At 45.4% G+C, this 288,358-nt stretch overlaps 1 long non-coding RNA gene across 1 annotated transcript; it reads right to left on the minus strand.

Moving 5' to 3' along the window:
• Positions 1–68,379: 68,379 nt before the first annotated feature.
• Positions 68,380–193,299, minus strand: LOC144824696 (uncharacterized). Its single transcript, XR_013609065.1, has 3 exons — positions 193,190–193,299; positions 130,269–130,420; positions 68,380–68,873 (listed from the first exon to the last, which is right to left on the minus strand). It is a non-coding gene; the product is annotated as an uncharacterized LOC144824696 (long non-coding RNA).
• Positions 193,300–288,358: the final 95,059 nt, after the last annotated feature.

The raw sequence follows: 288,358 nt of genomic DNA on the forward strand, positions 1-288,358 counted from the left end.
TAGGGGGTTAACTGCAAGAAAGGGGGTTGCTCTTCTTTCCCCGAGAGACGCTGCATTTTGTTTCCTTGCTCGCCAGTCCTGCCTGTCTGCTCGTCTCCCTCCCGCTGCCGCACCACCACGCCTGAGCGGCCGCCGAGCGGAGGGGGACCAGGACCACAGACTACAAGTCCCAGCCTGCACAGCGGCGGAAGCCGACGACGCCCATACTTCCAGCGCCAGGAGGCGCATAAGAGGGAGAACTGCCCCTGTGGAGCGGGGGGTTAACTGCAAGAAAGGGGGGTTGCTCTTCTTTCCCCGAGAGACGCTGCATTTTGTTTCCTTGCTCGCCAGTCCTGCCTGTCTGCTCGTCTCCCTCCCGCTGCCGCACCACCACGCCTGAGCGGCCGCTGAGCGGAGGGGGACCAGGGCCACAGACTACAAGTCCCAGCCTGCACAGCGGCGGAAACCGACGACGCCCATACTTCCAGGGCCAGGAGGCGCATAAGAGGGAGAACAGCCCCCGCGTAGCGGGATCGCGTGCGGGTCTGCGCCGGGCTAAGCCCGGGCTAAGCCCGGGCAAAGGGCGGGCCCTCTGTGGCCCTCAGAGGCCGGAGGAGGACGGGACGGGGCCACCCCCCTTGACTCCATCATACTGCCAAGGTAAAAACTCTATCTCCCTGACATTTCGGCAAAGGATTACAGACAGGATTTAAATCTAATATTAACCTCACATTTTCTTGCGGTCGAGTTACAGCTTAACATTGTACATCCCACAATGACTCACAAGGGAGTGACCAATAAATCCATCTCCCGGAGAGGTTTGCACTCAGGGTCACAGGTTCTTTGTAGGCCATCTCCGCCCACCGCCCTAACGAACGAACCTGGCAAGACCAGCATATCCACCAACCAACCGTCCGATCCAACGAATGTTATAGCGCAACAACTCTCGCTGTTGGACGAGTTAAACTCCCTTTGTAAAACAAGGTATGCCACTGTGGAACCCAGAAACGTAACTAAAAGTCCCTCCCCTTGCCCCGCTAAAAGAACCAGTTTGTCAACTCCAATCACTAACCCTCTGGTACATCTTCCCCAATCCATTGTTAATACACCAAACACAGTTTTTCCCCAGTCCTCAGCTAGTTAAAAGGAAGTGGGACGGGGTCAAGCCCACAGGGAACAAACCAAAACAACAAAAACTGTGTTTTAGCTCCCCATTCACTGCTACTAACCCCCTTCCACAACTGGAAGAAAAAATAGACCAATTGGTAACATCCCTCAATTCAGACCTTTTGTCCCACATCGAACAATTGGTTAGCTCACTCATTTCCCCCCTGATTGTAAAAATTTCCACCCTACAGGATAGGTTGCTGGGAATAGAGAAATGTATAAAGGCCAATCAAATTCGTACTGAAAAGTCTGTAACAACAATCTGTCCCAACCCACCTGGTCCAAGCAGTAACAACCAAACTCACCTCCCAGTCCCTACCCTTCCACCCCCTAATGCCCCTAAAGTTAATCCCAAATCCGGCCCCTTACAATATACTGCTACAAGAGTAGAGCCTAACAATACAACACACATACAGCTACCCCCGGAGGCTGTACCCTTTGTTTGTGTTCTTGCGGGAGTCCCAGCACTCAAACGTGGAAAAACCGAGTGGGAACAAGACTTACTTAACAAAGCCACGCACTGGTTAACTAAAAATAGGCCTCTGCCCCTAGGTTTGGACGGTACCATCATGTCTGTTAGAAGGGTGGGCTGGTTAGGCCCCCTAAAAAAAGTTATTGACGGTGATCTTGTCTTAATAAAATTTAGAAGCTGCTCAGTCGTTCCCTACCTGCGAACTTTGTACCCCCGTGAAGGTGTTGGCCCAATATCCGTCTGGGATCTACGTGACTTTTACCCAAGCATGGTATATACCGCTCACCCAAAACCAAGGGCAGAGTCAGCACACTCGAAGGGCAGAAATACAAGTACACTCTGTGGCCATGGTTTTTCCGCTTTTAATCACCCCTTAACAATGTACATTGGCCATGGGTATGGAAAATCATGAACTCTACTATGAAACAAAGGAACTAATTCATGCTGCATAGACCAATGTTTTATTTTCTTGCCATTCTGTCCTTTTGTATGTAACTTTTGTCATGAGTGTTTTTAAATGTATACTTTTATGATTTTAAACAAAAATCGAATAAAGCTGAACTGAAGAGAAGCAATAACATCGTTCAGCCGTTCGACCAGCACTCTCTCAGTAACCAACATAATAATCAGATAAATCCTCTTACTTTGAAGTCAGAAAAATAAAGGTAAACACCAAGCTGCTAGGCAGACAGATCCTGGCGTTTGACCTCTGTCTTTGACTGCACAGCAAACATGACAAGATAAGAACAAGATTTAAAGGCCTATTTACAGACATCCAGTACTGGTGGAAGAATATAGCAAATACGTTTTGGGCAAGAGAAGAGATGAACTCAAGCTGGACAGCCTAAAACAATTAAAACCAACAAATAGAAAGCAAGCAAATGTGAGTTACAAATCACAAAGCCAACTGTAAGCAAGGGTGGAATTCTTTCTAAGGGAAGCTCTCTGAACCTCCCAAAAATGTTGTTAGCGAACCAGACAGCTATGCTGTCTTGTAGGCTGCAACCTAAAAAGACCCGAAACATAAACAAGTCTTAAGTGGGGGAGACTAAGTGCACCTGTGTAAGTGCTCCCCTTTCCTCCTTTCAAAGACCCAAGACTCGGTCCCCATTCTCCTATGGAGGAAGAAGCAGAGAGTAAGAACCATACTGACATTAGTTTAAGGCCTAGGTTCTCTCCAGGATGTTGAAGAACAAGGGGTTGTCCTCAAACATGACCTTGAGCCTGGTCTTGAATAGCAGAACTTATTTCATTGGACAACTTCTGTTTAATTTCCAGGACAGAGCACTGCTGCACCCTGAGAGTGTAATATGAGAACACCATGACCCTGAATGGATTTGTACGTAAGGGAGGCCATTCTACTGGAGGCCCTCAAGAAAGTATCCTCAACCACAAAATGAGGGATCCTTGCGATGTTTGGACATGGTAGGATTCGTGGCAGAGGACAGGATGGCAAGGCTCTGTGTGCCCTTTCCACCAAAATGCACAATAACATGCCTTTGGGTGGCACCCAGGTTTTTAACCACTGCATTATAAACTGTGTAAGGAACATACCTTTGGCTCCCTTCGGGTATGCCAACAACACAGAAGTTGTTGTGGAAAAGTGGCCCTCTGTGTTCTTGTCCCTTGCCTCCAGCTGCCTGACCACCTCTGCAGGTTTGTGTTTCAGTGCAGAACTAACCAATAGAGCCCTCCTCCTCCAAGATGCAACCGGCAGCCACAATCACTCTCTCCACTGTTTGTCTTTGCAGAGCAATGACAGATCCAAAATCTATTCCGTTATCTTATCCTCCAAGGTCTGGCGAGATTCATGGATCGCTTGTAGGATATATTCTGTGCTCTCTGGGAGCTCAGCTACTTGTGGGCCTCCATCCGCGGAGCAGGTCAGTCAGAGGTATTTATCTACTCGCACCTGTGCAGGCTGCGGGGGTGTCTTATCTTTTCCCATCAGAAACAAGCTAGACGGCCCCTCACTACCCTCCCAAGGAGCACCAGTCGGGGAGGGAGAAGCTAGCTGGTTCCGCAGTGTGTGATAAGACCAAGGGTACCAAGTGCACCCTCCCATGGTGCAAGCGGCATGCCGGGTCTCAAATTTGTCCCCTTCTTCATTTGGGACAGAATCCCCTCCCCCTCTGTTGCTGCAGTACAAAGGGGGTGTCTTGTGTATAACCTGACCACCAGGCTGCTGGAAGAGGCACCGAGGTGGGAGTCCAAGTCACAGGGTAGCGTCCTGGCACTTTATCCATAGACTTCCAGAGCTCTCCCACCAGAGGGGTCGAGACAGTTTCTCCTAGGCGTCCTGCTTACTGGGCTGGAGACCCACACCCAGCTGCTACTGCTATCCCATCCAGGGTGGTAAACCAGATTGGCCCTCCAAGATGAGCTCTCCCATTGTCCATAGGGGTGGGCATAACCACCTATGGTCCTTCGTCCACTGACACAATAATCACACACCTCACTTGGCCTCTGTTCGCCCCACAACCCTCTCTGCTAGCTGGGTGGCTGGCCATCAATCGTTCTTCCTTCCTCCATCACAATCACAATCACTGGTGCTGCTGACCCCTCCTCACCACAAACACGCTTGGTTCTCCAACACTGCCTGTTCATCACTGTAAGGCCTGTGGTCTTCCACGTGGATCAAAACTCTGTGACACCACTCCCCGGTGTGTTGAAAATTAGTACGTTTTGGTGAACATTATCCGCGCCATCTTGCCTCTTCCCCTGATGCCACACTTTTGTCGTGCGCACCCGCCATTTTAAGACGCCCCGATCAGAACGAACCCTTTTGCATGCCGCTGGCCCCTGACATAGCCCTTCGCCTTCACTAAGCCTGCGCGCTGACCACCCCCCCTACTTGCACCTGCCTTGAATCATAAACCCCTCTTCGGCGCTGCTCTGCCCCAGGCCCTCATCCTGTTCCCAGCGCGACACCTCCCTTCTTCCCTTTCATGATCCCCGGCCCTTAGATGCAAACCCCCTTTTCCCCGTGTGCCCGTTTGTCTTCCCCGTTCCCAGGCCGACACCCAGCTCTGCCGATACTATCCCTTGCCCCTCCCCGTACAATAGAAAGCTTCCCTCCTCAAAGGACCCCCGAGTTGATCAAAGCCCCCCCCACCCCATGAGATCCGATCGAACCCCGCATTCCATGAATTGGCGGAATATCCAGCTGCGCGATAGTCATCACCTGCTGTGACCAGGGTGGGGATTTCTACTGTAGATATGTGTGGGAACGGGCCCGAAGGGGGATTCCGGGAATGTCTTTTCGTACATCAAAGCTTTATCATATGTATGTAAACTGTAATAAAAACCACAAACACTGTATATAAGGGGCCATGCCCCAAAACGTAAGTTAGAGCACCTCAGAACGATACCTTCTGTCCGTTTTGCTGTGTTCTCCTCCGGAGAGAATAAAAACCTTGTTTCCTGCTTTCCAGTCTCCAGCGCCTGCCTCTTCATTGATTAAATAACTAGAGGGTCACAGAGGCAATACCGCCGGGCAAATATCGATTGTCCCCGACCCGACTCAGGTTTCAACAATTGGCGTCCCAAGCGTGGGGCCCATCAGCGACTCGTGGATCCAGTGGGAGAGGTCCCGACGACAGAGTGAACGACTGCAACGATCGGGAGAGCTCTTGCCCAATAGACCCTCGTCTGGCAGCCGATCATCCGAACTTCACTAGTTCCGAACAGACCTCTCTCGAGTGATCTACGGTCCTGACTGGGGACCATTAGGAGTGCCGTGAGAATTACGAGAAAAAGAGGACGATCGGGCGCTGGATTCGGAAGACAAGAAACTGTCCACATGGTCCGGGTAAGGTCGTGTAATCACGACAAGGTGCGAAATGATTGCTTGATTGTTTGATTGCTTGATTATTTATAAAATACTAGTATTACTCTTTGTTTGACCTAATTGGAGATTCACTGTCTGCACACGGAGAAACAGTAGGCTCCTTCTCTTTTGCAAACGGTGAAGGATAGGTAACGTAACCGTCGCGCCTATCTTTCTCCCCCACTGACTCTATTATTTCTCAACGGTTTTTGGGAGACTCCCCACTCCCTCACTGATTAACTGGGTTCTTTAACCCCGAACTACTGTTCACAGATTGTCTTCTGGAGATTCTCTGTCTGCAAACCGGAAACAACAGCTTCCTCTTTGCGGTTAGTGAAAGGGTAGAGGACGCAGACTTTTGCGCCCTACTTACTCTCCCCATTGTCCTTTTTTCTATCCTATTTATTTATTTATTAATTGCTTGATTGTTCCGCGTTCTTGGTTACTCTTTTTTATTTTTGTTCATGAGGTATTCACTGCCTGCAAACAACGTAGAATAGGAATATTCTGTCTAGTCTTTGCACCTAGTGATAAGATAGGCACTGCTGACTTATTAGTCCCTCGTTACGAGCCGTCATGTCTGTCTTCTCCCCATTGATTGATAATTGGTTCAGCCCGGACCGTGTATTAGAGGTGGACCATATAGCTCCACTAGAAGGCACCCCTAATAAGGACATGTTCATAAACTATGGATTAGTTACCATAGCCTATAATAAATTGTGGCACAGGTATACCAAAGAGAGTCAAGACAAACAGTGGCCACTGGCAGGATCCTTTGACCTTGATAAAATAGAAACGTTAGAAATAGCCCTTCGAAATAATAAGACAACGCCTATTATGCTCGACAGTCTCGGTATGTGGCGCAGAGAGGCTATGCAACGACAGAGAAAAGACGAGGACAAACCAAGTAGAGAAATATACCGACAGGACAACCCCAGGACACCGCTACCCACAACTTATCCCCCGACACTATGCAAAAGACGACCAGACTTAGGGCCAGACCAATGCGCTTTTTGTAGATATGTCGGACACTGGAAAGCCCAATGCCCGACTCTACTGAGCGTGAGTAAAGGCAAAGGGCCGACAGGAACGACAGACCGGCAGTACGAGAAAAAGCGCGAGACAAAGAAGAACCCGACTTACATAGGCAGACCAGATAGAACCACCACGTTTGATTATGCCCGATGGCACAGATTTCGCCAGGACAATTTCAGCGGCATGCTCAAGTTCTCCTAGGTCGGGCAACGTCAAGACGGGAACCCAGCCTCGCTTTAAAATTCACAGACGGAAAGAGATAATCATGACCAATAACTGTTTTATATTCGTCTTGGGTCTTTGTATGTCGTACTTGTACTGTCCCCCGTCTGAGTTTTGTGTGTATGTAATGTACGAATCTGCGTCATCCCTCTACACGTGTTTCCGTGATACTCAACCTCTGTTAGCAGAAACTTAGCATAAAAGCAACCTGGAAAGAAAGAAATGGCAAAACAAAATCCGTAGACCATTGATGAACTTGAACTTTTAATTTAGCACAACAAACAAGGAATAATAACGGTAAAACTGTAGAAAATGAAAGTCAAACAGAACATTCGCCCCCCCCCCCCCATTCTGGAACCTTCCAAGGTAGGGCAGGGTTACGGCTACGCCCAACCAGCGACAACCCATATAAGGCGGGCCCCGCTGCCAACTCTTGGTCAGGAAATCTTAACGTATGGGGGAGCCGGAGGAGAGGCAGGAGCCAGCAGCCTGGGCAGTTGTAGGTAGTCCCGCCACATGTCTCCTCAGCCAGCCGCAACGGGCCTGGATAGACTTAAGTAGTCCCGCCACATGTCCAGAGAAGAACGAGGCACCTCTTTCTTTTCCCTTCCGTAACAGCCGCAGCAGCTCTGGACGGCGGGATGTCCTGCACGTACCTCCACAACAATTTGTCCAAGTTGGGCTGGGAAGGAGAGGCGACGCGGACGAGCCTCTCCCACCTCCACCGATAGGAGGTCTCCCAGCCCCCGGCCCGACGCCGAACACCCCCTGTCAGGCGATGGTGCCAATACTTCCACAGCACCGAACACACCATGGTGGCACCCCAGTACTTGCGCAGCACCGAACGTGCAATGGTGGCCATATTTTCGGAACACCGAACCAGCAATGACTGCACTGATACTCGTGCCGCGCCGAATGCGCGCCACAGGTGGCCATACTCCCACACCACTGAGCACAAGACTTGGGGAACACCGGATGTGAAGAGACCTTCATGCGGGGCGATGAAAAAGAACAGCATGGAGTGCACCGGGAGAAGGAGACGGCGCGAACGAGTCTCCCTCGCCCCCAGGTGGGGGCATCACAGCTGCACCCCAGCTGAACGTCCCGCTTTCACACAACAGGGACCTCTTCCTTTCACTCCGAAGGATCTCTCCCACTCTTGCAAACTCGACGAGAGTGGCCCCTGTAGGGCCTCAAAATGGCGTCTGGGTCCGCTGGAAGGCGGGCCCCGGCCACTAGAGTAACTTTGACCAGCAATATAACTCAAACATTTGCCCGCTGGGGCACGAGCCCCCCCATCTCCGACAGCATCTCCGCAGCCTTGAAGATCCTACAAAGGTCCCCGGCGGAACCTTCGGCCTCTGCAGGTTTCCGGTAAGGGACGGCTGCCTTGATCGCCAACGAAATAAACGTGACATTGCCACTCCCTCTGTTAGCATGAATTCTAGAACTGCCGAAAAGGACTCTGGTCCAACTGCCAGTAATGGGAACATTTCCCCCTGATGTTGCTTCCGGACTGAGCTGGCCCCGCCCAAGATGGCGCTGGTATCCATCAGAACTTACGAACACCTCGTGGTGTTCCTTCGCACTAATATAAACTTGATGTTCTGAGACTTTATATGATCCTTTGTACACTTGGCTAGAAAAGACAAGGAGAGCTCACTCGACGAACAGTATGAAAGGATCGCGTTACAAGTGCTGATTACAAATGTACAATGTATTATATTTTTTTATAGCTGATGTATAACCTCATCTACGACGCACACATACGGTATACATATAGGAAATCTGATTGCAACTATTATGATTATGCTTCTAAATTATGAAAATAAACGCCCCCCCCGAACCCCCAGCCAATTAATAGACGTTTTAGTTTCTTACAAATGAATGAATAAAACTTTCCGATGTTTTTATTGCTGCAAACGACACCCCCCACTGTACGCACTTTAGCCATTGCCACGACCGGCCAAATACGACCGCACCCTCATAATCCACGTGCTGAAATGATTTTGCAAAATAAAGTTTTTTGAAACTATGGACGGGTATTGCATGCTTTATTTTAAAAATGTGGGATCGGTGGGAAAGTTCTTTTCTGTGCACCCTACTCTGCTCTCTCTTTAAGGTTAAAAGAAGATGGTTGCCCAGCCCTGGAGGACGGGTCGGATCGACAACACGACACCCCGCCTTCAAAAGTACGCGACTGACCCATGAACTCTCGCGTAGAGGAAGGCCTTGACTTCCAAGGATGGGTAAAACGAACGGTGTAAATGAGGGAATGTAAAAGGAGGGTAAAATGAAATGGTGTAAATGTTATAGAGTACAACGTTCCAAGGTATCAGGGAACGGAGCTGACCCAAGAACCGAAGAACCTTAGAACGCCACAGCGTTGAAAGAGGTTTAAGGATCCCGATAGTGAGATACATCCTTTTGACTAGATACCTCGTACTAGGCACCTCTGGTTTCCTTTTTACGTTTTCCCCGCACACGACCTATAAGGGCACACTGCCCCCCCCCCCCCGGCTCCAGAAACCATATCCCCGGGGACTCTGCCCCGAGGAGGGAAGACGAGTAAGAGGTGAGTAAAAAGGACTCTTGAATACATGTATTTAAATATGCGCGAATGCTGTCTCCCCCACCCCCTTTTTTCCTTCCCTCTGCAGGTTACATCAGAGATTACAGCCGAGGTGTGGCGAAGATCCGAAGCCTTGCCATGTCTAATACACGGAGCAGACTAGCACCGCAAGGTGGTGCCTAAGCACGCCTGCAAACTACTCACGTATCGAACAAACCCGAAAAATTAGCACAACCTGATAAAAAGTGATCACCCTTAAACCAGACCGGACGAATGAACCCATGTCACATATGATGCGAAACTATGAGAGAATGTGTGTGTGTGACTGAGGCGTTGACCCAACTGGTCGAAGGACCGAGAATGCGAGAAAGTGCGACAAAATGGTACCTCCTTTCTTCTTTCCTTTTTCTCAAGGCGCGTCCCCTCTACCCTGTTTAATGCTCAAACTGCATGATTACAAGATTCTAACGCAGACCCATGAATGCCCTTTACTGTGTAATGCACTAAATAGCCTTTCTTGAATACACTGCCACCCTCTCTGTTGCACGTGTACTATTTAGCCTGCCGTTGCGCTCTCTCTCTCTCTCTCTCTCTCTCTCTCTCTCTCTCTCTCTCTCTCTCTCTCTCTCTCTCTCTCTCTCTCCTCTATTTTTGCACCCCCACTCTTCCGAGTGATTAGCCCTGAAATTGGCAGACTGCCACCCCTAGCACACCACCTAATTGGCTTCAAATACCGTCAGTATTTGCACAAAAAAAACTTGTCTTTAATACAATCACCCCGAGACCGCGTCATTACCTCTCCTTTTCCGCTAGAAGTCAATGAACCGAGGTTGGGCCGTAAGGGAAAGGACAGGTAAGACGACAGAGGTTCCCTAATCTGGCCCATAATAAGGGAACTACATGTCAACGGCTCCTATGGTATAAGAAAGGACCTCAGAATACGCCACCCTCCCCACCCCGACTTGTCGCAATACCCAAACAGGAAAAATGATCACCCCTGTTACATCCCCTGTATCAGCCGCCCAAAAACGGGAGTTATGAAACTACCCCTCATTTCCGGTTGTGAGAGATGGGTCGATTTACGCCCTTACCACAAGTTTCTATGTCCCTAGTCGTCTCCCACAAAACCCCTGTCTTTTCTGATTAAGTACTCAGGCCGTAGGAAGTTACGTAGGACCCAGAATGATGTTTTACAAGGTTAACTGACTAGTCCAAGGTGAATCATCGAAATGAACCCCGTAGTAGTTGAAAGGCAGGATGCATCGATAGAAAAGAAATGTTTAGCCATGTTCGTCTCTCAGCAAAATGCCTGTGTTGTACCATGTTGACAACTCACAGTACCCTTTGTAAATGTAAAACTCTAGAGAACGGCATATCTTTGCCAGGTTCGTCTCACGAAGGTGGGTCACCATCAGATGAACTGTCGTGACTGTAATAAATAATTGTGAAGGAAAGTCATAGTAGATCCAACAGGCCCGTCACCGGTCATTCATATGCCAGTTGTGAACACTAATATAACGGGCATTTTCATTCTTTGCCTGGAGCTGGGAGAGAAATAGACTTTTTGATTATCTTCATCTGCAAATTCTCTAAAGACTGTCTTTTCAAACTTGTTTAAGGGTACTGCTGTTGGAGGAGAGAAGGACCGGATGTGGGAGCACGAGGCCTGACTGCAGACTAAGGAACACCTGCGACATTAGCCAAGGCGAGACCACGACAGAAAAGAGCTGCAGGACGAGGCACTGTTTTCGACAACATGAGAAGAAAGGGCCGACCTGATGCCCCTGCTCGATGTCCAGTGTTTGCCGACAAGTCCCCGCTCTCTGAATTCGGTCACACGCCCGCCTATCTGAAGTCTCTCGTTCCCCTAGTCTGTTCCTAATTTGGCCTTGCTCCATCCCCCTTTTTCTCCGACCTACCCTATGGACTGTTTTGTACGCTCTTCTTCCATCTGAACTTTCTGACAATCACCTCAAAGGACACAGGGCGAAAGGGACCTTTCCGACCAGAAACGCGAGGAAAGGGTCGTGCCCTGCAACGCAGAACTTAGAATAGAGCTGGACCCGTAGCTCCATCGCCGGTGCTCCACAGCGCCAACGAAAGACCACAAAGAATAATGAGAACTTGTTAACTTCGAACATTTGACATCCTCAATCACCGTTTCTGCTATGCCTCATTTCTCTCCCAGACGCCATTGTATTGATCCTGCTCCAATCCGAATCTGAGATATGTAATAACCTGCCAGCTCACGTTATGATATGTACTTGCTGCTCTCGCTACAGAACCGTTTTTTGTATTACATTCCTATGACTTTCCTGCTGAACAAGTTTATCAAAGTTTATCCAATAGGTCCACCTCCTAAAAACTAGAAATCTCAAAATGTATTGTTTACAACTCTTTCATCTAGGGTTCCTACCGTTTTCTTTCTCATGCCCACCGCAATAGAACCAAGTAGAAAATGAACCAGCAAGATGTCTTGAATATGTTAAAGGGAGGACTGTTGAAAATTAGTACGTTTTGGTGAACATTATCCGCGCCATCTTGCCTCTTCCCCTGATGCCACACTTTTGTCGTGCGCACCCGCCATTTTAAGACGCCCCGATCAGAACGAACCCTTTTGCATGCCGCTGGCCCCTGACATAGCCCTTCGCCTTCACTAAGCCTGCGCGCTGACCACCCCCCCTGCTTGCACCTGCCTTGAATCATAAACCCCTCTTCGGCGCTGCTCTGCCCCAGGCCCTCATCCTGTTCCCAGCGCGACACCTCCCTTCTTCCCTTTCATGATCCCCGGCCCTTAGATGCAAACCCCCTTTTCCCCGTGTGCCCGTTTGTCTTCCCCGTTCCCAGGCCGACACCCAGCTCTGCCGATACTATCCCTTGCCCCTCCCCGTACAATAGAAAGCTTCCCTCCTCAAAGGACCCCCGAGTTGATCAAAGCCCCCCCCACCCCATGAGATCCGATCGAACCCCGCATTCCATGAATTGGCGGAATATCCAGCTGCGCGATAGTCATCACCTGCTGTGACCAGGGTGGGGATTTCTACTGTAGATATGTGTGGGAACGGGCCCGAACGGGGATTCCGGGAATGTCTTTTCGTACATCAAAGCTTTATCATATGTATGTAAACTGTAATAAAAACCACAAACACTGTATATAAGGGGCCATGCCCCAAAACGTAAGTTAGAGCACCTCAGAACGATACCTTCTGTCCTTTTGCTGTGTTCTCCTCCGGAGAGAATAAAAACCTTGTTTCCTGCTTTCCAGTCTCCAGCGCCTGCCTCTTCATTGATTAAATAACTAGAGGGTCACAGAGGCAATACCGCCGGGCAAATATCGATTGTCCCCGACCCGACTCAGGTTTCAACAGGTGGCCTCGGCCTTGGGTCCGACACCAGCATGTTCACCACAGTCACGGTTCATGGCATCAGTCATCTTTGCGTTGGGTACCCGGCGGCTGCAATCTGTTGTCTCTGGGCCCCATGCAGCAGCCCATCACTCCCATTGGCTCTGACCGCTTTTGGCAGTTCCTCATCGTGCAGTCTGTGGCACTCTCTGCCGCCTTCGTCCTCGTCTCGGCTCTGAGGCTTGCATCTCAGCTATTACTGCCACCCGGCCTGCACCCCAGCCTATAGTCTTCAAGGCATCTGGGCCTCTGCTGAGCCTGAGCGGGCTTTGTGCAGGCCACATCTGCTTTCTGTCCACTGACCATGCAGAGAAGATCTGCAGGCTTGAGCAGTGTATCATGGCGCCGCCACAGATTCTATGTCCGGACCGGAGGTGAGGCTTATGCATTTCTATCTTCCCTTTTAAAGAAAATCCTTCACAAAAGCAACACATCAAACCACATCTCACAGCAACCTCTGGGACCAAGTATCCATAGTAACAGTCCTCCAAACAAAGGAACAGGCCATTGTATATAATGTTGTGATGTTCCTCCCTGTTCCTCTTTCTTCACTGCTCGTCAGTTTAGTTGTTTCCTTAACTACTATTCACCTGGTGTTTTGCTGTTTGTAATTCAGCAATTTGGGGGTTTGCTATTGTGTCCATCATTGACTGTATCCATATCTCTGCATGCCCGTGCAGTAGGTGACTTCGCCCAACCACGCGTCTGTGATTTTTCTTGCTCGGGAACTCTAGGGCTGTTCACACCATCGACGGACCTGTAAGGCATCTCACAGTCTGTTCAGGGTAGCCCTGCTTGCTACCACAGTCATGCAACGTGCGCATAGGAATCCCCCTTTGAGATTTCCCTTGTGGATTGCCACTGTGGATTACCTCCATCCCTTGCTCGAAGCCGCACTTTGGCAGGATCTCTTCTCATAAACCGTCAGCTCCTAACACCACCTGGCTGCCAACTTCAGAAAAATATTGCAAACAAATTAGAGCATCGGTGACAAGGCTGCCCAGATCGATTTTTTAAAGGGCGAATTTGTAATTGTCAGTCGGTTGACTTCAGGTTCTCTCACCCTTTTACATGGAATCCTTCAAAGACCAGGAGTATTCACAATATTATGATAGGGAAGAGGAATGGCCCTCCGAGGGGCGCCACTTGCCTGTGGAGGCCGTAGGGTCCTTATGCAGGCCATTTTAAAGGAGCTATTACAACTGCAGGAGCAAATATCTAGGATAGCTGAGCAGCTACCCATGGTTTTGGAGATCATAACACAGCTGTAGCGGGTCCTAGCAGGCACTCCTCCTCCTTAGATAAAAAGTCTACCAAGTGTGATGCAGGGCACTTGGATGGCTTCGACAAACTTTGCAAAGTCTTCATAATAGTGAGCGCATGCTCAAAAATACATCCTACCCAGGGAAACAAGCAACTTGGTTGCATCAAATTCTGACTCTGATACAGGGTTTCCTGTAAGAGGGGAGGGTGATGAAAAAGGCTCCTCCTAGGATGCCTATGACTCGCAAGAAGGGAGTAAGATCAGTCAGATATGTTTGACCTAGAGGGTCTTTATCATCCCTGGTCCCCAGAGTTGATCCCTCAGCAGAAGGTGGTGGGTTAAGTCGCCAGTAAGAGGGTAGAATAAGAGCGACATGTCCCAGATCCTAACTCGGAGGCAGTTGTGTGGCTTTGGGGGGGAGGGTGTTTGGGGCGTTACAGGCCCCTAATATATTTTGTGATAAGTAGTTGGGTACAGGTGCTTTCAGTCGGGTATGGTGAGGAATCTGTCTGATTTCACCAGGAATGTTTACATACACAGATAAAAACACACACACACTCTCCCTCTCTCTGTTTGGAAAGACCTACATTTTTTGATTAATTCACAAAATTATGTTCTCTTTCTCTCTCACTTAGCACCCCTACCAATATGCATTCCTCTCACTTTCCACGGCCTCTTAAGCATTATGTGCCAGCGTGATTGTTGGGACATTTGAAGTTCCTTCCCACTCCCCAAATCTTACTGACCAAGCTGCGCCTTTGCTCGGAGGGATGGTAGTTGTCACCCCTGAATTTGTTCCAGAGATGTCCACTTTCTTCGGGAAATATATGAAGGACCTCAAGAAAGGACTAGAATGGTCATGGTCAGGCCGCTCCCCTCGCCGCACAGCACCTCCGCTGTGTCCGTGCCTCTCCCCGCTGCTGCCGTAAGTTTGCCGCTCCTCCAGTGTATCCTGTGCCTATTGTCTCTGTATATTTGTAATTTGTTGCCCACTTTTTCTTCTGTGCCCCTTTGCCATTGTCATTGCCACTGTTGCCCACTTTTTCTTCTGTGCCCCTTTGCCATTGTCCTTGCCATTGTTGCCCACTTTTTCTTCTGTGCCTCTTCTAGTGCTTTTTACTTGCTCTGTGCTGTAGCTGACCCCTCCTTGTTCCCGCCAGTATCCCACTCTTCCCTCCGTTCCCGCTGCTGCTTCCCTGCGGCCCGCCCCATTGCTCGCCCGCTCACCACCCCACTCCCGCCTCCCAGCTGCTCCTCCCTCCCACCTCCCCCTATATGGAGGCCGCGCAGTGACAGTGAGAGCGACTCTTGACCCTGCTTGCAGGTCAGGCCGCTCCCCTTGCCGCACAGCACCTCCACTGTGTCCATGCCTCTCCCCCGCTGCTGCCGTAAGTTCGCCGCTCCTCCAGTGTATCCTGTGCCTGTTGTCTCTGTAAATTTGCAATTTGTTGCCCACTTTTTCTTCTGTGCCCCTTTGCCATTGTCATTGCCACTGTTGCCCAATTTTTCTTCTGTGCCCCTTTGCCATTCTCATTGCCATTGTTGCCCACTTTTTCTTCTGTGCCCCTTTGCCACTGTTGCCCACTTTTTCTTCTGTGCCCCTTCTAGAGCTTTTTCCTTGCTCTGTGCTGTAGCCCCCCCCTGTTCCCACCAGTATCCCGCTCTTCCCTCCGTTCCCGCTGCTGCTTCCCTGCGGCCCGCACCCTCACTAGCCCGCTCGCCACCCCGCTCCCTCCTTCCAGCTGCTCTCCCTCCCACCTCCCCTTATATGGAGGCCTCGCAGCGGGTGCACCACTGGCGCTATGAAGGTAAGCCTGTCTGTGCCCATCTGAGCCAGGACCGTGACCAGTGCCAGGACCCCTGGCCCCCGCGAACACCACGACGCCCGCCTCTGCCACAACCCCAGCACCCTCCACGCACTCAACGCTGGACGATCATGCACCTGCTGCCTGGTTGCCCTAAGCGCACCCAAGGACCCTTCTCCTGCCGGAACTGCTGCTTCACCAGCATCCGGCCCGCCAACCCTCCTACCGAAGAACCCAACTTCCTCAGATGCATCCTGCTCAGCATCCGCTCCGCCTGCAAACACGCCGCCGAACTCTGGGAACTACTCGACACCAACACCCCAGACGTCGCCTTCCAGATAGAGACCTGGCTGAACCCCTCCTCGGCACCCGACATCGCCATAGCCATCCCGGAAGGATACAAGATCACCCGCAAGGACTGCACCAACGGAGTAGGAGGAGGAATTGCCATCGTCCACAGGAACACTTTCAAAATCTCGACAGACACCGACGACACCCTCAGCACCGCCGAACTCCTGCACTTCCAGATCCACACAGACCCGAACACAACCCTCAGAGGTACCCTCATCTACAGACCCCCGGACCCCCGACCGCAGATCAGCGACTCCATCGCCGACTTCATCAGCACACACGCCCTCACCTCCACGGACTACATCCTCCTCTGGGACCTGAAATTCCTCCTCGAGAAAAACGACAACCCCAACTCTTCCACCCTGATCGCCAACCTCGGACTCAGACAACTCATCACAACACCCACCCATCCACTCCGCCGGCCACACGCTTGACCCCATCTTCTCAGCAAGCGCCCACGTCTTCTTCAACCGTACCACCGAACTCCACTGAACCGACCACGGCTGCATCCACTTCACTTTCTGGAAACCCACCACACACCACCGGACCCAGAGGATGCCTCGCTGCCACTGGAACAAGATCACCGAGGAACAGCTAACAACCGCCCTCGCCCAGAGCCCACCCGCAGAGACCGACCCCAACGCTGCAGCCCGCAGCCTCAGACAATGGATCGACGACAGCACCAGCACCCTTGCCCCACTCAAGAAGCCCCCCAACACCCACACCAGCAAGAGAGCCAGCTGGTTCACTGAAGACCTCCAGGCCTCCAAGCGAACCTGCCGAAAACTTGAAAAAAACTGGATCCGTGAACGAACACCAGAAAGCTACACAGCCCACAAGAACGCCACACGCAGACACCACAACCTCATCAGATCCGCCAAAAGGACCTCCTTCAAAAACCGCCTAGACAACAACGCACACAATAGCAAAGAGCTCTTCAACATCGTGAAGGAACTCTCCAACCCCAGCTCCAACACCAACGACATGCTACCGTCACAAGACCTATGTGACTCGCTGGCCACCTTCTTCCATCGCCAGATCGCAGACATCCACGACAGCTTCGATGCCGTCACCATCCCGGCAACCGCTGAGACCCCCGCCCCCACGACCTGCTCACCTGGACAAACATCAACGACGACGACACCATCAAAATCATGAACACCATCCACCCCTGATCCCCGGAAGACCCCTGCCCACACCACATCTTCAACAAAGCCAGGAGCACCATCGTGCCCCATCTCCGGAAAACCCTCAACATCTCCTTTGAGACAGCGACCTTCCCGGAGAGCTGGAAGCACGTAGAGATCAACGCCCTACTCAAGAAACCCAAGGCGGACCCCAAGGACCTCAAGAACTTTCGACCCATCTCCCTGCTCCAGTTCCCGGCGAAGGTCATCGAAAAGGCCGTCAACAAACAACTGACCAGCTTCCTCGATGAGAACAGCATCCTGGACCCGTCCCAGTCCGGATTCTGTAGCAACCACAGCACCGACATCAGGACCCTGCTTGACAACGGAGAAACCGCGACCCTCATCCTCCTAGACCTGTCAGCCGCCTTCAACACGGTTTGCCACCACACACTACAAACATGCCTCCACGACGCTAGAATCCAGGAAAAGGCCCTGGACTGGACCACCTCCTTCCTCTCTGGCAGAACACAGAGCATCCACCTCCCCCACTTCCGCTCCGAAGCCACTGAGATCATCTGCGGCATACCACAAGGCTCATCCCTCAGCCCAACGTTGTTCAACGTCTAGATGGCACCGCTCGCCCACGTAGCATGGCGGCACGACCTCAACAACATCTCCTGCGCCGACGACACCCAGCTGATCCTCTCCCTCACCAAAGACCCCCCACACCGCCGACTGGATGAGAAACAGTTGACTGAAGCTGAACTCAGACAAGACGGAGGTCCTCATCCTCGGATCCACCCCCTCGGCCTGGGACGACTCCTGGTGGCTGACCACACTAGGAGCACCACCGACCACGCATGCAGCCTAGGGGTCATCCTCGACTCCACCCTCGCCATGATGAAGCAGGCCAACGCCGTCTCCTCCTCCTGCTTCAACACCCTCTGCATGCTCCGCAGGATCTTCAAGTGGATTCCCACCGAAACCAGAAGGACGGTCACCCAGGCCCTCGTCAGCAGTAGACCGGACTACGACAATGCACTCTACGCAGGAGCCTCGGCCAAACTCCTGAATCTGCTCCAACACATCCAGAATGCTTCCGCACGCCTGATTGTCGATATACCTCGCCGCAGCCACATCACACCCCACCTGAGAGACCTGCACTGGCTCCCCATCAACAAGAGGATAACCTTCAAACTCCTCACCCACGTACACAAGGCACTCCACAACACCGGACCAGCGTACCTCAACAGCCGACTCAGCCTCTACACCCCCACCCGCCATCTCCGCTCCGCAGACAGTGCCCTCACCACTGTCCCCCGCATCCGGAGAGTGACCGCCGGTGGCAGATCATTCTCTCACCTCGCCGCCAAGACATGGAACACCCTTCCCATCCGCCTGCGGCAGACCGAAGACCTCCTAACCTTCAGGAGACTCCTCAAGACCTGGCTCTTCTAACAGTAGCAGCCTTCCCCCCCTTAGCGCCTTGAGACCCTCACAGGTATATAGTGCGCTTAATAAATGCTATGATTGATTGATTGGCAGGATAAACTCCTGGATGTGGTGGGCCATCTCACTAAGATCATCAAATTGAAGGAGCAGTCTAAGACTTAGGGTTCTCCCATTCCATAGTTGCAGGCTGGGCGCAAAGATCAGTTTACCTTTTGTGAAACGCGAATTGTGCCCTGCCAGCGGGCAGATGCTGATCTCTGCTTATCAAAATAGACCCCAACCTGGGGGAACTAGCAACATCCATGGCAGGGGCAATAGCCTAGGGAAATCTGTTTGGAGAACCCTTTGTTAAAAAGCTGTGCAAGTTCATGGCAATTTTCTCTGCACTCGACAAGGTACAGATGTCCAGTAAGAACATTTTCCTAGGGGAAGGTTTTTGCCGGGGCTGGTCGAGTAAGGGGCACCTCCTCTGGCTGTTCCTTCCAGCAAGGCTATAGGACAGAGCAGAAAGAATAATGGATGGCACTATGAACTCCAGTCATGGACCTTCTTCCCACAAAGAAGCTCCTGCAGAGGCAGAGGAAGCAGAGCAAGCAGAGGTGGACCAAAAACCTCAGGCGGTTTTTCCAGTAAGGCTACCCTTTCTTTCCTTCAAAACGTAGGAGGAAGCTTATCGAATGAAATATCCTTAGACCCATGGGCTTTAGAAACAGTTTGGGAGTTACAACTGGAGCTCTTCGGCTCCACACTGTAGATCACCAGTCCAGGATCCTTGAGTTTCTCGGCTCAGGAGTTATGTCTATTAGAGGATGCCAACCTCTTATCCAAGGGCCAATTTACAGGTCAGGCCTACACAAGAGAGAGTTTTTGAGCAATATTTTCTTGGTAGAAAAGAAGGTCAAGGGATTCTAACCCATCGTGAATTTTAAAGAAGTCAAGTGGCTTGTACATCACAACTACAAGATGGAGGGTATTCACCTCTTGAGAGATATCCACTTAGCAGGGAACTGGATGGTAAGATTGGACCTAAAGGATGCATATCTGACCAGCCCTATTTATCCCCCTACACATGAGATTCCACCAGTTTTCATGGAGGGGTCAGATCTACAAGTTTCTGGCGCTCCTGTTCAGGTTATCCTCAACCCTGTGGTGCTTCACCAAACTCCTGCACCTGGTGGTAGTGGTACTGAGGACAAGAGGGATCAGACTGATCATATATCTAGATGTTATGCTATTGATGGATCAATGTCGATATCCCTTACAATCCAAATTGAACATAACTGTTGTGCTTCTGCAGGATCTAGGTTTCATAATCAACAAAAATAAGTCAGAGCTAGTTCCAAAACAGTCCATATCCTTTCTAAGCATTCTGTTCGACTCAACGCAAGCTACTCCGAGTCTACAAGAGACAAAAGTCACCAAAATAAGGAAAGAGTAAACGAAGATCTTGAGACGGGACAGAGTGTCACTCCAGCAACTGGCCAGGATTGTGGGACTATTCTCTTCATCAATTCAAGCTATCTTCCCAAGCACATTTCAATACAGAGCACTGCAATAACTCAAGGCAGCACACCTGAGGAGATATATTTAGAGATGATTCCACTGCAACCTGAAGCCAGGACAGAACTCCAGTGGTGGAATGATCATATAGAGACACGGAACAGTCAAGCGATTTTCAGATCCACGCCAGACTTGATCATAGAGTTGGATGCCAGCCGTGGTCGCTGGGGAGGCTAGATGCGGCAGTATGTCCATGTGAGGCAATTGGTCAGAGGAGAAACTCTCACTACATAACTGCTTGGAACTCCTCTCGGGATTCTTTGCGATCGGGTCCCTGACCAAGAATAGAGTCTCCTGCTGTATTCTGTTGAAGATGGACAATGTGTTGGCTGTAACAAACATAAACCACTTAGGAGGGACATGATCAAAGGCCCTGTTGGACCTAGCAAAAGACTTATGCCATTATTTCCTAGAGAAACAAAATCTCAGTAACAGCAGAGTACCTTCCAGGAATCCAGACAAGATTACGAACTGGAACTCCAGGTGCATAAAAGACCTCAGCAACTGGAAATTATATTGCAGGATCTTTGAAGCCATAATGGACAGATGGGGGCATTTTGACTTGAAACTTTTTGCATCCAGACTGTACAACCAGCTTGCTCATTATGTCAGTTGACATCCAGATCCAGGATGATTTCCTACAGGATTGGTTGATCGGACAACTAAACGCCTTTCATCCCTTTGCAATGATTTCCAGAGTAGCGCCTCAAGTCACGCGTCAGACATTGTTGATTCTGGCGACACCAATTTGGAGGTCGCAAGTCTGGTTCCAGACTCTGATGGAACTATTGTGGGACCTTCCAATAGAACTGCTGTCATCACCCAACATGTTGCAGGGTTACCAAGGCTGCCCGTATCTGCTAGTCCTGCAGGGTCATTTCAGATTCATGGCCTGGAGGATTTCTGGAGTGGCTGGGAAAACAACCAACTTTCGGACGTTGCTGCAAACTTCATTCAGCATGCCTGGGCAGCGGGTACCATCAAGAGGTACTGCTCAGCATGTTAATGATTTGTTCTTTGGAGTATGGAGAGACGTCTGGATTCCATGGAGGACTAAATTCTATATATCCAGAACTTTCTGTCTGAGCTGGCCAACTCTGGCCAAGCATACCACAAAGTGAATTCATTTTGATGATGACCCAGTAGGAGAACACTCTTGGATTTGTAAGTTGATGAAAGTGATCCGACTGACAAAATATCCTGACCAGGTATTCTGGCTTGTGGGATGTTAATCTCATCCTTAGACTCCTCTTGAATTTGCAAGACTATCAGTAGCTTACCCAAAAGAGTTATCAGCCATACTGGCAATGTTGTTGCATCTGATTTCAGATGTGAGAGCATTGGATGTCTAAGCATGTGTGTTCACACCAGATGGTGTGATGTTTATGGTATCTAGAAGAACAAAGACATGTCTGTATCTCGTCCAGCTTGTGTGTGGGCAGAGGTATCAAGGCATATGAGGAAATGACAGCAGAGGTAAGGTCAGCGTGGGAAGGACAACTTCTCATTGCGATGAAGAAGTAATTCAAGGCGGTCTCTGCCCCTTCTATTTCAAGGTGGTCAAAGTGGATCATGGCAGAAGCAGGTATAGACATCAAAAGGATTGCCGCTCACTCCACTAGGGGGGCCATGGTGTCTAGGGCTATTCAGGTAGGTGGCAGACTGGAAACAGTATTATTGATATAGATTGGTCATCTGAATCTATCTTTAAGAAAATTTACTTCGAGCCTATTTCAGATCAGGCGGCTTTGTTAGTAATTAAGCTTTGAACATGCATGGCTCCGATCCTGACCTAGAACATAAAATTCAATGCTGTTAAGGATACGGAGGAGAGGTTGATCCCGAAACAGAGATCTGTCATTGGAAGTTCCTTTACCCCACCCTAGATCATTGAGTTTGAAAGTAAGTAACCTGTTAATGAATTTCATGTTATACTAAGGGAGTATGGCGTTACTGAATAATGCAAAAGACGATACAGTGTCCATTTAATCTCATTGAAAGTTATGTTTTGTATTTATGCCATAGAACTGTGGATCATGCTAGAGTAAAAGTTTTGATAATACAGATCTGGATAACATTTCCACTTTAATCCCTAGCTAAAGACCAGAAGAGCAAATAGGGATATTTCCAAAGGATAACTTCTTCATATGAAGAAGAGGAACAGGAGAGAACGTCACAGCTTTATATACATGGGCCTGTACTGTGATTGGAAGACTGTGACTATGAATACTTGGTCCCAGAGATTGCTGGGAGATGTGGTTCGATGTTTTGCTTTTGTTAACCTCTTAACTGCTGGTCCTCCTAATTCTCCCCACCCCCTAGTACTGAACCCTTTTTTGTCTATTTGGGGTGTAGCGGGAATTCTGTTCTCCTACAGAACTGTGCATAGAGATTTAGAACCTCGGTGAATTAGGGTGGCCCAAAACTCACCTTAGTACCCAAAATCCCCTTACCAAGCTAGCTACAGTGTCTCATTGGTCATAACAAACTCCCAATGTTTAGGCAGACCAGAACATGAACTTAGAATACCTCAGGTCACGTCGAACACATGAGCACTCTTTCGTTATACAATCATTTCAAACCAGAACGTGGAGTAAATGAGGACACGTTCACATTTGAAATATTTATTTACTAATGCCGTTTTCTCAAACGCAGTATCTTAGATAATACAAGGAAACATATTATCAGAAGCAAAGTTATCAGCATAGTTACTAGTCCATAAAAGGCAAACGGTGACAACATACTAAAATGCTGAAATGAATAGGGTTAACAACACCTAATTCTCACCCTCCCTAACTAGCATATTATATTAATATCTAAGAAGGTCTCTTTGGGTTTTAGCAGGGCGGCCCCATACCTCAAGATCCTAGTGTGAAGGGATCACATCATCTTCCACCAGCTCTCTGCATGCGAACCGCATCAAGTGTGTATCGTGTGCTCTAAGCAAAGCAATATAAAACGCGCCTAAAGCCAGATTTTGGCAGCAGCTGCATTTATGTTATGTCGAAGAAGGTGCGAAGATCAGACCTCACAACAATACTGTGTCGAGTTATCCTTGAGGCTTCAGCACTCACTGTACAAGCATAGTTTACCAAGCAAAGCTGATATCAGAGCAATAACATATTATTCTCATGTAAATCACAACGCTCTTCTAGGCTGAAAGCTAAAGCAACAATTATGTGTTGTGTGCAGAAGCAGCAAAAGTAAAATGGCGTTTAATCATTTAATAAGCTCATGCTAACTTAACACGTATATAGATAAGCAGTAACTATATGACTTCCCCCATGATCCGAGCACGGATAAGATAAGATAAGATAAGATAAGGCAAGGGGCATATCATGAAAGCAGAGTTCAAGAACGATGAGCCATGTCAAAATTTAAAAATGGTGGAAAAAAGTTTTCTTAAGTCAATTTAAAAAAATCCAACTTGCCAATCCATTGTTCACTTTCACTCAAGTCAATAGGCCTGGGTGGTGAAAAATGTATACACAATCCGTCAAAAATAAATTTGTAAGGAAAAAAATGGGTTGTCATCAAAAACCTGGAAAGTCTTTAGGACAAGACTGAATACGCAAAATTTGCAGCAACAGCCTCCAACATGAAGTCACTGTCATCACCCGAAAACAGTTCAGCCATCCAATTTAATAGCGGGAAAGATCAAACGTGCTCTTCCTGTACCGGAGCCTCTATCACCATCAGAAGACAACTCGGTGGGTTCTCAAGAAAGCTCTGTGCCAAGAAATCTTGCGCTGCTGTGAGTATGTTCCAATGACCCATTAGTCCATGCATCGCTGCCAAGGCCATAATCCTTTCGCCAGAACAAACCAACTCATGAGTAAAAACGACGTCAGGAGACCCCGTCTTGCAGAGACACAAATCAAGGGCCCAGTCGACATCGCAGCTCAGGCAATGAAACACAGGCTGGACACAAGTGAAATAGGAAAATCGAAATGATAATCCATATGCCGTGCTTAATGTCGCAAGCGGCAGCGTGCCATAGTATTCAAGCATCCTGTTGCGAAACAGTGCCAGGTGGGGCTGTGCGGCGTGTAGCACAGGAAGGGCATCCATTTTTAATAAAACAAAATATCACCAGAACGTCTGCAGCTAGTGCCAGCAAAACCGGGAATCCACCAAACAGACTTGAAAATATAGAATGGAAGAAAGCAGGAATGACCCCAAATATTTTTTCAAAGGAAGTCACGAGACCACTGCTATATATCTTAAAAAAGTGTGCGAGCCCAGAAGTGGAGGACGCGTTAAAGATTTAATGAATCAGCTCGCTGAAATGCAACGGCAAATCAGTATTTAAAAGAGCCTGCACCTCTGTGCGGGTGTTAGCTATGTGAAGCACAAATGTTTCCCGAGCCAAACTCAAGGCCACTTCTTTTTGGGACAAAAGAGCTCTTATTCTACTCATGTCATTGAACTCTGCCGTCAAGGTTGGGATGCGCGGCCAGATGGAAACATCCCCTTTCCCATGCGGGGGGTGGGTACAGAACATTTTAACAGCAAACCACACGTTCAGATACAGTGACCACATAAGCAACACCTCTAATTAACCCACAACAATCCTCATTATTTAAAAGTAAATAACTACCGTTTGCCAGTAATGTGAAAGTGGGGACGATTGCGGGAACTGGAGTCCCTTTCAAAGCACAGGCTAAATTCGGCCGGTTCTGGTTACAAGAACCGTGCAATTGAATGTGTCTACACATTAAAGAGTGATCTGGTGTCTCTGTACACTCCTCCCCATTCAGATATACTTCTTGTCTGTCTTTTAAACATCTGTAAGTAAAAGGTAGTGACCAGACTTCATGGAGAAACGAATTACCCAATGGTTCATATCGACCTATAGCTATATATCGCATACAATTTGTAAATTTATACAAAGCAAATGGTAATGTGATTAATACGTGGATAAGCCACGTTGAAGCAGTGGCCTCTGCAACAGAAAATGGTAAGGATTCCAACCGTTCAATATGCAACATGGAAAAGGATGCATCTCACATTGAAAGCAAGCGCTGTTTGTCAGTTAAATTAAAAGGGGCAAAGAGGGAGGACACATTCACGTAGGTCCATGGCACCTTGCCAGACTTAAGCGTATGCAGGGTCCACGCAAATTGCATAATTGAACGCAATTGATTTTGACCATGGTACAACACAGACTCTTCATCCTGCACAATATCCACTACAGAGGACACAATATTATCTAACGTGTAAATGCCGAAGAAAGCATGTTAATACTATTATCTACAACTGCAAGCACTTTTTCTAGATTAGCTTGATCAATAGCTCTAAGGCGTGTCGCCGCCTCAATCTGTGATGTCTTCCAGATTTCATTGTAAATCGCATATATCCACCTTTTTGATCTGCCACTAGCCGGGCCTTTTATGATATCATTTAAGTCTACATCATCATTCAGCTTCGAAAGATGCACTTTAACCGCAGCCAAGGTAGAATGATTCAGCCAATTTTGACATAATTTGCCTACCGAATAAGTCGTGACAGAATGGTCAGTTTCAAAACGTGGATCAGGTCTGACCTGTGTAAAGCCATCAGATAAACCCAGAAAACGATGCTGGCATGAATCAGCACTCCTGTGCCACATCAGCCAACCTTTTGGATCCACACTGGATATGTTAAAGGAAGAATTTTGCGATAGAGCTTGCAATTCCCTAATGGAAAACTGATTAATATTACTCCATCCAGAATATTCTTCCAAATCAGGGATTGTAGGTGTCTTTAATTTTTTTAGAAGTTGCCAATCCATAGCATATTGTCTGCAAAATGGATGAATTCAAAATCAACATATGATTTGGGATGAGACATGCACGGTGCAAAGCCTTGGTGCCTTGTACCTGCCAGTTTTTAGAACCCCAAACAGATTTAAGGTCAATAGTTTCCTTCCACAACTCGTAGCCGCCAACAGCCAGCTGGTCAAGGAAGGACTTCGAGTACAATAACTTAGTATCGGTAAGTCTAACCTTGGACATTGACTTCTGTGTCATTTTAGAATAAAAAGACTCGGGATTGGACTGATTAAAGTCGGTAAAATAAGTGTACTTTTTCAAAAAAGTACTTGAACTGCCTTGTAAAGGAGCTGGGCAATGCTCCCACTGCGTATAATTTACAGTCGACCTTCTGGAATTAGTTTTATGTAAGTAGTGATTGCCAAAATGTTGGAAGCAAAACAAATCACCATAATTAGCAGATTCTAAGTACAAATCCTCAGCATCAAAGACAGCATAATATTTCAAATCAGAAAACAAAGCCTCTACGGCCTGAACATCCCAATCATCAGAACGTATGTTTTGTTTTACTACATCCCCCATGTTTACTCTAAGTACATTAGGGACATTAACAACCTCAGTAGGGCCATGGATTTGAAATTTAACGGCATCCCACACAATCCCATCAAGGACAGGCCAAGCAGTGATATTAACAAAAGTCAAGTCTCTTTTCAGTCTGTGTGCTGAATGCGATGAGGAAAGGGGGGCCAAAGTTCCATTTAGATGTCGAATGCATGTTCTCTCCTCGACATAGTGTCCATTGATGATTCGAAAAAAATAAAACACAAAACCAATTGACATAAAAAGGTAAATTGAAAAAAGCACCAGCCAAATATATGTCCAAGGGGGAATCAAAAAATGTTTTTTAAATAGACTGGTATAAACTGCAAATCGTGAGGGCTTCTTGGAGTTGTGTGAAACAGAGTCAAAAGAAAATCTGGATTCAGTGGCTAAACGTGTTTGAAAATCAGGCATCGATAAGTCAGTTGGGTAAGTGTAATAAAGTTCATCAACGATATCACCAGGCAAAGTACTTAATAAAGGACTGGAAATTGCAGACATCTCGAGGGCCACCTCAGGCTCAGGACTAGAAGCAGTGGCCAAAACAGAATTTCTCACCATCGAAGGAGAGGAGACCGCCGGTGTCATACTAAGAAGAATCGGCCACTCTGTGTATCTTAACATTGTCAATAGAAATAAACCTGTTTTCCTTACGACCTGGAAGGGGTGGTAAAATGACTGTTCTAGTGCCCTTCACTCCAAGGACAGGAACCGGAGCTCGATAGGAAGGACCAAATTCTTTCTTGTTATCGATCTTCTCTCGAACCAGTTCTCCAACTTGGGATAGCCAGGCAACTACCGGGATCTGCAACGCATCATCTGATGTGGAGGGCAAATGTTCCTTTGCAAGACTGTCTCTGGTCTTTTGTAGATCCTGTAAAACATTGCAATGTTCATCTACGTCAAAGGTTGTGGCGTGGGCCACGAAGTCTAGACCGTCAAGGTCAGGGACGTACATCTTGATACCAAAGAGCATTTCGTATGGGGCCCGCCCACCCAGAGACCTTCTAGGGAGATTATTAAGAGCACGCTGCACGCCATTGAGGTGGGCCAGCCAGTTTCTGCCAGTGCCTATAACTCGTGCTGTCAAAGATTGCTTTAAGTCATGTTTCATTCGTTCCAATGCACTATTACCCTCAGGTCTGTATGGAGACGAAAACTTGACTTGGACCCCCATCGAAATAATGGCATCCTTATATGCCTTAGAGGCGAAAGCCGGACCCTGATCCGAATGGAAGGTACCACAGGCAAAAATCCCTACAAAGACACGCAAATCTCTTATGACAGTCCGTGAATCAGCGCTGCGATGGGGCCATACCCACACAAAGCGTGTGCATGAATCAACTGCTACTAAGATGTACTTATATGCAGTATCAGAAGAAAAAGGACCGCAGTGATCTAAATAAACACAACCTAGCGGTTTATTAGATATGTACAACTGTGTCTGTGGCGGACGCGCAGCAGTCGAAGGTTTAATCTGCTGGCAAATGTCACATTGAAGGACATTGTCTCGCGTCTGTTTGTACAGTCCCCGCCACCAGAAACGTTGTTGTAATTGAGCTACAGTGGCCGAGACGCCCGCATGAGCAGACGCCACACCTTCATACGCCGCTGTAATCAAGCTAGCCCTGCGATCCGAGTTGGGAATCAAACGTTCCCCAACTTCAGGAAGTTTCACAAAAGGAACCTTATCGGGACTTAAGTGGTATGTGTACTTCGAAGGGAACCCCGTAGGATGTTTACCTCCCTTCTCAGTGGCAGCAACAGCCGCCAAGATGTCATCATCAATCTTACTTTTGGACCGTGTAACTGCTGCAACTAAATATGTAGATACCGCTGATTTCGCCGCTTCATCAGCAAGCGAGTTACCCACAGCGTGAACTCCAACACGCTGATGGCCGAGAGTATGAATCACAAACACGAGTGGCAACTGCTCTTTGAGCTCAGCCACTCGAACCCAGATCATTTTATGTTTTATTGTGCTACCCTTGCAATCACGAAAGTCATTCTGAATCCAAAAGAACAAGTTTTCATTGTAAGACTGGACACAGTAATACGAATCACTCACAATAAGAGTTGTCACACTAGGATCAGCGAACTCTAACGCGAGTAACAGAGCACGAAGCTCCGCCAATTGTGCGGTGCAGTCCCCTAGAGTCTGCGTGTGCACAACTCTGGACTTGAACTCATCGTTCACCATGGCACCGACCACAATGGCGCATGCAGAAACCTGCGCCGAACCATCAGTGTAAATGATGCAATGGAAATCCTCCAAAGGTCGCATTGCTAAAGGAGCCGGATGAACTAATTCATACTGTAAATACTCCTGCGACCGTAACGTGGCGTCAAAAATAAACGTGACATCCTGAGATGTCAAGGATGCAGCCCATTGAATCCACCGAGGGTGCAAAGCTTTAGAGTTCGGTACACTGGCTTTCGTAACTGCCTCCAAGGCAGGACACGGGGTAACAACCAACATGCGTTTTCCCTGTGACAGGGCACGTTCTTTAAGAATTGCCATCTGCACAGCCGTTAAAACTTTCTCCTCAGTGGAAAATCGCATTTCAGCCGAAGTGTACAAGTGTGACTTGTAAGCAATAGGTACTGTGTCTCCTTCATTAAAAGTAAGGTACGTGAAACCCACCGTCCCAGGGATGATTCTTATCACCAGGTTGGTGTGGTTATCACGAGTCAGTAAGAATTTAGAAGCGAGCAGATCAGCCTGCAAGGATTGCAAAATGGCTGAGTGCCCAGGCAGCCAGCATGATTTGGAAAAAGTTGGTTGTATCAAAGCATACAAAGGCTTGATAAGCTGGGCGTATTCCGGAATGTATGTCCTCCCGAAATTTAAGAAACCCAGTAAAGACTGTAATTTTTCCAGTGTCGTCGGAGCGCGCAGCTGTGCTCATTTCTCCAGGTAGTGAGGAGCCACACCTCTACCTTCGTTGTTGAGCTCATAGCCCAGGAACAACACTGTGTACTCTGCAATGTGCGATTTTGCAAAGTTAAATTTGTAACCCATGTCTGCAAAGTTACAAATGATGCTGTTTACTCGACACAGATGCTCCCAAAGTTCGTCGTTTGTGAGATATATGTCATCCACATACGAGCATGCATCTGGGTCGATTCTCTCCAAAAGAGAGACAATGCGGGCAGTAAAAATCCCAGGACTATTCTTATAGCCCAGAGGCAAACGCCGAAATTGTTTTTGCACACCGCCGCATGTAAAGGAGGTCCATTGGGAACTTAGACCATCCAATCAATGGGCATAAAAACCGTTGGAAATGTCAAGCGTGGTCTTAAAACGCTTACGCACAAGACTATCCATTAGGGCAGAGCCGTGAGTATTCTGTACTGCACAGTTACGGCAATGCGAGTTTAAATGCCGGTAATCCAACACCAAACGATATGAACCGTCAGGCTTGGTTACAGTAAAAAGAGGGTTATTCATTGGTGACACACATGTTTCAATTACTCCCTGATATTCCAATTGTTCAAGGATCGCCGCGACGGAAGCCTTTGCTTCACGCGTATGGGATATTGAGGTTGAGGTTGCGGCTGAGACCGTAAAGGAATCTCGTGGTTTGGGGACAATTTATCCCAACCACATTGGTTACGGTACAGAGCCGGCACCAGAGCTTTAGCCCACTCTCTGCAAAGTGCAGCGCATGCTCTTTCGAGACTGTGTGCGCGAAACTGGGGAGGATTACCTCCTCCCCTCGCGGTGCTGCGAGCACAAAAGGTGGGGTCCAGTCAGCCTCTGAAAGCAAAATGTCATACGTAGATGAAAGATTTTCCCAAAATACCCCTTTTATGGTACGTTGTATGTCACCTTCGATTAACAGGACAATTTCATAAAGTCTATCGGGGGAGCAACTCTCGTATCAGCTGTTTCTATCACAACATAAATATCAGTCGCTGTCACCTTCAGTAGTGGACGCAGGGCCTCTCTCACAATGATAATCTCCGCCGCATTGTCCAGCAAGGTCAGAGCCCATGTCAGATTCCGAAGCCGCGTTCTCACTATCTGTGGCATATCGATGCGCTGTTAAAGCCGCGACTTTCGTCTTGGCAAACTGCGGTCTCTTCGGCGTTGAGCCATCCTGCTTTCCTGCACCGTCTTTCGGGCGGGGCTGGTCACGTCCTTGCTGACCACCCCGACCCCTTCCGCCTCCTCCACCCCCGGTCGTCGAGGCCGATGAGTCCTGAAAGGAACGAGGAGAGCGTTGATCAGAAACCTGAAATCGATCAGGTGATTTAATCTTCGCGCGATCGCGCAAGTCATAAACGCGTTCTGTTTGCGCAGGTAACAGAGACGCAGGATGAGATTCCTGTGTCTGTTGTTGTGTAGTGTAGTTCCTATATTGCCAATAGGCTCTGCACATTGGAATAATATATTCAGCAGTGTAGACGTAGGACTGAGGTTATCTAGGTCTCTACTGACTATATTAGACTTAAGGTTTGCCAGCTAGCTCAGAGGTCACTAGAAACTTTCTCGAATAAACGAGGAGGAGTTTAACCTCCCTGGATAGACAAGAAGGGATTAGCTTCTGACAACCATAAAACATGACAACTTTGCTCTCCCTGAATAAGAGTGTATCTCTAGAGTCGTGTGAAAACAATAGACCGCTATTTCACTCAGTCAAATGTGCGTACTTAGTTTCACCAGAATGCAGAGAAAAGAGAGACGGGCATTTTCAATAAAAGGTGTTATTTATTGAGCAGTCTTCTTCCTCATACAAGATAAATGAATTGCCACGATTGTAATACTCATGGTAAAGTAAAGTGCGTACAGTAAAAGGAGGATTATAAAATAATACTGTAAAAGCATTGATATGGTTTCTTAGCCATATGATACTTTAAAATAGATAAAATATATACATACATATATACATTGACTAATCGTACTCAACTGGTGCTTCTAAATACGCCTACCCCAGTGTACCTGACCTCAGCCTAATACGTGGGAAGGAGTAAGTAAGTAGCAGTTTAAGTTAAGTTTGTTTTGCCAAGAATCTGACTCAAGAATTCTCTGTAAGGGTTTAGTCAGTTCCGTACCTGGGTAATAGAAAGCAGGAGGTCTGGTATCTCTTTCTCAGGACTCGATATCCCAGTAACCCGCGAAGGTATCTGGAAACACCGGAGCTGGATTTCTCGGCAGGAGAAAAGACAGCGTCTTTCTCAGTGCGTCAGGGAGGAGGGGCAGTGTCCATGGGCTCTCGGGCAAGTAGCTAGCTGCTCTGCTCCAGAATCACCACCGTGTGTTTGCTTAAGGCAACGTTGGTATATTTATACCTGAAAGGTGCCTGGGTTTGACGTAAGGTTGGACATAAGACGTCAATAAAGATGTCACTAAGAACTGGCCGTTCTTACAGTGCTTTACAGGAGTTCTAGGACAAAATCAAAACAAAAGCAAGGGGGATTTCCCAGGTTGCTGGAGGCTTGGTTTTGTTTAGAGAACTCGGTGTGCTTACTAGGGGGCCGGAGAAGTAGCCTTGCTTAATGTGACAGCATGTGCTACGACTGAATTATGGATATGATTATTATGCCGTTTTATGGATATTATTGATTATAACTGGACAAGGGCATAAAATAGGAATATCGATTCAGGTTTCCTAGATAAAACACTACACCCACTCCACGAATTAATGTCAATCATTACTAAAACTTAAGCAATAGTAAACATTAAATGTGCATGTGTATACCAACCCACCCCAAAATACATTTTTGCATTTGAAATGGTGTATACGAAATACATGAAAATGATTATAGGTACTGTACGCTTTTTAAACAGTGTAATCATTCATTAAAAAGGATGCATATATATATCGGCATAAATGATTTGCGAAATTTACACATGAAATGGCTCTTAATACAGAAAAAAAAGGGTCGAGACCATTCCATCACATATAAATACAGTTGCTGTAAATGTGCTAGAGGCTGACGTGATATATTGTCTTTAGAGTTCCTAAAATAGAAGCTTTGTTCTCTAAGAATAGTTCTACTTCAAGCAGAGTACATGTGCCCAAAAAAAAAAGGTAAATATTTTGGAATCAGGAAAAAAAATAATTTTGCTTTCAGGGGAGAGAGAAAAAATATAGTTCCAAATATGTTCAGTAGCTTTTGTTTATCAAAGCCGAAGGCCGAATTCAGAGTTCAGGGAACGCTGTGTACTAGTTTGCTTAAAAGTTATTCTTTTTGTTCGGGGGAAAACATCATTTCAGACAGACTTTCAAAAAAGTGGTTTACCGCTTCAGGTGAAAGTTCGACCAAGTTGGAAAATGCCGCAACTGTGCAGTCATGAGCATGATTGCTATCATCGATGACAGGATCAGCAGTGCTCACAGAAGGTCGTACCTGGGTGATGTTGCTCTCATCTCGTACTTCACTACCCTTTAATCGTAGTGGTGAAGTCTCAACGAATGCCGTCATCAGGATTGGTAACCGCTGGGGACAACACGATGCATGAGCCGTTACAGGACTTAGCAAAGTATCTGTATCCAATGGTACTGGTGATTGTAATGTAAGACAGACGTCCAACACGCATTCTTCTCCGCATAGCATACATCGAAGCACAGGAAAGATACAATTCTGCCAGATGGGTCTGAATGAAAGAAACCAGGTCATATTCAGATCTCTTAGCCGGGCTAATCCAAGGACTTTAGTTATGCGGTCCCGATAGCGTATAGCTAGGATCGTTTCTTCCATCATTGCTGGAGTCTTGTCTGCGTTTTGGATTGCCATAACGAAGCAGAAGTATCAAAAATAAAATGCCTGCTACGAGTCCCAACAAGAGTGGTAGGCCGCCAAAGACAGAATGGACAAAATTATGAAAAATGCCCAGTACTGTTGTGAAGGGTGTTAACAGTCCCGAAAAAATTGTCTTAAATACATGTGGGATACCGCCAGTATCAGACATATTTAGGATTTGGCTTAACATTTCTGCGAAATGTAGGGGGCAATTTGTTGATAAAAGGCTATGTATCTCTGCCGTTGTTCTTGCGACTTGCAGATCATACGTTTCTTTTGATGACGTCATGGGCACAGTTGTACAGACTTCATTCTGCTTAAAGTATCAATTCGAATAGAAGAGATATTCAAAAATGGCCAAATGTTTTCCTCCCTGTCTGGAGTGCTGTTTGGAAACAATACTTGCATACAGCAAGTGACCATGGAACTAACGCTCACGAGATAAGCTTTTCCTGGCACCATGCCACAACATCTGTGGTCCACTATTAGAATATAGCTCCCGTTAGAAAACCGTCTAAAGAATGGCTCTATTCGAGTTGCAGGTGTGCCATGCTGGTGACATGAAAGGTTATTTGAAGTCCCCTCACAGGTCCCATGCAAGTTAATACCTTGACACAGAAGTATACCACTTAGTGATCTTTTACAATTATTACCACTAAGAAATACATTCTGTTCCTTTTCACTATAACATGTGTGTGTGTAAGGTAATTTCCATGATGACTTAATGTACCCTTTACCCAACCTTTCATACTGGCCTGCTGGTATATATTATTGACAGAATTTAAATTTGAAAGTTGTTATCGGAATAGTTATTATTCCGTGTATTATCCATTCAATGACAGGTCGTTCTGACATTGTCAATGGTAATCTCTCAAGTTTTTCAATGCTCAGAATTGTATAATCTGCTCCTTTCTGTGCCAAGCTGATTTGTGTATCAGTAAGGTTAAAGATAGAGAATAATGACGTTGTGTTGATTAAATGCCAAGGCACGTAGCCTGAACGCAGATTTTGTAACGTCCAGCCTAGCTGTACAATAGAACGTAATTGTGACTGACCATGTTGTAACATTAGCAAGTCCTGCTCTATTATATCTATAGCAGATGATACAATGCTGTCCAGTGAATATATTCTGGAAGACAGAGTCATTAACCCATTGTCCACAACAGAAAGTGATTTTTCCAAATTAATACGGTCAATTTCCCGTATTTTTTCTGCTGTTTCAATTTGCGTTTCTTTCCAAGCTTCGTTGTAAGCTGCATATATACTGGCCGCTATGAAACGTTTTTGACGCTGTTTGCGTGGTCCCATTATGAAATCACGCAAGTCAGCACCGTCTTTAAGTAAAGTAAAGTGTTGCTTAATTTCTGCCAGTGTGGATTTCTGTAGCCATTCGAGGCAGAGTTTTCCTACACTGTATGTTATAACTATCCCTGGATGTTGTCTCTGGGAGTATCTAGGGTCTGGCCTGGTCAATTTGAACCTCTGTATTTTGTTCAGGAATCTATCTTGACAGTTATTTGTGTCTGTGGGCCAGATCAACCATTTCCTCCAATCAGGATGTGTTCTGTTTTGGTTAAAAATATGGGATACGTCTATTTCAACATCTGTAGTGCTATTATTGTCAGGTGTTGGCTTTGGAATAGACGGTTTGTTTAAGTCTTTAATTTTGGCTAGACCAAGACAGGTTGTCTGTTGAATAATATCATTCGAGAATATAATTTGTTCTGGGATCATGCAGGCTCTAAATAATGATTCTATACCTTGGACCTGCCAATCTTTCGTACCCCAGATCGTTTTTGTTTCAATATTGTTTTTCCAAAAATCAAAACCAAATGTAGTCATTTTTTCATAAAATGCTTCTGAATAGATTAATTTAGTGTTTGTCAGCATTGTTTTCATTCCTGTCTTATTTAACATTTTGAAATAAAAGACTTCTGCTTCACTTGTGTTAAACCCTGAGAAGTATTGGAATTTCTCCTAAAATGCTTTTGAACTGCCTTTTGGTGGAGTTGCACAATGTTCCCACTGATTATAATTTAAAACATTTCTAGGTTGAGCAGATTTATGCAAATAGTGATGTGCAAAATGGTTGTAGCAGTACATTTATTCATAATTAGATGAACCCTGCAAGTAATCATGTTCTGTAAATTTTGCTGACATTACTAAATCTGACATCATATCATTAATACTTTCAAAGTCCCAATCATCAGAGAATGTGCTCGGTTTTACAAAGTCACTCAATGAAATATTAAACTGGTGTGGATACTTCAGGAGCTCGACCGAGCCATAAATATCGTAATCTGTTTTGTCCCAAGCTACCCCACCGGGTATTGGATTGGCTGTGACATTCACGGATGATAGTTCTCTTTTCTCGATGTGAGATGACTTGCGTGGCTTTAGGACCAAGTTGATGTTCTGACTTGCTGTGTCCATTGTACTATAATTTCCCTCAATGAATTTTCCCAAACAAAGAACCATGATGAGCTAAAGCAGGAGGAAAAGTACACCTAACACAATCCAAAATTCAATCCATGGAGAAATCAGATAGGTTTCTTTGAGTTGATGAAAGAGTTCTGTTACTTTGTCTTTAAAAGTTTTTGTTGTTGGTTGTTCTTCAGGCTCGCTTGGATCCTCAGAAAAGTCATCGAAATTGATGAAGTAGCCAGATGCAGTTCTATCAATTGTTGGAATCGCTTCCGGATTTTTATTTGCTTTTGGAATTTTCTTTGTTTCATTAGCATAGTCTGTGGCTACATCGTTGTAGACAGGTATTTCTTGATGAACTGTTTCAATTTGCGCTTCAAGAGGCACAAGTTCCATGGCATTATTGCATAGTCCCTTTTTAATCACTGCAGGTTTATCAAATGTGATTAGTCTCTCAGTTTGAACCTCTTGGATTGTAGCAAGATTTGGTCTTCTGCTATTTCTTGGGAGTCCACAGGGCCTACTACTTATTATCGGACACATGATTGTGGTTTTACCAGGTCGATTGATACAACTCGGTTCTCCTTTTTACCAGCAAGGGGTGGTAGTACAACTGATCTTGTTCCGTTGACAGCTAAGACAGGTACTGCTTTTCTGTAAGAATGCCCAAATTCCTTCTTCACCGTGATCTTCTCTCTGACCAGATCCCCAATCTTTGGAATCCAGACAGGCCTTGCTGGGACAGGTGGTTTCTCTTCAGTGGCTGTTGAATGCTGTTTTAGCTTTACGTTGCTCAGGTCTTTTCTTGTTTCATTTAAGTCCTGTAAAATAGCCAAACGATCTTTGATATCAAAGCATTTTTCTTCTACCACTCAAGTCTGACTATCGAGGTCCTGAATGTGCATTCTAGTACCGAACAATAGTTCATACGGACTGAAACCTTTTAGAGAATTTCTTGGCAGATTATTAAGACTACGTTGGACACTTGTTAAATGTTGGACCCACCCATCACCCGTACCTAATACCCTCGCTGTTATAGATTGCTTTTGTGTGCTTCTGTGTGCTTTTGTCTTGCTGAGACTTCCCTCGTCTACTCATTGCCTGTTGCCTGTTGCTCCGGGAAGCCAAGGAGACAGGCTGTTGCATATCTTCACGTCGGAGGCTGCTTGACAGGGGCTGGGACTGCGAGACCCAGGGTTCAGCGCGTGGAGACCTGAGCGCACCTGGAGTCTCTTCCCGCCCCTGCTCCGCCTCAGTTGGTTGCCTGCTCCATTCTGATTGGTTACTAGCACTATTACAGCTCGCGGCCCCCGCTTCGCGGGCGCCGCTCGCAGCTGCTTCTGTGTGCTTTTGTCTTGCTGAGACTTCCCTCGTCTACTCATTGCCTGTTGCCTGTTGCTCCGGGAAGCCAAGGAGACAGGCTGTTGCATATCTTCACGTCGGAGGCTGCTTGACAGGGGCTGGGACTGCGAGACCCAGGGTTCAGCGCGTGGAGACCTGAGCGCACCTGGAGTCTCTTCCCGCCCCTGCTCCGCCTCAGTTGGTTGCCTGCTCCATTCTGATTGGTTACTAGCACTATTACAGCTCGCGGCCCCCGCTTCGCGGGCGCCGCTCGCAGCTGCTTCTGTGTGCTTTTGTCTTGCTGAGACTTCCCTCGTCTACTCATTGCCTGTTGCCTGTTGCTCCGGGAAGCCAAGGAGACAGGCTGTTGCATATCTTCACGTCGGAGGCTGCTTGACAGGGGCTGGGACTGCGAGACCCAGGGTTCAGCGCGTGGAGACCTGAGCGCACCTGGAGTCTCTTCCCGCCCCTGCTCCGCCTCAGTTGGTTGCCTGCTCCATTCTGATTGGTTACTAGCACTATTACAGCTCGCGGCCCCCGCTTTGCGGGCGCCGCTCGCAGCTGCTTCTGTGTGCTTTTGTCTTGCTGAGACTTCCCTCGTCTACTCATTGCCTGTTGCCTGTTGCTCCGGGAAGCCAAGGAGACAGGCTGTTGCATATCTTCACGTCGGAGGCTGCTTGACAGGGGCTGGGACTGCGAGACCCAGGGTTCAGCGCGTGGAGACCTGAGCGCACCTGGAGTCTCTTCCCGCCCCTGCTCCGCCTCAGTTGGTTGCCTGCTCCATTCTGATTGGTTACTAGCACTATTACAGCTCGCGGCCCCCGCTTCGCGGGCGCCGCTCGCAGCTGCTTCTGTGTGCTTTTGTCTTGCTGAGACTTCCCTCGTCTACTCATTGCCTGTTGCCTGTTGCTCCGGGAAGCCAAGGAGACAGGCTGTTGCATATCTTCACGTCGGAGGCTGCTTGACAGGGGCTGGGACTGCGAGACCCAGGGTTCAGCGCGTGGAGACCTGAGCGCACCTGGAGTCTCTTCCCGCCCCTGCTCCGCCTCAGTTGGTTGCCTGCTCCATTCTGATTGGTTACTAGCACTATTACAGCTCGCGGCCCCCGCTTCGCGGGCGCCGCTCGCAGCTGCTTCTGTGTGCTTTTGTCTTGCTGAGACTTCCCTCGTCTACTCATTGCCTGTTGCCTGTTGCTCCGGGAAGCCAAGGAGACAGGCTGTTGCATATCTTCACGTCGGAGGCTGCTTGACAGGGGCTGGGACTGCGAGACCCAGGGTTCAGCGCGTGGAGACCTGAGCGCACCTGGAGTCTCTTCCCGCCCCCTGCTCCTCCTATATACGACACACCCTCCACGCTAAGCGGGACGCGTGCGGGACGCCGGGCGAAGCCCGGGCAAAGGGCGGGCCGTCTGTGGCCGTCCGGGGACGCCCGAGGACGGGACGGGCCACCCCTCTAACAACGGCTCACGAAAAGTAAGGTTTACTTATACCCGATCAAATCTCCAAAGTTCTTCCTGCCTACTAATTACACGAGAAATTAAGCTTGAAAATAACATCACTCGTGTGAAAGAAAATGGGGCTTAAAAAATTACGCTCACGGACCATTTTCATGAAACGTATGGGCACAGAGGATGCTGTACGGAAAACAAAAGATACATCGGTCAAACAAGGTCGCATACTGCGGACCCCTGCCATCAGTGAATATTTTTCTGGACTCTCAACTAAGGAAGACACTGACAAAATTATCATAGATCCAGAAGCTGCAGATATCTTCGGAGTACCTGTAGGGCCTGAAACTCATTTTGAAATAACACCTGGACCCAACTTGAATCTTCATCTCAGTAATGTGGTCCCTGACATTAAGCAAAAATCTATCAATTCCTTCAATAAATCAGAACTCCGTGATCAAGAAGAGTTTCATCTTGTATCGTCTACTCCTAAAAATAATACTGGAAATAAATGTCAATTACAAGAACTCTGGGCTAATAAATCAAATATATCAGAAAAACCATCAGAGCCCAAAATATCTAATAGTTTCCCTCAGTTACTAAACCCATCGCAACCTCTCCCACTTGAATCATCTGTTGACCCATTTAATATAAAAACTAACTATTCAGCCAACATTGTTACACCTATGTCAAAAGCCCTTTTTACACTGCAAGAGATACTTGAGTCAGTGCTCTCCTTTTTGGGAAACATATTAGAAAACTCGGACCAAACCTTGGACGTTCAAATTGGGATCCTTAAGCACCTAGTGGAGGAAAAAAAGAGAAGAAAAACATCTGAAATGAAAAACAAACATCCGGAATACAATAATGAATTGCTAAAGAATAATAATATAAGGAATTGTAACATTGAAAAGGAGACACAAAAACATGATTGTGGTACTCAGACATTAAATGTAACAAAACGAAAAAAAGGAAAGTCGGAAAATCAACTTGAAACATCAATAATCTCTTTAAAAAAATTATTCATGGAAAAACCTCCAAGTAAAAAGGAATATCCAATTTTCAAAAAAACGATCAAATCTAAAAGATTAAACAACGATCTTCTGATTGAAAATACTCAAGAAATTAATCTCAATAGTACGTCTGAGAGTAAAAAAGGCGGGAAATCTTGTCGTGAGATAGAACTTGAGCAAGTACAAAGAAAAAAAAAGAGGAGAAAGCCATTAAGACGTTTCCATAAAAGAAACAATCGCAAGTTGAGATTTCAAAAGTCCACATTAGTCAAAGAAATACAAGAAGTACATGAAACTGAACCTGAAAAATCAGGATTGATGGAGAATATGGAAACCAGTAATAAAAAAAAGGAAGAGAAATTGCAACCACTAGACCCGGTCGCAAAAGAATTTTATCCATACAAGCTCTTTGAAAAAATAGTACACCATGACACTTGTGAAAGAAACTATGAAGGAAAATACAATTATGGAGCAGAAACACGATACTTCAAAACAATACAACTTGAAGAACTTTTTCCAACGGACTCGGTACCGCTCAACAGAAGTAGGGTCGTTAATCTCCTCCACTATATGAAGCCATTAGAAAGTTTAACTAGCAGTGAAATCGATCTAGTAACTTTCCCGCAAAGAGATAATACAAAAAAAGCTATAGTATCGTTTTGGTCATATGTTATCCCTGAGATCATACTCAAAGAGAAAGAGACATTGCATAAACATGGGTATGACGTTATCCCAGTCATGAACCTTAAGGAAGATAGAAACCAAGCAGGGTACGATGAGCAAATACGATCAATTTCTAATTCCCAATATGAAAATCAGTTTAGACACACTGATTTGGCTGGAGAGTCGATTTCAGGAACTAATCTCACTGGGAAAGACTTTCTACAAATAAAAATAAAAGTGGAAAATGGAGAAAGGGCAGTATGGCACCATGACTCTAAGGGAAGAGATTTTAGTGAAAGTATAAAGTCCTGGTCACGGGTATCAGGAAATTGTAACAGTAAGAGATTTTCTACAAGTCTTGGGCAATTTGTTTAACAACGGCCTAAAAATAACATCGTGGAATATGGCGGGGGAAGACACGATCAAACTAAAGGAGGCCATAAGCAATCATCCAGACATCTTGTTGCTACAAGAAACCTGGGCAACTGACTCATTTTCTCTGAAAAACTATTATGTCTATGTCACCCCTGCCATACCCACAAATCGGGGCCATGCAAAAGGTGGTTTGGCCACTCTATTGTCAGAGGAATATTTGTGGGGCCAAGAAGTTATTCAAACTAAATCATACCACCTGCAATGTATAAAGGTCACATTAAAAATACATAATATGGCAACCGAAAAGGCAATCTTGCTCTTCAACGTATATGCCCCTCCTGGTCAGAATGAAGATCTAACTTTTGTGGAGATAATGGAAACTATTGCGCAGATAGTAGAGGACCAATTACATGTTCCATACATAATAGCAGGTGACTTGAATGGCAAAATTTCTAATCTTGAAATTAGAAAATGGGCTGAATTATATAAAGAGGAATCTGTTGAATTTTCAGCCCCTCAATTCCCTAAAGGTTCGAAATCCGATAAAAGAGGAAAACTACTATTATCAATATTGCCAACTTTAAATGGTGCAATCTTGAATGGCAATTTGGAAGGCGATATCCCTGCATCTTTCACTAGACGGGGTCATGGAAGTCCATCTATTATAGACTACATCATTTGTAGTATGAATCTACTGGAGACTGTTACCCATCTACAAGTAAAGCTAAGTCAAGAGAGCGACCATGCGCTGATGAATTTAACTACGGAATGGAACCCTCAAACTGCACTTGATCGGCAGTTAATTTTTCATAAAAGTTCTGTCTTGATAAATGGAGATCAGAGAAGAATTTTCTGGAGCTCTAAAATTCTGGACAGAATATCGACATTGATTGAGCACACTGATCTCCTAACAACAACTTATTCGGAGGATCCTATAGAGAATTTTGAACACCTGATTAATGAGCTTAGGAATTTTCTATTGGACAAATTACATCATGCTCCCTCAGGAGTCAACAGGTGGAAAAATCAAAATTTCAATAAAAACAACCAAAATTCCATTACGAAGAAAAATCTGAACAAACTCATTCGTGTCCATTATATGAATGCCTCTATATCTACTGAGAAAGAAATTAATAAACTAAAAAACAAACTCAGGAGAGAGAAGCTAAAAAATAAAAAAGATATTCAAGACCGCAATTGGATTGACATTCAAGTAGCAGCAAAAGACTCTAATCAACGCAAATATTGGTCCCTCATAGCAAAATTAACAGGGACGAAAAAGAAACTTCAACCAATACCTGTTCCCCCAAAGGAGTGGGAAACTTATCTCACAGATTTGTACAAAGTAAACCTGACTATATCAGACGGGAAAAATTGGGAAAAAAGTAAAAGTAAAGCTAAAGTCGACTTACAATCTCTTAGAGTTACGGCTATTTCAGTGGAAAGGACAATCAAAAAAGCAAGAAAAACAGGTGCCTCTGGCCCAGATCAGATCCCCATAAAGATTTATCAAACAAATCCAAGGGAATGGGGTAAATCATTATCTGATCTATTTAATTTTATCCTCAAGATCGTACAAATACCTAAATCCTGGCAGGGGAGTACGATTATCCCAATATATAAAAAGGGGAGCAAGACAACTGCCGGAAACTATAGACAAATTGCGCTAATGGACGCTGCGGGTAAAATCTTTGCAGCAGAAGTACTACAAAGACTAAAGGACTGGGCTTTTTCACTGGACAAAATTCCAATGTTTCAAGCTGGCTTTAGGCCAAAACATTCCGTTACAGATAACATTGCTGTTATCCAAACAATATTAGATAAATATGTAACAGAAAAATCACAGTCAGTATACGCAGTGTTTATTGATTACTCGACTGCGTTCGACTGTGTCGATCGACCAACCTTATGGCATAAACTCAGGGAACTTGGAATTTCAGAACAACTACTGCAAACCATCGTGAATCTCCACACCAATACCTGGTGTCAGGTACAAATGGGGGGAGAAAAGGGCCTAACAAAAAGGATACAAACAGCCAATGGTCTAAAGCAGGGGTGCTTACTGGCACCATTATTATTTTCCTTATATCTCAGCGACCTGCCTGAACGGCTACAGCAGGGCCTATGTTTATCACCTAAAATTGCTAAGCAAAGCATACAAGTACTAATGTATGCTGACGACATAGTAATGCTTGACTTAACCCCTTTCGGTTTACAAAACTCTCTGGATATACTCCACGCATATTCAAAATCAAACTTTTTAACCCCGAATTTAAGTAAAACACAAATTGTGGTTTTTTCTAAGAAGAAACTTAGAAACAAATACAGTTGGAATTTAGGTGGAAGAAAAGTAGAAGTAGTGAACGAGTATCCGTATCTTGGCAGGATACTATCAAAGAACATCTCTAATGCAAAACATATTGAAAATCTAATGAGGAAATCTGATGTTCACACTGAGGCCCTTTTAAGACTCTACCGTTCCACTGGAAGTCGGCACTTCTCTTCTCTAATTAAAATTTATAAAGTAAAAATTCCACCTGTACTATCATATGCAACAGAGTATATCCCGATAAAACAGTGGACCTATATGGACCGCAAAGAGGGGAAAATCTTAAGAAAAATAATGAAGGTCTCTGATTCTGTACCTGTTCAGGCATTACGTTTGGAGTTCTCGATTACAAGTTCTTTTGCCACAGCAGTAGCTAATGTAATCAGGTGGAGCTACAATCTACTCAAAGCAAAGGAGGGCACATTAAGACACCTACTGAAAAAGGAAGTCTTCAATAGTGAAACAAGAAACCAGACCTTCTTAAACAATATGAAAATTATATTCCAAATGGCAGAAATTACCACGGATATTCTATGCAGTTGGTCAGCAGCTCAATTGAAACTGTTTCTAAGATGTTACACCCCGAAACTAAGCTATAAATTAGATTATGACCACTGCAAAAAACTGAAAACATACAAATCCTTCGTGGACTCTCTGGAATATAAGCAAATCCAACCATACATCAGGTATTCCCTGACTCATGGTGTAAGGAGGACAATCACTATGTTAAGACTGGGTATCCTACCAGTATTAACTTACACAGCAAGGTGGTCGCCAGGAAGATCACTCCTATGCCCCCTGTGTGAAGGGGGAGATCAAGATATTGAGCACTTGCTGTTTGTGTGTCCCAACATAAATGTAACTATTGCACGCATTAGATATCTTGCCCCGATCTATCAAACTTGTAGAATTGTCAAAGTGAGTGAACTATTGCAGTTATGTAAATATCCGTCAAATGAATTTGTTTGCCATAACTTCTTTAAGTTTTTTAAATCTTTTTTACTATTGTATTGATTATATGCGAAATTTATCTTTTCTCTTTTTTGTAAATTGTATATTTGTGGTCCTCTATAGAGTACCAATACAAATAAAATCTTTTTGACTTGATGTCTCGGTTTTTTCTTTCCACAATCCCGTTTCCCTCAGGATGGAAGGGACAAGAGTACCGCAATGCAATGCCCATGCTGGTCATGGCCTCCTTATAAGTTCGAGAGCTAAAAGCAGGACCATGGTCAGAATGTAGCATGCCAATTGCGTATGTGCCGATATAGACTCGCAAATCTTTTATAACAGTTCTGGCGTCAGCCGAGCGCTGGTGTCTACATTTTAAGTGAATCTAGTCTTAAATAATATACATAGGGACGCATGTTTCCTGTTTAATCATGTGTATAGATCGCCTTATGCTTTCTATTAGGTGTTCTGGCACTACTTCGGCCAGTTTGCCACTGCGATCTCTGTTGCAGTTTTGACAGCTCATTACAAATTTGTAATGTTGCAGGCTCATTCCCGGCCACCAGTATTCTGATTGTAATTCTGTCAGAGATTCCTTGATCTTTCGGTGCCCTAGACCTTCACCCATGTGTGCGTCTGCTGTTAGCAAGACTCTCCTGTTCGTGTTTGGAATTACTCTATCCCCCACTCCAGGGATTCGAGCAAAAGGAACGGAGTTTGCATCGATTATGTATGTATAATTGAGTGGATAGTTCACGGGTAATGCTGCACAGTCGCCTTTTGAAGACGTTTTTACCGCCAGCACGGTTTCCCCGTCTAAGTATTTTTCTGAACGCTTTTTTGTGGCTACGGAAGCCGGTTTAGTTGCTTCCGCTGTGGCTGTTTCAGCCAATGAATTCCCTGCAGCGTGAACGCCATCACGCTGATGACTCAGTGTATGTATCACGTGAGTCTTTTGTAGTTCTTTCTTCAAAAGAACTACTTGTTCTCAAAGCGATTTTTGCTTGATTGTGGCACCTGTGTCATCTTTGTAACCGTTTTGAACCCCTTTCTGCAAGTCATTATTGTATGATTTGACGCAGGAATGCGAATCGCACACTATTAGTGTCGGGAATTCGCGATCGGCAATGTCGAGCGCCATTTTTAAAGCTATTAATTCAGTTTGTTGACCTGAATTGTCTTTTACAGATTGTGACATTGTTACCAGTGGTCTCAATTTACCTCCGCGCCACCGGCATTTGACAACCTCGCACGTAGCGTTATAAGCTTGTTTTCCCCAAACTGAGGGTTCTGCATAACTGTTTGTGTATGTTACGCAGGCGTACTGTTGTAGGAGCAGAATGTCGTTAGGCAGAGGATATTCTTTTTCATATGTTAGATATTTCATTTTTTTCATTTCCGGGTCAAAATAGTATTTCACTTTTTCTGTAGCAAGAGAATTTTCCCATTGTATCCATTTTGGATCTAATGCCACGGTAGTTAAATTACATGGGCTTGTTAATGCCTCGAAGGCTGATTCTGCTGTTAAAACAGTAATCCGTCTGCCTTGGGCCTGGGCTCTTTCTTTTGCTACAGCTGTTTGAACCGCATTTACAACATTTTTCGCAAGACTGAATGTTTTCTCAGCCTGTGAGTACAAGTGTGATTTGTATGCTATTGGTACCTTTTCTCCCTCATTAGAGGTCAGGTACGTGAATCCGCATCTTCCTGGGATGACTCGAATTACAAGGTTGCGTGTATTATCGCGAGTTTGCAATTTGGTTTTTGCTAACATGTCTGTTTGCAATGATCTCAAAATTTCTGTGTGTTTTTGAGTCCAATTGATTGGTTTAAAATCAGGTTTTATTAATTCATAGAGAGGTTTAACCCTCTCTGCACAATTTAGGATGTATGTTCTTCCGAAATTCAGGAAACCTAGTATTGATTGTAAGTTCCTCAGCGTTTTTGGTGCTTGGAGTACAGCACACTTCTGTAAGAAATGGTCTGCTAGGCTTTTGCCTTCACTTGATAATTCATATCCTAAAAACAGGACAGTTAGATGGGCAATTCGTGACTTTTTAAAGTTGAATTTGTAACCCTCTGCTGCGAACCCAAGTATTATGGTGTTCACTCTTTTCAAGTGAGTATCCAAATCATCATCTGTGAGATAGATGTCCTTGACATAAGATAATGCCTCATCATCATACATTTGTAGTAACTCTGTTACTCTTGCTGAGAATAATCCTGGACTATTCTTGAACCCCTGTGGGAGTCGACAGAAATTTTCCTGGGAGCCCATTATTGAGAAAGCGTCAAATACCTGCTTTCAGGTGCAATGTTTTGACAAAAGAATCCATTAGAGATGTCTAATGTTGTTTTGTATTTTTTGCGCACAATGTTATTCATTAGTGCTGCACTGTGTGAGTTTTGTACTGCAAATGTCTTGCAACATGAATTAAGGTGTCTGTAGTCCAAAACTAGATGATATGAATCATCTGGCTTGGAGACAGGAAACAAAGGATTGTTCATTTGTGAGGTGCATGTTTCAATCACCCCCTGGTATTCAAGTTGATCTAAGATCTCCCTGACCGGTTTTTTAGCTTCTTGCTTAATTGGGTACTGCCTTTGTGCCGTCGGTTGACATTTTAATTGGATTTTGTGAGGAGGAGAGTCCTCATCCCATCCTACATGATTTTTATATAATGCAGGAGCTTGGGCTAGTGCCCACTTTCTTGCAAGTGTATATTTTTTATGAATTGGAATGTGATTTGAGAAGGCAGGCATAATCATTTCTTCGCCATGAGGGCACTCCCTGACAAACTCTGGTGGCCAGTCTTTTTCAGCTAAAAGGATGTCATAGCCTTTGGAAAGGTTATCCCAAAATAGACCCCTTATTTTCCTAGTCTTATCTCCCTCTATACGTAGTGTTATCTCGTATATTTTATGAGGTTTGCTAACTCTGCTGTCTGCAGTTTCCACTTGAATGTATTCATTCGTGTCCACTGTCTCCAGATGATTCATCAGGATCTTGCGAGCTATGGTCACTTCTGCTGCGCTGTCTAGCACTGTCTGGGCCCACTCTCCATTTTTCAGCTGTGTCCTCAATATCCTCGGCATGTTTGACTATTTTAATGCTGGCTACCTTCTTTCTTGGAAATTGTAATTTTTTACTTTGATGAGCAGGTTCTTTGTCTTTGGACTTGACGTGCTCTTCCCTTTGTTCTGACCGTCCTCTTCTTTCCGATTTCTGCGAGGAAGTCTGAAAAGATCGAGAGGGACGTGTATCAATATCTTGATATCTATCAGGTTTCTTTAGATTATCCCTATTTCTAAGGTTGTATCTTTTCTCAGAGGGCTCCCTCTGGGGAGACTTGTGTCCTTGGTCCGGAGATCTTTCTCTCCGCCGAGGAGACCTTCCTCTGGACTGGAATCTTTTTTCTTTGGGAGTGGATTGTTCCATCTCAGCTCTTTTTTGGAGTGTTTAGATTATTTTTAATAAATATTTTTTCAGGATTTTCAGTTAGTTGGGGTTTTACGGGTTTCCCACCCAAACTATCTCTTCCTAGTTCTTCATAGGATTTTTCTATGATTCTGGCAAGTTCAAATGGTTGTTCTGCTATATCAGTCTCTTTCAATTTCTGACGGATCGCCACAGATGCTGCTTCCCCTTTTATGTTGGCTAATAATATAGCCGAGACCTGCTTGAAGTCTTTTAGTAATTTCATACCCAGAGTTAAAGCAGGTTCTGGACCGTATTCATTTTGAATCTGTCTTAGCACATCGGGTATTACCGCCATGGACGGAACACCATGTGTTTTTGTGTAAATGGAAGCAAAGACTGTGCCCCAAGTGTCACAGTCCTCTACATGTGGTGCGATCCCCATTGGAAGGCAGATAGTCAGAATTCTGTGTTTCTCAGTAGGGGTAGTATCCGGAAATACTGCCTCTATTTGAGTGATTTTTTGTGCTAACCAGAATGGAATTTGTTCCCGTTTTATTGGTACTTTACCCAGACATGATTGTATGTTCTGTGGTGTAATTTTGTTTGTGTGTTCCCCTGATGAGGGGTCAGCTGTGGAATGTTAATAGCTGGTTGGACTGTTGAAGTCCGCATTACATATTGGACTAATTGTCTATGAATTTTAATCAGTTGTTTTAGCTGTGCTAAAAGTACTGGTACTGACATTTTTTCAATGTCTGGATGTGGTGTGTAGCTGGCTAGAACCGGCCACGTTGCTCCTGGTCTACCTAGTGGACCGAGCCTGGTGATGTGATTATTATGTTTTAGGGCGCCTTTAAACCAGAGCAGGTGCTCTTGGTATTTTAATGGGATTTCCACCTCCTCGAAAGGAGTGTATTCATCCGGAGGTTCCTCTATTTTGTAATAGTGGAATTCGTGTGAGACAGCGTTTGCTGCTGGAAAATTTATGCATGAATAGAATACCTCTGTATGCCGATATTCATGTGCCTCAATTACGAATACGACTATACCACCTCTCGATGTTAGTCCATTCTCTATAAGTTTAAGAGTTATAGTTTTTCTTATGTTGACCGGAATGAGTATAGCATTCGGGTCGGTCTGCAGGAGACTAGTGTCATCCTCTAGGAGTTGAGCTGCTATTCTAGCTGTCTCCCTTTCTTCTTCATTTTCTGACATTTTTACTGACAGAAAGGTTTTTGTTGCAGATCAGGATTCAAGGAAACAAAGATTAGGTGCACAATATTTTTGGAACACTGTATCCTTCAACGTTGACTAAACCAGAAACTATACATAGAAATCTCTTCCTACTAAGTTCCGGCAGATTTTTAACCTTTTACCCACTCCAGACGTCTTTTGGAGTATTTACGGGAAAAAGGGTCTGTGCGAAAAAGCACGACTGAGTTACTCTAACGTCTTGCGTTAGATTTATCGCCTTACCAAACCTTGGGCGCCATGTAGTGTCGTTCCTATATTCCCAATAGGCTCTGCGCATTGGAATAATATATTCAGCAGTGTAGACGTAGGACTGAGGTTATCAAGGTCTCTACTGACTATATTAGACTTAAGGTTTGCCAGCTAGCTCAGAGGTCACTAGAAACTTTCTCGAATAAACGAGAAGGAGTTTAACCTCCCTGGATAGACAAGAAGGGATTAGCTTCTGACAACCATAAAACGTGACAACTTTGCTCTCCCTGAATAAGTGTGTATCTCTAGATTCGTGTGAAAACAATAGACCGCTATTTCACTCAGTCAAATGTGCGTACTTAGTTTCACCAGAATGCAGAGAAAAGAGAGACGGGCGTTTTCAATAAAAGGTGTTATTTATTGAGCAGTCTTCTTCCTCATACAAGAGAAATGAATTGCCACGATTGTAATGCTCATGGTAAAGTAACTCGCGAAGGTATCTGGACACACCGGAGCTGGATTTCTCGGCAGGAGAAAAGACAGCGTCTCTCTCAGTGCGTCAGGGAGGAGGGGCAGCGTCCGTGGGCTCTCGCATCAGCTGGGCTCTCGGGCAAGTAGCTAGCTGCTCTGCTCCAGAATCACCACCGTGTGTTTGCTTAATCCAACTTTGGTATATTTATACCTGAAAGGTGCCTGGGTTTGACGTAAGGTTGGACATAAGACGTCAATAAAGATGTCACTAAGAACTGGCCGTTCTTACAGTGCTTTACAGGAGTTCTAGGACGAAATCAAAACAAAAGCAAGGGGGATTTCCCAGGTTGCTGGAGGCTTGGTTTTGTTTAGAGAACTCGGTGTGCTTACTAGGGGGCCGGAGAAGTAGCCTTGCTTAATGTGACAGCATGTGCTATGACTGAATTATGGATATGATTATTATGCCGTTGTATGGATATTATTGATTATAACCGGACAAGGGCATAAAATAGGAATATCGATTCAGGTTTCCTAGATAAAACACTACAGTTGTTGCTGTTGCTTTCCCTGTTTCTGTTTTATAGGCCAATTTTGTTTTTTGGACTTGGGCTGAACGTCCGTTTCCGAACTCTGCCCGTGGGGTTGCTTTTTCTCTTTAACAGAAAAAGGTTTGAGACCCCTACTATTGCGACCCACGGTCTTATAAGCCGCCACAATAATCCTCGCTAACTGTCGGGGTTTCTCGGCACCGGGAATCGCCGCCAAAGCATTAGCCACTTGAAAGTTCACTGCATCCTCATTGACATTAGCAAAAATGAGATCGCAAACTATATCAAAGGTGCCACACAGGCGCATACCCAATCCAACCGCAGCCTCTGGTCCGTGATCATCCTGAACACGTTTAAGGACCGTAGGCAGGACAGCCATAGACGGAGTGCCGTAACACCTCGCATAGACCGCCGCAAATGTTCTACCCCCAGGTCTCACAGTCACCGAGTTCAGGGGCCAAATCTTTTGGCAAACTAAGTGTCAGAATCCTGTGTTTTTCACCAGGAGTCATATTAGGAAATACAGCTTCCAGCTGATCAAATTTCTCGGCAAGCCAGAAAGGAAAATCATCCTTTTCCTGGGGACACCTGCCCATTACAGCATTGACCATCACGGGACTGAGCTTCAAACCGCCCTGTCCGGCCGGAAGCGCCGCACCCCTCGGGGGCCCACCCGGAAGATTACAGGCTATGTATTGCACTAAGGCTCGAATCACGGCAATAGAGACTACATGTAGTCTACGAATTTCAGCAAGGGTACAAGTGCGGTGTAGAGGATGAGGAGTAAATCCAGCCAAAACAGGCCAATTTGCGCCTGGAATGGACAAAGGACCTAACCTCGGAGCGGTTAAAGAATGGGATAGGACGCCACCAAACCAAACGCGATGCTGCCAAGTATCAATAGGTACTTCCTGTGCCCTGTACGGAGTATATTCAGCCGGCACAGGTGAGGGAGTGTAAGTGTGGAACACACCAGAATTAGCGTCCACAGCCGGAATTGTCACCCAGTATAAAAGAGTTTGTACGGGTAAGCAACTTCCGCACTCACCACCAATATCACAGCCAAGCCTTCCACGGGTACATTGTAAGTCAGCAAATGATTGCGCACCGCAATGCGACTATGCTGCGGAATGTCCACTGGTTGGGCCATGACTGCACAGGAACGTAGAAAGACAAAGTAAACTTTGTACCACAACTAGGTAGTAATTCAAGGAACCCGTTTTAGAAAGATTCAAGCTTGAAAAGACCTATTTCAAAAATAGGTAGGTTTTGTCCGACAACACTGTTTTCCAGAAACAACAGTGAAGGGGTTAAGGATTGAATCATATACTACTCGAGTGTCATGATATAAGACCACCAACGTATGGGCGCCATGTAGCGGGAATTTCGTTCTCCTACAGAACTGTGCACAGAGATTTGGAACCTCAGTGAATTAGGGTGGCCCAAAACTCACCTTAGTACCCATAATCCCCTTACCAAGCTAGCTACAGTGTCTCATTGGTCATAACAAACTCCCAATGTTTAGACAGACCAGAACATGAACTTAGAATACCTCAGGTCACGTGGAACACATGAGCACTCTTTCGTTATACAATCATTTCAAACCAGAACGTGGAGTAAATGAGGACACGTGCACATTTGAAATATTTATTTACTAATGCCATTTTCTCAAACGCAGTATCTTAGATAATACAAGGAAACATATTATCAGAAGCAAAGTTATCAGCATAGTTACTAGTCCATAAAAGGCAAACGGTGACAACATACTAAAATGCTGAAATGAATAGGGTTAACAACACCTAATTCTCACCCTCCCTAACTAGCATATTATATTAATATCTAAGAAGGTCTCTTTGGGTTTTAGCAGGGCGGCCCCATACCTCAAGATCCTAGTGTGAAGGGATCACATCATCTTCCACCAGCTCTCTGCATGCAAACCGCATCAAGTGTGTATCGCGTGCTCTAAGCAAAGCAATATAAAACGCGCCTAAAGCCAGATTTTGGCAGCAGCTGCATTTATGTTATGTCTAAGAAGGTGCGAAGATCAGACCTCACAACAATACTGTGTCGAGTTATCCTTGAGGCTTCAGCACTCACTGTACAGACATAGTTTACCAAGCAAAGCTGATATCAGAGCAATAACATATTATTCTCATGTAAATCACAACGCTCTTCTAGGCTGAAAGCTAAAGCAAAAATTATGTGTGGTGTGCAGAAGCGGCAAAGGTAAAATGGCGTTTAATCATTTAATAAGCTCATGCTAACTTAACACGGTATATAGATAAGCAGTAACTATATGATGGGTAGACCAGCTAAATGGGAAACATTACCATTTGTGACAACATATTAATCTGTAACTTTTGTCACAATGGCCAATTTACAAAAGCAATATACTATTACGCCCGCTAGACACTTCTGGTTGCTGAGATATATACATTTATAGCTTCTCCAATGTACCCAGAGCCAAACACTGACCTGCACTGTACAATGGTTTGCATTGCGTACCGTGTATAGACCAATGCATATGGTGAACTATGTAGAGTGAAAAATGGGTATCAAGGAAACCTATGTATTTCTGAAAAGGGCACCATATATGGAGTTTTGGGAGCAGTGTGTAGTAATAATCACTACTGTAGAGGATTCAAAAATCAAGTTTATTAAGTATAGGTATAACAGGTGCTCCCAGCTTGGCGGCAGACTCTCACTGCCGAACATTCTAACACGCACTCCCGGAGACAGAGTGGGCTGTACCAAGGGGAAAGAGGGGAAGGGGTGGTGAAGGGGAAGAGGGAGATTACAACACACCTTCCCCCCTAAGGAGAACAGAAAGGAAGGAAATGCGGCGCCCCAGGAGGGGGAAAACAGGAAGAGGGAAGAGGGATAGGAGGAGAGGAAGAGTGGAGACAGGAGAAGGAAGGAGAGGGGAAAGTGGAACTGGGGCTACATCAAGGGAGCAATTGAACAATAAACTATAGAACTAATCACGTTAAGTTCAGTGAAGAGCTGACAAAAGGTAGTCCCGAGCATTGGTTCCTTTGGTCCACTAGGACCCGTGATAAGTCCTGACCTTTCTCCCAAAGGAATGAACACCCTGAGTGCTACAATAAGTGTTGACGGATATGCCGATCCTTAGAAGTCCACTTCTGCCACTCCACCATCGCATTTCTAAGAACTGCGGGATAAGTCTCAAAGCTAGGGTAGGAGGCAGGGAAAGGGTGAAACCTAACTTTTTCCCCTAGGATCCTCTAAGTGTGAACAAGCTTTACAGTTTATTCCCGCCTGGAGTTGAGCACTCCTCTACTAGTCCTTCCATATCCATCGGGGAGGGTGTGTAGGCAGTAACGCTGTTTTCTACCTTGGGCAGTAACTGGGGCCCGGATACACCCCGCCTGCTCCCTCTGACAAGATAAGACTCTCTCTCAATGTCGTCCTCGATGACTGGTATGGTCCCTCTTCCACCCTCCTCACCTTGGCCGTAAGCAGAGTCCAAACCTTTTACGAACTCCATTTCAAACAGCTCCGGATCACTAGCATCAGTCTCTACTGACCTCAGTCTGACCTTCTGCTCCCTTCCTTGATTCCCCTGGAAGAACTCCATAGTGTATCCTGGGCCATGACACTCCTGCTTGCTCCAATTATAATCAAATGGACCCTTCTTCCCTGACAGGCCACTGGGTGGAAGACCTATTAATGATTCCTGCATTTCCCCACTCTCACTCTCCATTTTACCACTGTAAGGTCTTTGAAAGTCATTAGCTTTCTTCTCATCCTTATCCTCCGACACTCTTAAGTCTCTTTCTCTTTTCTGCCCACCATAGTTCCCATACTCTTCTCTTGTTTCAGTCCTGAACTCAACCGGTGAGGTACTTTGCCTCGTCTCACTGCGATTGAAGAGGTATTTCTTACTATTCACTTTTTCTCGCTCATTTCTTGCATTAACAATGCGCTGCTCTTTTTTCTCGAATTCTCTGTTTTTCACAACTTCACTTCCACTGCCTTGTCTCTCGCATTTCTTACGTAATTCTCTTTCGTCCACCCAACTTTGGTACATTTCAAGTTTTTTCCTTAGTTTGTCCTTTGCTACTTCTTTTCCACGTCCTTTATTGCTTGCAGCTTCTTGAAAAACCACCGAACCTTTTGACGGTGACGTGCGAGCGATCCATGCTTCACCCATAGTTGCATCCGTGCCGGCCGCTCTCCCATTAACTGCTTCCTCACGCCCCTGTCTGTGGAGAACTATATCTCTTTCCTGTTCATGTTTGTCTTCATACTCTTTCCTCCTTTTGATCTTGGACTCAGACGATGTGGTTCTTTGCCACGTCCCTTTGTGATTGAATTGGTTACTCTTACATTTTATCCTTTGCCGTTCATTAGCTGTAGTAATTATGCACTCTCCATTTCTTTCGAATTTCTTTATTTCTTCACTTTTCTTTTCACTGTTTTTCCTCTCATGTTTCTTAATTTCTTTTCCATAAACTTTGTTACTTGCAGCTCCATCAATGTCACCCGAATCCTTCAATGTCAACACACGGGTCTTCCGTGCTTCACTGTTTTTTCCCTGTGAGTCTTGGATCTGTGCCAGCTCACCCACGTGTTCTTTTCTTCTTACATTACCTGATATTTCTAGTTTCCTTTGATCCTTCCACCCTGGCCTGGTGGAACCTTTTTCTGTTATACATATGGTACTCCAAGTATTATTTCTCTTGTGCATTAAATCCGTTACTTGGTAACCTATTCCATTGATATCCTCCCCTGTGTCCATATTTAGGAAAATGTTGGCCTCTTTGAATTCATCTCCATTTTTTTTTTTAGTTAATTCTCTCTTCCATTTGCTCTTGTTTAACAAACTATCACGTGATCCTGAAACTGAGATCATATATGTCCCTACTCCACCTATGAAGATGGTACACTCCGGGTTTATTCCTCTGGTATTATCTTTCTCTTGGCTTACCATTATTTCCTTGATCACTCCTTCTCTTTGTACCTTTATCAACAAGACTTGTTTTTTATATTCATCCCACGCACTCCCGATGCCTTCATTCACATTTCTGACTGATCCTTTCGTGAATACTTTTCCCTTTTCATGGTACTTTTTCCGTCCTTCAGTTCCTAAGGTGTGAAGTAATACTTCAGTCTTTTCCTCCTGTATAAGAGATACTTCCTCTTCCTCGACGACTGATATGTACTCCTCAAAACATTCATTCCATTCACTCCATTCTATTGTGTTTGTTTCATCCCCCTCCTTAAACAGCACTGGAGGCTGAAAATTATACCTTAGGCCCCACTCCATGTTGAATGCACCGCTATATCTAGTGATTCACGTGAAGATGTGGTATCCACCACACCCAGACAGATGGCGGTACGAGTGTACTTTGTGGAGTTCTCTGTCGCCCCTAGCAGATTAAAAATAATGCGCTGGCAGAGGGCACTGGGGTACTAAAAGTGAAGGAAACTTTCCTGCTCCACCTACTGTTATTCTTTCTAGCTCCCTGAAATCCCTAAATATGCCTTGCTCGCGCCGCTTGTAGGTTTGTGGCCCTAGTAAATCCGCCGTCCGCGATACAAAGAGGTTACGTGTCCCAAGGCGTACTGCCTCGAATCTGTAATGACTCCGCCACAGGGGTTCCTTGCGCTCCCTGCACCTTTGCAATCTTCTCACGCCGCTTCTCGGCGCTGCCTCCGTTCTGTTTCCCGCGTGGCCACAGGGGTTAACTCCCTTCCTGGATCACCTGAGTTCATTTATACTGCTAAACGTGCTGCCACAGTTAATCTTCAATGACTGGAACAAGAGCTCGCTACACCCTCTGTTCCTCCAATTTTTCCTCACCCAGCTCAGTTCACTGCAGCCGTACAGTTTCATAGGATTGCACCACCGTTCCGTTTCACGCGTGGCCACAGGGGTTGACTCCCTTCCTTGATCACCTCAGATAATTTATACTGCTAAACGTGCTGCCACAGTTAATCTTCAATAACTGGAACGAAAGCTCGCTACACCCTCTGTTCCTCCGATTTTTTCTCACCCAGCTCAGTTCACTGCAGCCGTACAGTTTCATAGGATTGCACCACCATTACGTTTCACGCGTGGCCACAGGGGTTACGTCCCTTTCTTGATCACCTCAGATAATTTATACTGCCAAACGTGTTGCCACAGTTAATCTTCCGTGACTGGAACGAGAGCTCGCTACACTCTCTGTTCCTCTGATTTGCCTCCACACAGCTCAGTTCACTGCTGCCGTACAGTACTATAAGAATGCAGCACCCTGTGTTACCCTCCACGCTCCTCCCAATGTTACTAAAGTTCGACGATCCCGGACAGAAATAAGCGTGCTTTGGTAAGTATGGCCCACAAGGTGGCAGTGCGATATGGCGCCAGCTCAGCTTGAAAACTGCGGTAGACAACACTCACGCCTGTCAAACTTTAAAATTAGCCTCACTCCACTTCTCCTCCAGATCAATTTCATAGGTGCACCACCTTGAATTCAGCAAAAAGTCACTGTACTACTGACAGGGTAATACTTTCATCCAATGTTTCTCACACTTATCCTTCCTACGTAATGCAGTAAATTCCTTGAATTATTATGTGGCCTCTCAGTTCAAGGAGGTTCGTAAATTACTCGCTAAATTTCACCTTGCGATATATGTTCCACTCGTGAAAGACAACTATCTCAATATGTCGTACCTCCTTCCTCCAGGGTGAGTTATGCAGCCGGCAGCTTCCCTAGTTGGGACGGCGTCACAGCTCCGCCTTGGCTCCCAATCAGTAACCCTTCTGGTTGAAGACCGCCTCACACTTGTCACCAGGGCGGTAGTGGTAGAAAGCACAGCAACTGACAGAGCCCTACTGACGTCGAAAGAGGACTGTGCCAGAACCGCGCTGCTCTGCCCGTCCGGCTATGTTCACCCACAGTACTAACAGCAGGTATACCTCCTCACCCGCTTCTCCTCAGCGTCTTCTGTCACAGTGGTGACCGATTCGTGTCCCGATACCAGTCACCTTCTTCACAGTCGCGTCACCAACAACTGTCCCGGCTCTAACTCCCGCTGCTTCCTGGAACGCTACTTCCACCACCGCGGGATACCGCCAGGGGACACTGGTTACCAAATCCACCGACGCCAGTCAGACCTCATACGAGGAGGGAACGTTCCTCTTTTCCACACGGCACCAGCTCACCTTCACCATTCCGGAATCACCTCGATGATTACCTCCTGGTTTGCCGATATGTCTGCTGTCCAGTGATCTTCAATCGTTAACTGGTGAGTCTCTCAATTCAAAGGTCCGCACAAGCATCACATATCCAGGGGGGAAAGCACCTAACTGACCCTGGCTCAGCTCCTCGTCCTCGTCGCCAGAAATGTAGTAATAATCACTACTGTAGAGGATTCAAAAATCAAGTTTATTAAGTATAGGTATAACAGGTGCTCCCAGCTTGGCGGCAGACTCTCACTGCCGAACATTCTAACACGCACTCCCGGAGACAGAGTGGGCTGTACCAAGGGGAAAGAGGGGAAGGGGTGGTGAAGGGGAAGAGGGAGATTACAACACAGTGGTTATTTGTAAATCTCTGAATTTGTAGGTGCTTGTACAACCATATGATTTAGAGAGTATTTTTCAAAATGTCTTCTTTCCTCTACACTGGGTTACTTTTCAAAGGCACTAAGTCAGCGAAATCCAATTAGTAATAATATGTTCTACTATTCTATGTTTCCACAAGTCTTCCTATTAAAAATGGTACCTCATTTGTGTGGGTAGGCATGGTACCTGCAAAAGGAAATGGGCCAAAACACAACATGGAAGCATCATATTTTTCCACTCAAAACTGACCCTTTTTTCAGTTCAGTTCAGTTCAAAAATCTTTATTGCGGTCACTAGGATCATAAAAGTATACAAGAACAAAATCGCAAGCAAGATAAAAATTAAGCGACCCAAACAATACAGGGACATCAAATTCAAAAGAAAAAGGTTACCAAAACATGAGAACATAGCAATTTCACCGGGACAGTACAAAGTAGACGTAGCAGAGGGGAGGGAGAAAAACACAGTGCATAGACATAGATACCAGGGGCAAATCAATTAATTTAGTGTACATATGCTCAATGCACACGAGATAGCAGCAATATTTCAATAAATAATTAAAACTGCAAGATTATGTTAAAAAACACATTCAATATAAAAACTTTAAAAAGCTGTATCCTGTTAGCAAGCAATGTGATGATCACATGCTGGACACTTCTAATATTAGTGCGGGCTGATTGACAATTTTTGATTGTTTTTTCTTTTCAAGGAAAACCCATCTCCTTCGCTACATTGTGTTTAAAAATCGGGAGACAGCAAAAACAATGGGGTTGGAGGTGTCATACTTTAGAACTCTAAAAGCCTCCCTACAATGCACAAACCCCAAGTTCCGGCAGAGTTGTATAAGCCAAGCATTGCTGCCTGGTACCCGGGGCAAAAAAATAAAACATGAAGTTCAGACTCCTCTTGATTATTACACGCTGGGCACCCAAGTTCGGACTGCCCAGCCCATTTCGCGGCGAAAGCCCGCAGGGGTAGGGTGCTATATCTGAACTGCACATATAATTTCCTTGCTACTTGTGGTGAAATATCGTCCAGGAAGGGTTCAAGTTTATAGTTCTCCTTCACCGTGAGGAACTGTGTCGTTAAGCCCTTTTTTTCCAATGTGGGTAGCTGTAGATTTTGGACTCTAGCTCAACTGGCACCTGTGGAAACCTAGCAAACCTGTACATTTTCGAACTCTGGACACTTAGGGGTATCCAGGGCGGGGTGACTTGCGTGCCGCTCACCAGGTTTTTGTACACAAAATCCCTTGCCAACCTCAAACTTTGACTAAAAAATAAATTTTCCTCATATTTCTGTAATAGAAAGTTTTGGAATCTGTGGGGAGCCACACACCTCCCTCCACCAAGCATTCCTCCAAATCTCTCACTATAAATAGTACCTCACTTGCGTGGGTAGGCGTAATGCCTGTGACAGGAAACGTGCCAAAACACAACATGGATATATCACATTTTTCAACAGAGAACTGACATTTTTCCAATGTGTTGGTGAGATTTTTTACCCCAGCTCATCCGTCACCTGAAGAAAACCTAGAAAACTTGTACATTTTTTAAAACTAGACACCTTGGGGTATTCAGGGTGGGGTGACTTGCGTGGCTCACACCAGTTTTTTTTCTTTCACTGAATCCGTTGCAAACCTCAAACGTTGACTCAAAAATACATTTTCCTCATATTTCTGTGATGGAAAGCAGGGAGCCAAAAACTTCAATGCACCCGACGTTCCCCCAAGTCTCTTGATAAAAACAGTACCTCAGTTGTGAGGGTAGGCCTAGTTCCCACAACAGGAAACAGCCGAAAACACAAGATGGATTCATCGCATTTTTCAAACTGACCCTTTTTCCATTGTGTGGAGCTGTCCTGGGGGAACCTAGCAAACTTGTACATTTTTGAAAACTAGACACTGACGGGTATCCAGGGTGTGGTCACTTGCGTGGATCGCACTTGCGCTTTTTTTTCAGATAGAATCCGTTGCAAACCGCAAACTTTGACTAAAAACAAACATTTTCCTCAAATTTCTATAATGGAAAGTTCTGTAATCTGTGGGGAGCCACAAACTTCCTTCCACCCGGCATTCCTCAAAGTCGCCCAATAAAATTTGTACCGCCCTTGTATGGGTAGGCCTTGTGCCTGCGACAGGAAATGAGCCTAAACACAACATGTATTCACTTTCATTCCACCGGCCTCAGGCCTAATCCAGCAGATCAGTGCACTCACATCTACATAACGCCACCAAGCAGCGGCCCAACACATTCATACACCACAGCACAGAATCCTCATTCAAGACAACCTCTCATCAACTAAATTGAACACAAACACACCACAATCAAACCTCTATAAACACATATTTCCAGACATGTTGACAATTGATGCATCAACTACTTCAAATGAAAAAACTGTTTGACTATATTTTTACCACCTGCCAAGTAACCGCCTCCATTCTAAAGATTACTGAAAGCATGCCTAGTGGACCTTTACTAATGGCTTCCATGACAGCCACATGAAGCTCAGGTAGACATATTTTATATACGTCTTGTTAGACCTGACAACTTTTGGCGTGGTTCTTCCCCCATCTTTTTGCCTCTGACTCATGTGTTTTGATGCTGTGCTGGATTTCGTTTTTGCTGATTTAGATGCTTTGGACACTCTGCCCCTGCTGATCAGTGTCAGAGTGTAAGTGCTCCCTCTGTAAATTGTCATATTAATTGAATATACCTGATTGGCATATTTGTATCACCATGGAGTCCCTAGTAAAGTGCACTGTGTGTGCCAGGGCTGGTGATGACAGATGCTACTAGTGGGCCTGCAGCGCAGATTGCGCCACCCACATGAGTAGCTTTAAATGGTGACTCAGGCCTGCCAGCGCGGGGCCTGTGTGCAGTCAGAGACTGCCTGTCCCCCTGGCCAGTGTCTCCACTGGCTGGGCATAACCCTTCCCTGTCTGTGCACATCAGTCACCCCTATGGAAAGCTCAAGGTACCCCCCTGGGCAGGGTGCAGTGTATGGATAAGGTAGAGCATGTACTAGTGCAGGTCACATGCTCTGGTAGTGGGCTGCAGCCATTTTAGGTGCTCACTGCTGTAAGGCTATCTTGCTCCATAGAGTAACATGGAGGAGGCTGGGCCCATGTGATACCAGCCTATCTTCCCATAGGAACAAGATGGGACATAAGTGAAAGATATCCCTGAACTCAGAATTTAATGACACATCTTTTAGTGAAGGGTGTTTTTAAATCCTGTAATGGAGAATAGCACTTTTAGAAAGTGGCTGTTCTCTTGTACAAACCTTTCTGTGTGCCTGGGTTTGTGGAATGCCTGGGTGTGACAGGGGGGGCTGCAGAGCCCCCGGAGGAGAGGGTCGGAGCCAGCCCGGGGATGAAAGGGCACATCTGCTGCCCGGGAGGTGGGAGGAAGAAAGGCCTGATAAGTGCTGGGCTGTGCCTGCCTGCCTCCCCCATGCTAGCTCCCTCCTGCCGGCCAACTGACACCTCTGGCCCTGAAGCTGACAGGAAGAAGAAAACCAGAGACACCTCAGTGCTCCGCAACCCCCAGAACTGGTTTAGACTGGACTCAGGGCTCCTTGCACAAAGACTTCAAAGGACTTCAAAGACATTGAGGGGTATAAGGAAAGGACCCCTGACTACAGAAGATTAGATTCTGAAATTCTACAAGCAAGAAGGAACCTCGGCTGTAAGGAGGACGGCTGGAGAACTAAAGGAAGATTGCCTTGCTGTGTGCTCTAAGGGCTGACCTGTTCTGCTGTCTAACTGGAAGCTAAGGAGGAGAAAGGGACTTTGCTGTGTGCTGTGACCCTGCCTGCTTGAAACTGCCAAGACTCTGCTGTGTGCTGTGTCTACAACTGAATCTCCAAGGGCCTGAGAAGAGCTGGCCTCCTGTTGGGAACCCAGGGCTAAAGGTTCCTAAAGCTTTGCCAGAAAACAGCTGCAAAATCGTGCTGTTGTGACCCGAGGCGTGTGGTACTTGACTGCGGAGCGTAAGGAAGGGATCGGTGTGCTCATCGGCACATTACCAGGGAGGGTCGGAGGCCTGTGGCGCCTCCCCTCGTGGAATCCGCTCCAACGTGGTGGGGAGGTCGAGAGGGGGGTCTATCCGTGACCAGCGCCCTTGAAAACCCTTTGCCGTCAAGTCACCCTTGTGGCCCGGGGCCAGGATCAACCCTAGAAGCTGCCGTTCGTGACCAGGAGCTGCGGGGCCGAAGACCGAAGCCGCCGCGCTCCCATTGGTCGAAGGAGCCGAGCCCCCTCACCAACGCCGCGACGGGATTGGCCCGTGCGGCGCGGCGTCACCAGCGTCCTTGTGCCGTGATTGGCTGGGAAGCGGAAGCGTCACGACAAGCCGTCCCGGGAGCCGCACTGCCAGTGGCTGACTCCCGGGTGTAAGGGGGGATCGTCTGGAGAGCCGCGACGGGATTGGCTGCCTGGGCGGAGGCGGCTGGAGGAGCCGAAGAATCACCGCGATCACCGCCGGGCCCGGGAAGAAGTGACCTGACCCCGCCGAGGGACTCAGAAGCGTCCCGCACACCTGGCCAGCCGTCCCCCCCACAAGGTGAGCCTCACCGCCTCCCCCGCCGCTCGTTGGATTGTCAAGAGCGGGCGGGAGAGGAGAGGGGACCGGCCGGGGCGGGGGACGCGTGCGATCTGCACGGCCCGGGGCGCCTGTCTCAGAAGGAGCAAGGCTACACCCGGGAAGAGAAATAGTCCCAGAAATAGTCCCGAGCCTCACAAAGAAGCGCATTGGCAGCGCTTGGAGCCCCCAAGTAAGATGACACGGGGGCAGTATTTGTAAGGCTCGCTTTGAGAGCATATTCTGTCCAGAACAGTCAGTGTTGCTTATTCTGAATTATTGATTTGAGAGACTTGAGACTGTTTTGTTTTTGGTTCTGAGAACTGCCTATTAACAAGTGCAACCATTAAGAATTAAGTGCAACTCTTAAGATGAAATGCTACGTTTGCTAAAGAAGTGATTATCATGCAACTGCTTCATTTACATGCTGAAACTAGATAAAGCTATATATTTTTATAAAATATACTTACCTGTGTGGTCTCAGTTTGTGGTGGATTGGGGATTATTGTTGTGTTAAGTGCAAATGTTATCCACATTGCCTCTGTTTAGCCTAGACTGCTCGCGCCATGCTACCTAGAGGGTGAGCAGGGGTTATCTCAGAGGGTCATTCCTTCACCCTGACTAGAAGCAAGGGTCCCTACTTGGGCTAAGGTACTTACCTCTGCCAACTAGAGACCCCCGGTTCTAACATTGGTGGCAGCGGTGGGATTTTGAACTAATAATTGCACTTGACCTGCAGTGATTTCTTGTACATCACTAGTCTAGTTTAGCAGAACAGGTTGCGCAAGATTTTTTCTTTTTTGGTGAAATCTTTTTAGGTGAAAAGGTTAGGAAGCATCATGTCTCAGAAAGCGCCAAGCGTGAGTACAGAAGTGGAAGTGGAATTTGAAATCCAGGAGTTGTTCCTCTATAAAAAGGAGCAACTGAGAAAATTCTGCAAACGGCTTGAATGCTCAGTAAGGAGCAGCGCAAACAAGGAGGAGCTAAGGAAAGCTCTGAGGGCCTGGTGGGAGGCCAAACATGGTGACCCAGAAGCTGCTACTGGAGAGGGAGGCACACAGGAGAATGGGTTTTCGTCCAGTGAATTGCCAGTGGTGAGGCCAGCGCCTAGGCCCGGCAGCAACCACTCCGGTAGGGTTATGTCTTCAGAGGAAGTGGAGGAAAATCAGAGAGCTAGGGCCCATGAGATTGAGCTTTTTAAGCTCAAAGCACAAGCAGAGGCGGAGGAGAGAAGAACCGCTTTCGCTTTGGAGGAGAGGAAACTCCAATTGGCTCATGAGTTGAGCATGAAGGAATTGGCCTTCAAATTTAAAGAGGGGGTGTCCAGTTCTAATGGTGGCAGCGCACAACCAGTACAGGTGGGTAAGGTATACATACCAAAGGATCTGCTACAGAATTATCAGAGGGGTGAGGATATTTATGCGTAGTTCAGAGCTTATGAACTTGCCTTAAAGATGAATGAAGTGCCTGAGAAGAATTGGGGAGCAGGATTGTGGAAGCATTTTGAGGCCTCTGGGAGGGATGTTTTGGCACCCTTAGAAGCAGAGGATGCTTTATCCTGCTCCGCCATGAAGGAGGCTTTGTGCCTCAGGTATGGGCTCACTGCTGAACAGTACCGCCAAAATTTAGGAACTTCAAGAAGCTTGATTCAAGTACTTGGGTGGAGTGTGTGAGTATGTACACGCGTGCACTGGAAGGTTGGATGAAGGGCAGCAAAGTTACTGATTATGTGGGGTTGTGTCACTTGATTAGTAGGGAGCACTTAAGTAGTTTATGTGTCCTAGAGCTGCGCCAGCATCTTTTGGATAGCAAGTTAACTGATCCCAGTGAGCTTGCTAAAGAGGCGGACCGGTGGACTAGCACCAGGGTCCACAAGGGGGTGGTAGGTACCCCAGCCAAAGGTGGACAGGGTCCCCAGCAGAAGAGTGGGGGGGACACGGGTAATCAAAAGGAGTCTTCTAAAGGGTCCCAAAGTAGTTCCCAGGAGAAGGTGTCTCAACCCACCAAGCCTAAGAAGTCCTGGCCCCATAAGGGCCCGCAGGACAAAAAGACCCTTACTTGCTATTCATGTAGGGAGGTGGGGCACATTGCTCCAAACTGTCCAAAGAAGAAATCAGCACCCACTGGTGCTCCAGCTCCAGCCCCGGCGTTAGCCAGTGTAGCTTTGGGAGGGGATTTGATTTCTAGTGGGGAGAAGGGGTTAGCATTGATGACCCATGTCTCTCTAGGAGACCAAGAGATGGCCCAGGAAACCTTGCTGCCCCAAAACACTAAGAAATACGGGCAGAAGGTGACCATCAATGGACAGGAGGTGGAGGCTCTGAGAGACACAGGGGCCAGTGTGACATCTGTCAGGTGTCGGTGGGTGTCTGAAGAGCAAATTGTTCCCAAGGTACTCCGGCCAGTGGTGTCATCTGACAGTTCAGTGCGCTACTGCAAGTTGGCAAAGGTTCCATTTGAATGGGGAGGAGTCTCCGGTATTTTGGAAATTGTTGTAAGTGATGCCTTGCCTGTAGATTGTCTATTAGGTAATGACCTGGAGAGCTCCCCATGGAAAGAGGTGGAGCACAGGACTCACTTGGAGATGTTGGGTTTGCCTGCGTGGATCTGTGTGTCCACCCGTGCAATGACAGCCAGAGAGGGCGGTCTAGCAGAGCTGGAGCCTGGAACAATGGCCCAGGAACCTGCCAAGAGAAGAAGGGGTAGAGGGCGCGGGAAACCGGCCCCCACTGTTCCCACGGTCCAGGAGGAAGCAGACCCGGAAGGGGCTGCCCTGGAACCTACAGGGGAGCAGGTGGCCGAACTAGGGGAATTGCCTGAGCTGTCCCAGTGGCAGCAAGAGGGTGGTCCCGCCAGGGAGGAATTCTGCCAGGCTCAGAAGGAGTGCCCTTCTCTCATTGGTGTGCGGCAGCAGGCCTGGGGTCCAAGGAGCATTTGATCTACTGGGAGGATGACTTACTTTATAGTGAGCCTAAGTTCGCTGAGCCTGGTGCAGCCCGTGTGCTGGTAGTACCGGAGCGCTTCAGGAACTTCCTACTGGGTCTGGCTCATGACGTGCCTCTCGCAGGACATCTGGGGCAAGACAAGACCTATCACAGGCTTGTCACCCATTTCTACTGGCGCCAGATGAAGACGCACGTCTCTGCCTTTTGTAAATCTTGCCAGACTTGTCAGGCCGGTGGCAAGAGCGGAGGGAAGCGTGTGGCCCCCCTCCAACCCTTTCCCGTGGTGAGCACCCCTTTTGAGCGGGTGGGCATTGACATCGTGGGGCCCCTGGATCCCAAGACAGCCCTAGGCAACAGGTTTATCCTGGTCTTGGTGGACCATGCCACTCGGTACCCGGAAGCCATCCCGCTCCGGACAGTCACCGCCCCAGTAGTGGGCCGTGCCCTGATGGGGATCTTTTCCCGTGTGTGATTTCCCCGGGAGGTCGTCTCAGACAGAGGGACAAACTTCATTTCTAGGTATATGAAGTCCCTGTGGAGTGAGTGTGGGGTGACATACAAATTCACCACTCCTTACCACCCTCAAGGAAATGGTTTGGTTGAGAGATTCAACCGCACATTGAAGGGCATGATTATGGGCCTGGAAGAGCCCATGAGGCGGAAATGGGATGTCTTGTTGCCATGCCTGTTGTTTGCCTACAAGGAGGTGCCTCAGAAATCATTAGGGTTCAGTCCCTTTGAGTTGCTGTATGGCCACCCTGTCAGAGGGCCTCTTACTCTGGTGAAGGAGGGGTGGGAGAAATCCCGTGGGAAAACCCCTCAGGATGTGTTCAGCTATGTGCTGGCCATTCGCAACCAGACCAAGCGCTTCAGGAAGCTCGCTCAAGAGTACCTGGAGGCTAGCCAGGAGGAAATGAAGAGGTGGTATGACCAGAACACTTCTCTGGTTGAGTTCCACCCTGGTCAGAAAGTGTGGGTGATGGCGCCGGTGGAGCCTTGTGCGCTCCGTGACAAGTGGTCTGGTCCAAACCTTTCTGTGTGCCTGGGTTTGTGGAATGCCTGGGTGTGACAGGGGGGCCTGCAGAGCCCCCGGAGGAGAGGGTCGGAGCCAGCCCGGGGATGAAAGGGTACATCTGCTGCCCGGGAGGTGGGAGGAAGAAAGGCCTGATAAGTGCTGGGCTGTGCCTGCCTGCCTCCCCCATGCTAGCTCCCTCCTGCCGGCCAACTTACACCTCTGGCCCTGAAGCTGACAGGAAGAAGAAAACCAGAGACACCTCAGTGCTCCGCAACCCCCAGAACTGGTTTAGACTGGACTCAGGGCTCCTTGCACAAAGACTTCAAAGGACTTCAAAGACATTGAGGGGTATAAGGAAAGGACCCCTGACTACAGAAGATTAGATTCTGAAATTCTACAAGCAAGAAGGAACCTCGGCTGTAAGGAGGACGGCTGGAAAACTAAAGGAAGGTTGCCTTGCTGTGTGCTCTAAGGGCTGACCTGTTCTGCTGTCTAACTGGAAGCTAAGGAGGAGAAAGGGACTTTGCTGTGTGCTGTGACCCTGCCTGCTTGAAACTGCCAAGACTCTGCTGTGTGCTGTGTCTACAACTGAATCTCCAAGGGCCTGAGAAGAGCTGGCCTCGTGTTGGGAACCCAGGGCTAAAGGTTCCTAAAGCTTTGCCAGAAAACAGCTGCAAAATCGTGCTGTTGTGACCCGAGGCATGTGGTACTTGACTGCGGAGCATGAGGAAGGGATCGGTGTGCTCATCGGCACATTACCAGGGAGGGTCGGAGGCCTGTGGCGCCTCCCCTCGTGGAATCCGCTCCAACGTGGTGGGGAGGTCGAGAGGGGGGTCTATCCATGACCAGCGCCCTTGAAAACCCTTTGCCGCCAAGTCACCCTCGTGGCCCGGGGCCAGGATCACCCCTAGAAGCTGCCGTTCGTGACCAGGAGCTGCGGGGCCAAAGACCGAAGTCGCCGCGCTCCCATTGGTCGAAGGAGCCGAGCCCCCTCACCAACGCCGTGACGGGATTGGCCCGTGCGGCGCGGCGTCACCAGCGTCCTTGTGCCGTGATTGGCTGGGAAGCGGAAGCGTCACGACAAGCCGTCCCGGGAGCCGCACTGCCAGTGGCTGACTCCCGGGTGTAAGGGGGGCTCGTCTGGAGAGCCCCGACGGGATTGGCTGCCTGGGCGGAGGCGGCTGGAGGAGCCGAAGAATCACCGTGATCACCGCCGGGCCCGGGAAGAAGTGACCTGACCCCGCCGAGGGACTCGGAAGCGTCCCGCACCCCTGGCCAGCCGTCCCCCCCACAAGGTGAGCCTCACCGCCTCCCCCGCCGCTCGTTGGATTGTCGAGAGCGGGCGGGAGAGGAGAGGGGACCGCCCGGGGCGGGGGACGCGTGCGATCTGCACGGCCCGGGGCGCCTGTCTCAGAAGGAGCGAGGCTACACCCGGGAAGAGAAATAGTCCCAGAAATAGTCCCCGAGCCTCACAAAGAAGCGCATTGGCAGCGCTTGGAGCCCCCAAGTAAGATGACACGGGGGCAGTATTTGTAAGGCTCGCTTTGAGAGCATATTCTGTCCAGAACAGTCAGTGTTGCTTATTCTGAATTATTGATTCGAGAGACTTGAGACTGTTTTGTTTTTGGTTCTGAGAACTGCCTATTAACAAGTGCAACCATTAAGAATTAAATGCAACCCTTAAGATGAAATGCTACGTTTGCTAAAGAAGTGATTATCATGCAACTGCTTCATTTACATGCTGAAACTAGATAAAGCTATATATTTTTATAAAATATACTTACCTGTGTGGTCTCAGTTTGTGGTGGATTGGGGATTATTGTTGTGTTAAGTGCAAATGTTATCCACATTGCCTCTGTTTAGCCTAGACTGCTCGCGCCATGCTACCTAGAGGGTGAGCAGGGGTTATCTCAGAGGGTCATTCCTTCACCCTGACTAGAAGCAAGGGTCCCTACTTGGGCTAAGGTACTTACCTCTGCCAACTAGAGACCCCCGGTTCTAACACATCTTTAGAGCACTCGCTGTGGTAAATCCAACTCCTTCCAGTTTGTGGATGCAAGTTGGGGGTGTCCGAGAATGCCTCTGAGGTCTACATTCCTCAAACTGAAACTAAGACAAACATGCTGGTGAATACTACCTAAGTTCCTAAAGTAATAAGCCAAACACATGTCCTGTGGGATTCATTTACAGACACTTCTACTTTTGCTTTGAAGGTGCGAAAACTCAATTAGTAACTTGTATCATAACCAAAGTAATTGAAAAGGGTAAAGGACACAATATCTAGTCTTAAGATTGTTTTTACCTCTGTAGTATAAGGACAATATACATTTTATTATGTATTCAAAAATAGGGCAGACGCTGCAGTGCTCAGACAGTGAACAAGTATATATAAAACATAGAACAAGACACTGAACAGATCCCAAGGATGCGTAGGATTTTATTTGAAACAAACATAAATTGAGATCCTATCTGTTCATATATGGTATCGCCTGGCAAATCATAACATGTTTTGAAAGCACTTAAGGGAGGGGGTGCTGATGTTTCGACATGTAGTTAGTCTTCCGGTCTCATCAGAATAAAAGTCTTCTGACTACAGTTCCCTAGAAACCATGTAATGTTGGGGCCTTCAATAAGGCATCCTGTAAGCAATACGTGCAATAATACTTCAAGACATAGTCTACAATGTAAGCCAGGCCGGTTGGTTAGTTGGACAGAGCTCCGTGGAGTAAACAAGCTATTCAGGAGAAGTACACCTTTGTTCTGTGTTGAGGAAGTGGTCACAACTACACATAAAGAGTATTCCTAGACAAAGCCAATGATGCGAAACAGGCAGCTCTGTTCCTTAGATGGTCCTGTAGAGGTAAATGGATTACTCAGGAAAAGTACACCTTTGTAGTGTGTCATGAGACAATAAAAAATCACTTCCAGATTCTGCTCCATTTTCCTCTCCCTCAGATGCACCCTCAGTATCTGCTTTTCTGTGAATCTGCAGGTTATCCAAATGCATAAAAAAAGACAAAAAAGACACAGTATTACTTCCCCTTTCCGCATACCCAATTTCACATCATACTTTTGTCATGGCTTATGCAAAACTTTATTATTGGGGGATATCGGGGGCCACTGCCAGTCTAAAAGTCATTACCCAGAGCTACAAATCTACCTTTGATCTCAAGAAGCACACATTCTCATAGTAGCCCCTGTAACTTTGTGTGCAGCCGTGCTCCATGTGAAATCTCACGTTGCTATCACCAAGGTCACTGGAATTATGTGTTAGGGAACCAAATTATCAGACAGGATTGACTAAATTATGTGGCATAACCCAGCACATTTTTTATAGCATTACTTCATTATTTATTTGATTTTTAAACTTGAAAACATGGTAATCCTGTGTAGCCAAATATTTCCCCTCATTAGTACCAGTTTAGCAATCAAATGCAGACATAAGCCACTGTAAAATGACCAGTCAATCTTTGCTCAGTCCCTTTCACTGGGTGATCAGATATATACTGCATATGCCACATAAATCTACCATCTGCTGCATAATTTGCAGGTGGTAGAATTATGTGACATATGCAGTATAAGTATTCAGAAATTTGTGTTTGTTCCTGCAGGGCACTATCTGCCCCAGGAAAAAACACATATTTAAAAGAAAAAAGCAACAACAAAAAAAATAATATATATATATATGTATATATATATATATATATATATATATATATATGTGTGTGTGTGTGTGTGTTTGTATATATATATATATATATATATATATGTATTCGCTAAAAAAACATAGGTTTCAGGGGTGTTATAGTTAGTTGAACATTTGACTCATATAAAACCAGAGAAATTCGCCTCTTATAGTTAGTTGAGCTAACTATAACTCGCGTGCCCGCAATGCACTGCTGATGATGTCACATATTACATCACTCATGACATGGTCAGTGACATCACTGATGATATCACTGATGACATCTCAAATGACATCATCCAGTGAATGTGTGTTTCTGTAAAGTTTAAATATGTTTTATATATATATATATATATATATATATATATATATATATATATATATATATATATATATATATATATGCCAAGGTTTATTGAAGAAAGAATACATTTACAAGTGCCTAAAGGAATTATTTTGTAGGTGTGTGACTGACTGTATAAGTGAGTGATTGAACATGTCTTACTGAATGCATGGGTTAGTGACTAAACTGTGTGAAAGTCTGTATTAGTCTCTCCATTGGTGTGTAAACAACTGCATGGGTTGCTGAATAGCTACATGAGTGTCTATATAGGTTATTGATTTCTTGTCCGAGTATCTGTATGGGTCCCTGAGTGTCTGTGTGGGTGGGTCGGTGTTTGACTCTGTGCATAGATGTTTGACTGGGTGATTCAGTGGTTGTATGGATTAAAAAGTGAATCTGGGAAGGGCTGTATGGGTGAGTTGGTGAGTGAATAAATGTCTCAGTAGTATATCTGTGACTAACTACATATTTTTTAATTAATACTGGACAGGGCAACCCAATCTTCCCCAAGGAAATGGGTATATATAATCATAGAACAAGAATCCTTGAGAATTTATTCACAAACATTTTTCAATTGTAATATCGTCAGATAACTGATCGCTTAATCAATCAAAAGCACTACAAAAGGCAAACTGATATTTGAATTATTTCATTTTATCAGAAACTTCATTTAGAATCCAAAGTGTATATCATTAATTTATACATACACATTGGTATACATACAATTCATCCATGACAACCGAAGAACATGCTGTTGTATTATTCTCTCCCTACAGCATAAACATATCACCTTTGTACAAATGTATGGACCCTTTAATCGTTTCGCCATACACTAATACCAATTCAAAACAATATCCATCTGGTTCATATATAGAAACCAATTCATTATAACAAACAAAGGGTGATAGGGCGTCGACGTTTCGGTCTCCACCAGCTTAGTTCCACGAGACCATCCTCAGGACAAGAAGGTTGCACACAATCAATTAAAAAAACATATATACATCTATATAAGCATATACACAAAATGTTACAGTCATCAGCCTACCTATAGTGCACATGTGATCGTTTGCCCACATTGAACCAAAACCAGGTGCACCACAAATGTGCAGACTAGGTGTTATAAATAACCCACCTACAACAACACACAATAACCAAAGAGTGTCAAGTGTAATTTCTCATGTCGCAATTCTAAATTCTAACCGTGACTCTTTAATTTGAGTTAACCCAGTGTCTAACCATGTCTGGAATTACTCACTCAGAACCACTCGTATGGGACTTCAATCCTCTGTAGGGTAAATAACATGGTATCAGTACTCTCATCGAGCCGTCATTATTCACAAACTAAGCCACCTACAATCAACAATCTTACCTTGACTTAAACTGTAGTCATATGTTGAGTATGTTACGACGTTTCTCTAATTATGTAGTCGGATTCATCTGATGGATCCAATCTCTACAATGCACACAAAAACATAAACCCGGTCTCTTGTCACTTCAATCTCTCAATTCTCTCCAGTTTAACCAATATATAGACAACCTAACTAACAACTACACAGTATACGGGGCGAACTTACTTTCTGGCGGCAACTCTGTACACATCAGTTATCCAGCCTAACTCGCTTTAGCGTTAGCACCTCCCGTACTGACGTGTTGATTTAAAACTGGAACGTCAGAAACGTGTAATCCAACGTGGCGGCCATCTTGAGCAGGTCAGCGCTACTATACTATTAGACAAAATACCTCGCTAAAAACGTATCCCTTATTTACATAATTATATTATCAACAGAATTCGTAGTTACCACTTAATTCTGTTTGGTCCTAAGAACAAACTTCATCACACCTAGTTCGAAATCGTGTAAGAAACCAAGTCGGTCCCCATCTCTTTATCTCTTTCAGAAAACTCAGACGGCATGCATTTGGTATTGGCGGCCATCTTGAGTGTACTCAGCCATTGTCTCCATCAATACGCTAACTAAGACCTAATATCAATGTCAGTCATACACAGGTCACTCAAGTCATTGTGTCTAGTCTACTTCAGACTGGTATAACATACCCCATCCTGATCGATCCAGACATATTTTCAGATATTCCAGTGTGAGGTTACATGGTCGCCAATGTTTGCCATTCCACATACTGATTCAAACCATTCTCCACACTCCTTGCTAACCAGATCCACCGGTTCTCCTTCAATGTGAGCAGACGACCCACGTCATGCCTGCGCTTTGATTGCTTAACCACATCTAATACAAACCAATGCATTTCCATAGGGTCATGTGATTTTTCTAAATAATGCTCGACTAATGGTGCAGTCATGATTTTACATCTGATCCTAGACTGGTGTTGCATTATTCGTTTTTTTACCTCCTGGCTTGTCTTCCCTATATATTTTAGAGAACAGGAGCATTGTATGCAATAGATCACATTCCTTGTTAGACAGTTGGAGTGATGTTTGAAGATCCATTCTTTCTCATTTAGTACACATGACTTGACAGTTGTGGTAGTGGAACATGTGTTGCACTGTCCGCCTGGAAATATTTCAAATATCAGTTTGCCTTTTGTAGTGCTTTTGATTGATTAAGCGATCAGTTATCTGACGATATTACAATTGAAAAATGTTTGCGAATAAATCCTCAAGGATTCTTGTTCTATGATTATATATACCCATCCCGCCCCTTCTCCCTTCCACCCACTCCCCGTCCCTTCCATTCTCACTATCGCCCTTTCATTCGGACTACCTTTCTTTACCTCTTCCACATAGCACTCATACTTATGTTTCATTTTGTCTTGCAGGTTTCCTACGCTGCTTCCACTGGAATCCAACCCACGTTTTTTTATTATACTGTTTCTTCTATTAAAGTTACGTTTCTATTTATTTGTGTTTTAATAAAGGTTACTTTTTTCAAATAAATAACTGTGGTGTATAGGTCTTCTTTTTCTGACAACACTTGTCTAATATGTATTGTGAAAATCATCTGTTTTTATGAGATTTTAAGGACTAACTTATCTAATATTAGAGTGCACCTACCAAACATAATCTAACTGACTATTAGACAAATGAAGCCTGGGTAATTGTACAACTGCAAGAGTTCTATGAGTGTATCACTTTATAACACCATAAGTACTGCCGGTGTGATTACCGAACAAATAAGGCACTGCCTAGGACCGCCAAGGCTTCATGGGCTGCCGAGACCCACCCTGCATATTTAAATAAAGCCCCAGAGTGTGGCGATCCCCGGACTTCAGTTGGCCTCGAACCCCCTGAACAATTAGTAAACAATACCCGGGAAGGTGGCGGTCCCCTAGGCTGCAAAACGTCTCTGTGCCCTTCCGCGCCTAATTTACCTGTGACATTAAGATCCCCAGTCCTACAGAGACCCCACAATATAATAATTGGATTGGCCTGTTCTCTTTCCCAGTGAAATGGACACTATGGATGTTTCTTGTCTGGACGAAGAAACTCGTGAAAATATTAGGTTGCTTGCAAGTCGACTTGCGAAATTTGCTGGCAAAATACATTACCCACCAGGGGCCTCATTTAACAGAATAGGTGAGACCCCGCTTTTTTGTTGTTGTTTCTTTTTCTCTCCATTTTTACCATCCGCATTCCCTCTTTAAAGTGATACGAGGTTTTCCTCCTCTCGCTTCAAGTAGTCAAACAAGTATTTGCTATCACAGGGTGGAAGCCTTGCATCAGCCCTATAATAGCAAACACAAATGTCCCGCAAATGCACACCCAGGGACGGATTGGTGTCACTACAACGCGGTTTTTTACATCGCATTCCGTTACATCGGAATTTTTACAACGCAGGATCCATTACATCGGATGCCATTACAACGCATGGCATTACATAGCAGATGCTATTACAACGCATGGCATTACATCGTAAGTATAGGTAAGTATACCTTTTTAAAAAAAATGTAATTAAGTTAATTTAATTAATTTAATTTAATTAATTCAATTAAAATACATTTTAAAATAGTAATTAATTTTCTTTAATAAATTTACATCTATTTATTTAAATTAATTTTAATAAAAATTGTAATTAATTTTATTTAATTAATATAATGAAATTAATTTAATTTAAATATTTTTTTAATTGTAATTAAATTAAATTACTTAAAATAATTTATTTAATTTATTTATTTTAATTAAGAAATGTAATTAATATAATATAATTAATTTAATTTAACCTAAAAACACCCCTGTACCCCAAAACCCAAACCCTGCCCTGAAACCTAAAAACACCCCTGTACCCCAAAACCCAAACCCTGCCCTGAAACCTAAAAACACCCCTGTACCCCAAAACCCAAACCCTACCCTGAAACCTAAAAACACCCCTGTATCCCAAAACCCAAACCCTACCCTGAAACCTAAAAACACCCCTGTACCCCAAAACCCAAACCCTACCCTGAAACCTAAAAACACCCCTGTACCCCAAAACCCAAACCCTACCCTGAAACCTAAAAACACCCCTGTACCCCAAAACCCAAACCCTACCCTGAAACCTAAAAACACCCCTGTACCCCAAAACCGAAACCCTACCCTGAAACCTAAAAACACCCCTGTACCCCAAAACCCAAACCCTACCCTGAAACCTAAAAACACCCTTGTACCCCAAAACCCAAACCCTACCCTGAAACCTAAAAACACCCCTGTACCCCAAAACCCAAACCCTACCCTGAAACCTAAAAACACCCCTGTACCCCAAAACCCAAACCCTACCCTGAAACCTAAAAACACCCCTGTACCCCAAAACCCAAACCCTGCCCTAAAACCTAAAAACACCCCTGTACACCAAAACCCAAACCCTGCCCTATTTATTTTGATTTATAATTAATAATAATTAAATCAATTATATAATATTAAATAAAATAAAAAAAAATTATATACTTACCAATACTTACGATGTAATGGTATGCGTTGTAATACCATCTGCGATGTAATGCCATGCGTTGTAATGGCATCCGATGTAATGGATCCTGCGTTGTAGTAGCTGCGTTGTAACAGCATTACGACGTAAAAGTTGCGTTGTAAGTGATACACACCCCCCGGGACATTGTATGACCTGCGCCTGACATGTCGCCCTCCCTAGGACCATGATGCATTTGTTATTTTAAACGCATACACGTGTAGTACAGCAACCAGAATGTAGTAAAGAAGCAGAGGAAGTGCAAAATATAAATCCTACCAGAAGTCGGATGACAGTTCAATGAGCCGACAACCCTGGCATGAGTAGAAACAGCTACACGAAGAAAAAGGGTCTTCAGCACAATGCAAGCAATTTTGAAATATTGGTGAGTGGTGCTTTCTTTTTACCTACTCCCGCTCGTCGCTAAATTTATGTAGTGAAGAGGCAGATAGCAGAGGATCCAATAAGTAGATTTATTATAAGAAAATAAGACACCTGAAACAACCACCAACAAGAGCAGACAGCAAGGCAACGGTCTTGTGATGTGATGTGATGCGAGACAGCACTTGTATAGCGCACTACCACTCCAAGGAGTATCTTGGCGCTTGAATTCCTAAAGGTAGAAAGGCAGTAAGAGAGGTAGAAGGCTACCTGGCTACGCAGCATATCCTAAGAGCCTCATGCATTCGGAGTTAGGCAGGGAGTAGATCAAAGTTTTAAAAAGTTTTCTGAATTTTTGTTCCGTAGTGGATTGACGCAGACATGGGGGTACCTTGTTCCAAGCTTTCGCTCCAATGACCGCAATGGATTTACCTCCTCTGGTTGCCATTTTAAACCTGGGAACATACAGCAGGTTAGCAGTGGAGGACCTAAGAGATCGTGAGGGTTGGTATTGTCTGAAATATTTGCGCAGGTAGAGTGGGCCATGATGGTAAAAAGCTCTGTAGGTGATGGTAAGAACATTAAACAGGATGCGCTTATGTATAGGAAGCCAATGTAGTGTGTTAAGGGCAGTGGAGGCTGAGGATTTCCTAGGCATTCTAAGGACCAGTCTGGCAGCTGCGTGTTGGACCATTTGGAGCTTATGCAGGGCAGATTTGTTTAGTCGTGCATAGAGGCTATTACAATAGTCCAACCTTGATGTTATAAGGGCTACAGCTACCGTACGTCTGGCACTAAGGGGGAGGACGTCAAAGAATTTCCTGAGGCTTCTAATGATGCCGAAACATGTTCCCGCTACTTCTTTGGCCTGCTGATTGAATGTGAGGGAGTTGTTAAACTTTATGCCAAGGTTTCGGGCAGCATTGATAGTGTTAGGAGGGGGTTCAGCTTTATCGGAGAGAGACATCCATTTGAAGGTTGCTGACAGAAAGTCTTTAAGTACTTGCTCTGCGTTGGAATGATTCTTGTCGAGAGTCAGAACAAGCTGAGTGTCGTCAGCGTAGGCGACAGTACTTATGTTGAAGGATGAAATTAGTTTTAATAGGGGAACCATGTAAAGGTTAAACAAAGTGGGGCTTAAACTGGAGCCCTGTGGGACCCCTGATTTAATAATTTTTTCTTCTGCAGAAAATTCACCCAACCTGACAATCTGACGCCTGTGAGCAAGATAATTTTTAAACCATTCGAACATGGTTCCTGCTATGCCTGCGTTGGTAAGGCGAGGTAAAAGGATAGCGTGGGATACCGTGTCGAATGCTGCAGAGAGATCTAATAGGATCAGGACAGCCAGTTTGCCCTGATCCAATGCAGCACGTATGGTTTCGGTGGATGATAGGAGTGCCGATTCGGTAGAATGGTGGGTCCTAAAACCTGCTTGACAGGGATGGAGCATGTCATTTTCTTCAAGAAATGCCATTAGTTGTTTGTTGGCAAAAGTTTCCGTAATTTTGCAAATGGCAGGAAGAAGAGAGATGAGGCGTAGGTTGGATAAGGTGGTAGGGTCTTGTAATACCTTTTTCTGTAAAGGTTTCACTGTCGCTACCTTCCACTGAGAAGGAATCTCCCCTGATTGAAAAGAAGAATTAATGATAGCGTTGATGTAGGGGTTAACCTCCTGTATTATGGATTTGAGAAATGCAGGGGGACAGGGGTTGGATGGGGTACCTGATTTAAGTGCGGAGATTCCCCGTAGTGTATCTTCGGGGCTGATCTGACTGAATTTTTCCCATCTGAGTTGATGAGAATTAGAAACAGTTACAATATCTGGTTCTACTATTGGAGGGTGCGGGAAATCATTGATAAGTGTGTCTACTTTTTGAGTGAAGTACTTGGCTATGTCGTCACACAAAGTTTGGGATGGACGGATTTCCTGGGTTGCTATTTTGGGTTTCGTGAAGGTATTGACGATTTAAAAAATTTCTTTTTGCTTGTTATTAGCTGCTTCAATTCGGGAGGTGAAGTAGTTGGTTTTAGCAACTTTGATGGAGGCGTGATAAGATTTCCTGGCAGTTTTATATATGACTTTAGAGTCAATATCATAGTTTCGTCTCCATTTACGTTCTAGTATTTTGATTTCCGCCAATTGTTCTTTTAGTGTGTCTAGGAACCAAGGAGCTGAATTTTTCCTTTTTACAAAGGGGTGTTTTGATTTTTCTGGGTATCTGATTTTACTTCCGATCTCTGTCATCCATTCCTTCGAAGTTTTGATAGTCTATGGAGGTATTGCCAGATAGAGAGGGTTTGCTATCAATGGCCCAGCCAATGAGATCAGGATGTTTCATGATTTTGCCCCAATTGGGTGAAGAATTTCCTTTATTTGCTATTCTCTTAGATGTGGTTAGACTTCCTACAGGTTCTATATTGAATTCAATGAAGTAGTGGTCCGTCCAGATCTGGGGTAAGGGATTTTTTACCATCATATTGTCTAGATTAGAGCTGATACAGTCAAGAGAGTGTCCAGCTTTGTGAGTTGCTCCCGAAGTCCTAAGTGTTAGTCCTAGGATCTGAAGAATTTCTTTGAAACAGGTGGCATGATTGTCGGTAGGATTGTCTAAATGAAGGTTAAGGTCGCCAATAATTGTAAAAATGGCGTATCTAAAAGTCATATCACTCAACACTTCCCCTACACTGGAAAGGAACTGTGTGGGATTCCGGGGAGGACGATAGAGCAATGCACCCGAAAAGGTGAAAGTGTCATGCACTTGAATGCCAAAATGAAGACTTTCGGCTTCTTCAATGTCGGGAATCTCTCTAATAGTACATTTGAGGGTGTCTCTATAAATAATTGCTAGGCCCCCACCACGCTGTCTTCTCCAGCACAGTGTACAAACTCCGCAAGGTTCCCCTCATGACAGCCCTACATTCTAACATTATATACCGACACTAAGAGTTACAAGCTCCTTGGACCTCTTTTACGCCGCTGTTGCGTCACTTTTGTGATGCAGCGGCGGTGCAAAGCCAGCGCCTTGCTGCGGGGTATTTACAACGTGACGCATCTGGGAGATGCGTCACGTTGTAAAGCCCTGCGCCACATGGGCGTTCCGGCGGGGGGGGAGGGGGCGTTCCAGCGCAGGATCGCCTCCTAAAAGTGACTGAGTGAAATCTACAAAATTTCACTCAGCCCATTTTAACGCCATGCTGCGTCAAAACCCTGCACTTGCTTGAATCAGGCGTCAGGATTGACGCAGCATTTTAAGGATAGGGCACCCCCCGAGCCTTGCTGGAGTTGCATCACGCTTGCGACGCAATTCCAGCAATGCGCCGCCTTTACTGCAGCAGATGCCTCACGCATCTGTCCATTTTTGCCCCATGGTGCACCGCATTGTAAATGCGGCGCATCCATGGTGGCGGAGCCGTGGCTCACAATAACTGGCGCATCCCTGCTGATATGCAGGGATGCGCCAGTTATTGTAAATCTGCCCCTTAGATTCTAGTAGAATAATATACTAACATTCTACTATGACTTACATTAGAATACTACACAGAGCACATGATTTTACAGCAATGAGCTATGGTTTCATCCACAAGTCTTGAGACTGGTAGGGGTAAGTGTTTCGCTTCCCACTCCTTATATTGTATAAACGTAAACTAACACTTCTTCCACAGGTATGCTACAGCACCCAGAGCACATCACTTTACATCAATGAGCTCACAATTTAGGCTCACGATTTAATCCCAGAGTCTTCACACCAGTAGGGGTGAGTAGTTTGCTTCCCACTCCCTATATATGATAAACGCATACTAACACTACTTACACACTTATACTACAGCGGCTAGTATCCTACAGCGCCCAGAGCCCATCACTTTACAAAAATCAGCTCGGTTTGATCCCCGAGTTTTCACACTGGTAGGCGTGAGTACTTCGCTTCCCACTTCCAGTATAGTATAAACGCATGGTACCGGTCAGTAGTTCGCTTCCCACTCCCTGAATGGTATAAACGCCTACTAACACTACTTACACATGTATGCTACAGCACCCAGAGCCCATCCTTTTACAGCAATCACCTCGATTTCATCCCCAAGTCTTCACACCGGTAGGCGTAACTACTTTGCTTCCCGCTTCCGGTATACTATCAACACACAGTAGCGTTCAGTCGTTCGTTTCCCACTCCCTGTATGGTTTAAACGCCTATTAACACTACTTGCACACGTATACTACAAACACCAGACCACATCACTTTACAACAATGACCTCACGGTTTAGACTCTCGATTTCATACCCAAATGTAGCACCATATCATATCAGCACCATACTACTCTGAGCAACACCGCACTTTCAGACCGGTAACAGTGACTACTTCGCTTCGCAATCCCCCACAAAGCTTACAGTGCTCCTACCCTCCTTTCCAACTTTTTTTGCACTTTTTTCCCCTTACTCGCTTCAACGGAATCACAAATTGGCAGCCAACACTTCCTAGTTGCAACACCATCACAGCCAATAAGCAGCAAGCTCCTGCTCGTAACGCTTCAGCCAATCAGATGGCAGAATTCCCAAATATCAATATTTGTAAATTTCGATATTTCTCAAAAACTACTGAACGAATTTACACCAAATAAATAAAAGTGTGCTTTCTAGACCAAGACCCTTCTCCCTGCCAAATGTGGGGTAATTCCGTTCACCCGTTCGACCTGTAGCCTTGTCTAAAATTTCCTATGGAAATTAACATGGAGAAAACACATTTTGGGACACCCCTTTTTTCTCAGGCCCCCCCTTAACGAATCACTCCCAAACTTTAAACATAGGAGTTGATATCAACAAAGAATTTGTTCTGAAAATTTTGCGAAGATTCCTCAATCGGCGCCAAAGTTATTGGGAATAGAATGTTGCCATTTTCCTATTTAATGCGATTTTATATAGCGCGAACATTACCCGAAGGTTTCAGAGCACTTTACAAAAGAACCAGTTGCGTTACATAAAGACTTTGGATTACATGAGTTACATAAGAGATACAAACAGAAAAAAAATTGCAAATGTACAAGGTGTAAAGTCACACAAGGAAGAGATAAAAACAGGAAAAAATTGCAAATGTACAAGGTGTAAAGTCACTCAAGGAAGAGAAAAATAGGGAAAAAAATTGCAAATGTACAAGGTGTAAAGTCACACAAGGTAGAGATAAAAACAGGAAAAAATTGCAAATGTACAAGGTGTAAAGTCACACAAGGAAGAGATAAAAACGGAAAAAAATTGTAAATGTATAAGGTGTAAAGTCACACAAGGAAGAGATAAAAACAGGAAAAAATTGTACATGTACAAGTTGAAAGTCACTCAAGGAAGAGATACAAACAGATAAACTCTAAAATCACGTAGGAATGGTAGTAAGTATAAAAGTGTACTACATATACTAGTGGTTAGAATTCTATATATACAAATAACAAATTCACACAGAAATACATTTTAACAGCAATTAGGCTTGGACAATTATATAATACATATTTACATATAAATTTAAGGCCGTCCAGGAAAAAGAGAAAAACGATCAAGGGTCATCAGACAAAATGGTGGATCAAGGTCGTGGGTATAGACAGAGACCATCTCAAAAAACAAAACAAGGCGGGAAGCACAAAAGTCACGAAAGTCAAGAATCAGGAGAAGAACACAGAGAGCAGGATTCCATGGAGTAGAGTCAGGGGGGGACGCAGCATAGGATAGGATTGCCTGGCGAGGAACTGGCTGTTGAGATGGTCCGGAGTTATCACGAGGCATTACGTCCTCCACAGGCGCCATTTTAGAGTCAGGCAGCGCAGATTTCAGAGTTCAGGCTCGGCTGGTATAAAACATTGTCCTACATGTCTCGCCTGTTTCTGTGCCCGCGCTGCTGCGGGAGGCGGGATGTGCTGCAGTGTCCACATCCCCGGCTGGGCACCTCGTCGTCCATCGGGGGTCGGACCGGCAGTGTCCATCCTGGTGCTGCACTGGCAGCGGTGCTCTCCAGCTCCAGGCTGGGGGTGAGAGGAGAGCTCGAGCCGGGCACTCGGTCTCAGGTGCTGATGCGGAGGGGGTCCGTGGCGATGGTCAGGATGTAAAGACCCCACCCTTCCTCCACAATATCTGCATTACATTAATCCTTTAGGTTTAAGACCGTTTTTTAAGAAAAATTAATAGTTTCAAACGGTGGCATTGGGAGACCCCGCCGCCACAAACTTTTCTTCAGATATGCGGCTCGATCTGTCAGAGATACCAACAATAGAGGTAACTAGGTCCTAACTATAACTACCTACTGGCGACCGCCAGTCGGTTATAGATATATATATATATATATATATATATATATGAGACTGGAACAAGACACACCAGACACCCAAGACGATCACACGGTGAATAGAGCCGCGAGGAGCGATATAACTCAAGAGAGGGAAGAAAGCGCATTTAAACCAGCCTCTACTTTTTGCCCAGGAATGCCATGGGATGCAATTGATGCATTCTCTGAAGCAGTCCTCAAAGAACTGACGGATTTGAGAGGGTACCAAAGAACATTGAAATGGGAGGATAATATCTCAGCACAGGAAAGAAAAGCACTAAAGAGCCTACAGGAGGATGAGGAAATTATCATCAAACCCTCCGATAAGGGGGGCAATGTGGTGCTTTTAACCAGAGACTACTACCGCAAAGAGGCCTTAAAACAACTATCGGACACTCAATATTACCAAAAAATTGGTATTGAACAATACAATAAGAGTGTGTTACGGTATGATGAACTCGTGAACAAATGGTACAAAAGAGCTATGCTTGGGAGTGAGGAAAACCTTTTCTTACGCAGCAATAACCCTACAATACCTACCTTCTACCACCTACCCAAACTGCATAAAAATGCCACTGAACCACCAGGGAGGCCGATTGTATCTTCAATTAACGGACTTACAGAAAACAGGTCTAAATTCATTGACAGTTTCCTATTCCCCCTGGTGACCCAACTTAAATCGCATGTAGAAGACACTAAAGACTTCTTGTCAAAATTAGAGGAACTGGGAATAACAGCTATTGAACACTTCCTAGAGAAGAGATCGGCAAGATTTGCTTTACATAATTGCATGCTACTGGAGTTCGTGGAATTCTGCCTGACTAATAACATCTTCCTTTTTGATGACCAACTGTATACACAAGTGTCCGGGACTGCGATGGGCACCTGCTTCGCTCCCAGCTACGCGAATTTATTCGTGGGCTGGTGGGAGGAGCGGGTGCCCATGGAGCTTGACGGACAGGAAGCAGGCAGGGTAGCGAGGTGGTATAGATATATCGATGACCTCTTCATCGTGTGGCAAGGGACGGTGGAGACGGCCCATCGGTATATCGAGGTTCTCAACAACAATACTTGCGGCTTGCATTTCTCAGGGACAGTTAGCCAGGTGGCAGCTGACTATCTTGACCTGAGGGTGTTTGTCGAGCAGGGTAAACTGCACACCTCCCTATATCGCAAACCCACGGCAGGGAACTCCATACTAAGGGCAGACAGCAACCATCCCTCCAGACTGATACAAAGTATCCCCTACGGGGAACTACTCAGATTGAAGCGAAACAGTAGCAGGGAGGAGGATTTCGAAGTAGCAGCACATCAATGTGTTGAAAGATTCATCGTAAGAGGTTATGAAAGTCATTCCCTAAACAAAACATTAAATAAAGTCAGGAAGATACCCAGGGCGAGTTTACTACAACCCAAAAGGCAAAACAAAGAATCTGACACAGGGGGAAAATTCCGGATGATCACGTCCTATTCCACACAAGCCTGGAGCCTTAGAAGAATTTTTGCCAAGAATTGGCATATTCTTTTAACCGATCCGGTGATCAAGGAAGATATCCCGCGGCAACCCCAAATGACTTTTCGGAAGGCAAGATCCCTTAGAAACACCCTGGTGAGAAGTCACTTCGAAAAAAAGAAACCTAAGAAAGACACATTAGCTGAAATGAAGGGCTTCTTCCCCTGCGGAAAGTGCAAGGCCTGCGCAGGAAGTAAGAGAACGTTAACATACCGGGTACCGGGGGTGGAGATGAGTAGGCCCATCAAGAAATTTCTGACTTGCAGTACACCATTTGCGGTATATTGTCTTGTATGCCCATGTGGTCTCAGATACGTGGGTAGCATGGGGATCGAGCCCATTACCAAGAGGACCGACCCCCTGTCAATTTCCTTTTACTTTTTATAAAATATCTATATGTTTGCCCCGGGGGTCCCAGCCCGTTACCATGGGGGCAGATCCCTCCAAACCAAGATCCCTGGTGATCTAGTGGTTTTGTGATTGTAGATTGCAGAGCAACTGCGATCCATAATCAGGAAACAATTCCAGGAAGGCCTCATTTGAAAGGGGAGACTCTCCCCTTTCAAACAAGGCTTCCCTAAAACCTGGGGAGGCCGTTTAAGGTTTATTTTCTCCCACTAGAGTGGAAAGAGTGCTTACCTGCTCCTTCCTCTGTCTCTGGTGGGTAAACTATGATATTGGGGCACCTTGTGGTGCACTGATGTCACAGATAGGTGCACTGATGTCACAGATAGGTGGTAGGGGGGCAGAGACTGATTCAGAAGCGATTCCATGTCGCCCCAGCCCTTTTTTAGGTCTCGCATATGCAGCGCGCATGCGCTGCATAGGAGACCTTTAGCCGTCGTTCAGCTCTTTTTCGAAGCACATACTCGTGCTTGTGGCGGCATACACCTTGCGGGAGCGCGCAGGGGCACGCCACAAGAATGGGTATGTGCTTAGAAAAAGAGCAGACTGCGCATGCACGCACACACACGCACCACTCCCGGGCCAACAAACAAATGCGCGCACCTCTCTCCTCGCCCACTTACTTGCTCCGCCCTCTCCATCTCCTTTTTGCCTCTCCATTAACGCGCCAGTCCCATCCCCAAATCCCTGTCTCTGCCCACAGGCATTCAAGTAATCCTGGCTCCTCTAGTCTTCTGTGTTGCTTATTTACTCCCCCTTCATTCACACTCCCCGTTCTAACTTCCAGTCCTCATTATAGATAATCACCCCTTTGTTCCCATATTTCCAGCTTGTGCTTCTTTCCCTTTTATTCATACTCCTCACCATTCGTTCCTATCATTCGCTCCAGTACCGCCGCAACCTCCCCATGCCCCAACAAATCCCATCCATTCCTCGTAATTGTCCCCCTTCAATCCAAATATGGCCACTCTTCCCTCCTTGGTCATCTACCTTTTCATCGTTGACACTCCTTATTTTAAACTTTCCTTCAGCATCCGAGTATCTTGTTTGAGGCTTGAAGCCTTCTGAATGCCTGCCAACAATCCTCATTCTTGCTGCTGTGGTCCCACGAGATTGTGGTTCTAGAAAGATAACCCCACCACTTTTGCTTGCAGTACCTTGATCTTGACACTTTGTTATAAGTGTGATGTTTATCCACAGTTAACAGCAATGAGACTCTTACAAAGGCCCAAGTGTCAGTATCTTGTTATATCTGGCTACCAATGCCATGTTGTATGTTAGCAAAATATGAGTGACAATCTTTTTTTTTTGTACTCAGATATCCGCTCCAGGTTATCTTATTCTAGACCAGACCTACCAAGTTGAGAGAGGATTCTGAGCTAGGGAACTTGTTCCAAGCAGTACGCAGAGGTGTCAACCAAACTCTAATGCTGAAGATTTCTCTAACTTGCTGTCATAACCTAGCACCACTGCTAGATCCACAGATGCCCATGTGGCTAACACTTGGGCCTAATCTAGTTGCTGGTTTGACATATCAAACGTGTACCTTGTTACTTTTGACAGTAGCTAGATATGCAAATGAGAAATCATGTACACTGCATGGTTTATTTAAAAGGGAAAAAGTGATTTGGGTTCCAGTGTTTGTTTCCTTCATTTTTAAAACAGAGTGCTAGAAACTCATTAAACTTTTCTTTTCTGTAGAAAGGTGAGGCCATGTCTCCAATAGTGTAGTATTGCTGGTGCCCAACAAAAATAAGTCAAGTAAAACACCATGATTGGTACTGTCTGATAATTGGTACTTTGTGGCATTTTTAAAGTGCCTTTGACACTTCTGTCTATTCACCGTGTGACTCCCGTAGATAGATATTTCCAATTTTTTTTTTATTTGTTTGGTTCATCTAAGACCACGTCTCTTGTAAAGGATAGGATTTTGAGATAAAGCTTCATTAACTACTCCCCTTTTAAAGATAACCCTTACCATTTTCATCTCACTGAAAGCACTAATGCTTAGGACTGCCAAAGGGACTCTTTTCCTCAGACCCTGCGCTTTGACAGCACCGGTGCTTGTGCTATAAAATCTATCCATAGGCTTCAAAGCTAGCATTTTGTGTTTTTTAATGTCAGCTGACACATTTGAAATCATTAGTTGGTGACGGAGACTGGCGCTACTGTGTTTTCTCTTTCCCATAACACTTTATTTTTAAACTTTGAAGCAGGTGCTTGTGACTTGGGGCCTAGCATAGTTGTTTGTATAGGGGTCTGTAAAAACTTCTGACAGGCCTGGTGCTGCTAGACGCTCCTCATGCTCTGCCTTGCACCCTTCTACCCCTCTACCTTGCACCCTTCTCCACGTCTGCCTTTCACCCTTCTCCCCCTCCGCCTTGCACCCTTCTCCCCCATCGCCTTGCACCCTTCTCCCCTACCACCGTGCACCCTTCTCCACCTTGCACCCTTCTCCCCTCCGCCTTGCACCCTTCTCCCCTCCTCCTTGCACCCTTCTCCCCCTCCGCCTTGCACCCTTCTCCACATCTGCCTTGCACCCTTCTCCCCTTCCACCTTGCACCCTTCTCCGCGTTGCACCCTTCTCCCCCTCCGCCTTGCACCCTTCTCTCCCTCCACCTTGCACCCTTCTCCCCCTCCGCCTTGCACCCTTCTCTCCCTCCACCTTGCACCCTTCTCCCCCTCCGCCTTGCACCCTTCTCCCCTCCACCTTCACCCTTCTCCTCCTCCGCCTTGCACCCTTCTCACCCGCCACCTTGCACCCTTCTCACCCTCTGCCTTTCACCCTTCTCCCCTCCGCCTTGCACCCTTCTCTGCCTCCACCCTGCACACTTCTCCACCTTGCACCCTTCTCCTCCGCCTAGCACCCTTCTCCCCTTCCACCTTGCACACTTCTCCCCTTCCGCCTTGCACCCTTCTCCCCTTCTGCCTTGCACCCTTCTCCCCTTCTGCCTTGCACCCTTCTCCCCTTTCGCCTTGCAACCTTCTCCCCTTTCGCCTTGCACCCTTCTCCACCTTGAACCCATCTCCCCCTCTGCCTAGCACCCTTCTCTGCCTTGCACCCTTCTCCCCCTCTACCTTGTACCCTTCTCCCCCTCTGCCTTGCACCCTTCTATCCTCCCCCTTGCACCCTTCTCCCCCTCCGACTTGCACACTTCTCTGCCTTGCACCCTTCTCCCCTCTGCCTTGCATCCTTCTCCCCTCTGCCTTGCACCCTTCTCACCCTCCCCTTGCACCCTTCTCCCCTCTGCCTTGCACCCTTCTCCCCTCTGCCTTGCACCCTTCTCCCCTCTGTCTTGCACCCTTCTCCCCTCCGCCTTGCACCCTTCTCTACCTTGCACCCTTCTCTCCTCTGTCTTGCACCCTTCTACCCTCTGTCTTGCACCCTTCTCCCCTCTGTCTTGCGCACTTCTCCGCTCCTCCTTGCACCCTTCTCCCCTCCGCCTTGCATCCAAGCATTGGCATAGCCAATAGGTCTCGCTTTTGGGACCTTATAAGTATTTAGTTAAGCAGCACAATATCCTTGGTGCAACAACACCAACTTTTGCATGGCTAAACACTTATAATGTCCCAAAGGCGAGACTTATTGGCTATGCTGATGCTTGTTTTTCAATGGACCCGCTCACAACAGAGGATACATTAAATCCCTCTCCAGTGTCAGCCAACAACTGACAACCGCACTGTGTAGGGTGTGCTGGTGTTGCCTATTGACCGACACCCGCACCAAAGGGGTTAAGGGTGTTCTTTAAAAATTACTGCTGTACAAAAAAGTGAAGAAAGAAATCCATAATCCTCATTTATGTGCCCTTAATACAATTGAAACATTCTTTCTCGATAGCTATGATCTTTTATATTCTTTATAACCCCCCACGAGGACTGAGTTCACTCGTTAGGGATTTCTATGTCAGGATTTTGCCAGGTTCAGTCGGGTGGAGCGCAAGCTCCTCAGCCACACATCTATTCGGCCATGTTGCGTTAGCCATGTCTCTACACAATTTTATTCCAAGGAGTATTTTCTCATTTTTTAAGAAGTTACATGTTTGTGTGATGAAGTAATATCTTATTTTATGTAATTTTATGTTTGTTTTTATATGCAAAAAATCGTCCCTGTTGATGATATGATTCAAGTTAATTAATCTCCCTTGTGAATTAGGTTGCGGAGACAGAGAGCTGCCTGCCCTCACTTTAGTGCGCCTCAGTCACCAGAGCACACCGAAGCGTCCCTAAATAACAGAAAGTCTATCCCAATGGTCGAAAAGCAGATATGTGCATGGGGACCACGCTCCTGCAATGCAGGGGGCGGGGTCTATGAACAGCTCTTTGTAGTGCACGCTCTACTCCCTGCAGATGCCTTCGGTGACCAATAGAATAAGGTAGGTGACGTGTCTGCCTCTGCGTAATGCTGGAGATAGCTCTGACATCACACATGCACTTTAACCAGCATCCATCTCCTATCAAGTCAAGATGGACGATGTTCCAAGAGTCCCCCCAACACCTAGCTAGAGGCTGTGAGTGCCCTTTTAAATGTGTAAAAAAGCTGTACTCATCCACAAACATGGTAGTTAAACACATTTTCATGAGTAGCATTAACCACTAAGACTTGTGGAAACACATAATTAAGTGAAATAAGAGCTTCTATTGTATGGGGCCTAAGCTACTCAAAAGCATGTGGGCGTCATCACATTCCCACACAAAGTTTAACGCTCCAATGGAGCCAATGTCAGACATTGGCGCTGGAATGCACTCGTTTATTTTCCAAACTGAACAAACTAAACACGGAAAAGTTTCGACAAATAGTTGTGGATGGGTTGTGAGTGGCATGATACAAGGGGTGAAAAACTAGAATTGTCCCTCCCCAGGGTGGGGCAATTTTAAGAGAAGGACACAGTGATTAACGTCCGAACGTTCATTTCTTATTTTATATAGTGGATACTTAGATTTAAGTGCTTTCATAGAAGTTGTAAGTGACGTGTAGTCACTTCAACAGTAATTTTAATAATTCCTTTAAATGAGACCGGGGGGGGGGAGGGGGTTGGGGGCAGCACAGGCTGCATATGGGCTCTGCACATGTACACAAACATACCAGTGCTACAAAGGGCCGTGTCGGTGCTTTTCATTCAAACTAGTAACAGATTAATCTGAGCTGCTTCATTACAGACCTTGAATGAGTGTGCATTGCATTAAAAAACTGGACCCTTGTTCCCATGAATGTGTAAGTTCCCAAAACATATGTGTTGCTCCATTGCTGAATGGAACTCGACCTCTGACCCCTATCTTCAGGACAGTACTGCAAAACCGCTCCCAACATTGAACCTGGGCCCGCGTGGACCTTCTGCTGGTGTTTCGTGGATGCGGGAACCACCAGTTGACCATCTTCTCCCGCCGGAGCAAGCATAAACAGATCCAGAAGCACCCCAACAGCTAAAGGAACCCCAAAGAACCCTTTCACAATCCCAACCACCCTCAACGATCCACAGAGAACTCCAGGACACCAAGAACCATCAACAAACATGCAAGAGAGCCAACCCAGGGCTGCTTCCTCTGCAGCCTCCTGTGGAGGAATCCTTGATGCACAGCCTCTGTCCGGTGGGGCGTGGAGAGCAGGTGTTTCACCACCCCAGCGTGCTGTGAGAAGTGTCCAGAGTAGAACTTTGACCCTTACGCCATCCAAGGTGCCAGACTGTGCAGGTGGCAGAATGTGGCTGGCAGAAGCGGGACACGCGGTGGAAAGCTGTTTTGGAGCCACTCTGGTCCGGATCTTAACTTGTGTCCCGCTGGTTATGGAGTCTCCATTATTGAGATGAGGCCTGCCAGATCTCAGGCCAGGCCTAGTGCTATCACCTTTCCTGAGACACCTGCTTCAAAAGGCTCTTTGAACACTCCTACCCCATTACCACCTCCAAATTCCTAAACAAAGGATCGCCAGCCCTTCCTGCAGGCCAGAGCAGCACTAGAGTTGTCCACGTGCTACTAGTGATATAAACAGTGACCTGCTTTGGGTCACCCTAGCTGGCTGTAGTTTGGTGTTATTGTGTAGGCTGGAATCTTCTCACTGCAAGTGACAGATCCAGAATACACCGGGACAGATTTACAAGCCCCTTGCGCTGACATTGCCTCACTTTGTAAAGCCCTGCATCACATTATACCCACACCGGGTATAATGTATGCAGGCTAGGTGTTCCCACACAAAAAGCCATGTAGTACTGACGCAGCGAAATTTGCAACATTTCACTGTGTTACTCTACGCCATCACTGCGCCAAAATCCCTACGCCTCCTCAGACCAGGCGTAAGAAATTGCGCAGGGCTTTTTGTATGCGACTCACCTATTTGTTGTGGCACATTGCTGGAGTTGCATCACTTTCATGAGCAACTCCAGCAATGCGTCACTTTGTGGCAACAGATGTGTGAGTATTTCTGATGCATCTGTTAATCCTTGTGCCATGGACCACTGTTTTGTAAATATAGCGCATCCATAGTGGCGTAAGGACATTTGGCACTGGCGCAAGGAAACTGACGCATTTATGCAGATGCGTCAGTTACTTGTAAATCTGCCCCACCGGTTCCAGTGCAGTAGGGTGCAAACTTTGAAGGGACTCTGGAGAAGGAAGATACCCAAGCCCCACCTGGGCGTCGACCACGGCTCCCTCAAGGAGGGACTGTTGAAGAGGAATGGACTTTTGTGCCACTGTGGAAGAATCCCGGTGCCGAGGAAACATACCAAGATGTGGGGTAAATGGCAACAACACTTTGAGAATTATATCTCACATTTATAACAGCTAATTTTCTCATTATTGATCTTCGCGCTGTTAACCTGTCTCCATTTATTAATATGGCAGATAGTAATGATTAAGGTACAATTCAAACCGATCGATTGCATGCAGTCGGTGAATTATTTTTTTAAAGTGAAAATCAATAAAAAGTGTTTTCTTTGTTTGGTTTTTGTCAAATGAATGGTACTCCGGGGCGTCGCCTTTGCCCCAAAGAAAACACCGGAGCCGAGGAGGTAGATTGAACACGTCTTTATTTCGCGTGTACACCTCCTAACTGACTTTCTCTTCCCCACTTCCTCTTCTCCCCACGCCCTTTCCGCCCTTGCCTGTCCTGTCACATACAGGGTCAGGCAATCACGTTATGACATCTCCCCCTTTTGTACAAAGTCTTACTGTGTCTCAGATTATCTCGATGAGGCGTTCCGGCCGTCGAGTTTGTCGTCGGGGTCTCTCAGATGGTCCTGAAGTGCTTCGGTGGTACGTGGGATGTTCCTGTCTCGCTGGACTGGAATGGCTACGGTCACTGCTTCTGCTTTGACTTTCAGAGTCAGTGGACGATTCCCAGGGGGTGGCGATCGTTTGTCCCTTGGAGATTGCACTTCTTGAAGTGTGACACATTTCGTGTAATTCTCTTGTGATCACCTTGTGCCGTGATCATGGTTCCTTTTCGGCGGCTGACCTTTAAAGGATGAGCGAGGTAGCGGCTATCTGCTTTTGTTCCTCGATCTCGTCGAACTACCACCCAGTCTCCTTCTCGGATATCGGTGTGTTTCGCATGCCTGCGCTGATCAGCATATGTCTTCATTTTCAGTTTCTTCTCCTGATCGATATTGACAAGTGTTTCATGATCAATGTTCGGAGATCGAGACTGGCTCGCGCTGCCTATGGTGGGCAGTCGAGTGCGTGGGACTCTTCCTAGCATGAGAGTAGCTGGACATTGGTCTATGGTGTTATGAGGCGTGGTGCGATAGGCTCTCAGCACTTCGTTCAGTGCTTGCTGAATGTCTCTGTGGGCCAGTTCTGCTTGTTGTATTGCTTTCTTCAAAGTTCCCATAAACCTTTCCACCATGCCATTAGCTTGAGGCCATAGTGGTGTGATCTTTTGATGTTTGAAATCAAGATGTTTTGCAAAATCAGCAAATTCGTGGCCGTTGAATGGGGGCCCATTGTCCGACTTGACACGTAGGGGAATGCCCCATGCTGCAAATGTCTCGTCAAGTATTGGGATTACCGCGGTGGCTTTGGTGGACGGTATGAGGTGTGCAAAGGGGAACCAGGAGTATTCATCCATAATGACAATGATATACTGACTTGATTTCAGGGGTCCAAAGAAATCTACGGCAACTTGTTGCCACACTCCTTCAGGCAGTTCCGACATCTGTAGTGGAGCTGGGGGCTCGTCTCGACTTACCAATTGGCATGATATGCAGTCCTTGAGGGTGGCCTCCACCATTTGATCTAGTGTCGGGAACCAGACACGTTCCCGTAACGCCTTCTTGATGGCGCTTATCCCTCGGTGGCCTTCGTGGGCGAGGTTGATGACCCCTTGTCTCAGTCTTTGGGGAATGACGATCCTCCCCCCTCTCAGAATTAGACCTTCACTGCTGATGGAAAGTTCGTCCTGTACATGTTTAAACGCAATGAGCTCACGAGAAAGTGGACTTTGATCATCCGGCACATGGCGCCACGAGTTGTTGTGAATGCGTTCGGACACAGCCTGAAGGATCGGGTCTTGGACGGATGCTTCCTGAATGGCTGCCAGCGGAACAGTGGGGGGACACGCCGCATCGATGACAAAGTGCAGGTATTCTTCTGCAGCAGATGACGGAGCAGCAGCCGTGGCTTTGGGGTGACGAGACACATAGTCTGCAGGATTCTCCGATTTCCCAGGCTTGTGGACAATGGTGTAAATGTAGTCCTGAAGACGGAGACCCCATCGCTCGATGCGGGGAGGCATTTTGGCCTTAGGGTTGCCGAAGATGGTGATGAGGGCTTGGTGGTCCGTGACGATGGTGAAATGTTTGCCATAGACAAAAAGGTGGGAGTGTTCACACGCCCAGACCACAGCCAGGCTTTCCTTCTCCGGTTGGGAGTACCGGGTCTCGGTATCAGTGAGGCTGCGACTGGCGAACGCGATGATGTGGCGCTGGTCGGAGTCCTCCGTGTATTGTGCGAGAATGGCACCAAGCCCGACCGGGCTGGCGTCCACGGTGAGCTCTGTACGTTTTTTTGCATCAAAATAAGCAAGGTGGATCGCGGAGCTGACGGCTTTCTTGATCTTTTGGAAAGAGTGGTGGCATGCATCTGTCCATTCGAACGGCTGACCTTGGCGGGTGAGTTCTCGCAGAGGGTGGCTGACTGTGGCAAAGTCCTGAATGTAACGGGCGCAGTAGCTCGCCATGCCGAGGAATGAGCGAAGGTCGCTCACATCTTGTGGGGTTGGTGTCTCTGCAAGGGCCGAGACCTTTTCCGGATCTGGAGTCATGCCATCTTTGGAGAATATGTGACCATAGAATTTCAGGGTCGATTTGTGAAATTCACATTTGGCAGCGTTCAAGGTGAGGTTTGCACTGAGTAGGGCATGGCATACTCTATCAAGGGCAGTGTCATGTTCAGTTTGGTCTTTGCCATATACCAGTAGGTCGTCACTGTAGTTGAAAGTGTTTGGTATTCCTTGGATTACACGCCGGATTGTTTCCTGGAAGATTTCGGCGGCGGATGATATGCCAAAGTTCAGGCGTTTATAGCGAAAGAGGCCTTGGTGTGTTGTAAATGTGGTGATGTAGCGAGATCTCTCATGAAGTTCAAGCTGGTGGTAGCCCTTATTAAGATCCAGCTTTGAGAACATGGTGGCTCCGTTGAGACGGGCAATCATGTCACTGATGTGTGGCCCAGGGTGACGTTCTCGCTCGATGGCTACGTTGGCTGCACGCATGTCCACACATAGGCGCACCTTGTTGTTCTGTCCCTTTTTGGGGACGACTACCACGGGTGATATCCACGGAGTAGGGCCGGACGTGCGTTCAATGATGTCAGTTCTGAGTAGTTCTTGCAGTTCATCGTCAACTGCTTGTTGCAGATGGAATGGTACTTTCCGATGGTGTTGTGCCACTGGCGTTACTCGTTCATCTATGTGTAGTTTGACCTTGAAGTGGTTTAACTTTCCAAGTCCTTTAAAGAGGTTGGGGAACTTCGCAACGATGTCTGGAGCATCTTCGGTCATGTAGAGAAGTTCTACCAGTCTGAGCCGTTCCGCTGTTGGCAAACTGAGTAGGCAGTCAGCTACATCTGGACCTTCTACAACATGGATGTATGCTGGAATTGCTCGGTCCCTGTATGATAGGGTGGTGTGAAATCGGCCGAGGCATGGCAATGGTTTCCGGGACATCCACGTGAATATTCTCACCGCGGCCGGTTCCAGCGCGGGACGTGGCTTCATGCTGTGATGTTCTAGGGCACAGATGTAGTTCAGCGAGGCACCTGAGTCAAGGACAAATTTTGCTGGGTGGTTTCCAATTCGGATGTCGAGTTTTGGATATTTCCTCAAACGGTCTGGATCTGAAACCATGCATATGTATTCATCACTGTCTTGTGATACTGGTGTGTGAGTCACGGAGTCGCTGGACGTTGACCTCGACCGACGTGACTGACGTGATCTGAGGGAGTGATCACTAGATCGGGAGGAGCTGGTCGAGCGTCTTTCCCGTTCTCTGACTGCCCGTGCGTGATGATGTGTCGAGGATCGGGGCCGTGATGATCTTCGTCTTGAGCGCGATGATCTCTGTCTCGACGACTTGGTCTGGCAGACAATTTCGAAGTGGTTGTCTCTGCCACAACGGTGGCATCTCTGTCCCATGGCTGGGCATTGGCCCGAGTGAGGGTAATCTTGTCCACACCGGTAACAGGTCGATGCAGGCTTGCTGGATTTAGAATGTTGTGCTTCCCGTGATCTATGGCCTGTTCCAGATCTTCGAGATGAAGCGTGGTATGTTGACTTGTTTGATTTCCACCGATCGGACTGGTGTTTCTGATCCGCGTGGGCTTAAAGCCTGAATGCTTGTTCCGTCTTGTCCGGTTTACTTGTCTCCATTTTCTTGGCGTGGTCTTCCGCCTGATCGTTTATGCGCGTCATTTCTTCAATTTCTTCTAATGAATAGCGCTTCTTCAGTAGGCGCCGTCGTAGTGATTCAGACTGACATCCTGCAATTATGCGGAGCCGTAGTGCATCCTCAGTGTTAAAGTCGTCAAAGCTGCAGTGGCGGGCTAGCCGTCGTATGCGCAGTATGAAGTCGCACATTCGTTCCTCTTTCTCCTGCGCGGCTAGATTGAACGTGTATCGTTCGTAGTCAAGGTTGTACTTGGGTAAGAATTGCCGGTCTAGAGTTCCCTTGACATCATCATATGAGGCTGTGGTTGCGTCAGGCAGTTCTTTGATGATTTGGGCAATATCTTTCCCCACTAGATTTCGTAGGGCAATTAGCTTCTGCTTGGGGTCTTGTACTTGCGACCCAGTCATGTAGTCCTCAAAGTCCTCGGACCAGCTTTTCCACTTGGGGCCCATGCTGCTGCCGGAGGTGAGTTCTAGAGGCTCAGGTGGCCTGAGGTATGACAGTCCCATGATTGCTGGGGGCCCTTGAGCCATCACTGCAGGATTACTTGGTAGGGCTTGTGTTGCTGGCGACCCTCCTGTGTCACTGGAAGAGCTGGGTTGTACAAACATTCCTTTGTATGGATGCTTGTTGCACTTATTCTCAGTTGCCTGACTTTAAAATGGCCGACACAGATGGTGTGCATGCAAGTCTATGGGCGGTGCCTGACTTTAAGATGGCCGCCATTTGGGATACGTGGCTCTGGCAAGTTCAATTGTAGGAGCGTGCTGCAGGGTACTGGCTGGTAGTTTCAGGGGAACTACTGTACTGGGGGCTGTCGCTTGACTTCAGGGACTTACCCTGTCCAATTGTGGACGCAGCGTCTTCCGCGCTCTTCTCCTTGTGGCCGCAGCGTCTTTCGCGCCTTTTTCCTTCTTCCGTGTGGTCACAGCGTATTTCGCGCCCTTTCCCGGTCACAGCTGCGAGAGTATTAAGCATCAGGGTCGCTTTCCCTGGAGGGCGGCTTCTCCCTTTGGCGCAGCTACGGCAGCAACCGGGCAGCGTGTGAGCGCGTCTTCGTCTGCTCACTCACCGCTCCGACGTGGGCTGCAGGCTCGAGGTGTTCGGCTGCTCGCAGGCAGCAGGGTGCTTGAGCGACGTGGGATTTAGTCTTGAGATCCCACCTTCATCGCCATTGTCGCCTTTGCCCCAAAGAAAACACCGGAGCCGAGGAGGTAGATTGAACACGTCTTTATTTCGCGTGTACGCCTCCTAACTGACTTTCTCTTCCCCACTTCCTCTTCTCCCCACGCCCTTTCCGCCCTTGCCTGTCCTGTCACATACAGGGTCAGGCAATCATGTTATGACACGGGGGTACCATAATTTCTTGACTGCGTCCTTTAGGAACTGAGGTAATTCAAGTTTTAATATTTATTTTTACAGCAAACCTTCGACTAGAAAGATGCCTGAAACACCGCGGGACAGTAGGGGCGTAGGTCACTCAAAACTACCCCCGGAAGAGAAACGTCACACCTACACCTCACACACATGTACGTTTCTCGAAGACCAACTCCCACTAGACAAACAGGACAACTGCACTTCACACATATCTACATTGCATTCCAAGCCGTCAGCACTTGAAGCTCAGCACGCACCCACTTCACGTACATGTATACTCCTCACAGATTCACACACACTGCAAAACCAGCACACCTGCACTTCACGAGCATGTACACCAGTCACACAACCACTCATACCGTACAACCTACTTGTGTACACTGCGTACAAAGTCCTCAGCGCTGGGAAACTAACACATACATGGACATCACTCATATCTATCCAGACTGGAAAAGCAAGACACGTGATTCACATGTACACTACTCATAGATTCAAAGGCACTATGAAACCAACAATTCTGCACTTCACAGATTTGTACATCGCTCACAAATCGATCAGCTCTGGACAACCAACACACCAGCACTTCTCCCATATGTACATTGCCTCGAAAGCCACTAACACTGGAAAACCTATATATTTATATATATACACACACATGATACAAATGCACTGGGCGCCAGCAGAGCCTGGCGCGTTTCAGGTAAACACCCTTCCTCATTGGCTTTAATGCAGATTGACAAACTGCAAGCATACGACAACCAGTTTCTTAGCCCCTTATTTATTGCAGTTAGCACAATCAAACTCAAGTGAGTAATTTCAAAGTGATGTACACTGGGACTGATAGTCCTTCAAATATAACCCAAGTGGGCTGCTTGCAGTTCCTTCAATAAAATTAATCCGTAGTCACAAAATGTACTTGCACAATACCTTCCCGTTCAAATTTTATGCATATATATATATATATATATATGTATATATATCGATACACGCTCGCTTTTTCGAAAGAAAGCAGACGGCACTCCAAACTGGTGGTATTTTGATGGATTTATTAGCAGACCCCCTACCCCATAAGAAGACAAACGCGTTTCGCCGTAAAACGGCTTCCTCAGTGTCAAAGTGATTAAACTCATACGCCATTATATCTCCACCTCTTCAGTAACATCAAAAGAGGACTAAGCCAAAAATTCATTAAAGTTATGGCAGACATATTGTAATGTGCAAATGTTATTCTTAGCGTTAATACACAGAAAATGGCGATTCATAAAGTGGGGGAAAGAACCCCCATATGGATTGATTGTTGAATACTTGACTTGCTAGGTGAGAGAAAAATTATGTATATAATAAAAACATATAATTCATATATATACACACATTATTTTTCCTCGCGCATCATGGAAAAATTTACATTCTTTTTATAAGAAAAAGTCAAGAGTTAGCATAAAGTGCAACACATAATGCAGATATTTTGTATAACTCTTTGTGACGGTCATCACATATTTCAACATTTCTATGTAACGAGTATCAATCAACAATCTATTTGCATACACCGTGTGTTTTGAATATCTTTCTCTGTGTAGTTATTGACTACAGGCAAGTCACTTTTCTCATTGAGCCCTGAATGGCATATTTTCTTGTTCTTTTACAATGTCTAGCCCTGTATGGGCATAGACCTCCCTAATTCAATTGTATTCATTTCATGATTAATTATACAAAAAAGTTTTCGGGAGAGATAGCAGAAGATGTGTCCTGATTTCGTTTCAGATGTTACCTGTTTATTTCTATACAGTTGCCCTCGCTATGAATTTAATCCAGGTGTACCCATAGTTCTTCATCATTATTTAGACCCACCGGCTTCATAGTTTGGAGGTCGATGATGTATTTCGACTCCATGGCCCTCAGACTTCTAATTTTATCCCCACCTCTTTCCTGTTTCTCCAGCTGATCTATCAAGTAGAAGGACAGTAAGTCTCTGTTGCTGTTATAGTGGGTTTCGAAGTGGCGTGCCACTGGATAATTTTTATCCTTATTGGTGATGGCACGCATGTGCTCTAGGATGCGCTTCTTTGCTGGATTGATCGTACTTCCAACATACCTCTTGGAGCACGGGCAAACAAGACAGTATATAACAAATTCTGAATTGCAGTTCAAGAACTTGTTGATAACTCTGGTCGGTCGGGGGTCATTGGGTCTACCCTCGTACTTAGTCTTCTTCTGACTGTATTTACACGCTTTGCAGTGCATACAGGGGTAGAAACCCTGGATTGGTTTAGATCTAGATGGTTTCGGGGGGTCCCTGTAGTGGCTCCTTGTTAGATGGTCACCTAAGGATTGACAACGCCTGTATGTGATTGTTGGTCTAGGCGATATTCTATCCTTCAGAACATTGTCTGTTTTCAGAATATGCCAATTGTTGTTAAAGATCTGGACCACCTCTTTTGATCTCATATTGTAGGTCGTTATCATTCTAGTTACAGGTTTTGTTTTCTCTGTTTTTTTCAGGTTTTTGTTCACCAGCAGATCTTTTCTGTTTACTAGTTCCACTTTTTTTGAGGCCTCTGAGAGTGATTTTCTCGAATAGCCTCGTTCTAGAAATCTAGAGGTTGCTGCTTTTTGTGCCTGTAGGAAATCGCTGTGTTCTGAGCAATTCCGTTTCAGGCGCAAAAATTCACCATAGGGAATGTTTTTTACCATAGATCTAGGATGGTGACTAGCAGCGTGCAAGACGGCATTACCTGCCGTCGGCTTGCGGTAGAGCTTCGTTTGAATAATGCCACCTTCCGCAAAAACCTCAAGATCAAGGTAGTGGACTGTTTTGTCACTGATCTCACTGGTGAATCTTAAATTGAGATTGTTTTCGCCTAGCGTCGCCACAAACCTCTCAGCCGAGGGTCTGTCTCCTCGCCAGACGACAAACAAATCGTCAATGTATCTGGTCCAAACCATAATGTTGTCCAGCCAGTGTTCGTTGGTCCCCCCCAGGCCACGTGCTTCTCCCACCAGCCCACGAATAGGTTCGCGTAGCTGGGGGCGAAGCACGTGCCCATGGCGGTCCCCCTGATCTGGCGATACATTGTACCTGAAAAAGAAAGATGTTATTAAAAAGACAAAACTCAATCATTTTTAAAAGCATGCGATTATGTTGATGAAAGTGCATGCTTTTCTTTTTTAGAAACCATTCAATGGCTTGGAGTCCATCTTGGTGCCCAATGCAGGTGTACAAATTGGCGACATCTAGAGTAATGAGAAGCATGTCATCATCCCATTGTATGTCGTCAATGATCCTAAGGAAGTCCTGAGTGTCTCTTACAAAAGATGGAAGATCCTTGACATAAGGGGATAGATAGTTATCGATGAATCTGGAAGTGGCTTCTAGTAGACTTCCTATGGACGAGACAATTGGTCTCCCTGGTGGGTGCTTAATGTTCTTGTGCACCTTCGGCAGGTGGTAAAAAGTGGGGATGATTGGGTGTTCGCAATATAGGTATTCATGTTCATTTTTGCTCAACATGCCTTCATCCAACCACGTTTTTAGGAGTCTGTGATATTCCAAGATGCATTTCTCAAAATCATTCCTGGTAATCACCTCATAGCATTCTTTATTCTCCAATTGTCTTAAAGCTTCCAGTTTGTATTGATCCTTATCAAAGATTACTATATTTCCCCCCTTGTCCGAGGATTTTATTTCTATTGAGCTGTCTTCCTTAAGTGACTTAATGGCTTGCCATTCCATACTGGAGATATTGTAATTTCCATTTTCTTGGTGGTTAGCTTATCCAGATCTTGTAAGATTGCATAGTTAAAGACGCTGCAAAACGACTGAGGGGCATTTTGGGTACCTGCATATCGACTGAGGGACCTGCCGCTTTGCTGAAGGGACCGGCTGCTTGCCTCTTTCCCCCTGACGAGTTCTCCCGCCGCCGCACTGATACCATCTGCGGTCGCTGCGGGGAGAAACTCGCTTTCCCAGGGGCCTCTGCACCGGCGCTCCAGGAACGCGTCTCAATCTTGCGCCTGGAGGCGCTACAAAGGAGGGGCCCGCCCGGCCAATAGCGGACGCTGCAAAACGACTGAGGGGCATTTTGTGTACCTGCATATCGACTGAGGGACCTGCCGCTTTGCTGAAGGGACCGGCTGCTTGCCTCTTTCCCCCTGACGAGTTCTCCCGCCGCCGCACTGATACCATCTGCGGTCGCTGCGGGGAGAAACTCGCTTTCCCAGGGGCCTCTGCACCGGCGCTCCAGGAACGCGTCTCAATCTTGCGCCTGGAGGCGCTACAAAGGAGGGGCTCGCCCGCAACGCGGGACGCGAGCGGGACGCCCGGAGCTAAGCCCGGGCAAAGGGCGGGCCGTCTGAGGCCGTCCGAGGCTGGCCAAGGTTGGGTTGGGCCCGGAACTCTGTTTGACGTGAGATATATCTTAGTTGCAGTATTTTGTTCATTCCTGATATTATTACTTTGTGCATCCATCTGCAACTGTCGTGCTTAGTGAAACATGCCTGCGAAAAAGCAAATTGCTCCTAATAATACTATTGACAACTATCTTGTTCATGTTGTAGAAAGAATCAATAGTGACAGGAGATCTTCCTTGGGAATAGATTCACCTAACCAATCACCCCTTATTGATATAGAGTTAGATGATCCTTTTGCGCATCAGATAAATAGTAGCTCAAATGGTGAAATACTTGATTCTTTTCCTGATACTATCATCATCCAGTCTAGTGGTATTGTTGCTGGTACCGAAGACACTAGTGCTAATGAAGCTTTGATAGAGATATCCACTGGTAATGAGTCCCCAACTTCCCTCGCAGCACCAGTCCTAGTCCCGAAGATTAATGGGGAAAACCAAAAGGCTATGACAAAACGGGAGGGTTTAAGATCAGCCAAGAATAAAGTTGCAAACCTTCCGAGGAAATTATCAGAGGAAGAAGAGGCTGATCTGACTAGTGAGGCTTATGTTACACTTTCAAACGTCCAATTTAACAAACTATTGATGTTGATGGAAACAAAAATTAAAGGTGCAGTTAAACCCCTGGTCAGTAAAATAGACAAGTTAACCTCCGAGGTTAATCGACTAGAAGATTTACTAGAAAAAACCCTGGGAGAAGTAGGCAAACTCCCGGAAACTGTCTTATCCAGGATCGAGCCTACTCTGAACAAACCAGCCACTGCAGCAAACAGTGGATTTATCCCTACCCCTGCATTAAATCCTCCAATGGCAGCCCAGATTAACTTCCCTGGTGGTGTCCTAGATGCTACGACTCCAGCTCCTGTTGTTGTTGATCCAATCACTGAGAAAGGGACCTTTGAGCTTGTAGTTGAGGCTTCCCCATTGGTTCTTGTCCTTGCTAACGTCCCTCCCTTGGCACAAGGAGAACACGAAACAACATCTTCCTTAATAAACAAATCTCTATCATGGTTGACCAACAACATGGTAATCTCTCCATGGGGAAAGCAGCAACTCTCAGAAGAGCTTGTAAATGCGAGAAGGGTTCAGTGGATTGGGGACAGGGTCAAAAAGTTCAAGGGGGAGTGTGCTGTCCTTCACTTCTCAGACCCTGGGGTTTTGCCTAATATCTTGCCCAACATCTTACCACCACAGCGGAGATCAACTTCAATTGTTCCATTGACTTTGGATTTCTTCTATCCTAGGAAGGGAAGGGGTCCGAATTCAAGTATTCTAAGAACAAAATGGAACATTGTGACTAAGAGGGGGAGGAAGGATATTGCCTCTGCAGAGTGGGGCCTGGGGTTGGAAAATCGTTTCTCTGCATTTTCAAATTTGGATGCCTGTGATTGACCACCACCTAATTGTAACTCTATGCCACAAATTGTTAGAGAAGAAAGCATCATTGGGGCGGCCAGCTACTTAGCTAAAGACCGAATAACGGGGTCCGCTTATGTGGCCCCAGCTGGTCCAACTAATGAAAATATTAACTGTAATGATCTTGTTGGAAAGTTGACGCACGAGATTGTTACAAGCCCTAGTTCTGATATGGTAACTAACACGGGGAATCTTTTGTCTTGGAATGTGGCTGGTCTATGTTCCAAGTTGGATTGTGCTGATTGGTTTGGATTTATTAACAAGTACGATCTTTGTATCTTCCAAGAGACCTGGGCCTGTGACCCTGTTTTTGCCTTGGGATACATACATTTTCACGTCCCTGCTACTAAGGGCCCTAAAGGGCGTCCGTTGGAGGGTCTTACTATATGGGTCAGGCAGTCTTTAAAAACGGTAGTAAAATGTGTAGAGCTTGACCAAAAAGATATCCAGCTCATCAGACTCACTAGTGATCTACCCATCTCCATAGATATCTACAATATCTATGCTAGAGGTGGTAATAAAGGTAAATCTGAGGTTCTCTTGTGCTTGTTTAATCTCCTTGAGATACATTCTGCAGGGAAAAATATTCTAATTGCAGGCGATCTAAATCGCACTTTTGAACCTCTCATCACTGGTGACACCCCTTTTGGGGAAGAGGAAGATAAGCTATGGAATATCCCCACTCTAGATACTCCTCCGATAACTCGCTGGACGGCTGACATACTAGGCTTAAATGCAATGTGCCTGGAGCATGGGCTACGAGCCTTGAATGGTCGAACCAAGTCAGATCGAGTCCCCGCCATGACTTTTAACAACGGGCGAAACAAAAGCCGCATTGATTATATCATTTGTAGCATATCTTTATGGTCATCTGTTAGCGACATGATGGTAACATCAAGACCAGAAAGCGATCATGACCCTTTATGTCTCTCTCACAACTGGTGGCTGTCTAAGGCTATTGTACCGACCCCTTGTGACCAACTCTTGCCTCCGATGATTGTGCCAACTAATGATATGCGCAGGTTAAGGTGGTCAGGTGTCAGGACAGACCAGCTGGTCCTTGAAAAAATAGGAGTAGCGACAGACAAGGCCATAGCGGCCCTGGAGTGTGCAGTTGGGACTTCACAGGGCTATGAAGACATAACTAAAGCACATTTGACTCTCTTCAATGAAGTTAAAAGTTATTTCTTAAAACCTGTACATAACAAGAGGGTCTGTCCATATAGAGCTGCAAAGTGGTATAATCATGACTGCAGGGCGGCAAGATCCAACCTAGGAGCTGCTATTAAGAGCAACAATCTGGGTGAGATTCGATCTGTTAGGATGCAATATAAAAATTGTATTGCTAGGGCAAAAAGAGAATGGGACGAAGCTCACTGGCAGAAATTGAAATGTGCAAGTGATCGCAAACACTCTAGACTATTTTGGCACATTGTCAAATGGGGTCACGAAAGGCCTGCAGAAGCAAGTAACAATAATGTTCCTCATGATGCATGGGTCAAATTTTTCAGCGAACAGTACTCTTCTAGGGACCAGTTAGTAGACAGTACTTGCCCTATTTATCTGTTTGCAGACGACGACATCTTTGCTCAGAGTGAAGTACTGTTGGCCCTGAAATCCGTTCACAGTGGCCGAGCTCCAGGCATTGACGGGGTCCCTGCGGATGTTTTCTTAAATGACACTGATAGATGGAGCAAATACATCTGCTTACTACTAAATCACATTGCTAAGGGTGCTGAAATCCCGACATCATGGCTGGGCGCTGTCATTATTCCTGTATATAAAAAGGGAGATCGTGCCCAACCTTGTAATTACCGCCCTATCAGCTTAATTGATACTATTCAAAAGGTTGTGGGGCGAGTTATTGTTAACAATTTGCTTGACTGGGCAGAGGACCAGAATGTTCTATCCCCATTTCAGGCTGGGTTTCGCAGAGCAACCAGCACTGTGGACCAGGTCTTCCGTTTTCAGTTGATTCAGTGGAGGACTGTGGTACTGGGTGGAGGTAGTCTTTATGCAGCATTCGTTGACCTACGGGCTGCATTCGACCTGGTACCAAGGGCAAAACTGTGGGACGTGCTGGCAGCACTGGGGGTCCCAATGACCCTGCTGACTTTGATTATAAGACTCCATGAAGGTACTTATGCTAAAATCCAATGGGGTGGCTATGGAAATGACACTGTTGAATTTCCTGTTGAGCGTGGGGTTCGACAGGGTTGTTCTATGGCACCAACATTGTTTACCCTTTTTATCAATGGCATTGTTTCCCGCATGCAATCTCAGGCCGTGGATGCTCCTTCTCTCGCAGGTGTAAAAGTTCCTATTTTAATGTTTGCCGATGACACCTTGATTTTATCCAAATCCCCTAGCGGCCTGCAAAAAGCACTGGTAATTTTTGATAAGTTCTGTGGTGATCACGGCTTGGAGGTGAACGCTTCTAAAACAAAACTCATGGTTTTTAATCTTCATAGAAATTTTAAATCCAAAATATCCATGAGTGGGCGCTACCTCGAAGTAGTAAATTCTTTTACTTACCTGGGGATTCAAATTTCTAACGACAATAGATGGAACCAACATTTAAATATTGCAGTATTGAGACACAAGCAATTGGCTGGTACCATCGTCAAGGAACACTGTAAATCACTGACCAAACCGATTAAACCACCCTTGATCATATACGAGGCTAAGGCAATAGGGTCAGCATTGTATGTGGCTGAGTTGTGGGGGCATGAAAACCTGCAGGAGTTACAAACATCGGAGAATAACTTCCTAAGGAAACTTACAGGCACCCCACAGAGCAGTCCGCTTTTGCCTCTGAGATATGACCTTGGCAGGAAAGAAATCTCGGCAATGGGTAAACTACGTCCGATATTATATTGGCGTAGAATCTGGACCACCCCTGAGCTTTCACATTATGCAGAAGGGTTTGCTGACGTTATCAAAGCAGATCGATTTAACAAAATTAAATGGTTTAAATCACTAAAATTAGCTTTATGTGAACTAGGACTAAATGTATTGTGGTCCGACCCAGCCGGGTCATCCTTCCCATCAAAGTTAACCATAAAAAATGTATTTTGGGGATGGGTTGAAAACAGGAGTTTGCTTAGCATTACTAACGGATCCATGACTACTGCTTTCCTTGAGGTTAAGCTGTTTCCTATGTACGAATTGTATTGGGATTATATATCGAAACCCATGGATAGGAAACTGTTTTTCCAACTGAGGGCTGGTTCTCTCCCTCTCCGCAACTTAACATCAAAGTGGAGAGATGGAAGTCCAGCTACTTGCCCAGTGTGTGGGGAAGGAAAGGAAACGCTTGGACATTTTTTGTTCTCCTGTCATGTATATTCCGCTCCAAGACGTGTTTGGTTGGCACCTATGTGTAGAAACCTGGGTACTAAAAGTAGTACGGTAGCTTTGCGTATTGTAAAATCTACCTCCCTAACCTGGATCATAATAGCGACTGCAAAGTATTTGGGGTGGGCGTGGGTAATTAGGCAGAGATTGCTAGTAGGGTAACTACTCTCTGCGTAGTTGAACAGAGACTGCTAGAATATCTATTCTCTGTTCCGTCCCACGGGATGTGTCTTTTCGGACAAAAAAGAAAAAAAAAAAAAACTTTTTTTATTGATTTTTAATAGTGTAATTGGATCTGTTTTTTAACCTGATTCTTATTATATGAACTTTACATCTGTGATTGTATGAATTACGCTGATATATAATTGTAGTTTTTTCTATGTGTAACGTGCTTATGTCATATTCGATTTTTGTAATTTAATTGTATTTTATTATGTGTTTGTACGTCTGCTTTTATGAGTAATACTCAAATAAAGCACTTTTTGAATTGAATTGAATTGCATCGTTAAAGACATCAATGGCATCGTGTGTCGCATGTGGTAGGAATCTAGATTTCTTCTTTAAGTTACTAGGATCTCTTCTCTGTGTGATTTCTTCTCTCCTAAGTACTTCTCCTGAGCTTGGCACATCCTCTATGCCTGCTAGTGAGTGTGTGGTTTGAAGGAGAGATAAGTCATCATCAATGAGATCACTAGTCATTTCATCAGTTATACCGATGTTGGTTGCTTGTTCTGGTTGGGGACGATTGGTAAAGATTTTATCCAATTTTAGTTTCCTTACGAACTTAAAGATGTCAATTCTTGTTTCTACAGGATCAAAATTGGCTGTTGGGCAGAAAGTCATGCCTCTTCTCAGTACTTGTTCCTCATGGATTGTGAGTTTTCTCTGAGAGAGGTTGATGATAGTGTTCTCTTGTTTCATCGTTTCCCCCCCCTGCCCCTGCTCCGGGTTACTACAGATGTTGTATCTTGTGCGGCCCCTTCTGCCGCGCCTGGTTTTCCTCCTTTTTTTGTAGCTTTTTTCCTCATCTGGGGCTGAGGGCGTTGTCGCGTTTCTTTCATTACCTCGAATTCGTCTAAAAAAGGCTCCCTAGCACTAGCTTCCACATTTTGTCGTCCGCTTGATTTTGCTGACTCGTCCTCAGATGTTGAGACTTCTGATTCTGAGGTGACGTTAGTGTTGGCCCGTTGGACTCCCTGGGCGAGCCTTTTTCTTGTGGCATCGAATTTCTTCGCGAAGGTGAGAATTCTGCCCGTTAGATAATCTTGCTCGTCCCTTTGGGACTTTGTTTGTTTCCTTTTCTTGATTCCATTTTTGTATTCTTTGAGTCGTTTTTGCATGTTGGCACGTAGGTCTTCAATAGTCTTCGTATCCTTTTCTTTTGCAATCAGATCTTCAAGTCTTTGGATCTCAGAGAGAGCTTTATCCCTGTCACTCCATGCGTATTGTATTAGCATTAGTAACATGCCTTTGCACGAATTCGCAATGTACGCTGCCCAGTCTTTTAACAATTGAGGGTCCGGGTTTTCGTACGATGGAACGGTGAAAATCAGCAAGCCTCTGGGTACTCTATTACAGTCCACATATCTTTGGAGTGATGTGGCCTCCCACCATTTGCGTATCTCTCGTTCTTGAATTTTCTCTAATTGATGGAATAAAGTTTGTACGTTGTTCATTGATGTATGTGGCAATACCAAAGTCTCTGATCTCTTTGTTGTTACTGTATTCAGGCTTTTGAACACTTCGTCCGCATCTCTCTCCCTCTCTGCAGTTAGGGACATAATGACAGGGAGGTCCTTAGCACCAGCGTTACACGCTGTGACTATAGCAGAGTTTTCTCAAACGGGGTAACAAAAAGTTGTCTGGGGGTCTGCCAGGTCAGTTTTTAGCGGGACAGAGGTAAAGTAATAACACAGTCTATTTCCGGATACCAATGCATGCAGCGCTTACCCGTCTCCGGACGTCCACAGGAGCCACGGCGTTCTGCGGTCTCACGGGTTGGGTAGGCTTCACACAAGGTTCCTCCACAGCTTGATATTTCCAGGTTCCGCAATACGGATGCCACAATGGATTCCTCTTTTACCTCGGGGCTAACGGGCAAATTAGCTTGCTGCACCGAACGGTCACCGCCGTTGCTCCGCCACGTCCCGGGTGCTGGCGTCTCGCGGTGGTGAGCCGCGTAATATCGATACACGCTGGCTTTTTCGAAAGAAAGCAGACGGCACTCCAAACTGGTGGTATTTTGATGGATTTATTAGCAGACCCCTTACCCCATAAGAAGACAAACGCGTTTCGCCGTAAAACGGCTTCCTCAGTGTCAAAGTGAATAAACTCATACGCCATTATATCTCCACCTCTTCAGTAACATCAAAAGAGGACTAAGCCAAAAAAAAACAAAAAATAAATAAATAAATAAATATATGTATATATATATATATATATTGCAGCACGAATCAACTACATCCAGTTGAAGAAATGGTAAGCACACTGGTGTCCGATTTCCAAAATTGTTTATTGCAAACCCCCTTCACCCCAGACAGACGCATTTCGCTCTACTAGCTTCGTCAGTGTCAGTTCCGGCGGGGGAGCCGCTCGCATTGCTTGCCTGACTCTCTGCTTTTCACGAAGGATCTGTGCTCTGCGTTCTGAGGCTGAAGGCTGCTCCGCTTTGAGGCGCTCTATTGGGACCTGGGAGCTCGTGTGCTCCATACCGGATTTTGAGTGTCTGCGGAGGAAGAGAGGCGTTTGACTACATCAGCGGGAGCGGGACTGCGAGGCCCAGAGGTGCTAGCGCTTGCTCATTGCGCGCACCTGGTGCCTCTTCCCGCCCCCTCCCTGAAGGCTTCTTTACATCTCGCGGCCCCCGCTCCGCGGGCGCCGCTCGCATTGCTTGCCTGACTCTCTGCTTTTCACGAAGGATCTGTGCTCTGCGTTCTGAGGCTGAAGGCTGCTCCGCTTTGAGGCGCTCTATTGGGACCTGGGAGCTCGTGTGCTCCATACCGGATTTTGAGTGTCTGCGGAGGAAGAGAGGCGTTTGACTACATCAGCGGGAGCGGGACTGCGAGGCCCAGAGGTGCTAGCGCTTGCTCATTGCGCGCACCTGGTGCCTCTTCCCGCCCCCTCCTCCTCCTACTTAGCCTTCCTATCTAACGCGAACGCGGGACGCGCGCGGACAAAAGCGCGGACGAAGACCGGACAAAGAGCGGGCCCTCTGAGGCCCTCAGTGGCTGAAGTAGGCTGGGCTGGGCCCACTTATTAATAACTGGTGATTAGATACTATTGTATTTTGTAACCCATTCATCGTATATAGACCTTGGCTGCTGCTGCACTTTTAGTGACACAGTATACTCGCCTCATTGGTTTTGCGATTGGTTAGTATTTGTCGTATATAATTTTAACCCTGTTCACTGACACGGTATATAGTTTTACCTTCACAATTTGATATTGCCCGCAATATGACCGCAAAAAAGCTTAGATCTGGGAGACTGTTGGGGGGGAGATCAACAGCTAAGAACAGATCCAACCCCCTTCGAAATAAGAATGTTTCTACAATCCATTTGAAGGGCCAAAATCAGATTTTTCAGCTTTGGGAGAAATCGGGGGATAAGGCACCACTGGAAAATATTGTCTCCCATAAGTGGGTTTCCTTAGTATCATCACGTATTCCATCGCCTAATCAATCTTCGAAGGAGGAGGATTTGGGAAAGTTTAATTTAAGCCCTCACTCTACTGTGGGTGTTTTATCTACCCCTTCGATATCTGCTGTGAATGACAATTGTTCAGCCCTAAGCCAGATAATTTCCAACATACCAAGGCTCTTCTAACATCCGTAAATGCTTCGCATAATGGCACTCTATACCTCTCCAAGCAAGGGAGGATACTAATGAAGACTCTCAGCCCCTGGATATTGATCCAGTGTTATGCGAACGTTACCTGGTTGATGAACCTAGGGCACTGCTAGATCTGGTAAATACCCCAATAGGTGCTACCCCCTCTGGACTCCATCTTTATAGTAGTACCCCCTCTCCAAACTCCCAAGACCTTTCCTTCCAGACAAGCATGTCAAAAAGTCCAATGCTTAATATAACGGGGATTGAGGTTAATAATGATCCTAGTTTAAGATTATCAGAGAAACCTATTTCTGAATTCCTGATCTCCATGGAACATTTGTTGTCCTCAATTCTAACGCTATTGAACAAATTTGTGGGTAGCTCAGATTGCGTACTGGATTCTGTTACCCAAATTTTAAAGGCTTTATTGTCAAAAACCACTGAAAGGAGTTGTGGTTTAGATCCCCCTACCACAACACTGCCTCAAACAATTTCGGCTAATCCACCTTGTTTGTTAATTGAGAATATACGTGCTGCACCTGTACTGAAGGATTTATGTCCTACACTTAAAACGTCTGCTTATAATTGTATAAGTGATTTAGTTCCAGGTATTGGTTTAGAAGAAAATAGTGTTGTATTGGCTGATGCAACTGCCGAAAAGGCACTATACCCTATATTTGATCCAGATTTCAAGGGGCCGGAATTGGAGGAAAAAGTGGAAAAACAAGGAAAGCATAAAGGGAAAAAAAAGAGGAAGTCTCTCCGCAGATTTAAAAAGAGGAGGCAGAAACAAATTCTATTTGAGAATTCCAAAGTTTCTTTTTATTCCTCCCCCGCTAAGGCTGAGATAGATATTGGATCTTTGAGGCATGATTCTATTAGGTTGCCATCTGAATCCTCTGGGCCTTCCACTAATACAGATGAAACTATTATTAGTTGTTCTAACCTTAATTTGAGAGAACAGGGTGCAGAAAAAGAAAGGCTCATGGTCCACTCTCCAGTGGTGGAAGCAAGAATTTCTGTCTCTGTGGCATCCCCCTCCCTTAAACCTACTGCCCCTTCTTTCCATACACGGGCAGAAAGGGTAGCCCCTGGTCAAAACTCTGCTTATAAGATGATGGAATCCCGTACTGATTCATTGATCTTGGACTTTGTCCCACTATTTGACCTTGATTTGGTATTGAATAGATCTTTTTTGCTGAAATGTTGTAAAGACATTGAGGGCTTAAAATTAATCAAATCAAGTGATATTGATTTAGTAACAATATTAGGTACAGGGTCTACGTCATTTATCAGGGTAAGGTTCTACTCAAACTTGATAGTTAATCTTATATTAAATAAAGCAGAAATTTTCCAGAGTTGGGGGATTGATGTGGTTCCCTTTACAGCCACATGTGCTGATAACCACAATGAGAATGGCTATTATAGGGGCCCGGCTCAAGTTGGCTCTTCTCAATCTTTTGATGACTTAAAGATTCGTGTCTCAAAATCTAAAAGGATAGTTACTCATGTTATCCCCCCCCCCATTAACAATAAATAGGGGTATAACTGAGAATGATCAGCAATGGAACTGGTTACCTGGTGCTTTGTCATCTAAGGTGACAGACAACCCAAAATTGTTTTCTCACCTTTAGCAGTGTCTTTTCTGTTATCTCCTGGAATGCAGCTGGCATTAATAACAATCCTGAAAAATTACTGTATCTTTTTTCTTTGAATGCCAATATAATCTGCATCCAGGAAACTTGGTGTATTGATAAACTGAATGTAGGGAAAGATTATTTTGTATTAGAGGTGGCGGCAACCCCCTCTAAAAGAGGTCATGCTAAAGGGGGAATTGCCTGCTTATTGTCCAATAAAATAAAATGGAATTTTTCCCACCATATAGACCCCAGTAACCTTTTCCAGGCAGTGACTCTCTGCAATTTAGATAAAACAGGAGAGAGATACCCCTTAGTGATAATAAATTCCTATATTCCGCCAGGTGATTCTTTTAATAACTTGCTGAAACAAGTTTTTCTCTTTATTAGGCAAATTAAAGAAATAGCCCCCCTTTCTAATTTTCTGTTAGTTGGTGACTTAAATTGTAAAGTTTCGAACTATAGTTTGGAGCTTTTCAGGAATAAAGTAAAAGAGGAGGTTATGTTGATTCCCCAAGCCCTCTTCCCAGACAATATAAAAACAAATAAACGGGGTAAAATTCTGTTGGAGGAATTATATAGTGCGGAGGGGCTTATAGTTAATGGTAGGCTTCCATCCGACATTCCTGCAAACTATACACATAGTTCCCCCAATAGTAAATCTATTTTGGATTATATCATTGTTGACCACCCTACTTTTTTTCTTTTAAGGGATTTGGTCGTTATAGAATCTACCCTCAGTGACCATAATGTTATTATGCTAACTCTCCTAGTAGATCCCCCTAATTCAGACACCTGGGTGCTTGATAGGGATGTGGTCTCCTTTCAAAAAACAGGAAGATGTTTCTGGGATTATAAAGCTATGAAGGGCCTGGAACCTATCCTTGTGAAAACTTTATCCAATTTAATCAATTGGCAGGGGGTGGAACAGTCTTCCTTTGAGGCTTTTATGAAGGAGATCATCTCTGCTGTAAAAAAATCGATTTTAATTAAGAAAAAACAATCCCTCCCTAAAGCAGTTGCTTCCCTTAATAAGGAAATAAATAAATTGGTGAGGGAACAATACATAAGTGCAGCAGTAGAAAGATCTCAGAAAATATCTCTCCTCAAAAGAAGGAGAAGCAGGATAAAGAAAAAATTGAAAAAGGAAAAAGAGGACTTGTTATGGATTGATTTGCGGGAAGCCGCTGTTCAAGGGAACGCTAGGCAATTCTGGACTCTTATTGGGGAGGGGTGCGGCTCAAGAGTGCGCCCTCTTCCAATCCCTATTCCAGAACAAACCTGGGTCAACTTCATTTTAAGTCTGTATGCTAAGAATGATCAGCAAGCGGATCTTAGGGGAATTGGGGAAGATAGTAACTCCACAATTGAATGCCCCTCAGAATTATCCATAGAATCGGCTATTAGGGAGATGCGCCCATCAGGAGCTATGGGACCTGATGAACTTCCGATTTCAGTCTTGAAACAAGATCCTGCGTCCTGGAGCAAAATCTTATTTCCTCTCTTCAGGTTTTGCTTCATTAAAAAAACTATTCCATCATCTTGGCAGGGGAGTATTCTGGTCCCCATGTTTAAAAAGGGCGCTAGAAATTCACCCATTAACTATCGTCAAATAGCCCTCTTGGAAGCAATTGGGAAGGTTTTCTCTAAATGTCTTTTATCCCTAATTAACGATTGGGTGGTATTAAAACAAATCTTACCACTAGAACAAGTAGGCTTTCGTAAAGGCCATGGAACTCTGGATAATCTTTCCGCTCTTCAGACTATTACAGATAAATATATAAGGGTACGCGGCGGAAGAGTCTACGTGGCCTTTATAGATTTCTCCACAGCCTTCGACAAGGTTGATCGCCCGTTGCTGTGGAGAAAGCTCTCCGCCTTGGGAATGCCCCCTCAATTGTTGGACATGATCCAGGTGTTACATACAGACACGTGGTGTCAGGTCTTGCAAGGAGGTGATAGGGGCCTTTCCGAGATCATCCCTTCATGTAATGGCCTTAAGCAGGGCTGTCTCCTTGCTCCGTTACTTTTTTCTTTATATATTGCAGACTTACCTGCTTCACTCTCTTCCTGTGATGGTATAGCGCCTATATTGGGCGGAAAGCACATTTTATGTATGTTATATGCGGATGATATCATAATAATGGATCTTATGCCTAAAGGCCTCGCCAAACGCCTCCTAGCTCTACGTCAGTATGCAGATTCCCATTTTTTAAAAATTAATGCATCTAAGAGCAAACTTATGTGCATCTCAGGCCGGAAAAAACAAAAATTTACGAACTTTATCTGGTCTGTGGGAGATGAAAAACTTGAGGTAGTAAAGAGTTATGTCTTCTTAGGAAAATTAATCTGTGACAATTTAAGTGCTAAACCCCACACTGATAACAATGCCCGGAAGGCTTTATCCCAAGGCAGAAGCTTAAGTGCATTGTATTCGGCAATGGGAAGAAGGCATTTCTCATACTTACTGGAGGTCTTTAGGGCAAAAGTTCCTTCTACCCTTCTATATGGACTAGAACTAATTGACATTAAGCATTGGGATTTTCTAAATAAGGTGGAGGGAAAATTGCTAAGAAGCGTAGCCTCCATTAGTTCTGCCTGCTCTGTGGCTGCTTGCAGACTTGAGTTTGGGTTGCGCAGCAGTTGGGTGCAGGGCCTGGCAGCTGTAGTACGTTGGGTCGCAAGCATAGCCAGAGGAGAAGAGGGGACTATGAGGTTCCTCTTAAAGACGGAACTACTAGGAAGTTTAAGAGAACACTCCTTAATTGTTAATAACTTCAGAAAGGCTGTATCGCTCTTGCAGCTGGAAGAGAATTCTCTCTTTTCTTTATCCGCATCCCAGCTAAAGTCTGTCTTGAAAGAGGCTACTTGGGATCTTAGCTTTAGACAAGACAGTACTTCAATTCTTGCTAAGAAGGGTATTCATTTTCTCACTGATTCATTCGCAAGAAAATTTGTGCAACCTTACGCTACTTGGAACTTACCACATGGTATTCGGAGATTTTGGTTTCTATTGAGACAGGATTTGTTACCTCTAAATAATCTTTTATTTAAATGGTATGGAGTCTCTGCTAATTGCAATTTTTGTCATCAATCTATTCAAGATCGAGCGCATGTACTTTTTATTTGCCCAGTGCTGCGTTCTTATCGCTGCAAATGGTTAAGACAAATATGTTTGCAAATGGGTATTGTAAATGCTAATTCTTTTATGTTCGCCCTTCACAACCCTCCTAATGAGAGATTTTGTTTCTGCATTTTTAATTTTTTAAAATGTTTTTTAGATATTTTCTGATGAATGACACGCGCATTAATGTGACACTTTGTATTGCAGTAAGTGCTATAATTTGTCTTTTTTATATTATGAATGGTATTTTGTATTTTGTTCTTTTCCTTATGTGGACCTCCATGGAGTTCCAAAACATAATAAAGATTGACTTGACTTGTGTACTACCAAACTACGCCATTTTAAACCCTGCCCATCATCGTTTCCTTCAACAAAATAAAAGAATGTTTCATTTGTAACGGCGATGGCCATCTTGTAGTATGTATATTTTACCAAACATTTCATAGGTTTTAAATGGCGATCAATAAAGTGCTTACGTGCTCATTTTAAAAGAAACATTGATTTTGGAACCACAAACATTTCATTTCTGAGAACATTTCATAAAGACATTGTTATTGTGCAATCATCTCTGTTAGAACACAATTATATATGTTTTTGATGTATTTATCATTGCCCTGAATGGGCATTATTAACAGCTTATTTTTGCCCTGTATGGGCACTATTAGCACCTTTTTTGTTGACTGAACTGTTTCGTCTCATTTACGGTATCACAGGGAACCTGGTTATGGTTATAATTTAAAACTGTTTTTAATCTCTGATTCCGGTAGATTGGGCTTTCATTATACATGGTCCCATGTATTTATTTATGCATTTTTATATTGCGCGGACTTTACCCGAAGGCGTCAGAGCGCTTCACAATAGGAACAGAAATGAAACATAATGAGAAACATTACACATTAAAAGATTACAAAAGCAAACGTTACGTTACATAAGGTAAAGTGACAATTGTGAGCAAACAAAATACATGAGGTAGTAAAAATTGTGGGCAACCAAAAATACATGAGGTAGTGAAAAGTGCACAAGAGGAAAAAGTGACAAGTGTGCGGTTACAAGAGAAAACAAAGTATCATTTGAGGTATATTACTGCAAAAGGTGCTAGACACTCATGCACAAAAAGCGTTACGTAGGCAGAGGTGGCACTTGTGCAGGTAACAAAGGTAGAACATGTGAGAGGTAGCAAACCGTGTGTTACCAGGGCAAAGTGGTGTGTGCATGTTACAAAAGGGCACCAAACACAAGTACATGGAGAACACTACAAACAGGCAGCCACACCAACCACAAGAATACACTGGGAAGGCACTTCCATGGTCATGTGAGGTAGAAATTTTCAGTAGTGGGAAGTCTTCCTCCAAATAACATGAGGACGTGAATTACTTTTGGAGGTGTCTCTGGAGGAGGAGAACTTTGAGGTCCCTTTTGAAGGCCTGGGAGGAGGCGGTGGTCCGGAGCTGAGGCGGAAAAGAGTTCCAGATTCTCACTGCGTTGCCTGAAAAGGATTGGGCCATTGTTCTCTCCTTCTTGAAAGTGGGAGGTTCAAGCAGTAGATTTTCCGCATTGCGTGAAGGTCTAGAGCCTCCAGAGAGTTTCAGTTTATTCGCCAGGTAGCGAGGAGAGGAGGAGTGCAAGGCTTTGTGGGTGATACAAGCGGTCTTGTAGATAGCTCTAGCTTCGAAGGGAAGCCAGCGGAGGGTAGATAACAACGGTGTGATGTGATCGCTTCTTTTGGCCCCATAAATGAAACGAGCTGCTGAATGGAAAACAGACTTAAGTGGGGACAGGTGAGATTTGGGGAGGCCAGTAAGAAGAGAATTGCAGTAGTCTAGTCTGGAGAGGACCAGTGATTGCACCAGGGTTATAAGGTCCTGCTCCGGGAAGAAGCGTCGTATTCCCCAAAGAAGGCGCAGTTGGTAACGCGCAGATTTTGCAGTAGAATTGATGTGGGGAGTTAGAATGAGTTTTTTGTCGAGAATGACACCAAGGGATTTTGCGCTGTCGACAATGATGGGTTTATTGTTTAGTAGATTCATCTCATCCATCCATGATTGAACCGGGGGAGGAGAGAGTGAGGAGGAGAAGAGGAGGAATTCAGTTTTGGAGGGATTCAGAATCAATTGATGAGTTGACATCCAGTTTTGGATGGAGTCGAGAGTGGAGCTTAGGATGGAGAGATCATGAGTGGAGGTAACCTTGAGGTAGAGTTGGGTGTCGTCTGCATAGAGATGATAGTGAATCCCGGATTTGCTTAGGAGGTTTCCCAGTGGTTCTAAGTAGAGATTGAACAATGTGGGTGCAAGTATAGAGCCTTGGGGAACACCTTGACCCACCGCCACAGGAGAAGAGAGACTATTCGCTATTTTGATCATTTGAGATCTGTCAGAGAGGAAGGATGCAAACCATTTAAGCACAGTGCCCTCCATGCCCATTCTCTGTTGAAGGATATTGAGGAGGGTGTTGTGATTGACAGTGTCAAAGGCTGCAGAAAGGTCAAGGAGAATTAGCAGACAGGACCCCCCTGAGTCGAGTATCCTCAGCGCATCATCAACAACTTGCAGTAGGGCTGTTTCAGTGCTGCAGTTTTGCATGAAGCCAGACTGACAATTGTCAAGAAGATCATTGTCCTTGATATGACGAGAGAGTTGTTTTGCTACACATCTTTCTGTGATCTTCGCAAGAAAGGGAAGGTTAGTAATGGGGCGGAAGTTGTTGAGGTCCTTCGCATCAGCAGTGGGCTTTTTAAGCAGAGGGGTGACCTGCCCAGTTTTGAAGGCGACAGGAAGGGAGCCTTGCCATGGGGAGAGGTTGATCAGAGTGGTCCAATAGGAAAGGGAATGGGTATAGAAGTCAACGGCAATGGCACTGGGGATAGGGTCAAGAGAATGGTTGGAGGGCTTTGTTTCGCGTATGCACTTGAGAAGGGCATCTTCAGATATGGGGTCAAAGCTCTGCCAAATGGCTAAGGATTTGCACTCCTCTGGAGGTGTAGGATGAGCGACCTGATCCACAAGTGATTTCACTTTTTCATCGAAGAAAGCAGCGAAATCCGCTGCTCTTAGTAGAATCCTCCACCTCGGAGGATGTGGGAGAGCAGCTCGGAATCTTGATGAGATCGAATAGTTTTTTGGGTCTGTTTTTGGCGGAGTCAAGGAGGGCTTTGAAATGCGCCGCTTTCTCAAGGAAGATATGCTTGTGGTACTTTGATCTTGCTGTGCGAAGCATGGCTAAATTGTCTGTGGAGGGCACTTGCCTCCATTGCTTCTCCAGGAATCTTAGCTGCTTCCTTTCCTCATAAAGGGATTTGTTGAACCAAGGTGCTGAGGGAGTGGGCCTGATCCTTTTGCTTTTGAGTGGAGCGACGTTATTGATTTCAGCTGCAAGAACTGTGAGGCATTGGGAGGTGAGATCGTCAACAGCTATGTTCGGGTCTAGCTTTGGGAGTGATAGCAAAGCTGATTCACAGAGGGGACCGACATCAATATTTTTGGCATCACGGAACCAGGAGATGGCCTTCTTGGGTTGGCCAAGAGTTATAGAGTGTGAAAGTTGGAGAGAGAATGGGATGAGGTGGTGGTCAGACCAATCTACATGAATTGGGGTAGTGGTAGACAGTATGCCTGCTTTAGAAATAACAAGGTCCAGGATTGCGCCCTTAGAGTGGGTTGGTTCAATGCAGTGTTGGATAAGATCATTTGTGGAGAGGACAGCCTCATGAGACAGGTGGCCAGAGAGCTCGCAGAGGAGTCTTGCTGTACGCCCCAGTGGAGATTGAAGTCACCCACGAAGGTCTGATTGTCACTTTGTGTGTATTGGTCGCTGATGAAGTCAGTGAGATCTTCTATGAACGAAGGGCCACTACGAGGCGGGCGGTAGATGATATGGAATCTGAGCGGTGAACGGTGTTTCAATTGAAGCTCCAGAGAAAGGCATTCAAAGGTGAGGGAGGAACTGCTTGGAGAAGCCTTAAGTTGGAGGGCGTTTCTAAAGATGACTGCAACACCTCCCCCCGTGTTTTCAGTTCTGTCATTCCTAAATATGGAATAACCTGTGGGTAATAGGAGATCAAACATAGAGTGAGAGGTATCTTTGAACCAGGTCTCTGTGAGGAAGAGCATGTCAAGTTTGTGAAGGGTGATGGTATCGGAGATTTCAAGTTTATGTTTTACTGCAGATCTGCAGTTGTGAAGCATACAGCGCAGCTCTGTCAAGACTGTTTTAGTGACGGGGGCACTTGGGCTCCGATGGGTGATCGGGATGTTGTACTTATGTGGGGGTGCTCGGGAAGGTTTAGGTGGATGCTTTGTTCTGACAGAGGTGATGATCGGAATAGTGTAGATAGTGGGGTTGCTAGGGGGGTTGCTAGGGTAAGTCTGCTGAAGAAGGGGGGCGTTCAAGGGCTTGTGTGAGTTAACGACGTTTGTAGACGATAGGTTGAGCTTGGCTGTAATGGAGTGAGGGGGCGAGGAGCATCTCATTGGAAGTTGGGAGGGAGTAGAGGTGCATAGATGGGTGGAGATCTTAGAGCATAGAAGTGAAATGGCAGCTGTTAGCTGGGAGATGGAGGGGAACACAGGGAACCTGGTTATGGTTATAATTTAAAACTGTTTTTAATCTCTGATTCCGGTAGATTGGGCTTTCATTATACATGGTCCCATGTATGAAATTAAAGGTGAACCCACATCTCATCATCGTTATTCAGACCCCAAGGTGTCAGTGTTTTGAGGTCGATGATGTATCTAGACTCTAACGTTCGGAGTGCCTTGACCCTGTCTCCCCCACATTCTGACCGAGTTACTTGGTCAATACAATAGTAACTAAGAAGATCCCTGTTACTTTGATGATGAAAAAAAAAAAAATATATATATATATATATATATATATATATATATATATATATATATCTTCAGAACAACTTGGCAGTGTCCCCCACCAGAGAATCCATGGCACAGAGGGATTCCACAGCACGGAATGTCAAGTTTTAAAATATATTTATTTTTTCATTTTTTCTCCTCGAACACCAAGTGCAAAAAACAAAAGGGACGGTCGACGTGTTTCGGCAGATGCCTTCAACTGGACCATAGAGTCTCACCATCTAGACTGTCTTTTTAAAGTGATAAAGTGCATACGATCCCTTGTTTATATCTTGATATGGCATGTTATTGCTGCCATTTTCTTTCAATTTACTTTTTTTAAACTTTTTTTACATTTTCATGTTCAGATATTGTTGGCGGTGCTTTCAGTAAAGTACTTTTTTTCCTTACGGTCAAAGGAGGTGGAGGACATTCATATGCAAACACTAAACATGAGGTTCTTAAAAATCGTGAAAATCGTGAAAAACGTATTCATTATCGTATCTAAAATCAGATTGGTAAACAATGGAGAGAGAAAAGGAAAGATTAAGGAATGGAGAAATAGAAGGACAGTTGAATGGAAAATTAGATGGAAAAAAGGGGAAGGAAAGATGGTGGGGGAAAGAGAAAAGAAGATACGATGAGTATTGGAATTTGTACAGAGGGTAATGTAAAAAGAAGGAGGATGTTTTACAGAGGATGCCAACAGGGAAGTATATAATAATAGGAACATGTATAATAACAAGCAATGAGGACAGGGTCAACCTTATCTAAATAAAACTTATTACAGCTCTGACCCTGGAATTTCTATTGTGAGACAGCCAAGAAAGGGACTGCAGTTGGACTCAAGCTAAGTTGAAAATGAACCTTAAATTATATTGTTATTAGAATAAAATTAGAAGATGACAATGGGTTATAAAGACCATGGAGTAAGGTAAGTTGTCCCCAAGCAATTTCAATTTATCGTAAAAATAGGGAGAAAGAAGAAAGAAGAAAAAGTGCCGTGTGCAGAGTGCAAATTACACGTCAGCAAAATATCAATTTGGATCAATCATTAATTCCCACTCGGCATGTCTTCAATGTTTAGGCAAGGAAGTTGTAATGGAGTGAAGTACTTTGTACAAACTATACCTTACAAGCCTATGTTTTAAAAGTTGACAGCCTCATGAGACATATTTTGGACACAAAGGATTAAAGTGGCAAGTGCATAGTGGAAGTATATTGTGCAAAATTGCAATTTCTAGGTTAAAATGCATTGCCTTTCTCCAGATAATATTTTCAGTATTTCTCATGATCAAAAAAATATTCGCTTGGGATGTTCCACAGTCTAAATATTCAACATAGATGTTTCTAATGCTCAGTCCGTTTTCAGTCTTATTCTCGCTGTCATGATCCTTTCAGGGTTCTCTTACTCCCATTGACCACCAAAAAATGATTGTCCAATCCTTCAGTTGGGTACCATGTTGGAAAGATGATTTTCATTCCTTGCTATTATTTCTTCTCTCATCTCTCCCACTCAACTTTCATCCCTTTCATTTTTTCTGAGTTTTTCTCTGAGCAATTGGATTTTCAAGGTTCAGACTTCCGTAGTTTTTATAAATGAACATGTAGTTCAGTATCCAAGTTATGACCAAAGGGTTTTTCGGTACCCAGAGCTAGTATGAACTTGGACTCTGCTCTTTTGAGTTCCAGGGTTTTGTCACCCCCTCTTTTTTTACACACACACACACACATATATATATATATATATATATATATATATATATATATATATATATATATATATATATATATATATATATATATATATATATATATATATATATATATATATATATATATATATATATATATATATATATATATATATATATATTTGTGAACTCCACTATTGCTGGTAGAAGGGGTCAGCTGTCACGGGCGGTCCTGCATGAAGCTACCAGCCAGCCACATTAAATTCTTCAACAAAGCTCCACCAATAATGGAAAGATGCAGGACACTCGTAGTTCAGTGGTATAAGATTTATTCCGCAGATGAAAAGTTACGACGCGTTTCGCCAATACGGCTTGATCACGCTCGTCTGCTTGTAAACACAGCCATTTTTTATATACATACAACACCCTAGTGCATGGTTACAAACTTGGAAAATAAGCAGCCATCTTGGAATGGTAAAATGTCAATGGTAAATATTTGATAACCCCTCCGGGTCGCAATTCCTGACTATCATATGCTTCAAAAACATATAACATGAATTATGTATATATTAGATCAAAAATATATTAGTTGCTGTCAAAGGAATTGCGTTTGATCAAATTGCATAATTTAAACTTCCCAATTGTTTTCGACATGTCAGAATCTCGTAAATGCATAATTATATCATCATTACACATGCACTTCCTGATATCTTCCTCGGGAGAAACAGCGTGGATGATAGTATTTCATTCGCTGCTTAATTATCTTCCGCGCCATTGGTTGCACGTTGTTATAGCTACGTGCTATCAACAGTCGTATTAATCGACCATGTGAGAACAAAATACATACATATCTGCCCCAGTGGGCTGTAAACCTCCCAAGTGTTCAAAGTCACGTGAAATCATATAAACCCCAGTGGGTAATACAATTCAAACAGTAATACTGCATTAATAGATTCTTCCAATAAAGTCCAATATCTTCTGCTAGCCCAAGTTGTGTGAAATCTAAAAACAATACAAAGATTGTGTTAAAATCAAGAAGACTACGGATACACTATTACAATAGATTAACTCCAATCTGAATGTGCACATATAATCATTCATATAGATGTACAGCAAGTTCTTCACTCATATTAAATCCTTTCGGAGTAAGACACTCGAAATCCACAATATATTTCGATTCGAGTTTCCTAAGTGACAACTCACGATTGCCTCCTCGGATCCCCAAATCAACACTGTCAATAACCACTAACTGCACCAATTTCTCATCCTGCATGTGTTCTGAGAAGAAATGTCGCGCTATAGGATATTGTCTATTGTTATTATGTATTGCGCGAAGGTGCTCCAGTACTCTCTTTTTGGCCTCATGTTTGGTACTTCCCACATACCATTTGTTACATGGACAGATGAGCACATATACACTATAGGGTGTGTTGCATGTTAGATATTTGCGTATTGTGAAGGTCTTACTAGTAGTGGGTACAAGAAGAGTCTGGCAATCATGACTAAATTTACATGCTTTACAGCGTCTGCAACATTTAAAGCCAACATCCTGATTGGTTGTACTTGCTGATGTAACATAATTTCTACTTAATTCATCTCTTAATGATCTCCCTTTCCGGAAGGTTATTTGTGGGTTGTCACTCAAATATTTCTTGAGATGTATGTCAGTATGCAACACATGCCAATGTTTCTCAAATATTTTGCGCACCTCACGTGCTTGACCTGAAAAAGTAGTGATAAATCTTACTTGGTTTGCATCATCCGATGTAACTCTAGGAATTAATAATTCATCTCTGTTTTTCAGTGCTACTCTTTCCTTGGCAGTGTTGATCATATTCGGACTATACCCCCTATTTTGGAATCTCAGACACATTTTCTTCTCTTCATCAAGAAATGCACTCTCGGTACTGCAATTCCGTTTGGCGCGGAGTAGCTCGCCGTAGGGAATGCTGTAAACCAAGCTACGGGGATGGCAACTGTTCGCATTTAAAATGCTGTTACCAGCAGTTTTTTTGCGAAACGGCTTGGTGACCAGCTGTTTGTTCTCAACCTCAACAAGAACATCGAGAAACTCAAGCTTTACATCACTGATATGTTCAGTAAATGCAAGATTCAAATTGTTGACATTTAGTTTCTGTATAAAAAGCTTCACAGATGTCTCATCCCCGTTCCAAATAAAGAAAATGTCATCTATGTATCGCAGCCACAGGGCCACGTTGTTAAAGTCTGCCATCTCACTGACAACCTGCTCCTCCCACCAGCCCATGAATAAATTCGCATAGCTGGGGGCGAAGCAGGTTCCCATGGCTGTGCCCTGTGACTGACGATACAAGATGTTGTCAAAGAAAAAAAAATTATTTCTAAGACAGAAGTCAATCATAGATATGATCATTTTCGAGTGTTGCAAGTACGAAACAGAACGTGTTCTTAGAAAGTGTTCAATGGCTTTCAGTCCCTGCTCATGAAAAATACTCGTATATAGGCTTGTCACATCTAGTGTGACAAGAATAAAATGATCTTCCCAATGAATTCCATTTATGGCAGTCAAAAAATGGGTAGTATCTTTGATATACGATGGGAGAGCGACCACATACGGTCTAAGGTAGTGGTCGATGTATTTTGATGTATGTTCCAATAGTGACCCAATTGAAGATACAATTGGACGTCCTGGTGGAACTAGGGGGTCTTTATGAAGTTTAGGTAATAGATATAACATGGGGGTTCTAGGGTGGGCGCAGTATAAGTATTGAAACTCCTCAGGTTCAATTAATCCCACATCTTTCCATTCCAACAACAGATCCCTGAATGTTAGATTAGATTTCAACAGATCTTCCTGATTAGTTTTACAGTAACACCTCACATCATTAAGTTGTCGTAGCCCCTCATTAATGTACTGAGTTTTGTTAAGCACTACAACGTTTCCACCCTTGTCACTTTGTCTGATGACAATACTCCCATCACATTTCAATTCATCAATGGCCAATAATTGGCTAGTGGTAAGATTTTTCTTTCTGCCCGGTATTTTTTGATAACGTAATTTGGTCAAATCATTTAAAACACCTCTTTCAAATACATCGATGGCATCACAATGAATTAATGGAAGAAAAACAGACTTGGGTTTAAATTTAGTTCCAGGATTAAGCCCCAAATCAGTCCCCCATGTGTCCCATTCTGAAGTATTGTGGGCATTGTCCGGGTCGGAACTCATAACATGTAATAGTTCCATATCATTCATGTCAAAATTACTGGCAACTGATGTCATACTCACAGATTCGTTGCTCTTGGGTTTCGTTGCAAACCATTTCTTAAGTTTGAGCTTTCTTGAAAATAGGAAAAGATCAATGCGTGTTTCTGCAAAATTCATATTAAGAGACGGACAAAAAGATAAACCAAAAGCCAAGACTTCTTCTTCTTCCTGAGTAAGGACCCTGTTTGATAAATTCACAACTGTCATACTTGATTCTGTTGACGGCTCCTTGTTGCCATTCCCATTGGAGCATTGTTTCCTTTTGCACCTCCTCTTTTTGGCTTGTTTGTTGCGGTAGTTCCTCCTCTGTTTCCCCGTCCTCTGCCCCTTGGAGATCGTGTTTCCTGGAACATTTCTGTCCGATTTTTGCTTAACATTTGGAATTGTAATAAAAAATTCGGATTCCTGGTATTTTCCACTATTACATCTTGATTTGCTTCTCCCGTCGGGGTATCAGAGACATTGCCGTCTGAGATATCACTTTCTACTACCTCTTCTCTTCCAGCCGGTGATGGTTTGGTTATTGCTAGACCTGTTTTTTTGTCAAATAAATGATCATACTTTTTTTGGAACGTGAGGGTTCGTCCCGCTTGGTAATCTTTATAGTCTCTATAGTCTCTAATGAATTTGCGTTGTTTTTTAGCTGTAATTTCGCTTTCCAACTTATCCATTCTCACCAGTAATTTTTTGATGAAATCCTCCAATTCATCTTTAGTCATCATTGTGCTGATTTCACGTGACTTTGAACACTTGGGAGGTTTACAGCCCACTGGGGCAGATATGTATGTATTTTGTTCTCACATGGTCGATTAATACGACTGTTGATAGCACGTAGCTATAACAACGTGCAACCAATGGCGCGGAAGATAATTAAGCAGCGAATGAAATACTATCATCCACGCTGTTTCTCCCGAGGAAGATATCAGGAAGTGCATGTGTAATGATGATATAATTATGCATTTACGAGATTCTGACATGTCGAAAACAATTGGGAAGTTTAAATTATGCAATTTGATCAAACGCAATTCCTTTGACAGCAACTAATATATTTTTGATCTAATATATACATAATTCATGTTATATGTTTTTGAAGCATATGATAGTCAGGAATTGCGACCCGGAGGGGTTATCAAATATTTACCATTGACATTTTACCATTCCAAGATGGCTGCTTATTTTCCAAGTTTGTAACCATGCACTAGGGTGTTGTATGTATATAAAAAATGGCTGTGTTTACAAGCAGACGAGCGTGATCAAGCCGTATTGGCGAAACGCGTCGTAACTTTTCATCTGCGGAATAAATCTTATACCACTGAACTACGAGTGTCCTGCATCTTTCCATTATTGGTGGAGCTTTGTTGAAGAATTTAATGTGGCTGGCTGGTAGCTTCATGCAGGACCGCCCGTGACAGCTGACCCCTTCTACCAGCAATAGTGGAGTTCACAAATTTGTAAAGGAGGTAGCTGACCTTTGGAATTGTTTGGAAACACCGGAATTGGTTGCTAATTGAAACTAACAGACCAACGATATTTTACAACTGTATTTGTCCTCGTTTCATTACGAAGTATATTCCGGGCGTATTCCATTATCGTTGCACAAACGCCGAGCTGAGCCCGCCAGCTTGTGTCTGGCACACTGGGAAATGGAAGGTACGAGCGGTTTATTTCGGTAGATTTGCTCGGAATTCCGGATTACCGGGTCTGCCTGACTGAGCACTGACGGTGCCGGCGCCAATTCCGAAGTTGGGAGCATACTATAAAGTGCTTGCTGTACACAGCAGAAGTTGCACGTAGTTCAGTAAAGAAGTTTGTTCTTACTATGGCAGATGAGCTAGATGCTCGTCGTAAGAAGACTGCGGACCAATTGTTCCTCACGAATGATGCCAATACAATGGATGAAATACATACTGTTTCGAGTATGGGAACAGAACTGAACTTGCAATCTAAACTAAACAAACTGGAGCGACTGTACAAACAAGAACTGTCAAAATGGTGGGAAGCGGAATCCCTACAAAGATATATTGAAGTAAAAAGAGTACCGCGGGGATTAAGAGTTTTTACAGTCCCAACCTATGAAAATCCGGATGCAGAAATGCTACAGGAATGGTCTGACAACTCAGCTGCCTGCTCTATGATCATGATGCGAATTTTGGTCAAGTATGCCATCAAAGATAGAGCGAAACTCTTATTAGAGATTGAGCAATTAATACTGGAAATCAGCACAATGATGACTAAAGATGAATTGGAGGATTTCATCAAAAAATTACTGGTGAGAATGGATAAGTTGGAAAGCGAAATTACAGCTAAAAAACAACGCAAATTCATTAGAGACTATAAAGATTACCAAGCGGGACGAACCCTCACGTTCCAAAAAAAGTATGATCATTTATTTGACAAAAAAACAGGTCTAGCAATAACCAAACCATCACCGGCTGGAAGAGAAGAGGTAGTAGAAAGTGATATCTCAGACGGCAATGTCTCTGATACCCCGACGGGAGAAGCAAATCAAGATGTAATAGTGGAAAATACCAGGAATCCGAATTTTTTATTACAATTCCAAATGTTAAGCAAAAATCGGACAGAAATGTTCCAGGAAACACGATCTCCAAGGGGCAGAGGACGGGGAAACAGAGGAGGAACTACCGCAACAAACAAGCCAAAAAGAGGAGGTGCAAAAGGAAACAATGCTCCAATGGGAATGGCAACAAGGAGCCGTCAACAGAATCAAGTATGACAGTTGTGAATTTATCAAACAGGGTCCTTACTCAGGAAGAAGAAGAAGTCTTGGCTTTTGGTTTATCTTTTTGTCCGTCTCTTAATATGAATTTTGCAGAAACACGCATTGATCTTTTCCTATTTTCAAGAAAGCTCAAACTTAAGAAATGGTTTGCAACGAAACCCAAGAGCAACGAATCTGTGAGTATGACATCAGTTGCCAGTAATTTTGACATGAATGATATGGAACTATTACATGTTATGAGTTCCGACCCGGACAATGCCCACAATACTTCAGAATGGGACACATGGGGGACTGATTTGGGGCTTAATCCTGGAACTAAATTTAAACCCAAGTCTGTTTTTCTTCCATTAATTCATTGTGATGCCATCGATGTATTTGAAAGAGGTGTTTTAAATGATTTGACCAAATTACGTTATCAAAAAATACCGGGCAGAAAGAAAAATCTTACCACTAGCCAATTATTGGCCATTGATGAATTGAAATGTGATGGGAGTATTGTCATCAGACAAAGTGACAAGGGTGGAAACGTTGTAGTGCTTAACAAAACTCAGTACATTAATGAGGGGCTACGACAACTTAATGATGTGAGGTGTTACTGTAAAACTAATCAGGAAGATCTGTTGAAATCTAATCTAACATTCAGGGATCTGTTGTTGGAATGGAAAGATGTGGGATTAATTGAACCTGAGGAGTTTCAATACTTATACTGCGCCCACCCTAGAACCCCCATGTTATATCTATTACCTAAACTTCATAAAGACCCCCTAGTTCCACCAGGACGTCCAATTGTATCTTCAATTGGGTCACTATTGGAACATACATCAAAATACATCGACCACTACCTTAGACCGTATGTGGTCGCTCTCCCATCGTATATCAAAGATACTACCCATTTTTTGACTGCCATAAATGGAATTCATTGGGAAGATCATTTTATTCTTGTCACACTAGATGTGACAAGCCTATATACGAGTATTTTTCATGAGCAGGGACTGAAAGCCATTGAACACTTTCTAAGAACACGTTCTGTTTCGTACTTGCAACACTCGAAAATGATCATATCTATGATTGACTTCTGTCTTAGAAATAATTTTTTTTTCTTTGACAACATCTTGTATCGTCAGTCACAGGGCACAGCCATGGGAACCTGCTTCACCCCCAGCTATGCGAATTTATTCATGGGCTGGTGGGAGGAGCAGGTTGTCAGTGAGATGGCAGACTTTAACAACGTGGCCCTGTGGCTGCGATACATAGATGACATTTTCTTTATTTGGAACGGGGATGAGACATCTGTGAAGCTTTTTATACAGAAACTAAATGTCAACAATTTGAATCTTGCATTTACTGAACATATCAGTGATGTAAAGCTTGAGTTTCTCGATGTTCTTGTTGAGGTTGAGAACAAACAGCTGGTCACCAAGCTGTTTCGCAAAAAAACTGCTGGTAACAGCATTTTAAATGCGAACAGTTGCCATCCCCGTAGCTTGGTTTACAGCATTCCCTACGGCGAGCTACTCCGCGCCAAACGGAATTGCAGTACCGAGAGTGCATTTCTTGATGAAGAGAAGAAAATGTGTCTGAGATTTCAAAATAGGGGGTATAGTCCGAATATGATCAACACTGCCAAGGAAAGAGTAGCACTGAAAAACAGAGATGAATTATTAATTCCTAGAGTTACATCAGATGATGCAAACCAAGTAAGATTTATCACTACTTTTTCAGGTCAAGCACGTGAGGTGCGCAAAATATTTGAGAAACATTGGCATGTGTTGCATACTGACATACATCTCAAGAAATATTTGAGTGACAACCCACAAATAACCTTCCGGAAAGGGAGATCATTAAGAGATGAATTAAGTAGAAATTATGTTACATCAGCAAGTACAACCAATCAGGATGTTGGCTTTAAATGTTGCAGACGCTGTAAAGCATGTAAATTTAGTCATGATTGCCAGACTCTTCTTGTACCCACTACTAGTAAGACCTTCACAATACGCAAATATCTAACATGCAACACACCCTATAGTGTATATGTGCTCATCTGTCCATGTAACAAATGGTATGTGGGAAGTACCAAACATGAGGCCAAAAAGAGAGTACTGGAGCACCTTCGCGCAATACATAATAACAATAGACAATATCCTATAGCGCGACATTTCTTCTCAGAACACATGCAGGATGAGAAATTGGTGCAGTTAGTGGTTATTGACAGTGTTGATTTGGGGATCCGAGGAGGCAATCGTGAGTTGTCACTTAGGAAACTCGAATCGAAATATATTGTGGATTTCGAGTGTCTTACTCCGAAAGGATTTAATATGAGTGAAGAACTTGCTGTACATCTATATGAATGATTATATGTGCACATTCAGATTGGAGTTAATCTATTGTAATAGTGTATCCGTAGTCTTCTTGATTTTAACACAATCTTTGTATTGTTTTTAGATTTCACACAACTTGGGCTAGCAGAAGATATTGGACTTTATTGGAAGAATCTATTAATGCAGTATTACTGTTTGAATTGTATTACCCACTGGGGTTTATATGATTTCACGTGACTTTGAACACTTGGGAGGTTTACAGCCCACTGGGGCAGATATGTATGTATTTTGTTCTCACATGGTCGATTAATACGACTGTTGATAGCACGTAGCTATAACAACGTGCAACCAATGGCGCGGAAGATAATTAAGCAGCGAATGAAATACTATCATCCACGCTGTTTCTCCCGAGGAAGATATCAGGAAGTGCATGTGTAATGATGATATAATTATGCATTTACGAGATTCTGACATGTCGAAAACAATTGGGAAGTTTAAATTATGCAATTTGATCAAACGCAATTCCTTTGACAGCAACTAATATATTTTTGATCTAATATATACATAATTCATGTTATATGTTTTTGAAGCATATGATAATCAGGAATTGCGACCCGGAGGGGTTATCAAATATTTACCATTGACATTTTACCATTCCAAGATGGCTGCTTATTTTCCAAGTTTGTAACCATGCACTAGGGTGTTGTATGTATATAAAAAATGGCTGTGTTTACAAGCAGACGAGCGTGATCAAGCCGTATTGGCGAAACGCGTCGTAACTTTTCATCTGCGGAATAAATCTTATACCACTGAACTACGAGTGTCCTGCATCTTTCCATTATTGGTGGAGCTTTGTTGAAGAATATATATATATATATATATATATATATATATATATATATGTGTGTGTGTGTGTGTATATATTTATATATATATGTATATATATATATATACACACATCACTCACAGATACATGTAGAATGGAAACCCCACATAACTGTGCTCCATATACATGTTCACTACTTACAGACCCAAACACAGTGGAAAGCCAACAAACCTGCATTCCACACACATGTACATCACTCACAGATTGACTCATACTAGACCAGCTACACACCTCACTTCTGCTACACATGCACAGGTTATAAGAAAATGAAGCTGGAAACCCAACACATACATGAACAGCAGTCAAAGATCCACCCAGACTGTAAAACAAACATGCCTGTGTTTCAAATGCAGGCACACTATTCACAGACTCAAACTCTGGAAAATCATCAAACCTGCACTTGACAGACAAAGCCCACTTACAGATCCACTCACACTGGACAATCTATACACCTGCTGTGTGACTGACCCAAACTCATTGTTCATGTACCCTGAATTCCAGAGCTTGGGGTGCCTGCCTTTGTACCCCAAGCTCCTTACACTGTCCATGTGCCCCAAGCGCCTCATGCTCTGTCCATATGACATATGTTCATGCTCCTCACTCTCTGCCCATGTGCCTCGAGCAGCTGCTGGTGCCATCTGCTCATGCACCCCCAGCTCCTCATAGGGTCTGCTTTATGCCCAGACTCCTACTCTCGACAATGAAAAGAGCGCAGAGAAATATCCTCATCTCCCTTGGCAAAAAGCGAGCTGTGAAATCCCACCCTCTCTATTATCAAGACAAGTAACAAGCAGTGTAATCCACACTACTTTCTCCACATCTCACATGGCTAACAAATGTCAAATCTGGATTGAGTAGAAGCCATCTGTCAACTGGAACTTCCAAGAGGGTGGGGACATGGTGCCTTGGTGGGTGTCCTGGAATCATAACAGGGGTTGTATTTTATGGCTTTTAAGTGTGCTGCTATATTCATGTAGGTACTGTAAGTCTTGTATCACTTTGACAATTCATCTTCTGGCTGCTTCTTCAAAATGTGAAACTATTCAATGGTCAACAATACAATTTGTAGAGGTTCTAATATCAGGTCCTTACCTGTTGGTGCTGGCCTTGAAGTCTGGGAGATAGATTTGGGAAGTTTTTCGGGTGGTTAAAGTGGATATTAGGCTGAGGGAGCCTAACAAGATATATCGCTGGCAGTTAATCACGTTTGAACCTGAGGTGGAGCGTGTGGACTTCGGTGGTCTCTGCATGGAACACAATGGATTGGAATGTTATTGCCTTGTTGGCCTAGTTCTTCTTCTATTAAAATCCCTAATATCTATAACTGGAGTAATTTCCAGGCCTAATGTTCGGATCTAACTACGCCCTCCATGTTGGATTGTCCTGTTTCCCAAGATTTCCTGCTCTCTATTGAGTTTATCATGGGCCGTACTTTAAATGTGCTGTCTGATTTTTTATGAAGAAGCCCTAGAATGGATCTATAACCAGAAGTTCCCTTTCATCAGATAAGATTTACTAAACCTGGGAACCTGTCAAAATGCTACGTCTTCCTCAGTGAGGCGTAACGAGGAGAAGGATAAGTTACTTACCTTCGGTAACGACTTATCTGGTAGAGACAGTATCTAGCCACAAATTCCGTACCTTTGAATTTCCCAGACGTCAGACTGGATCTGGAAGATTTTTCTTAAAGCAATACTCCTGCATGCCAGTAGGTGGTGTTGGTCAGCTCCTTGTGACAGACTGTGTCATCAACACAGGAAGTGACGACCGCATCACCGCTATAGGTGCCACCTCGGGCACTAACGTCAGTTACTTTTCAGGGCTTTTCACACCAGAAACGCAGAGGCTTGAACAGTACTGACATTGGTGTGTTTAAAAACTAGGGCCCTGAAAAGGAACAACCTTGACCCTAGAAACTAGTTCGCAGTGCTGGGGAGGATGCGTGGATCGGAAAGAAATCTTTGGTTGGATACAATCTCTACCAGATAAGGCATTGCCCAAGGTAAGTAACTTGTCCACCTGATAGAGACATCTAGCTGCAGATTCCTTACCTTTGAAGAGATACCCAAGCAATACAATCCCCGTAGGAGGGACTGTGGACATGTTTCAGACTAGAAAGTCCTGCATTACCGAACAGGCAAAATGGTAATTCCTGCGGACCTGACTGTCCAGGCAGAAATGCGTGGTAAACGTGTGCAGGGATTCTCCGGTTGCTGCCTAACAGATTTCCAGGCCTGGGACTCTATGTGCTAAAGCAGTGATATCAGCCTTAGCTCTGTGGAATGAGCTCTTAAGCCTTCAGGAGACTGCTTCTTCGCCAGAGCGATCAAATCTTGATGCTGCCCATCAGGAGATGGTTCTCATCTGCATAGCCCAATGCTTCATTGATCCATCATACCCCACGAAGAGTTTGTCGTCCATCCAGAACTCTTTTGTGCAGTCAAGGTAGACCGACACCGCTCTTTTTGAGTCTAGACTGTGGAGTTCTGCCTCATTTTTAGAGTGATGCGGAGGAGAGAAGTGGGCAAGGCAGCAGATTGTCCCACATGGAAAGGTGTTACCACTTTCAGCAGGAAAGAGGCCCTAGTGCGAAGCACCAGTTTGTCAGGGAATATCATCAGCTCGCTCACTCTCCTGGCAGATGGAATTACCACTCAAAAAGGCTGTTTCTATTGTGAGCAGCCAGAGGGGCGATTATGCAAAGGCTCGAAAGGAGCATACATAAGGAAGTTGAGAACCAAATTAACATACCACTTAGGCAAAATGAAGGGGGAAGGTGGAAACTTATGTACAAGACCTTTGAGGAATCAACATACAATGGGTGACTTAATTAAAGAGGGTTGGTCTGGCAGCCTCAGGAAAGCAGACAAAGCAGACACATTCCTTTTTAGGGTGCCCAGGGCAGAGCCCTGCTGGACAAAGGTCACAATAAATAATAAAACATCAGAAAGGGAATGTCAGTGTAGCAGCGGCAATTGCAAAAAACAACAAGTGATGGACTGAATGTGGATCAATGTCACACACTCCCCCAGTCAAAAGATCTGGGCCCAAATCCATCGTTTTTTTGCACTCCACACCACCCTGGGTCAGATAATGGCTTTATGCAAATCAGCTCTGACCCTGTTGCCCCATGGGAACAGTCCAGTCCGAACTACAACAGCCATATCTTTCCCAGACCGGAATCAAGCATCCGAGGACCGGACCGGTTTCGAGGTAACACCTCTCTTCAGCCCGGCTAGCTTGACTCCAAGTGGTGTGGAGTTCCTGGGACCCACGTCTGGGCATCCCCAGCGCACTTAGGGCGGAAATTGCAAAAAACAACAAGTGATGGACTGAATGTGGATCAATGTCACACACTCCCCCAGTCAAAAGATCTGGGCCCAAATCCATCGTTTTTTTGCACTCCACACCACCCTGGGTCAGATAATGGCTTTATGCAAATCAGCTCTGACCTTGTTGCCCCATGGGAACAGTCCAGTCCGAACTACAACAGCCATATCTTTCCCAGACCGGAATCAAGCATCCGAGGACCGGACCGGTTTCGAGGTAACACCTCTCTTCAGCCCGGCTAGCTTGACTCCAAGTGGTGTGGAGTGCCTGGGACCCACGTCTGGGCATCCCCAGCGCACTTAGGGCGGAAATTGCAAAAAACAACAAGTGATGGACTGAATGTGGATCAATGTCACACACTCCCCCAGTCAAAAGATCTGGGCCCAAATCCATCGTTTGTTTGCACTCCACACCACCCTGGGTCAGATAATGGCTTTATGCAAATCAGCTCTGACCCTGTTGCCCCATGGGAACAGTCCAGTCCGAACTACAACAGCCATATCTTTCCCAGACCGGAATCAAGCATCCGAGGACCGGACCGGTTTCGAGGTAACACCTCTCTTCAGCCCGGCTAGCTTGACTCCAAGTGGTGTGGAGTGCCTGGGACCCACGTCTGGGCATCCCCAGCGCACTTAGGGCGGAAATTGCAAAAAACAACAAGTGATGGACTGAATGTGGATCAATGTCACACACTCCCCCAGTCAAAAGATCTGGGCCCAAATCCATCGTTTTTTTGCACTCCACACCACCCTGGGTCAGATAATGGCTTTATGCAAATCAGCTCTGACCCTGTTGCCCCATGGGAACAGTCCAGTCCGAACTACAACAGCCATATCTTTCCCAGACCGGAATCAAGCATCCGAGGACCGGACCGGTTTCGAGGTAACACCTCTCTTCAGCCCGGCTAGCTTGACTCCAAGTGGTGTGGAGTGCCTGGGACCCACGTCTGGGCATCCCCAGCGCACTTAGGGCGGAAATTGCAAAAAACAACAAGTGATGGACTGAATGTGGATCAATGTCACACACTCCCCCAGTCAAAAGATCTGGGCCCAAATCCATCGTTTTTTTGCACTCCACACCACCCTGGGTCAGATAATGGCTTTATGCAAATCAGCTCTGACCCTGTTGCCCCATGGGAACAGTCCAGTCCGAACTACAACAGCCATATCTTTCCCAGACCGGAATCAAGCATCTGGGAGTGCTTAGGCTCCGAGCTGTGTAGGAGCCAGTGTTGGCGTTTCCTAATAAAGAACTCATTTTCCTCACATATGCGCTGGGAGTTCTTAACAAAGTGGCGACGATCGCCAACACAGAACCCACGGACTTTGAAGGGAAAAATATTCTAAAAAACGGAAGCTGATCGTGATACCAAGAAAACTCACCAGTGCAAAAACGAGGCAAACAGAATCACCAAGCAACAAGAGAATATACCTTCACTAAAAGAAAAACTCAAGATCAGCTATATTTTGGGAAGAACACTGAAAAAGAAACTCTATTCAGGAAACACAGAAAAAAATGATAAATGGTGAGTAAATAAATAAAATGAGGAAAAATTCGAGTGAAGATAAAAGTGGGACATCGCTGTAAACATAGAAAGGAATAACTAGTAGGAAAACAGACTGAGTAGATGAGGAGCGCACCGCGTACCAAGAATTCCTGCTGTTCAAAAATCAATCCCACAAAGAAAACCTTTGTGCAACTCTGCGTGTGAAAAAAAAAAGAAGATTGAAAGGTACAAGCTCATTAAAATGATAAAGGCTTCACTCCTGTCAGTTATAGAGTCTAAAACGAAATTAACGTAATCGTAACTGTCTAATTACAATTCTATGGCAGGACGGAGGCTCCGATTATGCTTACTCAATTTCTTTACTGATATACAGCAGCCAATCAAAATGCAGTAAAGAAATAAACAACTACATTACCCAGAAACCCAGGGTAACCATAGAGTATGAGAGTATATAAATAGGGTCATAGAGGTGAACACTTCCTCTTTCTTTGCTGCTTCGCAGCCAGTTAAGTGCTTTTGCATTACTCCTTTCATGTTATTACGTTTACCGCTTTACTTACTTGACTAATTGCTTCTTGCTGGTGTTATTGTTGCGCTGTGTGCGCATTTTCACGCTTGGCTTGCCGCTTTGTTCTGTGCGCATTTTCAGCCTGTTTACGCGCTGTGCGGCGCGTCTTCATTTCTAAACCGGCTCCTGTGCCGGTGCTTGGGGAGCGTGTGCGGCACCTCCCGACAGGGTTATTTACTTAACCCGGTCTTCTTGTGGAGCGGGAGCGGAGCTGGAAGGACGCGCGTGTCTCGCGCATCCTTCCTAGGCGGCAGCGGCTGTTCGCGCATGCGCGACGGTTTGTTTACACGTCTCTTTGAGCGTGTACTTCTCAGACGCCGCCTGTGCCTCAGCCTGACTGAAAATAATTGCTATCTTCAGCGCGCCCTCCTTACTGCCGTTTGAGCTCCCCGACGCCCTCGTACGTGTTAAGAGTTTGAGGGTTGTAAAATATTGAATAGGCTTTGCCTAGAGTGGGGAAAATAATTATTTTTTCTTCTGTTGTTAGTGCAAGTCTGCTCCCTCCACATTCAATTTATTTAATTTTCACAGGGTCTCCCTGTCTTCATCAGACTTGCGCTTGGGGTACCACTCCCCCAATTACTTGGCTTTGCCTCATTAATTGTTAACCTTCCCTGGGCATTTCTTGGCTGACATTGTCGCCATGGCAGACTACTGCGACGACGAAGGTTATGATTATTATGAGGAGGAGGAATCCTCTACTTCATTTGATGACTTTATGGGCCAAGCGCTTTGTCAGGCGATTGCGCCTCTGAAGAAACATCTGGCAGATTATGCTGCGCAGCACGGCTGGATGCCTCCTTCCTCTGGGCGTTCTAAAAAGTCGCCAAAAAATCCACATTCCAGCCATTTTGCGAAACTTGGTAAAACCCTTTCTGCTCCTTCTGCAAAGAAGCGCAAGGTGTCCTCTCGTTCAGATCCTCCTTCTGATACGGATGACGGTACGTCTTCGTCTTCTTCCTCCGAGCCTTCTAAGCCTCCTCCCTCCAAAAAACAACGGAAAGAACATTATGTTGATGCTCCTACTTCACCACAATTGTTGACCTTCAACCCCTCCGACATTATCCATCCTCATTCTTCTTCTTGGTTGCCTTCCCCCGAGGTGGCTCAATACATTCAGTCCCACATCCGTCATCCCTTTGATAAGGATGTGAGAGCGCGTTTGCGCTCCGAGTGCCCACGTCCTGACTTACCTGACAAGTTGGCATCCACTCCTGATGTTGATCCTACTATGATCACTTACATGAGGAAATATTCAAAGGACCCTACCAAAGGTTTGGATAGGTCGTGGCGTTTGTGCCAGGATAAGCTTTTAGATCTCTTGGGCCCCCTTACAAAAATTCTGGACTTGGGATACCATGCCAAGGCATCTGGTTCCCTAATCGACCCCGATGAGCTGGTCGGCTGGTCTCAACGGGCTGTCTGTATGCTTGGCAACGCCAACTATGCCTTGTCCACTGAGCGCCGGCGCTCCATCCTAATGAAACTGGATCCAAGACTTACGGATTTGGCCTCCTCGGAGTCGGGCCCTCTAGCCCAAGGTTTACTTTTCGGTGCACCTTTTCTGAAGGAACTGACAAACTTTGTTTCCACCTTTAGCGGCCTTGACAAGGCCCAGTCTAATTTGAAACGGGCATTCCGTCCGGTTTTTGGCAGGGCCGGACGAAGGGGGCGTTCGTCCGGCCGTGGTTCCGACAATGCTCCCCAGCGAGGGAACAAGTCCCAACGAGGCGGTCAACAGCAATACTCCTCAAATAAGTCTTCTTTCTACCCCTCTAAGAGAAATAGAGGGCAACCTGGCAAAGGTGGATACTCCGGAGGTCATGGAGGACGTCAAGACTCTTCCCCATCAGGTGAGCTTGATTTCAGCTTCAACTGTAATTTTGGGGGGCAGAATTCAATTTTTTCACGACAATTGGCGTTTGATCTCAAACGATGCCTGGATACTGGAGACGGTGCAAGGGTACAAAATAGAATTTTACTCTCACCCTCACCAAGATCTTCGGCCTCGCCCCCTTGTTTTTTCCCGACAAGATCAGGAGTTCATCTCCGCGGAAGTCTCCTCTCTTTTGACAAAAGGAGCCATCGTTCTAACTTCTCCTCATCCCCAGGGTTTCGTCAGCAATGTTTTTCTCGTGGAGAAAAAAGGGGGAGGATCTTGTTTAGTCCTCAATTTGAAGGACTTCAACGGCGGAGTAGTTTATCGCCACTTCAAGATGGAGGGCATTCATCTTCTGCGAGACCTTCTTCAAGAAGGAGATTGGATGGTTCGTCTAGACTTAAAAGATGCTTATCTGTCAATCCCGATTTACGCTCCTCATCGCAGATACCTTCAGTTCCAATGGTTAGGCAGGTGGTACGAGTACAAGGTTCTTCCTTTCGGCCTGTCCTCCGCTCCGTGGTGCTTAACGAAGCTCCTTCGTCCAGTGATGGAGTCTTTGAGGTCACGTGGAGTGCGTCTTATTGTCTATCTAGACGACATTCTCCTTTTGGCTCAATGCCCTGTTCTTCTGCTATCTCATTTGCACTGGTCCATAGACCTTTTGCAATCCTTGGGTTTTCTAATCAATCCCCTGAAGTCCGACTTTTCTCCGTCCCGGTCGATGTCTTTCCTGGGTTTTCAAATAGACTCTGTTTCTTGTCAACTCCTTCTTCCAGGTCAGAAGATGAGGTCCATCAAGAGGGACTTGAGATTGTTTCTTGCTCGACAGACTGTCTCGCTAAGGTCAGTAGCCAGGATTGTAGGTCTCTTATCGTCTTCCATCCAAGCGATCTTTCCGGGTCCTCTGCACTATCGGGCTCTTCAGCGCCTCAAAATACGTCATTTGCAGAAGGGTCTTCGTATTCCGATCACATCCTCCTCTCGGAGGATGCCAGGACAGAAATGATGTGGTGGTTGGACCACATGGAATCCTGGAATGGCCGGGCTCTGTTTGGGAGTACTCCCAATGTTGTGATAGAGTCCGATGCCAGCCTTTGGGGCTGGGGAGCCCGTTGCGGCTCAGTGTCGACTGGGGGTCGTTGGTCCCCAGAGGAATTGACCCTGCACATCAATTGCCTGGAGCTGCTGGCGGGCTCCTTCGCGATTCGGTGTCTCACCCCTCAGAAAATGAATTGTTGCATTCTTCTCCGAATGGACAATATTTCGGCGGTTCGTTATGTGAACAAACTGGGGGGTACCAGATCCAAGCTTCTCTCGGAGATTGCAAAGGACGTTTGGCACCTTTGTCTGGAGCGCAAGATCACGATTATTGCGGAATACCTGCCGGGTTCTCGCAATCTGATCGCGGACTGGAACTCTCGTCACCTGAGAGACTTCAGCGATTGGAGGCTCCATCCTCGTGTGTTCCGCAAGCTGTCCCGCATTTGGGGGTCTTGTCATCTGGATCTCTTTGCCTCCCGGCTCAACACCCAGCTTCCCCGATTCTACAGCTGGCGTCCGGATCCGGAGGCTCTGGCCACGGACGCCTTTCTCCAAACCTGGCCTCGCCATCTGTGCTATGCCTTCCCGCCGTTCCTCATGATTCCCCGGGTTCTGGCCCGAGCACGTCTATTCTTGTCGGAACTGGTTCTAATCTCTCCTCTTTGGAGGGCTCAAGCGTGGTTTCCAGTACTTCTGGAGATGAGCTGCTCGACGCCGCTTCTACTTCCTCACATGTGGAACCTGCTGTTGGATCCGCTTTGCGAGCCTCACCCACTGGTGCTGTCCGGTCAACTCCTTCTGGTAGCTTGGAGAATTTCGGGGGACGCTGGCAAATCCAGGGCTTATCGGGAGACGCTACCAGATATATCAATGAGGCTTGGGCACCCAACACACACAAGCGTTATGCATCAAGTTGGAAGCGCTGGTGTGATTGGTGCTCACAGCGGTCGGTGGATCCCGTTTCAGCGGATCTTTCTTTAATCCTTAATTTTTTGGCGTCCCTAGCATCCTCTGGGCTAGCTTACAGAACAGTTAATAACTTTCGTTCTGCAATTTCTGCAGGCCATGTGCCTCTTGATGGTAAACCAGCGGGAGAACATCCCTTGATATCTAAATTGTTGAGGGGCATCCGGATGGTAAAACCTCCTTGTCCCAAATATGTAGCCCTTTGGGATGTCTCAGTTGTTTTGCGTTTCCTGTCAGCCTGGCCTATTAACTCTCTTTTGACACGCAAACAACTTTCAGCCAAGCTCACTATGCTTTTGTGCTTGGTCTCTTGCAAAAGGGTTTCTGATGTGCGAGCCTTGGATCTCGCTGGTCGGTCTTTTTCTCCTGAAGGCGTTACCTTTCTTATCTCAAGGAGGACTAAGTGTAATACGCCCTCAGTCTCTTACCCTTCTTTTCCCCACAATCCTCAATTGTGTGTAGTTCAATGTATTAAAGACTATGAGGTAAGCACTGCACCTTTTCGGCATGATTTACAGGGACAATTACTTATTGCATTGCAGAAACCTTTCAAGCCGGTAACTCCGGCCACTTTGGCACGTTGGTTACGTTGGCTCATGCATGAAGCGGGCATTGACACTTCTCTGTTTGGTGCTCATTCTGCTAGAGGAGCCATGGCTTCTAAAGCTTTTTCCATGGGTGCCAGCCTTCAGGACATCATGAAGGCTGCGGATTGGTCACCTGAAACTATGTTTAAGACTTTTTACTTTAAGCCTATTATTGATGTTGCATCTGTTGTGGTGGCGAAGCTTTAAACAAGCATAATCGGAGCCTCCGTCCTGCCATAGAATGGAAAATTTGCTAACATTCGTGCCAAGAATTTTCAATTCTATTAAGGACAGGAGGCGAGGATTATCCCACCCTTATTTCATGATTGTCTTTATATGATGCATCTGCTTTATACTGTACAACTCTGGTTCTTCTTTATGAAATGTTTCCCTCCCTGTACTGATTACTGTGTTCAACTTTTGGGGAACAGTTTTTACGGCCTCTGTCTTTTTTCCTCAGGCTCCGACCTTAAATGAGGTGTGCCGGGATTTTCTTCTTCTGATTGGTCTCTTGCTGTTCCTGTGGGTCTTTGAAGTTCCTTCTCCACGTCAGCCGGATGAGGACCTCTCCGGGGGACTCCTTTGATGGATTGTTTAAATTTATGTTGGGCTCATTATTGACTATGGACAAAGAAAGAGGAAGTGTTCACCTCTATGACCCTATTTATATACTCTCATACTCTATGGTTACCCTGGGTTTCTGGGTAATGTAGTTGTTTATTTCTTTACTGCATTTTGATTGGCTGCTGTATATCAGTAAAGAAATTGAGTAAGCATAATCCTCGCCTCCTGTCCTTAATAGAATTGAAAATTCTTGGCACGAATGTTAGCAAATTTTCCACTGTCAAACCCTAACTGAAACTTCTGCAAGGATTTCAGCTGTTACAAACGTCATCACGTGAGGAAGTCAACCGACGTAGCGGCCATCTTAATTTACCAATAGGAAACGGACACTAATTCAGGTCGACGGTATAGTCGACTTAAGTACGGCGTGGGCGCCATTTAAGTAAAAAAAAAATAAAGAAAACACACAGCGCATCCTTAGCGCAATCGTGAAGAAACATCACCCTCCCCCTCCTTCGCGCCTAGCTCCACAAAAGACTACCGCTCTCACGGACAACTACGGGATGACACAGTAAGTTTACCATCTTCTAAAATAACATTAAAAAAAACAAAAAAAAGGATTTGACATTAAATACTTAATAAAGACTGTGCAAGGGACATTCGGTCTATGAACTATGGGGTACAATGGACAGTCTTGAAAATTAACATCTTCGCAAAGCAATGAGCAATTGAACTCTAGCACTTCTAATATCTATACTGGAATAGCTGTCACATACAAAAAACCCATATAAAAACTTACCTTCATCTTCTGTCTATACATTTTTTTAAATAAGGTAAGTTACAGTTGTACATTCAACAAATATTGAAACTGTAACATGGCTTCAGTATGTGTGTGGAACCTTTCACCACCAGAGACATTCCTACGTGCTGGGAGCGAACCAGCACTCAAGTGGGAAGAATGGAGGGAGTATTTCCTCAACTACATCTCTACTTTAGAGGAGGATGAGGAAGTTAAGGCGGAAAAGAAGTACAACATGCTCATGCATTGCTTAGGAGCAGGTGGAATAAAAGTTTACAACGCTATCAATAGGAAGATCAGAGCTGAAAGTGAAGGGGATGTATTTACCAACGCCATAGATGATCTAAATACATATTATAAACCGCCAGTATGCGTCGGTATAGATCGTTATAAATTCTTCCATAGGAAGCAAGGAGAAGAAGAATCAATTGATGATTATGTGTCAGCACTTAAAAATCTAGCAATAAATTGTCGCTTTGGTGCACTCCACGATGAGTTTATAAGGGATAAGATAGTGATGCAGGGCTCAAACACAAACATCCAAGTCAACCGACGTAGCGGCCATCTTAATTTACCAATAGGAAACGGACACTAATGCAGGCCGACCGACACGTCCCCGCAGGGGACACAAGTAAGAGGGCGGCCACCGTAGTGCCACAGGATGGCACACGGGGCAGCCCAGCTCTTTAGCTCTTTGGGACCCTGGAGGGTCCTCCCGCGCGTCACTTCCTTCTGGGGGTGGGCGGAGGAGAGTATATATTCCTCCCCCGCCCACCGAGCGGCCTCTTTGTCCGCTGTCCCCTCACCCTGACGCCGTTTGGTGGGCCCTCTGGGAGCTCGTTCAGAGGCCTGGTCTGGCGTCGGATGCAGTGTTTCCGCCGTTTCGCTGGCTTGTTTGCTATTGCGGTGAGTCGGGTGAAGAGGTAGTGTGCAGTGTTTTGGTGGTGTTTTGCACGTGTTTTGCATGGACTGCTCAGCCATTTATGTTACGCGGGGCATTCCGGCGGATGAACGTGCGGAGGTTTAGGGGTTATTTCGGACAGTCCGGGTGTCACACTGGGCATGGCAGTATTTCCCACTGGGCATGGCAATATTTATCACAACTGTAGCCTTTCACACGCGTCTCCTTTACTCCGTGGCGCGCCGTGTGCTACTTTTGTTATGCTTACGGTAGTCCACTGACGCCTCATGTCCGGTGTTACTTTTTGGCTGGTCCCTTATAAAGTGCTTAGGTATCGGTACTTTGGTGAGGCGCTGGTATGCATCCCTCTTAACTCGTTGGCCGGCGGAGCTCGGAGGTTCCTCCCTCTTCGCTGGCTGGCACCCCTTTGCGTCGGACCGCATTTCGTGGGGGCGTCTTGTACAGGGCAGGAGCGTGCTATTAGGTCTCCCTCCCACCATGCTTCCACGGCTGCGGTGCTGGCCAGGTTTTTATTGTGAGGAGGCTTGGGCATTTGAATTGTAGGGCCAGCCTTAACTGCTCTTCAGTCATTTATCGTCGTGCCTTAGGATTGCACTGCACGCTGGGGGGGGAGGCTGCCAGCCCTGGCGAGGCCTGGGGAAAATGGCGCCCTCGCCTGGCGGCCATCTTCTCCCTACTTGTCCGATCGTGCAAGTTGGTACACTTTATTTGTTCTGGCTGCCGGGCCCCTAGATGGTTACGTTGTGTGTTGGTGACCTGGGGGAATTGGCTCACACGTGCAGCGGCAATTTTTTCTCCCCCCGGGTCCGGTGCAGCTAGTTTGTAGGCATGTGTCACGACCACCAGGCACTACGATTTTGGCACTTCGTCGGGCCGGGAAAGCTCTCGCCATGGTCTTACTTCACTGGTTGGCGCGAGGAGGTGGCTCAACAAAGTAAGCTGGTGTCTTTAGTGCTACAGGGTTCAAGCCCCCGGGTAAACTGCTTTACAGTTTGGGGGGATTTCTTTTTATTCTTCGATATGTATCATCTACACGCGTTTTATCCTTTTGCATTACCTGTTCAGCGGCCTTTTTTCCCGCGGCCGGGGTATACTCAGACATGAGTCGCTTGCTCATTGCACCATCAGGATTCAAGCAAGCCGGGCCGAAGACGGCTGTAATGCCAGAAACCGGTCCCCGGAAGCTTGTTTCCTTCCCAGTGTAAGAATTGGCTTTTGTAGTTTGGTTTGCCCTGTTCCCATCATGCACTGGGACAGGAACAGACTAATTTGCATACAGCCAGGTTCTGAAACTGGGATGGTGCAGTGAGCTAAAAAACGGTGTTGGACCTAGCCCTGATCTCTTGACTGGGTGAGAGTATTCTGCTTAATTCAGAGACTCTGTCCCTTACCACCCCTTGTTGTAAATATTTTTGTCCACCCTAAGCGTGGAAGGGTATACTCAGACATGAGTCCCTTGCTCATTGCACCATCAGGATTCAAGCAAGCCGGGCCGAAGACGGCTGTAATGCCAGAAACCGGTCCCCGGAAGCTTGTTTCCTTCCCAGTGTAAGAATTGGCTTTTGTAGTTTGGTTTGCCCTGTTCCCATCATGCACTGGGACAGGAACAGACTAATTTGCATACAGCCAGGTTCTGAAACTGGGATGGTGCAGTGAGCTAAAAAACAGTGTTGGACCTAGCCCTGATCTCTTGACTGGGTGAGAGTATTCTGCTTAATTCAGAGACTCTGTCCCTCACCACCCCTTGTTGTAAATATTTTTGTCCACCCTAAGCGTGGAAGGGTATACTCAGACATGAGTCCCTTGCTCATTGCACCATCAGGATTCAAGCAAGCCGGGCCGAAGACGGCTGTAATGCCAGAAACCGGTCCCCGGAAGCTTGTTTCCTTCCCAGTGTAAGAATTGGCTTTTGTAGTTTGGTTTGCCCTGTTCCCATCATGCACTGGGACAGGAACAGACTAATTTGCATACAGCCAGGTTCTGAAACTGGGATGGTGCAGTGAGCTAAAAAACGGTGTTGGACCTAGCCCTGATCTCTTGACTGGGTGAGAGTATTCTGCTTAATTCAGAGACTCTGTCCCTCACCACCCCTTGTTGTAAATATTTTTGTCCACCCTAAGCGTGGAAGGGTATACTCAGACATGAGTCCCTTGCTCATTGCACCATCAGGATTCAAGCAAGCCGGGCCGAAGACGGCTGTAATGCCAGAAACCGGTCCCCGGAAGCTTGTTTCCTTCCCAGTGTAAGAATTGGCTTTTGTAGTTTGGTTTGCCCTGTTCCCATCATGCACTGGGACAGGAACAGACTAATTTGCATACAGCCAGGTTCTGAAACTGGGATGGTGCAGTGAGCTAAAAAACGGTGTTGGACCTAGCCCTGATCTCTTGACTGGGTGAGAGTATTCTGCTTAATTCAGAGACTCTGTCCCTCACCACCCCTTGTTGTAAATATTTTTGTCCACCCTAAGCGTGGAAGGGTATACTCAGACATGAGTCCCTTGCTCATTGCACCATCAGGATTCAAGCAAGCCGGGCCGAAGACGGCTGTAATGCCAGAAACCGGTCCCCGGAAGCTTGTTTCCTTCCCAGTGTAAGAATTGGCTTTTGTAGTTTGGTTTGCCCTGTTCCCATCATGCACTGGGACAGGAACAGACTAATTTGCATACAGCCAGGTTCTGAAACTGGGATGGTGCAGTGAGCTAAAAAACGGTGTTGGACCTAGCCCTGATCTCTTGACTGGGTGAGAGTATTCTGCTTAATTCAGAGACTCTGTCCCTCACCACCCCTTGTTGTAAATATTTTTGTCCACCCTAAGCGTGGAAGGGTATACTCAGACATGAGTCCCTTGCTCATTGCACCATCAGGATTCAAGCAAGCCGGGCCGAAGACGGCTGTAATGCCAGAAACCGGTCCCCGGAAGCTTGTTTCCTTCCCAGTGTAAGAATTGGCTTTTGTAGTTTGGTTTGCCCTGTTCCCATCATGCACTGGGACAGGAACAGACTAATTTGCATACAGCCAGGTTCTGAAACTGGGATGGTGCAGTGAGCTAAAAAACGGTGTTGGACCTAGCCCTGATCTCTTGACTGGGTGAGAGTATTCTGCTTAATTCAGAGACTCTGTCCCTCACCACCCCTTGTTGTAAATATTTTTGTCCACCCTAAGCGTGGAAGGGTATACTCAGACATGAGTCCCTTGCTCATTGCACCATCAGGATTCAAGCAAGCCGGGCCGAAGACGGCTGTAATGCCAGAAACCGGTCCCCGGAAGCTTGTTTCCTTCCCAGTGTAAGAATTGGCTTTTGTAGTTTGGTTTGCCCTGTTCCCATCATGCACTGGGACAGGAACAGACTAATTTGCATACAGCCAGGTTCTGAAACTGGGATGGTGCAGTGAGCTAAAAAACGGTGTTGGACCTAGCCCTGATCTCTTGACTGAGTGAGAGTATTCTGCTTAATTCAGAGACTCTGTCCCTCACCACCCCTTGTTGTAAATATTTTTGTCCACCCTAAGCGTGGAAGGGTATACTCAGACATGAGTCCCTTGCTCATTGCACCATCAGGATTCAAGCAAGCCGGGCCGAAGACGGCTGTAATGCCAGAAACCGGTCCCCGGAAGCTTGTTTCCTTCCCAGTGTAAGAATTGGCTTTTGTAGTTTGGTTTGCCCTGTTCCCATCATGCACTGGGACAGGAACAGACTAATTTGCATACAGCCAGGTTCTGAAACTGGGATGGTGCAGTGAGCTAAAAAACGGTGTTGGACCTAGCCCTGATCTCTTGACTGGGTGAGAGTATTCTGCTTAATTCAGAGACTCTGTCCCTCACCACCCCTTGTTGTAAATATTTTTGTCCACCCTAAGCGTGGAAGGGTATACTCAGACATGAGTCCCTTGCTCATTGCACCATCAGGATTCATGCAAGCCGGGCCGAAGACGGCTGTAATGCCAGAAACCGGTCCCCGGAAGCTTGTTTCCTTCCCAGTGTAAGAATTGGCTTTTGTAGTTTGGTTTGCCCTGTTCCCATCATGCACTGGGACAGGAACAGACTAATTTGCATACAGCCAGGGTCTGAAACTGGGATGGTGCAGTGAGCTAAAAAACGGTGTTGGACCTAGCCCTGATCTCTTGACTGGGTGAGAGTATTCTGCTTAATTCAGAGACTCTGTCCCTCACCACCCCTTGTTGTAAATACTGTTGATTAGTTGGGCCTGCATAAGCCACACGTATTCCCTCTTATATGCTGGCCCACACTGTGACATTCTCTCAGTCGGATCACTGAATCACCGGTTTCTTGTACGTTGGCCCATTGTCACTAAGGTGATGCGTGAGCAATTAGCACTGTTCTTGGGCCTGCTCTAGCCACACATACCTCCTACAGTCTGACCCCACTGTGACTTTCAAGTCTGGCCCCGCGCCGGGTCTGGCTGATACAACAAGCCGCTATCTGGCTCCACTTCCCTGGACACAGGTTAGTGTGTTTGTGGCCAAATAGGAGCCTGGTTGGCTGATTTTACTTGAAGGGTCCCGAGGTGGCAGGAAAAATTTAACAGTCAAAATTCAACAACTAGGGTCGACACGCTTGGAGGGCCCTTGGCGAAGTCCACGGGTAGGCTGTTACCTGACAGTATTTCATTTGGTGGTTTTTTCAGGTACCAAAGTAGGGTTTCCTTTTGCAGTTTCACAGGCCAGGAAGTAAAAGTGAGGAAGTAATAGTTCCCCTAGCGGCACTACATGTATACACAGTTGGATAGGCTGCTTGTTATAAGCTTCATAGGGTCCAACAAAGGGCAGGCAAAGGGGGACGATTTGTACAAGTGACAAACATGAGGAGATACTCTACACAGTGTTAAAGGGATGTTGCCTAAGCAAAACTCTAAATGGCCCTATACGCATGATGGAGAAGTGAGTTGTCCAACTAATGCTATTGGGCACCAGGCACCATAATGAGGCACTTCGTATTTTGATGTATTTTGTATTTTGATGTACTTGTAGGGCCCAGAGTTGGCAGGTAATATCAGTATTTATACAAACAGCATTGCCAGTTTGCGATTCCCCGGCTACTTTACACTTTGTTGACGCATTGTCTATTTGCTTAGATTGTCAGGCCTGCAGTAGCCACACTACCTCCCCCAGTCTGAACCCACGAAGACCTGTCAGCTCTGACTCCACTGTGGTCAAGCTGATACTTTTTAGCCTCCACTTGTTCTTTTCGGGGGACACTTGGTGGTCCACTTGCGGCCAGGTAAGCGATTGCTTTAGCTGTGTTACGTGTCCGCAAGGGGCAGGCAATTTCCACAGTCTAAAGTTTCTCAACAGGGGTTGTCTTGCATTGGAGGGCCCTTGGCTAAGTGCTTGGGTAAGCATTCTACCCAGACCGGATCTATTTAGTTGTTTTCAGGTACGAAAGTTGAGATTCCTCGTGCAGCGTACACTTACCAGAGAGTACGAGGAGGAAGTATTTGTCCTCCTAGTTGCACAGCATGTCATCAGTTGTATAGGCTGCCTGTTAAGCGCATCATAGGGGCCAACTGAGGCCAAGCATAGGGGGACGACTTGCGCAAATTCCAAACCTTGCCAGGTTATGGGTAGCCAGCTTTAGCTAGAGCCTGTGGGGGTGATAGTGTTCGATTCCCAGTCTGGGGGTTTTGGGCCAGTTTTTCATCGCCAGGCGGTGCGGGGGCAGCGGGCTCTAGGTGCCTCTGTAGATCAGGCAAGGGTGTTTTGGACTGAGGTGCGTGTAACGGATTTTACACTTTCTCAGACTGGTTCCCGCGGATACTCCTACCCACTATTGGGGAACCTGGTGACACTCTATCTTTATTCGACTCCACCCCGGTGTATATAAAAGGGTCTCATGTGGTTAGCAGGGTCCAGGTTCCTGTGACCAGGCGCTTGTTCAGTAAGCAGCATAGGTTGACCCGTTACAAGCCTTGCAGTGTATCATGATCAGGACTCTGCGCGCTCCATCCCCCTTATGCTGGCCGTGACACCTTGTTCATGCACCTAGGTCCTTCACTAGGGATTGCGCTGGTCACTGCAGCGTTCTATGGCACTTGATTGAACGACCACAACGATTGTACGGTGGGTTTCGCCACCAGTGGGGGACGGGCAATTTTCAGCGGTCAGACATGTCTCCATCTCTATAGGCAAGGCGCTAGTCAGGGGAGGCGCGGGAGCCAACACGCAGGAGGTCCTGTGCTGTGTATATTTAAAGGGGCAGAGACACAAAACTTGGTAGCCCGACACCGTTCCGGTGGACGTATCAAGGCTCACACAGGTGGTTAGCAGGGACCGGGATTCTGTGTCCGGTCTTAGGGTCAGCAAGCAGGGTAGACCGCACCAGTTGGCCCTTCATGGAGGTTTTCAGTACCATCCACAGGCAGCACACCTCTTTCCCTCCACCTTGTTGTGACACCATGCTGTGTCACCAGGGAGCTATGGAGAACTATTGTTTATTGTCTGGGCTCTGGGGCTAGCATGCACCATAGAGGTAGAGCACAAGGGGAATTGGCCACACGTTGGTAACAGGTGAGCTCTGTGGTCCGATTTCCCGTGGCTTGATGCCCTGTCTGGGACAGTGCGGCAGTTGGCTCGCATGCGGTGTGCTGCGCCATGCGTAAATATTTGGAGCAGAGTTTTGGCCTTTTTACATGTGCGCTACAAGCCAAACTCCATTGGTGTTGCTGGACTCTTGGGTCAGCGGTCCACGTTGGCATGGACCTGTTTTGTCCGAATAAGGAAGGGACCCTAGTTATAGCAAGTAAGGAACAGCTAGGAGGAATGCCGGCCTTGGTGGGGGGCCCTGGCTGCGACGGTCGCCACACCCAGGGCTGTGGCAGAGTTACAGGGCGATCCAGAGGCGGAAAGGTACCCGGGAGTACCCTCTTCAGGAGCACAAAGGATGCTGAGGCCTATTATCCCCAGGAAGTCTGTGCGGTGGACCCTGGGGGTACGACGGCGCCCCGCTATCCTACGGGCGGTTGGAAACCTGTACAACCGGGGGCTGCTTGAACGCTCCGCCCCTCATAGGGGGGGGGCGTGAGCAAGAGGGTGGACCAATGGTTCACCGGAATTGGGAGGGGCTATCTCCTCCCATTACCGCTAAACAACGATTGGCTAAGGCCATGTTGCAAATTGGCCCATCAGGTGGTAGGTCGCGAGGGGTGGCTTGCCTTTTGGATCGCCTGTAAGATAACCCACCATGTTGGCATGTGTATATGCTAATAAACCTGCAGCTACTTTTCTCCAACAAAAAAGTTGTCTTGTCTGGTTATTTCTGCGTCATGCATGTTACGGGGAGCGGGCTGGTGAGTGGGCCGATATTGGCACTATTCAGGTCGACGGTATAGTCGACGTAAGTACGGCGTGGGCGCCATTTAAGTAAAATATAAAAAATAAAGAAAACACACAGCGCATCCTTAGCGCAATCGTGAAGAAACATCACCCTCCCCCTCCTTCGCGCCTAGCTCCACAAAAGACTACCGCTCTCACGGACAACTACGGGATGACACAGTAAGTTTACCATCTTCTAAAATAACATTAAAAAAAACAAAAAAAGGATTTGACATTAAATACTTAATAAAGACTGTGCAAGGGACATTCGGTCTATGAACTATGGGGTACAATGGACAGTCTTGAAAATTAACATCTTCGCAAAGCAATGAGCAATTGAACTCTAGCACTTCTAATATCTATACTGGAATAGCTGTCACATACAAAAAACCCATATAAAAACTTACCTTCATCTTCTGTCTATAAATTTTTTTAAATAAGGTAAGTTACAATTGTACATTCAACAAATATTGAAACTGTAACATGGCTTCAGTATGTGTGTGGAACCTTTCACCACCAGAGACATTCCTAGGTGCTGGGAGCGAACCAGCACTCAAGTGGGAAGAATGGAGGGAGTATTTCCTCAACTACATCTCTACTTTAGAGGAGGATGAGGAAGTTAAGGCGGAAAAGAAGTACAACATGCTCATGCATTGCTTAGGAGCAGGTGGAATAAAAGTTTACAACGCTATCAATAAGAAGATCAGAGCTGAAAATGAAGGGGATGTATTTACCAACGCCATAGATGATCTAAATACATATTATAAACCGCCAGTATGCGTTGGTGTAGATCGTTATAAATTCTTCCACAGGAAGCAAGGAGAAGAAGAATCAATTGATGATTATGTGTCAGCACTTAAAAATCTAGCAATAAATTGTCGCTTTGGTGCACTCCATGATGAGTTTATAAGGGATAAGATAGTGATGCAGGGCTCAAACACAAACATCCAAGACAATCTGTGGGCCAAAGGTGAATAGCCATTACAAAATATAATTAACATAGCAAGAAAAGCTGAGCTCACAGGCTGTTGTGCTAAAGCAGTCCTATTGGAGAATAAAGCAAAAAAAGAAGGAGACACCATAAGCAAGGTGTCTGACCAAAAATCTTACAACAAGCAGAGTTGGAACAAAAGGAACTACAAACCAACTTACAAAAGAAATGAAACGAAGAACTGGGGGCACTGTTACAGATGCTTACGCACAACACATATGGCAAATGACCCAAAACGTCCAGCGCGTGAGGCGAAATGCACACATTGTGGCGTAAAGGGGCACTTCATCAAGGCATGCAATAAAAGAAAGCCACAACATGTGAGGGTAGTGGAGTGCACAGAAGATAATTTTCAGAACGCAACAGATGATGAAGACATCAACATGTTTATATTGAACATCGATGATGAACAGAGCAGCAAAGTAAACGAAGTTGGTGAAATTAAAACTAACACTAAGACTAGAAAACCCATATGTTGCATGACTATAGGGGGTGTGGATATCAACATCGTGGCAGACTCCGGATCACCATATACTATTGTTAACGAGGGAGTCTGGATGGAAAAATTCAAACCTAAAATCGGGAGAAAACTTGAAAAACCTGATATAATTATCAGCTCATTCACCGGAGAACCCATTGACGTGTGTGGCTACAGAAAATTGAACTTCATATACAAAGGACGAGAGTCTGCAGGTAAACTCTATGTCTCGAATGTCAGATCTTCAGTACTTGGGTGGATGGACCAAGGTAATCTGGGTATCATCCTAGACCCAAACAAAAATGAGCCTGTGTTGAGTTTGACTGACAACAGTGACTATGCTTCATCTCTGCTCAGAAAGTTTCCCAAGTATTTAGCGGGTCTGTAGGAGCATTGAAGGGATATCAACACAGAATTAAACTTAAGGCAATCACAACCCCCATGGTACAAAAAGCCAGAAACATACCATTTGCCATAAGGGACGAAGTTAAGACTCAATTAGACAAGCTAATGGACGAAGGAATAATTGAAAGGGTGGAGGCAGCTGAATGGGTCGCACCTCTTGTTATCGCGAAACGACCAAATGGCAAATTGAGGCTCTGTGTAGACCTACGCGAACTGAATCAAAACATCGTAGTGGAACAATATCCACTATCCACTGCCAAAAATAAATGAGATGCTAACTACTACTAAGGGTATCAAGTGGTTCTCAACAATCGACTTGAAATCTGCTTACCACCAGGTACCTCTGCACCATGATAGCAAGTCACTAACTGCATTCATAACCCCTTTTGGGTGTTTTAGATTTACACGTGTACCTTTCTTGTTGGCCCCAGCGGCCGCAATGTTCCAAAGACTCATGAACAACATCTTTGAAGGAGTTTCAGGAATACTACTCTTCCAAGATGACATCCTGGTCATGGGCAGATCCAGGGAGAAGCATGACAAGAAGGTAGAACAAGTTTTAGAAATTCTGAACAGAAAAGGTTTGACTGCAGAATATGCGAAATGCAAGTTTGCAAGCAATTCTGTCAGCTGTCTTGAACACCAAATAACTGGCAATAGAATACCCCAAAAAAAGAACTCATACAAGCCATTAAAGATTCACCAGTACCAGCCAACAAAGATGAACTGAAATCCTTTTTAGGATTGCTGGAATTTTACTCCAAATCCATCAGGAACTTTTCGTTAAAGACACACGCATTAAGACAACAACTAAAATTAATGTACAAATCCGAGTGGACCAAGGAGTACGAGAGAACCTTTCAGAATCTGAAGGCAGACATGTGTACAGCCTTACCACTTCAAGGATTCGACCCTACCTTACAAAACTGCGTAACCACTGATGCCAGTAACAAGGGGTGACGTGCTGTACTCACACAGAAGGACACTATGGGGGTGGAGTACACCATAGCCTTTGCATCATGCTCACTTACGCCGGTAGAGGAAACCTTTTCTGTAATAGAACGTGAAGCCCTAGCGTGTGTGTGGGCACTGGAGCATTTCAGGCAGTATATCTGAGGTAGAATGGTAAACTTGTGCACCGACCACAAGCCATTAACAAACGTACTCTGAACAAAAGGTTTGTACACAGCGTCACCCAGATTAGCCAGACTATCAGTGCGTCTGTTTGACTACATATACAATGTCCACTATGTTCCAGGAGTGAAAAAAGTCGTGGCAGACTTTCTAAGCAGAATGCCAGTCGAGAATAATAGCAACATAGATGTCAACGAAATGGAAGAGTCTTGTATAGCAAATGTCCTTGAAAGATCCAGCGAAATAAGGAAAGGAGAGTGGCTGATGGAGCAAAGTAAGGACAATATGCTACACACGGGAAGGCACGACTGTCAGACACACCCGTCCTACAGCACGTGTCCCTACAATTTATCCTCACCCCACCTGATATAGCTGGGTCCTTTACGCGAAACCTGCAAAACGCATACTTTTGAACAGTGTCTAATTGTAAGACCAGATGCACTCCACTTTCTCATTCTTTTCCTTGATGTAATAAGGATCACCCGTACAGGATAAGCGAAACCTTTCTTGAAACACATGCTTTTATCCAGTCCTGAGCCCTGTCGGGTTGGAAGTATCACCGACCAAGCGACCTTTGGACTTTATCCATTCTTGTACAGCCCTGAAGAGTCGTAGGCAGATTGTGCCACACACGACAAAACACGTGTCGGCTGGTTCTTCTTGTGTCTGAACATTAAAGAAACCTCACATCGATGATGAATTTGCTCTTGTTTTGAATAGTATTATTGCCACTGTGTTTTCCATGCTTTTGTCTCCCTAACTGAATCATATACTGGCCTGATTTTTCAATTTACTTACTCTAGAGTGTGCATGGGCATTTGTTTTTGTCACAATATTCTATGTACAGTTATAAAAAAAAATGACAGAAGGTTGGACAAACAAAGGTAAACTGACAGAACCTCTAAGACAATTCTGGGAGGTTAAGGATGAACTATCACTTGAAAATGGGTTCCTATTGAGAAGCGGAAGATTCGTACCACCAAAAGACATCAGTACAAATATACTTAAATTATGCCACGAAGGACACTTAGGCATCACAAAAACCTAGAGCAGAGTCAAAAATATGTATTGGTGGCCAGTTGTCAGCCTTGAGGTAGAGAGAACAGTAAGGGAATGCAAAATGTGCATGGACTCTGACAAAACACTGGTGACATTCAGACCACCCTTGCACCCCATTCCCTGCCCTTCCATGCCATGGGAAAGAATTGGTATTGACATTATGGGACCCATAACTGATGATCTTGTACAATGGTATATGATAATTATTATTGACCACTACACAAAGTGGCCAGAAGTGAAAATTGTCAACAAACCTGACACACTTAATGTTGTTAAGTTCATGGACGAAACCTTTGCACGCGAAGGCTTACCCAAGCAGATAGTAAGCGACAATGGAGCGCAATTCACTTCTGAGAGATTTTCAAAGATTACACACTCAGGCATAGCATCGGGCATAGGACGACATCTGTGTATCATCATGTGGAAAATGGAGCCGTAGTGAGATTCAACCAAGTCTTAAAGGGCATATTACAACTTGCAATGAGTAACAACCTCAACTGGAAACAAGAGATTCTCAAAACAGTGTGGGCGTATAAAATCAACAGGGCACAGTCCATTTGAACTTATGCGAGGCAGAACACCTCTTTCAAAGGACAATGTGGGCTGGGTTACGGCAGCTAAAAGAGTACACTGGTCTTCACAACAAGTCGAGCAAAGACTCAAGCAAGCTCAGCTCAGGAACAAAACAACCTACGACGACAAACATGGGTGTAAACACGTGGAACTAAAGGCGGGAGACGTTGTCAAGGTAAGAAAAAGTGGTCACATAGGAAAGAGTCAAGACAGATACACGGCTCCAATGTCCATGCTTGAAGTGTATTGTAATTCCGCACTCTTGAGCGACGGCAAAGTATGGCACTTCTCTGCCCTTTCCACAGGGAACTCGCAGGAGACACCCAAAGGAAATTTGACACAACCCTGTTCCTCGGACTATGAGTCTGACTATGAGTTTCCTGCACAATCTACTACGACAAAAGGTAACCTTTCGCAGCCCATCCTTGCCCCAGCCGGTACGTCACCAAACCTGACTGGTGTAGAAAGAGTCAGGCGCAGATTGCCTCCTATGCCCACATGTGGCACATCACAGGCCATCAGCCGGAGCCGGGCTGGAAGGTTGTTAGGACCACCAGCAAAACTTAAGGACTATGTTTGCGAATAGTCACATTGTGTGTATATTGTTCTGTTTCACCCTGTTTAAGCACTTCCTCCACTTCCTTAAGGAGGAAGATGTGTTATGATTAAATGTATGTGTCCCTTTCAGGACACCATATCTGTTCATGCTTGGCAGTGTCCCTGCGGGGACACCATACCATCGGTCAAGTCACCAGCTGTGAACTGTCACTAATGACAGTTGACAGCTGATCACCAAGCTGACTGGGAGTGCTTAGGCTCCGAGCTGTGTAGGAGCCAGTGTTGGCGTTTCCTAATAAAGAACTCATTTTCCTCACATATGCGTTGGGAGGTCTTAACACCTTCCTGTTTCCAGTGACGGTGGCCGGCCCTAAGGGATTGTTGGCATGGCAGCATATCTTGAGTCTCGTCTCTGGTGTGCAGACCCGTCGCTGCTCCACATCATTCCAGTCGTGTTCAGCCCTTGGTGTAGCACTAGTGCGTGGCATTTTTTTTCCTCTACGGACTGGCTCAGCCGTTCAGGATTTTCGTGCTGGTGCATGTCCTCTGCCGAGGACCTCGAAGTTCCACAGCTTGCCACATTTCCCTTTTGGCTACGCTCCGGGAGCCATAGTCCGAGCAGGCCATGCTCAGAGCGGAAAGCCCCCTTGTGGGGAATGCGTTCATTTGTACACTTTGGCTGTATGTTCCACCCTTTATTAAGTCTCCGCAGGGCAGTATTCTCAGAGATTGTTTTAATATATATGTGTGTCTCGAGCTCGAGATTCATTACCTATTGCATCATAATCAGTGCCTGTGACAATTGAACAGTGTACCTTAATAGTTCTGGTATGTGCAGTGTTCGTGAATCACACTTCTGCAAGTGATAATTGCAGAAGATTTGGGTCTCTTATGAATTCTGCAAGTTGTTATTGCAGAATACATATATGTTTCTGTAAGTGAAGGATCATAACAGATGATAGAATATATTCAACAGATATTTGGGATAAGAGACAGAATATAATCTTGAAGGTGGAGTGGTACTCTAACCACGGATCACACTCGGCAACTCTGGGCATTAGCTTGCCTCATCTCCACAACGGCCCCCCACATACGCGGGGGATGCCTGGTTTCACCTTGATGATACCCAGTAGGGACCATCTCACAAGGAAAGCCAGTACGGGTTCCCCAGCGGTCTACAGCGCAGAGATACTCCTTCGGGAGTCGATTCTAGCGCTTTAAAACCCACAATCAATCAAGGCTATAAAGTTTATTGTTGATTTATGTTTATTGATTTACTTTTCCTTTTCAGATCTCCTTCACTGCAGTTTCCTTCCCACACCCTGGCTTCTCTAAGCCTCAGTGCTATAATAGCATACTGAGCTGGAGCTGCCTGCCTGGGCCACAATCTCGTCATGCAGATCCCGAGGAAGACGGCAGCTGTTACTGAATAGTGAGCTCACAAACTAAATTCCTCCCAGTCTGCAGAAATGATTGACACCATGACCACAATAGATGACCTCCTGAAGGTGATCACCAGGTACAAAGGGACTTGATGGAGTCGAAGAATGCCACAGCCACACTGGCAGATAAAGTAGCACAGCTACAGACACTGGAGATTCTGCATGGCATACAACAGCTACCCCTCTTGGTTCCTCACAGCCCACAAACATTTTCCTAACTGTTCCCACTCCAATACCCCTAGCCGCCCCTGAGCGTTTTTCCAGGGATTTAGATAAAGTACACATTTTCCTGACCCAGGTGGAATTGCACTTTACATGTCAGCCGACGGTCTTCCCAGACCCACAATCTTGTATAGCTTTTCTGATCTCCTATTGGTCAGGGGATGCAGCGTCTTGGGCTGTACCAATGGTACGACAAGATAGTCTGTTACTATACAATTGGAAAAGGTTCATTCAGGAATTTAAAAAGGCGTTCGACCGTCCGGCAGCCACTCTGTCTTTTCATCGTGAGTTGTTGGAGTTCACGCAAGGGGGTAAGGACCTGGTAACATATTTAACCCAATGCAATAGACTTCTGACTGAAACATCTTGGCCTGAGGAAAAGCTAGCCACATTGTTTTACCAAGGTTTAAAAGATGATTTAAAGGACATTTTAGTGCAAATTGATCCTCAACCTACTACATATGCAGATCTCATAAATCTTACCCTATGGTTAGACCATCACCTTGCAGAAAGAAAAGGAGAAAAAATGAGACCAGACAAAACAGTGTGGCGTTTTGAAAAGTACAAAAATCCCACAGGACCACAGAGAGTAAATTTGAACCAATGAAAATTGGGACGATCTGCCAACCCCTGACTAAAGATGAAAAAGAACTGCGTCTAAAAAATGGTCAGTGTTTATACTGTGGTCGAAAATGATATTTTGTGAAGGAATGCCCAGTAATACCCCAGAATAACAATCCACCACCAAAAAAAGGCAGTAGCAAGTACGAAGGCCGGGGAGGAAATCTAAAGAACTCGAGTAGTAGTGAAGGCTTACATTTAAGGGTAGTCACCATTCCTTCCCAGGTTATAGATCCTCAGAATCGGGTTAACAGCATGCATTTTCGTGTAACTTCGGATCTTCACGTTGCTGGTAAAATCCATGAAGTAGGGGTTCTCATTGATTCAGGTGCATCAGGGAATTTTATTGATGACCTAACAGTACAATGCTTAAAAATTTCCTGTGTAGAAAAGTCAACTCCTCAAGTGGTTTTAGCGGTAGACGGTGAAACATTGGCAGGAGGTCCAGTAACATTACAAACGGTAAAACTCCTTTTAGGGGCAAGTGGCTTGGCAGGCCAGCATGGCGGACGTGAACTGAGCGCACTCCGTCCAGCCTCACAATGCTCCTGAATTTATCCTGCCTCTTCGGCGCTTAATCGAGTCCCTGGACTGTCCAGTCACCATTGCCCGCTGAAAACTATCCCCGGAGCTGGTCTTTGGTGTCACCTTAGGGTCGCGGGCAGAGGTGCGGTGATCGGCAGCGGTGGCGGCCTGCTTGCGATGCGGCCGTACTGCGAGCCGCGGAGTCGTCTGGATTTTATTGCCGCATTTCCACATATTGCCTAGCCGCAGCGGAGGTTTGCCTTGTGCCGGCACCGGTGGGAGCCTTGGCTGCGGTTTGCGGAGCAGGGCACGCCTACCAAAATTGGTGGCCCTGATGTCCCTGGCCGGGGGAGCTGGTCCAGTCCGCAGCCTGTTCGGGTCATGGTGCTGTGTGGTGAAGGCCTCAGGAGTGTGGGGCGCAGCCAGCTGGCCGCCATCTTATAGCCACAGCTTCTGCCTGAATTTGCTCCTGGTGGAGTGGGGGCCCCCAGCGTCAATTGGGCGCCCCACGCATGAGTACAGCTGCATTGCATTGGGGGGTGGGGGGTCCGGCGGCGACAGGCACCCCCGCTCCTCAGTTCCCCCCTCCTTCATGGGTTTGAACCACTTGGGGGGTCGGTGGTCGGGTCGGGCCACAGGGGGGGTAATCAGGTGAAAGCGGCATTGGGAAAGGAAGATCCTGAGTGTTGACCAGGTCTGAGTGGCACACTGTGCTCCTTCCCCAGCCCCCACATTGCCCGGCTGCTGGCTGGACAGCGTGAGGACTTGGGGCTGGGGCAATCTTCCTGATCTTGGCACGACCAGTGAGGCGTGTTGGGGACATTGGCGACCAAGCCGGGTCACGGTGGGGAGCGTCACTGGGGTCGGCGCCCTTGATTTCTCGTTGGGGTCCCGGCATTTCCCCCCCATTTGGAACCTATTATAGGGTAGCACCACCAGGGGTTCAGCGGCCGTGTCGTGCCGCAGTGGGGGTTTCACGATCCGGGGGTGCCTCAGGAGGGTTAGCAGGGCAGGCCAGACGAAGGGTGGTTTGGGGGCGGCCCGCCTCTGTCTGGACGGTACCGGGTGCGGGACCCCGACCTCCATCTCAATGGCTAAATACTCACCTTCCAGGGGTTTTTCGGCCGGGGTCGGTGGCAGTGATTGGGCCACTATGACCTGGGACAAGCCCAGCGGTGGATCTACTAAACAGAGTACCATGGATAAATTCACAGGCCAGGGGGCTCCGGCAGCGCTGCCCGGGGTTCTCAAAATGCTATACCATATAATGCGGCCCTCATGGCCGCCATTACGCAATCTAGGGACGCCTTGGATGCCAAGATCGGGGCTGTCTGCTCCGACGTAATGCTCCTATGCCAGGATCTGAGGAATGAGGTAGCCCGCATTACAGAAACGGAGACAAGAATCTTGGGTGTGGAAGATGTGGTCCCCATACTGCAGCAGAAGGGGTCGTCCCTCGAGATCACCTAGCGGGGCCTAGCCTTAAGAGTGGAAGATGTGGAGGGGAGGGCGCGACGCAACAACCTGCGCGTTGTTGGCTTTCCCGAGTATTGAGAGAAGGGGGATATGGAGCGATTTCTTACGGACTGGCTCGGGGGTTGGCTCCCCACTGGGGAACTCTCGACTTGCTTTGTGGTGGAACGTGCACACAGGGCTCTGATGCAGAAGCCCCCTCAGGGTGCCCGTCTATGGCCTGTCATCGCCAAGCTCCTCAATTACCACGATAGGGGCACTATCCTGAAACAAGCCCTGGCTAAGGAACCATTGCTGTTCAATAACTCCTGCATCTTAATCTTTCCGGACTACACTAAGCTGGCGCAGCAGCGGCGGCAGTCGTTACTAGCTGCCAAGGCCGGCCTCTGTGAACTCAAGCTCCCTTACGCCATACTTTATCCGGCCAGGCTGTGGGTAGTGTATCAATCCCGCACCCACTTCTTTGACACACCGGAGGAGTTGCTTCACTGGATGGATGAAACTGTGTGGCTACGTCCTCACTCTCCCCTGGGAAGGGAATCCGACTCTTCTTCAGGTGGGCCTGCTCTGGAATCAACACAGGCCGAGGGGAAGAGGGGGCAGACGCTCCAAATCCAGGCGCCGCTCACAATCTGCAGATCCCGCGGTCTGGGAGGGGTCCGTGTCTCAGCCACGTGTTTCTGCGGACTGACACCAGGATGACCATGTAATCTTTCAAACTGAGTATTCTGTTTGGGCCGAAGGGGCGCATATGTTGGCCAGTCTCTCCGTGGGTATCCACAGAAGGAGAGGAGGCCACTAGACAATGAGCTGTGACTTGGGGATCCATTGGTGGTTGAGGAGTGCCACAACAGGTACTTCATAGTTTTGGAGGTACAGGGTTGGGGTGGGAGTTGTTGGGTTGTGTTTTTTGGGGGGTTTGTGGGGTTGCTGCACTGTCTACTTGTGTTTTGGACTCTATTGCGGGAGGCCCCTGGTCTTGTGAGGGTTCTTAGCTGGAATGTTAGGGGGCGCTAGACAAGATCAAACGGGGGGCTATTCTGATGTCAGCCAAACGAGCTCATGCAGATGTATTATTGTTGCAGGAGACCCACCTTATGGGGACTAAGGCAGTATGCTTTCAGAATTTCGGATTTACACAGATCTTTCATTCCGGGTTTGTGAGAGGTTCCAGGGGAGTTGCTATATTAATACACACATGTTAAGATTTGGGGAGATCTCCAGGGCAGGTACCTGTTTGTGCAGGGCATGGTAGGGGGTGAGATTTTTGTATTAGGGAGCGTCTATGCCCCCGCCTCTCTCCTGGGGGTTAGCCAAAAAGATTCTGACCCTGTGGACGGATATACCCGAGGGCCTTGCGGTGGTGGGAGGGGATTGGAATGATGTGATGGATGTAGCCATTGATAGATGGAGGTCCGGGGGTCTATCTGAAGCCTGCCATCCCACTAAACTGTATTCCTTAGTGACGAGTCTCGATTGGGTAGACCCCTAGTGCAGGATGCATGGCAATGCACAGGGCTATATGTATCTTTCGGCAGTCCATGGTTCCTTCTCCCACCTGGATTATTTGTTCATTGCACGGGTCTTTGATGGCAGAGTGGTAGCAGCCGAAATCCTGCCACGAGGACTTTCTGACCACTCTCCAGTGGCACTTACCACATGAGCTGGGGAGCCTGTGGGCCATTCCGATGGCGCCTTTCAGTCTGGTACCTTCAGAAGGAAGACTACAGGGAACGAATGGAAGATGCTCTTGATCAATATTTGGCCACTAACTTGGGCTCGGTTTCGGGGGCTGGGACACTTTGGCAGGCCTTGAAGCCCACCGTTCGGGGGATGGACATCTCATTTTGCGCCGCAACCCGAAGACAGCGTAAAGAGGCCCTGGTTCGAGCAGAAGCTACTATTCTTGGGTTGGAGGCGTGCGGCTGGGAAGAGGGCAGGCGGCTGGCTCGTCATCGGCTACTGCTAGCGCAGCAGGAATATTCTCATATCCTTTTAGATGAGGCTCGACAGGCCTGGCTTGCTACTCGTAGTAGGATATACCAATGGGGGGACAAATCTGGTAAAATGCTGCACCGATTGTGTCAAGGTTTGCTTCGCCCCCCAGGCTCTCCCGGGTGTTGTGGGGGTTGGATGGGCTCCCTGTGTCGGGCACGTTGGCTATCGCGAGCAGTTTTGCAGAGTATTATGCTTAATTATATGCCCCTACGGAATGCCTCCCAGCGGATGTCATTGATCATTTTTTGGACGATCTCCTGCCTAAGGCACTCTTGGATGCAGTTAGGGAGGAATTGGAAGGCCCGCTCACTAAAGAAGAATTGGGGGCGGCCCTGAGAGATCTTAATTCTGGCAAAGCCCCAGGCCCTGATGGCAATCCATGTGAATTCTTTAAAAAATATTTTTTGCAGTTGGGACCCCACTATCGCAGGGTGGTCGCGGAGGCCATGGACCGGGGGTGTCTGCCCAGCGACTGGCGCCATGCAGAGATAGACCGCCGGGACTGCATGACTCATATCAACCTATCTCCCTCCTGAATATGGCGGCCAAGATATTGGCTAAAGCTTTGGCGAACCGCCTCTGCCCCCCATATAGCCTCGCTGGTACACCTGGACCAAGCTGGGTTTATGCCCCAGCGTGCAACCTGCCACAATATTAGGCGGGCGCATGTGACAGTCTCGATGATCCAGGGTCTGGGGGAGCACTCTGCGCTATTGTTAGCAGATATGGATAGGGCGTTCGATTCCTTGAGTTGGGTCTACTTACTTGCACTCTTGCGGCGGCTGAATTTCAGACTGCGTTTCTTGTCCTATGTTACCCTGTTATATACTGACTTGACGGCTTTGGTGCGAGTGGCAGGCTTCGTCTCTTCTGCATTCTCTATTGGGTGGGGCATCAGTCAGGGGTGTCCACTGTCCCCATATCTTTTCACCTTAACAATGGAACCCTTGGCTGCTTGGGTGCGGATGGACGCTCAGGTGTCCAGATTTGAATGGGCTCAAGGACTGTCCGATCGCATTGCCCTTCATGCTGATGATGTTTTGTTCTTTCTTACCAACCTGGATCGAACGGGCCCTCGGTTGTTGCGTATCATGCAGAACTTCGGGGAAGCGTCCGGTTTATATATGAACCCTAGGAAGTCCACGTTGTGAGTGTTGGGAGGTCGGGGCGAGCTTGGTTGTTGGGCATCGTCTGTGCAAGTAGTACAAGGAGGCATGAAATATTTGGGGGTATATCTGTCCAATTCTCACGCCACGGCTTGGGAGTGTAATCTTGCACCTCTATGGGAGCAGGTACGCAAGGAGATTAAGACCTAGTCCCACATGCCCCTGTCCATTTACGGCCGGTCAGCCATTTTTAAGATGGTGTAACTCCTGCGATTATTGTATTAACTACAAAATCACCCTTATCCGGTTCCTCCGCGGTGGTTCCGGCAGCTGAATTCAGTTCAGGGTCAGTTCCTTTGGGAGGGTGGGGAGGTACGGGTGGCGGTCCAGACGTGCTTGTTTTCTACGTATAGCTGTGGACTGGCAACCTCCGATATTTGGTCTTATTATGTTGCATCGCACCTCCTTGTCTTAAATGAGTAGTGGTATGAAGACAGGGCCGACCCATTGTACGCAGTGAAGCGGCGCTGCATGGCCGATTTCCCTCTTACCCTATCCATCAAAAATTCTGGAAGTCCATGTCTCTAACTGTCTCTCAAATTTCATTGAATCAACTGAATATCTGGAACCGAATCAGGCAGGCTTTCGTCCATGCCACTCGACTGAGACAGTGATACTTGCGGTCCAGAATACCCTGAGATCTAACGCAGATAGAGACATTCCTCAGGCATTGGTGCTCCTTGATTTGTCGGCCGCGTTCAACACGGTTGACTATTCTATTCTTGTCAACCGTGTCGAGCAGGCCGGCCTCAGGGGCCCAGCTTTGAGCTGGCTGAAGTCTTTCATCTCCGAACGTACTCAATCTGTTAGATTGGGGACATTTACAGCCCCAAAAACCGTTTCTACCTATGGAGTCCCTCATCTTTGTCCCCGTTATTATCTAATTTGTATTTACGCCCTTTACTGCACTCTTTGAAAAATCACAAATTTACGATTTTTAACTATGCAGATGACTTGCAACTTGTTTTTTCATTGAACTCCCCTGACGCTGTGACAGAATTTCAGGAAACTATGACCCATATCCAGAGATGGATGAATCTGAACCACCTCAAACTTAACCCGGGCAAGACAGAACTTGTCTTGTCCGGGAAAAGTGAAATTAGTTGGGGACCCCATTTCTGGCCATCTGACATGGGAATTCCACCTACCAAATCCCACACAGTTAAGAGTTTAGGGGTGACTCTCAGTGAGGATCTATCGCTTAAAGGTCATATAGGGACGGTAGTTTCATTCAGTTTCTTTCAATTGAGAAAGATAAAGAAAATTGCCCACCTTTTAACTTATTCCGCTTTGATTCAAGTGACAAATGCCATCATTGCAAATCTATGCTTAAGAACATCTCACATTTTATGTTTGTATGCCCTTTGTATGCAAATCCTCGCCGTAAGTGGCTAAGACCTGCGTGTTTAAATTTGGGCACACGCAGTGGTATGGAAGCACTAAGAATTCTTGAAACAGACTGCACACCATGTATTGCTATTGCGGTTGCAAAATGTTTGGGGTGGGCTTGGACTTTACGTGCCCACGACATTCAGCGTTCCGTTGATGCCTAATGAATTATTGTCATTGAATCTCGTATGACTAAATTTTATCCAAATGTTAAAGTGAACTGTTTTAATTGTTGTTTATGAATTGTTTTAAAATTGAATAAGACAGCTTAGTTTAATGTGATTTTAATATAAGGATTTTTAAACAAAGTGTAGTATTTATTCATTGTAGGTTGTAATGTGATGCAATGCTTTTATGACATGCTGTCGAATAAAGCTTGAAAATTTGACTAGGAAATTTTGATTCAAGTAACTATCGCCTTAGTTTTATCTCGGCTTGACTTTTCAAATAGTCTGTACCTAGGTCTTCCAGCAGGTCAGCTAAAGAGATTACAGTATGTCCAGAACCAGGCAGCCAGGCTCATTTGTAAGCAACCTAAATGGCAATCCATTAGGCCAGGATTAGAAAATCTTCACTGGCTGCCGGTAGCCCAGAGAGCTGCATTCAAAGCCGGCTGCATTATTTTTAAAGCATTGCAGGGCAATGGTCCCAAATTCATAAGGAATTTGGTATGCAAATACATCCCTTCACGTAACCTTCGCTCGGCCCACCAAGATCAGCTAATGGTCCCCTTATTTAAGAAAAAACGTCAGGGCGGTAGTTGTTTCCACTACCTTGCCGCCTCCTTATGGAACTCCTTGCCACTGCCTTTAAGACAGTGTGACGGTCTTCTTACCTTCAGACAGGCCTTTAAAACATGGCTTTTTAGACAGGCCTATCCTTAAATAAGTGCGAAATGTACCCTTGCGAAATGTACCTTTAGCGTTATGCTGTGTTCCCAAAAAACTTCGATAGCGCCATGAAGCCCATGGGCGTACGTGCGCTGAATAAATAAAATTTAACATAACATAACACGGGAGATCACTCTCTGTACACTATTCTTCACTCTGCCCCGCTGAGGCATCTTCTTCTGTCGGCCTCGCAGATTGTGTTTCAGATTTGTCCGCAGGCATTGCGAAAGATGGGCTGGTGGAATAGATTGACTAGGGAGACCCCATTATAGCACAACAGCCGTTTTCTGTAGTAATTGAGTCCCACCGGATTTCGCGATTGGGATAACATCGGGATATCTACCCTGGGGGAAGTTATGCATGGCACGGTGTTGAAATCCTTTCAAGACATCCAGACGACTTTTCAGATGCCAAAGACTACGTTTTTTAAATATTTACAATTTCGGCATGCCATCGCTCCCAGCTTGGCGGGTCCGGACTCTCTGCTGGAGTTTAGTGCGGTGGAAGCTAAGGTTTTTATGGGGGATCTCCTAGACCACAAGATTTCCAAAATATATCAGTCTCTGGTTACACACTGTTCCGCCTCTTTGCAGCATCTGCGGGAGGCCTGGGAGAGAGATGTGGGTCAGATGGAAGAAGAGGACTGGACAGAAGCTTTGGCTTGCCCACGTGGGGCGGTCATTGCAGTTTAATTTAAATACCTTAACCAGGTTTATTTTACCAGGGTTAGGCTATGGAGGGCGGGCTTGGTGGCTTCCCGGGTTGTCTCCGCTGTGGGCATGAAGAGGGGACCCTGATACACACTATATGGCACTGTACAGCGCTAGCACACTTCTGGAGGGGGGTACTGGCCTGTCTCTCTGAGATTCAGGGGTGGGAGCTTCCTCACTCACCGAAACTAGTTCTCCTTCATGTGATGGAAGGGATCGGGGCCAACATCTCTAAGCGACATCTTATGCTCCTGGGCTTTACCTTAGCGAAGAGAGATATAGCTAGAGCCAGGAAGGAGGTGGTTGCTCCCTCGGTCTCGATTTGGAAAAATGGTGTTGACTTTAGTATGGACCTCGAGCTCCCCATCTTTGAGGCTAGAGTGTGCCCTAGGAAGCACTATAAGATCTGGAGGTGCTGGGCAGATTATCGTGGCTTGGACCTGGAGCCGCTGCGGGAGGACCAGGGTCGAGGCCCAGAGTAGCCGGCTGGCCTCTCCCGTCCGCTGCACTCTTTTATGTGTGATTCCCCAGTAGACAATGGTATTGTGGATGTTGAGCTCTGGTGTAGATTAATGGTAGCTTGGGATAGTAATATGTTGTTCCGGAATATAGAGACGGTGTGCTGGGGGGTGGGGAGGGAGGTGGGGTAGTTGGTTGTTTGCAGGCCTTGATTTTATTTGTATTGCCTTTCATATTCTCCTGTCCTTAACTATGTAAAATGGTCAAAGTCAAAAATGTGTATCTTACATGCGGCAGCTGTCTCTGGGATTCAGAAGTCTGCATCATATGTGCTATTTTGACAAATAAAATTGGTTTAAAAAAAAAAAACTCCTTTTAGTAGGTCATGATCAAGAAAATCATGAAAGACATTCTGAACATCTGACCCTAGACGTTATTAAGGCCCCACAATATGGATTTGTCTTGAGAATATCCTGGTTAACCTTACATAACCCTCTCATACACTGGGGAAAAAGAACAGTGTGGTTTACTTCCTCTTTTTACCGGCTCAATTGTAAATACCAAGCAACAGTCCACACTCTGTACATTGCAACTGCAGAGGAAAAAAAACAGTTTTACCATCCCAATATACCAGTTTTTAAGATAACTTCAATGAAAAAGGGGCGGAGGAACTACCACCACACTGGCCTTTTGACTTCCAGATTGATTTGTTACCATGAGCGGCCAGTCCCATCTGTTGCATCTATTCTTCATCGGAGAAAGAGACCCAACCTCTGAGGGAGTATCTTGATCGATATCTAGCTAATGGGTTCATCCGTCCCTCTAAGTCCCCAGTCGCATCTCCACTATTCTTCTTCCCCAATGCCAACAGGGACCAAAGAACTTGTATAGATTACAGAGCACTGAATAAGATCTCAGTGAAGAACAGGTACCCTTTACCTTTAATTCCTATCCTTCTGGATCAGGTAAAACCTGCTGTCATCCATACTAAATTGGATTTACGTGGGGCATATCACCTAGTTCGGATGCGGGTCGGGGACGAATTGAATGCTGACTTTCAGACCTTTTACGGATTATACAAATATACAGTGATGCCCTTTGGAATGTGCCAGACGCATTTCAGTTTTTTTTTAACCAACGTCTTAAAAGAATATTTGGACTTGTTTGTTATTGTCTACATTGACTATATCCTCATCTACTCAGACAATAAAAAGGATCATGAAACAACTGTCACAACAATTTTGCTGGCTCTCTGAGAACATCACCTGTTTTGTAGAGTTCTTGGGAGTCATGTTGTCTCCTTTAAGAATGAAATGGCAGACCGGAAAGTCAAGGCAGTGGCAGAATGGCCTACATCAACCACGGTAATACTTACCCAAAGAAACCATGAAACGGGGCAACTCCACCCGGTTGCCTACATGGCACGAAAGCTCAATGAAGCTGAGCAAAACTATGTTATTGCTGAAAAAGAATTGTTGTCCATTCGAGATGCTTTTAAAGACTGGCATCATTTGCTCCAGGGAGCCAAGCATACCATCAAGGTCTACTCTGATCATTACAATTTACAATTTAAGAGTTCTGCTCGCCTTCTTACACCTAGGTAGTTGCAGTGGATTGTTTTTTCCCCAGAATTCGATTTTATAGTAACCTTCAAACCAGGAAGTGACAACGGGAAAGCAGATGCACTATCAATGACAACACACACAACTGGACCTCCACAGTCCATCATTGCTCCATCCAAAGCCCTTTGCACAGTGTGCACTGATAAGTTCTTTGATAAGTTAAAAGATCCATTTACCATCTCAGACTGGCAAAAATGGTTCAGTGAGCATCCGAAGAGAACCATAAATCAAGGAGTAGCCATGCATGATTCACGCCTCTTCATACCAACCCCACAGTTACAGCAAACGGTCTTTCACTGGCTTTACAACATTCCCATAGCAGGCCATCCTGGCTTTCCAAAAGAAGATTCTTCTGGTGGCCAACTTTATGAAAATTCATCAAGACTATGATAAAAGACTGCAACACTTGTGCCAGGATCAAAACCGACCATTCCAAACCATAGGGTCTGTTGATGCCTCTTCCCAACCCAAAGAAACCATGGGAACACATTACACTAGATTTAATCACTGGACTTCCACAGGTACCACAATGTTGCGTAATCCTGGTCGTAGTGGACAGCTTAACTAAGCATGCTCTCTTCATAGTATGTAATAAGTTACCAACATCTAGCCAATTAGCTATGTTACTTCTTCATCTACATAGTTTACCAAGGGTGATACTTTCAGATTGCAGTTTTCTTCAAAATTCTGGCAGACATGGTGTAAAACATTGCAGGTTTCTTCCACTTTATCCACCTGTTACCGTCCACAAACAAATGGTCAAACAGATCAATTGAATCAGACTCTTAAGCAATACCTCCGATGTTATGCTGAGGGCACACTCGATGCTTTGGTAATGTTCCTGTGATTGGCTAAAATGGTATACAACAACTCTTGTCACTCATCCATGGGCTGTACTCCATTTTATAGTCTCTATGGGTATCACCCTGACACGCTCCGTATCACTGTCCCTGGTTCAGCTTTACACAATCTCCAACAAACATAGGAGTACATTCAGAATCAGTTGGACAGAGCTAAGAAAACCTATCAAACACAATATGACAAAAAGCATTGTCCTGGTCCCACATACCAACCTAGTGACAAAGTTTGGTTGTCCATACGACACATCATTTTTAAAGATAACCATATGTTTCATCCAAAATTCATAGGACCCTATCGAGTGATGCGACAAGTGAATCCTGTCACCTACAAGCTACAGTTGCTCTGTGCCCTACGGATCCACCTGGTATTTCACACCTTGCTCTGGAAATTGGCTTCCATCCACTCCTGTTCCCGCCCATCTCCAGTGTTGGTCCACGGAGAATGGGAACATGAAGTATGTGCAGTTTTGGATGCCAAATGATACAGGAATGGCCTCTGGTGTTTGATTGCCTGGAAAAGATACCGCCCAGATAAAGTTTCTTGGGTTCGGGAACAGTATGTACGTGGTACGCTCTATGTGCGGTGCTTTCATCTCCTCCATCCTAACAAGCTAGGCCCTAGAATGCGCTTGGGGGCATTACTGTCAGCGCAGCAGCTGCTGCGTTCTTGGGCCTGCCCCAATCACATCACGCACAGTGATGTGGGCCCCCTCATGCACTTGTAAGGGAGTAGTATGCTGTGGGAAAGGGCATCTGTCCCACTCAGTGCATTGGTCGTTCCAATGTCCTGCTTTATTGTAGCCTTTCTGTTACAGGTTGCAATGCTTATTTAGGCTGTTGCTCCTGTGCTCAAGTTGTTTTCATTCTGCAGCTGCTGCATTTCCACACTGCCGGAGGCAGCAGTCTTGGGCGTGGTCCAGGTCTGTATAAGCCGCCCGCCCTAGGGGTGCTGTTCACTAATCTTTTATCTCAGCCGGAGCAGGAGCTCTGGGTTTTCTTCCTTCTAGTTTCCAGTGAAGGCAGACAGCCCTAGGGAATTTCTGGCAGCACATCTGGGGATCTGTCTCTGGTGTGTAGACCAGTCATTGCTCCACATTGTTCTAGTCGTGTTCAGCGCTTGGTGTAGAGTTGGTGAGTAGCAGGTTTATACTCTACCGACTGGCGCAAGATTTCCGCACTGGTGCGTGTCCTCCGTGCAGGCCTGGAAGTTCCGCAGCTTGCCGCAATTCCCTTTTTGGCTACACTCCAGTCACCATAGTCAGAGCAGGCCGTGCTCTGAGAGGTAAGCTCCCTTGTGGGGAACACGTTCATTTGTATACTTCGGTATCTCATTACACCCTTTATTAAGTCTCCGCTGGGCGGTATTCTTGGAGATTATTTTAATGTATTCCTGTTATTTGTAGTGTTTGTGTATCGCACTTCTGCAAGTGGTAATTGCAGAAGATTTGTGTCTCTTATAAATTCTGCAAGTTGTTATTGCAGAATACAAATATGTTTCTGTAAGAGAAGGAATAATAGAAACAATGTGGACGAACCCACTGGTGAAAATTTCAAGTTTAATGACTCAGTATGATGCAACAGAGTACAAACATCCAATGGATTTGTAAGGTGAACCCTCTTCCACCAGCCTAGTTGGTGGCATGCTTCATCATTGGGTTCCCAGCTGGGCTGCCGAATGCAACCCAGCTGTGCCTTAACACCTGAGTTACAGCAGAGCAGGTTTTTTTTGTTTTGTTAGTGAGGTGAGGGGAGGTTAAAAGTGTCTCTGAGGACAGCCCAATGGAAAAAACCTGTATGGTCCTAGGACACATTTAATATCAAAAGCGGGGATATAATGAAGATGAAAATGGGTCTTCAATATCCCCTACGTTTAGGTCGACATGTTTCAGCCTTTTCGATAATCGCACGGCTATCTTCAGGACCAAAACTGACGTGAAAAACACTGAAGTGGCTACAAAAGTGTAGGTAACCACATGAATGAAAAATCAGCACACACGCTAAGGTGTGCTGTGTATGTAGTGGAGTTGCTATACTTAGGGACCCACTTACTGGTTGAAATACCAGCTGAGTAAAAAGGATCAGACGGAACCTGAAAGGAGGAGCCTCCTGTAGTCACACATTTGTCAAGGATGGTCTCCCTCCATTCTAACCTGTTTGAGTCTTGTCAGGATCCCGCCGATATATACTGTCTTAGTGGCAGGACGCCTGGCTGCCAGAATAACATTCCAAACTTCAGGAGTTTGGTCAAAATCTGTCATTTGCTGCCACTCAATCTCCACGCAAGAAGGCATAGAGTTCTGGGCAGTAGTGGTATGGGCAGAAAAACGTACAGGAGTCCTGCGCTCTACTCGAGACGAAAAGCATCTCCAAGCGAGAGCCACCTTGGAAACTCCAGTATGCAACACTGCTGACATTGCACACTCACTGAGGAGGCAAACAGATCTAACCACTACTGAAAGAAAACTTGCACCACCTCTGGATGGAGACACCACATGTGATTCGCTAGGTATGGATGGCTGAGTTAAATCTCCCTGGTGCTCAGAGAACCTAAGTCAAAAGAATGTGCAGTTCCTGAGGGGAGAAGGGGAGTAAACAGGTCTCTTATGAATTGCCCTCACACACCCTGAAGGATGTCATGCTCATCATTGGGCTGTGCTCCTTGTCAGGCTGCCACTGCAATGACCGACGGGCACCCACGAAGGGACTCTTTGCTGGAGATCTTTTAAGAGACAGCCATTTGGTGTGTGAGGGTATGTGGTCAAGGTAGTGAAGCGAGTGTGAGTCATGGATTAAAATAGGTTTAGTACTGCCCTATATGGAACACATTTTTATTCTTGGGGTGTACTAACCTAAAAAAATGCATGAGCCCTGTATGGAATTAACGATCCTACAGGGTCTAGTTAGTGTATAGGGTCGACATGTTTGTTGCCTTCTGCCCCTAATGGGTCAATCAGCAATTCTTCAGGACTGGTGTTTTAAAAGAATGAAGTACTCCTAAACTCAAACACTACCGCAAGGCCAGTGCTGAGTACCGTATTTGTCACAAGTGTTCCAGAATTGAAGACCTGGATAGGTGAGACCTGAAAGAGATACAAACTATTAAAGTTCCAGAACTTAGTCTGGATAGCAATAATATCCACCCGTAGTAAAGTCATTTACATGAAGTGGCTTGTTGTTGCTTGGAGGGGGGTTTTGGTGGATAAACCATTGGTGGGTAAAAAACAATTATAACAATTATGACTCAGTGCACATCATGTCATTCATTAGAAACACACCATCCGGACTGTGGAAACTTTGCAGAGATTACTGTTAGCATGAGCTGAAGCCATTTTGTTTGTAGCATCCATTGTAGTTAAGCCATGTGTTTGCCATGTGCTTCCCTGTCTTCCCTGTTGCCTGCTTCTCTATTACGCCTGAGTCATCATCTATAGTTAGCTCCTGCAGGACTGAGCCTGAGCACTGCGCATGCTCAGAGAGGTCTTAGTTGCTGGGATGCATCTGTTACACACTTTACTGTCAGGCTATTTTAACTAATTTCAGCAATATAGTAACTCCTCCCACTCTGTTGACTAGGCAATTCTGATGTATCCTTGTATGTTACTGACTATTTGTGTGTACACCTGTACTGCCCCTTTTTCAACCTCCATGCTTACTCTGCAGTAAAAGGTGGATATAAGGCCCATGGTTTCTGTACTCCATGTGCTGCCTCATACATTGCCTGAGGGTTCTGTATCAATGTAGTTCCACTCATGAGTCCTAATAAACTATTTTCTTGATATTACAGCTTCCGTGCCAATCTCTACTTTGTCAGTCTAAAGCACCAGTGCGCAAAAGGGCGCACCCCTGTACCAAGTGGACCCCTAAAAAGGCTCACCCACACAAATTGGTGCACAACGCGGGGCTCATCGGCGACTCGGATGCCCAACGGAGTGGTCTTGACGGAGGTTTGGAATCTCGCTAACGATGTACACTGCATGAGGAGGCCCTTGTCTTTGCAGGCCGAAGTGCTTTTCCGATTTTCCCGATTTGAGTCTCCAGGTGGTGCCGGTTTCCGATTGAGATCCCTTCTGGCGTTCGTCTTACAGTGACCATTTGGTTGATTCAGAGCTTGGCAGTTGGAGGCTGGAGACTTTTGTTTGGTAAGACCGCTCAATGCAACACTTTTTGTTTGTATTTGCTTGGCGTTGTTATAATATTATATATACTATAATATTTTTGACATACCTGTTTCAAGCACGCTTCGAAGGAGTGTTGCTTTCTTGGAGGTACCAATATGGATTTAGAACTAAATCAGCCGGCTTCCCCTGAGGGAACACCAAATAGGCATATATACATTAAAATGGTATTTCTTCCATAATGTATTGTGCACTAAGGAATAAATACACTAGGAAGGATCCTGATTTACGATGGCCAATACATGGGTCATTCGATATTCGAAAAATTCAGTATGTGGAACAGTGTGGGTTTAAGCGCAAAAGTAGACAACATATGTTTGACTGTGTACGAATGTGGGAGAAAGAAGCGCATGAGAGAGTGAAGAGAGAACAAGCACTAGCAGAAAAAGTACAGCGCTGAAATATGTATGCGAAAGCGCTAGAGATGAAAAATAAAGAAATGACAGAAATAAAAGAGAAGGAGGATAGGGAGCGCCGTCTACAGGTAAATGGCCAATACCCTGTCCGACGTCCCCTCTATCCTCTACTTAATAAACCACAGGATGATTCAATTTTGTTAGATAGATCTCCACCACCATATACTTTTCCCTCTGCCCTCGAAGATGATTCTGAGGATGACAAATCTTCCCCAGGTCAGACAGGGACAGAGTTAGACCCTAAACGACATACTCCTTCCTTTTTGACCGCTGACCGTGTAGCCACTCTCAGATCTGCTGCTCGTAAGGCAGCTCGTGGTGACATCTCTGCTCCAGACATTATAGCAGATGTTCAACAATGGCCGAAGTCAGAGCAGTTATATTTTACAGAGTTGTTTACTGGAGCAGTAATTGCACATTTTAGGAAACACTCCACAGATTTAGGGCCTGTTGATGTAAAAATTGATCATAAACAATTGAGTGATGGTCTTCTTCTCCCTTCCCAGGTGGCCCATTTAATTAGACGTGTGGCTAAACTATGAACTGATGCGTTCCGTATGCGAGAGGAGAAAAAGGCAGCTGCTGCAGCTGAACAAACAGCTCAGACCCCCGCGCCTCAGGAGGAAGTTCAAGGGACAGATAAGGATACTGTAGTTCATGGGAAACCAATGCGTGAAGCTGTGCCTTTATATGGCCCCCCTAGGGGTGCGGGAACAAGTGACATTAAGGATTCAGCAGATGCAAAGGGATATTTTGTTTATAATTGGGTTTATACTCCTTGGAGTAGAGTGGATGTTATGGATTTTAAAGCCGCTCTGCCTGACGCGTGGAAAAATCTGGCTGCTTTTTATGAAGAAATTGAAGGGGCTATTAGTTCTTCCACTATGACTTTGCCTGATATTGACATGTTTTTTGGGCTTATTTAACCCCCTAATATGTGGAGATTGATTCAGAAAGTAGATGATCAGACAACCTTTGGAGATATTTGGACAGAAATAGAGAGAAAAGATGCAGAAAGGGCACCCACGCAGAAACCACAAGAAGAGATATTATTCGACGTCCCAAAGGCTATCATAATTAAGTTGAAAACTTTTATACCTCCTAAAAAGATAGACTGGACTATGCTAGCATCCTGTAAGCAAAAGGCGGATGAGTCAGTTTCTGATTTCTATACACGGTTTGAGGAGACATTCCATGACTTTACTGGGTAGTCATTGACAGATGACACGGGCAAGCATCTGTTTGATGACAAATTTGTCGCAAATATGTTGCCAGGAATAGCTAGTCGCCTAAAGGCAAGCAAGAGTTCATGGACTACGTCTTCCCCAGTTTCCCTTTTGACTATGTCTCAGTGTTATGAACGTCAGGAATTGGAAGATAAAGGCAAGGAGGAGAAGAAAGCTAAGGATTTAAAATCAAAGGTGATGTTAGCTCAGGTCTATGGTCCATCCTATAGAGGTGGTGGTAGAGGCGGACGTGCGCAGTTTCATCCTGGCGCACCTTCTTTCCCTCGAGCTACGTTATCTTCCGATCAGTGTGCCTATTGAAAGGAGATTGGACTTGTGGTTCTGAGTGCCCACTTTTGCGAGGTCATCAGTATCAGCGTGGTAGAGGACAAATGAGAAGCCGCCCAGGGAAGTCAGGAAATAGGGGAGGTAGGGATAATCGTGCAAGGTTTGAGGCAGTAGAGCATACTCAAAATTCTTCTAATACTTTTAACAGGCGTAATCGATATCAAATGTCTGATTATTCGACCGATGATTTGAAGGATTCTAACTATGCATAGGAATGCCTAGGATGGGGTATGGAACCAGTTGAAGTCCCAGTTAATGCAAACGTTTTGGGCTCTACTGATCGGTTTTTGGTTGACACAGGAGCTACTCTTAGTGCCCTGTCTAAACAATTGGTTCCTAGGGCTCCCCTGTCTGGCTTAACAATAACATCAATAGGATTTGATGGGACACCTCCCTTAGCCCACTGTCACAACCACTTGCATTTCAGGTTGATAAATTCACTGCTGCATGTTCATTCCTGCTTTCCCCTAACCCACCGGATAATATTGTGGGTCTTGATATGCTCAAACATTTTCGTGCTATGATACGTTGTTCACCAGAAGATGTGCGTGTTATTTTAAATGACAACTATCCTATGGCTGAGAGGTCTTATCTCATTAAAGAAGATATTGCTTTGACATCCCTACCTAGTACTTTGTGGGCGACATCCGATACTGATGTGGGGCAAATGGTTATTCCCCCAGTTCATATTCAAGTCAAGGGGGGCGCTTCATTGCCTTGACTGCCTCAATATAAAATATCTCGAAAAGGTAAAGAGGCACTAATATGTATTGTTCAAGATCGGATTACAGTCGGAGTTGTGGAAGGTGTCCCTTACAACATTTGTAATAGTCCTATCCTTCTCATTTTGAAGAAAGACACAGTTACTAAAATATACAGGTTTATCACTGATTTTCAAGAGGTTAATAAGATTGTAGTGCCCCAATATCCAGTAGTCTCTGACATCACAATACTTCTTACTATGGTTCCTCCGACTGCAACTACATTCAGTGTGATCGACTTGAAGAATGCTTTCTTCTCGATACCTATTCATTCTGACAGCCGTTATTTGTTCGGCTTCACTTTGAATAATCGGTCCTTCAGATTATATAGAGCTCCACAGGGTATACAGAGAGTACTAGCATTTACTGCCAAGCATTGAAATTACATGTCACTTTGAGTTTGAGTCACACTGGAGCACTTAACTCACGAGTGAAAGATTTCACGTTAATTATGGCATGGGTTAATTGAAATGCAATACCTTGTAGACCTGAGGACTTAATTTGTCCCTTGCTCTCTTGCCTCCCTTCTCTATAGGTTTGTTTGTTCTGGCAATTAACGAATTTTTGTCCTGATGATGATCCCATAATTTATGTGGGATCGAAACGCCGTCGACAGTTGTGTGTTAACACCGTAATAAGTAATGAATTAACCAATGTGTATACTACATGAGGTCAGCTAGATGACCACTAAACTTGACTAGCGCCTCCCCTTGCAAAAATTGCCTGTATTTATGTATTTTTGTTTTCCTTGGTGTTGTTGTATGTATCGGATACAGGATTGTATCCCACTGTATTAATGTTCGTCTCATTACTTTCTTTATATCTACATTGATTAAATCAGTGTCCGGCTGGACACCTTGCCTATAGTACAGATTGTTGTCTATAATTTGCATTCTTCACCTCTATCTTTATAAATTAAGGACCACTGTTCTTTTATAAAGCATTGAAAAGACAGCTTGATTCTTTCCCTGTGCCAAAAGGGGTGGCTCTCATAAATTATGTCGATGACATCTTGTTGGCTGCAGATACCCCTGAACAGTGTGAAGAAGGAACACTGTCATTGCTCTCCTTTCTTGCATCTCACCATCACTAGGTTTCCCGGAAGAAATTGCAATATTGTAGACAGCAAGTCTAAGGAGGGACGTGCACTCACACCAGACCACATTCAAGCTATTTTAGACACACCTGTGCCCCACACTCAGAAGGATGTTCGTGCACTGATTGGCCTTACTTCTTTCTGTAGGCAGTGGATCCCTAGCTTTTCTCACATTGTTAAACCCTTGTTGGCCCTTTTGACCAAAGATAGTCCAATGCCCCTCCCATGGACTACTGAATGCCAGAGAGCTTTCCAACAGTTGCGTCAAGCTCTATGTTCTGCACCAGTATTAGGTACTCCAGACTACACTAAGGCTTTCATACTCTATGTACACGGGAGGGACGGTTGTGCTCTCTAGGTGTTAACCCAGACACATGGTGATAAGCAGCGTGCTTGTGCATATTTTTCAGCTGTCCTTGATCCAGTCGCTCGTGCGCTGCCTGGGTGATTTCGTTCTGTGGCAGCGGCAACTGTGTCCATACGTCAGAGTGAGGGAATAGTTTTGTCACATATACTGCTCGTGTTAGTGCCCTCTGCAGTTGATGCCCTTTTGAACAAACCAAAATGCAGCATTTAACTAGTGCTCACTTGACAGAATATGAATTAACACTTTTGGCCCCTCATATCACCTTGAAAAGATGTTCGACTCTTAATCCGGCTACTCTATTGCCATTCCCAGCTACTCAGTCCCAGTCACAGGAGTCTCATGACTGTATATTCCTAACTGAGGAACAGACAAAGGGACGTGTTGACCTGCAAGATACGCCCCTTTCAAATGTTGATGGGGAATTGTGGGTTGATGGGTCTTATTTGAAACTACCAGATGTCACGACATCAGCTGCATAATCAATTACAACATTTCAGACGGTGGTTGAGACAGCTCGCATCCCACAGAAGTTAGCTCAGGCAGCTGAGTTGCTAGCATTAACGAGGGCGTGTGAACTTAGCACTGACTTGTCTGTTAATATCTACACTGATAGCCTCTACGCCTTTGGAGTGGCTCACAATTTTGGGCTACTCTGGAAGGAAAGCGGCTTTCTTACATTACATGGGACACAAATAGTGCATGGAGAAGTAGTGCATAATCTCCTTACGGCTTTGACATATCCTAAGAAGATAGCGATTGTTAAGTGCAGTTCACATAAGAAAGTGACTGATAAAATAGGACAGGGCAATGCCTTCGCAGATCACACAGCCTGTGAACCTGCAATGCAGCGAAGCACTACATCTATGTATGTGGTAAAGTCACAGGCTGAACGTTGGCATGATGCCAGGCAAGAAGTGCTGGATTTGCAGCAATCAGCCTCTGCAGATGAACTAGAGAAATGGGCTAAGGAGGGAACATTGGATGATGAGGGCTGTTGGAGAAATAAAGACATGACCACATGGAGATTGCCCACAGCCTATTTACACCCTATGATTCATATGGCACATGGGCCGGCATATGTTGGAGCATCCTCAATAGCGAAGCTACTTATGCAAGTGTGGGATCATCCAGAAATTGCCGGCACAGCTAAAAAGATAGTTCAGACTTGTCTGATTTGTCTCCAGTATAATCCTGGAAAGGGAACACAAACTCCAATAGGAGGGTTTGCCACACCGACTGCACCTTTTGAGGTTCTGTAATTGGATTACATCCAGCTAGAACGCTGTAATAACTTAACGTATGTCCTAGTAGAGGTATGTGCCTTTAGTAAGTGGATGGAGGCATACGCTACAAGAGATAATACAGCTCTTACTACCGCAAAGGTGCTTCTAAAGGAGATCTTCCCTCAATTCAGCATTTGTTGAGTCCTGTGAGGATACTACCATCTACCCATGGTGTGTGTGTGGTGTCTTTTGGGAGTCGCCCAAAAGATGCCACACACTCAAGTTTTGCAATAAAGGTTTATAATATAACCCCCAAGGTGGCCGCCCTCCACTATGGTCTAGTGGTTTTAGCCAGTACGCGATGACGAAACATACTTAACCTCAGTGCTGGAGAAGAGCCACGGGAGCCAGAACAGGGGTAGGATCTCCGCAAGTTGCGCGCCACCCTTATGTGAGTATTGATTAAAATTACACGCACAGTAAGAGTATTACAACGAGATGCCGGTAAGACTTTGCCTGTGCTTAAGCCTAGACGCATGCGGCTGCCCGCCCGTCTTTTCATTTGTGTATTTCAGAATTGAGCAACGGGGTGCTCTTTCAGGTATCCCGTCAGTTTCTGACCTCATTACCAGGGGTGAGTGGTTGTTCTTGAATATGCACCAATGGTATGCGATGTACACAACTACTATATAGCTAACAACACACTACTGGTATAGGTAAAAAACTAAGCGCTAAATCCTACAGCATGTTCAGAGCAAATAACCACAGATACCGTGAGCGCCTTGAAATGGGTCCGTGGTCACGTATCTAATGGCACAAGTTATGTCCTTGTGATAGTTTTACACCATCCAACAAGTTTACATCGTCACATGTGTACACTCGTCTGGATGGTGTGTTCCTAATGAAAACTACCTGCTATTAAATATGACGTGATGTGCACTGAGTCATTGTTATAATTGTTTTTTACCCATAAATGGTTTATCCACCAAAAAAAAACCTCCAAGCAACAACAAGCCACTGCATGTAAATTACTGTACCACTGGTGGATATTATTGCTATCCAGACTAAGTTCTGGAACTTTAATAGTTTGTATCTCTTTCAGGTCTCACCTATCCAGGGCTTCAATCCTGGAACATCGCAAGCAACGCTGGTGACAAATACGATACTCAGCACCGGCCTTGTGGTAGTGTTAGATTCTAGGAGAACTTCACTCCTTTTAGACACTCGTCCTAAGTAATTGCCGATTGCCCGTTAGGGGCAGAAGGCAAGAAACATGTCGACCATATACACTAACTAGACCCTGTAGGATCATTAATTCCAGACAGGGCTTACACATTTTTAGTTAGGTTAGTACACCCCAAGCATAAAATGTGTTCCATATAGGGAAGTACTAAACCTATTTTAATCCACGACTCACACTCATTTCACTACCTTGACCACATACCCTCACACACCAAATGGCTGTCCCTTAAAAGGTCTCCGGCAAAGAGCCCCTTCGTGGGTGCCCGTCGGGCATTGCAGCGCCTGCCCGACGAGGAGCACAGCCCAATGATGAAGCATGACATCCTTCGGGGTGTGTGTGAGCAATCCATAAGAGACCTGTTCACTCCCCTTCTCCCCTCAGGAACTGCATATTCTTTTGACTTACGTACCTATTAGGAGCTTTGTGCAGGACCTCATCAAAAGTTCCTGGTTCCTCCCCCTTGATTAACGCTCAGAGAACCTGCCAGGTGTTGAGCCAACAGGGAAACGCCCTGCTGTTTCTGCCATGTCCAGAGATGCAAAATCTCTTGACAATGAGAGCCCATGACCCAACTCCACCCTGTTTGTTGCAGTATCACATGGCAGTGGTGTTGTCTGTGAACAGTTGAACTAGCCTTCCTTTGATGGAGGGTAGAAAGGTTTTCACTGCAAATTAGATCACCCGGAGCTCCAGCATGTTAACGATGAGTCCTTATTCCTCCAGGGACCAGAGTCTTCTGATCTCCATTTCTCCCAGATGGCCGCCCATCCCAGAAGTGACTCATCTGTCACTACTGTGAGATCTGGTTGGGGAAGAGAGAGTGGTCTGCCCAATCGCTTTTCGTCAGCCACCACTGCAGGTCTCATGCAGTTCCCTCCGCGATCTGGACAAAGTCGGAAAGATTCCCCTGATACTGTGTCCTCTGGAACTTGAGGGGCCACTGCAGAGTCCGCATATGCCATCTGGCGCTAACAGGATGCAGAAGGCCATGAGTCCCAGCAGCCTCAGAGTCATTCTCACTGAAATTCAGGATAGAGGTTGCAACATCGGTATCATAGCCTGAATATCCTGGACTTCCATGCTCAGGATGATAGGCCCAAAACCGCACTGTGTCCAGAACAGCTCTGGGGATAGGGAGCATCCAAGAGGGAGTCAGGTGTGACTTCAGCACGTTGATAGTGAACCCTAGAGTAGTCTGGAGGTCGGAGACGACAGCACGTGGTGAACCCACCTTCAACAGCCGGTCATTGAGATATGTGAAGACTGGCACCCTTGATCTTAACAGATGATCAGCGACCCCCGCTATCTCCTTGGTGAACACCCCAGGGGCACTAGTAAGACCAACAGGGAGTATCGTGAACTCAGAGTGCTTGTGGCCCACAGTGGATTGCAGGTAGCGCCTGTGGGCAGGCAGAACGGGGATGTGAATATATGCATCATGCAAGTCCAATGCTACCATCCAGTCTCCAGGGTCCAGGCAGACAAGACCTGTGACAACGTGAGCATCTTGAATTACTCCTTTTTAGGTCTCACTAGCGAACGCAGCGCATGCGCTTATTCGCCTTGCAAGCCTCTATTGTTGCCGCTTTCTGTGCCGAAGGGAGACAGGAGATGGCACACGCGGACAGGACATGTGCATGCGTACGGACAGGAGATGTGCACTCCGTATGGGTGCACATCTCCTGTCCCCGGAGGCTGGCAGCGCGTGCATCGCGCGCTTTCAGTTGCCCTCCCCCGATGGCTCCACGGAGCCAGCTTGTTTTTATTGCATGGGGGGAGCCAATGGTAAGACTTAAACCTGGTTCCCCAGTCCCAAAGCCGGCAGCTCTGTATCTTATGACGCATCCGCTAATTTGAAAAGCAAACTTGTTTGGTTTTGATGATCTAGTAAATTTTGGATGCTGTTCTCTTTTAAATGTTCATTACAATGCTGTTCTGTCAGGTTTAAATAGAGCGCACGAGGCATTGCAGCCCCTCCCACTCCCACTTGTGCCTGGGGCTCCCGTCTCCGTCTCCTAAGCGTCACAGGGGCCCCCGACGTGACCAAGGAAAAAGTTTGTGTTCTAAGAGTAAATTATATTCTGTAGGTTATAATTTTTTGCAAACATTTGGCTTTCACTTAAAGTTACCAGCAATCGCACTGAAAGTTTGGACTGGCAGCGCATGCCAATCCTGGTAGAGGGATCTCGAGGCCCAACGCAGGAGGGGTGGGGGTGGCAGTCCACTCTCGAACAGCTTAGCTGCTCTTGGAGGGGTGTCAGCAGACCTTCGAATGATGCCTGTTTTTTGCAACCATTTTAGAAAATGTGAATGGAAAAGTAAGACGAGAGCGTATTATTTTGTAACTCTTTTCAAGTCTTTTTCCCTCATTTTTGTAAACAGCCTATAGTACCGTCGTCGTATCAGGTGTTTTACACCTGAATCACAGGGTGCCCATATTTTCAAAGTCTTTTACAGTTTCAGCAAAACGGGCAGTTACAGAGGTCGGCATAATATGATGATATTAAGACATCTGTGGTGGAGACAGTAAATATATACACAATGAAGGTGTTTCTCATACACGCCTTGTGGTTTTTCCACACATTTTGCTGTGTTTATTATCCCTAACAAAGAATTGTAAACTTTTTCCTTTGGGTGACCCAGCACTTTATTTTGCTGTATCTTTGGAAATAATATGTTTGCACAATCTAGTAAACTATGAAATGATCTGCACCGGTAGCTTTTTTTTTTCAGGATCTATTTGCACTATTGTTGCACTTTAACATACCGACCTCAGAGCACTCAAGGGTTGCGGAGAGAGAGACGAGTGCTTATTAAATTTTGAGACACGTCATTGGTCACTAGAATTTTGTGCCAATACAGTGTTTATTACGGGGTCCCTGGGACACAGCCAATAAAGGTCTCTACTTCCTCGATGGACTGCAGCAGCTGCTCAAACATAGCTGTACAAGCGGTATGATGCATTTGATAATCTGATTCATTCATTAAGTACTCTTCCATGGCATATTAGAAGAAGCATTTGCAAAGCAATAGGTCTCGCATGTACACGACTTTAAGCTATTGCCATTGTAAATGACGATGACAATTATTTTAGGTATTTAAAACATAATTAAAAGGCATTGTCATATACAATGCCAATAGCATAAACTAATGTAAATGAGAGACCTATTGCATTGCAAATGCTTGTTTAGTAAGTAGTTGAGGGCCTGGGGGTCTAGGATAGGACGAAGACCTTTGTCCTTTTCTGGCACCAAAAAGTAGTGGGAATAGCAACCACTGCCTACTTCTGGCACCAGAACCCTCTCTAGGGCTCCCTTGGCCAAGAGAGCCATGACTTCCTCCTGGAGCACAAGTAGATTATCCTCCGTCAGCTGGTGGGAGGATAGAGGCATGGAGGGAGATGTGGTCTAGAAAGGGAGTAGTATCCCCTGTTGGATAATCTGGAGAACCCACTTATCCGAAGTGATGTTTTGCCATTGATGGAGGTGATGGCGGGTCCTGCCACCAACTGGACACCCATGATCTGGAAGGGCAAGATTAGGAGGGTATGTAGGCGGAAGCTGCATGGGGGTTGTAGCTTGCTGACCTTTGGCCAACAACCCATGGGGTTGGAACAGGGGTTGTGGAACTTGTGTGGCTCTGTTGCTGGGGTATGGCTGGTGAGATTGAAAGCCCCTTCCGTAGCCCCAAAAGGAGCGAAGGAAGACTGTGGACGAGAGGCAACTGAGAGGCCCAAGGACATTGGCTGTAGCCTGTGAGTCCTTAATGCCTTAACCGCGGCGGCAATTCCGCCGCGGTGCAGGGCATTCCATTGGCGCGTCGGCCAACTGACATGTGCAACACTACCGAGGTAGTGCTCGCGATGCGCCGACCACAATGTAAGGCTGGCGGAAGAAAACATTTTCTTGTCCCAACTGTCCAGCTTCTTGGATACCCTGTTCGGGGGAGTGGCAGGGAAAGCGCTTTGTGAAGTAGAAGCTTGGAACACTAAGCTCTCAGGGGTGGGGGGGTAGTGAGGAAGACTGGGTTGCCCTGGACAAGTTGGTGGCAGCAGGCGATTGTCCTATCCTCAGGAGCCCCTGTGCTGGGCTTGGACCAGGTTACCAGAAGGACGTCCATGAGGGCTTCATTAAAAGGGAGCATGGGTTCAGAAGAAGTAGCTCCTGGCTGTAGCACCTCCGTCAAGATGTTAGCCTTCACCGCCACTAAGTGTAACTGAAGGTCAAGGATGTCAGCTGCCTTACGCACCACCATTTATTTATTTATTTTGAAGCTTATAAAGCGCACGGCTACCCCCAACGGGGGTGTCCCGGCGCTGCAGACTAAGGAGCAACACGGATATCTTGTAGGCTAGAGGTTGGAGAACAGCCAGGTTTTCAAGCTGCACCTGAACAAGGATTCAGTTTTAGTTAGGCGCAGACTTAACGGTAGGTTATTCCAGAGTTTGGCAGTGACCACTGTTGGACTCGGCCCTTTCTGCAGGGTCATCCCTGAACTTTTTGCCTTCCTCCAATATACACTCTGACGTGTTTTTGTTGGTTTAATGACTCTGGGCACTTTACCACTGCTGACCAGTGCTAAAGTGCATATGCTCTCCCTACTGTAAAGTAATGTATACATTGATTGGATTCCATGATTGGCTTATTTGGTTTACTATCAGACCCCAGTAAAGTGCACCAGGAGTGCCAGGGCTTGTAAATACAAATGCTGCTGGTGGGCTTGCAGCACAGGTTGTGCCACCCACAGAAGCGGCCTGGTAAAATATGTCTACGGTCTGCCATTGCAGAACCTGCGTGCAGTCTGGTACTGTCATGCTGACTGGATGGGGCACCCCCTTGCCAGTCCCTAAACCTTCCCTTAACTTCATATTAGTCACCCCTATGGTAGGCCCACGGGCAGGGTGCATTGTAAGCATAAGGTAGGACAAGCCCTGATGTGTATGGCATGTCCTAATAGTGAATTACAGCCAATTTCGTTTTTCACTATTGTAAGGCTACCTGTTCTCATAGGCCAGAATGGGCTGCTTGAATTATTACACACTATAATCCCAGCAGGCTCAGGGAACATGGTAGAAAGTCAAGTTTAGTATGCCTGAACTCAGAATAATAAAATACATCTTTTAGTAAAGTTTATTTTAATATCCTGTTTCTGCAAATTCTACTTTTAGAAAGAGAGTATTTGCTTGCCTAACCATTTCAGCCCGCCTCTGCTAGGATGTGTATCTGCTGTCTGGTTTCTGTGTGTGACAGGGCTGGGGAATTCCAGGAGACAGGCTGGGGCTGACAGGTGGTGAATAGAGAGATTACACCAGGATGGGTGGCGGGAGTGCCCCTTGACTCTGAATAGTGCTGTGCTCTGCCACCTCAATGCTGGCTCCGCCCCCTGGGGAGCGGCTGATGTCTATGCCCTGCACCTTGTGAAGAGAAAGGGGAAGGCTGTCAACAGAGTACTCCTGGACTGTACTTGTCACCACAATGCTGGCTCCACCTCCTGCGGAGCGTCTGATGTCCCTGCCCTGCTCACTGAAAGGAGAAGCCAGAGTCTGCAATACAAAGTGCTCAGGGACTGGACTGAATTAGGCAAAGGCCCCCCTGGCCTGCAAGAACAAAGGATTTTGTGTATAAAAGTAGGAGCCCTGCTCCTAAGAAATCAGATCCTGTTTGCGCCAAGAAGAAACTCTGCACGAAGAGAAGGACCTGGAAAAGCTGCATGGAGGAGTACTGTCTCTGACCTGAGAGACTGGCCTGTGGTGGGTGCCTTGCTGCAAGAAGGAGAGGAAAAGACTAAGAAAGACTTTTAAATCTACTTGTGCATTTCTAAAGACACGGTCTCCAAGGGCTTGGAAACGAGCTTGCCCCCTGAACTGAGCCCCAGGACCATTGGCCTCATATCCTGCCTTCGCTGTCTGCTGCGGACCGTTGGTGTTCCCCCTCGCCGGAGCCGTGATCCCCAGTGCGCCTCGCCCCCTCCTTGGGCCGTGACGCTTGTGCCTGGCCGTCCCCGCCTTATGTGAGCCCCGCACAAGTTCGAGCCGCTCGCCGTACATCCCGCTGGGCCGCCCGCACTCTGTCACCACGCCCTCTTCGCACCGCACTGTGCGCACCTCACCCCTACCGCTGGAATCAGACCCGAGTGCTGCCTGAAGCCCCGGCCGGCCGGTATGTTCGAGACGTACCAAGCCGCCCCGCTCCGCACTCCTGAATCCTGAACTCCTGCACGCTGAGAGCTTCCCGTACGTCCCGTACTGGAAGCCCCGTGCCTGCCTGCACTGGAACACCGCTTCCCCCGCAGATCCAAAGGTACGGCTCGTACGCCGTGGACGCTTCCGCACACCCGATCGCCTGCCCCGCTCCTCGAGCCCCCCCAACTCTACGTCTCGCACGGAGACATTCCAGAACCGGGGCCAGCCTCGGAGAGGAGCCGCCCGCACCGCATCAGTGTGCCTACGTCGCAGACACCACCTACAAGCCGGACTCTACATCTTCAAACAGGTACTTTCGTTCGACGCGCACTACGGTGCGTACACCCGGGCCAGGAGCCCGCAACGCTTTGATAACTGCCTTTTTGAACAGTGAGAGTCGGACAAGTGTGCGCACAGCGCACAAACCCTAAGAACTTCGCATCTGGCACCCAAAGAGCTTATTTAATTATCAAAGAAGTACTGTGGCCTGTTTAAAAACGTTATTATGGTCTTGTCAGAAGTCTGCTTAAAGTATTCATATAAAATACCTATTTTTTATACAAAACGACTGGTGTCCATTTGTGGTGTATTCAGGGGTTGTTGTATGTGATCATTAATGCTTAACTACTAACGCCCTGAAGTTTAGCCTTGTCTGCTCGTGCCACACTGCCTAGAGGGTGAGCAGGGGTTACTTTTAGGAGTAAGTCCCTTGCCCTGACTAGAGGAGAGGGTCCCTGTTTGTCACAAGTGCATGCCTCTGCCAACTAGAGACTCCCAAATCTAACAACCACAGCAAATGCTCTGCCCCCCGTTATGGAATGTTGAAAACGGGGGGGGCGAGGGGGGAGCAGAAGGTGGAGATGATTAGATCTGAGAGCTCGGGAAGAGTGCACAGGCTTAAGACTACATCTGAGGTATGCCGGCCCCATGCCATTCAAAGCTCTGAAGGCCAGGACCAGGGCTTTAAACTGGATGCAAAAGGGCACTGGCAAGTTTCAACAGATGGGGAGTTATTGAGTGACGGTAGGGGATGTTGCATATCAGCCTGGCAGCGGCATTCTGCACAATCTGCAACCGATTGATCAGGTAAGCTGAAGCTCCCACATGGAGGCTGTTGGAATAGTCCAAGTGAGAGGTGATAAGGGCATGGATGACCGTCCTATGTGAGTCCATAGGGAGGAATGGGAGAATTTTGCTAATCATGCGAAGTTTGCCAAAGCATGCGGAAGTGACCTTGTTGATTTGAGCCTTACATGACAGTTTGTTGTCAATTTGGAAACCCAGATTACGTGCAGATTTTACAGGTGACGGGGGCGGATTGAGCTCTGACGCCACCACAGAGGAGGCGGGAGTGGGGCACTTTGATTGAAGAACAGCACCTCGGTTTTGTCAGTATTAAGCTTGAGGGTGTTGAGGGTCATCCAAGATACAATGTTGGAGAGGCAGAGTCTAAAATTAGCCAGGCCGCTGTCAGATTGATCTCTAAATGAAAACACAAGCTGAGTGTCATCAGCATAAGAGATCACTGTGACCGCACAGGCTTCAACTACCTCAGCCAGAGGTGAGAGGTAGACGTTAAAAAAGAGGGGGCTTAATGCAGACCCCTGAGGAACTCTGCAACCGAGAGTTTTTTTTCCCCTTGAAACAAAGGGCCGACAACAGACCTGCAGAGTTCTGCCACTCAGAAACGATCTTATCCAGGCCAGGGGGATATACCGTATCCCAAGACTGTACAGTCTGTCGAGCAGAATGGTATGAGAGACGGTATTGAATGCCGCGGACAGGTCGAGGAGCACCAGGATGTCCCCCTCGCCTCTCCACGCATTCGTGGATGGTCTCAGTTACCTCCAACAGTGCGGTCTCCGTACTGTAACCAGATCTAAATCCGGATTGAGAGTCGTGGAGAAGTTCTCTGGATTCTAATAGTCAGCCAGTTGTTCTTGCACAACTTTTTCTAGAACTTTGGCTGGTTTAGGGAGGAGCGATATACGCCGATAGTTGCTGAATACGGAAGGGTTGGCCTCAGCTTTTTTTTTATGGGGATCAACATGGCCTGCTTCCATGTTGTGGGGAACTGATCTGAGGATAAGGATGAGTTCCAGATTGAAATTAATGGGGTCGCAATGACAGGAGCAAGAGTGCTGAGCACCTGGGCGGGAACCGGGTCTGATGGGGACCCAGATTTGCACAGCCATATTTTCAATAGGGCAGTTTTGCGTAAGATGCTTCCTCCTCCGTAGCCATGGTGGGGAAAAAAAGCATTGGTATCCCCTCTGCTGGCTTCACCCAACTCCTCATACTAGCCCATGTCCTCATAAGGTTGGTCCTCTAAAGGGTCCAGCATCCTCTCCCATTCTTCTCCCAATCCTAGCCTTCCAGAGAAGGCTCAGGAAGTGACCCATGACCTGTTTGACCTGTCAAAGTCGAAATTGGCGTCGGTCGACGCTGTACCAGCTCCCCGTTGTCAGGGATGAGAATTGGGATGGCGGTACTAAAGGCATCAGCACCATGGAAGGCACTATGGCATGACTGGATCCAGTAAGGGACATCGGCGCCTGGGCCAGAGTTGCCCGCTAACCCCTCTGGCCCGAAGGGACGCCGATGGAGTCAGGCCGCACAAAAGTGAGGTGCATGGCCTCATAAAATTATTTAAATTGAGTGGGGGCGCTCCGACTTCTAGAAAAGCAGGGAGATGCAGAGCCGACACAGGTGTAGGTTCTGGAGAACGAGGCCTTGAATGCCAAGGCTCCCCCGTCGCGTCGGCTGATGGAAGGGGGGAAGTTAAAGCACGCTTTGACTTCTTGTGCTACCTGTGCCTCTTACTTCAATATCCAGAAGATCATGAGTGGGACAAAGAGGACTTGGGACTCCTGGAGCGGGCCCATGACCTTCCTCTCGGCCAGAACTGAGACCTCCGAGGAGACCAGTGTGCTCATCTGCCGGGTCTTAAGCAGCTTTAGGGACCGCTCCCTCAAAGCCTTTGGAGCCATGGCCATGCATTTGGAGCACTACTTGGAGTTGTGGTCGTGCTCCAGACACAACAAGCAAATCAAATGTGGGTCCGTCACCGACATGGCACGCACGGTTTGAAACCTGAAGTCTTCTTACATAATCTTACTACACCCCATACGAAAAAGGGGGTCGACAAAAAGTCAAAAGAATTCTGTTAAAATGTGACCAAGGGTAGCTCTCTTCACGGATCAGCGCTTGACTGGCGCGGAAAGAAAAGAACTGGTGTCAGCGCACCGAGGTGGAGCTTATATAGGTGATGCAGACGTCACTCCGGGGAGGATGACCCAGAAGAAATGATAAGGAGCCGACCAGCGCTACCTACTGGCGCACAGGGGTATTGCTCGAAGAGAAATCTTCCAGATCCAGTCTGACACCTGGGAAATTCAAAGATAAGGAATCTACAGCTAGATGTCTCTATCAGATATATCTTTATTTCTCCTCATTACTTCCTCCTTCTATGTGTGGTACATTCCAAATCACAAATGAAAGAGGAACATGCCTCTAATGCTCTAAGGATTGTTTTTGTGCAGGATGGTGTCTATTCCTGCACAAAACAATCCTGCCGGTAAAGCAGACACCCTTGCACCATGGTGCAAGGGTGCCTGCATTGCTGCTAAGCAGCACACAGTGCACCAGTGCAAGAAAGAGCAGAACTGTTCCATGTCTTTGTAAATATGGAGCATTTCGGCCTGCATGCTTCTGCTGCACCATGTTTGGTTGGGGGATTTCCTCTTTCAATGTGTGACGCGGTAGGCATTCCCAGGTTTACTACCTTTAGTAAATCTGGGAATGTGCTAAAATCCTTGTCTGGATGCATGGAAACACCCATGCTCCACTCATGGAACGCCTTCCAGCTTGAAATGTAACGCAACACCGTGCAAGCCACTACGCTGTGTTACATTTCTATACAAAGCTAACAAGGCGGCACAATGCAACAACAACACAAAGGCTTAATATATCTGGGACATGGGAGTTATACAGTGGGTACCAGTTTCTGAAAGCAGCCTCTACTGCTCCAGTTCAACTTACACCCTTTGGTGCCAGCAGCATCTGGGTGTTCTGTGGGACCGTTATGGCGTAAGGTGAAGATAGGAAACAGACAACGAATACAAGTGGCCATTATGGTGCACACACCCAACCGTCAGGGGTCTTCTTGTTTAGATAATGGTGCTAGAATTACAAAACTACAAGGAACTAATTTTTCCAACTTTGAAAAAAGGATATGTGTCCTCGCCCCGATTCAAGGCTGTTATGTAGCTAAACACGTGTCTCTGCCACAGACATGCAAAGCTACCTCACTCCTTTCTGACCTCCTTCCTCCCAGTAAGACACCGACTTCCAAAAGCACCCTGTCTGTTTCCTTTTTCATGCATAAGATGCTTTGCTCACTCCAATTAGTATGTTTCTTTTTATCTTTAGTTGATAAAGCTGGCAGCTTTCCTTTGTAGCAGGATTTAAGATCACACCCCGCAGCGGTAAGTTGGCACAGTGACAGAAGGCGATGATAGAAGAAGCCCAAAACATTCTGCCTTCAACTAAAGAGACTGAAAGCAGCTCTCGCAAACAAGATGTGAACATAGAAATAGAGGAAGGACGGGTCAAGAAAATGCTAGTAACACAGTACAATAAGCATTTGCAATGCAATAGGTCTCGCATTTACGCGAGTTTCAGCTTTTGACATTGCAAATAACAATGCCTTTAATTTTTCTTTTTAAAACATAAATAAAAGGCATTGTCATTTACGATGGCAATAGCTTAAACTTGCATAAATGCGAAACCTACTGCATTGTAAATGTTTGTCTTTGACAGTTACTTTGATAGGGTATTGCAAGGGAAAAAATATTTCCATACTTATCTTCAAAAATTATTCTTGAAATGCCTATTGCTAACGCTTCTGCTGCATACAAGCTGAAACTCCAAAAAGTGGAAGGGAAGTGTTGTTTCCAGATCCCAGGATCCAAAGGTAAATGAACACAGTTTCATTGATCTATTGCTAGCCTACTATTTATTAGTGAATCCGGCTTTGTTGTTTCTCTACTTCTGGGGGAGCTTGTCTCCAATCATGCTGTCCCGGCTTTCCCTAACCTGGAATGTCCTGCTCCACCGTTCACTTCCTGTCCAGTCCCCTGGGCAAGAAGTTATGTCCAGTATCCTCGGATGTATGTCACTACAACGCATGCTTTTACAACGCATGCCATTACGACGCAGGTTTTACAACGCAAGTCGTTACAACGACTTGCGTTGGGGGGCGCTGGATAGTGAATAGTTTAATTTACTATTCCAACTCCAGTCCCCGTGGATAGTAGGGAAGGTGTTGGATAGTAATTAAACTGTTCCCTATCCTAGAGCGCCCTCCAGCGCAATTCGTTGTAATAACTTGTGTTGTAAAATTTGCATCGTAATGGTAGTGCGTTGTAAAAGTTGCGTTGTAAAGGATGTTTCCCGTATCCTCTCTGTGGTCCTGCAGGGTCGTAATGTCCCCACGACACAACAGCAGGAGAATATTAAAGGTTGCACCAGAAGATAACGTTTTTTGTCTTTGAATCCTACAGTGTTTTGCTGCTTACCTTATGAATGTGCAATTGCACTATCTGAAAATATTCTTCGAAACAGTTCACCAGTAGTCTTCTAAACCCACATAGTGTTGGCCAAAGTTACAGAACAAATGTGTTTATAAATGTCCCATCTACAAGTAACTGATCGCCCACCCTTGTCGGGCAATCTTACTTGATACCAACCCACCCACCCTCAGAGTATGCGAACACTTCTCTCCATGACTTCCCTTTAATTTTGCCATGTATTACTGGTTTCACTCATGATCTCAGGTTAACGTCATGCTTGCCTTTTTGGCCTTCTATTGGTTCCAGGTTTACAAGAAAATATATGTGGCTCAAGTTCCGCAGTAGATGAGATTTTATGATCAAACTGGGATGGTGGGATAGTTGGTAAGTTATTGGTTGTGGTGTGTGATTTTGCATGGTCTTCTTCTGGTGACAGATTGGGTCCATCCACGTAGGAGACAGAGAGCTAAACACAATGTGGCCAAATGTGGCTAGCGAGGGGTAACAAGGGCTACTTGTATTTACCTTTTTCCAGCTATAGAGAGTGATGCTGGTTTAAAAGATGTAAACGGGTGAACGCAATTCTTATGACAAGAGACAAGTGGTAGCAATGGAATTCGTGTCGAATTGCCAGCAAGAGAAGTGACAAAAGTCTACGGTTTTCAAAAGCAAGGGTTGGTTAGAAATGCTAATCAGATAACTTGTGGTATCTTTTCCTAAACCTCATGATGCACCATGCCATAATCAGGGTCGGACTGGGGCACAAAATACATGGGTACCAAAAGAAAAGTGACCCCCCATCAGTGAATTGCAAAACTAGAAAAAGTGGCAAATGTTTGCAAATTAGGGACGTTTTGAACTTGCAAAGACACTCTGTATAAGTGTTTTGCAAGGTTTGGACGATTGTGTGCATTTGTGCCTGTTGCAGGTAAGGTTTTTTTAATATGAGTGACATGAACAGTAAAAACCGGCCCAGAGGACCATGAAACAGGCCCCCAAACAGCCAAAACAGTCCGACCTTTGCCATATACACCCGTTTCCCAATCATACCTGCTCTGTAACTTGTTTTGCTCACTATATGCTGATATACACCTTCCACTGATTATCCTTTTTATATATTTCACTTAAGAGGAACTTACTCCATCATTTTTCAATTGATATCTGAATATTAAATAAACAAGTGTTTTCCACTGCTTTTTCCTAGAAATTGTCAAACACGATCGGAAATTAATTCCAAAATATTTTTTACTGCAAATTATATTTTTCTGCACATAATCCCTGACATTAGAATAATCTGTGAAGAGTAGCACCTTTTTTTAATCTGATTATATTTTGGACCAGCCATTTTATCAGTTTTGTTAAATTTAATGAGGGTCCCTATCAACGTGGGAAGAAATCTTGCAGGAATCAGTCTGAGAACACAGCGTTTGGGATTATAATTAGAGCTGGATTGTAGCGTCGCCACTATAATCAGAAGAGCGATCTGCAAATGTCACAATGACTAGGAAATAGAATCACCACAGAGTTAAGGATAAGGACAGTACAGTCATTTTGCATTGCACCCTCGGGAAGTGACAGACAGTAGGTGGAAGGTAGGAGACGTTGACGAGGTCAGGCTTTTTACCATATCTCGGAGTTTTGAAGGTTAGTAGTGCATTAAAAGCGACATGCAGAGGAGCTAATAAGCACAACAGGATCCGCCCACAGCGACTGAACACTTCCTTACAAGCACTGCAGATGGGTACTGGGTGCTCACTAATGCTTTAAGGATTACAAACCACTCTGCCTCCTAAACTCGGCCAGCGCCAGAAATAATACACACAGAGAATAAGCAGTCGAAGAACAAGGCGGAAGAGACGTGAGACGCCATGCGCGTGCACATCTCCTGTCCATACGCGTGCACATCTCCTGTCCCCTTCTCAAGAAAAATCGACGAGAATAGATCTCGCCAAGCAAGCAGCGCATGGGCTGCGTTGCTAGGGGAGACCTAAAAAAGTAATCCACTGTTCACCCATAAAATAAATTCTGCTCGATGAAGAAAAAGCTTATATATGATGTCATCCTTTTTATATATTCCCTTTAGCCCCTGAAAGGAGGAATGACACCAGAGCAGAAGAAGACAGGAATTGGTGTCAGTAAAAATGGATAAATGAAAAAAGCCATCTGTTCTTTGTTGTCAGAAGAGACAAGCCACGTGTCACCTTGCAGGTGCACTGATGTGACAGATGTGCACACCGTGCTGCCAGTCATTGTCCAGTGTAACTGGGTATTTTATAGGTTGAACGTAATTCACAAAACTGATGGCAGTGTTAGTTGGAAAAAGCTTAACTAGAGTTACTTAGAAGATAAATTCAGAGTTTTCACTGATAAATCTAGCACAGATTAAAACATTATTAGTAAGGAACCATGCATAGAGTGTTCTTTTAAAGGATCTATGCCTTTTAAGCGAGGTAGGCTTCCCCGATGTCTGTCTTCATTCTGCACCGAAGGAATGGGGTGGCAGATGGATAGATACAGCTCCTCGACGTTAGCATCGCTGCTCATCGGGCATGGTTTGTGTTAAATGATATCCTTGGTCAGGAAGGAAATAATATTAATACTGCCGCTTGGCCAGGATGCTTGTGAGAAGCCCCCATCACCGAGGCTTAGCCCAACACTGAAGAGGAAGGAACAAGTGAGAGTTCTTTGTATCCACTCATGCTTCACTAGCCCTCACCTGCACTATGAATCCTAGGGCGTATCTTTGTTTATGACGTCTAGTTGGGGGGTAAGGCTCCTTGAAAAGCGCCATCTTTGCTGGTCTCAAAATGAGAGTGCGCGATGGGAACCCAGCCATACCGGACTGTCCTAGAAGATAAAGGCCTAGTGTGATCCAGGCACTTAACACAGAGGAGAAGAGAGGAGAATCAGCAAAAGAACCACTGATGTGATGGTGGCATACCCACTATTTGTGGGAGGAGCCTCCTCTCCACTTCCTACGCAATATCTGCTTTTGCCACTGTGATATTGTTCTTATTCTGATGCATGAGACGGATGCATGCAGCCTTCTATGGAAGGCTCTGCATGCGATCTCCTCATGCATAAACTTGTTTATGTTTAACATTGTTGCACGCTCAATGTCCATTTGCTGTTTGTGGATTTCCAAGCAACGTTCATTTTTGTGCTTGGTTCCGCAGCAGCTGGACGCCGTGGTCGGGGTGCATTCTACCTTTGATTAAACACCACTTTGACCTCATACCGCTTACAGCTCATTATTCTACATCTTGGAGATGACTTGGATTTATTTTATTCAACACCCACCGACCTAAAAAAAATCAGAAATTTCGTTCATACCAACCTTGGATTACGGTTGGCAACCTCTCCGATGGCTGCATTGATCGGATTGACCTTTTTCGTATGGTCATACGGGAATGTCCATTTCCCCAACCTACTTTGCATCTGCTCTACGAAATCCTTGTCAGAGGCGCAGCTCATGTCGGCAGTCAACATGAGATCGCGCACGTCAATTTCCAACTTTACGTTTTCTACGCGTCAGCATTGCCACGCCTCCCTCATTTAAGGGAGTACTTCATTTGCTTTTGGTTTTGGGAACCAGCACACTCATGCATGCGCGATTTCCGAACGCCAACGATTCCACATAAAGGATTCTTCACCACAGCTGCTTCCCTCACGTACCTCTGCTGTTTTGCTTCAATTAATCACAGCAGTATATTATGCCTACACATGTTCATGCAGGAGCCTTAAAGAAACAAAGGGATGGGACCAGGAGCCAATTTTTCAGCAGGTCCTGCATGCGTGGCTCCAAGGAGAACGTATTGGAAACGAGGGGTGCAGTTCCTAAGGGTTTGAAAAAGGGGAAGGGGAAAAGACAATGCTTTTGTCATGGTGCACTCACACACCCCGAGAGGTGTCATGCTTCGTCATTGGGCCTTGATCCTCAACGGGCTCACCGTTTCCGGGGCTCTTTGTCGGAGGGTGCGTGCGGGAGTGGGGACAGTGAGTGGTTATGTGCACGTGTGAAATGATTTAAAATAGGTCAGGGTCATTCCTAAGCTCAATAATTTTAATGGTGAAGGTAGATCCCGCCTAAATAAAAATGAACTGGACGCCCAATAGGGATGTAATGTTCCTAGCAGGGTGTCTCTAGGGTGTGGTCGACATGTTTCGTGCCTAATTGTTCCTAGGGAATCGGTTGCCACTTCATCAGGACCTATGTGGAAAATTGGTTCACAAATGAAGAGACAGGCTCCAAAACTTTTGGGAGGTTGCCTGTTTGTGTGGCTCCAGTAGTCCTGAACGAGGCGTAGTTGACACCTGTGGAGAAATACAAAGATAAAAACAGGACATGTAGGGTCGCTAAACAAGGAAAAAGGGGGGGAAGGAGAGAGGGACAGTTTAATATGGACTTCATTAAAAACTACAATGGATACGTGGAAAGCCATAGCCCCTGAATTGTGAGACTCTTTGCGAGCTGTAAACATAGAGAGGAGGTGTGTACAGGTATTGCCAGTATCCCTGGCAATCGGTTGAAATAGTAATCATGAGGTAAATTGTAGAGAGCCCTCTATATAGATTCATCCTCTTTTATAAAAATTAGTCATAGGTTCTGTGAGTTCTACAGAATGTGTCGTGCTGCAACTGAGTGCGAGACAAACGGCCTACTATATTTAGAGATACCATGGTGGAAAAAACGCAGGAGCCACCTCATGACATCAACCATCGGTCGCATGAAAACGGGTAGCTGACCCTCTTAAACACAGCGTTGTGATGATATTGGTTAGCTAGTCGATGTAGTGTGATTAGAGGCCATAAATCATTCAGCTTATTCATGCAAGTTGTAGGTATTTAAGATGTGTTATTTCATGCCTTCACGTAACTGAGCGTCATAACGCCGATGCGTAGATGTTACTATGCTACTTGTCTGGCTCGGTTGTAGTGAATTAAAACCGACTAACACAATCTCATCTGTAGCGGTGAGGCGTTATCCTACTACATTCAAATTGAATCATCGTGCAAAACATACTTCGTAGCCAGTAAAGTGATCATATTTAGATTTGTAAAAGGTGCCAGCCTCAATATTGCGAGGATCATCGCATTTGTTTTATCTCATAGAAGGAACACACTTAGGGACAAGAATAACTGAACACAGGAGCAACATCCGGTGTGGAAAAACAACAAAAAAGCTATACACACATTTCGCAGAGGCACGACTTTCATTCAACGACTTACAGTGGACTATCCTGGAACACAACAAAATCATCTCTAAAGAGTCCCTGTTCAAAAAGGAACAACGCTGGGTTTTTAAGCTATCTACACATACAATAGGTCTCAATGATGATATCCCGTGGGCTACCGTCAACAACGGAACCCACATTAGTGGAAACAAACTGAGTTTGGTCAACCTTCAGACGACTGAACGTCTATGTCCACTCCGCCAACAGCCTTTTCAGTTCATGCCTTGGTAACTATATGAGTAACACTTAAATTCTTTGCCAACGCTCGTGCTAACCTCTAGCATTCCCAGTGTACACGAAGTTTATACATTCCGAGCACATTGGGCTTTCTGGACATTTGTACATTACACTTATGTGCCTACTTGAGACATCGCTATAACCTGTGGAGCCTCATCACATATTTGCTTGTGTCTATGACCAAATCGCCACACTGCAGTTAATGTACAAACAATCCGTTCTTAATAAAAGTTTTTCAAGACAGCAAAACATTACCCCAAGATGGCGGCTCTGGTTATCGCTCTAGCTTCCAAAAAAGCCTCAGGCACAAATACACAGCTTCCGGGAAGGAGGACTACGGGGAACCGGAGCTTCGGTAGGCAGACATGCAAGTTGCTGCCACACGATTGTGAGTTTTACCACCTGGTTGCCACGGTAAGCTTTAAGAGAATATCTCTGACTCTATCCATTTAGATTTAACTCTCCTTTCATCCAAAGGAGTGGAGCAACATCGTGCTCCTTATCAACCCCGTCGGGCCGTAGTTCTGGAACCACGGGTGAGTGGTGATCACGTTAATGTTACTATTACTCGCCAACAATCTGCTTGTTTTCCTGCTTGTCATGTAAATATCACTATACTTGTTCCGCGCAATAATCCCTAAGTGTGTTCCTTCTATGAGATAAAACAAATGCGATGATCCTCGCAATATTGAGGCTGGCACTTTTTACAAATCTAAATATGATCACGTTACTGGCTACGAAGTATGTTTTGCACGATGATTCAATTTAAATGTAGTAGGATAACGCCTCACCGCTACAGATAAGATTGCGTTCGGCGGTTTTTATTGACTACAACCGAGCCAGACAAGAAGCATAGTAACATCTGCGCATCAGCGTTGTGACACTCAGTTATGTGAAGGCATGAAATAACTCGTTTTAAATACCTACAACTTACATGAATAAGATGATTGATTTATGGCCTCTAATCACACTACATCGACTAGCTAACCAATATCATTATAACGCTGTGTTTAAGAGGGTCAGCTACCCATTTTCATGCGACCGATGGTAGATGTCATAAGGTGGCTCCTGCGTTTTTTCCACCATGGTATCTCTAAATATAGTAGGCCATGTGTCTTGCACTCAGTTGCAGCACAACACATTCTGTAGAACTCACAGAACCTATTACTAATTTTTATATAAGAGGATGAATCTATTTAGAGGGCTCTCTACAATTTACCTCATGATTACTATTTCAACCGATTGCCAGGGATACCGGCACCACCTGTACACACCTCCTCTCTATGTTCATAGCTCACAAACAGTCTCACAATTCAGGGGCTATGGCTTTCCACGTATCCATTATAATTTTTAATGAAGTCCCTACTAAGCTGTCCCACTCTCCTTTTTCCTTGTTTATCGACCCTACATGTCCTGTTTTTATCTTTCCATTTCTCCACAGGTGTCAACTACGCCTGGTTCAGGACTACTAGGGCCCCACAAACAGGCAACCTCCCAAAAGATTTGGAGCCAGTCTCTTCATTTGTGCACCAATTTTCCCATAGGTCCTGATGAAGTGCCAACCGATTCCCTAGGAACAATTAGGCACGAAACATGTCGACCACACCCTAGAGACACCCTGCTAGGAACATTACATCCCCATAGGGCATCCAGTTCATTTTAATTTAGGCGGGTTCTACCTTCACCATTAAAATTATTGAGCTTAGGAATGACCCTGACCTATTTTAAATCATTTCACACAAGCACATAACTACTCACTGTCCCCACTCCCACATGCACCAAACGGCTTCTAAAAAAGATCTTCGACAAAAAGCCCCGGAAACGGTGAGCCAGTCGAGCATTGCAGCGCCGGCCCGATGAGGAGCAAGGCCCAATGATGAAGCATGACACCTCCCAGGGTGTGTGAGGGCAACATGACAAAAGCATTGTCTTTTCCCCGTCCCCTTTTTCAAACCCTTAGGAACTGCACCCCTCGTGTCCAATACATGCAGAAGCCTTCCCTGAACGTGTACTCAGTCCCGATTTCTGACCTTTTTTTTTTTTTTTGTAAATATTTTATTTGGAAAACCACACAGACATTGATTCGGGGCTACAGACAAATGCCTGCAACCCGTAGGACCGGCAATAAAGAACAAAATCATGCAAAATCAAATCAACACAGTACAGCAACTATCGGTCCTAAGTTATAGCACATCGTAAAATCCGGATGCATAGCAAGCGTATCTGCAAAACAATCGGTTGTGTGAGGATTCCATTTTATAGTAAGGGAATGAGGATCTTAAGAACATACAATCTAGCGAAGTCTTAAATGGAGCAGATCATATAACAGGATAAAGGCATTCAATATAAACGATAGGAAGGTAATTCAAGAATACGAAAAGCAAAATATGTAAGCATACGTTTAAACGCGCGCTAACCCGATGCACCTCACGATAGAATGACAATCAATGTAAAAACAATTAGCGCACAATGCAAGATCCCTCCCAGATCGAGCTTAACCCAATCCCCCTTCTGATCAAAGGTATACAATAAAGAAGAAAGGGAGAAAAGAAAGACAAAGAAAAGAAGGCCATAGAAATAAAGAAGGAAAACAAAACCCCATCCCCCCACCCCGCATACCAGCAGAAGGCTACGGCCCACCCCCCCTATAGGCATGCCTGTCGCCCCAAGCACCAAAACCCCCCAGTTACAAAAAAAAGAAGGAGGAGGAGCCCTTCACCCGTCCCCAACCCCCCCCCCACCTCCCAGAAGAAGGTAAGCTCCCCAAGAGAGGAGGTAGCCATCATCATGTGTCCGTTACACACCCCCACAATCACAATAAGAAGCCAAACCCTGCGTCATCACCAAGAGCACCAAATCGGCAAACAATCATGCGATGTTCATCCCTGGCCAGTCCGAATAAAAGTAGACAGACACTCCGACACAGCAGTTCCATAGGCAAGCAATCCAGGCACCCAAGTATGCTTCTCAGGAGACACCCAGGCGCTGAATGAAGGCAGGTGGATGGCAACAAGTCCCCTTCGCCAATAGTCACTGTCCAATAGTGAAGTTGCCCCGTGAAACTGTTCGATGGTGGGGAAATATAACAAGGATACAGCAGGAATATCGGTCTCGCAATGCAAGACGGCAGGCTCACGGTAGTCAAAATCCAGCACCTCTCACCCCAAAGAATCCACGGAGACAAACGACTGAGCAGCGACAGGCGCCCGGTTCAACATATTTCCATCTGCGCCCCCAGGTCCCACGTCAGGAACAATAGCCGCCAGCGAGTCATGGAGGGCAAACAATATAGAGCTCAGGGAGGAATGAAGATCATCAACGGCCAAAAGAACATCCCCAAGTGTGAGCTCCCTTTCTCCAATGTCTGCGGTGGTGACGCTCCTCGCCCCGGGGGCCTCCCAGTCAGAATAGCAAACATCATATCAGACGTCTGGGGTGTCATTGTCGCCAGGCAGAGCGCGCCGGAATCGGGGCAAAGAGAAATAGAACCTTAACAAAGTCAGTTTCACCAGCTCCTCACCCGCCATGCCCAGGGGAGATCCATAATCCAACGCCCCCCGCAGCCGGCGAGCGATCCAACTGGGGCCATTGCACCCCGGGCAGCACATCAAAGGGGTCAATGTGGGTGGCTGGATTATCATCCGGTCTCGGGTTCTGCGGCGCCGAGAAAGTCAGCCAGATGCGTACCGCGATATCCCAGGCGCCAGCATCTCACTCCGCCGGCATCCGTCAGAAACCACAAATTACGACTTCCGCGGGTGTCGACCGGTCTCTCCTGGATTTCTGACCTTTTAAACCCAGCAGTCTCTCTTCAGGTACTGTGAACTTATGTTATTTCAACTCTGCTGGTCACATTGTATATTTATTCTTTTTCCAAGAGCAAGCGTTCCATCCAGATACCATTTATATCTTCACTTGAACACATATATTTCAAGACAACTTATTATATATATAACTGTACCTGTTTATCTCATTTTTATTATTAACTTTCAACCATTATAATTTCATATATTCTTATATGGCGTCAATGGATTAACATTTTTGATAACTATTTAGTAGCGATTGACGCTACAGGTGTTTCACCTGCAACTAAAGCGGTCTGTTTTGTATAGGTGTATTGGCCATGCTGCACAAAAGGTATTTGACAATTTACCTTAAGTACCTCACGCAGGGTCAGGCGATGATTGGGACCCCTTTAAAGAGGCTGTAGCTCGTTTGACCAAGCAGTATGATGAAGAACCTAGAATCATGCTTGAACGTCATAATTTCTTTAAAAAGAAAACAAATATTGACGAAATGGTAGAAGAATATATTGCAGAACTGAGAATACTTGCATCTACATGTGAATTTGGAGCAAACACAGATTTTGCCATTAAAGATCAATTTGTCTTCAGGTGTTTTTCTCATAAGATCCAAGAAAGACTCTTGAGTTGCTGGAACCCCTCCTTGTCTGAAACTATTGACATAGCGAAGTTAATTGAACGCTCCTTGGTCTCTTCTAAGGCTATTCATGATGGTCAATTTGTTAATTCTCTTACGACTCAACCTGAGGCAGCCATTTCTACAATTTCAAATATTAACAGTTCTGGAAAATCTTTTTTTTTTTTTAAACTTTAGTATGTTACAGATGCAGTTCTAGATCACATATTGGCAACTCTCCTAATTGCCCAGCCATTGGCAAGAAGTGAACTTCATGCAAAAAATGTGGCCACTTTCAAGATGTGTGTAGAAGTACCAGAAGACCAATGGAAATTAACAGCATTGACTTCTCTGAGGATTTTCACGTTGTTTCAGAAAAACTCAGTAATGTTGTTGTGACAATTGAATGTAATTTGATTAGTGATATATGTACAGCTAAAGGTCCTTGGTATGATGTTTTAATTGCAGATGTTCCATTCAAAGCTATGGCTGATTCTGGGTCTCCCATCACAATTTTTCGGATATTTCTTTTCAAAATGCATTGGCATGTTTCTAAATCACTTACTCCTACAGATGTCAATACTAAGGTGTTTGGGGAAACTGAAATTGATATGCTTGGTTACTTTAAATCTAAATTGATAGGTTTAGGACGTCATGTCTTTACAAAAATTTATGTTGCAATCAAGGGCAGAGATATTGTTGGCTGGCAGGATCTTGCAAAAATGGGAATTTACCTAAATCCAGGCTCTGATAACCCTATTGTTCTTGGTGACTTACCAAAAGGGTAGATTACTGATGAATCTTACAGTGTGGATATGTGTTCTATTAATAACCCTTCTTTTTCTGATCTTTCTTCTTTTTTTAATTCTTTTTATTTAAATACCTGGTACAATGAACAATAAATACATTTTACAGTGCAATCTGTTAAAATCCAATATACACAGATTAGTAAATGTAAAATCATACAAGATACAGGCTAGTATATGGCTTTCTAAAAATGGTTAAAAGGTCATTTATTTATACACAGTATTACAACACCAATATCACATTGAGGGAGCAATAATAAATAACACATAACCTTTAAGGGCCATTAAACTTCCACTCATTTCCATCCATGATAATAAAACATAATCCAATTTATAAACGGGAGTCCCTCCACCCCTTGATTGGGGCCCAGATATTCAGCCCCAGCTCCATCATATTCCTGCCTCTCCTGGTATATAGGGAGGATTAGAAATTGTGAATCCCCAGGAGTCTAGCCAACCATATCTGGAAGGAAGGTGCTACAGCATCTTTCAAACCTGCCGCTAGCAATACCTGGAGGACCGCCACACATATAAACACAAAGGCTTCATCGTCCTTGTTGAATCCCAGATTGCTATCAGTTCCTATTATCATTAGGGTAGGGGATATGTTGATCTCAACACCTAGCAGCCCCTCCCAGAACTTCTCCATCTCTCCGCGAATTGCGCTTAGTTTATCACATTGATGGAACATATGTAATAGGTTAGCGGCCCTTCCAGACACCTTGGACATTTATTGTCCTCCCTTTTACCCCATTCATATAATTTAGCTGGTGTAAAATACAGGTTGAAAAGGGTGTTATAGTGTTGGGCTCTCAGATTCGTGGAACGGAATAGTTTCCCAGCTAATTGCAATGCTTTGTCTAGATCAACATCCGGATCGCCTAGTTTCATCAACCAGGAGGCTTCAAATTTTTCCAGATCATCTTGTATCCTCCATAATAAAGACCTATATACCATTTTAATTTTAGTTCCACCACCTAATAGATACCCAATCATATTAATTCTGCACCCTGGGGAGATCCGTGGTCTAATACCCATCAGAGTTTTATAGATTTGTAAAAATGTGAAGCCTTGATTAGCCGGGATACCAAATTTCTCCTGAATGTTATCGAAACTCATCAGGTTGTCTCCTTCAAAGATATCCCCTTTGCTTTTGACTCCTTGCTGCTCCCACAATCTCTCCATCCTGTCATTACCAAATTGCGGGAAAATGCTGGAATTCCATAAAGGTCTATAGTAGTTAATTTTTGGAATTGCCATCGTTCTTTGTACTAGCTTCCATACCTCTCAGACGCTATCTAAAACCTTATATCGCATTTTCTTATAATAGCATCTATCAGTTTTCCGCAGTAGAAGCCCAAGGGCTTCTCTGCCCAGCAACAATTCAAAGATGGATGGCGGTTTCTGATTGCCAAATGGGGTATCAGACGGATTTGTAGCAGAATAAAATAATATTGCCATCCTGCTTATCAGACAAGCCCATTGATACAATCTAATATTGTTAATTGCCAACCCTCCCTTTTCCTGTGGAAGAGACAAATATTTCATTGAACGCCTGATTTTACCATACTGCCAGATAAAGTTCATAAATACTGCCTCTATAGATTTTATCAGGCCCTCATCAATCAAATACGGGATGAAGCGACAAAATACAATATTTTGGGGATTATGGTAATTTTGAGTACATTGGCTCTCCCTATTATAGACATATGTAAAGCATCTATTCTTTTTAGCTCTGCTGCAATTGATGTTAACAGCGGGGTACAATTATCTTTTATAATTGTATCTGTTGTGGAACTTATCCTGACCCCTAAATAGACCTCTGATTCAGAATATCTTACATCATGCCTTCTAATATTATCAGTGCATATTATCTGGGTCTTACTTCCGTTCAAAAGGTACCCCGAGCATTGTCCAAATTCCCTGCTATCCCCGTAATAACTGTCAAAGCCCTGTCTGGTTCCAAGGTGGTTATGGCCAGATCATCAGCGAAGGCCAAAAGCTTGGTCTCAAACCCATTACACATTACTGGTTTAATATCATCACATCCTAGTATTCTCCGTACAAGTGGATCTATGTACAGGGCGAAAAGAATTGGTGAGCAGGGACATCCCTGTAGTGTCCCCCTAGAGATAAAAAAAAAATCTGAGCTACCTCCCATTAGCTGAATTCTAGCCTTAGGATCGGCGTACATGGCCTTAATAGCTCTCATTATTTAAGGGCCATAGCCCCTTTGTTCAAATATCTCCCACAAATACTTCCAAGTGATGCATTCAAACGCCTTTTTTGCATCTAGAATGATCATAGCCATCTGTCCCCCCGTGGCGGCCTGCACATTAAAAAGCGTGATGGCCCGCCTAATATGGTCTGTTGTCCCTCGACCTGGGATAAACCCATGCTGCCATGGGGAGACCAGACCGCCTATGACCCTTCCCAGCCTTTTAGCCAGAACCTTGGCATAGATCTTAGTGTCCGTATTGATGAGGGATATTGGACGATACGATCCAGGGTTCTCTTTAGGCTTTCCTTTTTTGTGAAACACAATAATATTTGTTTCCTTCCAGGATTCTGGAATTTTACCAGAACAGATTATGCCATTAAATAAATCCAGCAGTATAGGGGAATCTCATTCTGAATAAATCTATAGACTTCAAGCGGGATACTATCCGGCCCGCAGCCTTCCCTGCTGATAAGTCCTGCAGTGCTTCCACCACTTCCCCTATCACCAAATCATTGACGAGCACTGCTCTGTCCTGATTAACCAGCTGAGGGCCTATATCTTCAAACTCCAGGCTAGCAACATCTGACCCAATCTCTTCTTTATATAATTTGTGATAAAAGTTCTTAAAAACTTTTAAAATATCAATTAGCTCTGTGTAATGCTGAGCCCCCTCTCGTATATTTGATATTATATTCTTACTACTTCCCTGCCTAATCCGAAGTGCTAAAAGTTTGCCCGCCTGCTCTCCTGTCTCATAAACCTTGCCCCTATGAGTATGATATTCATTGGCAGCTTTCTGGGCTATCCACTTATGTAATTCTGCTTTAATAAGAAGAATCTTCTGGTGGCTCCCAGAGGCCTCATTCCCCTGACCGATATCCCTCATATGTTGTTCTTCTGCCGTTGCTAGCTGGCCAACTAATCTCTCATTTTCCTCCCGAGCCTCTGTCTTTAGCCTGACGGAGAAGCTAATCATTTCCCCTCTCAGGGCTGCTTTGAATGTATACCAGACAATATTCCTGGATGCACTATAGCATTTCATATCATAGTAGTCTTGGGCCCACCTCCTTAAATGCTCTACAAATTTGAGATCGGCTAATAACTTCCTCTCAAAAGTCCATCTTGAGTGGCTCTTATGTATGGTGTTTATATCATACTGCAGAATTAATGGACTGTGATCGGAAATCACGTTGCAATCAAGGGCAGAGATATTATTGGCTGGCAGGATCTTGCAAAAATGGGAATTTACCTAAACCCAGGCTCTGATAACCCTCTTGTTCTTGGTGACTAACCAAAAGGGTACATTACTGATGATACTTACAATGTGGATATGTTTTCAAGTAATAACTCTTTCTTTTCAGATCTTTCTTCTGATGTCAAGGACATTGTCAACCAATTTACCATGGTTTTTACCAACAAGGTTGGTACTCTTTTGGGTTTTGAACACCAGATCAGACTCAAACCAGATACTCAACCCGTTGTGCACAAAGTTAGACCGTTACCCCTCAGTACCAGAGATGATCATAAGAGAGTACTAGACAACCTTTGCTCAGAGGGCATCATTGTTCCTTGGGTTTCTCCCATTGTCATTTGCCGAAAACAATCTGGCGAGGTGAGACTCTGTGCTGACTTCCGCTCCTTAAAAAAAGAACATTATCATCCCGCCCCAAAATCCATGACCTTTTATCTGGTTTAGGAGGGTCCAAGTATTTTTCTATCATCAACCTACATTCTGCATACCATCAAATTACCCTTAGCATTGATTCTCAAGAGCTCACCACTTTTGGCACAACATTTGGGGCATTCAAATATCTTAGGCTACTGTTCGGATTAGCCTCCACCGCTAGCGTGTTCCAGAAACTCATTAACTCACTTCTCAAACACTTTCCCGGAGTCTAGACTTATCAGGATGATATTCTAGTTCATGCTAGCAGTCGTGAGGCACATAATTTCACCTTATCCAAGGTCTTGTCCAAGCTGTCTACTTCTGCAATGACCATTAGACATGAAAAATGCAAATTTGGTGTTCAAACTCTTGACTATTTAAGTCACACACTTTCTCCAGAAGGTATCAAACCAAATTATCATTGATTAAAGCAGCATGTGATGCATCACCTCCCAAAGACAGGGATTCTTTGCCCTGTTTCCTTTGTGCAGCTGAGTATTATGCCTGTTTTGTCCATGGCTTTGCTCAGATTGGTGAACCTCTTTAAGCTTTACCTAGGAAAGGTGCTAAGTTTTTATGGAATGATGATTTGCAAGATACCTTTAACTAGGTCAAGGTTATTATTGAACGGCCCCCGCCCTACAACCATTTCAAGATGATTGCAGATGTTTCTTAAATGTGGATGCTAGTCTGTCTGGTTTAGGTGCTGTTCTTTGTCAACGGGTGGGAAACTAGGAGCACACCATTGCGTTTGCTTCCAGAACACTACAACCTGCAGAAACACGTTAAAGTACAATTGAAAGGGAAGCGCTTGCGTCTGTCTGGGCCATTCAGAAATTTTGATCTTACATTTGGGGGGGAGAATTTGACATTTTTACTGACCACAGACCATTGGTCTACATTCTCACTAGCTCTGGTCCCAATAAGGCCTCTGCAAGATTGATACGTTTACTCTCCACATTACAAGAATATCATTTTGTAATCAAACATTTACCTGGGGCAAAAATTTCAGAGCGAATTGTCTCTAAAATGTCTTTGGAAACTGAAGAGAATGAGTGTGATACTGGTATTTCTGAGTGTGTGGTGACGGCTATAGATGCTGTGATAGATTGTCCTTCTATTTCTGAGAACACATGGAAAGAAGAATACGTCAAGGATCACAATCTTAGTAAGGTCAAACAATTCATCATAGAAGGATGGCCAGAAAGTAGAACTCATTCTGGTGACATGAGGAAATTTGTTTATGTAGCTGATGAACAATCAATTGTTGATGAGATTGTCATGCGTCATCATTTGTTCATTCCTCCTGAGAACTTACCCATGAAAATCATTCAGTTAGCTCATCAAGGTCACCTTAGTATTTCTAAAACTTGTCAACGTATTAATGAATTTTATTGGTGGCCTTCCATGGAGGCTCAGGTGAAATCATCCATTGAAATCTGCACAGAATGTCTTCTATCCGATAAAAGACTGAAAACTTTACAAACCCCCTTTACATCCTGTACCTTTTCCAGGTGGTCCTTGGGACAAAGTTGGTATAGATATTTCTGGGCCATATGAGTTGTTACCTGCACATAACAAATAGTTAATCTTAATGGTGGATTACTTTTCGAAGTGGATGTTCCACTGGTTTTGTGACGGTCCCACCACTGATAACACCATCACATTTTTAGAACACATTTTTAAACTTGAGGGCTCTCCAAAACCTATTGTTACTGACAATGGTATCCACTTTGTTTCTCAACGCATGGGCACACTGTTTTAACTTTTTCCTATAAACACTCTCACTTTGAAGTCAGCCAAAAGCAAAATAATCACTGCTCTCCCACGAAAACACAGCTTGACATTTGACCTCAGTATTTGAATGCCCAGTAAATGCGATCAGATAAAAACAAGATTTAAGGGCCTGTTTATAACAAGAAACAAGTGCGTGGAAGAATACTGTAAACATGACAATGCGATAATTCGATCTGAACCTCGAGGGACTGGCAGAGCAAGACATGTGTTTGGTGCGTCCGCTCAGGATTTCCTATGCCACAAGTTTTTCGTGAAGTGCAAGCTGCAGTTTGGGCGGATTCCGTGGCAGTCTCTCCATCACTCTCTATTGCTGTTGTGTTCACCGTCGACTTTCTGTTTGCTGTTTTCCTTGGGGCATTTTGGCGAGCTGGCGAGTCGATGACATAATCGACATCCCAGTTTGTGATTCTTCTGCGACATCAGCATGCGATTCCACGTTTTGCTGTTGGTTGCTTAGCAACATTTTTTAGTTCCCCAAACACGGCATGTTTCAGCTGAATGGCAAGTTTCCTTCTGCAAGTGCGAGTCCGTTTTCCTCATCAACATTGACCTGACACTGTTCCTGGCAGTTCACTGTTTCCTGCCTGTCAGGTACTTTTCATTTGCTTTTGGCGCATCGTGATGCACACACCCATTATCATTGCCAATTTTCTCATGAAGCGTGTACCAGTGACACACACACCCATTTACACATTTCCTGCATGTCAACTTCATTTTCAGTGACACGCACACTGTGTGACTTTCTTCACTGACTTTGCCTTTGCCTGCGTTTATTGTATCTCTTGTTAATGTTTATTGCTATTCATTATTCTACATTTCATGTTTTTTTACCTTATGTTTAGTGCCCTACACGTTTTGTAATTTAGTTGTTTTCTACTGCAATTTTCCCAGATAACTTTGATTTAGGTTATCATATTTGTGTATTCTTATTCATCAATAATTCCCATCCTTAAACAGCCAATTTTACCTCCCTCTCCATTCTTATCCACTCCAGGTAATCCTCCTGTGGAGTGGGAATTATGGTTAGAAGGGTTTGAGGCTCATCTAGAAGCAATTGAAGCAGAAGGTTTTTCTCAAAAGCTTTATTGCATAATTCTTATGCATGGAAGGGAGGAAGGTTTTAAAGCATTTACCCCCAGCTTTAGGTATGAGTGAGGGTGATGCTGTGGATGAATATGCTTCTGCTATAAAAATAAGTGTCACCAGATTTAAAAAGAAGCACAACATCATTATGGAGAGGCACAAGTTCTACATGAGAAAGCAGTTACCTGGTGAACCAGTAGAAGCTTTTATGAGTGATCTAAGAGTTTTGACAGCACCGTGTAATCATAGAGCATTTGAGAATGAAATGTTAAGAAAGATAGTGGTTGAGAAAACCAATAGCAAAAAGATTCAAGAGAAGCTTTTGATAACTGAGAACTTAACTTTGGACAAAGCTTTAGAAATTTCCAAAAATGTGGAGACCACAACCATGTCAATGGACCAGATTGCTCTGGAATCTAAAGTTCATACAGCCACTGTCGAGAATGTTGTCAACAAGAGGGAAAAGAAAAATGATAGGCAAAGAACACTTGAGTGTTACAGATGTGGCAGCAGAAGCCATTCGGGTAATGCTTCTTTCTGTCTAGCGATAGACAAATATTGTGTGAAATGCAAAAAAAAGAGTAATTTTGCCAAGGTGTGCAAGCCTAAAACTGTACATGTCAAACCAAATAACCAAAAAAGTTCTGTCAGTGGAAAGCATATCTGAAGTGGATTCTGAGCCCGATAGTGAAGAGGGAAATGAGACTATGATGATATCAGATGTTGGTGAACCACAAAATCTTCTGAATGCACTAAAAGTGTTGAATGCTCAAAAACAGTTGACAGTTCACAAATTTTAAAGCTTGATTGTTCTCGTATCAAGCTTCCTTCTTGTCAAATCGGTAGAAATGGCTGATTCTGGTTCCTTCTTCACCCTTATTGGTCCTGAAGATTGGAAAAAGTTAGCCAACATTTCTTTGAAGAAATCTTTAGTGAGGTCTATAGCTTATGGTGGTATACCAGTTCAGATATTGGGAGAATTTGATTGCATGTGGCAAAAGATGGTTTGTCTTGCTTAGATGGTTAGAACAAACACATCTGGGTATCATTATAGATCCCAACAGTCCTCAGAAAGTTCTACTAAAAGAGGATTTTAAATCTGTTTGGACTGGGGAGTACAAGAATGGGAAACGTCTTTTCCAGAAGTTTTTAGCAAGAACCTTGGCAAAATCAAAGGTTTTTCACACCGTATAATTCTAAAACAAGGAGTTCAACCAGTTGTTCACAAACCCAGATGTGTTCCATTTGCTATGAGAAAGGAATTATCCTTAGAATCGTAATCTCTGTACCAGCAAGGCATTATTGAACCCATTGAGAGTTCTGAGTGGTTGTCCCTGTGATTTTGGCCAGGAAGGCTAATGGTGCCCTTAGAATGTGCATCGACTTGAGGGATTAAAATGAAAGGATATGGGTCGACAGACATCCTCTACCAAACATCCCTGACATGTGGGGTTCATTGAAGGGAGCCAACATTTTTACCACATTAGACATGTCTTCTGCTTACCACTAGATGACACTAAAAAAAAGATAGCTGCCTTTTAACATCTTTTTTGACCCCTTCTGGGGCCTACAAATTTAAGAGAATGCCTTTTGGTCTGGCATCAGCTTTGGCGGTATTCCAAAGAGTCATGGAAGCAATGTTTTCTGGTGTTCCCAATCTCAGTTGTTTCCAAGATTACATTTTGGGTTACGGAAAGAATGTGGAAGATCACGATAAGACTTTAGTTACTGTTCTATCCATTTTGACTGAAAAGGGTGTCACTCTAAAAGCTTAGAAATGCAAATTTGCAGTGAATGAAGTGGACTACCTAGGCTATAAATTGTCTGCTCGGGGGATGGAACCTAAGGAGGATTTAGTCATGGCTATTAAAAGGTTCCCTCGCCACAAAATAAGGTCCAGCTCCGGTCATTTTTTGGAATGCTAGAATTTCATTCTAGATTAATTTCCAACTGCAGTGATAAAACACGTAACATGAGAATTTTAATGGAAAAATACTACAGTTTGTGTGGTACTCAGTAGAAGAGAGTGAATTTCAACAAATAAAATTGGAAATAAGTTGTGCCATTCATTTGCAAGCATTTGACACTAATGATATTTCTATAATTGTCACAGATGCCAGTCAACATGGTTTGGGTGTGGTGCGCTTCTTCAAAAAAAAGAAGGGAAAGAGGAAGTAGTGGCTTTGCATCTCACACCCTGAGAAGCGCGGAGAGCACTTACTTTGTTATAGAGCGTGAAGCCCTGGCATGTTGGGTGGGTGTGGATCATTTTAGGCAGTATTTTTGGGGCCCTGAGTTTAAACCCCTAGTGAATGTCTTAACCACAAAGGGAGCCAGTAATGCCACCCCTCACATTGCCAAATGTCATTACAGATTAATGGAGTTACAATTTCAATTAGAGTATATATTCCTGGTGCCAAGAATATTTTTGCGGACTGTTTGTCCAGGTTGCTTATTCCCAACGCTGTAGTAGAAGAACAGGTGGAGTGTCATGGTTACGGGCTGCGGCTCTACAGGCATGGACAAATACTCACGTAAGCTCTGTGGCAAAATGCATTTGGCCAATACTATGGCACGCTTTTGGTGGAATTGTTTTCGCTCCTAAAGTAATGATCTATACTGTTTCTAAAAGTAACTGTACTAGTATTGTTTCACTGTGTTCTCTGTACTTCACCATGTCATGTAGTCGTATATTGCCCTTGTAAGAATCACATAGATATTCTTTAATGCCTTTTTGTTGCTTTAGTTCTTACATGCCCTTGTGATGTCTTTTAAAAGAAAGTCAGTCGTCCATTTATTAAAAAGACTTCCATTCTGAAAGAACCGCTCACACGCGACTCAGGATCAGTGAGCCACGCCCACTTAACGTCATTCCGCTCCTGCGAGTGAAACGGAGCTTCTGCAGGCGTCAGGGCGGGTCCCTTCTATGTAAGGGGACCATCCCCGTCTGCAGGTGCTCGCTATTCTTTGCCGGTCCCCTCTGGAGCTTCACCTTGGGATCGGCTGCTAGATATTTTACCCGGCGGCTTTCTTCAAATAGATGTGGTGCCTCCGGAGCCAAAGGAAAGCTGAGACGACTCCAGGAAATCAAACAGCTTGGACCTTGGAGTCTCAAAGGTTAAAGGCAGAGTCTTTTCACGCTTCAGAATTGCGGTAAGACATTGATGTCAGTTTGAACAAGCGGACCTTCTAACTTGCCTTCTATTAGCCTTACGATAATTTTTTGACATTAGAATGAGCTCATTGTTCGATCTTAGGGAATGAATGCGAGGAATTCATTCAGTACAATTGTTTAAAGACAATAGAACAATTTTGGGAAACGTTTTGCCTCAAGAGACAAGAGGAACTTTCCACAAATTGCATGGGAGGTCCAGCAACTTGATTAAGACTTTTACTATAAAGAACCCCTCTTGGAAGACAACAAGGAAAGGTTAAAAAGTGGGTTTAATTGCTTATATGTCAAAGGTATAGATCAATCAAAGGAAAAAGGGAAATATTGTCAATGCATTAATATACTGTATGTTCTGTTCCAGAAAAGCATTACAAAAATCTACGTTGATCTGGCAGTAGGGAAGCTTCAGGTGATTATAGACAAAGATATATATACATATATACATATTGATGCTCTCCAGTCAGTTTTGGATTTGACGCTTGTTACATTTGTTTTGCAGATCTCATTCCCCGCTGTTCCTTTCCTAACACCCTTTCCCCCACCTGGCCACTCCAATACTCAGTGTCATAATGACAATTCGGAGTTGGAGCTGCCTGGAGGTGGACCCTTCTATTATCGCGCAAGTCCTGAGGAATAGTAACTTTGACATGAAGGATGTTTTTTGTGTTGTCGCATCATTAGTGGAGTCTGGTTTTGGGTGCATATCAGAGGAAGAGTGGAAAACTGCTGGTCTAGAGGAAGAAACCATCCAGACTGTAGTTAGTATGTTGAATAAGGGTTGAGTTCCCAATGAGGGGGAAGTCAGTTTGTTCAAACATGTTTTTCCAGAGTTAAGTATGCAAAGAGGTGTGTTGAGGAGAGTGGATTTGTTGGTGGTGCCAGTATCTCTGCAAAGCAAGATTTTAGCATTGGCCCATAAGGGTCATGTGGACATGAGAGCCATGGAAAGAAGAATCAGAGAGGTATTTTGGTGGCAAGGCATGGATTTTGTCAGAGATTGTGTAGCGTGCACAGTAAGTGACAAATCTCAAGGTACATTTCCCAGTCCTATTGAGGCAGTTCCGGTTCCTGAAAAAGCATGGTTCAAATTAGGATTGGACATTATTGGACCTATGTATTTATTGGATGAGCGTAACAGGTTTGGTTTAGTTGCAGTGGATTATGGTTCACGTTGGCCTGAAGTGACATTTGTTAAATCCACTACCACGGAGGAAGTGTGGGATTTTCTCCAATCTTTATTTTTGAGGGAAGGTGCACCTGTCAAACTTGTCACTGACAACTGTGTGCAATTTATGGCCAAAGCGTTTCAAAGTTTTGTGAGTCATTGGGTTATCAAGCACATCACCACCTCGATGTAAAAGGGTTATAAAATATAACATTTAGTTGTCAGTAGCAAATGGTTTGGATTGTTAGAAGGAAATGATTAACTTGTTGTTGGCTTTTCGCACTACACCCAGTGCCAGCACCAAGGAATCTCCTTTCGCTTTATTGAAGGGCATAATGGCTGCCACCAAGTTATTAAGACCCTGGATGTGTGATTTGAATGTAACTAGGGTTAAACCTGAGGCTGTGAAGGAAATTAAAATTGCAAAAAGTCTTGAAGCAAGTACGTGACCAAGGAACCTGTCAAAGAGAGAATACAGGCTCTATTTAAAGCTGGGGATTGGGTCATGGTGAGATTGCCGGGTTTGGCTTGTAAGGGGCATTCCAAATTTTCAAGTCTTATGCAGATAATTGCTCTTGGGGCCAGATCCGTCCAACTCAGTGATGGGAGACGGTGGAACAAGGAGAGATTGTGTAAGCAGAGGGCTGACACTGTGCAGGGGGTGTATACCTTCTCCCGGATTAAATCCAGTCTCACGCATAATGTACCCATTTCTGAGGGATCACTGACAGAATATCGAGGAGCAAAATATCGACCTGCCAAAATATCGTGGAGAAAATATAGAATGCCAGAATATCGACTTCCTATCTACAAACAGGTAAGTACAAAAATATCGACTCCGAAATATCGATTGTAAAAAATATAGACAGTCAAAATATCAAATTTTTTAAATGTCTTAAAAGTAATTTACAATTAATATAATAATAAATATAATTAATTTAAACATACATAAAATACTTAAATAAACTTAAAATTAATAAATAATTAATGTAACTTAAAAAAAATATAATAATTTTATTACATGTGTATATATATATATATTATATATATATATATATATATATATATATATATATATATATATATATATATATATATATACATACATATTACTAACAAAACATATACAATAGTTTTACCGTAGGATAGCCAGAGGGTTAAATTTACTATTACCACTCCAGTGAGTGCAACAGTAGGGAAATCATTGCATAGCGTAGAGGTAAAAATTACTATTCCCACTCCAGAGAGTGCAACAGTAGGGAAAGCGTTGGATAGCGTATGGGTAAAAATTACTATTCCCACTCCAGAGAGTGCAACAGTAGGGAAAGCGTAGGGGTAAAAATTACTATTCCCACTCCAGAGAGTGCAACAGTAGGGAAAGCGTTGGATAGCGTAGGGGTAAAAATTACTATTCCCACTCCAGTGAGTGCAACAGTAGGGAAAGCGTTGGATAGCGTATGGGTAAAAATTACTATTCCCACTCCAGAGAGTGCAACAGTAGGGAAAGCGTTGGATAGCAAAGGGGTAAAAATTACTATTTCCACTCCAGTGAGTGCAATAGTAGGGAAAACGTTGGATAGCGTAGGGGTTTAAATTACTATTCCCACTCCAGAGAGTACAACTGTAGGGAAAGCGTTGGACAGTGGGAGGGTAAAAATTACTATTCCCACTCCAGTGAGTGCAACAGTAGGGAATGCGTTGGATAATTACCTACTAATACAAATTATTTACCAATTAACAATAAATTAATTAACAAATTAAAAATAATTAAAAATCAGATCAAAAAATAAAAATTTAAAAAATATAATTACTTACAATTAAATTACTTCCCACCCTATTCCCCTATAAACCCACAACCCACTGCCGAAAATAATTTAATTAAATTAACATAATTATTAATTAATCAATTATTTAAAATGAATTAACAATTATATTTTAATTAATTACCAATTAATAATTAATTAACAATTAATTCAAAATAAATACCAATAAATAAATTAACATATTTAATTAATTATAATTTATTTACTTCCCACCCTATTCCCCTCTAAACCCACAACCCGCTACAAAAAATAAATCACTACAATTAACATATTTATCAAATAATCAATTAAAATAAATTACCAATTATATTTTAATTAATTACCAATTAATTAACAATTAATTCAAAATATATACCAGTGAATAAATTAACATATTTAATTAATTATAATTAAATTACTTCCCACCCTACTCCCCGATAAACCCACAACCCGCTACAGAAAATAAATTACTAACATTAACATATTTATCAATTAATCAATTAAAAATAATTACCAATTATATTTTAATTAATCACCAATTAATAATTAATTAACAATTAATTAAAAATAAATACCAATAAATAAAATAACATATTTAATTAATTATAATTAAAATACTTCCCACCCTATTCTCCTATAAACCCACAACCCGCTACAGAATTATATTACACAAAAATTAAAAATAATATTAACTTACTTACCTCAAATTCGATATTTTTGTTGTCTATATTCTGTCCATTCGATATTTTGTCCATTCTATATTTTTGATTCGATATTAATGCTATTCTATTCGATATTACTACTATTCTATTCAATATTTTGGTAGTCTATATTCTGTCTAGTCGATATGTCTATTCTATATTTTTTACTCGATATTATTGCTACTCGATATTAAAAACTCGATATTTTGACTGTACACCATTTCTGAGAGGTCTGATAGAGAAAGGAAACCTCTTGTTTGGTTCAAGGATTATGTGAGATATTAATGATGTTATTTTGTATTGTTTGTTTTTGTTATCTCCTTTCCTACTGTGATGTTTTGTTCTTTTCATTACTGTAAGGGAAGAGATGTGTTGAGTTCTTATTTATCGTAGATGCACATGCCACCATGACGCTGTGTTCCATGTTGGAATGGTGACATGTGGAATGGTCTGAGTTTGGCAGTTGGTCTAGGGTGCCTGCTCTGGCCGGTCTGTTATCTTGCTTCTCACTAAAGAAACAGATTTACTTACCTGCGGAGTCTTCTGTCCTTCTTTCAATGGCTTTAGCATGGGGAGGTACAAACTCAAGCTACGCAGCCTAAAGCAAATAAAGCCAGCAAATCGAAAGGCAGAAAATATGAGTTGCGAACCACAAAGCCAATAGCAAGCCACGGGCGGAATGCATTCCCAGGTCGACTTTCTGAAAGTCCCCAAGATGTCTTTCGTACAACTACACAGCTGTGCTGTCTGATAGGTGACAACCTAATGACTGAGTCTGTTTTCTGTTATTGTTCTGCACCCTGCACACCTGTGGCCTTACCATGACCACTGCGCACAGGTGCAGAATGAGCCTAAGCTGCTATCAACGAGATTGTGCTGCCTCCTGCTCATACACTAACTCAGTCACCTATGGGTTTACTGCAAGGGCTACAGACTGCACAGCTCAGAAACATGGAGGCGTGATCACCTCTCTAATGTCTGGCCCTCGTGCACACCCAGAATTACTGTCTTCTTTACTTACCAGTAATCTTCTTTACACAGATTAGGTCTTCCTCGTCCCAGTCATTACACAGTGAGGGCAGCCCCACCCTCGACAGGCCCATACCATGTAGTATTTTTTTATATCTGTTGAATGGCTGTAAGCTCCGCCCTACTCTCCCTCCTCCTGTAAATTCACAAGCATTAGGAAAGGCAAACCCCAAAGTAGGGTGGGAGGGAGGGGCGATGACTGAGACGAGGAGGACCTAATCGGGGTAAGTAAAGAAAACATTACCCCCTCATACGATCCTCCTCCTCCCAGTTATCAAAAGCCAGAGACATAAGAAGGTTTACGCTGAATTACAGGGATAGGTTTGAATGAGCCACTTGACGCTACAAAGCTCCATCCCAGGACACTCTACTCCACTCTACAACATTCTACTCTATTCTGTGTCAGTCTACTCCACTCCACTCTTCATCACTTTATGGCATTCTACTCCAGTCTATGCCACGCCACTCTCCAACTGATTTGTATTTTAAAAAAATCCCCCAAATGAGGACTAATGAATCATAAACCATTTTACAGAGCACAAGAGATAGCAAAAATTACTTCACTCGCATGATATAGAGACCCCCCCACACCACCGCTGCACTTCCCCATCTTATGACTTGAGTTTTCCACTGCATGCGCCTTTCCCCTCAGCTTTATCCAGCTCAGTCAACAGGAGTTCACTTTCTCTCAGCCGTATCACCCTTTTTGTTTCTGGCCTTGCTCTCTTTAGGAGGCATCATGAGATCAAGTCTGTTTGCAAACGAGAAGTCCAAGCTGATTCAGTCCTTGTCTGTTAGCTCTCAGCATTGAAGATGCTGGACCTTTCAGGGCCTCCCAAGGCAAGCAGTTTTCTAGAAGCAGCTTCTCCACAGGCTGTGCATGCATAGCTGCTGCAAGCTTCCTAAGCCACTCTCACTCCTGCTACAGCCATCTTCAGCATCAAGATGCATTTTCTTGCAGTCCCAGGTAAGAGCTGCTCCTTCCTCATGCTCAACTATCGCATGGATGGTCATGCTATCCTGGACCTCCTCTCTCACTGCACTGGTTGTACAGAAAACCACCATTTTAAAACATGCCTGGTATCAATAGGCCCAAGGTCCACTGCTTCTTGGGGTAGTTTGAGTATTTTAAGAACTGAGCCGGGGGTTGTACACCATCCAGGATTCATGTGGGATCCGTCCCCACTACATACTCCTGAGTCGCCGTCAGACACCCAGGAAAGGGGAGCTCGGAGTTGATACATATGCTCAAGAGTAGTTACGTCTTTATTTAATTATTTACTGAGTTTCCATAACACAAAAAATCACATACAGCAGTTATAGTAAATGTTGATACATATAGGCTGGCAAATTACACATGTGGCATTAGGAGTTACCAACCAGGTGAGTACAGTGATGGAAGTGAGAAAAAGCAGTTACATCTAGTAGACTACAAATAACATACCAGCTATTTTAGTGTTATCTTCTTGCTTTTGTTTATATTATTATGGCGCATGTACTCGCGCCTCAAGTTAGAATGTTGGGAGTATTTCTGGTGGATTAGGGGGACAGTTTGAACTGTTGCGGTGGAGACCTGGATATGTGTGGAGGCAAGGCACATCTCTCCTATGTTGGCAATTCTGCTGAACAAAGAAGTTTACCTCATTTGATGTAAGAATTATCATTACAGCTATTACACCACTCGCAACATTGGACTATAAGCATGGGTTAAGAAGATTTATTACAAATTAAAAATCAAAATCAAATACACTACTCTCAGCACCACAGAGTGTGACCGCTCAGCCCTCAACAGGGCTTGGTCGCCCCACTCACTGCTGCCGCTCCTGCCTGCCTTTGCCGCCTCCTGCCTGCAGATTCCTTCGCTCGCTGCCCGCTGCTCCTGGGAATTTCCCGCTGCTTCTGGGAAATTCCCGCTGCCCCTGGGAATTTCCCGCTGCCCGCTGCTTCTTGGAATTTCCCGCCACTGCCTCCCTGCGGCCCGCCTCCCTGTGATTCCATTCGCCGCCCCGCTCCCGCCACCCAGCTGCTCCTCCCTCCCGGCTCCTTACTTAAGGGGACCACAGAGTGTGACCGCTCAGCCCTCCACAGGGCTTGGTCGCCCCACTCACTGCTGCCGCTCCTGCCTGCCTTTGCCGCCTCCTGCCTGCAGATTCCTTCGCTCGCTGCCCGCTGCTCCTGGGAATTTCCCGCTGCTCCTGGGAAATTCCCGCTGCCCCTGGGAATTTCCCGCTGCCCGCTGCTTCTTGGAATTTCCCGCCACTGCCTCCCTGCGGCCCCGCCCCCCTGTGATTCCATTCGCCGCCCCGCTCCCGCCACCCAGCTGCTCCTCCCTCCCGGCTCCTTACTTAAGGGGACCACAGAGTGTGACCGCTCAGCCCTCCACAGGGCTTGTTCGCCCCACTCACTGCTGCCACTCCTGCCTGCCTTTGCCGCCTCCTGCCTGCAGATTCCTTCGCTCGCTGCCCGCTGCTCCTGGGAATTTCCCGCTGCTCCTGGGAAATTCCCGCTGCCCCAGGGAATTTCCCGCTGCCCGCTGCTTCTTGGAATTTCCCGCCGCTGCCTCCCTGCGGCCCCGCCCCCCTGTGATTCCATTCGCCGCCCCGCTCCCGCCACCCAGCTGCTCCTCCCTCCCGGCTCCTTACTTAAGGGGACCGTAGGGGACCACAGAGTGTGACCGCTCAGCCCTCCACAGGGCTTGGTCGCCCCACTCACTGCTGCCGCTCCTGCCTGCCTTTGCCGCCTCCTGCCTGCAGATTCCTTCGCTCGCTGCCCGCTGCTCCTGGGAATTTCCCGCTGCTCCTGGGAAATTCCCGCTGCCCCTGGGAATTTCCCGCTGCCCGCTGCTTCTTGGAATTTCCCGCCGCTGCCTCCCTGCGGCCCCGCACCCCTGTGATTCCATTCGCCGCCCCGCTCCCGCCACCCTGCTGCTCCTCCCTCCTGGCTCCTTACTGCGCCAAAGGTAAGCCCGTCCGCGCCTGGCCCGCGCCCAGCGCCAGGAGCCCCGGCCCTCCCCGCCGAGGCAAGACGACCCGACTGACCTACGACGCCGCCACTGTCAACGCAGTCAATGCCGGCCGGACCCACGCCTGCTGCCGAGCCACCCTGAGACGCACCCACGGACCCTTCACCTGCTGCACCTGCAAGTTCACCTGCCTCCGAACCCGCCCCGCACCCGCCAAGACAAACACCAGCAGCAACCACCTCAAGTGCATCTTGATCAACACCCGCTCCGTCCAGACACGCCGCGGAACTCTGGAACCTCCTCGACGCTACATCCCCTGACGTCGCCTTCCTCACGAAAACCTGGATGAACGCCTCCTCTGCACCCGACATCGCCATCGCCATCCCGGACGGGTACAAGATCATCAGGAGGGACCGCATCAACCAGACCGGAGGTGGCATCGCCATCGTCCACAGGAACACCATCCGCATCACGACCGACGCCAACGACTCCTTCGCCGCAGCCGAACATCTCCACTTCCAGATTCACACCGACCCTAAGACGACCCTCAGAGGCACCCTCGTCTACAGACCCCCGGGACCACGCACACTATTCAGCGAAGACATCACAGACTTCATCAGCCCGCACGCCCTCCCCTCCACTGACTACATCCTCCTCGGGGACCTCAACTTCCACCTGGAGAACAACAAGGACCGCAACACCACCGCCCTGCTGGAAAACCTCGCCAACCTCGGACTCAAGCAACTGGTCAACACCCCCACCCACTACGCCGGCCACACGCTTGATCCCGTCTTCTCTTCCAGCAAGTACATCACCTTCAGCCACGCCACCGGACTCCACTGGACCGACCACAGCTGCGTCCACTTCAGCTTCAAAAGATCCACGACCCACCACCACCCGCAACAGGTACCTCACAGGAATTGGAGCAAGATCACCGCAGACCAGCTCACCACCTCCCTCAGCCAGAGCCCATCCGCCAACACAACGGACCCCAACGAAGCAGCCCGCAACTTCACACAGTGGCTGACCGCCTGCGCCGACGACCTCGCGCCACTATAGAACCCTCCCAGCAGACCCAGAAGCAAGAAGGCATCCTGGTTCACCGACGACCTCAAGGACTCCAAGAAGACCTGCCGCACCCTCGAGAAAGCCTGGCTCCTCGACCGGACCACCGACAGCATGACCGCCCTCAAACACGCTACCCGCAAGCACCACCAGCTCATCCGCACCACCAAGAAGAAATCCCTGAAGGAACGACTGGACAACAATGCCCACGACAGCAAAGAGCTCTTCACTATCGTCAAGGAGTTCTCCAACCCCAGCACCGGCACCAACGACATCACTCCGTCACAAGACCTCTGCGACTCCCTCGCCTCGTTCTTCCACCGCAAGATCGCCGACATCCACAACAGCTTCGACGCCCCACCCACGCACCCAACCGTCGAACCAACGCCCGCCACCGCCACCCTTCGCACCTGGACCACGGTGACCACCGAAGACACAGCCCGCACGATGAACACCATCCACTCCGGATCATCGACCGACCCCTGCCCACACCACGTCTTCAACAAGGCCGACTCCACCATCGCACCCCAACTCTGGAACATCATCAACGCCTCCTTCAACACCGCCACCTTCCCGGAGAGCTGGAAGCACGCCGAGATCAGCGCCCTCCTGAAGAAACCTACAGCGGACCCCACCGATCTCAAAAACTTCCGCCCCATCTCGCTCCTCCCTTTTCCTGCTAAAGTCATCGAGAAGATCGTCAACAGACAGCTGACAGCCTTCCTCAAGACGAACGGATCCCTCGGCCCCTCGCAGTCCGGCTTCAGAGCCAACCACAGCACCGAGACCGCCCTCATCGCAGCCACCGACGACATCCGGACCCTGCTCGACAAGGGGGAAACAGCGGCCCTCATCCTCCTGGACCTCTCCGCTGCGTTCGACACGGTCTGCCACCGCACCCTAGTCCAGCGCCTCAGCAACATCGGTATCCAAGAGAAGGCACTGGAGTGGATCATCTCGTTCCTCGCCGGAAGAACACAAAGAGTTCACCTCCCCCCGTTTCGCTCCGAGGCCACCGAAGTCATCTGCGGCGTCCCGCAAGGTACTTCATTCAGCCCCACCCTCTTCAACATCTACATGAAACCTCTCGCAGCCATCGCACGCCAGCACAACCTCAACATCATCTCTTACGCCGACGACACCCAGCTGATCCTCTCCCTCACCAGAGACCCCGACACCGCCAGAACCTGCCTACACGAAGGGATGAAAGACGTCGCCGAGTGGATGAAGGACAGCCGCCTGAAACTGAACTCGGACAAGACGGAAGTCCTCATCCTGGGATCTTCGCCCTCCGCCTGGGACGACTCCTGGTGGCCCCCAGCCCTGGGCACCGCACCCAAGCCAACCGACCACGCACGCAACCTGGGCTTCATCCTGGACCCCTCCCTCTTGATGACCAGACAAGTCAACGCCGTCTCCTCATCGTGCTTCAACACCCTGCGTATGCTTCGCAAGATCTTCCGCTGGATCCCGACCGAGACCAGGAAGACTGTCACCCAGGCACTCGTCACCAGCCGACTGGACTACGGAAATGCCCTCTACGCCGGAACCACAGCCAAGCTACAGAAAAGACTCCAGCGCATCCAGAACGCCTCCGCCCGACTCATCCTGGATGTCCCCCGACGCAGCCACATCTCCAGCCACCTGAGGAACCTGCACTGGCTCCCCGTTGACAAGAGGATCACGTTCCGGCTCCTCACCCACGCACACAAGTCTCTCCACGACCTGGGCCCCAAGTACCTCAACGACCGCCTGACCTTCTACACGCCCACTCGCCAGCTACGGTCCACCAGCCTCGCCCTCGCAGCCGTACCACGCATCCGAAGAGCCACCGCCGGAGGAAGATCCTTCTCTTACCTGGCTGCCAAGACTTGGAACTCCCTCCCCATCCAACTCAAGACCTGGCTGTTCGAGCAGTAGCATACCCCTCCCCCCAAGCGCCTTGAGATCCTCCCGGGTGAGTAGTGCGCTATACAAATGGCATGATTGATTGATTGATTGATTGATGCTCAGAGAACAACCCATGACTCTCTCTCCTATACATTATTAATTTAAGAACTCAAAGTCCAGAGGATGGTTTAAGGGAAGAATGCTAGCAACTCATGGAAACTCCATAAAGGAAGTCAGGACAGGTTAAAAAGAAATCAAGTAGAAAAGTGTAAGCATCACATACATTTGGTCAAGAGTCTTCTATGGGTCAGGTTTAAGTGCCAGCCTAGGCCACACTTAAGCAAGAACCAAAGGAAAGCATTTAGATATAAAAACCCTCAAAGTCCATTAACCTAGCATTGATTCAAAAGAAGTTGTCTGGTGGGTAAAAGGGCATAAATGGATCGGCAAAGGGGTCCAATTAGTATCTGAGTCGGGAACGGATCTGGACGGGATCTGTAAAGCATCTGATCCGAAGTCCAAGGAGCATTTTTTATTACAATGAGAAAGTTAATTTGGTGACACCCCTCGATCACACTATCAGTGGTCCATTGTACTTATTCAACTTATCCAGTTGCAGACTGAAACATAACAATTGTATCCCACACTGGACATAGGCATGACATATTTCTCTCAGACACACGTAAATGGCAACCTCTCCACAATAGTTCATTCAGTTAGTGTTCTGTCTCTCCGTGTAACTTCGTCAAGGTCTTTTCTCAGGCTCCTGGTTCCCCTATCTCTAGTACATTAATGTATCTGTTTAAACTACAGTCGCGGCTGGCACGACTCGCGGGTCGGGGGTTGCGGAGGGAGAGGGTTGTTATTTTAATAAAAATAAATAAATAAAGATAATTAAACTCACCTGGCCGGGTCCCGAGTCCTGCGTCTTCTCTACTCTCCTGCTCTCCAGGAACAGGGAGCAGAAGCAGGCAGCCAGGCTCCATCTCTCCCCTAAGTCAATCACAACGCAATCAAGTAGCATTGTGATTGGTTGGAACACCTACCAGCCAGGGGCTAATTGCGAGACCATTTTCTCCATGTAGGCCGCATGCAGCCTACATGGAGAAAAGGTGGAGTGTGCATGACTGGTTGGGGCGGCCCCAGGGGGCCGACCAAACAGTCTTTGTGGACTCAGGAGTGGGCAGGCACACCACTCCTCCCCTCCCCTGCTCTCAGAGCGTCCCTGCAACCCGCCCGCAACCAAACATAAAATTGTATTAATGGAAAGTTATTACCATTTTATGTTTCTGCTTCTTGCACTGCGAGAAGCAGTGATGCGATGCTCCTCTGCCCTAGTGGAGGAGCCGCCGCTGCTAAACTAACACCGCCTGTGAATACCTGCAAGAAATGCCGAGTGAGCAGAAAAATGAACTCAGCTTTATGCAGCATGTTGAAATACAGGCCTACTCATGTTAAGTTAAGCCTCAACTTCAATGGTGCACATTTAATATACAAGTGCACATTTAAACACAAAGGAATATACCTTTCTAAAGCATTAGGTTCCCTACTACTAGTAATGTTCAATAAGTCAACATAACATTCAATAATAAGTATGGTTGATATTTACATTTAAATCAAATATAAGGAATATTAATGCACATGTTACCTAACCTATTATCATTTCTAGCAGGATTACTTTTTACATATATGAGTAATATTCTGATCACAGTTTTGATTTGTTAAATGTTATTCACGTGAAGTAGCACACACATTTGTAAGTCACATTTAATCTCTATGGTGAGTATACTTTCTACTAAACATGAATGATTCTTTAGTAATCACGTTATGGTAAAATATTTATGTAAAACAGTTCTTTAATCCTACAGTGAAGGCACTCTTTAGTTATGATAAAGTGCAAAGTTTGTTAAACCATACATGAATCATGTGCTAGGTGCACTTTCATACCATGCGTTTCTCAAGTGTCAGTGATGTTTTCTTGTATAAAGCGTGGGCAATCTTTACGCTGCACCAGCTGCCTATCCATTTGGATCACTGAAGACAGTTGCTTAAATATTTCAACCCAGTATGCCTGCATCAAGGGGCAGAACCGTCCAAAATGTATAAAGTCTGCATTGGAGTTTTGGCAAAGTAAGCAAGCAGAATAATCCCCCAAACCCTCCTTTTAAGCATAGCGGGGGTAGGGTATAGATGGTAAATAAAGTTTAGATGGATCAACCTTAATCTGTTGTTAGGTGAGCTGGCCCCGAACTGTGGGCAGCAGCACTAACCACGTAAGCTTGGGAGGCACTGCCCACCTGCATCAGCTCAAACATGAAGGAAAGCGATTGTCAAAAAAATTGGTGATTCAACCGATTAGTGGTAAAAATAAGTAAAGAAGCTTGGGCAATATGACCATATTCATAAGGGCTTTTCTACCCGACAACGACACAGGCAGCTGGACAGTGTTCTTGTCATTGCTTATCCAACGTATTTAGTTGAGAACAGTTCTTAAATTGTACTAGAATCAATGCACGTGCCCAAAGCACTTCTCCAAAACCCACTGCCCGTGCTTTCAAATCTCAACACAACAAATAACAGGTCTCCGAAGTTGGTAATCGACCATATGGCTCTTCCATCCATTATCAAACATTCCCTGCCCCTTTATCACACTCTGGTAGGTCTATGCTTTCTCCCTTTGCATTGTTTTTTCTGTCTTTTTCTTCCAACTTCATTCTCCTATGTGTGTTTTTCCACCTCTTGCTCGCGGTCAGTGTCTGATGAGGAAAAAATAAGTGCCATTCCCAATAACGAGAGTCGGTGACCCTTCTCGGCAATCACTGGTTCAAAATTAAGAACTGGTTGAAGATGTGTACAACGAGAGAGGCTAAACCAAGGAAGAGAAACCTTCCAAGAGAAATTTGGAATATTGTGAATGTATTCCAATTGATGCAACCCTAGATAAATGCTTAAATATTGAGAATTTCCCGATAACTGGGCAAGATTTTGTACTGGGTCACATAAATACAATGTAATATTGTCAGCATATAATGAAATTCCAAGGTTGCAGGTGGTGAAATTAAGCTCAAGTGCTAACACAAATGAGATAGATGATGGGGGCGCCTGGGGCGCCTCTCTTTTTTAAAATCACAGCAGGAAGATGCCATTTAGGAGAATCCTGGCTGAGGGGGGTTACCTTAGGACAGGTTGACAACTGGGTGGAGTCCGGGCACTTCAACATCGGAGGGGCGCTTTTCCGAACCAGGTGTCAGAGAGGAGGTGGTGTTGATTGTATGGAGAGCCATTAATCCTCTGAGTTCCTGAGCGCACCAATGGGCATCCACCGAGCTCTCCTGACCCCCTTGACAAACTGGTGGTGCTGGCTGTGGGCGTCTGACCTGGGCCTGCAGGGATGATCGGTAGGTGAATAGCTGCAGGTCTGGGTCATCTGAAAACCCTGTGTCCCTCACCCCTTGGCCTGGTAGGGCAGAGGACTATCGTTCTCAGATGTTTCTCGCTGACATGCAAAGTGGGCTTGTGGCAGGCGTTGCAATGCCCTTGTTAATAGGGCGCTGGAAGTATCGCCGCTTTCTCTGCGAATTGTGCCGAGAAAGCGGCGATACTTCAGCTTGTTAATATGCCCCTTTGTCTTTTGTATCGGAACCGACCAATATGTTCAGAAAAGGTTGTAATGTACTTGCAACTCTGCTCAAGTTCCAACTGATGATATCCTTTATTCAGATCAATGTGAGAGAAGACTTTTGCCCCATTCAATTGGGTTATCATGTCGGCAATGTGTGGACCTGGATATCATTCTCATTCAATTGTCTTGTTCACTTGACGCATGTCAACGTAGACGCACATACAGCTCCTTATCTGTCTTTTTTGGGCACTACCACTATTAGAGATACCCAGAACGTGGGAACAGTGGAACATTCAATGATGTCATGTTTTAGCAATGATTCAAGTACTTTTTCAACAGCTTCCTGTACATGAAATGCAGTTCTTTTGTGTCTTTGAGCAAGATGACGGACAACCTTATTATGTAACTGTACTTTCATAGTCTTGAGATTTCCTAACCCATGTAACAACGAAGGGAAATTACTTACTATTTTGTAATGAGCATTTATGTTATTGTTCACTGATATTCCCATTTCAGCGGCTGTGCTCAAACTGAGTAAATAGACACTTGACGCTGTACCTTGAAGTACATGAATGGGTGCTTGTACTTTCATTTTCTTGTGGCCAGTCCAACATGCGCACATTTTTCTGAGTTAAACAACGACATTGCACAACCCCTGTCTTCACTTTCACTTGAAAAATACTAAAGAACTTTTTGATGATGATTTAGATGACGATCAACTGCGTTTGGTGTCGATTTGCCTCTGTTGGTGTGGTTGTTTGGCCTTGTAGGCTGTTCCTTCTGATATATTTGTGCGACCATTTAGTCTTTGCACCATGACGCACTGAATTTTACCAACCCCTTGCATGCTGTTACAAAATGGTTCTCCTTCCCACAGCCTCTGCATACCTGTCCAATGTCAGGACATTTACTATTGTGTGATAACGAAAATCCACACCTGAAGCACAACAACTTTTTCTATGGAGATATCACTCTGTGTCCCTCTGTCTTATGCTCCGGCTTACTTTTAACGTTCATGACTGAGGCACTCTGGCACCTCAGGCCCCAATGTTAGCAGCTTCTCGATCAGCATGCTCTTCAACTTTGGCAGCCATGAGAACTCGGTCCTGACTAAGAGTTTTTCTCAGCATTCGTCATCTGAATGAATGTGACAGGCAGCTGTAAATAACTCTGAGGCGTATAGCTTTCTCATCATTAAATTCATTGAACGTACAGTGTTTGATTAGCGTGTCCAGTTTCTCAACACATTCATCAATGGCTTCACTAAAAATGTACCTTTTATAATCTACAATCGACATTGGAATGAACTTGAGGTTCAAGGTTTCTTTGATTTGACGGACTGCACCCTAAGACAACTGCCTGAAGACCTGGGGGCTTGGGCTAGTGAACACCATCTTCCCTGGCCCTGAGGAGACACGGTCAGTCAGCTGCTCATGCTGCCCGGTGCCAAACATGGGACAAGCAGGATGGGGGCGAAGGATCCTCAGACACACAGAGACCTGTACCTGGGAAGGTGATGCATGATTCAAGACTGACTGACTGAAATATTTATTAAGCACACTTATGCCGAGGCGTCTTGGTGCTGCGAGGAGGGTTTGGCTGCTACTGGGTGAACTAGGCCGTGATGAAAAGCCAGGTCTTTAGTGCCTTTCTAAAGCAACTCTTATTTGTTTCTAGGCGAAGCTTGATGGGCGAGGTGTTTCATAGCTTAGCTGCCTGGTGTGAGAAAGACTTGCCCCCCCAGCGTGCTTTCTTTATTCTCGCGGAGCTGATCAGGCCCAAGCCACCAGATCTTAGTGTTTGGTTTGGGACGTAGCGAGAAAAGAGAGCTTTCATGTCCTCGGCTCCTCCTCCAATTATGGTTTTGTGAACTAGACAGAGGGCCTTGAACTGTATTCTTTGATGGTCTGGGAGCCAGCGAAGTTGGCGTATGCCCTTAGATGTTGGGTGGTGCCTCGGAAGATCCAGCAGTACTCTTGCCGCGGCATTTTGCAGTGACTGGAGTTTGGAGAGCTGCCTTTCACCCATTCCCAGGTACATAGCGTTACAGTAGTCGATGCGGGACAGAACTAGAGCACCGACCACCATTTTCCTTAGTGTGGGAGGGATAATGGGCAGTATTTTTCTAAGGATTTTGATAGGGAAGAAGCAAGCCGTTGTCACTTGATTGACTTGTGTGGCGAGAGTGAGATCTTTATAAATCCAGAAATCTAAGCTTCTGACTTTTTGTGCCGGCACGGGGCAGGTGCCAGCTTCTGGAGGCCACCAGAGTTGGCTCCAGATGGTGGTTTTATGTCCGAACTCAATCACCTCCGTTTTTTCAGTGTTTAATTGTAAGAAGTTCTTGTTCATCCAGTTCTTTATGCTTAGGAGGCAGTTTCTGAAATGTTTCGCTGTGATTTCTACCGTTTGCGTGAGTGATACCATCAATTGTGTGTCGTCAGCGTAAGACACCAATTGCAGGCCATGTGCTTTTATTAGTTTGGCTAATGGTGTCACGTAAAGGTTAAAAAAGGTAGGGAAGAGTGCCGAGCCCTGTGGGACCCCACACTGGAGAGAGAATTCTTCTGACTGCAGACCATCCCAGTAGATTTGTTGGATTCTGGTATCTAAGAAGGATTTGAGTAAGGTCAGGGCGGTGTCTCTGTCGCCTACTGATTTTAGCCTGTCTAGTAGGACCTCGTGGTTGACGGTATCAAATGCTGCCGTGAGATCCAGTAATACTAGAACAGCTCTGCCTCCCTTATCCATAGTCCTGCGGGCTTCCTCTGTGGCTATTATTAGAGCTGTCTCGGTGGAATGACATGACCTAGAACCATGTTGGGTGTTGTCAAGAATATTATTGAGGTTGACAAACTCCATTAGTTCCTGGTTTAGGGCTTTTTCTAGTATTTTGGTTGGTAAAGGGAGACAGGATATAGGACGATAGTTTTTAGTCTCCAGTGGATCAAGGGAATCCTTCTTCAGGATAGGTCTAATGCTGGCCTTTTTCCACCTTTGAGGGAAGATACCGGATTTGATTGTCTCATTGAGGAGCGGGGTTAGGAACATGCTAATTGCTTCAGGGGCAAGATGAAATATGTAGGGGGGGTAGGGATCTAGAGGTGACCCTGATCTGGCTTGTGTTATCAGTTTAGTGATCTGGTCTACCTCGAGATATGAAAATTGGGATAGACAGTTTTGGGGGGATTCTGTTGGTTCCCTGTTGTCGTTTCCCCCTGTGTCAGATAGCTCATGAAGTTCATTGTAGACAGCATGGACTTTTTGTTGAAAAAACAAGGCCAGTTTGTCTACAAAATTTTGATCTGCGGCAAATGTAAGTCCCTCGGACATTTAAGTAGACTTGACACTGTTTTGAATAGTTCCTTGGAGGAGTTAGCGGCCTCCTGAATTTTGTGCGTAAAGTAGGTCGATTTGGCTTGTTGTATCATTATTTTTTTCTCTTTTAGGGCTTTCGTGTAATCCTTTCTATGACATAGGCTGTAATCAGATCTCCAGATCCGTTCCTGGCACCGACAGTTAATTTTCAGTCGCTTGACCTCTGGAGTGTACCAAGGTGAGGTGGCTGATTGTCTCCTAGGTTTCTTACTCTCTTCAGGGGCTAGTTCGTTTACTGCCTTATTTATCCATGAGTCGAGTTTATTTGCCCCATCATTGCTGTCTTTAAATGAGGGGGGATTGCTCAACAGGATTTTAGTTAGTTCTTCCCCCTGAATGTGTTTCCACGGCCTGGTTTTGGCTACCAAAAGGTGTTCTCTGCGGCCACACGTTTGTGTTTTGCATTTCATTTTAAAATGATTGGCCGCATGGTCTAACCATGGGACCGGTTAGACCGACATTACTTTAATATTGTCATTATTCGTAAAAATGCCATCCAGAGTGTGGCCGGCTTGGTGGGTGGGTTTGGCGACTATCTGTTTCATCCCAAAACTATGGAAATTGTCAGCCAGAAAGGAAGTATCTGCATCCTCGCTGTCTTCCAGATAGAAGTTAAAATCACCTAGGACTGTGTATGTGGGGGTGTCTAGGTAAGATTCCAGGAAAGTTTGGATTGTTCTGATGAAAGGGCCTTTGGTTCCGGGTGGCCTATATATTAGTAGGCCTGTGAGAAGGGCTTGGTTATTGTTTTTGATGCTGAAGGACATCGCTTCTGCCTCCAGTCCTGATTCGTATAGGGACTTCACTTTAGATTCAAATTTGTTTTATTGATTTCAAGATCAAAAACAGGCAATGTGTTACAATGAAAGGGCATTATACATAGCCAGCGGTTGAGATAGATATACGTGTTTTCACTGTAAATCAAGATGGAAGCAAGATACATATGCCAATTCGTAGGTGGGATGCAAAACCTGTAGGTGTTAAGCCTGATAGGGAAACAAAACTTCAAAAACTGAAACCAGAAAGCCCCCCCTCCAACCCCGCCCACCCCAACCAGTGTGCCATACCAGTAAGACAATCACCAAGGTGCTCAAATGCCGTTCATTGCTCTCTTTCATAGGATTATGTGGGGTCCTGTGGGGTCTCCGTGAGGCGCAACACGCGGAGATATCTAGGGCAGGTGATTTCGTTGAATTCAGTTGAGAGGAGGGACAATAATGGTAGCCAGACCTTCCGGAACGTGGCTGCGAACTGTGTAAGTGTTGCTTGAATACGTTCCATGCCCAGTGAAAACCAGATTTTATGTAGCCATCCCGTGTGAGTGGGCCTAGCAGTTGTTCCCCATAGTGACAGAATATGTTGTGATACTGCTTGCATGGCGATCCCCATCTGACGCCCTCTAATTGATTTCAGGGGGAAAGTAAGTGCATTGGGAAGGCCTAAGATGGTGTAGGCTGGGAATCTCGGAATTTCAGTGTCAAATATGCTGTCTATGTCGTCCAGGACCACTTTCCAATAGTTTCTAACTTCCCGGCATTCCCAGAGGTGAGAGTCATGGTGCCCCGTTCTCCGCACCCCCTCCAGCAAAGCGCGCTGCGAGCAGGGTTCCCTTTGTTGAGCCGGGCGGGAGTGAGGTGCCAATAGAGGGCCAGTTTCACTGCCGCCTCCCTGCCTAGGGTGTTGCGTGGGGTGTGGGAAGCCCTATAGTAAATGTAGCTCCATTCCTGTTTTGTCAAGGTGCTCTCCAAATCCGCCTCCCAGCGTCTCTGTCCCGCCGCTCTCCCTGGTGTAGCGGGTGGTGTGAGCATTTTGTAGAGTTCCGATATGAGATGTCTGTCCGAGTCCTTTGTCACCAGCCACCTCTCGAACTCTGTCATGTGTCTGCCAACCAGGGGAGCGCGGGCTGGATGTGTAAGCCAGTGCCGGATCTGGAAGTATTGGAAAAGGTGGGGGGAGACAACATCGTATCCCCGCGATATGTCAGAGAAGGGAATGAAGCCGTGCAGATCAAAAAGGTGGCCGGCGGATCGGCAATTCGAGCCGCGCCATTGTGTGAAGGCGCGAGGGTCATTGCCCGGAGGGAACTCCGGGTTGTCTAGAAGAGGAGTGAGCGGGGAAGGAAAGGTCGTCAGGCCCCTCCTGACGAACTGCATCCAAGATTCGCATGATGGTGCGGGTGATGGGAGATCTCAGGAGGTACCGCGGCCTGTTATGCCGGAGGAGGAATGGAACCTTCCATAGGGATGTCTGGGCCATCGCTCTATCCTGAAACAACCACCGTTTTTCAAATTCTGGTCTGTACCACTCCACCAGGTAGCGGAATTGGGTGGCCTGGAAGTATTGCAGGAGGTTGGGGATCCCAAGACCCCCCTCATCTATGCCCCGATATGCCAGTTGCTTATGTAATCGCGGTCTTTCCCCCCCCCCCAGATGAAATGGTTAAGGGCAGTCTGTAGGCTTGCGATAGTGCCAGCCGGGGGTAGTACTGGAATGGTTTGAAAGATATACAGAATTTTAGGCAGAGTCGACATCTTCACTGCCGCTACTCACCCGAGCAGGGAGAGAGGCTGTTTGGACCACCGCGTGAAGTCGGCTCGTACCCGGGATGTAAGAGTTGTGTAGTTGAGGGCAACTTTCGAGTCTGTGGAGGAGGTGAGGGTGATACCCAAATATGGGAGTTGCGTAGCTGTCTGTAGGCCTCCGCCATACACCGGTACACCTGCGAGGGAGTGAGCATTTCTGCCCAGAGGCAGTATCAGGGATTTCCCCCCTGTTTATTTTGAAGCCGGAGATGTCTCTGAAAGATTCTATTTCCTCCATAAAGGCAGGAATCGAGCGTTCCGGATGGTCAAGAGCAGCTATGATGTCGTCGGCGTCCAAGCAGATCGTGTGAGGTTCCCCGCCGAACGTAATGCCGTGGATGTGGGGGTTATCGCGGATCTTTTGCGCTAGCGGCTCTACATATAAAGCGAACAGGAGAGGTGAGAGCGGACACCCCTGCCTCGTACCGCATTGGATCTCGAAGGGTCTTGAGCGTAGGCCACCCAGGCGAACCCGAGCTTGGGGGCCGTGATAACAACTCGCAATCCAAGATTGGAAGCGGTCCCCTAGCCGAAAACGTGTCAGAACCTGTTGCAGGAAGGTCCAGTCCACCCGGTCAAACGCCTTTTCAGCGTCAATGGCCAGCAGAGCTGAGTCTGATTGTTGAAAGTGGGCCTTGTCGACCAGGTGGAGTATCCGTTTGGTGTTATCACTGCATTGCCGGTTTGGGACAAAGCCCGACTGGTCGGGTTCCAAAATCCCAGGCAGGTATGAACCAAGACGTATGGCCAGGATGCCTGTAAAAAGCTTCAGGTCCAGATTGAGGAGGGAGATGGGGCGGAATGCCGAGCAGTGTGTGGGCTTTTTGCCAGGTTTGGGCAGCACCACAATTTCGGCTTCCAACATATCCGGAGGGATGGAGCCCGGGCCGCTGAAGGAATTAAAGAGAATAGGGGCCAACGGCTGACTGAAAGTTTTATAGAAACTGGCTGAGAAGCCGTCTGGTCCAGGGCACTTGAGAGGGCGGAGGTGGGATATAGCCGCTGTCACCTCGTCTATACGGATGGGGGCCTCCAGGGCGTCCGCACTCTCAGAGGAGAGCGCAGTGATACCCGCGATCTCTAAGTATGTGTTGATGTCCCTGCCCGAGATCGTGTCTGTGCGGTATAATGAGGCGTAGAAGTCCCTAAACGCCTCCGTGACCCGTGCTTCCCCCTCAATGTCAACGCCGTTCTCATCCTTAAGACCTGATATCTTTGAGCGTTGTGTCTTTGCCTTCAGCGCGCTGGCAAGTAAACGGCCAGTCCTGTTCCCTCCGACGTAATAGGTGTGGCGAAGGCGAGAGCCCTGGCCGCTTTCAATCACTTCCACACTCGTGGAGCCCCGGTTCGGCTATGAACCCTTTCGAGTTCAGAGACCTGGGCGGTGAGGTCCTCTCGTTTCGCCTTACGGACCTTGGCTTCCGCAGCTGCGATCGCAATGAGTTCGCCTCTGGCCACCGATTTCAGGCCCCCCCCACAGGGCCGAGGCCGGCGTCTCGGGCCTGTCATTAGCGGTTAAGTAGTCGATGATGCACTTATGAAGTTGCTTGGTGACCTCTGGGCGCTGCAGGAGGGTTTCGCGCAGCCGCCACGTCCCAGGGGGACGGCTAAGTTTGGGAATTTTGAGCAGTAGCTCAACTGCGTCATGGTCGGAGAGAGCTGCCGGTGTAATGCAGATGGCTGTAAGTCTAGTGACTAGATCAGAGGAACCAAGGAAGTGGTCCAACCTAGCATAAGTGCGGTGCATGTGTGAGTAATAGGTGAATTGGGACGTCCCGGGGTGTTTAGTTCCCCAGAGGTCTACCATGCCCTGTTCGTGTAGCCAAGCCTTGCTCGCAGTGGAGAGGGCGCCTGTGTCCCCATATCTATGTCCAGACCTGTCCATGCTAGTGTCCATTACCAGATTTAGGTCCCCCCAAGAAGTAAGAGAGGGTTAGGGGACTGGAGTGTCTCCTAAATGGCGCTCTTCAAAAAGGGTTCTTGCCCCGTATTCGGAGAGTATAGAGAGCCAATTGTCAGATGTTGTCCACCTATCAAGAAGCTATAGGCGAGGAGCCTGCCTTTGATCTCTCCCAGTTTGTCCCCTACCCGCCCCTGAAAATGCCTAGACACCAGAATTGCCACCCCTGCCTTCTTCACCGGGAGAGAGGAGAAATACTGCTGGGGGAAGGCGCGGGAGCGCATCCTATGCCAATCCTTCACCAGGAGATGGGTCTCTTGGAGTAAACAGATCTCGGCCCCTGAGTTTTCCAGGTACGAGAGCACCGCCCTCCGCTTAATGGGCCCTTCACATTAAGGGTCAATACCTTCAGAGATGAGTCAGCCATCTAAGGACAAATGGGTGAGAGGCCTTGTACGCGGGAGCCAGTACCACATTGCAAGACGTACATGAAAGGTGATGAATCTATCTCTTGAAGCCCCCCTTGGCACACTGGTTCCCTCCCCAACCCCCCCCCCACCGCCCCTAGTCCCTCCCCCAAGACCCCCAGCCCCTCAACTCCCCAGCCCAACCCCAACCATTCTCCTTCCAACCCCCTCCCATCCCGACCCGACCTCAGCTGCCCCCAACTTCCAAACTTCCCTTACCCCATGCGCCCCCTCCCCGGCCCCAACTTTGAATGCCCAGCGAACGGTCATTGTCCCAGACCTATGCAAGATCAGTCCAGGCCTGTAGTAAAGTTACGAGTTAAGGCAGTGTGTGGCAGTGACGACCCCATAGGCCCCCCTCCCGCCCCCCAGCCCAATGCTAAGATGGTGCGTGTTGGTTCCCCCATATATGCTGCATCAAGTCCCATTTTTCGTGTCTTTGGAGACTTCCTGTATCGCCGCTGCATGTTCTTGAGCCATGGTCTTGGGGTCCAGCCTGAGGCTGCCTCTGGGTGAGCGTTGGCGCCCTACACGTTGCCATCCGTCCCCTGATGTCCGCGGGGATCTCGGCTGGGAATTTTGCGTAGATGAACCCTCTTCCGTAGTGTCTCCCTCATTGGCAATGCCCAACAGTTTACACGTTTCCCGTAGGGACCTGAGCTGGTGGAGAGCCCCCTTCCATTTGAAAATGAGCCTGAAGGGGTGGCCCCAGGAGTATGGGATTCCATTGTCTCGCAGGAAAGTTGTGGCCACCTTGAACACCTTTCTCTTTTGAAGTGTGATCACCGACAAGTCTTGGAAAAACCCCACCGGGTGTCCCTGGAATTGGAGGGGTTGCTTTTGGCGCGCCGCTTTCAAAATACGTTCCTTTAAGGGGTAGTCGGGCAGGAAAGCCAAGATGTCGGGTGGTGGAGCTGGCGCCCGGCGCGCCAGGCCCACCCTGTGTGCTCTATCTATACGGATCTCGAAATCCTCTGGCTCGCCCAGTATTTCCCGAAACAATCGTTGCAGGTAGATCGTAACACTGTCCCCTTTCGATTTGGGTGGCACGCCCCGGACCCGTATGTTATTACTTCTGGAGCGGTTCTCGAGGTCCTCAGCGTTTGCCTGCAGGTCTGTCTGTTGTTCGTGGAGCTTGATAATCTCCTGTTGTAGGAATTCGACCTCTTCGCTCCTAGCGTGCTCAGTGTCTTCTATCGCCGCTACGCGCTCTCTGAGGCCGTCAACATCGCGATGCAGCTCTCTGTGTTCTCCCGCCATATCCTGCTTGAGGGTTTGGAAGTCCTCTATGAGTGAGTTGAACAGGGACTCCATAAAACCTGTTACGGTGAGGACCCTAACCCTGGGGCATTCCCAAAGTCTTCGGTCAGGTCATGGTATGCTCTGTCTCCACTTACCCCATACCTTCTCAAATTTCTTAGGACATCCCCTTCTGCCATCTGGTCCTGGAGCTCCCCTCCCACACCTGGCCGGATCTCACTTGGCTACAACAAACCCCAACATGCAAAACAACAACTGCTTCCTAGGAAGGTCCACGCCGTTGGGTATGCCTTGGATAACTAACTGTGGTGTTCTAGGAATGGGAGCCCCCAGAAACTATTCCATCTCACCAATTACCCCCTCTAAGTCTTCATACAACTCCCCGCATTCTCATAGCGTATGAAGAAATGTGCGCTCAACCATACAACAGCGGGGGCACGGCAGAGTGCTCGCTCTTACCATTCTATAGGACATTTTATAGAGCTGGGATCGGTTATAGTATACTCTATGCTTTGGAACAATGCTGGACCCCCAACAGCGTCATTACTACGAAAGTTTTAAGAACAACTTTTTTTACCATGAGTATGCCTTTACCACGAATGCCTTTACAACAAAAATGTAAGTATTTTACAGGTAAATATAGGCACTTAGGCACTTTTTCTTAATATATATATATATGTATCCACACAAAGATCTCCATTTTGCCGGGGGGTGCCCAACCCTGCAGGGCAGTCTCTGCTATCAGGAATGGAGAATCCTGTTGCTGCATGTCCTTACGAAAAGAAATGGCAGAAATTCAATCCTGACTTACAAACATGTTGACCTTTATTCATCAAATGTGGCAGCCAAAAGACACTCTTTTAATCCTTACGCATTTCGGCAAAATTGCCTTGGTCACAGGTGAGTGCATTTAAATCCTTGTGGTCAAATGGCCTGATACGACTTCCTACAGGCCCCAGGCTGCACCAAAATTGATATTCCAATTTCGTGCTGTCGTGTATATTTCACCAAGTATCTCTGCAAAACAGAGATTTTTGAAGAACGCACTCACTCTGTCATGTATTCCTATAGGTTCTGAATCGATCCCCCTATTCCTGACCCTATTCTGGTTAAACTAACTATCAAGTTAACTAACAGTCAGCCCATGAGGCAAGAAAAGCCCCCATGATGCAGATACCGTTATCTGACGCAGTCACACTACGGCACAGGAACGTGTTATCTGATTAGGTCATAACGCTTGAGATCTAATTAGACAAGCGACATTCCTCCAGCCCCTGATAAGGCATACGACGTTCTCATAACAAATCAAACCTATGACAACCTGGAAAATCCGTGCGGCCATTGTTTTGATTTCACAGAGAACTTCAGTAAAAGAATGTGCTAACGAGCAAGTCGTATGACATCTTTATTGACGTATCTATGTCCATCCTTACGTCAATCTCGGCACCTTTAAGGTATAAATATTGCCGATCTTGCCCTATGCAAACACACGCGTGGTGACGAGACGGAGCAGCCATACTTGCCGAAGCCCAGAAGCAGAGCAGACCCCGCTGGCAGCAGCCCCGCCTTCCTGACGCGCTGAGAGACGCGCTGCTATCTCCTGCCGAGAGACCCAGCACCGGCGCTTTCGGGCAGCCCTCGCAGGCAGCCTGGAATATCGAGAGCAGAGAAAGAGATACCATTCCTCATTCATCCTAACTTCCAGGTACAGAACTGAATAACCCCTCACAGAGAATTCTTTAGTTATTCACTTGGCAAAAACAAACTTAACTTAAACTGTAACTTTCTATTCCCGCCCACGCATTAGACTTAGGTCAGGTACACGGGGTAGGCGTATTTAGAAACACCAGTTGAGTACGTTTAGTCAAATGTATATGTGTATGTAAATATATTTTAATCATTTTAAACATCATATGGCTCAGAAACCATATCAATGTTTTTACAGTATTATTTTATACTATTGCTTTTAATGTATGCACTTTACTTAACTATAAGTATTGCAATAATATCGATCCATTTCTCTTGTACGAGAAAAGAGACTGATCAATAAATAACACCTTTTTATTGAACACGCCCGTCTCTTCCTTTTCTCTACAATCTGATGAGACTAAGAATGCACGTACTGACTGAGTAAAATAATTGCCTTGTGCTCACACGACTCTGGAGATACACTCTTGATTAGGGGAGAGCAAAGTTGTCATGTTCTATGGTTGTCAGAAACTAAATCCCTTCTTGTCTAATCAGGGGAGTTAATTCTTTCCTGAACATTCGAGAAAGTTTCTAGCGAACTCTGAGCTACGCTGGCAAACCCAAAACTTAAGTCTAGTATCGACAGTAGTAGACCTAGTTAACGTCTGGCCTAGGCCATTACTGCTGTAGGTATTATTCCAATGCGCAGAGCCTATTGGGAAGATAGGAACTACACTACATGGCGCCCAACGCGTTTGGAAAGGGCGATAAAACTAACGTAAGACATTTAGAGTAACTCAGTCGTGCTTTCTCAGACTCAGACGTCTGGAGTGGGTGAAAGGTAATATCCTCCAAAACCTTGCAGGAGGGAACTCCTATGTAAGGTTCTTGGTTTAGTCAACGTTGAAGGATACACTGTTCCAAAATATTGTGCATCTAATCTTTGTTCCATAAGAAACCTGATCTGCAAACAAACAAAATAACCTTATTGACAGTAAAATGTCTGACAATGAGGATGAAAGAGAGGCAGTTAGATTAGCAGCTGAAATAGCAGCAGCTGATACTGCAGCACTAGATGCGGACGGGGATATAATACTCATCCCGGTCGCCAAAAGGAAATCTATAACCTTAAAACTTATAGAAAATGGACTGACACCTAGAGGTGGCACAGTCATATTCGTAATTGAGGCACACGAATATCGGCAGACAGAGGTATACTATACATGGATACATTTTCCAGCAGCAAATGCTGTAACAAAGTACTTCCACTATTACAAAATAGAGGTTCCACCCGACATTTACACTCCTTTCGAGGAGGTGGAAGTACCACTCAAATTCCAAGAGCATTTGCTCTTATTTGATGGCGCCCTAATACATAATAATCACATCACCAGGCTCGGTCCTTTAGGTAGACCAGGAGCAACGTGGCCGGTCTTAGCCGGATACACACCACACCCAGACATCGAAGGGATGTCTACTGGAGAGCTGTTAATACAGCTAAAACAATTACTAAAAATTCATAGACAATTAGTCCAGTATGTAATGCGGACTTCAACAATTCAGCCAGCGATTAAACTTCCACAGCTGACCCCTCACCAGGGGAACACAAATAAAATCACACCACAGAACATCCAATCCTGCCTAGGTAAAGTTCCGGCTAAACGAGAACAAATACCATTCTGGTTGGCACAGAAAATCACCCAAATAGAGGCGGTGTTTCCTGACACCACCCCGCTAGAAAAACACAGGATTCTGACTATATGTCTCCCAATGGGAATCGCACCACACATAGAGGACTGTGACACTTGGGGTACAGTCTTTGCTTCAATCTACACAAAAACGCACGGTGTTCCATCCATTTCGGTAATACCAGATGTGCTAAAACAAATTCAAGATGAATACGGTCCAGAAAAAGCTTTAACTCTTGGTATGAAATTACTGAAAGACTTCAAGCAGGTCTCGGCTATATTATTAGCCAATATAAAAGGTGAAGCAGCAAACGTGGCGATCCGCCAGAGGTTAAAAGAGACAGATATAGCAGACCAACCAGCTGAAATTGCCAGAATCATAGAAAAATCCTATGAAGAACTAGGTAGAGATAGTTTAGGTGGAATACCAGTAAAACCGCAACTGACTGAAAGTCCAGAAAAAATATTTTTTAATAATAATTCACCAAAAAAGAACTGGGATGGAAACAAACAATCCAATCCAAAAGAAAAGAAATTCCAGTCCCGAGGAAGGTCTCCTAGGCGAAGGGAGAAATCTCCGAACCAGAGACACAGGTCACCCCAGAGTGACCCCTCTGGGAAAAGATATAACCTTAGAAATAGGGATAATATTAAAAAACCTGATAGATATCAAGACATTGATACACGTCCCTCTCAATCTTTTCAGACTTCCTCGCAGAAATCGGAAAGAAGAGGACGATCAGAACAAAGAGAAGAGCACGCCAAGTCCAAAGACAAGGAACCTGCTCAACAAAAAAAGAAATTACAATTTCCAAAAAAGAAGGTAGCCAGTATCAAGGTAGTTAACAATGCCGAGAATACTGAGGACACAACTGAAAAACGGAGAGTGGGCTCAGACAATGCTAGACAGCGCAGCAGAAGTGAGCATAGCTCGCAAAGTCCTTATGAATCATCTGGAGACAGTGGACACGAATGAATATCTTCAAGTGGAAACTGCAGACACCAGAGTTAGCAAACCCCACAAGATATACGAGATAACATTACGTATAGAGGGAGATAAGACTAGGAAAATAAGGGGACTATTTTGGGATAACCTCTCCAAGGGTTATGACATCCTTCTAGCTGAAAAAGACTGGCCACCAGAGTTTGTCAGGGAGTGCCCTCATGGCGAAGAAGTAATTATGCCTGCCTTCTCGAATCAAATCCCGATTCATAAAAAATACACACTTGCTAGAAAGTGGGCAGTGGCCTTAGCACCTGCTTTATATAAAAATCATGTAGGATGGGATGAGGATTCTCCTCCTCACAAAATCCAGTTAAAATCACAACCTACTGCACAAAGGCAGTACCCAATTAAGCAAGAAGCTAAAAAACAGGTAAATGAAATACTAGATCAGCTAGAATACCAGGGGGTGATTGAAACTTGCACCTCACAAATGAACAATCCTTTGTTTCCGGTCTCCAAACCAGACAATTCATATCGTCTAGTTTTGGATTACCGACACCTTAACACATGTTGCAAAACCTTTGCAGTGCAAAACTCACACAGTGCTGCACTAATGAATAACATAGTGTGCAAAAAATACAAAACAACCTTGGACATCTCCAATGGATTCTTTTGTCAAAACATAGCACCAGAGAGCAGATATTTAACTGCATTCTCAGTAAATGGCACTCAAAAGCAATTCTGTCGGTTAGCCCAGGGGTACAAGAACAGCCCGGGGGTATTCTCAGCGAGAGTAACAGAATTACTACAACTATATGATGATGAAGCATTATCTTATGTCGATGACATTTACTTAACAGATGATGACTTGGAGACTCACTTGAAAAGAGTGAACACCATAATACTTGGGTTCGCAGCAGAGGGTTACAAATTCAACTTTAAAAAATCCAGAATTGCCCATCTGACAGTCCTATTCTTAGGATATGAGTTATCAAGTGAAGGTAAAAGCCTGGCAGACAATTTCCTAGAGAAATGTGCCGTAATCCAAGCTCCTAAAACACTAAAAAACCTACAGTCAATTCTAGGCTTCCTAAATTTCGGAAGAACATACATTGCAAATTACGCAGAAAGGGTCAAACCCCTTTATGATCTAATTAAACCAGACTTTAAAAGATCCAATTGGACTCAAACACACACAGAAATTTTGAGATCCTTACAAACAGACATGCTAATTAAAACAAAATTAGAAACACGTGATAACACACGCAATCTTGTGATTCGAGTCATCCCAGGGAGATGCGGATTCACATACCTGACCTCTAATGAGGGAGAAAAGGTACCAATTGCATTCAAATCACACTTGTACACAGAAGCTGAACAAAAATTCAGTAATACAGAAAAAATCATTCGTGCAGTTCAAACCGCAATAGCTAGAGAAAAAGACATAGCTGACGGTAGACATATCACAGTCAGAACAGCAGAATCAGCCTTTGAGGCACTAACAACACCGTGTAATTTACCAACAACAACATTGAATCCGGAATGGATACAATGGGTGAATTCAATCACAACGGACAAAGTATACTACTACTTTGATCCAGAACTAGAAGAATTAAAAAATCTAAAATATGAAAAGACGTATCCTCTGCCAATCGACATTCTGCCTCTACGACATTACGCCTGTGTAATCTATACAGACGGACATGCTCAACCCTCCGTTTGGGGAGAACAAGCATACAACCCCACATGTGAGATTACAAAAGAAGTGTGGCGCGGAGGTAAACTAAAACCTCTATTAACAAAAACACACTCAGTAGAAACTAATTCAGAACAACAAACTGAAATAATAGCATTGAAATTGGCGCTAGATAATGCGGATCGCGAATTCCCGACACTTATAGTGTCAGATTCATATTACTGCGTCAAATCATATAACAAGGATTTGCAGACATGGATTCAGAACGGTTACAAAGATGACACAGATGCACCAATAAAGCAGAAATTGCTCTGGGAACAAATAGCTCTTTTACAAAAAGAACTACCAAGGACTCACGTGACACACTCACTGAGTCATCAGCGTGATGGCGTTCACGTTGTAGGGAATTCATTGGCTGAAACAGCCACAGCGGCAGCCACTAAATCGGCTCCCGTAGTTCGAAAAAAGCGTACATTAAAAAACATTGACGGTGAAACAGTGCTGGCAGTGAAAACGTCATCAAAAGGCGACTGCTCAGCGTTACCGATCAACTATCCACTCAATTATACATACATAATCGATGCAAACTCCGTCCCTTTTGCTCGAATCCCTGGAGTGGGGGATAGAGTGATTCCAAACATGGACAGGAGAAGCTTGTTAATCGCAGACACACATATGGGCGAGGGTCTTAGACACCTTAAACTGAAAGATTCTCTGGAAGAATTACAATCACGGTACTGGTGGCCAGGCATGAGCCTGCATCACACCATGTTTGTAAAAAACTGCCCAAACTGCAACAGAGATCGCAGTGGGGAGAGAAACAGTTTAATACCTCGTCGTATCAAGGCAGATAATATGACCAATAAAAAGCAGGGCTTGCGATTAACATATACAGGCTAGTTTCCACTTATAATGTCGATCCTCAGCACTCGGCTGACGTCCGGACTGTTATACAAAGATTTGCGAGTCTAAATGGCATATACGCTAAGAGCATGCTACGTTCGACCATTGTTTTCACTCAAGCCCTCCGGCCGGGGGGGAAACATGGCCAAATGAGCACAGCCCAGCGGGAATCTTCTCACTTCCTTCCTGAGGGTACGGGATGGTGTAAAGAAAAAACCAAGGCAGAAAGCAATCTATAATGGAAAGGATATTAGGTTCGGGAGCTGGGTGGGTCAAACATCTAATAAGTGTCCAACGTAGTCTAAATAACTTGCCAAGAAATTCTCTGAAGGGATTCAGTCCGTACGAATTATTATTTGGAACTAGAATGATTATCTCTGACCTCGACAGTCAGACTTCAGTGGTTAAAGAAAAAAGCTTTGATGTCAAAGACCGTTTGGCTATTTTGCAGGACTTAAACAAAACAAGAAAAGACCTGAGCAACATACAGTTGAAACAACAGCCAACAACCACTGAAGAATCACCACCTGTCCCAGCAAGACCTGTCTGGATTCCAAAAGTCGGGGATCTAGTCAGGGAGAAGATCGCGGTAAAGAAGGAATTTGGGCCTTCTTACAGAAAAGCAGTTCCTGTCTTGTCTGTCAACGGGACAAGATCAGTTGTACTACCGCCACTTGCTGGTAAAAAGGAGAACCGAGTTGTATCCATCGACCTGGTAAAACCACAACATGTGGCCGATAACAAACAGTAGGCCAAGTGGACTCCCAATAAGTAGCAGAACACCAAGGTTTGCTACCAGTACAGAGGTCCTAACAAAGAGGCTCATCACATTCGAAACGACCTACAGAAGAACAAGGACTATGCAACAATGCAATAGAACTCAGACCTCTGAAAACCCAAATAAAAACATTTAGCAGAGACACACCAATCTATAATGAAGTACCAGGTGACAATTCAAGAAACAAAAATCCTGAAGCAATTGGAACAATTGACAGAACTGCATCCGGCTACTTCATCAACTTCGATGATTCCTCTGAAAGCCTCAGTGAATCAAAGACACAGCCATCATCAAAATCCTTTAAAGACAAAGCTAAGGAACTTTTGAACCAACTGAAAGAAACATATCTGATTTCTCCATGGATTGAATTTTGGGTGGGTTTTGGTGCATTTATCCTCATACTTTGGCTCATCATGGTATTAACTTTGGGACGCTTCATTGAGGGAAAATATGCTAAAATGGACACAGCAAGTCAGAACATCAACTTGGTCCTCAAACCACACACATCTTCACACGTCGAGAAAAGAGAACTTTCTTCAGCCAACTTCACAGCCAATCCTATACCTGGTGGGGTAGCCTGGGACAACACTGACTATGAAATTTATGGTCCGGTCGAGATCCTGAAATATCCACACCAAATCAAGATCTCCTTGAGTGACTTTGCAAAACCAAACTCATTTGCTGATGATTGGGACTTCGAAAGCATTAATAACATGATGTCTGACTTAGTAATGTCTGCTAAATTTACAAAACATGATTATTTGCAAGGTTCTACAAATTATGATAGTATGTATTGCTATAACCACTATGGTAACCATTTTTTACATAAATCTGCACAACCTAGAAATGTTTTAAATTATAATCAATGGGAACATTGTGCAACACCTCCAAAAGGGAGCTCAAGAACCGTTTACGACAAATATTCATATTTTTCAGGTTTTAACACAAGTAATGCTGAAACATTCTATTTTAAATTGTCAAACAAGACAGGGATGAAAACCATGATAACCAACACAAAGTTGATATATTCAGATTCATTCTTCGAAGAAATGAATACTTTTGGATTTGATTATTGGGACAAAAATGTTGATTTGAAAAGTGTTTGGGGTACAAAAGAATGGCAAGTACAGGGTTTAGAAGCTTTGTTTAGAGCTTGCATGATCCCAGAACAAATGATATTTTTAAATGACACTGTTCAACAAACCACCTGTCTTGGCCTAGCCAAAATCAAAGATTTAAATAAACCGTCTATTCCAAAGCCAACAATGTTTAGCAATAGCTCTGATACGGATGAAGAGAGAGACGTAAACCATATATTAAACCAAAACAGAACACATCCTGATTGGAAACAATGGTTAATCTGGCCCACAGATACAAATAACTGTCAAGACAGATTCCTGAATAAAACACAGGGGTTCAAAATGACCAGGCCAGACCCTAGATATCCCCAAAGACATCACCCAGGGATAATAACAACCTACAGTGTGGGCAAATTATGCCTTCAGTGGCTACAAACTTCCACACTGCCTGAAATTAAGCAACACCTAACTTTACTTACTGATGGTGCTGACTTGCGTGATTTCATAATGGGACCACGCAAACAGCGTCAAAAGCGTTTCATAGCAGCCTCTGTATATGCAGCATACAATGAGGCCTGGAAGGTTAATCAAATTGAAACAGCAGAGAGAATACGGGAAATTGACCGTATTAATTTTGAAAAATCACTTTCTGTAGTGGACAATGGGTTAATGACTCTGTCCTCCAGAATTTTTTCATTGGACAGCATTGTGTCTTCAGCAATCGATATATTATCGCAAGACTTACTGTTATTACAACATGGTCAGTCACAATTGCGTTCTATTGTACAGCTTGGCTGGACGTTACAAAATCTGCGTTCAGGCTATGTGCCTTGGCGTTTAATCAACACAACGTCACTATTCCAAATCTTTAACCTTACTGATAGACAAATCGGTATGGCGCAAAAGGGTGCTGATTATACAATCTTGAGCATTGAAAAACTAGAAAGATTACCAATGACAATGTCAGAACGACCTGTCAGTGAATGGATAATCCACGGAATCATAAATATTCCAATCTCAACCTTCAGGTTTCAATACTGCCAAAAATATATACAGGCTGGCATGTACGAGAAATTGGGGAAGGGGTACCTTAAAACAACTTGGAACCTGCCCTATTCACATGCATGTGTCAGTAATAAAGGACAGAAAGTGTTTCTTAGTGGCAACAATTGTGCCATGTCACTAAGCGGCACGCTTCTGTGTAACGGAATTAGTTTGCATGGAGCCTGTGAAGGGAATTCATACAACCTTTCATGTCACCAGCAAGGCGCACCTGCAACTGAAATAGAACCATTCTTTCAAAGACTCTATAATGGGAGTTACATTCTTATTGTAGACCGCAAATGTTGTAGTCTTATGCCCGGGACTCCTTATCTAGTCACTACGACTGCGAAGGTCAAGTGCTGTGGACGTTCTTTGTTCCCCAGCTCCTTTCCAGACAGGGAGGCAAGGGCATGGCCCAGTTTGAAAATTACTTCTATTCGAATAGATACTTTAAGCAGAATGAAAACAGTGCTTCTTCAGACGCCTACAAGGCTCACGTCATCAAAAGAAACGTATGATCTACAAGTCGCAAGGACGACTGCAGAGATACATACATTATTATCGACTAATTCCCCCGTACATTTCGCGGAAATCCTGAGCGAAATCTTAAATATTTCTGATACCACTGGGGTCTCAAAGGTATTTAAGACAGTATTTTCGATGGCATTAACACCATTCAAAGCCATACTGGGTATTTTTCCAGATTTCGTCCATTCGATTTTTGGCGGACTTCCCCTGATCCTGGGACTAATTGCAGGAATCCTATTCTTAGTCCTTATTTTTCGTTATGGCAACCCATGTCACAGATCAAACTCTCGCGACAATGGAAGAAACAATCCTAGCCATTGGATACCGGGACCGGATATCAAAAATCCTGGGACTCTCCCGGCTTAGAGACCTGAACATGACTTGGTTTCTATCATTTCGACCAATGTGGCAAAGATGTGTTTTACCTGTATTGAGGTGTCTGCTATGCGGAGAAGAATGCGTGTTAGACACCTGTCTGACGCTACAATCGGATGCGCCAGTGGATGCAGATACATTGTTGGTTCCTACCAAGGTTCACGCTTTGTGCTGCCCTCAAAGGCTGCCAATCCTGATGACGGCATTCGTGGAATCTTCACCACTACAATTGAAGAGTAGTGAAGTTCAAGATGAAAGCAGTATCGATCAGGTACGACCTTCTGTCAGCAATGCGAATCAGAATGTCAATGGAGGCAATCATGCGCACGAATGCATGGTTACACCTATTTCCGACTTAGTGGAACTTTCCCATGAAGCTGTTGACAGTTTTTTCGAAAGCCTTAATGATATGATGTTCTCTCCAGAACAGAAATAGAGACTTTTGAGCAAGCTCGCACACGGCGTTCCCTGAATTCGGCCTTCAACTTTAAAAATAAAGTCACATGAACAATTTTTCCCACCAGTTCACGGACAACAATTTTTTAGCAGCCCCAAATTATTTTTTACAAAATTTTCGGGACACTTATCTTCTGCTTCAAGTAAGAAACTATTCCTAGAGAACTAAGATTTCTATTTTTAGATACTTTATAAACTTTAGTTGCCCGCTGGTATGTTCACAAATATTTTATTATGTGATGAAATGGTCTCGAACTTTCTTTCTGTATAGCCATATTAAGAGCCATTTCATGTGTATTTCTCATATGCCAAATGAGCAATAATGTCTACAAATGCGTGTTTACTTTAGCGTTTAATTCATAGCTTAAGTGCATACAATATATATGACTGCAATTTTTCAGTATATTTGAAAATTTCAAAAGGCATTTATGTATTTTGGGGTGGTGAGGTATACACTATACTCTATAGTATGTTGTACTATGTTATACTATGCATAGATTAGTAAATATGACCATAGTTAGCGTGGAGTGGGTGTCATGTATTCCTATAGGTTCTGAATCGATCCCCCTATTCCTGACCCTATTCTGGTTAAACTAACTATCAAGTTAACTAACAGTCAGCCCATGAGGCAAGAAAAGCCCCCATGATGCAGATACCGTTATCTGACGCAGTCACACTACGGCACAGGAACGTGTTATCTGATTAGGTCATAACGCTTGAGATCTAATTAGACAAGCGACATTTCTCCAGCCCCTGATAAGGCATACGACGTTCTCATAACAAATCAAACCTATGACAACCTGGAAAATCCGTGCGGCCATTGTTTTGATTTCACAGAGAACTTCAGTAAAAGAATGTGCTAACGAGCAAGTCGTATGACATCTTTATTGACGTATCTATGTCCATCCTTACGTCAATCTCGGCACCTTTAAGGTATAAATATTGCCGATCTTGCCCTATGCAAACACACGCGTGGTGACGAGACGGAGCAGCCATACTTGCCGAAGCCCAGAAGCAGAGCAGACCCCGCTGGCAGCAGCCCCGCCTTCCTGACGCGCTGAGAGACGCGCTGCTATCTCCTGCCGAGAGACCCAGCACCGGCGCTTTCGGGCAGCCCTCGCAGGCAGCCTGGAATATCGAGAGCAGAGAAAGAGATACCATTCCTCATTCATCCTAACTTCCAGGTACAGAACTGAATAACCCCTCACAGAGAATTCTTTAGTTATTCACTTGGCAAAAACAAACTTAACTTAAACTGTAACTTTCTATTCCCGCCCACGCATTAGACTTAGGTCAGGTACACGGGGTAGGCGTATTTAGAAACACCAGTTGAGTACGTTTAGTCAAATGTATATGTGTATGTAAATATATTTTAATCATTTTAAACATCATATGGCTCAGAAACCATATCAATGTTTTTACAGTATTATTTTATACTATTGCTTTTAATGTATGCACTTTACTTAACTATAAGTATTGCAATAATATCGATCCATTTCTCTTGTACGAGAAAAGAGACTGATCAATAAATAACACCTTTTTATTGAACACGCCCGTCTCTTCCTTTTCTCTACAATCTGATGAGACTAAGAATGCACGTACTGACTGAGTAAAATAATTGCCTTGTGCTCACACGACTCTGGAGATACACTCTTGATTAGGGGAGAGCAAAGTTGTCATGTTCTATGGTTGTCAGAAACTAAATCCCTTCTTGTCTAATCAGGGGAGTTAATTCTTTCCTGAACATTCGAGAAAGTTTCTAGCGAACTCTGAGCTACGCTGGCAAACCCAAAACTTAAGTCTAGTATCGACAGTAGTAGACCTAGTTAACGTCTGGCCTTAGCCATTACTGCTGTAGGTATTATTCCAATGCGCAGAGCCTATTGGGAAGATAGGAACTACACTACAACTCAGGATAGATAGTTATATTATTTATTTAAGTGCAAAAGGCAATAGCCATGCCCAACGCGTTTCCGTTTGTCGCTCAAACCTTGCTCACGGGATGTTCCCATGAATAAATAATATAATTATTAATTTCGAGTGAGTGCGTTCTTCAAAACTCTCTGTTTTTCTGAGATACTTGGTGAAATATTGACCGCCTACCCTAACGGAGAAGGTACGCACCGCCCCACAAGAGCAGCGCTGACATTCTGGACGAGGATGTTGACGGGAACATATATATATATTTGTGTATATAGAAGACGTCCTGTCCCTCCCCCCAAGCAAGATGGCGGATCGTAGACGCCACTGAGAGGTCGCTCCCGATCGAGCCCTGAACTCCGAAAGGCACTGGCGTCTTTTCGCCGATTAAAAATACGAAATACGAGCTGATGGCCGTACGGCATAAAGAAAGTACATAACCATACCAGGACTGCCGGATTGCCCGATTGATGGATTGATGGTTTGGCTCGCCGGGGGGTTTTGAGAGACGTGAAGACAAGTTGGGCTGGTTCAGTGCCGAGCTGAGCTGAGCTGCCGCTGCCGTTTGAGTGCTTTGCTCTGCCGCTCCATTGACCGAGGCTGTGCAGGTGTTCTACATTCGGCGCCCTATTGGCGCGTTCAACACGGAGGCAGCTCCCGGTGTGCGGAGTCGACAGAGGAGCCGCAGTGGAGTACGGCCACGGCTACGGTCACGGTACTGGCGGTGCTGTTTGCCCATTTTTCACTTCGACGCTCATTGGGAGCTCTGTTAGCTTGGAGGTAGCCCCGAATAGCTGTTGAGGGCGAGAACGAAAACGAGAAGCTGCGGTGGGCTGCAGTGCTCAACTGAGTTTTGACTAATAATCGGGATTACGAGGATTTGTTAGAGGGGAGAGAGGCTTAAAGGCTCGCTGTTTGCAGTTATTTCTGGCTGTTTTCTGGCTCAAGGAAAAGTGATAGAGCAGCGTCGATGACGCGTAAAAACCCAGTACGACAGAATCGAGCGGGGAAAGGTGTTCCCTCGGGGGAAAGTACAGAAGAAGGGTCCACTTTGGTATTTAAAATGATTAAGCCAATTTCACCTGCAGTAGTTGTAAGGATGCCGCGGCGTGTTGTCAATGCTCCTGAAAGCCCCGGCGACACAGAGAGTAAAGCTGGTAAGCCTCAACCTACCCCCCTGCACCCTCTTTCTCTTTCTACGCCTTCTAAAGATAGCATCTCCTCACCAACTCTAAAAGATAAAGACAAAAACAAAAACTTAGCAGCCAGGAAAGCTTCAATGAATACTATGGGCTTAGAAGGCGAGGGCGAAGGCAGTCTCGTGTCTGTTGATGAGACAGAACTCAGTAAATTGACGGGGGCTGCTGCCTCTAACAAGAGCCCGGGTGTGGAGTCCGAGGTGGCTTCGGAACATATGAAAACGCCGAGGGGGACAGGGGAACTAGGGGGAGCAAATGGAACATTGGCGGAGCAAGAGGAAAAGCAAGAGAAAGAGCCTGAAACATCCCTAACAAATGCTGCCCCTCCATCTCCATTTCTACCTTCATCTCCACAATTTTCCGAACCCACCCATTCTACTCAATTTGATAATGACACCAATGCAGGGTTAACTAAGGAACCTAATCTGGTGGGGGCAGGGACAGGGACAGTGGCAAGGGCAATGGCGGCGGCTGCTGTTCCAATGGAAATAATAATGAAAATACCAGTATTTCCCTGCCAGCACCAGAACAACCCCCGGCTTTAGATCAGAGCCTAGGAGAGCTGGGAATAGATGGAGAGTGTGCTACGGCACCAGAAGAAATGCTGGACAATGACTCTAATGATGAGTATGAGTATGAGGAGCTCCTCCAGGAAGGGGGAGGGTCTGAAAAGAGAGAACATGCTATATCTGAAGTCAAAGACAATAACCCCTCGGGCTTTAAGAAGTGGGGAAGGAAAAAAAAATAAAGCAAAGAAAGGGGAGAGAAAATTGAAACCTGTAATGGTAACTTCTACATTAGTACCAATAACCACAGCAGGGAAATCGATTAGAGACCAAACACCTCTGCTCAAGTCGATGCAACCTCGAGGGGGTATCAAAAATGTCGCTTTGTGCTCTTTAGGAACTACTCCCATAGAAGGTGGCATTTTAAAATATCAGCAAAATTCTCCCTTAAAAAAATGGGGCTTTATTAGATCAAGATTCAAATCTAGAGCCATTGGAGGTAATTTCAAAGGTAGCCTCCAATGATATTATACTATCTATTGGCCATACTCAACCGAATTCTGAGGACAAATCACCGGTTCGTACTGCTCTTGGCTGCGAGGCTTTGCCTTTGCCATCTGCAACATCCTCCTTTTCTCCCAAAGCATCTTCTGATACTTCTTCCCTGGACTTCATTTTAAAAACTTTAATCATACATCGTCAAGAGACTCAACAACATTTTCTTCAACTAAGGGAAGACAATAGTAAGATGCAACTTAGTTTGCAGGAAGTTACTAATAAACTGAACAGGGTAACGAAAGAGATCGATGGATTACAAAATAGGGTTGTCGAAGTGGAGGAAACGCTAGCTTCTACTACGGCCCTAACAGGTCAACACAATGAAGCAATAGGGTCCCTACAGAATAAAGTGGAAGAATTGGAAAACAGGCAGAGGCGACAGAATCTGAGACTCTTTGGAGTACCCGAGGGATCAGAGGGCTCAGATGCCAGGGCCTATTTGGTCAAACTATTTGAAAGGGCATTTCCGGACCTGTCCGATTGGGATTGGGACTCCCAATTGCAGCGGGTGCATAGATTACCTATAATTCCAAGAAGCAAGGAAAGCAAATATCCACGACCAATTATGATCTACTTCAGCAATTATCTGTTAAGGCAAGCAGTCTCAATTAAAGCTAGACCTAATACTCCCGTGACACTTGACAATATAACTTTTTTTGTAAAATCTGACCTCAGTAAGATAACTATGGACAAAAGATGGGGGCTGCGTAAACTGATCGATCCATTTAAATCTAAGGGTGCTACAGTTTTCCTTCAAGAACCTGCTCGTCTCAAAGTTATGAAATCTGGTCATACTTACTTTTTCAATGATGTAAAGGAGGCTGAGCAATTACTCGCAAAAATGAACTCAAATACTTAAAAATAGACCGATGAAGGAAGGGAAGAAAAGAGAGAGAGGGGAAGAGACGAGGAGTAGCAATAAAACGGAAGGGAAAGAAATTTAAGACTGATTATCAATGCTTACTGTAAATTCACTGGGGCACTTTCTTTTTGTTTGTGATTCTTGATTTTATACGTATGAGGTTAATACGGAGAGCTGTGGTTCTCGGGGAGACCTCTCTGACTGGCTGCCCTTCAAGCGGCAGCAGAAGATAGGGGTAGGCTTCCAGGTAGATACTGGGAGGGGGTGCTTTAAGGGTTGGAGGCCAGGGCTAGGGGGGGATTTTGGGGAGGGGAAAGGACAACGGGGGAAAGGGGGGGGAATTTGAAAATGACAAGACAAGTTTAAGGGTGATTGACTTTGTAGATTATAGACTAATAATGAGCTTGAATTTAAGGAAAGGTGCAGCTCACTTTGATTTTGTAACTAGTCAGTATGTTGCGTTTTAGATGTCTAGCCTGGAACGTTTCAGGCTTGAACAACAAAAACAAAAGAAATTTGGTGTATGAGGAATTGAAAATATATGATCCACATATGGGTTTGTTAACGGAAACGCATATTTGTTTTAAGGATAAGAAGCTATTAGGCCAATTGGGATACAAGATGGTGATATGTACTACTTTAAATGCTCCTATTCGAGGTGTGGCTATTTTGAAAAAGCGACAATTACGTGTAAAAGTGATTAAATCTGCTGCGGACAATGGGGGTTCGTTGGGGAATTACACAATTGCAGTTGGAAAATCGTAAATGTTTTTTGTGCTATTTATGGGCCCAATACCGATGACCCACATATTTTTGATTGGTTAAACATGGAACTACTCGCATGGGAGGGGGAACTTATCTTGATGGGGGATTTTAATTGTGTGCTAGACTATGATCAGGATGTTACCAAGAGAGGTATATTTCGACGTATGCGTAAAACTAGAGCGGCAATCTTAGAACTAGCCATGATACATAATGTTAAAGATGTGTGGAGGAATTTGTTTCCCGATATACCTGGATATACTTATTACTCTCCACCTCATAAACGGTGCTCATGAATAGATCTGGCTTGGGCATCGGATGAAATTATTGATTCAGGACACATGGAGATCTTTCCAAGGGTCTCACCCGATCATAGTCCTATACTTCTCATATTTAATATTGTTCAAAGGGTACCTGAACTCAGACCTTTCACATTCCCTAGATATTTGTTAACAGACTTAGTATTTGTAGCTAAGTTTAAGGAACATATTAAAGAATTTATTGAAATTAAAATTAATACTGCTAATCTCCTATCAGTTTGGGACGCTTGTAAAGCTTCTATCAGGGGAGTTGTGCAGCAATACGTATTCAAACAAAATTCTATGCGTAAGAAAGAGACTAAGGCTACCCTAGCTAATATTTTATTACTTGAAAAACAATTAGATGACAAACTTAGAGCTGATGAGATGAGTGCGCAAAGTATAGCTCAATTAGAAACTAAACTTGTAATTCAGCGCTCAACTTTTAAAAGCTCTCTTAGGGAGAAAAACAGTCAGAAAATTATCAAATATAAACTATCCCAATATGAATGCGGGATAGAGTTGGGAAGCTTTTGGCCTACAAAGTTGCAGATGATCGTGCAACAACCCTAGTTAAATCTATTAAGGGTCCCCATAATATTTTATATACTCAATCAGCACAAATTCTGGGACAATTTGTCTCAAACTATGAAAATTTATATACCCCTGAGTGTAGATGCACTGAGGTTCAGATACAATCCTATATTAATAAGAATTTGCCTGTACGAACATACTTGGAACAGGCATGCATAGATCAATTGGAAGAGGAGGTTACATTAACAGAGCTTCGTCTTGCTGTTACCTCTCTTCCATCTAATAAAGCGGCTGGCGAGGATACACTTATCTTATCTTATCTTATCTTAGGTGCAATTTGTAGAGCGCGCTGACGCCGAAGCTTCCTGGAGCTGGTAGAGAGAATGGGTGGGTGAGGAGGAAGCGTGAGTAGCAGAATTCTAGCTGAGGGAGGGGAAAAGGTGAGTTTTTAATAGTTTTCTAAAATTCAGGAGGGAGGAGGAAGATTTAATTGAGAGAGGAAGGAAATTCCAGAGCACAGGGAGAGCAATAGGAGAAACGGCGACCGCCGAATTTCTTAGTTTTATTCTTAGGAGTGACCAACAGATGACGGTGGGCTGAGCGAAGGTTACGTATTGGGCAGTGGGGGCGGATAAGGGATTTGAGAAACACAGGGCAAGAACAGGGAAGGGCTTTGGCAGTGAGACATGCCACCTTAAAAGCTGCCCTTAGGTCTATTGGGAGCCAATGAATGCTGTGGAGCAAAGGTTTGGCCGATTGCCATCTGAGGATTTCATGAATCAGGCGTGCTGCCTGTTTCTGAACAACTTGGAGACGATGTGACAGATATTGTGGAAGACTGTGGTAAATGGAATTGGAGAAATCCAAACGGGAGAGTACAAGTGAGATGACGGTTTGGGTAAGTGCCGCAGGGGGAAGAAGATGGCGGATTTTGCGGATCCTCCTAAGTTGGTACATGCAGGATGACACTACCGCTCCAACTTGGGCTTTGAGGGAGAGTTCGGCATCAATGATTATCCCCAAACTCTTTACTGTTTTTGCAGGGACGGGGGGAGAACCGAGCTCCGCAGGCCAGAACTGCGGGCCCCAGTGGACGTGACTGAGTCCAGGGAGGAGGAGCTCAGTTTTACCGGGGTTCAGCTTCAATTGGTTCTGGTTCATCCAAAGTTGGATGTGATTCATGACAGAGTGGAATGTGTTGATGGCATGTGGTGAGTTAAGTGAGAGAATGATTTGTAAATCGTCAGCATAATTGTAGACGATGATATCCCATTTCCGAAGGGATTGAATGAGTGGCTGGAGATATAGATTAAATAAGAGTGGGGAAAGGGAGGAGCCTTGGGGGACTCCGCAAGACGTGGGGATTTGTTTGGCAGTATAGGGGCCCAGGCGGACCGCCTGTGTTCTTCCAGTGAGGAAGGACCAGACCCACTCAAGAGCAGCGCCTTGAATGCCAGCCTGCCCGACACGGTGGAGAAGGATGTTATGATCCACCGTGTCGAACGCGGCCGACAAGTCAAGAAGTACGAGGGCTTGGGAGAGACCCGCGTCTGCGTTGCTCCTGAGTGTGTCAAGAACTGCCAAGATGACGGCCTCTGTAGAGTGGGCGGGTCTGAAGCCGGCCTGAGTGGGCTCGAGATGACAGGAAGATTCGATAAAGTTAGACAGGCACCGGGTGACATGGGCCTCCATTAATTTAGAGAAGTAGGGAAGGAGGGAAATGGGACGATAATTCGATGGCTCTGCGGGGTCGGCACTGGGCTTTTTGAGGAGGGGTACTAAGATGGCCTGCTTGAAAGAAGAGGGAAGGATGCCACTACTAAGAGACCTGTTAAGTAAAGGTAGGATACAATCTGGCAGGTTAAGGCAGATACTCCGCAGAACAGATGGTGGACAGCAATCGTTCGGGGAGCCTGATTTCACGCGGGTGGCAAGTTCCGCTAGGGAAGTAGGGTCTAATGTAGGAAAGGAGGTGAGGGTCGGGGAGTTGTTGGAGGTGGTATCCAGTAAATGTGCCTGGGGGAGGGGAGGGATAGACTTTTTAATTTTTGCGATCTTTTCCGAGAAGAAAGAGTTGAGGGTGTCACAAGCCTCCTGAGCGGGGGTCTAGACAGGGAGGGTTCTGTCATCTGTAGTTAGCTCGTTCAGGACTCTGAACACCTCCTTAGATTTGTCGACCGCTGAAGAGATCCTGTTGGAAAAGTGTTCCCTTTTAGCTAGGTTGATGGCTACTTTGTAATATTTTCGTGCGGCCAGATAGTACTGTCTGGCTGAGTCGGAATAATCGCGTCTCCAGGTGCGTTCAAGCTGGCGCGTTTTTAATTTCTGAGCCCTAAGATCGTCAGAAAACCATCTATGGGAATTCCGGTGCTTGGTGCGGGGAAATTTGACGAGGGGGGCAAACAGGTCACTGGCCGATTCTAACCAGGAGCCTAATTCGTGTTCTAATCCGTCGATGTCGTTAGCAGGATGGAAGGCTGGACGGGTGCTGGCCAGTGTAGTGAGAAAACCCTGGGAGTCATAGGTGTTCCATTTACGTGAGAGGCCACCAGCCATCAGGGGGGCAGAGATCTGACCGGCAACTGTGATGGTGGTATCCACTAGGTGGTGGTCGGACCAGACACAGGGGAGTATGTCTGGTGGAGACAAGGCCAGATTGCAAGTCCAAATCTGGTCCAGTATATGTCCCTTGATGTGAGTGGGTTGGGTGACCTGTTGAATGAGGTTCAGACTGTTGAGAGTCTCGAAGAGCTCTGTGGCATGGGGGCCGGCATTAGTATCGCTGAACCAGTAATTTAGGTCCCCAAAAATGGCGAAACTGGAATACAGCGTTAGCAGAGTGGACAATTGTTCACTCAGAGTGGAGGAGAAGGATGGCATAGAGTAGGGAGGTCGGTATAGGAGGAGGAAGGTGAGGGTACCGGTGTCAGTTTGCACACTGATAAGTAAGTTCTCCACCCCGGGAAGGGGAAGAGAGTAAGAGGAGACAGTGTTCAAACGTTTAGACATAATGGCAGCCACCCCACCCCCGGGCCGATCACCGGGGCGATCGGCGTGAAGAATATAATAATCAGGGGGGAGGGCAGCCAAGATGTCTGGAAGGGACTCTGTTGTTAGCCACGTTTCCGTGAGTAGGAGCATGTCTGGGTTATTGTTGGATAACAAGATGAAGATGTCCTCGGAGTGTTTCACTAGTGAGCGGGTGTTCAGGTACAGCACCCTGATGGACGTGGTGACCCTAATGGGCATAGCTGGAGGTATGCAACCACATAGCAGGGGTTGATCAGGGCGCGCGAGGCCAGCAGTTAGTATGCGGCGAATAGCCGTTGGAGATGGTTTGGTAGCAGAGTAACGTAGGTCTCTGAGTGATTGAGGAGAGTACGTGATGAGATGGTCAGCGTGGCGTGCCCTAGGGCCCGGTCTGGCGTGGACGGACGCAGACGGGCTTGCCTTAGGTGCGCCTTCGGCGCGCAAACGGCGCTCCCGCTGCGCGTCCTGAAATGGCACATCATTTATAGAGGGAGGGCTGAGTGAGGAGAGGGCGTGGCCTTACTAGGGGGCGTGGCCTCGGCGAGCACCGGTGATGGCGCCAAGAGAATCCCGGGTCAGCTACCGCAGCAGCGCTGGATCCGCTGCGCGGCGTGCTCGGGAGATCAAGTTTTGGTAAGAGGAGCTTGGAGGGAGCAGAGTAAGTGATTAAAACAGCAAAAAGTGACACTCAAATTTCTTTAAAATTAGCACAAAACACGCTCCCGGCTTTCCGCCTCAGGAGGTACAGTCTGTCTGCCCGGGCTCTTGTAATCAGCGCCTTTAAAAGGGGCTCGAAGGGGGCGTGGCCTCACTAAGGGGCGTGGCCTCGGCGAGCGCCGGTGATAGCGCCAAGAGAATCCCGGGTCAGCTACCGCAGCAGCGCTGGATCCGCTGCGCGGCGTGCTCGGGAGATCAAGTTTTGGTAAGAGGAGCTTGGAGGGAGCAGAATAAGTGATTAAAACAGCAAAAAGTGACACTCAAATTTCTTTAAAATTAGCACAAAACACGCTCCCGGCTTTCCGCCTCAGGAGGTACAGTCTGTCTGCCCGGTGCTTGTAATCAGCGCCTTTAAAAGGGGCTCGAAGGGGGCGTGGCCTCACTAAGGGGCGTGGCCTCGGCGAGCGCCGGTGATGGCGCCAAGAGAATCCCGGGTCAGCTACCGCAGCAGCGCTGGATCCGCTGCGCTGCGTGCTCGGGAGATCAAGTTTTGGTAAGAGGAGCTTGGAGGGAGCAGAGTAAGTGATTAAAACAGCAAAAAGTGACACTCAAATTTCTTTAAAATTAGCACAAAACACGCTCCCGGCTTTCCGCCTCAGGAGGTACAGTCTGTCTTCCCATAGAGTTATACAAAACTTGCGCGGATGAAATTTTACCACTTCTCTGCTTGGTAATTCATTTAATTGGTGCTACTGGGAAGGCCCCGTATTCATGGAAGACAGCTAAAATTATGTTCTTCTTAAAAAAAAATAAACCTCCTGTAGAGTGTGGGTCTTATAGACCTATATCTCTGATAAATGCAGACGCTAAAGTTTATTCTAAACTTTTAGCAATGCGAATAGCTCCTCTTATGCCCCAATTGGTAAATGATCAACAGCATGGCTTTGTTGTTAGGAGGGACACCACCACACATGTTAACATGGCTATTACTGCTTTCGATGTGGCTGCAACTAATCTCACCCCACTCGGTATGATACTTTTAGACGCAGAGAAGGCGTTCGACCGAGTGGGATGGGATTATTTGTGGGGAGTCCTAAGGCAATTTGGTTTTAGAGGGCGCTTTTTGAGAAGTATACAGGCATTATATAAGGACCCTAATGCCAAAATTAGTTATGCTGGGGCACTCACATCAACTTTTCCAATTTTGCGGGGGACGCGGCAGGGATGTCCGCTATCACCCCTGCTTTTTGCTCATTCCATGGAGCCATTTATTAATGCTTTGGAAGCGCAAGCCAAGATTTTCCCTATTCTGCATGAAGGTAAAACTTTAAAAATTACCGCATATGTGGACGATTTAGCTATTTACACTACCAATGTCGTGGATGCACTAATAGGGATAACGGCAGAAGCTAATAATTTTGGGACCATCTCAGGCTATAAATTAAATATAAATTAAACACAAGTTATTATGAACTATCAGGCCAACCTACCAGTGCACGGACTCTGTCAATTTGCAGTATATCTAGGGGTAAAGATATCATCTAAGATCGCTGATATAAATTCATTAAACTACGATCCTCTATTAAAAGAAGTGACCAATCTTTTGAAAAAATGGCACAAGATCCCATTAAACCTCCTAGGTCGTATAAATCTGATGAAGATGAATATTCTGCCGAAGTTTTTATATATTTTCCGTTCCATACCTTGTCGCGTTAATAATTTTTTCTTTTAAGTAGTTTCATTTGGGGCTATAAGAAGGCTCGAAGGTCTATGACAATATTAAAACTTCCATTTGAAAAGGGAGGTTTGAACTTCCCTGATTTCAGAGCTTATTTTTTCGCTTCCTTCTTAGGCCGGCTTCGTAGCCTATTTGCCGTTAACAACCAATATTTTTTTCACCAGTTCATGCTCGGTGGTCATTCAAAACAATTCCTGGCAAAAGTACAAGACCCAAATTACTTTAAACGTGTAAAATTTAAGACTGCGAGAGATGCAGTATTTATATGGATCCTGATGTTGACTAAGTGCAATACTTCCTTTTTCCATAATGAGCTGCCAATATGGGACAATCCAGGGCTTCCAGATATTTTTAGAGACAAAATTGGTCGAGAATGGGCTAATTATGGTATTGAGATATTAGGAGATCTGTATGGTACTGATGTTTTTTTTCAATTCGCAACATTGCAACTTCTGTACAAATTTCCTGAAAAAATTAGATATAAATACATTCAAATTAGGGACTACTTAATACGTAAGATGAATAGAAAATCATTAATTAGTATGGGATACAAGTGTCTCAGTCAAAATAGTTTCGACGAAGCCCCTGGATTGGCGCTAAAATGGACTGTTAGCTTAAGATCTAATGTGACAGCCCAGAATATCTCAGTTGCCTTAGTTAATATCAGCAAAGTCGTGCAGTCTTCCAGTTTGAAACTTCAATTGTATAGGACGATTAGTCAACTTTACTATACTCCATCAAAAATTTCAAAATGGTCACAAAATAACCCCAATGATGATCGTACTAAATGTCCTAAATGCGGTCTGGTGGCAGAAGACCTCATACATATGATTTATTCGTGCCCATTACTAGCTAAGGATTGGTTGGACATAGAAAATATTTTAACCCAAAATCAACTGATTAATTTTCCATTAACTGCAGCGGTGGTACTATTGTCCATATACCCGGCTAGTTCTATCTATAAAGATGTAAAGATTTGCTAAATATACAGGCATATGCATCAAAGTAAATACCGGGAGCAAATGGGCAAATTCTCAGAATCTGCCCCTTTGCTCCCGGTATTTTTGCATTTGGGATGCATCATCCCAAATGCAAAAATCGCAAATTAAGGAATCTCTAAATTGAGATTCCTTAAATTGCGATTGCATTTAAGGAATCCCACATTGAGATTCCTTAAATGCAATGCATGAAAGTAAAAAAAATAGCGAATTCGCTAATAGGGGGAGGAAATTACCATGAAGTTGGACTTCATGGTAATTTGCTAAAACTTTGAGAAAAGCACTTTTGTGCATTTTTCAAAGTTTCATGTTGCGCACACACATGCCCTTAGGGCATGTGTGTGCGCAACATATGTGCATAGATCAATTTCAGGGGCGCAACAGGGTATCATTTTGACACCCTTGCACCCTTGAAATTGCATGAGCAATTTGAGAGTACCTACTGGTACTCGCAAATTGCTCATGCAATCTCCAATATATTCCTATGGGCCTGTAGGCCCATAGGAATGAATGGGACAGCATTCCTTAATTGCGACTCGAATTTGCAAGGAGCAATTAAGGAATGTTAAGGAATCGCTATTTTAATAGCGATTCCTACATGCATAGGCTTTTGCTATTCCTAAATAGCGATTCCTTAAAAATCGCTATTTAGGAATAGCAAAAGGCTACGTTGATGCATCTGCCAGATTGTCTTGGCTTGTGCTAGACTGGTGATTGCGAGGGCATGGATTTCTCAGAATCCTCCTCATACGAACGAATGGTGGACATTGGTTCATGAAATTTATACTATGGAAGATGCTATTGCTAGGAATAGAGGAATTAAAGCAAAAGCAAAGTTTGCTAAGATATGGGGTACATTTTTGCAATGTTTGTAACGATATGGATCATGGATGCTTTTTCTGTTCGCAATGTTATTAATTATTAATGATTTGTACTGACTAGGAATTACTTCTCTTACTTTTGTTTGCGTCTTTTTTTTAATATGAACTTGCACTAAATTGAATTTGATTTATTTTATTTTGTTGATTCTGTATTTGGAAAATGTTAATCTCCATGACTTGCTTGTCAAATAAAAAAAAAAAAAAAAAAACAGACGTCCTGTCCACCGAATCCTTATCCACGGCGGAACCACAGGCACGGACCTCCAAACTCCAGGGACAAAATCACGGACTCCCAAACAACATAAGTGGGTGAAGCAGTGCAGATTTATTCAGGCTGAAAATTACACGGGAGCAGTTCCCTCGTTGACGCGTTTCGCTCCTCCTAGGGAGCTTGATCACATAATACGTCTCAGTTTTCTGACGTATGTTAAAGTGAAAAGTGTGCACAATCAGCTATAAAAAATAGGCTACCCATGTTTAAATCATATAGACAACAGACTATGGCATTTGCCACGGTCAGGAACTAGCAAACTAGCATTCCTAAATAAACATGCAAAATGTAATTCTGAGAGAAAAAGGTGCATAATTTCATAGCAGCAGTATACATAAAATCTAAACCAAAATAAATACATAGTGCAAAAATGCAATTCTTGAATCCAAAGATCAGACACCAAGGAAAGACGGTTCATAGTGACTGCTGTCGGTCAAATCTCGGCAAGTGCCAGAAATAGCGCACATAAAACAAATCTTTCATTAAACATAGCATTCAATAGTTAATACGACCAAAGTATAAAATAATACAAAAAGGCAAGGCAACATGTATTCACAAATCAATCATGCAAATGATATTCTAAGATGTAACGTCCATCGCAATAGGGTCAAAAATAGCATCAGAAGATTCCATAATAAAGTCCAAGTGCAATATTTTCAGGAAACTAATAAGGGCTAAGTAAACCCAGATGCTAACACACAAGGTTACAGTATATAAAAACAGTTGTTATCAAAATATGCATGCTATAAAAATATGCGAATATAGTAAAAAATGCCATAAGTTCAAAAATATATATATATATATATATATATGTGTTTGTGTGTGTGTGTGTAATAGGTTTATACTTACTTATAAAATACTTACATTTCCATTGTAAATGCATTAATGGTAAAGGCATATGTGTGGTAGAAAATTTACAGGTAACTGTAACCTCATTTCTATTTTTTATCAACAAGCGCACACACATATATATATATTAATTCAATTTTTTTACTATTTCGTTTCATGCAGTTTCAACATACCAGGAAGATTGTATTTTTTCAAAAGTAATTCTAAAAACTTTGATTAACCAGTATGTGATGTTGTAACCAAAGGGTTTAAATGTTATATATTCTTCAATTAACAGCCCTGATGAAGCAAAACATCTTCACAAAACACATGTTGGCTGGTTGTGTTTGAATATGTTATGAAGAATTCTGATCAAGCATTTGGAAGCTTGGATATTAATGTTACAGCAATTGAAGAAATCATTTTTTCAAGTGTTTGAAGAGAAGAACAATAAAAGACTATATATGGACTCTTGTATCTGGATATGTGTTTTTCTCAGCTCATGAATTACTTGAACGATTTTCCCTGTGAGGAAAACGGGGATTAGCACTGGGCACTTTTTCTAATTCCCTTTTCTGAATTATATGTATCTATAACAGAGGCATGGCTGCTTTGATTTATAACATTTGTAGCATTCTATATAATGTGTTTTGTAAAAAGAGAGGCACTGGCTAATAATTTGTTTCACAATGTTCAAACTACGGGTCCCAGATCAGATGGCAGTACTAATGTTAAAAGTCTCAAAAAATTATTAATCAAACTAGAACTGTTACAGATAAAAGAGTCTTCCTACTGATGGGATGCAATGTACCTCAAGAAATATTTAGAAGTCAATCGTATTGCGAGCGGGTTCAGAATCAATATTTTTCCAACTGTGGATGACTTGGATGAGAATAAAGCAGATAGGTGGGAAGCCTAACTGAATCATACTAGCTAACTAATGGATATGCTAATAGAATTCTCAGAATCTCATAGATAAGCTTTTAATACACAATAGAAGATCTATGTAGAGAAACAGAACTCCTTAATTGTCCTGAAAATACAAAAAAGAATTTTGAGATCTATGAAGGAGTTATGGATAAATATCAGGGAGATGAAAGAGATTACACTTCAGGACGCGTCTTTACATATTCAAGGAAATTTGACACTACTGTGAAACAAGATCAAGGGCTAGATGTAGGTAATTCCCAAATACCGATTCCTTAATACCAATTTTTACCGAATCGGTATTTGGGATGTAGGTAAAAATTAGGTAAAAAATACTGATTCGGTAAAATTCAATAAAAATTAGCGATTTCATAGAAATTGGTAAAAAAATTACAGAAAACCCATTATCGAATTGGTATTACTGAATCTGTAATACCGATTCGGTAAATACCAATTCGATAATTTAAAAAAATCTGTATTTGTCCAATCAGCCAATCCTGAGCAAGCACATGACCTCCCAACCAGTAAGTGGCCACACCCATGTAGGTGCACTGAATCTGTAGCTGTTGGAGAGACAGGGAGCAGGAGCAGGAGCAACAGCAGAGGAGCTGCACAGACAACACCGAGCTCACACAGAGGAACTGCACCATGGCCACACCTGAGAAATGGAAGGATGCTGCTGGGAGGAAAAGAAAGCACAAGTTTAATGAAAGGGAGTTGGAGGTCCTCATTGAGGAAGTAGTGAAAGACCATGGCCAGCTCTTTGGGAAAAGATCACTAAACGTCCCCGAGTCCCAGAAAAGGATAATTTGGCTGGCAATCCAGGAGAAGATAAACGCTATTGGGGTCACACATCGCACAACTGAGGACTTAAAAAAGCGAGGGTATGACCTGAGGGCACGTGCCAAGGAGAGGATGGTTGAGTGACAAAAACAAGCGGGGAAGACAGGTGGGGGAAGCTCCATAGCGCCTGCTCCTACTGCCCTAGACCAACTGGTAGAATCCACCCTCCAGCCAGAGAGCGTCAGTGGCATCGGGGATGTGGATAGCTCTGCTGTACCATCCAAGAGACAAGGTAAGTCGCATGCACAGCATGCTGTCTCGCCTCCCTAACCCCAATCCCACTCCAGACCTGTTTTATGTAAGATCAGCAATGCATCATGGGAAATGTAGTCACTATCAATGGGTTGCAAATCAGCCACTCCCCAATAAGCATAGGCAAGCCACACACATCAATAGATGAGGTAGCAGAGGACAGACAGCTAGAATATCAGGTGTGAAATTAATTTGCACACAGTTGCTGCAAGAAAAGTGAGTAATAGTACATTCTGTATCCACAGGCAGAACAGCGCCATAGACTGCAGAGGGGGAGACTGCTGATGCCCCCAGGGAGGAAAATAGAAGTGAGGAGGAAGTCATGCCACCTCCAGACATTGCACCAACAACCCCACCACCACGGTCAAAGAGATACACAGTGGCTCCACTCCAGGAGATAGATGCCACAGAGGAGGACAGGCAGGAAGCCCAACAGACAACACCGGGCGAAGACACACAGTCAGCTGGGGCACAGTCCCCCGTGGTGGAAAGCATCACAGGTGCCCGTAGACGGCGACAGAGGTCACAGAGTCCTGATGCTGAATGATCAAGTGTCTTCTCAGGACTGGAGGGCCAAATGCTGAAAGTCCAGCGCCTGCAGGGGAAGACAATGAGGGCCATTCAGAGACAGATGGTGGCTAACAACAGGAAGGTGGACGACATGAAGGAGGCCATCTACTGCCTCAACAATACTGTGGCCGGGGGACTGAAGGAGGTATCGGAGGCAGTGAGGCAGTTAAGTGGCAGAATGGATGAGGAGAGCGCTGCAAGGCGGAGAGACAGGCATGTAATTGCAGGCTTCACCAAGTCCACGAACAGGCTGTGCAATGCGACCCATGTGCTGAGTAGGAGATCTGTGGCCATGCAACTTGAGATGGCAAAGTGCAGCGGTGGGGTTACCCAGAGCCTGGTCACAGTCACCAGTGCCGTAGAGATGATGCAGACTAACCAGATTGCTGCCACTGGTACAGGGGATGTGGAGGAGAGTGAGGAGGCAAGCAGTCGTAGCACTGAAACCCCCCTTGCCAGAGAGCAGGAGGCCCAGTGAGAGGCATGGGTCCGCTGCAGGACACAGTGCTGCTGAGGACAGTGTGCATGCAGAATGCAGCACTGGTGTGCGGGGGCGCAGGAGATAGGCACGGCCCTCTAATCACATTCTGTTGTGGATGACGTAACCCTTTTGGACACATAGTTGGTGTTATGGTGTGCTGGACAATTGCCTGTTGTAAGGTATATTAAACACCCTGACACAAATACATTACCTGGCTTTGTCTCATTACTTACTCAGAAATAATTTTGTGTGTTCTCTGACCGTCTCTGTCTCCCATCTGCTGCAGCTGCGCCGCCTGCTGCGCTGTGCTGTGGCTGTGTACCTTCCTCTTCCTCATCCTCCTCTTCAGAATCACACATTTCCACAGATGTACCCTTCTTCGTGGCAAGGTTATGCAGCATGGCACATACAGCTATGATTTTTCAACACACCAGGGGCTGGTACTGCCGTGCACCTCCACTTTTGTGCAGGCAGCAGAACCGGCTTTTGAGGAGTCCAAATGTTCGCTCAACCACACTGCATGTCGATCTATGTGCAACATTGTATCTCCTTTCACTTGGGGTAGATGGGTGCAGGTACGGAGTCAGGATGAAAGAGTGCACCGCATAGGCACTGTCACCTGTGTGTGAGAAGTAAGTAAGTAATTCACAGTCTACAATCGCAGCAACAGGTGTATACTTCAAGGGTTGTCACATGTACTTACCTAGCAGGTAGCCTTCCCCAAATTTACCTGCAAGGAGACGGGTATAGATCCCACTGTTCCTGAATTTGTATGAATCATGGGTGCTCCCTGGAAATTTTGCAACTATGTCGGTGATAATGTTAGACTCATCACATATGACCTGTACATTGATGGAATGTGTAGACTTCCGATTGCAGTAGGTGTAATCAGTCGCAGCAGGGGGGCAGATTGGTATATGTGTTTCGTCAATGCAACCAATGACGTGTGGGAACTGGGCCTTCTGATAAAAGTCCAACTTGGTCTTCAGCAGTTCTGCCTGTGTGCTGGGGAATTTGATGTAGTGTGCCATCCTTTGCAACATGACCATTAATTCAATGGGGTTACCCCAGTGAGTCAAAAGGACCTGGGTATCAATTGATATAAAACAAAGGCGGTCCTAGACTTATCATAAGGCAACAATGAATGTATTATTCGTTATTCATATATTCAGGAGATTAATCCATAACAAAAAACAGGAGATATAGTTCCTTTAAACGCCAGAATTCTATATCAGTGTGTCCCACCTCTTATTAATCCAATAGACAACCAGTCTTATTAGTCAGTAATGATCATTCCATTTTATTTACCAAGCTCCGTCCGCGGAGCGAAACGCGTCAGGGAGAGCACTCGCTCTGGAAATATTGAAATAAATTTCTGCACTGCTACACTATATAGTGTCTTGGCGTTTCTTACTTGATCGTTAAGTAAGAGTAAAGGTGACGAGGAGAAGGAGGTCCGTGCCCGTTAATGACCGCAGCCATCGGCGGTCGGGATTCCTTTGATATATATATATATATATATATACACACACTAACATGCATACATACATACGGGGCCAACAACGGAGGAAGGTACTTTCATGTTGGATGTAAATGACACAGCGGGACTTATATGCTAATTGCCTGCTTCCTCGGCCCAAAGGCCCACTGGGATATTTTAATGGACTTTTGAATGGCAGCAGAACAACAGAGCCCACTGAGGTAACAACACGCTGGCTATTAGAACTACAGGTACCAGCATACCCGGGGCACAAAGCATAGTTTTCCGTGAACGGAAAAGACGGAGCCCCCTGCAAGCCAAAAAGGGAATAGCGCACCAGCATTGAGGGCGGTAGGAGGCATCAGCGGTTTCTCATAGTCGGGTGGAACTTGGAGGAGTGTACATCTACGAGAGGAACCATGGAGGTGGCGACGAAGTCTTCACAAGGTACGCAGTAACGGCAATAGGCAGGTGGGGAGGTGTGCATACCAGTAGGAACTCCTCAAGGTATTTACCGAGTGAAGGAAGGGCTACTGGAACATTACATTACATTAGCCAACATGTCTGCAGACACACTCAGAGATCGCGAACTGGCGGCCGAGGGGATGTTTTCAGATTCCCCTGCGGATATACAAGGGTCCAGCAAGGCAACCAATGAAGAGCCCAACAATAAGAGCAAGGGGCTTAAGGACAACTTTCGAGTGCTTGAGAAGCTTAAACGACAAGAACAGTCAAAATGGTGGGAGGCAAAATCGCTCCAGAGATATTTAGATGTGGGGAGAATACCAAGGGGTCTCCAGAATATGATCGCCCCGAGCTACGAGACGCCCAACTCACTCATGATGGCAGAGTGTAATATGGAGTTGTCTCATAGGCTGGCCCAAATCCTAGTCAAATACATGGATATTGAAAGGAGTGAGCTTCAAGAGAAGATTGAATTGTTGGAAAAAGAAATAGAGCAACAGGGGGATCCCCAGATAAAACACAAAACGATGGAGGAAATGACTAATCGTTTACATAAGGAAGAGGAAAAAATAAAAATGAGAAAAACTTTTAAATTTGGAAGGGACCGAGACGACTATGCAAATGGGCAAATATTCACGTTTGCGAGAAGATATGACTCCATGAGAACTGCTACAGCCAATAAACGTATAGGCAATGCTGATGAAGTCCGGAGGCCAAAAAACGATAGAATCTCCCTCGGTTTCAGATCTGAGTTCCGCTGTGGAGAGTGGATCGGAATCTGGCACTATAGGTACCAGATCAAAGTTCAGTATCATGAAACTGACCTTGAGGGAAGAATTGGAGATTTTAAAACGCAGCAGGAGTCACTAAGACCACGCAACAAAGCACCTGCCAAAACCAGGCAAAGAGAGAACGCCAAGAAGCAGGGGCGTGGGGAGGGGAACCGAAAGTAGCAGCACACACTATAAATGTGGTACCCGGTGACCCTATTGCCTACAAGACCAACACTATCATTAACTTGGCGGGCATCGATCTTACGGCTGCTGAGCAGCGGCTCTTGTCCTTGGGCCTATCATATTGTCCCGAGTCCAATTTTAATTATACCCAGACTTGAGCGGACATATATAGGTTCATCCGGAAATTAAAACTTAAAAAGTTTCATCATCAACGTAGTAAACAAGGAGATTTGGCCCCTGTAGATACATCAATGTGAGAACCAGGATTGTCAGAGCTCATAGCGTCAGATTATGATTTGTTGCGTGATTTACACGTCCTAGAAAAGGGGGACACACCAACAACCAGTGTGAATTCCAATCTAAGTGATTTAGGTAATTCAAGTTCACAACAGTCTCAACTGCATGGAACTAATGTTAAACCGTTCACTCCCTTCAAAACTAAATGTAAATTTGTTCCCATTATGGCCAGAGACTCCATTGATGTTATTAATGAGCACATTGTGGCACAAATAAAGAAATTGAACATTACCATAAATAAGACCAATATGAAATACACCAACCATGAGAGAAAATATCATCAACTCATAAACTAACTCAAGGACAACCATCAGGTCATAATACGTAATTCCGATAAGGGCGGGATATAGTGTTATGGCCCCTTAAAGAGTACTTGGAGGAAGCACATAATCAATTGAACAATGTGGAATGTTATAGAAAGATTTCTCCTACAAAATTCAAAGACAGACAGGAACAATTATTCTCACAATTGTTAGCTTGGAAGAGCATGGGCCTGTTAAGTTGGGAGGAGTTTAAATACCTCAAGAAGGAGCATCCAACCAACCTTGGTTGATTTAATTTATACGAAAGGTACACAAAAGTATTAGCAAATCACCGGGGAGACCCATTATAGCTGCCTGTGACGAACTTTTGGAGAACTTATCTAAATATATCGAGTTTTTCCTGCAAGACTTTGTCAGAGGTCTCAAATCTTTTGTGCAGGATACTTGTGATTTTTTAAGTAAGATCCAAAACATCACATGGAAATCGACTTACTTATTGATAGCGCTTGATGTTTCCGCTTTATATACATGTATTAAAAACAAGGATGGAATGAGGGTGGTGGAATATTTCATGATGAATAGATCTATCATATACACTCAACATACCAATATGCTGCTCAAAATATTATTATTCGGTTTGGAAAACAATTTATTTTCGTTTAACGGTAAAATGTACCAGCAGATACAAGGTGTTGCTTTGGGGGCTAGCTTCTCCCCCAGTTATGTCTGTTTATTTATGGGATGGTGGGAGGAGCTGGTCCTCATGCAACAATATGAGCAGATTTACAGGACAAATGTTGTAACTTGGTTGAGCTACATTGATGATTTGTTCATAGTGTGGGACGGCGATGTAGAAAGTGCCACTGCTTTTGTAGATTTATTGAATAACAACACAGTCAATTTACATTTGTCATCTTACATTAGCAAAGACATGGTCTCATTTTTAGATGTGAGGGTTCAAGTAGTCAACAATAAATTGTCAACTACTCTCTTCAGGAAACCTACAGCGGGAAATACTCTCTTACATGCTTCTAGCGCACAACCGCCCACCTCATTAAAAGTATTCCTTATGGGGAGATGTTGCGCTTTAGGCGAATATGCAGTGATGAAGATGACTGTTATAATAAACACAGGGAAAGTCGCAATAGGTTCATAGAAAGAGGGTATAGGACTGAGGTTATTGATGCAGCCATTGCCAAGACCAAAACATTAGCACAAGCTGATTTATTGAAGTACAGAGAGAGGAACAGCAATAGAAGTGTTACTGAGGAGCCCACCACATTAATCCTATCTTTCTCACGACAAGAAAAACAGATCAGGGCCATTGTTAGACACAATTGGCACATCGTTATTACCTTGTAATCCAGCTGTAACTTTTAGAAAGGCTAACAGCATGGGTATGTCACTCACAAGAAGTAATATAGAAGAGCATGGCAAATGCACGTGGCTCTCTGCGAGAAAAGGTTTCTATAAGTGTTCTGTTTGCAAGGCCTGCCATATGGCGTTAATACTACAACGTATATAACTGCATTTAATGACAGGGTTTGCTACATAGGACAACATCTCACTTGCAAATCAGAATACGCAGTATATGTTTTAAGGTGTAGCTGCAATCTTAAATATATTGGTAGTACCAAATTAGCAGCACACAAGAGAATCCTTCAACATGTACGTGCTATCAATAACAATGATGAGAGTTATCCTGTGGCAAGGCATTTTAAGACCAGCCATAATAGCGATCCCAAACATTTGAAATATTTGGTATAGAGGCCATAGCTCCGCAAAAAATAGGAGGGGACAGGGAATCAAAATGAAGTCGGTTGGAAACAACCTACATTTTACAATTCGATTCCAAATTCTCTAGGGGCCTCAACACCAGTGAAGATCTCTTTACGTTTTTATGAAAGTATTTGTTGATTGTGTCTTTGAAATGTAGGAAAATATGTTAAATATGATACTCTGGAATTTATAACTTCTCCAGTAGCAATTAGAATTTACTCTGAAAAACATGTAATTTTAAATAGGCATTTTAGGATATTTATGTATATGTGATATTTATGGTTAGATTTTAGAGATCATATTTAGAAAGTGTATTTTATGCTTCTATTTATTTAATGTGATTTTCTGGGAGATCAACTATTTATTATTCATGAAATATATTACATTTGTCCTTAATATTAATGCACTTTAAGATTGATGGGGCATATTATCAAGGAACGGCGTTAAAATTATCGGTGCTTTAGCACCAGAAAACTGCTGCGAAAGCGGCGATAATGGGCTTGATAATATGCCCTTGAGAATTCCAATAGAAGCCAAGATTCACACCAGAACATTGGCTTCTATTGGAATTCTCAAGGGCATATTATCAAGCCTATCATCGCCGCTATAGCGGCAGTTTTCTGCCGCTAAAGCGGCGATAATTTGAACGCCATTCCTTGATAATATGCCCAGATGTTTTTTGCACTTTCCGCTTATAATATGGGACTAAAAGTATGCAACAAAAATCTATCCTACATTAAGCGAATCTTGTTAATATGTTTATATAAGGGGCCTGTTGAAATGGCGTCATAGTTGCTGCTATGCTGGAACCAGAAACTGTTTAAGTGTTTTTTCATTCTTTTTATGGTTTACACGTAACTTTGTTATTGCACTAAATAGGTATGTACTTTATATAGTTTCACGAATTGGACATGGGTTTACTATCAAGACGAGGTTCAGGCATTCTGAAGCTGTTATTAATATGTATTTTACAGATATATATATATATATATATATACATATATTTATTTATGAATTCCGTCTGAATTAGGTATTTATGGTGCACTTTACAACATTTATGTTTTTATTAAGTGGCCTAACGATATGTAAGAAAGCAGTATGTTTTCCATGTCCATGGGATAGGCATTTGCACTTGCACTTTAAAAAGTGAAGGAAAGTGTCAAAGAGGTGTCATGTGATCAAGAGCGGGATCACCCGAAACGCATCTTGGCAGAACTGGCAATAAATTAAAATATTGCACGACTTACTTGGGTCCATGCTCGTTTTTCCTGACAGATCGAGTGGAAGCTGAGAGCGAGTAGAGGAATATATATATATATATATATATATATATATATATATATACACACATATATACACATATATACATCACCAAAACCTCTCCAGAAGGAAAGAAGTGAGCCGCACACATCGCGGTTAGTTTACAAACTTTATTTTGTTTCTTCTTCGCTCCAATTGTCCTAATGCATTTCAGCCCCTCTTGGGCTTTCATCAGAGGAGGAGCACGGCCAACATCACGAAGCTAAGATTGAATTACCAGGTGCCAAGTAACTGCTCATTTAAATATCCATAATTACCCTCCAGTGGGTGTTACAATATCTTGCAAAGCCGAGCCTTCTGGTACCTGTAGTCAAGCCAGCCTCTTAGTAATATCCCTTCAGTGGGCGATGTTGAATTCTGCCAAAATTATTTATTTGCGCGATTCCCTCGCAAACCATTGTCAAGTTTGCTAGAGTCCAAACAGTCCTGCAGCCCGGTTTCACAACGCAGCACACATGGAAGCAGGAGAAATAAACATTTCTCCTTGTTTCATCAGGGTAAGACCAGGTTTTCCCTGGTCTTAATTTTGGCACTGCCCCATATTTACACCATCCTTGTAAATATGGGGCAGCGTCAAAATCAATGGCTGTTGTGGTGAAACGCCCACAGCAACACCCATTCCCCCACCCTTTTCACGCTAAGTATAGTGTGAAAGGGTGCCTTATTTACAAGGCAGGGTTAAGCAACGTTAAGTGGCTTTCGAAGCCCCTATCACCACCACAACGTGATAATAGGCGAAGCCCCTATCACCACCACAACGTCCTGAAAAGTGACGTTGTGGTGGCGGTAGGAGCTTGTAAATATGCCCCTTAATTTCTATGAGAGAACCTTGAAGGATGTACCCAAATGACCCTTTGCTGAATTCAGAATTTTGTCTAGTTTTCAGAAATGTATAGCTTTCTGGGAACCACCATGGGTTTCATACCCATTTCCACCATAAACTGGAAAGAGGTTGAAAGCACAAAAAATAGGAAAAATGGGCTATATCTCAATAAAGTGCCAAAACTGTGTTAAAAAATGTGTTTTTCTGAATGAAGTCTGTCTGTTCCTGAAAGCTCGGAATATGGTGATTTTAGCACTGCAAACCTTATTTTAATGCCGTCTGCAAGAAAAGACGCTTTCCACTGGTGTTGGGGGATGAAGAACGATTTCTTCATGACCCCTGTGTCACCCATATGAGTAGTGTCATCTGGTCATGAAAGAATGATCGGAATCTAATCCTGAAGAATTCAACAAGTTCAAACTGTAGTTTGAACTTATCCAATTTAGGGAGAAATAAAAACCCAAATCCCTTGTTCAGGACCTATACCCGAACTGCACTCAACTGTTGGTCTGTTAAGTTCACTATTAAACTCCACTCGTGTTTGTCCTTGGTATTGTCTCATTGCTAGTATTCCTTGTCCGTACCTTCTGTTGTTCGTCCTCTCATTTTACTTGTGTCTCTCTTTTTTTGCTTCTCTGCGTTCCCTGGCTTATTCTGGAAAAGGGAATCTGTTGCCTTGGTGAAAATGTGGTTGCAAGAATTGGTCATACGGGCTACCCCAATCTAGGTCGTGTAGAGGGGGTGGGGCTGGAAGGAATGCAGTGGTAAGGCGTTGTAATGTTGCCATGTGTATCTCCAGGATCTTCCTCTTTGCCTAGTCCCATCTTTTCCCTTGTATCTGTTCATTTCCTCCACTCCAAGTGTCTAAGGAGTTCCCCTCTGTGGACCGTGACTCTGATCTATCTCTCTTGTCTGTATTTCTGGTGTCACATAATCTTTTGCTGAATAAAGGGTTACACTTTCATGCACAAACACGTACCACATGCCCGGGTAATGTGACCCTGGACTAACCGCATTAAGAGATGCTTCCAAAGCAAGATGCAGGGGACGGAAAATTACTGTAGGTGAACATGCCAATCGGCTCCTTTGACGAAATAAGTGGGTCCCTTCCCCTCTGAGGGAATTTCCCAATTCTTTCTTTGAACAGGGTGTCGAACTTACTAAGAATAATGATGACTCAAGGTTCAATTGTCTTCCTTTTTACTAATGTTTTACAGAATGTGACAATAAGGCTGCCCACCCCCGTCCTGTCGGGCAAATGGCAGCAGAAAAATGAGTATGTGTGCCACAATATGTGTGATGAAACATTACAGCATGAAGCATCACAATAAAGACACAAGATAATAATACCAGAAGAACCAACATAGAATGGCAGAGTGTTCACCACCATAACACTTCTTTCACCTTGAAGTGCACGTTTTCTACACAGATTGTGAAAATGAAATCAATGTAACCAACGAGTTGAACAAAGAACAGACATTGCAATGATTGAATATCTCTATATTTCTTGTGATATTTCCTACTATCCACAAGTATCACATTAGGGAAATACTTCTGGAGGTTATATTGCAAGTGTGTGGCATGAGTGAATGATTGTCGATGTGCGAGCATGATGCACTAAGTAGGTGCCTAGGCAAGAGATACATTTCAAATACATTTTCTTTGTGAGGGATCTCAGAAGTTTTTGGTCCTGATGAAAGCCAAGTGACCTGTACTGTGCACAGGAAGACAGAAACATGTTGGACAATCCTTAGACGTGGAGTACCTAATAGAACTCATAGCATCAGACTGTTTTTTATCTTGTCAGGGGCACTGAGACTAAAGGAATAGTAGGGGTCATTGAGGGCATCCCAAGACAATTTTAATCAGTTTGATCTCTAGCTCTCGGTTAAAAAATGACCACACATGGGTCTCCTCAATTAACCGGGGTAGAGCCCACCCAGATAAGTTACTAGTGTATGTAGGAATGACTCAATGATGAAACATGCCCCTGAATTAAAACCCAGTGGGAGAGGGTCCTTATTAAAAAACCTAGACTGTTTTCCCTTGGGAAATAGGCCTACATAATAGCCTTAATCAGGGAACATTCTAAACCTGTTAACTAGGATATGTGACCTAACCAGCACAAATAAGAGAAAAGGTGGAATTCATGTACATCATAGTGGGCCCGCAAGTAAATGCCCTATGGTTCTTTTCCCATGTTAATGATGATTCTGTGTCCTTCGATTCTCTTTTGTTTTTGGTCTATGTGCATTCAAATAGAGCCTAAATATGGTGCCTGATTACAAACCACCGTATCAACATTACACAATAGCCTAGACCGCTGCTTTATTGTCACATGCAGTTTTGTGCTTTCCTTAGCAAAACTTTGTATAATCTTTCACTGGAGAATCAGACAAAAATAGCAATTAACCCAACGGATAACTTTGGGCAAAAGACAGAGCGAGAACGCGGATGGGGCCTGCACCTATTTGAATGCAATTGTGGGACTTATGAATGCATGGTCAACTACTAACGTACAGTGTTTATGAAATAAGAAATGAATGCAACGTTGCAGGGTCGAGCAGACATGTAGCAAACACAGAGATGTTGATGGCTTCCTTGAGACCTACAATTGTATCTCTACAGAAATCGTTGCACCTCACTGACAATAAAACAGCAATGTCAGGGTCACTGTTTTTGTTGCTAGAGTCCTGCCTTGTCCCTGTGGACACCCTAGAGGTGGCCTTGTTACAATATTAAAATTCACTAGTGTGTGCAGTGAGATTATCCACAAGAATTCCCTGGTTGTTTTAATGGAACACTCAAGTAGATGCAAAATTGTAACTTATCTCTTAGTAAATGTAGACCTAACCCTTGCAAAAGGAATGCATAATCTTCTTATATGTAAAATGATTGATTATCCCGATCAGTTGTCAGAATTTGTTTAACTTTCCTAATGTTTTCATTGATCAATCAATCTATCAATCAAACAATTTATATAGCGCGCTACTCACCCGGAAGGGTCTCAAGGTGCTGGGAGGGAGGGGTCCGTTACTGCTCGAAAAGCCAGGTCTTGAGTTGCTTCCTGAAGTAAAGATGGTCGTGGGTCAGCCGTAGGTGGATAGGGAGGGAGTTCCATGTCTTGGCGGCCAGGTAGGAGAAGAATCTTCCTCCGGCGGTGGCTCTGCGAATGCGTGGTACTGTGACGAGGGCGAGGCTGGTCGATCGCAGCTGGCGGGTGGGCGTGTAGAAAGTGAGGCGGTTGTTGAGGTACTTGGGGCCCAGGTCGTGAAGAGCCTTGTGTGCGTGGGTGAGGAGTCTGAGCGTGATCCTCTTGCTGACGGGGAGCCAGTGCAGGTCTCTCAGGTGGATGGAGATGTAGTTGCGGCGGGGGATGTCCAGGATGAGTCGTGCGGAGGCGTTCTGTATGCGCTGGAGTCTTTTCTGTAGTTTGGCAGTGGTTCCCGCGTAGAGGGTGTTCCCGTAGTCCAGTCGGCTGGTGACCAGTGCCTGGGTGACCGTCTTCCTGGTTTCGGTGGGGATCCATCAGAAGATCTTACGGAGCATGCGCAAGGTGTTGAAGCAGGATGACGAGACGGCGTTGACTTGTCTGGTCATCGTGAGGGAGGAGTCCAGGATGAAGCCCAGGTTTCGTGCGTGGTCCGTTGGTTTGGGGGTGGTGCCCAGGACAGGGGGCCACCAGGAGTCGTCCCAGGCGGAGGGGGATGATCCCAGGATGAGGACTTCCGTCTTGTCTGAGTTCAGTTTCAGGCGGCTGTTCTTCATCCACTCGGCGACGTCTTTCATTCCTTCGTGTAGGCTGGCTCTGGCGGTGGCGGGGTCGTTGGTGAGGGAGAGGATCAGCTGGGTGTCGTCTGCATAGGAGATGATGTTAAGGTTGTGTTGGCGTGCGATGGCTGCAAGGGGGCTCATGTAGACGTTGAAGAGGGTAGGGCTGAATGAGGATCCTTGTGATACGTCGCAGATGACTTCGGTGGCCTTGGATCTGAACGGGGGAGGCGGACTCTCTGGGTTCTTCCGGCAAGGAATGAGATGATCCACTCCAGAGGCGCTGTATTAGGGTGCGGTGGCAGACAGTGTCGAACGCTGCAGAGACGTCCAGGAGGATGAGGGCAGCTGTTTCCCCGTTGTCGATCAGGGATCTGATGTCGTCGGTGGCTGCGATGAGGGCGGTCTCAGTGCTGTGGTTGGCTCGGAAACCGGACTGTGAGGGGTCGAGGGATCCGTTCGTCTCGAGGAAGGTGGCGAGCTGTTTGTTGACGGCCTTCTCGATGACTTTGGCGGGAAAAGGGAGGAGCGAGATGGGGCGGAAGTTCTTGAGGTCGGTGGGGTCCGCTGTGTTTATTCAGGCTCTAAGATTAGATGCTAACTTCATGGCTAACAATAACATATGGGGGCACTGAGGGTCGAGTTTTAAAAAGGAAAATAAAAGGATTTCTTTTCATTTTTTAAGAGTAGGCAATCATCCGTGGGACCATTGCCTACTCTTAAAAAAACGTTTTCACGAACATTTACAAAGGGGAAAGGGTCTCTTGGGGACCCCTTTCTGTTTGCGAATGGGCTACCATCTACTTGAAGTAGGCAGTAAATGTGAAAGTTTAGCTACTGTATTTTGGTCGCTAAACCTTTACAGACTACTGTGATTCGGTATTAGGAAGGGACACTCTAAACACGCTCCTTCCTTATACTTAATCAGTACGTATTCGCAATTCCAAATTGCGTTCGGTAATATGATACTGAATCGCAATTTGGAATGATACTGTTTTAATGGAAGAGTAAGCGCCATGCATGCAGGGTTACTTAATATTCTAGTGCTGAGCAAACTCGCCTGTTACCTATTGTAATGTTTGTGTATGTTTGATTGTTGCCTACGTTCGTGGCACGGGTGTGCTCTCGGGTTCCTTTTAGAGAACATTATTTTGCCGAGATCAGAGTGGACAGGATGTGCCGGGTCGTGGGCCACAACTGATGTAATAAAATTACCTTGAAATAATCCTTTCCACTGGTGGATTAGCATAATTTCATTTGGCGACGAGCTGTCCTTCTCTGGCCTGTGGACTGCACAGAAAAGGTTTTGTTCTGGACAATTTGCCGCTTTTTGCCCTCCCTTGTGTGATTTCTTCCTGCTCCTGCTGACCATGGAGCCTGCTCATGCCTCCAGGCGCTTACTGCGGAGCCTGCTTGTACCTCCAGGACGTATTTTAGGGGGAAATCCTTGCTTCACAGTGGTGCTGCGGGGGACCAGAAGGCTATCCTTGTGTTGACAATGGAAGGCATTGTCGTCACGCGTCTACTTTTGGTGACCATCTTGCGCATGGAAGATCCAGAGCAGGCACACCTGACCTCCAACCTACATCGCACATTGACGCCCCAGCTGCCATCTAAGAAGTACAGCTGCTCATTTCCTGCACATTCAGTGACAGGCACACCCATGCTTATTTTTCTTCAGATTAGCACTTTGTCTGCACGATCGGTGACAGGAATCCATCATCCAAGCTTACAGGAATCGGTGACAGGCACACCTTTAGTTACAAGTGGAAGTCGATCATCGAGTTTTGATCTGCACACAGTTAATTGGACATAGAACTTGAGGTATTTCTGGTAGCCTGCCTTCACAACCGGTGATAGGCACACCATTGTTACTGTTAATTAATGTTTATGTTCATGTATTTCTCCTGTTTAGTTATTCATACTGGTTATTATTTATTACAGTCATCTTTCCCTGCATATTTTTATCTACTGTGTGATAATGTCCACCTCAAATTCAGGTGTGAGCGCAGGTAGCAATGTTGTCATTGCAGGTTCACAGGTATCCATGACTAAACCTCCACCTTTTTTAACTCAACCAGGAAAACCCCTAATTAAATGGACATATTGGTTTAAGTTATGTGAAACCCATGTGGTTGCCATAGATGCTACAAGCTACTATCCTGCAAATAAATTTGCCTTATTATATGAAAGTCTTGGTCACGCAGTACAGCGTATTTTTGACAGTTTGCCAATTATACAAGCACCTTCAAGCGATGGCCAATGGTATGTTTTCCTTGAGGCGGCTTTTAGGTTACAGAAACAGTTTGCTGATGAACCTATTATTATGCTTGAAAGACTTGCCTTTTTGAAACAAAAGCAAATTTCAGAGGAAAATGTAGAGGAATAAGTATCAGCTCTAAGAGTTCTAGCGTTTACTTGTGAGTTTGGTCCTAATTTAGGCATTTACATCTGTGACCAATTTGTTTTCAATTGTTCCTCTAGAAAAATTCAGAAAAGACGTCCAAGCTGTAGGAATCCAACACTTATGGAAGTACTAGATCTAGCAAAGAGCATTGAAAGGTGTCTAAATTCTTGAGAGATTTGATACCCAGACGCTGCTATGGTTAATGTTGTTATGTCCACAGATTAATGCACTGAGGTAGTGGGAGCTATTAGTTCTCTAAAGGGAAACAATTTAAAACATTTGACAAAAAGGTCTTTGGGTCTTGCTAAAAGTGTAGTTCTATAGCCCATCTTAGTAACTTTCCTAGTTGTCTCGTTATTGGGGAAAAACTTTTTATATATTCAGGAGTGCAAAACATACAGCAAAGGTGGGAAACGTGGCGGGCAGCACCCAGGTGTAGCCAGTCGTTTTAAGAACAGAAAAATAGAGATTAACATTTAGAAGCAGTTTAAGTGTTCATATTTCTTTTGCTGATGGCGTGTGTATGTGTAATGAATTAAATGTGGCCACAGTATGATGTTGTTGTGTAATGTTGCATAATGTTAATCGCATAAGTGGTGAAGACAAAGTTGATCAAGGAGTAATATATTTGACTAGGTAGATAAAAAAGTTAAATTGTAGCTGTATTGGAAATACGAGTGATCATGGAGACTTCCTTAGCACATATGCAAAAGACTTTTCCAAAGGATCAGAAAAAATTGCAAAAATATTGTTTTAAATAGTTTAAAACTACCCAGAAACACATGTATCCCTGGCCAAAAGAAAGGACATCTGAGGATAAAATATTAGAGCATATGATTACATATCTTAGAAGGAAATATGCAGACGCCAAATTACAGAAGTTACTTTAGCTTTATGGCAAGTTTTTTGTGAAACATCTATGGACTCCTTCAAGGTTGATACCCCTAATGCTCAGTCTGTTCCCTCAACCCATATGATCCTATGAGCATCTCTCTAAAGGTACCTAGTATCTATCCATCGGTGTGGCTGTAGGAAGCCACAGTTGGATTTGAGAACCCCAAAATTGAGACCCATTCACTATCTCCAAAAGTAACCTCTAATGTTGCCCCACAAATATCAAGGCCAAAACATGCGAGTACACTTAGGCAGCAAGGGTAGGAGATTCCCAGTTTTCAGGACAACTAGAAGCGCATTTTACACTATGTTTTGATCCAGCCTCTCCCAAGGAGGATAGAAGTGAAGAGCGAAATCCAGGAGATAGTGATGACCAGCATCATTACATTTGTTGTAAGAAGGGACACCACAGGAAAGGCAGTTGAAGAACAAATGTCTACCACACAGCGAAGAGATTCAGATGATGCAAGATGGATATGACTGTAGGTATGTCACAATGGCCGGTATTCCAAGGAAGGGATGAGATCTTAGAAGGACTGAAGACAGTTTACCACCTTGAGGTTCCGTGACAATTTGAACCCGTGTTTTCAACACTGTCGTAAATACATAATTTTGGTATCAGTGAACCGCAAATGATCCATTTAGCCTATCCTGGTGTTTTCGCTATGCTACGAGCAAGAGCACTCCTGTTATGAACACATTTCTGATCTACCCATGGCATCCATCTTAGATCACGGAAGCCATTTTGTGTTTCTTGCCTTCACGTAGACAATGGACACGCAGTGACCTCTAGCACCTAAGGACACGTAGGCTTTAGCCGGAGATTCACCTTGCTAGCGACACGTGCACCTTAGAACAGAACACGCCATGGCCGCATGACTCGACAGAAGTTGCCTCCACTGCCTGAGGCCAGTCTTCTGCTATACTGGTTCTCGTGTTCGTTGGCCTGATCATGATTAGGCAGCCGAATCTGGTAGCCTTGCCCATTTACGACCCACAAACATCTCTTATCCTACTTTTCTATCTTCTGCACCTGGCTCTGCTCCTTTCCTTCTGGGCCTTAATTAGGGGGAGGTAACGAAATTTACAATGAGGCGGTCCGGGTCTTGAATGAAAAGTTGACATGGGATTATGATGGAATAGTGGGAACCCCTCGTTCGTAATGTTTTGACATCAGATATTGCTGACGATTCCTGTGGAACGCCAAATATTTATTGTTTAAGATACAAAGGTTTTGGAACATGCTAACATGTAAAGAATTTTGCCTGAAGCCCAATATTCAATATATAAGGAGCAACCCTCGTTGTACAATTCGAACAGGCTCCTAGACACTGCCCATGCGTAGTTTCTGTGACTTCTGTGTCCCTGCAGTAATAAACCTTTGGTCTTTGACGCCACCATCGAGAAGCCCGTGTTTCTGTTTATTTGCGCACCGAGACAGGTAGAACTCCGGGGTCTTCGGGTGTTATCCCTGACACCTCTGGACGGAACCAAAAAGTCCAGAACTCCAATTGGCGCCCAACGTGGGGCGACGTCATTCGGTACCGGTCCAAAAGCCTGAAGAGTTCGAGAAGCTTCGTGTGAAGATTCCTGAGGGAGGCGCCCCACTTCATCGATCCCGGCATATCGCAAAAGTGGCCCGACGTTCTCTTCCACGAGGGTTCCCGTTCAGACGGCTGCAGTGGTCCGTTGCCTTGACCGTCGCCCTGTCTTGGACCCGAGGTGCAGTCCTTAGTACGGCGAGACGAGACGGGTTTCTCCTTGGTGACGTCTTCAGTGCCTCAGTTAAGTATCAAGTGGTTGCTAGTTGGTTACTTCGTAAGGGTTGTTCCTGTTAGGATTAAATCCCTTTTCAGTTCTTGGTTTGGTTTAGTTTCGTAAGATTATCACTGGTTGTTCTAGTCACGATAATCATTTGGTTTAGTTTGGGTATCGATACATTTGTTCGCTTTGGTAGGCCTAAGTTCTTGGTCCGAGTGCGCACCCTTGTTCGTGTGTTTGTTTGTTCTGTGTTCCGGGTTATAAAATGGTAAGTCGGAAAAATTGTATGTTGTCGTGCTTTGGTTGCAACAGTAATTCCCGGTTGGAGGACTCATGTCTGGTTCCTCCGATTGGGACTCCCCTTTATGATCTGTATTGTAAGTTTGGAGTGGGTCCTATATCTTATAATGAGGTATGGGTCCGATATACGCAGAAAGACGGTGTCCTTAGTTGGCCACTGCATGGTAGTTTTGAACCCCAAGTTCTTGATAATTTAGAAACGAAATTGTTCAAGAAGAAAGCCCGGCCGGCAATGTTTGATTCTCTTCGTTATTGGCGAAAAGAATCTAAACAGAGAGAAATTAAAAAGTTGAAGAAAGAACAGAAAGAGCAAGAGTTGACTTTAGAACAGTCTGCTAAGCAGCTGCAACTCAACGAGTCTGAGAAAGCAATGGAGGTGGCCAACAGAGAGCGTAATTTAGCGATAGACAAGTGCTATCCTGCTTTGCCATCCAGTACAGCTAAGATAGTAGAGGACCCTGAAAACGATCCTCTGTTGTCTTACTTGTTACGGTCACCCCCACCGTATGCACAGGGTGCTACGGCTCCACCTTTACCGAATGTTCAATTACCGGTTGCTGGGCAACCTGGTGCTCCTGCTCCCCTGAATCAAGCTCCTGTACCTCCTGTGGTCAATATTAATGTTCCTTCGGCACCCCCTCTTCCAGGGTTGCCGGCTTCTTTACCTGTATCGCTTACACCTGCTAGTTCACAGGCTACTTTGCCCGCTACTCCTACTGATCCTGTTCTATCTGTCCCAACTGCTACTTTATTGTCTGCGTCTGCTAGTGTTATGACTCCGCTTTCTGTTCGTCGGAGAATCACTGATTCTGTCTCTAATATTCTATCTCCCTTCTATAAAACTCTGATTAAGACTCCTACCTCTGATTTTGTGCAGAGACGTAGTCAGCTTCCCAGTACTGAAGAACGAGGAATATTAGATTCCACAGCTCTTAGATGGATTTTAAAAAGTGGAAGATATAGTACTAGAGATGTATTAGATACATTTATGCAATGGAAAGAACCGACACAACGATATGTGTTCGATGAAATGTGCTTCCTTTTACGTAAGGAATTGGAAGAGGATGACTCTGAATCAAATCTAGAAGAATTAATTAATGTTCAGAAAGAGTTTGCTGCAGGTATGATAATTGGTCAAAATATAAAAGAAGCGATGGAACTGATTTTAAGTTATAGGAATGACCCATCCCTTCGTTCACCGAGGGAGTTAGAGAAACGTAGTACGAAACAAAATCGTCAATACCCAATGAGGGAGGTTCCACCAATTTGGCGTGAAGCTGTGCAAGCTAATGTAAACCTTGGTATTGCAGCCGCTCCAGCCCAATTCCAGAGAGTATGGATACATATTCCATGGAAGCGAGCTGAAGTATTAGCAGTGAAGCAGGCCTTGCCTGATCCGCGTAAAAATCCAGCCGGATATTACAAGGAGTTAGCACAGACAGTTGAGGCTTGTGTGCTGAATCTAGCGGACATTGACATGTTATTTGGGAATGTAGTTCCGCAACCAATTTGGGCTAAAATTCGTAAAGAGAATCATCCAGTTGCCCTAGGTGGTGATTGGGCAGCTATAATTGCAGCGGATGGTCAGCAAATAGGTGGTTCCAAACCCGAACCTCTAATTGCTAATTTACCCGGTAGAATAATTGAATTAATGAAGACTCTGATGCCGGCATTGCGCGTTAACTGGGACAAGTTGTCCGCATGCAGGCAAAAGAAGGACGAAAGTGTTTCCGACTTTTTCACAAGGTTCGAAGAGACTTTTGTGGATCATAGTGGTCAGGATATGAGCACAGAGGGAGGACAGAGACTATTCGTTGATAAATTTGTACACAATTTGTTGCCCGAACTTAGTAATAAATTGAAAGATTCCGAGAGTGCGTGGGCTGTCTCTACGACTGCGCAAATACTTGCGACTGCCCAGTACTGTGAAAATAGGGATAAAGAGGAGAAGGAAAAATCAGAGAAGAAGACAAAAGATTTAAAAACTAAAGTCCTTTTACAGCAAGCATATCCGTCTCGCACGAATCAGACTAACACGCAGCAAGGCTCATATCAAAGGACAGATTATGGTTCTCAGAGACCACAATACCAGTGGAACCAGTGTGCATACTGTAAGAAGGAAGGCCATTATAAGAGTGAGTGTCCAGTCTTAGCGCAGAATAATGCTGCGGCAGCTCAGAGAGGTCGTGGTGGTTATATGCAAAATTCTAGGGGTCGAGGACGAGGTGCTATGCCTCCACAAACGAACGATCGCCCTTCTAACCATTTTGATCAGCGAAATAGTCAGTCTGCTCAGCAAAATAGATCTCAGCAGTATCATGTTGAAGACTATTGTGAAACTGATGAAGGGTTTCAGCAAAAAGAGTACTAGGACAGCCAAGGACAAAGAGAGGGAGTAGTATCAGTTCCAGTAGATCAGAGTGGGCCTTATGTCGCAGTAGCAGCATCAGGTGTAGTCGAACCGTTTCTGTTGGATACTGGTGCAGCAAAAAGTTCTATCATACATGAGAAACTCCCTGGCGCACCTTTGTCTGGCTTAACAAATGTTTCAGTAGGTTTTTCAGGCGCCCCTGTTTACAACCCCGTATCTGGTCCTTTGTCTATTTCTGTCGGACCCCGTCAATTGAAAGCTCCCTTGATTTTGACGACAGGTTGTAATGAAAATCTGCTTGGTTTAGACTTGTTAAAACGCCTATATGCGACATTGTACTGTTCTCCGGAAGGAGTACAGCTTACGTTGGGTAAAAGAATCACCTCTCCAATGTACTTGTCGATGGATGCGCTCCCACCAGAGCTGCGTTCTCTCCCTGATACTCTTTGGGCGACTGGTCCTAATGATGTAGGTCTTTTAGAAATCCCACCATATGTAGTTACTTTGAAAACGAATGTAAGATTTCCACGAATTCCACAATACAGAATCTCTAGTGAAGGTGAACGCGCACTTTTATTAATTGTGCAAGATTTGATCGAGAAAGGTGTAGTAGAAGAAACTAGAGGGAATGTCTGTAACAGTCCTGTTTTGCCAATTCTGAAACGTACAGATCCTTCAAAGACTCCAGTATATAGGTTTGTCATAGATCTTAGGGAGGTTAACAAGATTGTGATTCCACAGTTCCCTGTAGTTCCAGACATAACTGCATTGTTAACGTTGATTCCTGCTACAGCCACATGGTTTTCAGTTATCGACTTGAAGAATGCCTTTTTCAGCATTCCGATAGCCGAGGAAAGCAGGGATATTTTCGGCTTCTCTTTAGGAGGTCGAAGCTTCAGGTTTAAACGTGCTCCGCAAGGGTATTGTGAGAGTCCGTCCATTTACAGTCAGGCATTAAAAAGTCAGTTAGATTCCTTGGTACTTCCTCCTGGTTCTGCTTTAGTGCAGTATGTAGATGATCTTCTAGTAGCTGCCGATGACAAGGAAACTTGCAAAACAGCTACAATTTCGTTATTGCATCATTTGTCTAATTTGAATCACAGGGTGTCACCTTCGAAAATGCAATATTGTTGCCAAGAAGTGACCTACCTAGGTCATCTCTTGTCAAAGGAGGGAAGGAAGTTGACCCCAGAGAGAATAAAAGCAATTACACAGATGAATGTTCCTAGCACACAGAGAGAAGTACGTGCCTTTTTAGGTATTACCTCATACTGTAGGCAGTGGATCCCAAATTTTTCTCTTTTGGCAAAACCGTTGGTAGCTTTGACTGGGAAAAATGTTCCGAGTCCAGTGCCATGGTCTGCTGAATGTCAGGAGAGTTTTTCTGAGTTACGAAATGCACTGTGTTCAGCTCCTGTGTTGGGTACTCCTGACTACAGTAAGCCATTTACGCTCTATGTTCACGAGAGAGAAGGTTGCGCATTGAGTGTTCTGACACAGAAATTTGGTGATAAACAACGCCCTTGTGCGTATTTTTCATCAATATTAGATCCAGTAGCTAGAGCGTTGCCTAGTTGTTTGAGAGCTACAGCGGCAGCTGCGGCTTCCATTCGACAATCTGCTGGTTTGGTCATGAACAACATGCTAGTGGTTATGGTTCCTCATGCTGTGGACACACTCATGAACCGAACTAAGACACAACACCTTACCAGTGCTAGATTATCTGGCTATGAGCTGACACTGCTAGCGAGTCATATTCAGATCAAAAGATGCAATGTATTGAATCCAGCAACATTGTTGCCGACTAGTCAAGAGTCGAGTGATTCCGAACCACATGACTGTTGCTTTAGAACCGAGGAAGAGACAAAAGGACGAATTGATCTTAAAGACACTCCGTTGTCAGATCCAGATGGCACGTTGTATGTTGATGGGTCTTGCTTCAAATTGGAGAATGGTGACGTGACTGCTGCCTATGCAGTAACGACTTTGAGTACGATTGTGGAGACTGCAAGAGTGAGTCAGAATTCTGCCCAAGCTGCGGAATTAATCGCGCTAACAAGAGCGTGTGTTTTAGCTAAGGGAAAGAGAGTGAATGTGTTCACAGATAGTCAGTACGCGTTCGGCGTGGCCCATAGTTTTGGCCGTTTGTGGAAAGAGAGAGGTTTCATTACGTCCCATGGGACTAAGATCCAACATGGTCAGCTAGTTAATGACTTGTTGGAATCTCTAACCTTGCCGACTGAAGTTGCGGTTGTGAAGTGCAGCGCTCATAAAGCAATCACGGATGATGTTGGTCGTGGGAATGCTTTTGCTGACGAGACTGCTAAACAGACAGCTAGAAATATGATGAGTAGAATGTATGTTGCAACGTCTGCAAGATGGATTTCTGAGTCTGGAATGTGTGAGGACACAGTGGAAAGCGTGAAAGAAATTCAGAAAGAGGCGACTGAGGAGGAAAAGCTTGCATGGAAAGAGAGCACGGGTAAATTGGACTCGAATGGGTGTTGGATTGACTTGTCGGAACAGCAGCGTTGGATGTTGCCTGATGCGTATGTGCTTGCAGTAGTAACGATGGCACATGGAGCAGCGCATATCAGTTCGAAAGGGATTTGCAAGATGTTGGCTTCAGTCTGGAAGAATGATGGGATTAGTAAGTGTGCAGAGAGAGTGGTGAGAAATTGTATGGTATGCCTGATGCATAATCCTGGCAAGGGAATCCCCACACCTGCAGGTCACTTCGCTCCTCCTTCTTGCCCCTTTGAAGTGATTCAGTTAGACTTCATTCACATGGATCGCTGCAACAACCTAAAGTACGTCCTAGTGGTAGTTTGTGCTTTCTCCAGATGGATCGAAGCATATCCACTGAAGGACAATACTGCTTTGTCCACTGCCAAAATTCTTCTCAAGGAATACTTCCCTAGGTATGGCATGCCACGGATTGTATGGTCAGATAACGGAAGTGAGTTCGTAGGGAAAGTCATGCAGAGTGTGTGTGCCGGTTTAGGGATTAAACAAAAGTTCCACAGTGCGAACCATCCCCAGTCTGCTGGTTTAGTTGAGGGTTACAATGGCACCCTCAAGCTGAAACTCGCTAAAATACAGGCATCCACAGGTTTGTCCTGGCCAGATGCACTACCCTTGGCTTTGTTATCAACGAGAGCAACTATACATTCTAGAGTAGGGCTTAGTCCATACGAAATAGTTTTTGGTCGTCCCGCCAATGTTTGGGGGGTGCCTAGGCCAAAAGAATTTAGACAGCTGGAATATCCAATGTTAATTGATTACCTTTTCGACTTGACTGCTAAATTGAGCCTTATTCACCAACAGGTTTTCGATGCATTGCCAAAGCCACCGGAGAGTCCAGGTCATCAGCTGAAACCTGGGGATCAAGTCGTCATTAGAAATTTTGCAAGAACGAAAAATCTTCAGCCCAGATTCATTGGCCCCTTCCAGGTGTTATTGACAACGAGAACTGCTATTCGTGTGGCCGGACGGAAGAATTGGATACACACGACACACGTCAAACGTGTGCCCCTGCCACTTCCTTACGACAACTGGGTGAAGAAAGGAATCGGTGCCTCTGAAGCAGAACACATACCCAGTTTCGTCCCTTTCAGCGATGCAGAACTGATCACAGATACGTCAAACTCTGGCTCTCCTCCTGAAACTGCTCTTTTGAACCCTGAACATTTGCCATCTGCGAACGTGAACATTGCAACGTCGGCTGAAAATACATTGTTTCCAGATCAGACAGCTCCTGCAAAACTGAGATACAATCTACGATCTCGCAATATGGACAAATAAAGCAGGAAACTGCCTACTTCCACATTTGAATTTTTTGATACATTGCCTCCAGCCAGGAAGTTTGCTATTGTTTTGTTGTTTTAAAAATTGCCTTGCCATCTGGGTAGCCGTAGGGTCGTGGCTGTGTGCCTAGTTGAATCTGCGGGGGTCAGACACAAGGTCGATCTTTCTGTTAGTTCTGGGAACTCCCAGGGCTGATAGAGGCATTTTCATCTACGTACACATCATCAGTGGTCGCGAGCGGATTGTAGAAGATGGAGCTTCCTGAGCTGCAACGACAGAATGTAATTTATGTTCGCAGAAATAGACTGTACAGAATACTTCACAGCAAATGCTTTCTAATGCAATGTGCAGTTACGTTTTTAATTGTTTTGATAACGTTAGTGGGTGGAATCGTCTTTGGTGTGCATTTGATTTTTATGCCAGTAACTACAGTACCTCCCCTTGATCCTGCTACTTCTACTGTTTCTTTTATGCATTCTTTTCACTCGTTTCCTGAACACGAACAAGCTCGACGCTCAGAATTTATTAACAATACATTTGTACAGCTCTTGCATCAACACCAACTGGTAGTTAATACTACAGACTGCTGGGTGTGTGGCTTGATACCCCACACTATGGATAAAGGCATTCCCTATCTAGTCTTGCCTTTTAGCTATAATGGATCATTTCAGGCCTTTCAGACCATTTTTGCCTATGCCCTTGAAACCTATCCTCCGCGTCCACCACGTTCCACTAAATACAACTCAGCCAACAAAGCTTTAGTCCAGGGAATTGTTGACATGATTAAAGACGTCAATAATACTCTATCTTACCCTAGAGATGAATTACGGGTATATTTGAGTTGGAACTCTACAGAGTATCGCCTTAGTTTGGGAGAAAGCAAGCGTAAAAGCTCCACTCCAGTCTGGGTCGTGCCTCACCGAGGTCAGGTCTGTTTGCAAGGAAATGGGAGAAATCCGAGAGCTCAGCTAGGGAGGAGTGAGTGCGTTGAGACGTACGTGTTTCCGTCTAACTCTTCCCCTGCCTTCCTTACTGCTAGGGGTACTTACTTCATCTGTCAAGACAGAGCGTATACATGGCTGCCTGCTGACTTCTCAGGTTCATGTTATATTGCTCGATTGTTGCCTCCGACATACACTGCTTCTTCAGATTATCACAAGACCAGAGTAGCAAGAGGTGTCTTCAGTAAGGAAGATACCGCTGGTCAGGAAGCTGGAGACTTCTTCAAAGGTTTCCTTCCGTTTTGGGGGCCTATGGCCAATAGTAGAAATCTACGTCAGCTAACACGGGTGGTTGAATCTACTATTACAGAAACTGCTGGTGCTCTTAGTAACTTGACAGCTGAGCTTCAGGCGGATCGTCTCATGACGTTGCAGAACCGTATGGTTCTAGATGTAATACTTGCAGATCGAGGTGGGGTATGCAGAATGATCCAATCGAGCTGCTGTGTTTTTATTCCCAATAATGCTCCAACCGTCTATGAAGCGATCTCTAAGCTACACAAGATTTCCGACTCTATACACGTAGACAAGGGAAACTGGTCCTTCATGGAGTGGTTTTGGACTCTGGTATCAGCGTGGGGATGGAAGGTTCTGATGGTCATTGGTGTCATCCTAGTATTTCTGTTCTCATGCTGCCTGATTATCCAGTGTGGTCCCGCTTTGTGTAGTCTTTGTGCTGCAACATGTTTCAGAAAACCACCTGCGTTTGGAGAAAAGGCGCGAGAAAGAATGATGATGCAACAACATGTCACTGACCTGATGAGCATAGAGATAAACTCGGACATAGAGGAATTGCCTACGTAAGGGCAAAAGGAGGGTCTGAGGTTCCGTGACAATTTGAACCCGTGTTTTCAACACTGTCGTAAATACATAATTTTGGTATCAGTGAACCGCAAATGATCCATTTAGCCTATCCTGGTGTTTTCGCTATGCTACGAGCAAGAGCAATCCTGTTATGAACACATTTCTGATCTACCCATGGCATCCATCTTAGATCACGGAAGCCATTTTGTGTTTCTTGCCCTCACGTAGACAATGGACACGCAGTGACCTCT

The sequence above is a fragment of the Lissotriton helveticus genome, chromosome 3_1, assembly GCF_964261635.1.
Source record: "Lissotriton helveticus chromosome 3_1, aLisHel1.1, whole genome shotgun sequence".
Lineage (NCBI taxonomy): Eukaryota > Metazoa > Chordata > Amphibia > Caudata > Salamandridae > Lissotriton > Lissotriton helveticus.